General features: G+C 34.0%; 4 protein-coding genes and 1 non-coding gene across 6 annotated transcripts; all 5 read left to right on the top strand.

The window, feature by feature from the left end:
- The first annotated feature begins 17,552 nt into the window (after positions 1–17,552).
- LOC118187121 (pancreatic triacylglycerol lipase-like) lies at positions 17,553–48,542 on the top strand. The gene is made up of 7 exons (XM_035357317.2): positions 17,553–17,704; positions 21,567–21,880; positions 23,484–23,630; positions 32,079–32,202; positions 36,941–37,057; positions 41,596–41,775; positions 48,256–48,542. The coding sequence occupies exons 1-7, from the start codon at positions 17,608–17,610 to the stop codon at positions 48,525–48,527; spliced, it is 1,251 nt and encodes a 416-aa protein (XP_035213208.2). The 5' UTR covers positions 17,553–17,607; the 3' UTR covers positions 48,528–48,542.
- A 143-nt stretch (positions 48,543–48,685) lies between these two features.
- Positions 48,686–76,963, top strand: LOC118187122 (pancreatic triacylglycerol lipase-like). Its single transcript, XM_035357319.2, has 6 exons — positions 48,686–49,982; positions 60,406–60,552; positions 63,595–63,718; positions 65,627–65,743; positions 69,497–69,676; positions 76,537–76,963. Exons 2-6 carry the CDS (start codon positions 60,538–60,540, stop codon positions 76,872–76,874), a joined length of 774 nt encoding a protein of 257 aa, XP_035213210.1. The 5' UTR covers positions 48,686–49,982; positions 60,406–60,537; the 3' UTR covers positions 76,875–76,963.
- Positions 76,964–103,471: 26,508 nt separating this feature from the next.
- On the top strand, positions 103,472–127,099 carry LOC118187119 (pancreatic triacylglycerol lipase-like). The gene is made up of 7 exons (XM_035357315.2): positions 103,472–103,711; positions 111,160–111,464; positions 112,950–113,096; positions 118,799–118,922; positions 120,294–120,410; positions 123,839–124,020; positions 126,682–127,099. The coding sequence occupies exons 1-7, from the start codon at positions 103,633–103,635 to the stop codon at positions 127,003–127,005; spliced, it is 1,278 nt and encodes a 425-aa protein (XP_035213206.1). The 5' UTR covers positions 103,472–103,632; the 3' UTR covers positions 127,006–127,099.
- A 20,038-nt stretch (positions 127,100–147,137) lies between these two features.
- On the top strand, positions 147,138–147,211 carry TRNAI-GAU (transfer RNA isoleucine (anticodon GAU)). The gene has a single exon. It is a non-coding gene; the product is annotated as a tRNA-Ile (tRNA).
- Positions 147,212–148,178: 967 nt separating this feature from the next.
- On the top strand, positions 148,179–190,564 carry LOC118181539 (pancreatic triacylglycerol lipase-like). 2 transcript variants are annotated; one of them, XM_035350709.2, is made up of 7 exons: positions 148,180–148,366; positions 151,053–151,357; positions 165,160–165,303; positions 165,807–165,930; positions 170,827–170,943; positions 182,267–182,446; positions 184,744–190,564. In XM_035350709.2, the coding sequence occupies exons 1-7, from the start codon at positions 148,288–148,290 to the stop codon at positions 185,085–185,087; spliced, it is 1,293 nt and encodes a 430-aa protein (XP_035206600.2). In that variant the 5' UTR covers positions 148,180–148,287; the 3' UTR covers positions 185,088–190,564. The 2 variants fall into 2 exon arrangements, with proteins under 2 accessions (XP_085667585.1, XP_035206600.2); XM_085811459.1 differs by lacking the exon at positions 182,267–182,446 and having other exon boundaries at positions 148,179–148,366.
- Positions 190,565–215,284: the final 24,720 nt, after the last annotated feature.

Below are 215,284 nucleotides of genomic sequence, written 5' to 3'. Positions count from 1 at the left end.
CGAAAGTACATTTATTAGAAACAAGAAGTAGCTTATTATATCCGAAAGTTAATAATATATAATAGAAGCTGGTGGTTCTTTCGCCCCAATGCATGTGAAGTTCTTAGATAAACCATATTCACTCAAGAATGTAGTGATAAGCGGTAGTCGTGGGTTTCCTGGCCCAAAACCTCAATAGTTATTATGCGCCGAAACACATGTAAAATACTTTTAAGGGGTCTCATACCTTCTAAAGAGTCGTGATGCATGCTGAAAGTGTGTCTGTCTCGACTAATCATAAAATTTTAAATACTTTTTCAAATTACACAAAAATTTAAATGCCATTTAAGATAAGTTTCAATTCTAAGAAAATCATAAAATAATCCCCTTCATTTAATTACAAAAAATAATATAATATATTTAATATAAGATAACTTAAAAAAATTATGTTACTTTACGATCCGTAAGATAACTAAATTTAGAATATAGGTATTGGCTTACAACTTACTTTAAAATGATCCCAAAACTACATTCTATAGAATGAATTAACAATACAAAAATTATTTTAACATGAATATTTTATAAATTATGCAAATTTGAAGAAAAAAGAGAAATATCATAAATTTATAGCTATTTACTCATTAAAAATAACCTAAATGTGTAAATAGCTAAATGATATTAATTCATTCTATAGATAATATAACTATATATACACAGGAAAAAAATTGGGCTTATACGTGCAATAGTTTTTTTTAATCTTACGGATCGTCATGAAAATTAGTGTTTTGAGAAAACGCAGCTTAAAGTTAAGTTATGGAAAAAATAAAATCAAAATAAACTTATATCCCTAAAATTTGCCAGATTGATAGGAAACACCTTCTCCTAATAATAACTGTTAATTTTTCTTAATTGTTCTAAGTATTTTTTCATGGAAGCCCTTAATGTTTGGAAATCAGCACGAATTTCAGCAGTTTGAACTTTCCATGTCAGCTTACCTCTTACGGATCGTCATGAAAATTAAGATGCATTATCTCAAAACACTAAAGTTATAATTATGAAAAAGAAATTAAAATAAACTTACATGACTAAAAATCACCAGCTTGATAGTAAACACCTTCTACTGATAATAATTGTTCATTTTTTTAAATTGTTCCAAGCGTTTTTTTCTGCGAGCCTCTAATGTTCGGAAATCATTGCGAATTTCAGCAGTTCGAACTCTTTCTATGTCGGCTAAATTTGCAGCAGTAAATGCAAGAGTAGCAGGATTTATGCCCAATTCGTTTAATGTATCCATGCGACCTCTATATCCATCATTAAATGCTATGACAGCTTCAAAAACTGCAACTTCTGCGACTGTCTTTCCACAACCAGAAGTTTTTGGACAAAATGTCCAAACAATCGAGTTGAAACTCTCATTTTGATTTAGAGTCTTGCCGCTGAGACACCGTTTGAATAAACTTGGTGCAGATAAATCTGCATACACAGTTTAAATTTTTTTCATCGCTTCTACAGGTACAGTAGGTTGATGATGGAAACTCTCTTCATTTGAATCAGAACAGGCCACATGTTTGTTATATTTGCACCACGAGTTTTTCCCTTGTGGGCAAAACATATGCATGGGCTCTTCATCAATAGAAGACATATGGCAATATGTAGCCCATACAGCTTCTCTCATGCTCTGTAGCGACTGGGTATTTGGGTTAATAGCATTCCCATAATAAACAGTAAGTTTATCAGTTATGCTATCCGTCAAACGACCTTTTCCACTAAGAGTCTATCCATCATTCAGCTTTATGCCACGTAACTGTTGTTTCAGTTTTCTCAAACGTGTACCCATTCACTTCTGCACATAGCCTACACATTCAAGTTTTTCCACTGGAATTTTACCATATGGGCACAGTTTCGTTATTTCCATGAAGGTTTTGGTATCCCCATCACCGAGATATTTGACATATCGCACATTCCTAGTTTCTTCGGAACGTAAGAAAATTCTTTTCATACCTATAACCTCCATGGAACTCGAACTTCCAGCATGATTATTTTTGCAATCATGATTTGATGCTGCAGAGCTTTCACATGCTTTGCAAAACGAAGAGAGTATTTCCACATCAATTACTTTCCCACTTTCCAAACCAATCACACTGCATACTCCAATTTTAGATGTATGCCCACGAGTGTTCCATGTACCATCTCCACTCACACTTATATCATTAGCACCGCTAATTGCTCTTTCGTCTTCAGCAGCAGTTTTCATTGACGGCATGGCAACAGTGTGGGTGGCTTTTTTATTTTTTGGTGATGACATCGAAGCTCTTTTGTGCAATTGGTGGTAACATATTCATAACACCACAAAATGTTTTCAAGCTGGCTAATCCTTGGCCTATACACCTCATACCATAAACTAACCTAATGTTAATTTCAGGCATACTGTTCTTATATCCTTGCATAGGGCAACTGTTTATTTTTTGCACAGAATTGCACTTCAAACAGTTTACAGAAAACACTGATGAGCTACCACGAATTGATTCTTCAGTAAAACTTACTTCTGAATGGCATATTTTGCAGCACAATGATGTTGCAAGAGCTGCAAATAAAATTCCAACATCGATAAATCGATATCCTTGCAAATTACTGTGATTATCTGCATCATTCACATGATTAGAAGTCTCTCTAATTTCAGCTTTTTAGCGGATACTGACTTGCCTTCATTCACAACAGAATCACTTTTCTTATGGCCATGATATCGGTGTTTTTTGCTTCTATAGCCGAGAGATCGATTATACTCTTTACCCGTCTCAAAAGGATTTAAATAATTAAAAAAGTTAAAGATAATAATACAAAAAAGCAGTCAAAAAATCAAATATATCGCTGAGCACGTGCATATACTGATCAAAGATATCAGCACGTTTCTAGCATTCAAATTATTTCACGATCAAAATAAAGCAGAGTTGAGGAATTTTCTTCCTTCCAGCGAGTTGGGGAAAAGAATAATATGGTTGTGTGGCTCGTTATCTAGCATTTCGCATAGCAAAGATAACGCTTTTCACAGATAAAGCTGAATAGAACAGATGCGAAAGTAGTAAACAGTTGCATCGGCCACGCGCCCGTCCAATGTAAACATTGCCTTATCAGTAAAGTGTGTCACCTTGTTTTAGCTATATTTTTGGTTCTATTGCGAATTTTTTAATGCGGTTTTTTAATGTGTTCAGAATACAATACAGAATAAAATTAAGTCATAAAATGTTTTTCGTTTTTTTGATGGATTTACAAAGTATGAGACCCCTTTTAAAGAAAAAGAAACGTATAAATAAACAGACAAGATGAAAACCACAAGAATAGCATAAAATACAATGATGAAGGTGTTCTACAATGATAATGATAACAATAATAAAATACTTAAAAAAACAACTACACACACATCACATAATTGTCTCAAATACAAAACTTCAAAGGTCAGAAAAACTTCCTCCTTCCGGTTCCTAGTGGGCTCCCAGCATTGAATTTTTGGTTTGACTATTTCGGTTTGACAGATTATTTTATAGATGGACATCCTGCAGATTTGACTGCGATGACTGTTAGCTCGTTCCCTTTTTTAAACCCACATGTACTGAAGCCCAGAAGTAAAGGATGCCATACTCACGGCTTCTTACTTTGAGATTTAGGCTTCAAATGTCAACAACCATGGGATTTTGAGCACTATAACACGAATCTAAGGATTTCAAAGCACTAAGCGAGTTTGTATATGTAATGAACTGTATTTGATGTAGCTTAGAAATAAACGAAAGCGCATAATATATAGCATTTGATTCTGAGGTGAAGACGGAACTGTTAACACTGTCGAGGCCTTCCACTGAACAGCGTGCACATGTAGACTTACCTTGACAGGACATTTTGCAGTGGCCAAAACGCTGGCACTGGAAACATAGCATGGGGTTCGGGATGTACGATCTTAACTGGGCAATGAAGATACCCGGCTCTGACACTTTTGGGCACATAAAGCGAACTGAAGGTTAGGATGACGCGTTTTGTATCGATCAACTGACTATCTTTACGCATCTTAATACGCTTAGCAGCACAGACAATCTGAATGGAGAGTTCTACGACGAATTCTTCCTCCGAAACAGAGAGAAGATCCAGTTCCGAGATAAATCCGCGATAGTAATTTAGAGTTTTGGGCACTCTAGCTATTACGTGAACATATTTTCTTATTAAAAATGATGACCTTTTTTCAGTTTGCCTGTTGGATCGTTAATTACAACAAAGCGAGGTTGAATCTTGGATTAAATAGCATTGCATTTTCACTTGTTTTCACTTTTTTGAGGCATAATTGTGTTCTGTTGAAGTTTGAATATTTGAGAGAGCCATAATTGAAAGATAAAAGATTCGGGCCCAACCACCCCATCCACCACGGAGCCCAACAAAGGAACACAGACACCTGTGTTAGCCTCACCTATACGCAAACTGAAGTTCCACAGTCGTCTTTCCCGAAAGCAGGTACTTCCAAGAGCTTATCCCCAAGCCACTGACACAAGGACTAGTGATCAGCCGATTAACACTCGTGAGGACGACAAGGTGCCTCCTGTTTAGCTGAAGCAGAGGCCAAAACAGTGTGTTGGGGACAGTACCTCACCCGTCAACTACCAGGACCCTCCTTTCCAGCGACACGAGTTTCCACGCACGGCAAACACGTGAGCAGTTTTCTCCCAACTTGAAATCTAGAGACAATGGCTGTTCCGGTTTCTCATGACGAGAACCAACGTCAGAAGAGGATAACCAGAAGGAATAATGAAAGGAAAAAAGTTTCAGCTCAGACGAAAGGAGACGGAAAAGAGGATAGATCACTGTGGCTCCAAGATCGTGACACCTCTCTCACCAAGAAGATGATCCCCTCAAGAGGTAGGGTACCTCGGGATTGCCACACCCGTACTCAGAAAATGTGAGTCCCTAAGAGGCTCAATCAAGGAAATTACTTGTGAACCAGCTGGTCAGAGTCTCTCAACTGCTGGACTGGTGCTTCTTTTTACTTTTCTGTAAAGAAGTATCTTCCTCGGAATCGTTTTTGAGAAGAACAGCGTTTAAGATACCGTTTAGTGAAACTGTTATAACAATCTCTGTTGATATCTGCTGTGTGGTTTATAACAGTGTTGAAAATTAATATTTCCAGCTGAAAAGCCTCCTTCCTTGAAATCTTATGTAGAATTTCGTAGAAATTCTAATTTTTTGTGCAGAAATGCATCCAGCGTTTTGATCTCCTTGTGAAAATGATTTTCACCTTGAAAATTGTTCCTTCCTTGTTATATTTTATCAAGGCGTTTGAGCTATTTTGCTCTTTTTGATACTTGTTTTCTTTTAAGAGTATCAGTCTGATTCCTATTTGTTATTAATTCTTTTGCCCGTCATTTGATCTAAAATTCAATTTTATCCTTCCTAATTGGTAAAGTTACTGTTGAAATTTGTTGAATGAAATATTTCTGAATTATTAGTTCCTTTATTGATTTTACAATTTTGAATTTCTTATGTTACGTTAGGATGAGATTTTTGCCTGAGAGAAATATCAAATAAGGACATATTAGCAATAGTTTAGTTTAGCATTTAGTTCTGATAAAGCATTGTACTGTGTTTTTGAAATTTAAAATTTTCTATTAATGTAATATCCATGACTTTGGTTTTGATTCTCATAGAGAAATTATATATTTAAGCCAAATTTTTTTTCCTGGAGGGGCGGGGTTATTTTCTAATTCTGTCATTGCATTAGTAAAGTGATGACTAATAATAATCAGTCCGGTCATGTTTCCATTAATCCATTATTGATTGCACTAAAGTTCGCTTGAATAAATGAAAAATATATATTTTTTTATGTATTAGAGTCTATTTAAGAGGATAAAATGTAACAGGAAAAAAACAAATGTTGCGAAAACGCATCGTCAGTCAAAACGGATTACTTTTGGGATACATGAACACCTTTGAAACATTTACTATACAAAGGCACATAATGTTTATCAGAAAGAGCTATTGTTTGACTACCATAACATTCGCATCCTTTACTTTAGTTTGTATCTTTTCGCATCTTTTACTTTAGTTCTTCTTCGCATCTTTTACTTTAGTTCTTCTTCGCATCTGTTACTTTAGTTTGTATCTTACTTTAGTTTGTATCTATTCGCCTCTTTTACTTTAGTGATTTTCGGTAATGTGATTTGTGGGATTCTTTATCGTTTCGCTTAAGGCTAAAAAAAAATGACTGAAAAAGAAAATGACTGTCGGCCAACACAATCAGTTAATGAAGATAGGCTAACAGCTAAACGCAAATTTTCTTTGATATTATGAATATTATTAGAATTATGATATTATTATGATATTATTATTATTAATTATTATTATTTTGATAGTATACGTAGAACGTGTCATTGCTGTGCGTACTAATGGATTTGTTGTCTACAGGCATCGTTGAGTGTACAGGAGAAAAATGTTTCCAAGCAATCCCATTTTTCTTTTTTATCTAATTTAGATTTTTTTAAATAATGTTTTGATGATTTCGATACATGTTTACATTTTTAGATGAAACATATCGATCTTACTCGATACATTTTTCAGCATTTTAAAATTATGACTTAACACATCATCATCAAAGCGTTCCTTATTGCTATAATGTCTGGGCCTAGGAGAAACACTACTAAATCTTATTTTTCTCTCTTCTCGACCATAATTGTCAATTGAAAGTTCTAAAACATCATATTCGTCTAACTCCTTCATAAATTATAACGCTTCATTCAACATTTAAAACAGTTGTTCAGTTGTTGTTTAAAACAGGAATTCGTTATTTTGGAACAGTCGTTTTATGGAATCTGTAAAATACCACTGTCTATGAAGTTTCATATATATTCATAAAGACACTGCTTTGAAGTGATGTTGCGTTTTTGAAATATTTAAAAAAAAATATTTATGCCAACAAAAGCAAAGTAACAACTTTACCATTAGGAATCTAATGTTTATAGAAGATTGTCGTGTTTTTGCAAAATTATTACATTTATTGTACCTTTTACGATATCTACTCAAAATGAAAAGGAAAAACGTAACAAAAAATGTACCAAATCGATCATTTATTTTTATAAAATTCTTAATGTGAGGAAAATATTTTTCTTCACAGAATCGATGCTATTTTACCTACAATATTAAAAAAACAAAGAGAAAATACTATATAAGAGGTAAAAACACATTAGTCGCTAATGGGTTAAATGTTTCACATATTGGGCAATCTTCAAGGTTATTGTGAAATGTTAATTGCAAGTCCATTGACTTGGAGAAAGGCTTCTAATGTTGTGCGTCTTATATCACATGTGCCGTAGCCCTAGCTAATATTTTGGGCTTTGATTCTCGCCCTGTCAGATGATGGTCATTTCGGAAGTTTTGCAATAAATTGTCAATAAGAAGGACATACGTCGAAATCCTTTGCCGGAGACTAATAAAAAGGAGCTTTGATGAACTGACTGGATGAAATGTTTAATTTGCTATTGCTAACATGTCCTTATTTGATTTGATGATAACAGAATTATCATAAAATCAAATAGAGATGCGTAATTTGATATCATATGCATAATACAATATGATATGGCATGCATAATGTGATAGATCTTGGATTAGCTGATGGGATTCTAGATTGAGTACAACAAATTTTGCACGTGTTTGAAATGGCTGCAACTTCACCTTTTACGCAGGTGAATGACCATAACGCTAATTCGTTTGCGCATGAATAAGTATAACGCTTCGCTTACTTTCCTGTTCGGTAAAGAACTGTATGAGATGTACGAAGTATCCTTGAGTCTCTGGAGGTTGGTATGCAATATTCTGTTTGGAATGTTTGAATTAGTAACTTATATAAGATTATTGTTATTCGGACGTTCTTCTATCCTGATTAATTGTTTTTATCGCTGATATACATCGGACAGTTTTGTGCGTAATCTGGATGTTCTGTACTACATTTGTCTAACATATGCTGTTACGCAACTTGAAATTAATCAAATCGGGCAGTTAGTCTGATATTCATAAAACAAATCCTTGTGTCAACACTTGGCTTGATATTAGGTGTTAGAACAGTATGGTCTATATTTACAAATGTGTAGAAGATGGAAGAAAACTTGGCAAAGGAGATATCTCTTAGCATTGAAGAACTCGTTAATCGAATGTTTTCTCCAGCTTAAGAAAATACGCTTCTCCTGCATGTCTAGTTGTCAGCCGGGGCGAGAACATTCGATTATCCGTCAAACGAACCATGTTATTTTGCCGAAGTGCTTGAAAAGCGAAAAAATTTCATTAGATGCTGTTCCAAGTTCATCTAATATTTCCGTTATCATCTGTTGGAAGAAAGTTTAAGATATTACACCTGGTAATCTTTGGAATCACTTATTTTAGAAAATTATTTTTTCTCTCGTACATGTCTTTTCCAGGATCTTAGAGAAATAATTTTAATATCTTCTACATTTTTTACAGAATATGGCTAATTCACCTAATGTAATTTGTGTGACATTATCGAATATCACTCAAAGTTTCTTAACAACGATAAAGAAGCTATTACTTTGGTTTTTTGAATAAATTAAAAAAGAAGCTTTTGATGTAACTGACTCCTTAATGGCATCTGCGTATGAAAATAAAGACTTCAGTTAGTTTTTACAATAATGGTTGCATTTATGATGTGCTTCGTGTGCATAGAATATTTGTTTTGGAGCATTTTTCTGTTACAAAGGAGCAAAACAGTTACAATTTATTTAAGAAAACTGTATCAACTGACCAAGGTAGTGGTTATAGCAACTGATAGTTGGCAGTGCGAATGAGCCAAAAAATGCAAGAATGAATAAAATGAATAAATAAATAGACATATAAAAATAAAAAAGTAAATAAATTATATAAAACGAACAAATGTGTACATACAGCAAAGCAGTTACAGAAAAATATAGTAGTGAGACTGTCATATTGCAGTAATTAAACAAGATGCAATTAAAAAACAGAGGAACCCCTTGAATATGGCTGAACAGTGATTACTTAATAAAACAGAAAATACACTATGTAAACCTTATATTTACAAAGATACAAACACATGAATTAGATTGGGACATTGATAAAACATAAAAAAATTGACGGGAGGCTAGCTGTTAAAGTTTTCCAAACGGCTCCTGGGTTTTGATGCTTAGGACCAGTTTCTAAGATTTTTAATGTTTCTTAATTTTTTATTTTATTGATTAGGTGTTATTTATTTAATATGTTGTTTTGTTGCCTTAAATAATGAATGTTTAGGGAAATTTGGAGAAAAATAAAATGAAACTAATAATTGTGTATTATTTATATATTTCTTAACATTATTCCTGAATACAATATATACTAGTTAAAACTTTACGGAAAAATGGCCGATGATACGAAAAATAACAAATATAATTCAATAGTTTAGTTATCATGTTTCTCGTAAAAGTAAGATCTGTATATGAATTACTTAAAATATTCGTGTAATTGGTTGGTACAGGGTTAAAAGTATTCGCATAATTGGTTGGTACCATGTTAAAATTAAAGTGCAGTTTCATAAAACTAAACTCTTTGTCGTTCTTTCTACATCAGTATTAGAATTTCCCATAATAATCATTACGTGTCGACCCTTAATGATTATTATGGGATATATATTTTCCTTTTAAATGATCAGTGTTACCCTTGACAAAAACTGCAATCTATAAAAGACATTGCATATATGTCCAGATTCATTATCGTTGAAGTTTTGACAAAATACTGTGAACACAACTAATAAATGTTTTTATTTGACAGACATCGTTGAAGAATTTTTATACTATAATCTCATAAAGGTACACCACAATTTGGCAATTTATTATTGTCAACAATGGAAGAGGTTGAAGCTGTTTTGAATCGAAATCAGACTTCGTTTTATGTCCAATTTATTTCACATTACACATACAGATAAATGCGATTATTTACATGTAGAGTTTAGTATAATGATCAAAATGTGATCCGTACATCTAAATGATGAAAAAACATTCACTATTTCCGTAACTTAACTAACTTAGAATGTGATTTTTACATCTTAAATAATTAAAAACATTTAATTATTTAAGATGTATTTAGTAAGGTAACTTAACTGCTTAGAATGTGATCAAATGATCCATACATCTTAACTTTGTCCTTTGATGAGTAATTAATATCTTTACGTAAATATGGACAAAGTAACTGGTAATGCCTCCGTACATAAATCAAACATTTCACACTACTGTGATGCCTTTTTGCTATATGACCAGGCTTAAGGCAAACAAGGCAGCATATTTTGCGTATAACTTGGATTTCCTCTCATCTAGAGTCATCTTGGGAGCCTTCTTATAGTTTCTACTAAAGTGTGGATGATCACAAAAAATACATTTAGCCTTTTCCTGAGTGGATGAAATAAGAGCTAAGGCAGTTGGGATACCATTTCTTATAGTATCAACTTTCCCTTTTAATCTTAACTTGAGTTCCGAAACCTGGTCGAGACAAATTTATCATCTCTTCTGATTCGACTTCATGGCGTAAAAACACATCAGGTTTTCCAGGGATCTCTAACTTGTAGCTTCTGTTTCGTCAATATTTTCTGAAATTCTACTCCTTTCCCACGCTCGCAGAACATTTTCTGGCAAACATGACTCCACCAATGGCTCTAAAAAGTCAGCAAATGTTCCTTTTGTACGCCCTAAACTTTCCAATGCTCTTAATTTGGTCTAATAATTGGAAGGTGGCTAAATCAGGGGCATTCTTGCCGGCCGTAGCATTTTTAAGAAACGGTGAAAGGAGATCGCTGACATATATTTGCACTAGGAAAACCTTCCCGCCAAATCTTAATTTGAGCTGTTGGATGGTATTTGGATAATTTTCAGCTGTTATTGGGAAACTGGATATTAATCTAGCAGCTCTCGAATCAGGCCTCATAGACTGGTATAAATATTGGAACTTGTCTATAGCAGTCAGTTTCTCTGAGTCATGTATTTTTAAAAACTACTCCAAAATGTTAAAAAGTCTTTGGGATCACACGAAAACATTTTTAATTCAAATGTAGGTAATTTTAATTTTGCCACATCACGCTTTGCAGGACTTTCCAAAAAAGATCCAGAATCTTTACTTAATAAATTTTCTATTTTTAAGCTCAAGATAATTATCTCTATGATCCTCTGCCGCCTCAAAATCGGCTTCATATTCAGCAACATATTCAGTATTTTCTAAAAGTAATGACGAAATTTTATTCTGAATCAGATCTAAACGTAAATATTTATCTTGTAATTGAGCATTCAACGCGCTCAGCTTATCGCCATCCTTGGCGTCTACTTTCGTCGCTAAATATTCACCGTAGACGTAAATGCCCTTAAAAGCCGTTAACGACTTTCGTTTTATTTTCAAAGCATCCATATTTGCATGCACGCTTAAAATAGTTACTTAAAATGATTCTTAATAAATTCTTAATTTCTATTTATATTGAAGAAATTGTTTATACTTTCTTAAATCACTTTAGCATCGTAAAAAGCATATCGTACACTTATAAGAAGTAATTTAAATCATTCGTACCTGTACACTTTTATAATATCAAATTCTGAATTCTTCAAATACAGAATACAAACTCTGTCTTGTCGCGGACGCCAGTTTTTGTTTTGATTCGAAATCAGACGTCGCTATATAACTAGTTTATTTCACATTACGAACACATACAGCTAAATGCGATTATTTACATGCAGAGTTTAGTAAAATGATCAAAATGTGATCCGTACATCTTAATGATGAAAAAAACATTCAGTATTACTGTAACTTAACTAACTTAGAATGTGATCAAATGATCCGTACATCTTAATGATGAAAACATTCAGTATTTCAGTAACGTAACTAACTTAAATCTTTAGCAATGTTGCTTTTAAGCAAGATGAAAAGAGATCAGGACTTTGGAGAACGCCGTTACCTCCAGTCCGTGAGTTGCTTAGAAGAACGGGAATTCCCCCGATCACAACATTCGAAACTTGTTGCCAGATTAATACATCAAACTTAATTGCAAAACAAACTCTTAAATAATAATAAACGGGAAATGCTAAACTTAGTAGGAGTCACAACAGAAGCATTTTGATTTATTTGAAAATTAAAAACATCATTGATTTTATTTTCTTTCTATTGTTTTCCTAATATCACTTGTTACGTTCTTTCCTTTTTACAGTTAAACTCCTTTTTTATCTTCTTTCAATAAATTCCTCTTTAATTTTTCTGCTTGTCTCTTGTGCTGCACTTTTGTGCATCTTTATTTTTCGGCATTTTATGTTTATTTTTGTACAAACAAAATCAGTACATAGCTCACACACCTGTTCCCTCTCAACTCCAAGAAAGACTTAAATTGTGTTATAACCCAACTCGTGCGTGAGCACTTTTGGAATCATAAAAATATTCTGTATTTTTGCCTAAATTTGGAACTTTCCTATGGTTAACCATAATTCTAGTTTTCAAAACTTTTTTGGTCTCCTGCAACTATCAAATAAGCCATAAAGGAAACTGTAGCTTTTTGACACTACTGAATTACAAGCGTTCTACAAAGATGTGTTTTGCTTCTTAGAATTTTTTGTCTCTGAAACCGCCATTGAGGAAAATTAAAATTTACTCTTTCTGCACTAAAATGCAGAAAGAGTAAATTTTAATTTAATAATTAAAATTTCTGTTTTGTAAATTTTAATTTAATAATTAAAATTTACAAAACAGAAAGATACACGAAAATAATAAAATAAAATCGCAGCGATAAAAATCTTATGATGATGTTCAAAAAATGACTTATTGCAAGAAAAGAGCAGGGATTTACAAAACACATATAGCATTTAAAAAAGGCAGATGTAATATAATAAATTACATTTATTAATGATACAATAAACAATGTAAAGCACAACCACAATATTAAAACCTAAACCTTAGTATTACACAGTAAATGATTAAATACTAATGAAATGAATAGATCTACAAAGGAGAAAAAAGTTCAAGAGAGTGGGAAAAAACCCACAGGTGGCAGTGCCACTGCCCACGGTTTTACACTTAAGTTTGAGGGTTTGCAGAGATTATGTTTAGCGATATTTGCGAAACTGAATAGATAGTGGTCAGGATCTCCGACCATTCCACAGTCTGAAACAAGTAGTCTTCTAAAAAGGTTTATTTTAGGATAAGATAACCTGTGTATATATCTTCGTCTTCTTATGTAACCTGGGTTCCGTAACCGATAGGCCTATGTAGCTACTTATATTTCTTCCTCCGACATGCAGATCAGAATTATAAAATATAGGTTTTTCACAGGTATTACTTAGAATTTTGCATATTTCAAACTCTTTTGCTTATAATGCTTACAATTTATTTAAATTGAAACTTGATTCCAAACTTAATAGAAGTGAAGTTTGATGCTTTGAGGTCTCTTGTTTAATACAACATAGTTGTAGAACCAATTACAAAAGAAAAGTAGCAACACACTGCAAAGCCTATATGCAGGTACAAATAAAAGTTTTCTTTTTTTTTTTTTTTTTTAGAGGCTAGAATTTTACCATTGGTTGTTGTACAGATGTGGTACTACTCCACTAACTATAGAACACCACGAGACGGATCTGAAGGTCTTACACTCTTCTTTTCCTATCACTAAAGAGCTCGAGAGGACTTTTGAAGCAGGTACTTTATGGGCTTCAGCCCTCACAGACGGTTATGCATTTATGCTTTTTGTGACATTTGAGTTTGGGCACATCGATGCAGCAGCCAGCATCGCTAACTACTATACTGATTAGGATGGCTAAGTTTAAGTACAGGATATTTCATTTTCTGCACTTTTAATAATGCACAATCTACTTACTTTTGTAGCATTCGCTGCTGCGAGGTCAGATGTACAATAAGTAATTGCTTTATTTCTTTGATAAAGAAGGATGTTGCTGGTTTGGATTTTTTAACATAGCCAACATTGGTTGTCAGTGATATTTCCTTGCCTCAGCTTTAACCTGAGAATAATGTTTGCGACGTAATTACAAGTCCTTTGGACTGACTAGCTTCCAATCTACCAACAGCTTACCGTCATTGATATTCTTTAAAATAATATCTCTCAAATATATTTTAAAAGTGAAATTTTAGAGAAACATAGGAAAATGCAAATACAATCATAATTCACATTTCATCGCTTTTTATTTGCGTAGCCGTTACATTAATATAAGCTCAGTTATATGTTTTCAATTGTTCCGAAGTTAACATATACATTTACTTTTATTAAAGGTTTGATCGATAATTCTCAAATTGCGATTTAATTTTGTTCAGAAGATTAATGGAATGATTTTAATCATCATTTATATAATTTTGTTCAGTGTTGAAAGTCATGCAAATTTATGTTACTGTCTAAAGGAACGACATTATTATTATTATAGTCAAGCGAATTACTTTCTAAATAAATGTTATTTACAATCATTCATATCTTTCTCAAAAAGATAATTCTAGACTGAAGTAACCAGATGACTTGGTATTTCTTGGCTAGCTGTCCCCATTCTAAGAAATCATTTTCAGAAAATTGAAACAACAGTACATCGACAAGATGACATGCGTCCTAGGCCTAGCCATGCCTATTTGAATGCCATCCTTATTTGAAATTGTACTCAGAAAAAAAGATATAAATATATAAAGAAAAATACAAAATAGATAAATAAAAGAGCACAAAAATTACATATATATATTTGCAGTGCTCCACAGCAACGGTATTAAAACTGAATTATAATCATCATTATCAATATCATTAATTTCAGTTGTTTTATCTGTATGATACCGATACATATCATTGTGCATATTTGTTTTATTAGAGCACTATCACACTTATTTAGACATTTACCTAGCATCAAGCTATATAAAAAAGGAATACTTATGAACAAATTTGAACTTGCAGAAGAGCTATGATAGTAACACATGAAAATCACAGAAAACATATAGTAACACATAATAGCACAAAACATACAGATTGCATAAAGTATGTAATAATGCATAAAACAAGCTACAATATTATAGAATAACAAATATGAGAAAAGTACTTATAATTAGACAAATGGTATGAGGAATGGTAGAAAAATGGTAAATGAAGTATATATATATATATCTTTTAATGATCACATGCTTTGCTGCTGATGAGAAATTCTGGCATATGTAAATAAACACAGTAATTAATAGCTCTTTCAGTCTTAAACTGTGCAAATTTATTTGAAACTGTATTCTCCGCGCAAACCGTCCAATCTCCAGGAACCAGTAATTTCAGACGGTGGATCCAAGTGAAGGAACCTTTAAATAAGTAGTGATTGGGTTTGCTAAATCAGCCACATTCACTGATGTCTGTATCACTATGTCCAAATTGGCTTAGGCAGCACATAACCTTTTAACGTGAACGTTTAGAAACTGAATAAAAATTTCTTTATCAGTTTGAAATTCTGTACTAACTTTCTTCATCAGCCGTTCGGTACGACTTCTTGCCGTAATTGAATTCCAGCCTTCCTGCCACTGCTCAAAATGTGGATTGTTTCAGAATTGTGGTTGGAAGTAAAACGTGTTATACCAGAAGGGATGGCTCACTGGCCGCACTTGCATTGATATCTACCTGCTCATTTCCCACATTACCAGTGTGAGTCAGCTCTAAACATAGAGTAGACTTCTTATACTGGACACTTAAGCAGTGCTTAACGTACTTGGATAACTTAGGAACTTCTGCTTCGACCTGCGAGACTGCAGCAAGACTGGAAACTGATTCACTGAATATGACAGTTATATTCTGGTGATTACACTGCAGTGTACATTTGGAAAATCAATAATAGGATATTCAAGAGCTACAAGAAATCGTAATGCCGCCAACAATAACCAACGGTTTCTCTGTGATGTTCTCTTCTTGAAAACCTCTATACAGGCAAAAACATTTTATGGAAGACTCTACAAGAAAGGATATCAGAAGGCAAGAAAACCAGTGCTAAAGCCAACAGTCCTTTCATAAGGTCTATATTTAAAACCAACAAGCTTGTGTGCTCTTGAGTAATGAGGTTAAATTTTACCTTAACCTTAGACTCGAATTATCAGCTTATTTTATACAGACAGTAACTAAAAGTCAAACTTTCTCCACTTAAATGAGATATATTTATCATTAAGAGGGAGCTAGAATCATGACATTGAGTGGCATCATATATGATGCACATACTCTGCTCTATAAGTTTACATATAGCGTTCAAGAAAATGTTCTTAATCGCATTCACTGTAGATGTACAATAATATCGTCATCGGAGGTACTTGCAGTTACTTCATCATCATCACTGCTATCACTAATAACTCGTAATCTGTTAGAACGAATGATGATGTCACTTCCACTATCACTTTCAAGGTCATTACTATATTCTTCATTATCGGCTTCTCATAACATAGTCACTTTCAAATGAATCAGAACTTGACATGGGTTATTTCGTAATTATCAGTACTTGGTAAAAAAATGAAAACAATTTCCAATTCGTATAAAACAACTGCTACTGATATCACTACAACTGCTCTCAATAATTGCGTAAAGTATATTAACTAACAGCAGCGTCTTCGCATTCCCGATACAAAACATTTAAATCAAATGAAAATGAGAAGCGCTATCGCGCTGCACTGTATTTTTGGCATACGACAAGTGAAGCGCGATAGCGCTTCGCCGGACTCAAACGGTTAAATTTGTGGCTACATGTTTTGTTTATAAATGTTTGACTTATGTGAAATTGTTGATGTTTCAGTGCTCCTCACGGGTCTTGAAAAGTTGTTATTTAGCTGTAAGATTCAGCGTTAGCTGAATTGCGATTTAGAGTTTGGGTTTGGCAAGTGATGCTATTTCTCATATGCTGAGAAGAAATGCTTAATATACAGGTTCTCCTTAAGCCACGTAAAGTATTTACTTTGCTTATATCTAGTTGATTACTGGAATAAATAATTTAGAGAGATATTAGTAAAGCTGTAGCTTCGTGTTATGAATTTTTATTTCCATAAATAATGTAGCAGAAAATTTATTTTAAAATTTAAAACTGAGATTAATTTATTTCAAAATGAAAGTAAGCAATTGTATTGTTGGATTTAGAGCTTCATTTATTACTTACGTTTTCTTGAAGTGTTTTCGAAGAGAAATAAAGGATAAGTCTAGATTTATTTTAATAACTCCAATTTAATTTTATCAGCATTTTGAATAATCACGCGTACGGACTTCAAATTCTGGAATAAAAGTCTTCTACGTTCAAGTTTTTCTAAAATTTAAATAATTCTTTTCTCTCGAAAAAGTAAAATTTTTACATATTATGTTTAAATATATGGGTATGATGTAATTGCCTATAAACGTTTTTCTTCTTGTCAAAACTTGCATACATATTAATGAATAATATGATAGGCAGCTGGTGATGGGTTTGGTATATTACTCTCAACCTCTTGTATCTTTTTTAAAGTAAAATTCAGAAATACTTCTGCCTAAAATGCAAAATGTCAGGAGTTTCTACTGTCAGATCCATGCAGAAATGACAGCTGGCAAAAATCTTCCTATATTATAAAAACTTGCCATTTCATCTCCAATTACAATCAGAGAAGGGCTCCTCGATGATGGCAAGATTTACTATAGGTATTCTTTTAATAATATTAGCGGCTGCCGCTGGAAAAACAGTGGAACGCAGAGCTCTAGAGAGAAATCCGTATGGTATAAAGCAATTATCTTCTTAATATAGTTGTTAAATATTCTGTAATGTTCTATCAAATGCTTAATATCTAACTATGCATAGTACGCTTTTTAAAGCTGAATATATGGAGCAGAACCTGGTTTTAAAATATTAAATAAATGTGTATGTGTTAAGTGAAACAAATTAAATGCAGGTTAAATGTTAAAACATTTGTATATGATAGTTTAAAAAAATCTAATTATTATCTTCCTTCCCCTAAATATTAGTTTGTACGTAGAAGTGCACTTGGTCCTTTAGTTTCCTTGAATTGCTTTTTACGTACTTAAAATCCTTGAACACTAAAATCATTGTCAATGAGTTGTATTTTTGTTACCTCCCCACAGGCAGAATCCACCCAAGGAATTAACATTTAATCAGACCTAGCCATAAATAGCCGATTATTCTTATAATTTCTCATTAAGTCTTAGCGATTAGATTCACTGAAACAAAGACCTTAAATTTCTTCTGAAGGTCTTGTATTTTCCTCTTTCATCATGCAACAGATATCATTTATAGAGGTAAATTTCAAAGAGGTATTTATATAGGTTAGCTTATACAAGTAAGCTGAAGGAGTTTAATGCATTTCTGGTAGAAACGAAAGATTATGAGGAAATATAGGTCCATTTCCGGAACTTCCTGTCTGTACAAAAATGGAACATTATACCAATTATTTAAAAGTAGAAATTATACAGTTTCAAAATGTTCAAGGATATAACTAATTCAAAAACAAACATTTTTGGTACTTTTTTTTACTGCGGTAGACAATCTTTTAAAATCAGTTATTATTTTATCATCAGATTCCTTAAATTGAAAAATATTCATTTATTAATTGATTATTTATTTTGAAATCTTTGTTTTTAACAGTTCCGTTCTTGATAGTTATAGCTTTGCCAGAGTAGATCGTTTAAAAATTTAAGGTTTTTCTCCCTTTTTGCTGCGTACCTGGGTAAGTGGAAAGCATGTCCAACTAAAGTATAATTCTACAACGTAAAAGTATAATTCGGGTAACATTGTTTAGTGCTATATTTTTGAATGACTACATATGTAAAGAAAAGGCAATAACCCAGATGTCATTAAGAGTTACATTTTTTCTTAATATATCCTTTAACAATAAATAAAAAGAAGCATAATAGTTTGAACTTGAAAATGTGCCAAATTCTGAAACTAAAGTTGATTGCATAGAGTATCTACTTACCTTTCAAAAAATTTGTCACGGATCCCTCTTCTTTTAAAGGAAAAGTATTGCGCTATTATTTAGGGACATACTGCGTTATAGTTTGTCATTTATTTTTTTAAGTGATTTATCCAATAACTTGTTATGATCTTAGATACCAAGCTGAATTATCATGTTATCCACTGTAATACGACGAACCACAGTCATTTCATATAATAATTCTTAATTAGTCCGTGTTTTTAGCTGTACATATCGCGGTTATGTACCATAATTTTGATTATATTCTGAAGATTGATTCAAGTTCTAATTGCGGTTTAAATTCATATGCATTGACCCTTTTTCGAAAACATATTTTAATGCTACCCTGGTTTATATTAATAATTTAATGTTTTATGATTTTTTCTCTCTGAGACTCATTTTATAATCATGTCTTCAAAACGACAACATACGCACACGCGATAAATGATAGGATCAGCAAACTCTGAATTTCGGTAAGGAAGAAGAAAAGAATTGCAATTATTCTACATTCAAACTTAGCAGCATAATTGTCTTTAAAATTTGTTTCATGTTATTTCTATTTTTTTAACATTGTTTTATTGATATGTTTTGTCTTTCTCAAAGGCAATGTAAATTTCAAAATGATCAGTTAATCGTATTTATTAACACATTTGTTTTTCAGTATATTTGAAATTGACTTCCTTGAAGAGGAGTTACTGATCAATTTCTGATTTTCATCATCCCGTTTATGTTGTTCTACTAAATGTTTTGAGGCTGACGTTGATTTATAACATACGTATTTTATTTAACAATATTAATTAATTTTTTTAACATTAATTAATATTAATATTGTTATTAATTAATATTGAATTAACAATATTTTAATTTGGATTTTCTTTAAATTTGCCATCTTGCGGTTTTAATCTCTTTCTAAAATTTTACAGAGAATATTTTCATTTTTATCTTTAATGCATGTATTATATGAACAATTTCATTTTTTACTTTTTATGAAAATATATACATCAGTTACAGAAAATTTTATAAGAGAGAATTAATGAAGCAAAAAGAATTCTATAAATGCATAATGTATGAGGAAACCCATCAAGCAATATATTTTTGTTCTGAAAAGAAGTTAGATGCTTCTCATGTCTTCTTTAATATCATTAGCGTTTTTTTATGAAAACAATGGAGTTAAAGTTTCATTTTAACCTACTTTTCTAGCGACATTAGAGTTTTTTATTATTATTTTGCAGTAGAAGACATAAAAAAAAATGCAGTGCCCTCACCTCGCTTCGAACGCTGGACCTTCTGATTGTTAGTTAAACATGCTTTCCACTTACCCAGGTACGCAGCAAAAAGGGAGAAAAACCTTAAAATTTTAAACGATCTACTCTGGCAAAGCTATAACAATCAAGAACGGAACTGTTAAAAATAAATATTTCAAAATAATTAATCAAATAATAAATGAATATTTTTCAATTTAAGGAATCTGATGATAAAATAATAACTGATTTTAAAAGATTGTCTACCGCAGTAAAAAAAAAAAGTACAAAAATGTTTGTTTTTGAATTAGTTATATCCTTGAACATTTTGAAACTGTGTAATTTCTACTTTGAAATAATTGGTATAATGTTCCATTTTTGTACAGACAGGAAGTTCCGAAAACAGACCTATATTTCGTTATAATCTTTCGTTTCTACCAGAAATGCATTAAACTTCTTCAGTTTACTTGTATAAGCTAACCTGTATAAATACCTCTTTGAAATTTACCACTATAAATGATCTCTGTTGCATGATGAAAGAGGAAAATGTAAAACATTCAGAAGAAATTTAAGATCTGTTCAAGGATTTCAAAATTTTCCATACTGCAATACAATGAGAGTAGAGGATTTCACTAGACCATCAAGAACAAGCAAGACTCACAAATATTGCATGCAGATTTACTAAAGGAATAAAAACGTTAACGGAAGATAAGAACAACATAATTCAATCCTCTTTTAAAGCAAAAAATGCACAATTTACGAACATATAAGAATAAAGAAACTGAGCTCACTGAGCCGAGTAACAACGTGAATATGTATATATATATATATATATATATATATACTTTTAGTGCGGCCGATTGCAACCAAAATACGAGGTGCACATCTGCATATTATAGCAGTCCTACATACAAAATTTCAGGGTTCTGAGGCTACTCGTTTTTGAGTTATGCGAGATACGTACGTAAATACGTAGGTACGCACAGACGCTACAAAAAATTCTCTTTAAAATTTATTTTAAATCAGTTTTATAATTTTTTGGGGGGCAAAGTGCCCTTTATTCTGTCCTTGCTTGCGGATGCCACGCAAAAACATTAAATTGCCCTGGATAACGGTCAAAATCGATATTTTCGTTGAAATATGATACTCGAAATTTTTCTCGATTACAATATTTCCTTTTTACTTCGTACAAGGAAGTAAAAAGAATATGATTAAACTCGCCAACGCAAACTATTTGCAGTGGCGAAAAACTTTCGTTAAAACCTAATATAGTATACATAAAAATTTCAAATTATACCTGTCTATACCTATATCTGTAACTATGTATCGAGCTATGTACCATTATCTAAATATAGCAATATATGTACGCACATACGCAAACATAATTTATTTATGTATTCATTTTCATAGACCCACATGATTTTTCACCTTTCGGCAGAAGGCAGCCTGTCTTTGTTATGGAAGCGGGAGAGTTGGGAAAATTCAGCAATGGATATCCATTTAATTCGCCACCTTACGAAAGAATCTTCAATCCGCTACCAAGTAGCAGAAAAGATATTGGTACAGAATTTCGGTTCTTCAGCTCAACGAATAAAGACGAACCTCAGTATATTTCCAATATGAATTTCTCTTCGTGGAACATAAAAGATAGCGGTTTCAAGCGCTCTTGGAAAACATTCTTTCTCATACACGGTTACAGCGGAGGTAATGCTGAATGGCAAGTGGTAAGTAACGTAATCGGAAACAAAAACTCATGGAAAGTAAATTTTTATTTCGTAAATTGAACTTTATAGTTTTCTAAGATATATGAAATTTCTAGATCTCGTACTATATTATACGGAAAATTATATACAATTGTATAAGTTGACGCACACCTATGCGATCTAATTAACATGCTGATAGTAAAAGTTCACAATTCAAAGAAAATTGAAAACATACGACTTGAAACTAATGACTTGAAAGTTTTAAATGAATGAATTTAAAATTATTGAAATTTAGCTCATAGCGTTTCCAGAAGTTTGGCGTATAATGCTTAAAAATACACTGAAGTGCCACTGAATTAGGAATAGCTAGTCAATAACGGGTTGGGCTCCCTCTGGCCTTTATAATGACTGCCAAACGACGAATCCTAGATTCAATAAGTTTTTGGAAGCATTCTACGGTAATGGCTTGCCAAACATCGGATACAGCTGTGTATAATTTAGGAAGAGTCGCTAGTTTTGTGTGATGAGGTTTCAAACCTTTCTCCAAAACTTCCGAAAGATGCTCAGTAGAATTTAAGTCAGGGCTTTTAAATAGCCATTTTATGACAGATAATTTAGAAGAATGCTCAACCAGGCAGTAGCCAACCGAGACCTGTGAGAGGTGCAGTTATCTTGCTGGGATACTCCATTTCCGTGTGAATGACAGAACAACATAAATGGATGGAGATGATCACCCAGAAACTCTACGTACTAAATTATATTGAGGGAGGTTGGTACAAGAACCGAAGATGCCAAAGATCCCAAACACTGCCAAGAAAAAACATCTCAGACCATGATTAAGCTACCATGGCCTTGTACAGTTCCAATCTGCCGCTCAGGGTTCATGGCTTCAGCAGTCTGACGCCATATTCACAGCCTCCCATCGGTATTAATTAGTCGGAATTGAGACTCATCACTCCTTGCTACTCATTTCAAGTCGACTAGAGTCTATTCTCTGTATTGTCTTGTCCAGGCAAGAAGTGCAGCTCGATGGCATGCATTTAGCAAAGGTAGTCTCGTGCGTCTACGACTCCCGAAGACCGTATGGTGAAGGGAGCTTTGCACGATCTTTTTACTGACTGTACGACTGTCGCCCTGATTCAGCTGGGTGGTAATTTGAGCTAATGTTGACACCTTAAAAATCCTAGCCCACTAAGGATTTTGGAAATTAAAAGGCCCATACGTCCGATATTGAAGCTGTCTAAATCAGAAGTTTTGCCCATACTGATAATTGAAGCGACTAATTAACAACAACCATAGTAACCATAGCTGTATGTGCACTTACCACGTGAGCACAGATGCCGCGCAGCGCCATAAAATTTGCATAGCCATATCTATCCCTAATTAAGTGGCACTTCAGAGTATATCAAATGCATTTTTTGTTTGTCGAATTTATTTACCTGAAATCTGTACTACTTTGTATTCTCCATTTCCTCTGTATTTATTTTCCCTTTCCTATATCCATGTGTTTTTTTCTAATGCCAAAATATGTGCATTTCGTATGTAACAGAACGTTAACATATTTGTTGAGCATTTTAAGAGTTAAAAATCGTATAAAATATTATGACTTTATTTTTTTGCACAGAATCTAAAAAATGCACTATTAAAGAAAATGAAATGTAACGTTTTCGTCGTTGATTGGTCAGAAGGAGATGGACCTATATTTGAACAAGCGGTTGCAAACATAAGAATAGTCGGAGCTGAAGTTGGACTTTTCATTCAGCGATTAGTAGTAAGTTTGATTTGATATCATCCTGTTACTTAAGTACTAATCTTACAAACACTGTAAAGTTCACAAATATTTACTTCATAATTTTACATACATACTATATTCACTAAGTCAGGAAATGATAAAACTTCAATTGTATTTTTGGTTATGTACTTATAGTACTTGAAAGCTGAGTTACTGATCCTAGTAATGGATGGAGATAATTAGCCTATTTTAAGTTCGACAAATAGTTAGAGGCAATAAGAGTCACACTGAGTAAGATCTTACTACCTGAGCCTTATGTTATTGCCAGATTTTTGTAACCTTTGCAACTATTCAGTTAGAAATATTTTTAATGTTTTTGTTCTTAAGACAGAAAGTTATTATCTTATTCACTTCACTTGCCCTGTAGTCTATCATCTGTGCCTCGTAGTAAACCGAAAACATGAGCGATGCTGTCTCCGAGATTTGAACTCCAGATTTTTAAATTGCTAGCCGAACGTGCTACCACTTACACGACTTCGCCACGCAGTTCCTCACATGTCTACTAGCACAGGAATTTAAATTAAAGTACTGTGTCATAGAAAGTTTAAATAAACTTCCATTATTTTGTGTGCTATTATAACACAGAAGGTTAAATAAAAGTGTTATAACACATAAAATACAATCTGTTTAAAAAGAGTAATGAGGTTTTAGTTGCTTATAGAAATATTTTCTCTGTGCATTTAAGTTGACATATATTATAAAGCAGGAGAAAAATTTTAATTCTCTTTGCTTTTTAATGGTAAACGATATGGAATACTACCATCTGTTCCTGAAGCTCTCATAATGCTGTGATTAGCAGAACCGATATTTCTTTACTATTCATTGAGGAATTTCCTTAGAGAGAGAAATCTCCCCTCCACAACGAAGAATCATAATTCGAGCATGCGACAAAACGAAACATGATTGTCACTTGTGATTCAAATGGGATGCGTGTCATCTGAATCGAAAACGTGCAGTGACTAGCGTAGAACATTTTCATTTTAATCTTATCAGATGACATACGGTATGTTCATTTATTGCGAGATATAACGATGAGAAAATCAAATACATCGTTTCCGTCTCTGAAACACCTTCTACTTAAATGTCTAATTACAATTTCTGTGCTGGCATTTCATATTGAAATATACCAGTGAATCGAACTTTTACTAAAAAGCATTTTTCTCGAATAAATAAACTAATATTGAATGTCCGTGCGTAAGGTATATATCAGCATACCTTGAAAGGATCTTAAGTTTTACTAACGTTTATTTTATTTTAAATCTTAACTATCACTTCTTATTTTCTACTTCCGGCCAGAATTAAAAGCTTTAACTTATTTATGCAAATTTGTTGGCGAACGCCAAGTACTTAAGTTGTGGCTTTTTGGCCAAGCAAGAGAGAGGAAGGAGTTAGTCGAAGCAGGCCGCTTGCATTAGCAGTTTTACACGGTTGCTGGTTGCCTTCCAGGCCAGAGGTTTAATCCTCGTGATAATTTTAAACGTATTGTAGTGTTAACAGTTCTCTGTACTACATACGGCTTCCTGTTAATATTCGGCCAATCTTCCACGTAGGCCCTTGTTCATTATTCCAAAGTTAAGTTAGAGCTTAGTTAATATTTTTATATTCTTACGTTCAGACCACAAGTGGTTGGTCTCTGTATTCCGAAGTCCGAAAATTATTGTAAAGGGTGAAAAATAAAGGGGTTCGTATACCCTTCCTGTGTATCTTGTCTACTTCCCACATTTATTGAACATAGCTTTAGTAAGCTCCCTGTTCCGAGTCAGGTCTTTGAATGTTCCCAAAACAAGTAAGGCGGAACACTGAACCTGATAGTGGCGCCGGACGAAGAAGAATAACCATGGCCGAGTTTCAAGAAGAACCTGTGCTGCCTGCAAAAGCGGCTCAGAATCCAGAAATGCCAGCTGCCGCCCTGTAAAGATTTGATTACATCGTCCAGACCATGCGTGCAGCGATGAAACCAGAAGCAACATTTAATGGAAACTCACCGGTAACCAGTTTTTTGGAAAAACCAGATGACCACTTCATGCTCTATCCCGTGCATGAGTTCCAGAAACTCAGCTACCAGCGCTTTGAGAGGCCAAGCGCTTAATTGGTTCAAATGCATAGGCAGAAGTCTCTTGGGTCAAGCGGGAAGTCCCACCTATACTTACGGAAATTTTAAGACTGCCTTAGTAAAAGCCTTCCCTGTCGTAAGAGATCGTGCGAAATTAGAAGCGGAGCTTTTCAGCATATACCAGAAAGAAATTGAAAATCTCTCAAGCTTTATTTTAAGAAAAATTCACGTCTTCAAACTCTTGAATGGAAACCGCCCGGATCCTGAGATAATTCAAGTGATTTTGCCGAGGTTACTTCCCCAAGTACAAGACTTTATTAAATTAAGGAATCCGACTACACTGGAAAAGTTATTTGAGCTAGCAATCCAGTTTGAAAGTAGAAGAACGGCGGACATTGAAAGAAGGCGCCAGTATGAGCAACGAAGCCAATTTGGTGCGCCAAGACCACAGCAAAGTCAAGAACATGGCTACGGAAGCAAAGCGAATCAGTGGGCAAGGAAACCCGAGTATCCAAAAACAACCGGCGAACGTCGACATTTCAATAGTAAGCCAGAAGAAAAGTCTGAAGGCCAGTGGAAAAAGAAGGAAGGCATGGAAAGGAAGAAACAAGATTTAAACTAAAACGGATTTCTGCTGACGGGAGGGTGCGGAAATCCGAAGGCCAAGAAAACCCCTCTTCCTTCAAGTTAAATACAGTGATGGTGAAAAATTTGATTCTTCCAAAGATTGAAGTGTTGGTGAATAACATCCCAGCCATCGCACTCCTGGAGACAGGTGCGCAGTGCTCCTGTGTGGCAGAAGATTTTTTTAGGAAGTATTTTCGTAAATATCGCATATATAATTCGGATAATATTACAGTGTCAGCTGCGCAAGGAGAAAGATGCAAGTGCATAGGTAAATTACCGCTATACGTCCGTATCAAGGACGAACAAGTAAAGGTTATGTTTTTTATAGTAAAGAATCTGCAAGCACATATTATCTTAGGAATAGATTTTCTTTCAGAGGCAGAAGCAACGCTGGATTTTAATGAAGCGTCCCTTAAGCTGACGATGAAACCAGTTCGAGAAGAAAAAACGGAACCGCCAATGTTAAACCTTGACCACCTGCCTAAGGAAGAGAAACAAAGAATCCAACAAGTGGTAAGTGAATTTGCTTCGTTATTTAGTGATATTCCAGGATTTACTCAAGTTACTAACCATAGTATCGACACCGGAGATTCGCTGCCAGTTCGCCACAAAGCATACCGGTATGATAAGAATAAAGAAAAAATTATAGAATGGCACATTAGAGATATGTTACGGAAAAAGTTCATAACGCCCATCTCAAGTAGTTATGCTAGCCCGGTGGTTTTATGTAAGAAAAACAATGACTATCCATTAACACATCCAAAAAGGTGGCGTTTCGCGATTGACTATCGTAAATTAAACTCTATGACTAAATATCCGGTATATCCGTTACCTATTATTGAAGAAATTCTAAGGAACATAACGTCTACCAAATACATGACGACTTTAGACTTAACGACTGGTTATTTTCAAATAGGGCTTAGACCGGAGGACGTGCCTAAGACTGCTTTTATAACCAAGTCTGGCACTGATGCATTCCTGCGTATGCCGTTTGGCCTTTCAGGGGCACCGGCAACATTTCAGCGATGTATGGACATTGTGCTAAGGCCTGTTGTTGGAAAGTCCACATATATCTACTTAGACTACATCATTATTACTAGTGATAATCTGGACCAACATGTACAGGATTTAAGACAGGTGTTTTCATTATTAAATGAGGCCGGTCTAAAAGTTAATGTCGAAACGTGCAAATTTGCAGCCCCTGAATTAAAATACTTAGGTTACAAAATATCTCAGAAAGGAATCGAGACAGACGAATCAAAAATAATCGCTGTGCAAAAGTATCCGCCGCCAAATACGGCGAACAAGCTCTCTTCTTTTCTAGGAATTTGTTCATATTATAGGTCCTTTATAAAAGATTTTGCAGCTATTGCTGAACCGTTGTTAAAATTAAAAAGGAAAAAGGCAAGATTCTCGTGGACGGCCGAAGCCAATGGTGCTTTCGAAAAATTAAAGCAAGCATTAACGCAAGCCCCTGTGTTGAAATTTCCTGAAAAGGATGAGAATTTAGAAATTTCAGCGGATGCTTCGGATTATGCGGTAGGAGCGGTACTTTCGCAAAATCAGCAGCCCGTGGCATTTTTTAGTCGAACTTTAAATCAAACACAAAGAAATTATTCCGCGACCGAGAGAGAGGCACTTGCAGTTCTGATAGCAGTGCAAAAGTTCCGAGTCTATTTTGGAAGGGCGCCAATAACAGTGTATTCTGATCATGCGGCGGTAACTAGATTGTACTCAGGGAAAAACGTATCCCCAAGGTTAATAAGATGGGCACTCAAGCTACAAGAATATAATCTGGTAATCAAGGATACCCCCGAAAAGGAAAATATCGTAGCAGATGCCCTATCCAGAATAAAAATAGATGAAGAAGGTAATACTGTAAAGGTGGCAATGCTCACAGCATGTACAATAAATTCCTGAGAAACTGTAATAACCGAACTGGGTAAGGATCCTGAGTTTGGAAACATTTATGAGTATTTAAAGGATCCTGAAAATTTTAGCCACCAAGATATTGTGGCGATAAGAAATAGGGCGACCCATTACGAACTAATAGATGGTCTATTATTTTATACAAAAATTACAAATTCCAACAACGAATTTCGACCTGTTATCCCAGCTAGTCTTAGATTAAATATCCTTTTGGAGTTACACGACAGACCTTTAGCTTCTCATGCTGGTATTCGAAAAACTATCCAACGCGTAGGCGAAGCAGTGTATTTTCCTGAACTGCAAAAGTTAACAAGGGCGTATGTCCAGTCCTGCCCAACATGTCAAGCAGTTAATTATATTAATTTCCGCCCGGCCGGGTTTCTAAATAGTATTAAATCCGATTTTCCGAATGAAATAATTGGCATCGATTTATTGGGCCCTTTCCCAAAAAGTCAGTTAAATAAAAGTCGGTATCTCCTTGTTATGGTTGATCATTTTAGTATGTGGACCGAAATTGTTCCCTTAAAACGAGCCTCCACGAAATTAGTTACTGATTCTATTTTAAATAAATATATTTTAAAATACGGGGCTCCCTTAAAAGTTATATCGGATAATGGTCCTCAATTTGTAAGTAATATATTTGAAGACATGTGCCAAAAACTGGGCATACGTCATTTAAAAATGGTCCCGTATCGGCCGCAATCAAATATAGCGGAACGGGTCAATAGAAATATAGTGAAAATTATCCGTAGTTATGTTAAAAATTTTCATAAAAGCTGGGATAACTATGTCAATGAATTTGCTTTCGCCCTTAGGACCGCAAAACATGATACAACGGGCAAAACTCCTGCTGAGTTATTTTTAGGCAGATAGATTATAACGCCGTTAGATAAATTATTTTATGTTCAACAAAGAGCCCCAGAATTTAAAATGGGTGATATAGAAAAATTAATTAAAGAAGCAAAAAAGAACACTGAAGTAGCACAAAGAAAACAGAAGCTCTATTATGATATGAAACGACGGGGAGTAACATATAAAGTAGGAGATGAAGTATTAAAAATTAAGCATTCACTTTCTTCAGCACCAGAAGATAAAACCACCAAATTTTTTCCACAATTTGAAGGACCATATGTCATAGAAAAAATAACTCACGCTGTAGTGGTGTTAAAAGCCAGGAATGGTGAAACATGCTCCGCAAACATTGAGCAAATAAAACCTTACAATGACCGTAATAAAATGCAAATATTTAAAGATCTTTTGCAGTATCCGGCACGGCAGGCACAAGCTCAAGAGGTGGAACAACGACAAGCACAAGGGCAAGCCATTAGGAGGCAGGAGCAATTGAAAAGAAAGTTTCCCCGTTGGAAAATTGAAGGTAACAAGAAAAAGAAGCCGTTCCACCGACCAGAAAAGAGAGCGCACGACCACCCCCAGAATGAAGGGAGAAGTACGACGAATGCAAAGAGAGCCAGGAGAAATAACGGCAACTATAACCCGGCTCCCAAACGGATGATCTACTCATCGGACAGAACTCTACGCAGCAAATGTCGCCGAATTACGGAAGGAACACCAGCGGCGGAGGAAAAGATACAAGGAAAATTTGAACGGCCAGCAAAGAGATCCAAGCAGGAACGAGAGAGAAGTGTCCCGGTTCCGCCAAGGCCAGCTGCCATCAAACGGCCAAGACCACAGGCAGAGGCGAAAAAGAAGGCATTCAAGGGTGACCGAACTGGAGGGAAAAGAAAGCTCCTAGAGGAAGGAACTGAAGGGCGAGCCCGCACAAGAAGGAAGATAAATCAAACACGAGTCTTCGCTACCTTCCAGGACTGGGCAGAGAAAAGAATGTCCCAATATCACAAAGATAAGTAAAACTTTATGTTACTTTGCAAACGTAAGTTAATCTTTCATTCTTACTGCAAGTGGCAGATTTCAAGACGTTTTACCTCATGTGAGGTCTACCTTTATCGCCAAAAAGGCGGGAAATGAGTTTTTACCTAATTTGGTATTATGTTTTTCAATTACTCGCGAGTAAAACTAAAAATTAATGTATAATAGGAATGTGTAAATACTTGAATATTGTAAAAGTTATTGTATAAATTTTATTTAAAAGATTCTGGCAAGAAAGAAGTTTTGGTCTGAAAGACTTTTGAAATGTAGTGTTTCAATGTAGAAGAATTGGCACTTGCTTGGAAAAGAATAGAAGTTAACAATGTACTACTAATGTATGTTTTAAATTGCGTAAAATTAACGACATGTTAATATGTTCTTATATACAATGTGAACTGTTATTTTAAATGTTAAGAAATACTGTGATATGGTAAAAGTGAAAGTAATGCCAAAAATTTTAAACTTATTTGTGTGACTGTAAAAAGACCAAATTATTGTGAATATGTGGTAAAGGTTGAATGAATGTAGTTAGGCTCTCTGACGCTACACTTCAGATTTAGCCACTTTCAGAATAGTACCTCAGTGTTTAGAGATGAAGATAAGATGTGTTATGAGGTCTTGTTATGTTGAATTTTAACACGTTAGTGTTTTGATTGTAGGCGGTAGTGTTGAACACTTGTACATAAACACATTCGTGTTTGGTGTTTTTTTTTACAACACATGTCACAGAGCACGGTGAGAGATAATTAAATAAAGTCATGAATGAAATAAGAATGTTAAGAGAAATATAAATATTCATGTGACTTGCCATTTAATTGTGTAACATTTCATTAAACTAGTTTTCCCTCCAGATCTCTGGAAGGAACCAGATTTCAACTAAAAGCTCCTGTTTAGATGCAGTACGGATGAAAAGTAATTGTCCATGGAGCTGATAATGTAAAAACAATTTTTTTTAAATTTCTAGTTTCTAGTGAGAAATGTTTGTAAAAGATTGCCCTCGCGTTAGATTCTAGAGCTAAAAGTTTTCAACAAGGTCGTTTTAGACCTCAGTTTCAAACTAATTAACTCTGGCGGGAAGTAGGTAAGGATCTTAAGTTTTACTAACGTTTATTTTATTTTAAATCTTTACTATCACTTCTTATTTTCTACTTCCGTCCAGAATTAAAAGCTTTAACTTATTTATGCAAATTTGTTGGCGAACGCCAAGTACTTAAGTTGTGGCCTTTTGCCAAGCAAGAGAGAGGAAGGAGTTAGTCGAAGCAGGCCGCTTGCCTTAGAGTTTTACTCGGTTGCTGGTTGCCTTCCAGGCCAGAGGTTTAATCCTCTTAATAATTTTAAACGTATTGTAGTGTTAACAGTTCTCTGTACTACATACGGTTTCCTGTTAATATACGGCCAATCTTCCACGTAGGCCCTAGTTTATTATTCCAAAGTTAAGTTAGAGTTTACTTAATATTTTTATATTCTTACGTTCAGACCACAAGTGGTTGTTCTCTGTATTCCGAAGTCCGGAAATCATTGTAAAGAGTGAAAAATAAAGGGTTTCGTATACCCTTCCTGTGTATCTTGTCTACTTCCCACATTTATTGAACATAGCTTTAGTAAGCTCCCTGTTCCGAGTCAGGTCTTTGAATGTTCCCAAAACAAGTAAGGCGGAACACTGAACCTGATAACCTCATATACTGACATTCGGTATTAGTCAGTGTGTAAAGCATACATCAGTTCCTTCATTTGTGTTTCTTAATAAGGAATAATTTCTTTCATTTAATGAATAGTATACTATTTAAAATAGTAAGCTAATTTAAAAAGTTAGTATGGCTTATTACAATGACACTGTATAAACAATCATATCCATTAAAATGTATTTAGTTCATTTGAAATGACCCATATTAACATCATCATTATACTATAGGTGTTAATTAATTTTTCAGAAAAAAGCTGATTTGGATCCCATATTCGTACATATCATTGGCCACAGTCTTGGTGCACATGCCTCAGGATACGCTGGTAAATGGTTTCGAAGGAAAGAGAAAACTTTAGTTTCGCGAATTTCAGGTAATTTTAAAGATACTATTTATTATCAATTATCGCATTTCAGCATACTGTACGTCATGTGTGTTATGTTCTAATTATATTGTCGAGATGTTATTTATCAGGACACTAGTACATATTAATAAAACTTTCAATGTGGTACAGAACCAAAATTAGGATAATTAAAATTTATTACTGGCACTTAAATATGAAAAACCTATCAGCTATAACTACTGACTGATTTGATACACAATTTCACTGATAAATATATTCATATATTAAGTCTTTAATGTATAACAAGTATACAGACTAACTGCTAATGACAGCTTGATATATAGAATTTATTAGCACATGACTACAAATTTTGTTTTTAGCTATAGCAGGTGGTTAGAAATATTTCTAGATAACCATTTGCAAAGCTAAAACTTCTTAAGTGAGGAAGAGAAACTTATTAACACAGTTTCAGTAAAATGTATAAGGGGTTACATAAAAATAACATTTTAAGTTTCATGTTGTTCCTTAAATTATATATCACATTATTAAGTATTGCTGATGGCAGAGGTTCTTAACGTAACTAGCCTCATGCACTCATTTCACCACTGCTAGGAGATCATTCCTCCTTCTTTTCCAAAAAATAAAAAATAAATATGCATAATTATCTAGATTTAGACGATTTTTAACGCGGTTTATGTATTAAATGACAAAAATGCAAAAAATTATTGATAAATACCAAAATCTGAATAAATAAATAAATTAAATTTAAATACTTAACAACTAAATAAAAGATCACAACATCGCCCCCCTGAAACTATGAAATTTCCCCTTATGGGGAATTCCTCCCTGGCTGAGAAACCCTGGTTTATGGTTTGGTTAATCAATATCCATATTTTTAAATTAACAAAATTAATCAAGATCGAATTTAGTAATTTAACAACGAGATTCAAGACATGAGAATAATTTATTAGGCAATTATAAAACAATTAATTTTAGTATCAGAGATTTTTCTTTGCGGAAATATTATTTCTCAATAATTTGTAGCTGGATTTTCAAAGCATTTATTACAAAGTTTGAACGTAAATATGTAGAATCACTTATTTTTAATTAATTGAAGCATAACTTTTATTACATTGATTGCAGTTTTCTTTCTGAAAATTATAAAAATGTAGATTTAATTTTAATATTTCAATCTTGACGAAAATATTTAAATAAAATTTCCTATGCATATAAACGTGCGAGACCTAAGCTAATCGAATAAAGCTAACAAACCTAAAGACCTAAGCTAAAAGCGGCTAAACACCAGCGGCGAAGTGGTAAAATCGCTGAATATTGGCACTTCAGCCAAAGTTCAAAGCCTGGTGTAAGGGGCACCTGCATGGGAGTTCTCATGTATTTTCCCACGTGAAATGTGAATTAGAATGAACTTTATTGAAAACGTTCTCCATTAAGGCATCCCTCATTCTTCAGATAATAACCCTACCATGCGTTGCCATAGTCAAGCGATCCAAATTTTTAATGGCAATATTTAAAAGCTAAAAATGTACAACACATTTTATAATTCTGTGTATGCATCTATAGACTGATGAAGTATAAAACAATAAGAAGAAGGATTTCTGGAAAACTGGAACGTTGCAAAATAAATCTTACTTTTAAGATTAATTAAGTGGGGCAAATATTTAATCACACTGTTATTTATGCACGCAAAATGATTGAAGTTTCATTTTGTAAACAGCCTATGGAACGTAAAAAAATATTTTATAATCAAATATACAGTTGAATGGGAAATATAGGAGTTTTTGACAAAGAAAAAAAATATATGTTTAACTATTTAGTAATATTGAGCACATCGAATGTTAGACCTTTTAATTTCTTTCAGATACAGAGGCCCACCAGAGGCCCACCAGAGGCTGAGCGGTAAAGTCGTTGAGCACTGGTAGTTTGGTCTGAAGTTCGAATACCTCGAACGGGCTAGCTGAATGGGAGGTTTCGTGGTTTTGCCAATGACTAACGTGCATACGAAGCCACTTTTCCTTAGAAAGTGCTCCACGAAAGCATCCCTAAACTAAGGCAATTAGCCCTCAAGACTTTGCCTTATCCACATAAACCAGACACAGGGTAAAAAGGATGCTTTAATGGTTGTAATAAGGCACAATGTTTTAAGAAAATTCCTCATTACATATTTTAATCGTTAAACTCACATTTCGGAAAAAAAGTTATTTTCTACATTCTCTATTTAAAAAAAATTAGCCATCTGTTTATATACATTCATTGCCATAAAATTTGGGCACCAAGAAATAATTGTGGGATCGTAACGAAACTTGGCATGAAGGTACATGTCTGGTATATATGCAAATGAATAGAAATGCAGCGGGATTGCGCATCGCGTAATACCACTAGAGAGCGTTGAATTTCGTTCTTCTTGGATTATAGAACAGGTAAGTAGAGTATGTTTGAGTGTACTTAGTCTTTGGCTAATGAAACGCTGAGGTAGACATGCCGTTATGCCATCGTAGACATGCCATCGAAACCAATATCAGCAGCTGTCAGAGTTCATCGGGATGATGGAAGCTGGCTGGTCAGCTCAGCGAGTAGCTCGTCAGGTAGTCCGTTCTGATTTTATTGTGAGGAGGTGTTGGAAACAGTGGATAGTAGAGACTTCATTTACACGGCGACAAGGCTCAGGACGTCCTCGACAGACAAGTCGTCCAGAAGATTGTCACATCTTACAACACGCACTCATAGAGCCAACTGTCACATTGGCCGCCATCCAGACAGAGGCACAAGCTTCACGAGCCCCTGTGGCCTCCGTTTGTAATGGTGTCGCGCACGACAGGATTGGATTTTAACGGAATGGAACCAGGTCGTCTTCAGCGACGAATCTAGATTTAATTTGACCAGTGATGACAATCATGTTCGTGTGTGGAGGCCCCGTGGCGAACGCCTCAATTCTGCCTTCGCTTTACAGCGACATACCGTTCCTTCAGTTGGTGTGATGGTATGGGGTACCATTGCTTACGATACACTGTCATCCCTAATATTGATACATTAACAATGACAGGCCAACGGTACGTCCATGACATCCCTCAGCCACATGTGTTGCCACTCATGGCAGGGCTCCCAGGAGCCTGTTTTCAACAAGACAATGCTCGGCCACACACAGCACGGATCACACAAGACTGCCTCCGGCACATTAACACAAACACACTTATCTGGCCTGTTCGATCCCCATATTTGTCACCAATTGAGCATATTTGGAGTTATTTGAGACGGCAAGTTGGACAGCCTACGAGATTGGCCGAACTAGAGGCGCGTTTACAGCAGGAAGTTGAGGAAATTGAGATGTTGCAGGACAACATACGGAACTTGCACTCCTCAATGCCCGTTCGTATCGCATCGTGCATTCGCGCTAGAGGTTGTCCAACAGAGTACTAAAACTTCCGTTCATGTGTATTTTTTTCTGCAATAAATTATCCTTTTTTCTTTGATTTTCTAATCACTTACTTATATCAAAGTAGTACTCACATATGTAAAATTTCGTTTCATTCTGACAACTCTTTCTTGGTGAGCAAATTTTTATGGCAATAAGTGTATTGACACTGATTGTTATATATATATATATATATATACTATATATTTATAGTATATATATAGTATATACTATATATATATATATATTTATTGAATGTTTTCAGTTTATTTAGTTATATTGCGTGTTCCGAAGAGAAGAGTAAATTTTCAAGGAACCAAAGAAATTTTGTCACAGTCATCTTTATGTATCTTTCAGTCGCTGATTTGAACAAAAAGAGTAAGCAATGAATTGCAAGTAACTGAAGAAAAACATTACTAACATATTTCCAAATTAAACAGCCGTACATTACGATTCCCAGTCATTATGAAATGCATGACTTTCTGTCGTAAGAAGCATTTTATACGAGCAATGTCAAGCTTTTGTTTCATTAGTATGTAACTTATTAAAATTATTTAAATCAGATACTGCGCACTTTTATTTCTGTTTACCAAATAAATCTTCATACGTGCTTTATATTTTTTTAAAAATTTTATTTAAGCACAACGTATTAAATTACAAATTAATTATTAAATTACGAATGCATATATACAGCTTATAATCGCAAAAGACTTTCCGACAGATCTGAAATTCATTTCATATAATGATTTAAAAAAAAAAAAAAAAAAAAAAAAAAAAAACATGTTTTCATTCGGTGTCTGCTTTCTCCTCATGGATTTCTGACGATGTAAATGAACTGCTAATAAATCTTAAAGTTTTTACGCAAATTGTAAGTCATAAGTAAAAGTAATTATCGTTGATGTCACTGAAAGACTCTAAAATACTTAGTGCAATATTCATTGCTTTAAATTTTTTAACCTTGGACATATTTGCAATGAAATTACTCGAAACAACATCATGAAATCAGCTTTATCGATGATCGAATAAAAGTACTTTCAAAAATTTTGATGTCAGTTTTCAAGATAATTATATACGTTTCATTCTAGACAAAAATTTAAAAATATGTCAATTACGCTTTTTAACGATTCTAATTTGCGAACAAATAAACCATATATTACATATTTACTTATGTGAATTATGTACTATAACAAATTTACTTACATATATTGCATATATTATATATATTTGTATTGTGCTACATTTATTAGTGAAGACTGTACTGTGAAATCTAAAATAAATGCATTTAAGCATTTTGAATTTGCTTGAATTATACAAAACTTTTACGTTTGCTTTTTCTAGGACTGGATCCAGCGGGCCCATATTTCAATGGCGTTCATAAAGATGTAAGACTAGACAAAGGGGACGCAGATTTTGTTGACGTCATTCACACAAACTTGGCAGGCAATCGCTTCTCAGGTATGTACAGTTATCAAATGACTCTCAAATTGTATTTCTATGAATAAATAGGCAGTCCGGTGTAGGGTACTGGTTATCCGGTACAAAATTTATTTATCTTTTTTTCGTATCAAGTGGTTTTACAACTCGGCTATTTGCCAACTCAGCAAATTGCCATTCCATGCGGCTTAAGATTATTAAGTCCCTTTTCACACTATATTTCCTACAGATATTGAGAAATAATAAATAATATGCAGATCCATGAAATAATTGTTCATGTTTATTGTATCAATGCAATTAAGGAAAAAACAGATGTTCCTAATGTAACTTGTTATGTACTTTGGCTATACAAATTATGCTATGATCTATTATATACCCATACCTCCACAGATTCCACCACTTAATAAAAAGTATTACCGTAACTTCAAAGTGTGTAAAAAAAGTCAAGAGTTATGACTACTTTTATTACCATTTCAGTAGGAATATACATCCACTGTTGCTTTTTAAAACGATCTGGTCTGTTTGGTGGCTTAATGAGCCAGGTACTATATCAATGGGTCCGGATTCGAATAAAAAAGAAGGCATAAGTGCTTATTTTAAGATCTTCCGTTGTATTATGACCTATTAACCTGTAAATTCTAATGAAATAGAAGAATTTGTATTTTTATGAGCTATAATATGGCAGACAGGCAAACTACATGAGCATATACAACACAAATATTGATTTTTAATATTTCCTTCTTTTTCATGAAATATATATGTCAACATCTTATAGGATAGTCCTGACAAGTAGCACATACATACGTCTCACTAACCAGAGGCTTCACTAAAAGTTTTGTCACTTCATACAAAGTTTATCAATTCCGAAAGTATCCGGAGAGTAGTCCCCCTAAACAGTAGCATCCGAAGCATCTCAGGAGATAATCCTTGAATGGACTCCGTAGACTGAAACATAACATACCGATCCTCACAGTATTATCGCAGTCGAAGATAGAGACTCTTATTGCAAATACGTTCTTTTCTGTCATCATGTACTAAATAACAATCTCGAACAGCATATCAACGCACACTAAATAACAAGTCTATTCAAATTATCAAGATTCGTTCATTCATTCATCGTTTAAAAATCCTTTCTCGTTCTTCTTAATAAACAACGTTCGTCTTCTCTCCTTCCATTGCACTATCTGGAAAGTATCCAGCACACTTTAAACAACAATTTTATTCAATTGATCTTCATACACGACGTCGATAGATCTTCAGAAAAAAATTTCGTACATTCTTCCAGATCATCACAGCACTACTTCTGGCTTTCTTTTTCATCCTTCCATAACTTTCTATCTCATTTATCATTCGCTTTACTTCTTTCCCCATCTTCTTGATTTCACCCAAACTCTTATGGAATACCTCAGTTAGCTTTCTCCTTCTTTTATTTTTGCAATCCCGCTAGGGGTCGGTAAAATCATTTTCAGAAACTACAATCTTCAAAGTCATGGCAATCTCTAAGGAAATAACTGCTGAATAAGATGCTGTAAACTGGAAGCTAGATACACATCGTCAGGGAGGAAATACATTGTATCAGATAAATCAGTTCTTAAGAAATAATAAGATAGCCTGTCAGCAGTTTACTTCTTTATCAGTTCCAACATCAATTAAAACCGTAGAATTACGCCTTACTTAATTAGGGCATATTTTTCAAAGCTACTGCCTTTCTAATCTCCAACAACGAATTAATTTTTTTATATTTTTTAACTTTCTCTAATTTTAGACTTCCTAGCTTTTTCAACCATCACGCTCAAAGGGAAATTTTTTTTTCCTAATAACGTCGTTTCTTTTGCACTGAGTCCCCAATGGCTTTAAAACGATTTGGCAGGGGATAAAAGAGAGAGAGAGTGAGGGGGGAATCTTTTATTAATGTTTTAGTGCCTTTCACAACAAAATTACTCGCCTTTTCTTTCATGATATTTACTCAAACAATGAGTGTTATCCCTGAAGTCAGATTGCTACATAACTCTTAACTCGTATCACACCGGCGTTATAACAGAGTACTTGCGTTGTAACAGAGTAGAGCTATAATATCGGGGTTATACCGCAGGTGCTCCTGTTAAGCACCTGGACAGTACCTTTGGTGATAACGCAGTTAATAACTGATGTACTCAATCGTAATTGGTAGAGAACGCTTAATCAACAAGTTTTCAGATGTTAGTGTAAAACATATTTCTGTAAAATTTATAATGATCGTTCTCGAAAGTTAATTTACTGGATATTATTCTTAAAGTCTAAATTTGCTTTTTGATTAAATTTTCTCACAATTCTGTTACTAAAATTATATGTTATAAGGTATTTTCTTCCCCTTTTTTGTATGCCTTCGTGGTGTAACAGTAGCACACTAGGCGTGAATTCGAGAGGTCAAGGTTCGAGTCCCGGTGAGAGAATTGCTCATTTTTCATGTTTCCTACTTCAAATACCCTAATTACTCTACAATGTAAGTTTTAAAATCTATTGTAAATATATATTTTCCTGCAATTTAAATAAGTGCAATAAAGACAGCATTTCTAACGCTATTTCCTGTATAATTTAGTGCGCATTTTGTATATTGAGTGAAATATACATGAGGTTTTCTTGACACTTTCCCAAGCCTATTTTAAACATAAAATAGAGATTTTGAGACCTATTACTCAATACAGTTAGTATCTTAGTGTTTCTTGTTCAAAATTCTGCTAATTTATTGATTCTTGAAAATATGAAAGAAATAAGAAATAAAAGTAACGTATATTTCTTTGATTTCTCCCAAACAGTAAGTATTACTGCTAATAGAAGTATAAAATACAATGATTTGTATAAGAAAAAAGTAACCGTTAAGTGTAGTAATTTTTTTTTTTTTTTCATTTTTAGCAAACACACAATATAAGGCAATGAAGAGTTTTGATATGTCAACATACGGAACAGAAGTTCAATTTTAGTTTCGTTCCAGAAGTGTAGTAGTGTGAAAATAGCTTTCAAATTTTTCCTCTACGTCTTATTATAAAAACAATGTAGAAAACATACGAAACAGTATTGAAAAGTTGAACGTAATACCATAAAAATACGGTTAAAAACAGCTCTAAAGCTTACTAAGTGGTAAGACCACTGCATCCTATTAGTTCGCCCTGGTACAAGCCCCAGAGAAATTGTTTGTTGCATAAATGATTTTTAAATATTTAACACCTAGCTATACTTTTAAGACCTAGCTATAAGACTAGCTATGATTTTTATATATTAAGACCTAGCTAATGTTTTTAGAATCCAGATAACTAATTACATATGCTAAGCTCTTTCATGTGTTTGTAAACATGGTTTTAACCACGTGTAACATGGACGATATGATGTACAAGATATACCTTGAAAATCAACCACAAAGGCATCCCTATCCTTAGGCAGATAGCTTTGCCATTTTCCAAATAATACAATCTAAACGTCGCCTTAAATAGCGAATAAAATAATAATAGCGCCTTAAATAGCGAAAGAGTAGAAGAAAATCTATTTTCGTAGTTCAACTTATTATATTATATAAGAGCATACTAGAGTTATCTCTTATAAGAGAGGGATGCTTTCGTCGATAGCGTTTCGGGGAAGAATGGCTACTGAGAAAAACTATGAAATTCTTATGTAGTATTTCTGGTCTCAGGGGTTTTGTGGACAGTTAACTGCGGATTCCTTGACAGTAAACGGGTCGGCAAAATATGGGCTTAATTACGAGTTAAATGGTAAAGAATAGGATTCTTTCACTTTCCATGTATGTTTTAATTACAATGAAATTTTTTCGCTTTCCCTAATGAGATCTAGGGCACTCTGTAGGAACGGCGTTTTGGTAAAGGGAAAGGTTAAGATTGTTTAATGTATTAAATATTATTCAGAAGTTTAAGATAAAACTTTTATTTGCATATGGTGACTTTGATACGTTATTGGGGAACGTAGGAATATGCATTAAAAATAATTAATTTTGTAGCTATGATATGTGTTTATTTAGGAAAAAGGGTTTGTCCACGACAGGTCCAGTTAATGAATTGCAAATAGAAATATGTAAATCGAACCTCGGTTATTTCCTGTTAATGCAATATTTGTACTAATTGTCAAAATGTTCATTAGGAATTACGATTATAAATTTTTAGTTCTCTTAGGTTTGCATGTGATTATTTGGCACTAAAATTTCGACTCAAGAAAACAATTATGAAGCCAGCCCCTTCACCGAAGTTGAACTATCAGTATTCAGCGGTTCTATCTGCTCGGCCGCTTGCGGCTTTTAATTCTTTGAAGTTTCTTGTAATTCTGACTTTAAGGTAGATAATAACTCACTTCCTTTGTGATGCAATCAAATTACATAATGTCTTCACTTTTGCGTGGTAATGATTCCAACTCTTAAATAACACACACAATGTTAGAAAACAATAATTTCCTTTTTTAGTTCATGTGTTTCTGCAGTTATAAATGATATTTTAAATAAACAAGAAACTCACTGATTATAAATATATCGAAATTTAATTATAATGTATTATAATGCATTTGTTCCTTCTCTTCTTTAGGGTATGGATTAGAAGAAGCAATAGGACATGTAGATTTTTACCCCAATGGTGGCGAAGATCAACCCGGGTGCAAATCAGCTTCGGAGGCTACAGGTGGAATTATTCTTGAAGCTGCGAGTTACCTTAATTTATGGAGTCTGGCATATAAATATTACAGCAGAGGAACCCTTGCTCCACCAGGTAATGAAAAAGCCCTTTTGTCTAGTGTAAATTATGTTTCTATGTATTTCTGAACATTCATGTGTTGAAACCAAGAAATGTACGTATTAATTTCCACGTTATATAAAATAAATATTTTATCATTTATATTTCCATTTTTCCGGATAAAATACTAGAAATATTCTAGAACTGCTATGAGACAACAGAGTTGGTTATATCGAAATAATGTGCTTTCTGATTTTTATGCAATAAAGAGTTAGAATTGCAGCTACCTATCTATCATTGGCTAATCCGTAAGCCTTCATTTGCAAGAAAAAAAATTCTCATTGATTGCATGTTTCAACTGATTTACATTTTTTTTCATTTTGTTGTTTGTTATTGTAAGAGATGCTTCAAAAAGACTGCACAACCATAGTTTTTTTTATTTCATAGGAGGAAAACAATCCATAATAGAAAATTCGGTCCTAAAAATTACAAAAATTTCAGCGTACAAAAGTTGATTTAGTTTAGAAATCCTATTAAATTTTATTTCATTAAATGCAAAGTTTTGTAAATTCACATATTTACAAACTGCAGTTTAAAATTAATTCATCTAAGTGAATAATTATTAACATCAACTATAGCCTCAAAAATTTATATGAAAGAGCTTAGCATATGTAATTTTTATCTGGATTCTAAAAATATTAACTAAGTATAACAACGTCTTAAATATATAAAAATCATTTATTAAGTTCCTGTAATTCGTTTCCATAAAATACTTTTCGTGATATAAGTATCGTACGTTTTTTACCGAAATATAATATGGGATCAAAATTTCTAAATCTGAAAAGCCTAGCTTCACTGATTCATTTCTTAATCTGTAAATATTCGTTTACATTACAAGGTATTTTCTTCCTGCTTCCAGCCATGCCTTTGTTTGAAGCGTATTCAAGGAGTCTAGGGTTCGAGTTTCGACGAGAGCACTGCTCATTTTTCACGTTTTCAGCATTAAAAAAATTATGACTTTACAATGGCGCCCTAATAAATGATGGTGGACAATAATTCGTCGTACATTTGGCGATTGTACACCCCTAACCTCCACTCGTCCTTAAGAGAAGCATGTAAGGTATTTTCCCTTTCCATCCAGCATGCCTTCATGGTTTAACCGTAGTACACTCGCGTATTCGAGAGTTTCAAGTTCGAGTGTCGGCGAGGGCAAACAAAAAATCTAATGACTCTACAACCTTCAACTATCCAAAAACAGTTACTCGTGAAATTGCTGTGGAAGTCTCTGTATACTACTAAAGATGCTGAATCTTCAACCTGTGTTTGAAATAAATGACTCTTATTTCAATGTAAATCATTATTTACAAATCCAATGTTATTTAGGATTGCAGTTTATCTGAAGAAAAATCATTTCCTCATATATTGTAAGATATTTTCTCCCTCCTTCCAGCATGCCTTAGTGATGTAACGGTTAGAACACTCGACGCGTATTCGAGAGGTCCAGTTTCGAATGCCGGCAAGGGCACTGACCATTGGATGTTCTCCTGCTTCAAAAATAGAAATCATTCTGTAGTGGCGCACGAACTAAAAGGTGGTGGATGATGATTCTTCACAACCAGAAATTGGCGATTCTCCTAATCTCCATTCGCCCTTTAAAAGTGAGAATACGTAAGGTCCCGCTGGGACAAGGCGGATTGGGTCTCCCTCGAATAGTTCACGTAAGGTATTTTTTCCTTTCTTCCACCACGCCTTTGTGGTGTTAGCACACTCGGCGCGTATTCGAGAGGTCCAGGTTCGAGTCTCGGCGAGGGCGTTGCTCATTTTCCATGTCTCTTGCTTCAAAATAGCCTAATGACTCTACACCATTAAACAGTTACTTTCAGTAGTGGAGCCCAAAAATTATATTCAAAACATTTTTGTTGCCAGTTGAAAATAAGAGAAAAACTATGAAATGAAATGCTAACCTTTTGAGTTCATTAATTTAATTAAAGCAAAACGCAGTAGTTACCTGTTAAATGAAGTTTGTTATCGAGGGAATTTTGAAAGGAAATGGTTCAAAAAGATCTAGAAAATCCACATTGCAGTAGAAAGCAAATCTAACACGCGTCATAAAACAGGTTAACATTAGCATAATATTCTACGTTTATATGGGAAATAGTGGCATGGAAGAGCTGAAATATATTAAGTTTATGCTGAGCAAAATTGATTACTTAAGCAGTTTAAAGCGAAATATAACGTAGGATACAGATAAGCTCAGGGTGAACTACGATATAACTTCCAACAGTGTGATGTTTATTATTTCCCTATAGTAAAGATACAAAAATTTATACTGAAAGTATAACATTCTAGCTGTAATATAATGCATGGAGACTTCTGTTGTTGTCTTGTGCGATGAGTCAAATAGGATCGATCTAGAACAGCCGCAGCAACATTAATAATCTTCGACGAATAGAGGATTTGGTGCGAGGGAGTTATATCTATACTAAAGAGCTTGGCCAAAATAGCAGGACAATCGAAGAGATGGTCTGGAGAAAGTTGGATATCATTACAGTGAAGACAGCTATTATAATTTCGCTGGCCCTCAGAGGATATCGTCATTCCTTTGAAACGTTTTGGCCTTAATCTGGCTAGTGGAAATGACACGGTTACAATTTAGGGCAGGAATGGAATTCTTCTTGATTGATTGGGAGGTAGGTCTCCGGCTGGCTATCGCGTCAGCATCGGGAAGGGTTAAGCGTATAAGGTATTTCTATAGCCATCCTAGCATGCCTTCGTGCTGTGGTGGTCTGCACGCTGGGCGCGTATTCCAGAGGCCCGTGGTTCGATTCCCGGGAAAGGCGTGTTCATTTTTCATCTTGCCTGCTTCCAAAAATACCTAATGTCTCTACAGTGGCGCCAGAATTAAAAGAGTGGTGGATGATGAATCTCCACACCCAGGATTTGACGATTGGGGTCCCTGAAAAACCCCAGTCGCCCTTTAAAAAGGGGATATATAAGGTATTGCTCCTGCCTTCCTAGCATGCCTTTGTGGTGTGGTGGTCTGCACGCTGGGCGCGTATTCCAGAGGTCCCTGGTTCGATTCCCGGCGAAGACGTGTTCCTTTTTCATCTTGCTTACTTCCAAAAATACCTAATATCTGTACAAGCTGTTGGAAAGTTGAGAACTATTTCGGGCCATCAGCCTCCTCATTTCAGCAGAGTTTATGCAAACTTCTAAGTGTCTAAATTGAATCCAACCAAGCATTTGTGATATTACCTGAATGCAGAATTTGATAAACAATACGGGTTCAAAGGATATGATGAAAGCTGTGTTTAGGGGAAAATGGAAAAATTTAGCACTAACGACACATCAGAAGTAGTCATATGTACGGAAAAGACGCTTTGTGAAATTTATAAAGAAAAGGATATATTACGAACTTTAACTGCTTATTGAAAGTTAAATTTTATTATATTTTAATTCTATATAAACAAAGATTGTATACTATACTGAGTGTCATTTTTAGTTATAAATGTTTTCTTTTTTCTTTTGGTAAAACGAAATATTTATCCACGTTTTTTGAGCAACAAAATTGGAAATAAAAATTGATTTCATTTTCATAAAAGCCCCTTTTATTAGTTTTTTTCATAAATATGAACATTTTGCTCCCTCTGCTTTGGCTGCCTGAGCTTTGGCATAGACTTTTAAGCCAAATATATATTGTTTTAGTCAATATGAACTAATTTAATAAGTTTAAATACAAAAGTTAATATACGATGTTTAAAAATTGGTCAAAATTTAGGGAATTCTAAAAATACCCTCATTGTATAACAGTGTATCATATTTCAGACGCGCATGGTATAAATGATATTTTTTTTAATACATTGGCGGCACTTACCTATTTAGCATTGGACACTCCTAAGTGCCAGAAATGGCGGCCATTTTATTGCTGAGGCACCTGATAGTTGCTGAGGCCACCGTTGCCTCCTATGAAGGGACGGACAGTTACAACCATACCTTCTTCGGGATTTAAACCCGGTCCCTTCAGTACCGCAGTAGCGTTTCCTAACGCTATACCAACTAGGTGAAAAGGTATAAATGATATAGTTTATCGATAAAATTTGTAAATTGATGTCAGACTAAATGTGCGACATATATGAAGTAAAATGAATAAATGATCGAAACAGTAATATATTTTATATTAGGGACATATACTGAATTTAATAAAAATAGTACGTTCAAAAACTGATAATAGTTACAGTTTGTGTACCAAACGCAAGTCTGAATGTGAAAGTAAATTAAGATTATTAAATTAATTTTAGGTAAAGCTGAGAGAATTAAAAGCAATTTACTACCTATGCACTGACTATATTTGATATTTCTTCAAAGCATAGTCTGCAAATGTAATAGAAAAGCAATCGATGTTGTTTGCTATAATAAGAAAGGTAATATGAAGTACATCCGAATATAAACAATAAAAAAGTGGAAATTATTCTGAAATATTTTAGGATGCAACTCAGTTTTACAAATTTCAAGAATTTAAATACCGCATATTCACAAATACGACGCGCCACCGAATAAGAAGCGCGCCCTATTTTTTTCGATGCACCAAAAGAGAAAAAAAATGTCCTCGAATATGGCGCCCATACTTTCATCAAGCCCACTGAAATCTTAGTTTACACCTACAGCCTTTGCAATTCCTGGTTACGTAAGTAGCAACACATGCATTTTAAGGGGAAGGAATAAGTCGGCTATCAGAATTTAATTTTACGACAGAAAGTAAAAATTACTAATCTAAGTATTCTCTATGAAATTTTATTCATTAAACAATAGTTCAGTTGGCAATAATCATTGCATTTTCAGAGTGATCTTTTAAAATTTACCGGTAATCTAGCAAAGCTAGATAATTTACCACACCGTGGCTCTTTTTCCACTTTTTTAATCTGGAAACATAATTTATAAATTGTCAATCTTCCTCGCCTTTTACACTGCTATTACTGATGATTTTTGAGCTGCCGGTATTCTCTTCTTCCTCATCATCCCACACTACACAATCCTCACTTCGATCCACATTATTTGATATTTCGCCCATTTTAAAGCTCTTAACAACAAGCTCTTGTGAATTTCTATCCCAGACGGCTTTGATCCATTCACAGATTCGAGTTATTCCGGGCTTCTTGATGTGACCAGTCGGGGTAAGTGCGTGATTTCCAGCGGCCATTCACTCCTTCTATATTCTTCTCAGTGCTGCTTTAAATAGGTGATTAATGCATACATCTAATGGCTGTTAGTGGCGGTATATCCTCTACAAATCCCCCCTAGCCAGGATTTATTATTTGAGAGGGTACAATAGCATCATGTAACGTTATATTTTCTGGGGATACAATAGCTTCAAAAGGAAATAATATATGACAACCATCTTGCGTTTACCTGGCATATATCGCTTTGTTTCGCATAAGCCGTGAAGTTTGATTTTTCCGATTAAAATAATCAAAAAATCCTGCGCGTGGTATTCGTAAACATACGGTATGTTGCCAAAACTTTTCAAGAAGTTTTCAAATTCTTCGTTTCCCCATTGAAAATTTCTCAATCTGTAGAGTTGTTTGGTTATTTTAAACCAGAAAACATCAAAAATGAACAATGTCTTTGGCGGGACTCGAACCTGGACCTCTCGAATACTCATCGAGTGTGCTGCGTTATATCACAAAGGTACGCAGAAAGGAGGGAGAAAATTCTTTATCAATTTAAATGCATGTAGTTACATTTCAGCATACAAATTGCGTTTCCCTCTTTTTGTACTTCAAAGTGTACATTGTGAATTTAGTGAAAATCGAAGAAGTGTTTCAGATAAAGCAATAAAGTAGTTGAAAGAAAACAACGCACAAAAACGTCCAAACTATTCTGTGTATTTACAAATACATAGTGATGAAAAATATTGTTAAATCTATATAAATAGGCAGTTAAATATATAAATAAAGTTACTATATTTGATGAGGAGTATTGCTTTCGATTTCTTAAAATTTCAAAGTCCTGCCAAGTTTTATAAATTTTTGTTATACTTCGTCTAGACATTATGAGCTTCATACAGTAATTTACTGTATTATCTAGATAGATTAAATATCTAATTTTAAGTGATAACATTGAGCTTAAGATTAGGCAGAAAGCAATCCAGTCGTCTTCCATTTGATAACTTTCATTTTATGTGACTAGGCTTAGCCCTATTTTTTTAAACCAGTTTGAAAAACGTAGCCAGTTGTTAGGCTTAAAGATCGTCAGTTCTCCACTGATTGCGAAACATTTCAAATTCAAACAGGGAACCTTGGGTATCAATGTGTACTACAGCAATCACATTCGTTAGAAGTTCGAAAATAAATAATATTTTACAGCTATCCTCAGCAGAATTTTTCAGATAAAATGTTACTTTTAAAGGCTAAAAAATGTGTGGTCAGGTAAACTATAACTTCTTTAATTACCTGTTAATTTAAGATCATTTATGTAACATTTTAAATATATTTCTATGCTTTTATTGTTTTTTTGTAGTGGAAGAGAAAATCAATGATTTATCCTGCAGCCACGGAAGATCCTATGAGTATTACATTGCCAGCGTAGAGGATCCAGATTGCAAATTCTTATCTCTGCAGTGCTACTCGTGGGAAGGTTATACAGAAGGCGCATGTGTGTCATGCAACCCAGGGATGTGCGTAAAAATGGGTTATTATGCAGACCAAAGAGGATATGGATTGGGAAAAGACAAATCTGCTAAATTCTATCTGAGGACGAAAGAAACTCCTCCTTATTGCTTGGAAAAATAAAGGAATTGCTTGAAATATTCGTGTAAAATTATTGTTTACAACTCAAGGCAATTCATTTTTAGTTATTTTGATGCGCTTAATAATATTTATGGTCTTTATATAAGTCAGAAGGCTGAAAGTAATTGTTAGGGTATCCACATATTGAATTTTAATTATGAATAAGTTTTGCAAACAATTTTGATATTTAAGCATGGTGATAAGAAGTATAAAAGTCATTATTCAAGAGCAATAATTCATATTACAATTTGTATTTACAAAATATGTCATAAAACCTTTTATGAAATTTAGAACTTTTCAACATTTTGCTCACAGGGATTTAGATAATTGTTTGAAACAAAAAGCTAATGTGTTTCATATTGAAACAAAATGCTTCTTGTTCAGTTTAACAAGTTTAATATTTTAGTAACAAAGTAGTCTCTAGTTAACACAATTAAAAAAATTGTTCCTAAAAGCAAATACGGTGAATATATGAAATAAAAATGTACGATTCATTACATTCTATATCGATTTAAATATTTTGAATCCGATACTAAACTATTTGCTGATAAAATGCGATGTATGAAGCTAAACAGGAATGAATCACGAAAAACCTATCTATCTATCTATCTATTATTAGCGTAATAATGTTGTAAACAGCACATTCCCAACAAAAGTATTTTTAAATGTATCGTAATTGTTTTTAAGAAAATCAGATTTTAAGACATTCAAAGTCGTTTTAAATGTAATAAACAAAATAGTTAATTTTAAAAAGATTCCTGAAAAATGACATTCACGTCTCCAGCGTTAAAATAACCTAATGACTCTGCAAACTAATTTCATAAGGCATGTTACGCCATTATATGTCCATTATTATTTCACTTCCTAGACAATGTGCAGAGCATTTTTTTCTTTGATTACCATATTTATCGTTATTTAACAAATCATCCTTGTATAACGAGTCATTTGTAAGCAACAATAAAACTCCCTACCGCGGTGAAATCTAAATTTAGCCACTTGCCTGTCACTGGTTTATTGCTGCAATTGTTCAGAGATTTGCCTCTGATAGAAAGTGATATGTTTTCATATTTTAATGCATTTTTGCACAATTTATCCCTCTTTTTTTTCCTTTCCATAGCAGAAATAATTTTATTGTTATTGAAACGTAGCATTACACCACATGTTACTCTTTTCATTCGAAGGAAAACACTAACTGCTGCTAGTGACAATTTTTCATGTTTTTGTTCTACTTGTTAAATTATGAATGATGTTTAGGGACAGATATGAACAATCCGAGATCCATTCCCTTGTGTCAAGTATCAGTTGAATGGTATTAGGCTTGTAAAAAGTCCGTTATTTCATCTCCATTCAAACCTTTCAACAGACCCAACTCTACACAGATGGCTCAGTTTGTAACGGGAATTTTGTTAACTATTGTAGCTGCTATTACAGGAGAAGTAATTGAAGATCCTCTAGCAGGTATTATGAGAATTTTCTTTTGAATTAAGTGCAACAAAATATTAAATTTTAAGACGTATTCTTCTTAAGTTGTTTCGTATAAATCATTTCCATTAGACAACAGCAATTTAGTATGCTTATATAAATTCCAACTATATTCTATCAGAAAAAAAAGTCAAGGGTTTACAAAACGTATAAATATCAAGCTAAATATTTGCCATTGCATAAAATATTTTACTTGGATTAAATGCCTTCGATTAGTCTACAGAATTTGCTTCTCAAACACTTCATTCTGCATTTTACACTCCGCCACTTAGCTCATATACGGTATACATAATGTCTTCCTCCAGAGAGTTTAGGATGCATGTCAGTAAAGCAAGCATAACAAAGCGAAAAATAACTCTTAGATATTCTGTTCTTAAATATGTCTGATTTTATCATTCTGATTATATTTTAAAACTGCATGCAGGTTACAAATGATATTCGCATAACATTATGGGAAAATGACTAAAATTATTTCATATTTACGCACATTTTTTATTTTAGAATTTACGCAAACTGTATCAGGAACGAAATATACTTTACTCTATATCAAGGGCTTGGGCTGATATTTTATATGTGATTTTCATATATATTATTTCAAGGCCATGCGCACATTTTTGTTAAAAATTATATAAATTTACAACAGTCATGTTAATTTTCTCTATTTATTACGGTATACATTTGTGTTACGAATTGTAGCATTCACGATGCCCGCTTTTGTGGTGAAAGTAGTTTTAAAAGTCCAGTTGGTGGCTGGAAGTTTTATAAGCTCGAATTCCACTAATAGTGTAGTTGCCTTTTCAAGCCTCTCTCTCTCAAAAGCCGTATCGTCTTTGATCCCTGATTGAACTAGCAGTTAAAATAGTTTTTTACTGGTAGTTTGAACCCAGATGAACTGGTTGGCTGTATTATTTTTCTCGTTGTTTTCCTCGTGTTTATAGTGAAAACAAGCCACTTTCCCTTAGAAAGTTCTTGACGAAATTATACCTATATTTGGCCTGATAGCCCTCATATACTTTGCCATATAAAAAAATTTAAACTAACTCAACCTAATATTTTCTACAGTGGCATTTTAACAAAAATGGAATGAATGATTCCTTATAAGCTGAATCTTCTGAACATGTGAAACTCGTCCCGTGACAGGTTATGTCCCTGTTCCAGTTGATCTATCCGAAATTGACGAAAATGACCCCAGTTCTAAACAAAAATACCTCCTCTATATTTCTAAGGCAGTATTCTCGGGGAAGTGCCCTTCAGACCTAGCAAACAGGAGTCCTGGGAAGAGGGCTAATCAAGATGGCTCACTACAACCAACAGAATTCTTCGCCTTTATATATCAACTGCCTAACCAACAGACGACTTGATGATTTTAGCCGAATATGTTATAAAAGTTAACGTGCTATCCTGGTTTGAAATAAAGAAAATCCCGAGAGCAACGAAATGTTCACGAAATAGTCAAGAAAATTTCATTCTTGCTAGAAAATGTTAAAGCAATTGTTTACGAAGTTATTCAGAGGAATTTTTATTTTGCTCAATCTGGAAACATCTTGTTGGCGGTACTAGAAAATGAACAAGCAAATATTCGTAAACTTCGCCTGAGAAGAATACTGAAAGCAAGAAAAACTGACTGGAAGAGGGAAATGCGATAATTTGTGCTCCTAAAATTAAATTTCAAAGCAGAGAAGTATTTCCAGATGATTCGCTGGAACAATCTCTTGAAAGCACCATCGCTGAGTTTTAAATCTCAGCGACGGAGATTAGAGACTTTTTTCTGTTTGAAATAAGAAAGCTCCCTTGCCATTCTCAAGTAGCAGGGAGACATATGAGAATGGTGACAAAAGTGTAATTGGTAACACAGGGGTTATGGAACAGAAGCAAGGTATGGATTCATACGTAGTCGAATCAAGTCAAGGAACGAACATACGAAGTTCGACACCTAGATGGCAGAGAATTGTTTACTTTGTTTTTTCACCGTATCATTTGTTGGGTGAGGAAATTATAAAAGTTGAAAAAAAAAAATTTTTTTTTCCTTTCTCACCCCACCCTATAGTTTATGTGCTCATTGTTATGGTGTAATTAATTAATAGGATTCGGATTAGAAATATTTAAATCATGGCAAAGCACTCGAGAGATATCAACTTCAGGGAATGCCTTTGTTGAGAAATTTGTTAACGGAACAGGTTAACATTAAGATCAAGAGCATCGCGAAAACTCAAAGCTAGCCCATTCTACGGAATTTAGCTTGAGTTGAACTATTAGTGTTAGTAGTTTTATCATTTGGCTACTAGTAGACTTAAGTGGGTTAGCCAAATATTGTAAAATAATACATTTTTTTAGGTATTTTGTTTTAAAGATGTCGGATTTTACCATTTTGAATTGATCACCGGCTAAAAGCAATCATATAAGCTGAAAAATATACACAATTTACAAACGGCCTTTGTACAGAATCCATGAGTTTTACACTTCAAATTACGGGAAGAAAAGTTTGTAAAAATTACTGTTATTTACATATATTTTCATGTTACATTTTACATAAATTATAAGAAAATCATAACTTTTCTTTCTGTGCGTAAAGTACGTGTTCATTAAGTTCCATACGGAGTCCGCTAAAAATATGTCTACATCCTTTAACAGATGAAAACTCTGAAATAAGTTTCATTCGTATATCACTAGATGAATACAGTTTACCTTCCAAGCTCTATAACTACAAGAAACTACAAGAAGTACACGAAATGGTAGCCATTGACGGTTACGTAACTTAATAGAATGGCGAAACATTGCTCGAGCAGCGCTTGGCTAGTTGATGTTGATCTTGTGAATTAAGCTTTATATTTTTTGAATAAGGTACGGCATTCTGACTAGTTTTTTGAAATACACGGCATCCGTTATCATACCTTAATAGGCAAAAATCTAAAGGTGTTAAATCAGGTGAAATCAGTGACAACTCAAATGAAATTTTTTGTCTTATCCAGTCTCCCTACCAATTCTTTTCCAAATAAGTTACAACCACTCTTCTACACGCCAATATTTTCTAGTACTCCTAACCACTGTCTCTTCGCATTATGTGGCAGATCTTAGTAGCGATCATGTGAGCCTTCCAAAACTATAGTTGATGATTACTGGAGGAGTTAAAGCAACAAGAATCAGCGTAATATTCATAAATTTGCAGGACTATTTTCGAATGTTTAAATATAGAACTTTATTCTTCAGCTGCAGATGTACAAAATTCAGCTTCTTTAGCTGCATAAGTGTGCAAAGTCATTTGCATTTATGACTCCTTTAGCAACAAAGTCACTTCATTCCACCAACATCATTTCGTTTCACTTCATTCTGCCCCAAAAGCGGGGGTTTTACCCCGGGGTGCTGTCCCTCAAACTTGAGGTGGGAATAGAAGCCCAGCCTCCCTGAGGCTCTGGCAGGGCTTCTTCTTTGAAATTCATGGACTAGACAACAACAACACCAACAACAACCGGAGGTTGTGAACCAAAACAACAAAATATTGAAAATATACAGGCTAACTGCACTGAATTACAACTAAAAATACGTTAAACACCTGCTACGTTAATCTGTACTGATAATAAAAAATAATTGAGGGACATATCTGAAGTTTTTAACCTCTAAGGTTAAAAACTTCAGATACCCAAAAATAGTGATAAAAAACTAGATGGTCACTATTTTGCAACATAAAATGCCTGAAAACTAAGTAAAAATTATATTAAAAATCGCATTCAATTTAACCACCTTTCAAGATAAACCGGAACTGACGTTAAAAAATCCAAATTTTGAAGTTAAATATATCGGTTAATTTTTGTCTTTCGAGAACCTTTTGCGTTTCATTTTTTCGTAGTAAATATAAATAAATATTCACTAAATACAAAGGACGAGTTATTATGCAAAAAGTTAGAGTCCGCAGTGTTTGCAAAATTAATTGTTTAATCATAGAAATATAAAAACACAAGTATTAGCGCCACTTAAAACATTTTTATATTTAGAAGTATATGTCTGTATCAATGAATGTAATCTTTTACAATACAAATACCACGACCCGAAAATTAAGTAAAAATTATATTAATGATTGTACTGAATTTATTTTTAATGCCCTTTCAAAGACTGTTTTAGACAATTGTGTTAATATTTACACGAGATAATAGGGAAAAATTTAAGTGATATATGACATCAATTAATTAGTTTAAAATTGATAACTAAATGACACATTTTATGAAACTTCTAACCACAGTTGAGTGTAAGAAATAGGAAAATTATCCAACTATACCATTTTTAACACAGTAACAGAGACAATGACCAATAAGATTAAAATTCGTGGAAATACAGTTTAAAAAGTATTAAAGGATCAATCAAAATAATAAATGAACAATGGATACTAATATTAAGCATCTAAACGATTTTCAAAGAAAACGTTTTGAAAATTTTAAAATTTGATCTTAGTCCTTATCATATGCTTACCTTAGCATCACGTAATATGAAAAGAGCATATTTAATGCATGTGAGTGGCTTTCTTCCGAAAAATAATACCATTTTTATAAAAATTTTGTGCCACAAATTGTAATTTCTAAAACATGCTTTCATGTTTCTAAGATATGGGCATTGAGGCTTTGCGTATTGTACAAAGTAGGCGCATCACAAGTACGTCTAGGAAATAAATAATCACGTAAAAACACGAGAAAAGGCTCTTTTAATTTCAATAAGAACATTAAGTCTGTTTCGGAAGCTTAGCAATACATTAATACTTTTATTATAATGATATATGTTATTCAGGATCCATTTAAGGTTTAATGATGAAATATGTCTTTTACATTGTGTAATATTTCCAACATTTAAATTACCAAAATTACCTTTTTATTTTGTACAAGTTTGTACAAATGTTTTGAAGTTATTCAATATTTTTATACTTAGGTCAACAAATGTTATGCTCAATATTCCCTTACGTATGAGGATATTTAAGTAAAGTAGAGTGAGATCTTGAGAAGGAAATATTAAGGGTGCATCAAATTTTGCTTTAAATATCGAAGACAAAAATGCAGATTCATATTAAATGGTATTAAAGTCTGCGAAGAAAACTAAAATAGCAATAATGAGTTGCATGTAAAATGCTTTAAGAAATTCTAAATAAAGCCTTACTTGCTCCATTTACTTCATACGTTTCTTGGATATCATACTTTTAATATTTCGAAGCCATAAATGATAGTTTAGAGTTTCTGAGGCTAATAAATTTCATTATAAAATTAAATACAAACAACAATGTTTTCTCTAAGGTTTTAAGCTTTTGTTCATGTACTTTCCTTTTTTAGCCACTTCTACTCGACATGCAATAAAGAAAAGAAGTGTTGTTGATATGGGAGAGTTGGGAACATTTGATACCGATTATCCATTCAATTATCCCATATTAGAAAGATACTACAGCGTAAAACCACAGAGTAGAAAATATATTGATACAAAATTCCGATTTTTTAGCGAAATAAATAAAGATATTCCGCAATATATAATGAATGCAAACTTCTCTTCTTGGAATGTGAGACAGAGTGGTTTCTGCCATAACTTCAAGACGTATTTCATCATACACGACTATCATGGAAGGAATTCCGAATGGCCACTTGTAAGTAAAATATTTTGAAATTCACTAATTTCTCAAATATATGAATTTTATCTCATACAAGTTCTTTTGTGTGAATTGTCAATAAGAACCTACTTTTGGTGAAACCACTAGTGCTTGTACTTAAGAGTGTTCGTGAATATAGAACTTAAGAACTGATTTTCAGAAACACAGTGTCAAGGTTCCTGACAGGAGCGAGCTCTCTTGAAACTCAATTATGTCGTCAATAATTACATTGCTTTATTAAAAGAAAAGAGTTCTCCACTGTTATTAAGCTTTTGAAACATAATATTATTGGGAAATGCCCATTTGCGGTGAGATAGCTTCCCCGCAAAGCTGTGTTAGGGTTACCAGAAAGTGGTTGGAAAAGGGAAGGTTTCCAGATATGGCGCGAAATCGCCCATTTAATGATATTTGGCGAACAAATTGGACGGAGCGAGGACATTCTAGAACGCGTTCTTAGTGGTTTTCTCGAGAATATTCTCGAGGTAGGTTAAAGCTTATATGCACCCTGCTTGTCCTGGGAGAGAGTAGTGTCTTGAGTTCAGAGATTAGTTTGAGAACGATCGACCAGCTCGGGAGCTGTACTTTAGTGCTTTGCCGAGAAGCTGACTTCACAGTTATAACATGAAGTTTGTATTGCTGATTGTTTCAGCGTGTTTTTTGTAGCTTTTCATCTATAAACGTGTCTGTACTACTGTCCTGTGTAATACAGGAGAATAACTCTTGTGCTTTGATTCTTCGTCAAGTGTTATCATCAACTTCTCTAAACTCACGAACCCATAGAATGCAATAATATAATTGTTCGTAAATAGCTCCAAAAGGAAATAACAAAGATTTCGAGGATTCTTGTTTAAAAAATGTAATTTGTATTTTCAAGTAAAAATAAAGATTAGCTTATTTACCTATACATGTTACGCAAGTTACTGTGCTTCCTCATTGGTTTTTGGCTTTAGATATTTGAGTGATATTTTGCATATTTACTTACACTATCTGGTTACTAAGATACTATGTTTTTTTTGCTGGGTTTTTACTACACTGTGGTAGTACTTCCCAGTAGCAATGAGAGAACTTCCTAGAGACCTGACTTTGTGGAGAACTCAAGTGGATCCTGTAGCAGAACATCGTAAGGAGGCTGAAAAGAGAATAAAAAAGAGTTAGCTGATGTGCCCCCCTCTGGTGGCGGTGGCGGTAGTTAGAAGAAATTCAAAGTCAGGACGTGAAAAGCCGGGATCAGGAGCTGGCGAATGAGGAGGCTGCGTTGGTAGAGGAGAGCAAGGTTTTCTGATCTGCTCAGGCCGGTCACATGGGAGGTCATCTTTCCGGAAACTGACCCTAGTCGATGCTGCTTAAGTTGTTCGATCTTCTCAATTTTCTTCTGCGAATTTCATGAAAGTCATAGCTGCCGAAAAACCGACACTTAACATCTCTGAGGGACTCTTTGCAGATTTAATTCTCTCGATTAAATGGATTAATGTAGTTAGGAAGTTCTTTATTTTTCGTCTCTGAGCCAGGTCAGGATTTCGTTGACCTCTTCGGGTGGCGATTTTAATTTCTGTTTTAGTTTGTTACAGTAGGTTTGAATTTGCTGCGCCGGTTTCTGCTGGGTTAAATTTTCTGTAGTTTTCGATTCAGTAAGTGTCTGTGGGAAATTTTCCGAAGAGAAGTCTGGGATTTTCTGTACTGGAGGATTATCTGGTTAGTCGTAATGCAATTCATAAATACAAAATGGCGATCCAAAACACAAAATGCCGAGTGGAAGGAAACTATAAAACTATAGAAAATTTCTTTCAAGTGCTGGACAGTAGCAAAAATATCAAATGCAAGAAAACAAATTAAAAATTAAAAATTAGGCAAAAATCAGCCTTACCTTGACACAGATCATAAGGTGCTCTTCGATAACTGACTAGTTTATCGATAACCGATAACTAGTTTATCGATAACTGATAGCTCCTAGAATGCAGTCCTCTTTTAATTAAACTGGCCTAAAGTAAAATGCTAATCTGCTTTTAAAGTGAACATGTTTTAACTGCTACGAAGTTTCAGAAAATTTGATTACATGTTTTATAAAGAAACCTTTTAATATCTTTACACTGCACAGCTTACACACGATTATGACTTGCTTTTTTCTTGAGTATTGAAGCTTTCAGTGAACCGACTGAATTCATTCATTTATTATATCTATATGCTATACATTATTCAGACAAACCTTAGCCTGCTCGAATATTCAGAAGTATCAATAAATTATAACACTTGAAAATAATTAATTTATTTAAACTGTTAAATTTGTTTTACAGCTATTTTATTTAGTGTATTTTATGCATCATGTTTCTATTATAAATTTCAACCCATAGAAATGCATAAAAGAGGGACTCAGTTCAAAATAATCGGGTATGTATTGCTCATCTCGTACAGGTTTGTCTCGAGTTACGAAAATAATAATTTATTTAAAATTTATAAATAATCTAAATTTTCATAATTTAAGACTTTAAATTATGAAACGGCTATCTTTGCCGTTAAGTTGTGAAATACTTAACGGCAAAAATTAATACTGTCCCGTAATGATTTTTAATTTATTAGAGTACTGAATCATTAAATTATAAAAATAATGTTGCCCTTTTTGTTTCCAAAATTAAATGCCAATTAATATTTTTTCAAAGGGTTTTGTCCTCTTTCCGTCTCAGTACTAGCAGCTCATTTTCATCAATAATGCCGCATCTCAGTTATCTGACACTTTATAAACTCTGTCAGAATTTGAATTTTTTTTCTTTGTAAAATGCATTTACTGGTGCTTATTGAAAACATATTATGCTTAATCTTAGCTTTTAAAATGGAAATATATTATTCCGGACATTAGCTTCAAAACTGATAAATTATTGTTCTTGATTTTAGCTTTCAAAATAATCGTCAATGAGCCGAATGATATTCATAAAATACAAAAATTCTATTAAGCAGAATATTTTATTATTCAAATAAATATTATTCAGCCAATCATCTGTCTGTGTAATGGGGCTTGCAATTTATACGACATGAAGTTAATACAAATGGCAAGTGTTTTAGACGCTAATATTCTTGATTATGTACTGAAATACATGTGCATTGCCAGAATAATACATCATTTGGATTCCCACCTTGCATAGTATTATTTTATTTTAAATCTTTATTAATCAACAAACCTTTAGTATATTCGAATATTCTTGTCTTAAATTAAAAACTCTGATTATCCTCAGCCAAAATTAATCTAACTATTGCTTTGAATAATCAAGCACATAAGTATTGTTAAGTATTTCAAAATTCAGTCATCAATACTAAAATAAAAGCACTGATTATCACATAATTGCTTTTTATATTCAACAGCTTTTTTTGAACCAAAAAAAAAAGCTGTTGAATATTTTTAACAATCTATTTTGAATTAAAAACAGTAATCATGTCACTTATAATAAAACGTTTTAATAATCTGTGAGTTCTGCGTTAATGAAATGACATACGTGTTGGAAACTCATACGAAACATTTTACAAAAGGCTGAGTAACAAAAGCTTGGTGAAAAACAGTTCATCATGAATTGTTAAATTAAAAAAATTAAAATCATTATTCTGAAATTTTTTGTATCTATGCAAATATAAAAATAGAAATTGTCTCACATTACCAGTATGACAAACAGGAATTGAATATGAATATTTCAGAATTTTTTTTCAGAATAATAAAGTAAAACTGCTATTTAGTCCTTCCAATTTATATATTTTAATATAGTACTAGTGTTGATCATTTTAAGACTTCGAGAAAATGTTCTTGTCAGAAATGTTAGCAAAATTTCTTACCTGAAGTTATATGAAAGTAAGTTGTGCAGTATTTCACAAGGCTTTTAGGTTAATCACCACGGTTAAGTACCAGTTCTTGATATACCTTATTAATAAGACCTAGTATGTTCCCCTCTGTTCTTATGTTCTTAGGTTTCGAATTCATTATCTCCAGATTTCAAAATTAAGCAGAGCAGTCAGTAACGAATGCGATGCAAACTGTTTATTCTTGCCCTTTTTCAATAACTGTACCGATATGAAGATCAGCGATGATGAAGCAGGATTTTCAGCTGCAGATCTCAGCTGTGGAACTCTGCATGACCCTTGCAAAAATGTTTTGCATAATCTTATATGTCGCTGACATTCGGTAGCAACGCAAAGATCACTCAGCAAAATTTCTTCTTCTTAGCGTCTAAGCGTTCCACTGATTAGATGGGGAAATTTCATGATCACAAATTGTAAAATAATGCTTCTGTATCAAGGTGTAGCCTATTGTAAACTTGGATTAAGAAGAGCGAGCTTCAGCATCATTTCAAACTCCGTCTAAATATTAGTATCATTGCAAACCTTTACTACTGTGTACTCTCTCAAGAGATAAAATTTTGCCAAGGAACCTATGGGAACTACGTGGCAGATTCCGTTGCTTCTTAGAACATTTACCCAGGAATAGGACCTAAAATATGTTCAAGGTTATTGAAGATAATTTTTTCTATTTTTAGATAATGAATTTTTTTTATTTTCTATTAATCAATTATAATCTATTCATATTGTGCTCAGAGTTTTTCAGTAGTCAGTAAATATTCACAGCAGTTATGTTTCTTTATTTCTTTTCATGTTAAATTAAGTAAGTGAAAATCTTAAACTGCCGTCTATTTCAAGACACTTATTCTATTTAAACAATAAAGTTCTACAATTGATTCAAAGACGTTATCGAAAGCAAATATATTATCAGTTTTTTGATAAATATCATGTAATGAATGTTTCTTTTCACAGAGGCTGAAAAATGCTTTGTTGAGCAAAACAAACTGTAACGTATTCATCGTAGATTGGGCAAATGATTACAGGCCTTGTTATGAACAAGCAGTTGCAAATATACGTGTAGTAGGAGCTGAAGTAGGACTTTTTATGAAGCGTATGGCGGTAAGTTTATATTAATTGTACCTTAATCTCATCGATAGAATTTTCCACAAAAATAATAAAGAACGAGATTTTTTTACTTTTATTTATCTATAAAATTATTAACTCATTTAGCTGAAGGTTTTGTTTTGTGGTTCCTTGTAATTCTATATTTCGCAACAAAATATGGTGCCCACATAAATGCTTCGAAATATATTACTTGGTGTGCAATCATTCAAGACAACTGTATGAGGATGAAAAGTGCTGAATATTTGACTGAACTCAAATACATAACAATCCCGATAATTACAATGCTAATAATAATGTTTCTGTATCAAAGTGCAGCCTATTGTAAAGAAAAGAAAGAAAGAAAAAAAAAAGAAAATTGTAGTTTCTTTGTAGTACTTATTAATTCATTTGAGATATCTCATCAAATATTTCATATACACTCATGTGCAAAATTAAGAGAATTTGCACATCATGCAGAAATTTAGAACTCCTAATGGGTAGATTTTTCTAAAATTTGATACAAATATTATTTATCACAGAAAGTAGTTCATATATACATGATTATCAGTAAAACTCACAGTGTAGGGATATCCAAAATCCAAGTAATGATATCAAATTTAAATTAGTCTAATACAGGGTATGGTTCCATTTTACAGCCAGACAGGTTGCGCAGCGTAAAGACGTACTGGTTAGGAGGCAGTTGATAAGTCCCTGGAACAGTCGATCCCACTCCTGCAGTAAAGCAGATTTTAGTGGTTCTCGAAAGGCACGGCATGATGAAAGTTTCTTTCCAGCAGCATCCCAGACATGCTATCTAAGCTTAAGGTCATAAGGTCAGGAGATCTGGCAAACCAATCCATGCAGCGAATATCCTGTATTTCAATCTAATCGATGATCATCTGAATCTTATGCAAACGAGCGTAGTAGTCGATTAACAGAAACTCATGACCAACTGCGCCCATAAAAGTCGAACATAGGACTGTAAGAACATAGGACTCTATACCTCACAGCAATCAGGGAAAGCCTTTGTCAAACACATACAGGAATTTGCGTCCGTCCAATCTAATGGCGGCCCAAACCATTTAACCTCCATTGCCGTAACCATTCTTTTCCTATTCTGGGAGGGAAGGTATTGTGTTTCAATATCTTTCCAGATAGATACAAGTACACCAAGAATCAGTTACCAGGATGGTATTCCGACTCATCTGTTAAAAGCACGGTGCGCCACTGAAGTCTGTCTCAAGGTGCATGTTCTGATATTCAGCCCTATCTCGTAAAGTCTTCAGGTAATAATACACCGTGAAATTTGAGTTCCAGTGGGAGCGTACAGCTCCCGTAAGAGCTATAAACTGTAATAGTTCTGTGTTGTCGTGATTGAATTGCCAAATAACGATCTTCATTCGTCGTTAGGGATTTTGGTCGGTCTTGCCCCGATATGGATTCAACTTCCTCAAACAGTATTCACAAATTGCAGACGACATCGGGGTTACATCAAACTCTGTAGCTTCTTACGCTTGGCATTGGTCTGCCGTCAATCTACCGAATATTCTGTATCCTATTCTGTCATCTATGCGTTCGTGGTAACTCACTATGTCTGATACCTTGTAAAGTATACCAAACTTCTGCGAGAAACCAGAAAATGGTGTGAAAGAGTACAAGCACAAAAATCACCGAAAACACCTTATGCGCCGTTTCTCCTTCATAATTACATCTCCGCAGACACATCCGTATACGTTTGAGTATTTGATTCTAAACATTTACAAAACTCTTTATATATCTTTGATATTTATAAAATATTTACAAAATGTGCAATTCCTCGCCGGAACTCGAACCTGGACCTCTCGAATAAGCGGCGAGTGTGCACCACGGAAGCATGCAGAAAGGTGGGAGAAAATACCTTATATACTCCACCTTTTAAAGGGCGATTGGTGATTAGGGGGCAAAATCGTCATATCCTATTGATGAAGAATCATCAATCACCATCTTCTTAGCTCGGGCTTCACTGTAGAGTCATTAGATTTTTTTGATGCAAGAAACGTGAAAAATATGCAATGCTCTCACCGGCACTCGAACCTGGACCTCTCGAACACACGTTGACTTTGCTACCGTTACACCACGAAGGTATGCAGAAAGGAGGGAGACACTACGTTATGAAGTTGCATTCAGGTTGTTTGATTATTATCACAAATTGCATAAAATTTCAGTTTAAGTTTCAAAACCAGGAAAATGACTACTCAAATCGTTTTGTACTTCTTATGGCACATGCATACTGAAGAAAAAAGTTAAATAAATTTAGAACGCCCTGGTATTGACAGTTGACGCTGCGCAAATTGCATGTTATTCTTAAAAGCCAGAAATTCATAATTTTACATAGTTAGCCCATTTATACAGAACACTTCTCATAACGTTATTTCCCAAATCGCAAAAACTCTTATGTTGAACTTATAATTAATATTAAATTACTAAACACTAGTGTCGTGCAACACTAAGAGAAGTCATTTTGCTTTCATGTAATTTGAATACGGTAAAGCACACGAGGGCTATTTGCCTAGGGGAAGGAATGTCTTCTTGGAGTACTTTTAGAAAGAATTGGCTCGTATTTATGTTACACAAGGTTAAAACTACAAAAATGTAGCATTCATTTGGCGCAGGTTTGAATCTTAATTCCTAAAAATATCTTTTCCTTCCTAAGGAAGGAAGCTTCCATGTATCATTTTCTGGATGGAGAAGTTTACTATACTGCTAAGCAACTCTCTTGAATAGAACCTGTAGCATCCATTGAGTGATTCTCTACTCCAGTGACTTCGCTGTTGATGGGTAGAAGGCCTTTAGAACACGTTTACTATTTTCTTACTTATGGAGTTCAGAGGTCACTTTTTAGTAATTTTGGTTACTTCAAAATTGACATTTTCAGTTAAAATATTTTGGTTCTTTTTTAGTAAATTACTCTCTGATTAAAAAATTCATTGCTTTATTAGAAGTGCATTAATATCAGTGTTTTAATATTGTTGTGACTTAAACAGTCTCATTAGTTGATAACTTTATACAATATTTTAGAATACCTGGAATTTGCATCATAAGTTGGTGCATATCATCGGTCATGGTCTTGGAGCACATGCATCGGGATATGCCGGCAAGTGGTTTCAGAATAGACAAAAGGAGGTAATTGATCGAATTACAGGTAAGTCACACAAGTTGCCTCCAAGGAATAAGGTAATATACAAAACTTTTATTTCATTGTTTTCGAATTAAACATCTCCGATTGCAAACGAGCATAATATTATACTGATTGGTTTCTTTTATGTCCGTTAGTTCCTCAGAAGCATGTAAACATAATGTGATGTGTTATAGCCATATTTATGCTTTGAATTTAGCATGCACTTCCCTTACCCATGGAAACTGTTTTATCAAAAATCATAATTTTATTTCTATAGAGAATTTACACAACATATTTTTATTGACATAATGTTTACAAATATACATGACTCCGAGCAATAATTTCTGGAAAACTAATTAAATGTACCGAGCTATTATATTGATATGTTTTCGCATTTTTAATGTTTCCTGACAAGAAAATAAAGTGACTAATTTCAAGTTATATCTAGAATTTTCACGAAAGTGAAAACTGATAAATTTTTAACTTGCTGATTTTAAAACACATTAAATTTCAACAGTACACAAGATACATCATTAAAAAGAATAATGATAACGAAAACATAATGATGATCAAGAACGAAAGTGGGACGCCATCTTTGTAACAGAGTTTCTATAAATCGACTACACAGTTTGATTATTTTTTTTCCAGCTAACGGTAAATTTCATTGTCAAGTGCAAGTTCCAGAGTTGGAAGAGAAGATGGTAACAATCTTTACTTCTCATGAGTGGCGACAGCGTTCCGGATAAGTCAGCTTCAAATTTAAGGAAGGTTAGCACGTGTGATTATGAATTGTTATCTACGATTTTCAGAACTACGTATAGTTTCAACTCAAATGGTATAGTTGACAGAAGTAACATGAAATGTAATATGAATTATGTATATTTTTAAAAATAGTATTGAACAGTATGACTAATTACAACAACTACTAGATCTTTAGTAGGATTCATGTAATTATTTCTTTCTATTTTAAATGGACTATACACTTTGCACACACAAAACATAATTGGACAGTTCTACATCTCGCGTTCTATTGGGCCGATTGACGAAATTTAACTTGCGGTTTTCATGTCTTGAAAGCGCGACTTAGGATATATAGGGGTTTTCACACAAAATGTAATTTTTCTGAAGTGACACATCGATTTTTACCATCTTAGGATTCTATGGCTCAAATTATGCCAAAGTGTTAAGTTTTGTAAAAATGACTCTATTAGTTTTTAAAAATTTAGCTCTCGAAATTTTAGCTGTTAAATGGTAATTGAATTTGGCATGTATTTATTAACATCTGCAAAAGCGTAAAGTTTGTTTATTCAAAATTTCCTAACATATAGGGGAATTTAATACTGGCGGTTTTGAAATATTGCATCTTTAAGCAATAATAATAACCCCACATCTGGTTTATAGATCTAAAAATAACAACTATGATTAAATAAATATATTATAAAGAATGAACTACGTACCATTTTGCTGTTTGTGCACTTCGATAAGGAAAGGAAAGTAAATTAATTAAATTAAAACTCTTGCGAAGTGAAATCGTGGATAACAATTCATAATCACACATGCTAACCTTCCTTAGATTTGAAGCTGACTTATCCGGAACGCTGTCGCCACTCATGAGAAGTAAAGATTGTTACCATCTTCTCTTCCAACTCTGGAACTTGCACTTGACAATGACTTGACAATGCACTTGGCGCAAACTAAAAAAAGGTTCGCCAAGATAAAGTTTTGAATTTCTCGCTAAATTTTTCTCACCAAATTTTACAAAATTTAATATTTACGCATAATTTGAGTCGTAGAATCGAAATATGGAAAAAAATCTATACGTCATTTCAGAAAAAGGTCCAATTTTGTACAGTGTGTACTGTGTAAGAACTCATGAAATCAATGACACTTTTAAAAAATACAAATGCATGCATATTTTGATTTTCCCCACAGGTTTGGATCCATCAGGTCCGTTTTTCAACGGTGTACAGAAAGTTGTGAGGTTAGATAAAGATGATGCTAGCTTCGTTGATGTCATACATACCAATTCAGATGGAAGTCGTTTGGTAGGTATGATAATTAATTATTTTTGAAAAATACAGAAAACTCCAGTTATCTAAAACTCCATACATCCAGCATCAAATTATCGGAATTGTGAGTTTCTTTTTCTAAGCCAAATAAAATTAAATAATTTGCTAATTTATTTACATTTTTAAATCTTTCGTTCCTTTAAATCATAATGAAATGACAATAAACCCCTTACTATTTAAGAAAAAAATTAAATGAACTCAGATGAGTATAAAAATATATAGCATAATATTGTCTGCAATGAAAATAAAAAATAAATATGATTTTGGGGTTTTTTTTAGCACTCTGATGGGGAAAAAAAATTTGTGTGTTGTTTTGTGCATTGGGCTGCTATGCAAGCAGGTTTTGCGTTTATGCATATTAAAAAAACATCCAACATTTAGTTTTTGATAAACAGCGAAAACCGTTTTGCATAATATTTTGCAGACATAATATTAAATTATTTTTGTGTACAGTTTTGTTAAAATTAAATGAAGCTGTGATAAATTTAAAGATCATTGGCAAACATTATGTGTTGTAGCTTTTTTAAGTTGTAAATTTTGGTTTATTATTTAATTTATTGCTGTTGCAGATGTATTTAAATACTTCGCAATCGACCTTTCTTCAGCAGGTTTTCATTTGTTAGAAATGATTTAACATTAGAAACAGCATGTATCTTTTTTTAAAGTAATAATCTGAGGCCCTTTTCTCGTGGAGGCTCATATGTGTTTTGCTCCTAGAGAAGAGGAAACTATATCAGGTTACCTTAGAACTCGATAAAGTTTTTCTTTCAATATTTATGACAAATTGAGACTTTTTTGACTAATTTTGAAACTCTGGCCAGATATTTCGAATAACTTCATGTTTGGTATACTACGACCGATATTCAATGGCAGATCTTACAGCATCGTTACAGCTGCATGATATTTTTCTGGAACATGTTTCACCATAATTACTTCAAGACGTTCTAATTACCGTTCATAACTGGCTGTGATTTCAGCAGCCGGATGCCAGATTATTTAAACACTGTTATACGGATTTATATGGATACCAGTTTCGGGGGGGGCGATGGATCAGCTGTAGTTTTCAATTCGTTAATCATTTCCTTCGGCCGATTTATCAATCCTCGAATACTTCTTCTGAGAACACCTATTGGCCTTCTTCTGCAATAAACTCATGAAGACCGTTGAGGACTCGAATATTCTTTGCGGGTACATGTACGCAAGGCATACCACTATCATTTGAAACTGTATGGTTCTCCCTCCATCAACACTGCCAAACATGCACTAGTACTGCTGGTGAAGGTACTTTTGAGCAATTATTTAAATGTTGCTGTATAAAAGTACTTGTTAACGAAACTGTAAGTAAAGCCTTATGTTCTCTTTCATGCGTTACTTATTATGTTTGCGTCTCAATTCATTGCTTAAGCACATACATTCTACGAAAGATTTTTTTTGCAGTATGTTCCATTCTCTCGCTTAATAATTATCCTGCTTGCTGTATATCACCTTGTATAAAACCTCTTATTAGTTAATCAAGTTTCATATAGTAATATTTTCTCAGATATTCGTACAGTATTACAGTATCTCACAGTAGTTATCTTTTAACTACTCAAACATTCAACAGAACTTAATTCAAAACAGCTACAGAAAGCTAATCCGCGAATTCGCTACAGTCAACAAGAGCAGTTTTCTAAACAAACTCTTAAAACAACAGCAAACTAAAAGAACAGAGGTTTTCCTCCTTTTATTAGAATTTTCTGGAATTTTCTCGAAATGCACGCGTTCTTGTATTTAATTTTCCGGCTTAGCTTTCCTTTAATATTCATCACGCGCTGGACTGCGCAGGGAATAAAACAATTTAATTTATAATTTAACTAACATTAGCTATTTAAATACCAAATCCGTAACAATATCTATAGTAATATAGTTATAATATCTATAGCAATATAGTTTTATGTACATATATATAATTTAATTCCCAATGGCCGGACATTTTGAGGTATTTCACTCTTACACACACACAGGTGTCACAGGACATGCTTATAACATTGGTGGGAAAACCTGAAGTAACTAAAGATTCACAGTTACCGATTAAATTTTTACAGCAGAAAACCTGATTTTGGAAAATTCAAATGTATACAAGCTTCAGCGCCACGTGCAAAGAATGCTATTTAACTATATTGCCAAATAATGCTATCACAATTTGCAATACAATTCAACTAACGTCTCAGCTACATCTAGCAGAATAATATGTACGATTGTTCTGAAACTCTCTAGTAGAAGGACCTGTATTTAAAACAAACAGTTTAAATGATGCCGTCTACACCGCCACTGAAATGCAAAGTGGTTGCCCTTTCAGAAAGCGGGATCTTTTCATCAATAAATCAAAGTTCATTTTAAATACTGCATTTCTATGTATATTTATCTAAAAAGAATAAAGAACGTCAAATTTTACATCCAATGACCTTGAAAGATCCATTATGTTTTGTCTGAGATGAACTCATAATAACCACATTAGTCTTCATATTTAGAACAGGCCAGATGTTTATGTACTTTAGACGTACGGCGCTAAATGATGGTAATTCATGAATGAAATATTAAACCTTTCTAGTGAAAAAATAATTTAAAAGCGAAAATGTTGTTATATTGAGTACGTATGTAAACTGCAACTGAATCTTCTGTAGAATAGAACGAGTCAGAGAACAGAACACGTGTAGAGTTTTGGTTAATGCATGATAAAATTTGATTTTCGTATTGTCATTGCTTCGTGTGGGACCACGTGAAGCAATTACAACACGAAATTTGAATACGTGTTAATGTATTTTAACGTTAACTTTATTTTAACGTGGTAGCGTACACGAAATTTGAATACGCGTTAAGGTTTTCAAAGGCGTAAAATTCAAGTGAAAATCTCAAAGAAAAGAGTTCTAAAAAAAAAAGAAAAAAAAAAGAGTTCTCAATATAATTCTAGTCGCAACATTTCTTACAAGAAATTGTTTCGAAATAAGCACTTAACCGGACGAAGTTCCTAACAGGATAGTTTGAAAATAAGTAAATGTATTATTCTTAAATATTCTTTAATATTCTGAGACGTATTCATAAACATAGGACATAAATAACTGTGCAATTCCGTGGTATTCATGCACATCTTAAATTCTCCGCTTCAGATGGTGGCCAATATTGATGGGATACAATGCACAAATTTAATGTGCAACTGTGCGGCGTCATATGATATTTCTTTAAAAATTTGGAAATAAAGATTTTTCTTTCATATATCGAAACGAAAGCTGAATTTCCTAAGTAATTCTTAAATTTTGTAAAACTCCGCATTTGGATAAGAACTGAAGTAAATAATATAAAATTTTGCGTTCTACATCTGGTACACGAATTACATCTGAAAACCTTAAACATGTAACTAGTATACTTTGCAATATAATTTAATATTATAGAAAAGCAAAATGCTTTAGTTGAAATTAGAAAGTAAAATTACGCATTATTTTATGCTTAAAGGACCAAATTTAAACATATATCGTCATTAATGAAATCATGATAGTTAATACTTGTTTTCAAATTGTGATTTATCTAATTTTGGTTTTTGAATTTGATGAAGTTGTTTTGATTAATTTTGCATTTTTATATACTACAATAAAGCGCAGTTTACATTTAAAACATACGTTAATGCAAATAATTCAGTAAATAACATGATATAAAATTAATGTGCTTCTTGGTCTGCTTTTCGTAATCTCTTCCGAAGGTTATGGACTAAAGGAACCTATCGGGCACTTAGACTTCTATCCAAATGGAGGCGAACTTCAGCCTGGTTGTGAAACTGAAGTGAATGATACAGCTAAGACTAAAACTGATGTCTTGAGTTACATGAAGAGTACGTCCTTAATACATGAATTCTATCAAACGGGAATCACACGTTCCACAGGTAAGTTATTTCGAATGCTTATTCATGAGCATACGTGACGAATTCGCATGAACTGCTAAATTTAATCAGTATTCCCGAAAGATATCCTTTGTATTTTTCATTACGAGTTGAAAATAGATTTAGAATCAATTCTCTTCATATTATGATATTTTGTGATTTTGAAAAGAATTGTAATAAAGACGTTACCTTTCCGATTAGTCGAATTCCCTGGTATTATAATTAGAATGAATGCTAGGATGTATTGCCTTAGGACACACGTTACGTGAATTTCCGTAAACTTCAATCAAAATTATATTACAAGCATTAAAGGCTTGCAAATGTGGTTCACTTTTGATAGTTGTATCATAAATTTGTAATGTACGAGAGAGTTGCAACCGGTAATTCATCTTGACACTTCACGTTATTTCAGTCTTCACTAATTTTTTCGAATAAAAAGTAAAAAATCAGACTAAAATTTCAAATGATTTTGAGTTTCTTGCATCTCATAACCAATCGAGCACTCATCTATTGGTTTGTAACTATGGATGAGGTATAAAAGACCTTAAAAAGGTTGTAAAGCTAAGTAATAAGTATTTAAGCTGTTATCAGAAAATATTTATTTACTTATTTGTCAAATATTATAGTTACATTGGTCATTAGGCCATTAAACTCTTTGCTTGCCAATAGTGCTAAAAACTACAAGAAAAATTTATCAGTGCTTCACTACTCGTCCAACTGTTCCACCGTCATTGGCCGTCCACTATTACATAAAACACACAAAGGTGAATCACCTAGTCCAATGCGAAATAAATGATTCTGTAACAGTCATGTCCCCTCAATAGTCTAAAAGATGTAACCGCTATTGTTCGCGAGTGCTCAGGAACAAAAGCTGGGTTTGCTGAGAGAACACTCTAAGGCTTGCCCTCAGCGGCAAAATCTCTAAAAGTCTTTTGATATGTAAGCGATGTCAGAAGCTTAATAGAATAGAGGCTTGCACTCGCTTTTTGCTTTTGGATAGTCGCAGCCCCCTTTTTCGCAAGCATATCAGCCATCTCATTCCATAAATACCGCTGTATGAAGGTGTCTATTGAAAGGATATCTTTTGGGAAAGTTCTTTTATGACTTCCTGACATTGTTGAACGCATATGATCTCACACTCTTGGTAAGAGGAGGTGACCTATATTGCTGAAGTCGAATCAGACAGTACAACCACCCTCCTGAACGAGCTCTGTCTCAATGATAATTGTTGGAGAGCCACATGAATGGCTTTCATTTCTTCATCAGAGTGCGTGGAGTAAGCCCCTACAGGTATGTAGAAAATGAAGAGTTTGCTAAAAACTCAAGCTGGTTCCTATCGGTCAGACAGCCATCCGTATATACATGTATCCATTCCTTAGCCTGAAAACGTTGCTCAGTCGTTTCCAAAGCTATAGTTCTTATTTGCTCTGGACTCATTTCCTTCTTATAATCTTATTATCTGAAAATATTATGCAAGGTATATGTAAAAAAATGTAGAGAGCATATGCTACAGTAGAAGATCGGTTTCAGACAAAGAAGCTCATCACGAAAAAATAGTTTTTAAATAAAAAAAGGCTATGTTATTATTAAATCTTAATTTCATATACTTTAGTTATATAAATTTACTGCAATGTTATATTAATACATATAAAGTAAATTGCCGCTTGGGGATACGTGCTTTGTGAAGATAGGTAGTATTATTTCAAAAAACTAATTACTTCAACACGTTAAACACTGTGCAAGACATTCAGTAGTAACATAAAATACAAGACTAAAAATATTACAGTATTAAAGAAAATGAAAAAATAATTTTCTCTCAGATTTTATATTACGCCCAAAGGGGCCTCTTTTGACGTTTTGCGTGTTTCGTTATTTATTAAATGTTATGTTCTTCTCACCTAAACCATATAAAACTCAATTCAACAGCAATACCATAACCATAGGAATCGATACCATAGGATTACGTTATTCAAACTTATAGCTCTAGATACCATTGTTTTTCCATAATTCCAAAATCATACATACATTCATGTAGATTATTCATTCTTTATTTTCTCAAAATATAATACAGGGCGATAATATTTGGTGGCAACAATTTAAAAACTGATTCGCCGTTTACAGTGAAACCCCACAAAATGTCGTTTTGAGACTAGACGTTTTGAGACTAGGCTGCCGTCCTCTTGGGCTAACAAAAAACATAAATTACAATAAGTACTTACAAGTGTTAGATCTGGGGGAATCATAAACTGAAAGCATAAACTGTTGCCTCTTGATATTCTCCGAAGGGCGATTATTTACCGAAACGATGATAGGCTGGATAAGAGAAGAGATAAATTGATTCCTTTTTTTCTAAATAGAGATTTGTGAGTTGGACTCCAGAGGCCGAATCTGAAATATGAAAATTGTTAAGATCCGGGTTCAAATCCTGGCAGAGCTTCTGGAGGTTTTCCTAAGAGTAACGTGGATATAAGTCAGTTTACCTTAAAAATTCTTCTACAACAGAATTGTGCGCTTTTCCATAATCTAAATAAATAAATAAAAAAGGGATGCAAGTTCTTCCCTTTCTGGAGAACAGTATTTTTTACAAGTGCGGATTTCCACAGGAGGAAAGATCAATTGCCTTCTTGAAGCAGAATAAGACACCTGCAAAATGTCTTATATTTTAACTAATATTCCGTACTTTGCAATGATTTCGTAGATTCAAGGAGCCATTTCTATCCTTATGTTATCCAAAATGAGTCTATGATGCCTTGTTCCGTTATTACATAAGCTTTAAACTGACATTTGCAAGCTCTGGTCAAAATGAATTATATCTGGTATTTTACCGTTTAAAAATGTATTGGAGAAAGAGATCAGTTTCATTCTTACACGTTTCGTACTCATATGATATAAATTACTACTTAAATAGAGGTGTATCCTACGTAACTCTGCGGAAAGTCCTTATCATCCAATACAAAGTTGGGCATGGTCTGCTTTTAACACTTTTTTAATATGCACATTATTCTCCTCAACTATCCTTCCCAAAGGTACTGCTATAGTATAAACACTCTCTGAAATAGTTCTCGATGAGCATTTTGGAGAACATTATTTCCGAATATTCCTTCACAGGTAATAATTTAATCATAGTTCGAATTATTATAGCATAATCAGAGCAGTTTTTGGAAGACGATCTGCTGTTTTAGTCATTTGCTTTCTGTCAAATCACTAAAGATTTCTATGTGAACTACTTTATATTTCATAGATGTGAAGAAGACAATGTATGCTTTAGCAACTGATCCATTTTCTCTTGTACGAGAAGGACAAAGGAATTACAGGATGATTTACGGCAAAGGATTTGATAAGTTGAAGTCGATCTGGACGAAGTAGATTTTCAATTTTTTAAGCGTGTTACGTCATAGACGATTATCTTGAGAGATAAAAATAAGGCATCTGCTAAGTAAATTATCATAATTCAAAAATGTGCGGTGAAACTGCGGTCATTTAACTATGCTTCTTGATATATTATCAACAATTATTAAAGTAATAATAAAATATGCTATACACTACACTAAAATATGTATTGTAGTAATAAGTAAACTACTGTAAATAATAGCATATCTTCACCCTCGTATGTATGAAAGTAAGCAGTTCTTAGAGCTTAGAATTATTTGCAATAGACCAGTGTGGGGCAGAAAAGAAATGCAGGGTTACAACTGTACAAAGTAAAGTATAGTTTCAAAAAATTATTGAAGGTATAAAAATCATTCTTATTCCAGTAAAGTAGTAAATAATAGTGTTCATAGTTCATAAATAACGGTTTAAAATTCTTTTAACTTAATTTTTAAATTTTCGCTATTAATTTTGACGATAGATGGCGCTACATTCCTGCTCGCTTTACTGCAGTAGGGTATAAATAGGACCGTTGCATCTACTGCTTTCCAGTCTTACAAATTTCTTTGCTCCTGCTGAAGAAGGAGTTGTTTGTCGTCGAAATCAATTGAGTTTTTCGTCTACGCAGAATACACGGTTGTTTCCTTACTAATTTTAAGTAACAACTAACAGTAGTACTAAGGACCCTTTCACATTCACATAGAACTTACAAGTTAAGTTTAATCTTTTTAATTTTTCATATAGCGGCATGTGAGAATGGAAAGATTTCAGCTTTTGAAGTGTAATACTGTCATCTCTGTGGTTAGTCACTAGTTTTGTGCTTGAACGACATATATATCTAGACGCTTGTTTACAAACGGGATCTAAGAAAACGCATCACTTCACACTTATTGCAAACGTATTACTTCATGTTAGAAAAGACTATAAGTATTTAAATGCTAATTATTTAACAGAAATGTCACACTTTATGAACTTAAAAATTTTTATCATGGGATTGCATGAAAAGGTCGTCATCTTCGTCTTCCGTTATACCTTCAGGCACATCAATGAATTCTGCTTCATCTTCACCACCATCACTATTACTCTAATTCATAAATAATTAATCATCATCATCCGTTCCATTTTTCATCAACACCAAACACTCTTGCTGCAGCACGATTTTTATTTTCTTTTGCAAAATGAATGGCTGGACACAGATAAATACAGCTGATATAAAAGTTGATATTTCTACTAAAACAAATGCGATTTACTGAAACCTTAGATGTTTCATTTCAAATCACAGCTTCAAATGACTGCAAAAAGAGAAAATAATCTAACTCCTAATTCCATGGATTCATTCAGGTTGGAAGTGTATTGTTAATCCAAATTATATCCCCCTTTTCTTAAAACCCTACAATAGCGTTATTTGGGACTCCTGCATTGAATACAATACACCCTCATTGGAGGAATATTTTTTTTCCTCCAGCATTACACCACTGTTTGAATGACTAAGACAAATCTTCGAATGAGTAATCTTAACCCTCTGAGTAGCATAGGATTTTAGATCCGTCATGAAGGCCAGTATTTAAACAGCATTTATTAATTTAGTTTGTATAATTACTTATTTTAGACTGCATTTTCATAAGCTTAAGATGATACTTACATTATTAAAGAAAGTAAGAAAGCAAAATATCTTAAATTATAAGCTAATATATACCAAGTAGCCAAACTTCTGATGACCGGATAAACCCTGTCATAACGCTCAGAGGGTTTTTAAAGGCACATGTATATTTCTTCATGAAGAATGGGACGCGCGTTATATGGCGAATATACCTAAAAGTTAAAAATGTAGCTTGAAATTATAAATGCATGTTATACTCCGGTGCGCGTTATGCAGTATGTTAAATTCATTTTTTTATCCATAAATGTGATATTTTATTTCACAAATTGTTTTCCTTCTGCAAGTGTTTTCATAATTTCTGCAAGTTAATTTCATATTCATCAAATCTCCATCAAGCAGAGCAACTTTTAAGGTGGGAATTTCTATCCACAAAAATTCCACCTTTTGCTAATGTAAATAGGAAGCAATCTAAAAGGAAAGTACAGCCATATTTAACAGAAAAAGGCGGATATTGGAGTTTAGAGCAACGAATCAAATGTCTAATGACAGTCACGAAGTTCTGCCTACTAATACATTCTTAGCCGTCAAGAAAGTTGTGATGTAAGAAATTTGTGAATCTTGAGATTAATAAGTATGCTCGGTTAAGTTTCCAAAGATACATAGATAAGGTTCTAAAGTAACTATTCTCATACCTCATATTTCATTAACGAACATATAGTGCTCTTGATTGGGATTAATGTTGGAAGAGAGCACTTTATACATTGAGCCTGCTGTATTTCTGTATGTTATGGACACGGTTTTACTTAACATTCATTAAGAGAGATCTATGTTTTCATTAATCGATCAAAACTTAATATAATTAAAACCAATCGGTCTGAATTAGTGGATAAGTGAAGAAGAGTGTAGTTTAATTTTAGGAAATGTACATGGATACATGGTATAAAAAGTTTAATCCCATGCTTTAATTTCAGTATTCATATTTGTCTAAAGATGGATTCTTAGGAAAAGCTCTACACATCTCTTTTATTCTTATTAATTTATTTTAAAAATATAATAACATAATTCTGCCGTTATTTTACAATTCACATGAACTTTTACATATTTAAAAGATAGCTCGATGGATGGTATGCAATTTATCTCAGATTACAATGTTTTATTTTGTCATTTAACACTGTGCAAAAATTAAAAGTAAAGGTAATAGTATTCTGAAATTCCTTTAATAAGTTTGCTGTAAAAGAAAGATTAATAATTCAGTTATTTTATGAAAACGCTTCCATAAAAGCATCTATAATTTTAAGCAAATACGAATATATATATATATATATATATCAGCTTTGACATACTTTAGTTAGACTATTGTTGGCAATGGAACTTGAGAAGGGTGAAAAAGACCCTTAATTCAAAACTAATAGAAACAGAAAGCACACTTTGTGCTTATATCTCAGCCAGCTCCTTGTGACGATGTAACTTAAGAGTAGCAGTAAGTTTAAGTGTGAAATTTAAATTCAAATTAACTAGTAGCAAAAGTATAAACAGATTAGTTTAACGCGAAGGTGGCTTGAAATTTAACCGGATTAAAATTCAGCTGTCGTAAATTGTAAAGCAATGACGAAGACTGACGCAAACTAAATCTGCATTCTGGTGTGAAAACGGAAGGGAAAATGACAGTTATTTAAAACATAAAATAACTAGTTAATTAACATAAAAGATCCTGTAGTAATTAAAATTATAATATGTGTTAGACATTATTGGCAAGAGCAATAATACTGATAATCTGTAAAAAGACATGAGATTCGAGGAAATTAATAATAATATATCAAGTGAGATTTCTATTATGAGGTGTTTTATTGTTGAATTACGTAAGTGGTTTAAATATCATGTTTGTTTATTTCAGCCGAGATAAACACGGGAGTTTTATCCTGTAGCCATGCCAGAGCCTATGAATACTTCATTGCAAGTTTAAATGAACCAGACTGCAGATTCGATTCCTTAATTTGTTACAGCTGGGATGCATACATTTACAATGATTGTGGGGCATGCACTACCACCGCATGCATACGGATGGGATTTTATGCTGACGTTGATGGACGTGGCTTTAGAAACGAGAAATCGTTGAAAGTCTACCTGGACACCGAAGATACTTTTCCTTATTGCTCTCCATTTCTCACTTCCATTCTTTCAAGAAAACTAAAAATTAGAAAAGATATGCTTTGGATTATTCAATTATATTAAAAATATTATGTTCAAATAAATTAAAATTGGCTCTTGTACCACTTAACTTCAAAAATATTAAAATCCATACTTCTCTAAAATAAATTGGTTTAAAGGTACAAACTATTTTATTCGAGTCTTCGAGTCACATTCCTTCACGAAATCAAAATTTATTTAAAATGGCTTAGCCGGTCCCCTCGGCGACGACATATTTCTCAGTAATCAATTAACAATCTTCAGAAAAACTCACTATCTGAAAAGTCATAACGCATTTTTTCTATGTTCTTCAAAAGCCGTTTGCTTATATAAAGAACAATGATCAATCAATAGTATATTGCGCGTTCTGTTTGATAGCTAAATGCTTTGATTTAACGGGCTTCGTAATTTCTTATTCACAAAAGAATGTAGCTTTAACTGTTAAACGTTGAATAGGGTGCTGATATATGGACTCATCTGAATTGAATATTATACAGCGAAAGAAATGCTGAGGTAAGTGAAAGAAGTCTGAAGACACAAGATCAGATGAGTATGTTTGAGACGCACGCCTGGCAACACTTTTAATTCAAACTCCAGTAATTTTGTTCAGCGATCAAACTTCTGTGTTCCAAGCTCCTATCAACGATCCAACAAATCAGTTCGAATGTTCGCTGTCGCCGAATTCGAGTTTATTTAAGTTTCAAGAAATCCATTTTCCTGAAATTTCCAGAGCTTATTAATCGTATGGAAACTGCATTCTATCCTAATAACACGAGACCATTCACAAGGCTGGTAACCTGAAAAAAATTATTAGAGTTTAGGGCAAAAGTGTTGCCACGCATGAAATACCCGCCCCGAATTTGTGCCTTCAGACTTTCACTTGTTCTGCTCTATTCAAAATTTTTTTCGTGGAATAACATTCAATTCAGATGAGGCCGTAAATCAGTCTTGTTCACCTTGTTTATCTTCTCGTCAACGAAGCTAGTTTAAAGCGCGGCTTTTGTTAATGAGGAATTGCGACGAAGCTCATTAAAATGCATCGAACAAAGCAGGCAATATACTAAAGACTGATCCTTGTTCTTTATATAAATAAAGGATCTTTGAAGAAAAATGCGTCATGGCTTTTCAAATACATCAATATAGCAGAAAACACGAAAGAAATCAGAAGTCAAGCGCCTTAATGACAAAATCGATTTGGCAGCTAAGATCAATTAACGTACACTGCGGGGGAAAATGAGACAGTTCTATATCTTCCATTCTCCTGCGTGTTGGGGCGATTGACGAAATTCAACTTGCGTTTTTCGTGTCTCGAAATCGCGGCTTAGATATGCATTCGATTTATGTATAGCTTTGTTCTAATATAGGTATCTTGACACAAAATCACACTTTTTCTGAAATGAAATGCCAATTTTTTTCCATATTTCGATTCTACGACTCAAATTATGCCAAAATACCAAGTTTTGGAAAAATCGTAATTTTTAACGAATTCGCTCTCCTAATTTTAGTTTCTCCATGTTAACTGAATTTGATATATATTTATTAATATTTTTTTTATTAAATTTACTTGATTCCTTCTTCCAGAATTCGGAATTTAGGTTCACTGCAAATAAAAACCATCCATTTTTTATGATTTATTTTTAAAATTTGTATTTTTAAATCATTTTTATAAATTTTTCAAAAAATATTTTGAGTTATAACCAGTAAAAGTTTTACCATCATCTTAAAGCAGATGTAACTCTAAGTATACCTGCAAAAAATTAGAGTTTCTTTTATTCAAAATTTCCTAAGATATACTTGAATTTACATATTCGCGTGTTTTGAAATTTGGCATATTTTTTATAAGCGAAAATAACGCCAAATTTGGTTTACGCACTTTGTTAAAATTATTTGAAAGTATGGAAGATGATCGTTTTTCCGCTCGTGTACAATGAAAAAAGGGGAAGAAAAATAATTTGTTATAAATTAAGAACTTCGCCAAGGGAATTATTCTTGGCATAAACTGAAAAATAATTCGCCACGATAAAAAAGTCCGATTTTGTGTCAAACTACCTATATTAGAACAATACTGTGTATAAATCTCATTTACACCCTATGTAGTGCTTTTGAGACATGAAAAACACAATTTGAATTTTGTCAATTAGCCTAGTAGAACCTCGGTGATATAGAACGGTCTCCCTTTTTTTTCCGCAGTGTACTTTAAAACTACCAGTAAAATAGCCACACCTGAGGTTATCTTTTGGAACAAAATACAGAAATCAAGATTACAATAACATGAAGGTTGTAATGACTTTATATTAATAAAGAAAAAGAATATAAACACAGTACTTATTGGAATTTAAACAAGCTTCAAAAAACCATACTTTCAAGTATATAATAGTACTCTATAAATGAAGAAATGCTTGAAAAAATTTATGAAATTCATGAATTATTTAATGAAATTTCATAATGCTGACATTCTATAACATAAAAAATATTTCCAATTAAGCGGAATGAAGCAAAGGAATTGTCACATACATGAAATAACAAACTCGATAAAATTTAATTAGTACTTATCAAATAAAACATTTGCTTTTCTTTAAGTTTTTGTAATCAATGTATAATAAAAGGGTTCCCCTAAGGTATCAAAAATCATTTCTTTCATTGTTATCTGATACAATGATAAGCAACTATAAATAATTCTATTTAATTAATATGTATATGCAACCAAATTCGTATCATAATTATTCCAACTGTATAATAGTTAAATTATTAAGTAGAAATTTGGCATATTTGCTATGACATAAGCTAAATTTAAAGCCCTAACTAAATAAGTCGGATTATATGAATGTGGAAAACAAGAGTTTTACACAGCAAAAGATGCAATATTTTCCACATTTTTATTTAAAATACATTTCTGAATTCTATCGTGCTAATAAATGCATTTCAGTTTACGATAAAATTCTAAATTATAATTTGTAGCTCTACCACTGTAATTTATGGTTGCCGCAAATACAAAAGAATAGTAAAATAACTGTATATTTTAAATGGCTACTCAACAAAATAATGCAACGCCATTGAAGCATTAATTTAGTATGCATGGCAGCTGTGGACAGAGATACACTGTTAAAAAACTAAATGATCACCCGTTTTCGCAACAGGTATGCTCACCTAGCAAATCGGATTATAATCTACTAAATGCGATTTGAAGCTTCCCAGATATTAGAAGAATATTTTTTTATGCAAAACAGCACCGTTGATGCCCAAATACGTAATTGTTAGAATTCCAGAATAGATTGATTGGATTGGAAACTCCGCAATATGTCTTTTGTGTCCCACCATATCAAGTTTAATGGTGTTCGTTTTGCAGAAAGAGTTGAAGTAATATCTAAGCATCTCAGTTTACAAGAAAATTTGTTTGTCGCAGTTGGTTGAAACAGCTTTACTGCGACAGAGAATTCCCTTATGATTCTCTGGCGTTCCTCAACTTGGTTCCAGAAAGCTGCAAAGCTCACCTACGAGTAACAATAGAAGTCTGCGGTCGTTTTCTGTGCATATCAGCCTATCGAAATATAAAAAAAGAAAAACGCTACTTTCTTGTAAAGTCCACTTTTTTGTCCACTAACAAATGATTTGGATATACGAAAAATGCAGTTAAATAATGCAAATGGACATCAATTTCTCACCACAGATGAAGTCAAGATTCTGTTTGTAACAAAGTAATCGTTACATCGATGAATATACCACTCATTTTGCACCACGCAGCACACAGCGGGAAACGTAGCACCAAAAGGAACATAGCGAGACACATATTCCCAAATAAAAAAAAAAAAAAATAAGAAAAGAAAGCATTCAAGAAGAAACTCCAGTTTTTTAAACGAGTGCTAAACGAGTCGAGGTGGGGGACTGTTGGTTTGGGCAAAACTAATTAGACCGTTAGTACGTAACAGTATATCATTCAGAATTCTGATACAATGGGTATCAATACACAATGGGTACAATATACAATCTGATGGGTAAACGCCACCGAAATGAAATTCTTTAACCTTAGATCTTGTTGAAGCTATCGATTATACGTTTATTTCATGGATATAATGCCTGTGTTATAGACTTCATCTTGTGGAAAATTGGCTTTGGGTATACAGAATGAAGCGTATGAAGTGGCCGGTGTGCTCATTCGGCCTGAGTCTAACAAAAACGCATTGGATAATATTGCTTTTAGGATAAGACGTCTTTTTTACATTTCAGGTGTTAGTTCCTTGTAGAGTACGAGGAAAATAGAATAGTAGTATACTGCCACAATACACTGGTGTGCAAAAATTAGGGACGAAGTCGAAAAATTAGCATATCAGCTGAACGAAGAGGCAGAGCGGACAGAAAGACCAATCAGGAGATTAAGTAAGGTGATGTACGGTAGCACATGCGCTGTAAAAGAAAGATTAATAATTCAGTTATTTTATGAAAACGCTTCCATAAAAGCATCTATAATTTTAAGCAAATACGAATATATATATATATATATATATCAGCTTTGACATACTTTAGTTAGACTATTGTTGGCAATAGAACTTGAGAAGGGTGAAAAAGACCCTTAATTCAAAACTAATAGAAACAGAAAGCACACTTTGTGCTTATATCTCAGCCAGCTCCTTGTGACGATGTAACTTAAGAGTAGCAGTAAGTTTAAGTGTGAAATTTAAATTCAAATTAACTAGTAGCAAAAGTATAAACAGATTAGTTTAACGCGAAGGTGGCTTGAAATTTAACCGGATTAAAATTCAGCTGTCGTAAATTGTAAAGCAATGACGAAGACTGACGCAAACTAAATCTGCATTCTGGTGTGAAAACGGAAGGGAAAATGACAGTTATTTAAAACATAAAATAACTAGTTAATTAACATAAAAGATCCTGTAGTAATTAAAATTATAATATGTGTTAGACATTATTGGCAAGAGCAATAATACTGATAATCTGTAAAAAGACATGAGATTCGAGGAAATTAATAATAATATATCAAGTGAGATTTCTATTATGAGGTGTTTTATTGTTGAATTACGTAAGTGGTTTAAATATCATGTTTGTTTATTTCAGCCGAGATAAACACGGGAGTTTTATCCTGTAGCCATGCCAGAGCCTATGAATACTTCATTGCAAGTTTAAATGAACCAGACTGCAGATTCGATTCCTTAATTTGTTACAGCTGGGATGCATACATTTACAATGATTGTGGGGCATGCACTACCACCGCATGCATACGGATGGGATTTTATGCTGACGTTGATGGACGTGGCTTTAGAAACGAGAAATCGTTGAAAGTCTACCTGGACACCGAAGATACTTTTCCTTATTGCTCTCCATTTCTCACTTCCATTCTTTCAAGAAAACTAAAAATTAGAAAAGATATGCTTTGGATTATTCAATTATATTAAAAATATTATGTTCAAATAAATTAAAATTGGCTCTTGTACCACTTAACTTCAAAAATATTAAAATCCATACTTCTCTAAAATAAATTGGTTTAAAGGTACAAACTATTTTATTCGAGTCTTCGAGTCACATTCCTTCACGAAATCAAAATTTATTTAAAATGGCTTAGCCGGTCCCCTCGGCGACGACATATTTCTCAGTAATCAATTAACAATCTTCAGAAAAACTCACTATCTGAAAAGTCATAACGCATTTTTTCTATGTTCTTCAAAAGCCGTTTGCTTATATAAAGAACAATGATCAATCAATAGTATATTGCGCGTTCTGTTTGATAGCTAAATGCTTTGATTTAACGGGCTTCGTAATTTCTTATTCACAAAAGAATGTAGCTTTAACTGTTAAACGTTGAATAGGGTGCTGATATATGGACTCATCTGAATTGAATATTATACAGCGAAAGAAATGCTGAGGTAAGTGAAAGAAGTCTGAAGACACAAGATCAGATGAGTATGTTTGAGACGCACGCCTGGCAACACTTTTAATTCAAACTCCAGTAATTTTGTTCAGCGATCAAACTTCTGTGTTCCAAGCTCCTATCAACGATCCAACAAATCAGTTCGAATGTTCGCTGTCGCCGAATTCGAGTTTATTTAAGTTTCAAGAAATCCATTTTCCTGAAATTTCCAGAGCTTATTAATCGTATGGAAACTGCATTCTATCCTAATAACACGAGACCATTCACAAGGCTGGTAACCTGAAAAAAATTATTAGAGTTTAGGGCAAAAGTGTTGCCACGCATGAAATACCCGCCCCGAATTTGTGCCTTCAGACTTTCACTTGTTCTGCTCTATTCAAAATTTTTTTCGTGGAATAACATTCAATTCAGATGAGGCCGTAAATCAGTCTTGTTCACCTTGTTTATCTTCTCGTCAACGAAGCTAGTTTAAAGCGCGGCTTTTGTTAATGAGGAATTGCGACGAAGCTCATTAAAATGCATCGAACAAAGCAGGCAATATACTAAAGACTGATCCTTGTTCTTTATATAAATAAAGGATCTTTGAAGAAAAATGCGTCATGGCTTTTCAAATACATCAATATAGCAGAAAACACGAAAGAAATCAGAAGTCAAGCGCCTTAATGACAAAATCGATTTGGCAGCTAAGATCAATTAACGTACACTGCGGGGGAAAATGAGACAGTTCTATATCTTCCATTCTCCTGCGTGTTGGGGCGATTGACGAAATTCAACTTGCGTTTTTCGTGTCTCGAAATCGCGGCTTAGATATGCATTCGATTTATGTATAGCTTTGTTCTAATATAGGTATCTTGACACAAAATCACACTTTTTCTGAAATGAAATGCCAATTTTTTTCCATATTTCGATTCTACGACTCAAATTATGCCAAAATACCAAGTTTTGGAAAAATCGTAATTTTTAACGAATTCGCTCTCCTAATTTTAGTTTCTCCATGTTAACTGAATTTGATATATATTTATTAATATTTTTTTTATTAAATTTACTTGATTCCTTCTTCCAGAATTCGGAATTTAGGTTCACTGCAAATAAAAACCATCCATTTTTTATGATTTATTTTTAAAATTTGTATTTTTAAATCATTTTTATAAATTTTTCAAAAAATATTTTGAGTTATAACCAGTAAAAGTTTTACCATCATCTTAAAGCAGATGTAACTCTAAGTATACCTGCAAAAAATTAGAGTTTCTTTTATTCAAAATTTCCTAAGATATACTTGAATTTACATATTCGCGTGTTTTGAAATTTGGCATATTTTTTATAAGCGAAAATAACGCCAAATTTGGTTTACGCACTTTGTTAAAATTATTTGAAAGTATGGAAGATGATCGTTTTTCCGCTCGTGTACAATGAAAAAAGGGGAAGAAAAATAATTTGTTATAAATTAAGAACTTCGCCAAGGGAATTATTCTTGGCATAAACTGAAAAATAATTCGCCACGATAAAAAAGTCCGATTTTGTGTCAAACTACCTATATTAGAACAATACTGTGTATAAATCTCATTTACACCCTATGTAGTGCTTTTGAGACATGAAAAACACAATTTGAATTTTGTCAATTAGCCTAGTAGAACCTCGGTGATATAGAACGGTCTCCCTTTTTTTTCCGCAGTGTACTTTAAAACTACCAGTAAAATAGCCACACCTGAGGTTATCTTTTGGAACAAAATACAGAAATCAAGATTACAATAACATGAAGGTTGTAATGACTTTATATTAATAAAGAAAAAGAATATAAACACAGTACTTATTGGAATTTAAACAAGCTTCAAAAAACCATACTTTCAAGTATATAATAGTACTCTATAAATGAAGAAATGCTTGAAAAAATTTATGAAATTCATGAATTATTTAATGAAATTTCATAATGCTGACATTCTATAACATAAAAAATATTTCCAATTAAGCGGAATGAAGCAAAGGAATTGTCACATACATGAAATAACAAACTCGATAAAATTTAATTAGTACTTATCAAATAAAACATTTGCTTTTCTTTAAGTTTTTGTAATCAATGTATAATAAAAGGGTTCCCCTAAGGTATCAAAAATCATTTCTTTCATTGTTATCTGATACAATGATAAGCAACTATAAATAATTCTATTTAATTAATATGTATATGCAACCAAATTCGTATCATAATTATTCCAACTGTATAATAGTTAAATTATTAAGTAGAAATTTGGCATATTTGCTATGACATAAGCTAAATTTAAAGCCCTAACTAAATAAGTCGGATTATATGAATGTGGAAAACAAGAGTTTTACACAGCAAAAGATGCAATATTTTCCACATTTTTATTTAAAATACATTTCTGAATTCTATCGTGCTAATAAATGCATTTCAGTTTACGATAAAATTCTAAATTATAATTTGTAGCTCTACCACTGTAATTTATGGTTGCCGCAAATACAAAAGAATAGTAAAATAACTGTATATTTTAAATGGCTACTCAACAAAATAATGCAACGCCATTGAAGCATTAATTTAGTATGCATGGCAGCTGTGGACAGAGATACACTGTTAAAAAACTAAATGATCACCCGTTTTCGCAACAGGTATGCTCACCTAGCAAATCGGATTATAATCTACTAAATGCGATTTGAAGCTTCCCAGATATTAGAAGAATATTTTTTTATGCAAAACAGCACCGTTGATGCCCAAATACGTAATTGTTAGAATTCCAGAATAGATTGATTGGATTGGAAACTCCGCAATATGTCTTTTGTGTCCCACCATATCAAGTTTAATGGTGTTCGTTTTGCAGAAAGAGTTGAAGTAATATCTAAGCATCTCAGTTTACAAGAAAATTTGTTTGTCGCAGTTGGTTGAAACAGCTTTACTGCGACAGAGAATTCCCTTATGATTCTCTGGCGTTCCTCAACTTGGTTCCAGAAAGCTGCAAAGCTCACCTACGAGTAACAATAGAAGTCTGCGGTCGTTTTCTGTGCATATCAGCCTATCGAAATATAAAAAAAGAAAAACGCTACTTTCTTGTAAAGTCCACTTTTTTGTCCACTAACAAATGATTTGGATATACGAAAAATGCAGTTAAATAATGCAAATGGACATCAATTTCTCACCACAGATGAAGTCAAGATTCTGTTTGTAACAAAGTAATCGTTACATCGATGAATATACCACTCATTTTGCACCACGCAGCACACAGCGGGAAACGTAGCACCAAAAGGAACATAGCGAGACACATATTCCCAAATAAAAAAAAAAAAATAAGAAAAGAAAGCATTCAAGAAGAAACTCCAGTTTTTTAAACGAGTGCTAAACGAGTCGAGGTGGGGGACTGTTGGTTTGGGCAAAACTAATTAGACCGTTAGTACGTAACAGTATATCATTCAGAATTCTGATACAATGGGTATCAATACACAATGGGTACAATATACAATCTGATGGGTAAACGCCACCGAAATGAAATTCTTTAACCTTAGATCTTGTTGAAGCTATCGATTATACGTTTATTTCATGGATATAATGCCTGTGTTATAGACTTCATCTTGTGGAAAATTGGCTTTGGGTATACAGAATGAAGCGTATGAAGTGGCCGGTGTGCTCATTCGGCCTGAGTCTAACAAAAACGCATTGGATAATATTGCTTTTAGGATAAGACGTCTTTTTTACATTTCAGGTGTTAGTTCCTTGTAGAGTACGAGGAAAATAGAATAGTAGTATACTGCCACAATACACTGGTGTGCAAAAATTAGGGACGAAGTCGAAAAATTAGCATATCAGCTGAACGAAGAGGCAGAGCGGACAGAAAGACCAATCAGGAGATTAAGTAAGGTGATGTACGGTAGCACATGCGCTGTAAAAGAAAGATTAATAATTCAGTTATTTTATGAAAACGCTTCCATAAAAGCATCTATAATTTTAAGCAAATACGAATATATATATATATATATATATCAGCTTTGACATACTTTAGTTAGACTATTGTTGGCAATGGAACTTGAGAAGGGTGAAAAAGACCCTTAATTCAAAACTAATAGAAACAGAAAGCACACTTTGTGCTTATATCTCAGCCAGCTCCTTGTGACGATGTAACTTAAGAGTAGCAGTAAGTTTAAGTGTGAAATTTAAATTCAAATTAACTAGTAGCAAAAGTATAAACAGATTAGTTTAACGCGAAGGTGGCTTGAAATTTAACCGGATTAAAATTCAGCTGTCGTAAATTGTAAAGCAATGACGAAGACTGACGCAAACTAAATCTGCATTCTGGTGTGAAAACGGAAGGGAAAATGACAGTTATTTAAAACATAAAATAACTAGTTAATTAACATAAAAGATCCTGTAGTAATTAAAATTATAATATGTGTTAGACATTATTGGCAAGAGCAATAATACTGATAATCTGTAAAAAGACATGAGATTCGAGGAAATTAATAATAATATATCAAGTGAGATTTCTATTATGAGGTGTTTTATTGTTGAATTACGTAAGTGGTTTAAATATCATGTTTGTTTATTTCAGCCGAGATAAACACGGGAGTTTTATCCTGTAGCCATGCCAGAGCCTATGAATACTTCATTGCAAGTTTAAATGAACCAGACTGCAGATTCGATTCCTTAATTTGTTACAGCTGGGATGCATACATTTACAATGATTGTGGGGCATGCACTACCACCGCATGCATACGGATGGGATTTTATGCTGACGTTGATGGACGTGGCTTTAGAAACGAGAAATCGTTGAAAGTCTACCTGGACACCGAAGATACTTTTCCTTATTGCTCTCCATTTCTCACTTCCATTCTTTCAAGAAAACTAAAAATTAGAAAAGATATGCTTTGGATTATTCAATTATATTAAAAATATTATGTTCAAATAAATTAAAATTGGCTCTTGTACCACTTAACTTCAAAAATATTAAAATCCATACTTCTCTAAAATAAATTGGTTTAAAGGTACAAACTATTTTATTCGAGTCTTCGAGTCACATTCCTTCACGAAATCAAAATTTATTTAAAATGGCTTAGCCGGTCCCCTCGGCGACGACATATTTCTCAGTAATCAATTAACAATCTTCAGAAAAACTCACTATCTGAAAAGTCATAACGCATTTTTTCTATGTTCTTCAAAAGCCGTTTGCTTATATAAAGAACAATGATCAATCAATAGTATATTGCGCGTTCTGTTTGATAGCTAAATGCTTTGATTTAACGGGCTTCGTAATTTCTTATTCACAAAAGAATGTAGCTTTAACTGTTAAACGTTGAATAGGGTGCTGATATATGGACTCATCTGAATTGAATATTATACAGCGAAAGAAATGCTGAGGTAAGTGAAAGAAGTCTGAAGACACAAGATCAGATGAGTATGTTTGAGACGCACGCCTGGCAACACTTTTAATTCAAACTCCAGTAATTTTGTTCAGCGATCAAACTTCTGTGTTCCAAGCTCCTATCAACGATCCAACAAATCAGTTCGAATGTTCGCTGTCGCCGAATTCGAGTTTATTTAAGTTTCAAGAAATCCATTTTCCTGAAATTTCCAGAGCTTATTAATCGTATGGAAACTGCATTCTATCCTAATAACACGAGACCATTCACAAGGCTGGTAACCTGAAAAAAATTATTAGAGTTTAGGGCAAAAGTGTTGCCACGCATGAAATACCCGCCCCGAATTTGTGCCTTCAGACTTTCACTTGTTCTGCTCTATTCAAAATTTTTTTCGTGGAATAACATTCAATTCAGATGAGGCCGTAAATCAGTCTTGTTCACCTTGTTTATCTTCTCGTCAACGAAGCTAGTTTAAAGCGCGGCTTTTGTTAATGAGGAATTGCGACGAAGCTCATTAAAATGCATCGAACAAAGCAGGCAATATACTAAAGACTGATCCTTGTTCTTTATATAAATAAAGGATCTTTGAAGAAAAATGCGTCATGGCTTTTCAAATACATCAATATAGCAGAAAACACGAAAGAAATCAGAAGTCAAGCGCCTTAATGACAAAATCGATTTGGCAGCTAAGATCAATTAACGTACACTGCGGGGGAAAATGAGACAGTTCTATATCTTCCATTCTCCTGCGTGTTGGGGCGATTGACGAAATTCAACTTGCGTTTTTCGTGTCTCGAAATCGCGGCTTAGATATGCATTCGATTTATGTATAGCTTTGTTCTAATATAGGTATCTTGACACAAAATCACACTTTTTCTGAAATGAAATGCCAATTTTTTTCCATATTTCGATTCTACGACTCAAATTATGCCAAAATACCAAGTTTTGGAAAAATCGTAATTTTTAACGAATTCGCTCTCCTAATTTTAGTTTCTCCATGTTAACTGAATTTGATATATATTTATTAATATTTTTTTTATTAAATTTACTTGATTCCTTCTTCCAGAATTCGGAATTTAGGTTCACTGCAAATAAAAACCATCCATTTTTTATGATTTATTTTTAAAATTTGTATTTTTAAATCATTTTTATAAATTTTTCAAAAAATATTTTGAGTTATAACCAGTAAAAGTTTTACCATCATCTTAAAGCAGATGTAACTCTAAGTATACCTGCAAAAAATTAGAGTTTCTTTTATTCAAAATTTCCTAAGATATACTTGAATTTACATATTCGCGTGTTTTGAAATTTGGCATATTTTTTATAAGCGAAAATAACGCCAAATTTGGTTTACGCACTTTGTTAAAATTATTTGAAAGTATGGAAGATGATCGTTTTTCCGCTCGTGTACAATGAAAAAAGGGGAAGAAAAATAATTTGTTATAAATTAAGAACTTCGCCAAGGGAATTATTCTTGGCATAAACTGAAAAATAATTCGCCACGATAAAAAAGTCCGATTTTGTGTCAAACTACCTATATTAGAACAATACTGTGTATAAATCTCATTTACACCCTATGTAGTGCTTTTGAGACATGAAAAACACAATTTGAATTTTGTCAATTAGCCTAGTAGAACCTCGGTGATATAGAACGGTCTCCCTTTTTTTTCCGCAGTGTACTTTAAAACTACCAGTAAAATAGCCACACCTGAGGTTATCTTTTGGAACAAAATACAGAAATCAAGATTACAATAACATGAAGGTTGTAATGACTTTATATTAATAAAGAAAAAGAATATAAACACAGTACTTATTGGAATTTAAACAAGCTTCAAAAAACCATACTTTCAAGTATATAATAGTACTCTATAAATGAAGAAATGCTTGAAAAAATTTATGAAATTCATGAATTATTTAATGAAATTTCATAATGCTGACATTCTATAACATAAAAAATATTTCCAATTAAGCGGAATGAAGCAAAGGAATTGTCACATACATGAAATAACAAACTCGATAAAATTTAATTAGTACTTATCAAATAAAACATTTGCTTTTCTTTAAGTTTTTGTAATCAATGTATAATAAAAGGGTTCCCCTAAGGTATCAAAAATCATTTCTTTCATTGTTATCTGATACAATGATAAGCAACTATAAATAATTCTATTTAATTAATATGTATATGCAACCAAATTCGTATCATAATTATTCCAACTGTATAATAGTTAAATTATTAAGTAGAAATTTGGCATATTTGCTATGACATAAGCTAAATTTAAAGCCCTAACTAAATAAGTCGGATTATATGAATGTGGAAAACAAGAGTTTTACACAGCAAAAGATGCAATATTTTCCACATTTTTATTTAAAATACATTTCTGAATTCTATCGTGCTAATAAATGCATTTCAGTTTACGATAAAATTCTAAATTATAATTTGTAGCTCTACCACTGTAATTTATGGTTGCCGCAAATACAAAAGAATAGTAAAATAACTGTATATTTTAAATGGCTACTCAACAAAATAATGCAACGCCATTGAAGCATTAATTTAGTATGCATGGCAGCTGTGGACAGAGATACACTGTTAAAAAACTAAATGATCACCCGTTTTCGCAACAGGTATGCTCACCTAGCAAATCGGATTATAATCTACTAAATGCGATTTGAAGCTTCCCAGATATTAGAAGAATATTTTTTTATGCAAAACAGCACCGTTGATGCCCAAATACGTAATTGTTAGAATTCCAGAATAGATTGATTGGATTGGAAACTCCGCAATATGTCTTTTGTGTCCCACCATATCAAGTTTAATGGTGTTCGTTTTGCAGAAAGAGTTGAAGTAATATCTAAGCATCTCAGTTTACAAGAAAATTTGTTTGTCGCAGTTGGTTGAAACAGCTTTACTGCGACAGAGAATTCCCTTATGATTCTCTGGCGTTCCTCAACTTGGTTCCAGAAAGCTGCAAAGCTCACCTACGAGTAACAATAGAAGTCTGCGGTCGTTTTCTGTGCATATCAGCCTATCGAAATATAAAAAAAGAAAAACGCTACTTTCTTGTAAAGTCCACTTTTTTGTCCACTAACAAATGATTTGGATATACGAAAAATGCAGTTAAATAATGCAAATGGACATCAATTTCTCACCACAGATGAAGTCAAGATTCTGTTTGTAACAAAGTAATCGTTACATCGATGAATATACCACTCATTTTGCACCACGCAGCACACAGCGGGAAACGTAGCACCAAAAGGAACATAGCGAGACACATATTCCCAAATAAAAAAAAAAAAAAATAAGAAAAGAAAGCATTCAAGAAGAAACTCCAGTTTTTTAAACGAGTGCTAAACGAGTCGAGGTGGGGGACTGTTGGTTTGGGCAAAACTAATTAGACCGTTAGTACGTAACAGTATATCATTCAGAATTCTGATACAATGGGTATCAATACACAATGGGTACAATATACAATCTGATGGGTAAACGCCACCGAAATGAAATTCTTTAACCTTAGATCTTGTTGAAGCTATCGATTATACGTTTATTTCATGGATATAATGCCTGTGTTATAGACTTCATCTTGTGGAAAATTGGCTTTGGGTATACAGAATGAAGCGTATGAAGTGGCCGGTGTGCTCATTCGGCCTGAGTCTAACAAAAACGCATTGGATAATATTGCTTTTAGGATAAGACGTCTTTTTTACATTTCAGGTGTTAGTTCCTTGTAGAGTACGAGGAAAATAGAATAGTAGTATACTGCCACAATACACTGGTGTGCAAAAATTAGGGACGAAGTCGAAAAATTAGCATATCAGCTGAACGAAGAGGCAGAGCGGACAGAAAGACCAATCAGGAGATTAAGTAAGGTGATGTACGGTAGCACATGCGCTGTAAAAGAAAGATTAATAATTCAGTTATTTTATGAAAACGCTTCCATAAAAGCATCTATAATTTTAAGCAAATACGAATATATATATATATATATATATCAGCTTTGACATACTTTAGTTAGACTATTGTTGGCAATGGAACTTGAGAAGGGTGAAAAAGACCCTTAATTCAAAACTAATAGAAACAGAAAGCACACTTTGTGCTTATATCTCAGCCAGCTCCTTGTGACGATGTAACTTAAGAGTAGCAGTAAGTTTAAGTGTGAAATTTAAATTCAAATTAACTAGTAGCAAAAGTATAAACAGATTAGTTTAACGCGAAGGTGGCTTGAAATTTAACCGGATTAAAATTCAGCTGTCGTAAATTGTAAAGCAATGACGAAGACTGACGCAAACTAAATCTGCATTCTGGTGTGAAAACGGAAGGGAAAATGACAGTTATTTAAAACATAAAATAACTAGTTAATTAACATAAAAGATCCTGTAGTAATTAAAATTATAATATGTGTTAGACATTATTGGCAAGAGCAATAATACTGATAATCTGTAAAAAGACATGAGATTCGAGGAAATTAATAATAATATATCAAGTGAGATTTCTATTATGAGGTGTTTTATTGTTGAATTACGTAAGTGGTTTAAATATCATGTTTGTTTATTTCAGCCGAGATAAACACGGGAGTTTTATCCTGTAGCCATGCCAGAGCCTATGAATACTTCATTGCAAGTTTAAATGAACCAGACTGCAGATTCGATTCCTTAATTTGTTACAGCTGGGATGCATACATTTACAATGATTGTGGGGCATGCACTACCACCGCATGCATACGGATGGGATTTTATGCTGACGTTGATGGACGTGGCTTTAGAAACGAGAAATCGTTGAAAGTCTACCTGGACACCGAAGATACTTTTCCTTATTGCTCTCCATTTCTCACTTCCATTCTTTCAAGAAAACTAAAAATTAGAAAAGATATGCTTTGGATTATTCAATTATATTAAAAATATTATGTTCAAATAAATTAAAATTGGCTCTTGTACCACTTAACTTCAAAAATATTAAAATCCATACTTCTCTAAAATAAATTGGTTTAAAGGTACAAACTATTTTATTCGAGTCTTCGAGTCACATTCCTTCACGAAATCAAAATTTATTTAAAATGGCTTAGCCGGTCCCCTCGGCGACGACATATTTCTCAGTAATCAATTAACAATCTTCAGAAAAACTCACTATCTGAAAAGTCATAACGCATTTTTTCTATGTTCTTCAAAAGCCGTTTGCTTATATAAAGAACAATGATCAATCAATAGTATATTGCGCGTTCTGTTTGATAGCTAAATGCTTTGATTTAACGGGCTTCGTAATTTCTTATTCACAAAAGAATGTAGCTTTAACTGTTAAACGTTGAATAGGGTGCTGATATATGGACTCATCTGAATTGAATATTATACAGCGAAAGAAATGCTGAGGTAAGTGAAAGAAGTCTGAAGACACAAGATCAGATGAGTATGTTTGAGACGCACGCCTGGCAACACTTTTAATTCAAACTCCAGTAATTTTGTTCAGCGATCAAACTTCTGTGTTCCAAGCTCCTATCAACGATCCAACAAATCAGTTCGAATGTTCGCTGTCGCCGAATTCGAGTTTATTTAAGTTTCAAGAAATCCATTTTCCTGAAATTTCCAGAGCTTATTAATCGTATGGAAACTGCATTCTATCCTAATAACACGAGACCATTCACAAGGCTGGTAACCTGAAAAAAATTATTAGAGTTTAGGGCAAAAGTGTTGCCACGCATGAAATACCCGCCCCGAATTTGTGCCTTCAGACTTTCACTTGTTCTGCTCTATTCAAAATTTTTTTCGTGGAATAACATTCAATTCAGATGAGGCCGTAAATCAGTCTTGTTCACCTTGTTTATCTTCTCGTCAACGAAGCTAGTTTAAAGCGCGGCTTTTGTTAATGAGGAATTGCGACGAAGCTCATTAAAATGCATCGAACAAAGCAGGCAATATACTAAAGACTGATCCTTGTTCTTTATATAAATAAAGGATCTTTGAAGAAAAATGCGTCATGGCTTTTCAAATACATCAATATAGCAGAAAACACGAAAGAAATCAGAAGTCAAGCGCCTTAATGACAAAATCGATTTGGCAGCTAAGATCAATTAACGTACACTGCGGGGGAAAATGAGACAGTTCTATATCTTCCATTCTCCTGCGTGTTGGGGCGATTGACGAAATTCAACTTGCGTTTTTCGTGTCTCGAAATCGCGGCTTAGATATGCATTCGATTTATGTATAGCTTTGTTCTAATATAGGTATCTTGACACAAAATCACACTTTTTCTGAAATGAAATGCCAATTTTTTTCCATATTTCGATTCTACGACTCAAATTATGCCAAAATACCAAGTTTTGGAAAAATCGTAATTTTTAACGAATTCGCTCTCCTAATTTTAGTTTCTCCATGTTAACTGAATTTGATATATATTTATTAATATTTTTTTTATTAAATTTACTTGATTCCTTCTTCCAGAATTCGGAATTTAGGTTCACTGCAAATAAAAACCATCCATTTTTTATGATTTATTTTTAAAATTTGTATTTTTAAATCATTTTTATAAATTTTTCAAAAAATATTTTGAGTTATAACCAGTAAAAGTTTTACCATCATCTTAAAGCAGATGTAACTCTAAGTATACCTGCAAAAAATTAGAGTTTCTTTTATTCAAAATTTCCTAAGATATACTTGAATTTACATATTCGCGTGTTTTGAAATTTGGCATATTTTTTATAAGCGAAAATAACGCCAAATTTGGTTTACGCACTTTGTTAAAATTATTTGAAAGTATGGAAGATGATCGTTTTTCCGCTCGTGTACAATGAAAAAAGGGGAAGAAAAATAATTTGTTATAAATTAAGAACTTCGCCAAGGGAATTATTCTTGGCATAAACTGAAAAATAATTCGCCACGATAAAAAAGTCCGATTTTGTGTCAAACTACCTATATTAGAACAATACTGTGTATAAATCTCATTTACACCCTATGTAGTGCTTTTGAGACATGAAAAACACAATTTGAATTTTGTCAATTAGCCTAGTAGAACCTCGGTGATATAGAACGGTCTCCCTTTTTTTTCCGCAGTGTACTTTAAAACTACCAGTAAAATAGCCACACCTGAGGTTATCTTTTGGAACAAAATACAGAAATCAAGATTACAATAACATGAAGGTTGTAATGACTTTATATTAATAAAGAAAAAGAATATAAACACAGTACTTATTGGAATTTAAACAAGCTTCAAAAAACCATACTTTCAAGTATATAATAGTACTCTATAAATGAAGAAATGCTTGAAAAAATTTATGAAATTCATGAATTATTTAATGAAATTTCATAATGCTGACATTCTATAACATAAAAAATATTTCCAATTAAGCGGAATGAAGCAAAGGAATTGTCACATACATGAAATAACAAACTCGATAAAATTTAATTAGTACTTATCAAATAAAACATTTGCTTTTCTTTAAGTTTTTGTAATCAATGTATAATAAAAGGGTTCCCCTAAGGTATCAAAAATCATTTCTTTCATTGTTATCTGATACAATGATAAGCAACTATAAATAATTCTATTTAATTAATATGTATATGCAACCAAATTCGTATCATAATTATTCCAACTGTATAATAGTTAAATTATTAAGTAGAAATTTGGCATATTTGCTATGACATAAGCTAAATTTAAAGCCCTAACTAAATAAGTCGGATTATATGAATGTGGAAAACAAGAGTTTTACACAGCAAAAGATGCAATATTTTCCACATTTTTATTTAAAATACATTTCTGAATTCTATCGTGCTAATAAATGCATTTCAGTTTACGATAAAATTCTAAATTATAATTTGTAGCTCTACCACTGTAATTTATGGTTGCCGCAAATACAAAAGAATAGTAAAATAACTGTATATTTTAAATGGCTACTCAACAAAATAATGCAACGCCATTGAAGCATTAATTTAGTATGCATGGCAGCTGTGGACAGAGATACACTGTTAAAAAACTAAATGATCACCCGTTTTCGCAACAGGTATGCTCACCTAGCAAATCGGATTATAATCTACTAAATGCGATTTGAAGCTTCCCAGATATTAGAAGAATATTTTTTTATGCAAAACAGCACCGTTGATGCCCAAATACGTAATTGTTAGAATTCCAGAATAGATTGATTGGATTGGAAACTCCGCAATATGTCTTTTGTGTCCCACCATATCAAGTTTAATGGTGTTCGTTTTGCAGAAAGAGTTGAAGTAATATCTAAGCATCTCAGTTTACAAGAAAATTTGTTTGTCGCAGTTGGTTGAAACAGCTTTACTGCGACAGAGAATTCCCTTATGATTCTCTGGCGTTCCTCAACTTGGTTCCAGAAAGCTGCAAAGCTCACCTACGAGTAACAATAGAAGTCTGCGGTCGTTTTCTGTGCATATCAGCCTATCGAAATATAAAAAAAGAAAAACGCTACTTTCTTGTAAAGTCCACTTTTTTGTCCACTAACAAATGATTTGGATATACGAAAAATGCAGTTAAATAATGCAAATGGACATCAATTTCTCACCACAGATGAAGTCAAGATTCTGTTTGTAACAAAGTAATCGTTACATCGATGAATATACCACTCATTTTGCACCACGCAGCACACAGCGGGAAACGTAGCACCAAAAGGAACATAGCGAGACACATATTCCCAAATAAAAAAAAAAAATAAGAAAAGAAAGCATTCAAGAAGAAACTCCAGTTTTTTAAACGAGTGCTAAACGAGTCGAGGTGGGGGACTGTTGGTTTGGGCAAAACTAATTAGACCGTTAGTACGTAACAGTATATCATTCAGAATTCTGATACAATGGGTATCAATACACAATGGGTACAATATACAATCTGATGGGTAAACGCCACCGAAATGAAATTCTTTAACCTTAGATCTTGTTGAAGCTATCGATTATACGTTTATTTCATGGATATAATGCCTGTGTTATAGACTTCATCTTGTGGAAAATTGGCTTTGGGTATACAGAATGAAGCGTATGAAGTGGCCGGTGTGCTCATTCGGCCTGAGTCTAACAAAAACGCATTGGATAATATTGCTTTTAGGATAAGACGTCTTTTTTACATTTCAGGTGTTAGTTCCTTGTAGAGTACGAGGAAAATAGAATAGTAGTATACTGCCACAATACACTGGTGTGCAAAAATTAGGGACGAAGTCGAAAAATTAGCATATCAGCTGAACGAAGAGGCAGAGCGGACAGAAAGACCAATCAGGAGATTAAGTAAGGTGATGTACGGTAGCACATGCGCAGATATGCAGGTAGACGTAATGGGGGAGTGTCTGAGTAGTATAAAGCATGTTGTCGGTGTAAGATCAGTATTTCTGGCAAAGAGATTGCACGCCGTATAGCAGAAATTAAAGTCACACCGAGTTGCTGCCTCAGCGAGAAATGGCGAATAATCAATCTGTTAGACGACATCTGGATGCTTTTACCCGAGGTCGAATCATTGGGAAGTTGGAGGAAGGCCGCAGTGTGACAAGTGTGGCTGCAGAGTTCGGAATTGCTCACAGCATCGTTTCACGACTTTGGAGACAATTTCAAACTACAGGAACAGCTATCCGGGGGTTTAGTAGTGGTCGTCCACGAGGAACCACACCCGCAGAAGACCGGTTTATTGTTTTACAGGCCAGAAGAAACAGGCAGCAGACAGTGGGAGAAATCGCTAGACACACTACACAGGCAACTGGACGACCGATATCGCGTTTTACCGTGGCCAGAAGACTGCACGGTGGTGGTCTGTTTGCACGACGCCCTGTACGGTGTGTACCTCTAACGCCTGCCCATCGGAGAAGGCGTTCTCTGTGGTGCCGGGAGCACAGGAATTGGAGAGACAATGAATGGGGACGAGTGCTCTTTACAGAGGAGAGCAGATTCAGTCTGAGCAGCGATTCTCATCGCATACTCATCTGGAGAGAGCGGGGAAGCCGCAATCATCCCTCGAATATCATTGAAAGGGACAGGTATGGAGGTGGCGGTGTTCTTGTTTGGGGAGGTATCATGCTTGGCAGTCGTACAGACCTTCACATCTTCGACGCAGGTTCAGTCAACGGGACCCGTTATTGTACCGAGATTCTTCTTCCATATGTGCGTCTTTTTAGAGGCGCTATGGGTCCGCAGTTCCTTTTCATGGACGACAATGCACCATGTCATCACACAATAGCTGCCGAACAGCTCTTAGAGAGTGAGGATATTGAACATAGGGATTGGCCGGCACGATCTCCGGATCTCAATCCTATCGAGCATGTATGGGATTTTCTAGGCAGACGCTTGGCAGCTCGTACCTTACCACCAGCAACGATTCCGGAGCTTCGATTGGCGCTGCAAGACGAATGGGCAGCAATGCCTCAACAACTCATTGACACCCTCATTCTCAGCATGGGCAGACGCTGTGAAACCTGCCTAGCAGTCAGGGGAGATCATATCCCCTAGTAAAGACCGGATGTTTCTTGCTGGACACCCATCACAGGGATGTTTCGGCCTTCAGTCGCATTGCGCTCCATGCTACTTTTTCAATAAAGCTTCTTTTTATCCCTCTGATTTCTCTTTTAGTAAGTGTTGCTTACATTACTCATGTTCTTACGTATTGGGGATCTTACGGTATTAAATGTGTTGATTTGGAAAGCTTTTGTACAAAGTTATATTGAAAAAAACCGTCTCGTCCTTAATTTTTGCACACCAGTGTATGTTGGATACTTATAGTTTTCATGCTACGCAGATGTTCAGCTGTTTAAGCAGCTCGAGAAGATTCCAAGCTGCATGAAATCATCAGAAAAATAATTTTATTTAACTTTCGGTTTATTGAATACTTGAAAATTCAACAAATGTTCGAGGCAATAATTTTTCTCTTGAAATGAATAAACTAATTTTGAAGTCAAATTTCTTAATTACATAAGTCGTTATTACTGCACAGCGATATCCACTGCAGTTTTATCTAACAAATGATTTAAATATATGTGAAACTCTTCAGAAAAATCATTAATACCTTAATTTTTAGGAAATTTATAAATATTCTGTAATCTCTTTAGTGAGAAATACCGGTTCAAAGAAGTACAAATAATAACATTTTAAGTTTACATTGTTTCAAATTCAAGGACAATTACTATCTTGCAAGTTTAATACCCAGTTTTACCATATATAGTAGTAGGGCTCCTAAAAGGAATTTAGCCAGCTCATTTTGAAAAACGCTGAAATTTTGGGCAAAGTTAAACTTCGAAGTAATTAAAATAGTATCGTCGAGACTGTTGTGGACGTACAGAACTTTGTGGAAGCGCTACACTTCCAGTCTTATTCAAATGTGTTAGGTGAAGACGAAATATAGAAGTAAAAGTGTTATCCAATAGCTCATACAAACGTTTAATGGGCTTACAAGGAAACGAAGATTACAATACGATAGGGAGTAGAATGTAATGACCTTTACAGTATAACGTGCAAGTAAGGTTCAAGAGGAAGTGTAGAAACTTCTTTTTTTATCTTTTCACTGGCCTAAAAATCAATATCATTTTAGATATGGACTAACGACGGGATATCATATCAGTATTAACTCTGACCTGAATATTGGTCGGGATTGCAAATCAAACAAAAATTTGAAATTAAATTACATAATGCTACGTAAGTTACCTTGAAAGGATTCTTAGCAAGAATTGTAAGATCACTTATGTTTAGTAAAAAATTTTCGCTCATCCTTCTGTTTGTTTTCTAGCAGATAGAAAATTACTAAAAATAGCATACACAATTACATACGGTCAAAGTCAAATGTTTTCTTTTAAGTCTCATTATGTGAGTAAGACAAATGATATCGCATTTTTCGGTTAATTTGTAAAACTTTTACGAACAACTGAAATTATCGTGTAATATAATGACTTCTCTGGTAATGTATTCTGGTTGTTATAAGACGTAGGTTAAAAGCAAATGATAAAGAGTGCAAATTTGATAAGACAATTGGCATTATTTATCATTATCCAACTATCCGCATCGCATTACAAAATGACACTAATAGAAATCTGATTATGGTTCAAAAGTTAATTCTTAGTTAAAGATAACTGAAAAATTAGCTTTGATTTATTAGCTATTTGCTATAATTACCCAAGTGCTGTAGTAAATTTAGCGAAAATCGTGGAACATTTCCTTTTTCATGAGCCGGTTTGTATATCTCTTAAGTGTACACTGGTATCGTAACTGAAGAAGGAGTTTCGGGTACAGATCAGTGGGGCTTCTACTACTATTGTGACTTTGAATATTTGAAAGCTGTTGTTTACATTTTGCTTTGCATTTGTTTTGAAGTATTCACATGGCTTAATTTCTAAAATTTGAAGTGCAAGAGCCCTATGGAAGACCGTCAGGAAAGGGAAACAAGAATAAATAAAATGACTAATCAAATCATTAACAGTTAAATAATTAATTGTTAAAACAATTAAATAATCAATGATTAAAGTAATCAAAAATTAAACATTTAATTATTAAAATAATTAAATAATTAAAATTAAGATTTAACAAACTATAAAGAGATAAATTAAAATTTAACAAACAATTTTTGATATAATGTTATTACTAAAAATAAAATTTTTGAGATCAAATTTCTACCAAAAAATTCTTCAGTTACTATAACGAAGTGCGGGAGCCTTCTTATTTAGGGCTCCGGTGCGCTCCGGATAGAATTAGGATTTATTCCAAAAACTAAGAAGTACTGGAGCTCGGCTGCGGTGAGCTCCGGCGCAAATTAAACTCTGAGTATTCGAGTATTCAACAAGTACTTGTATTCTTTTCGAAGTCTTTCAACCAGACAGCGAAATCTTCACAATGACTGATATTTGATATTTGCATTGGAAATTTTCATAATATATTCCTGTAGTTTCAATTATTTTGTCGAGAAAATTGACAAGAGAAAGTCATCTTGCTTTAAGTGCGGCAAAAGTCAAGTGACTCCTAGCTCGACTGCATTATCTGTGCGCACTTACAAAAATATGCAGACACTTTGCGTAGTTCAAAGAAGAGAAACTCGCATTTTTGTAAAACATATGCAGTAACGCCATTTACGAAACTTTCGAAATAAACTATTACATAAGAAATAGATACCGTTGAATTAGGATTTTCAATCAACGATGCGTGATAGAAATTTAAAATTACAAAATTTACTTTAGAAGTTCAGCATTTATATTGTTATATATAATGAACACCAGTACCTTATTGAGAATAAAGTTCGGCAAGACACTCAGTTAAATTAAATACATGAAAACATTTGACCAACAAATCGCAAGCTTGTGAATACGATAAGAAAGGAATTCATTATAACACTTGCAAAGTATGTACCGAGACACATAAGCTTGTTATGCAAGAAATATAAGCAGATCGGAAGGAATAAAAGATCGAATTCTCAAGTCTCAAATAAAAATATTTAAAAAAGTATTTTTACAAAATATGTTTTCATTTTAAGTGTATAAAATAATTGCTTACATAGGAAACCATCGCACCATGAACATCGTGGACGAATATGTCCTGGGAGAAAACAAAGCAAAGCGAAAGCATCGGTGCAAAATATCGCGGAAGAAAAGAAACCAAGGAGAAAACTTAGCAATTTTAAAACATCGTCATAGAAAATGTCATTGTAAAAATTAAAAACACACAGAAATCAAGGCACTACGATAACATCGCAGACATTTGTTTTTACGGTTTTAAAAGTTGTAAATGCTTACTCGAGTAATGGTTTGGGAGCGCAAGAAAGCATGAGGCATATTTTTGTTTCTCTATTTCATATTTCTTAATTAACTAATATAGCTTTGCTAAAAATGTAAGATGGAAATTTAAGCTTTTAAAAAATGAAATTAATTGTTTATGTTACATACTACTACTTATGTTTGCGTAATGATTCGTGAGACTTTCAAAATGACGACAGAGTTAACGAGAACTTGTCATCATCTTCTGCATTCATTCTCTCCATTAATCTCCACTTCTGAGTTTACTTAATCGAAAAAACATTCACAAATTTCAATGAAAGTTGTCCTTCCTTATCACATATTACATGTCGGTTTTACTAAAGAAATCAACTGGCGATAAATAACCAATATATCTTGTATAAATAACATTGCATAAGCACTATGTTGCCTCAACTATCCATTGAATTTTACGATTTCAATAGATGGTCGTGGATTTGTGTTTAGTACACCAGGGTACCTGAGCGACAAGGCTCTACTCCTTGTAGAACAGTTTAAGAATTGCGAATAGTATAATGAAATAACCTAAAAGATATCTAAAGTGATTTGTTTTTCATAATAAAGTTTTTTAAGTGAATAATTAATAATTTAGGATTCATATTTAAGCCAGAGGTTAGGAAATGCTAATTAAAGTATAATAATAGCTGCTCTTATTGAGACAGTTATTTCGTAACACTTGGCTGACGGCTAGAAATCAAATCCTTCCAGTAAGTTTCTCAACCACTTTGTAATAGTTGAGGCTTTTTGCACTATAACAGAAGGTACAGTTTTTTTACAATTGTACGGCATTTGGCTACAATGTAAACAATAATGAATTATTTTAAAATTACGAAAGTATTTTGTAAAGAAATTTTAATAACAGATATTTTACTTTTATGCCTACTAAATTATTTAAAAATCATTAGAAAATATTTTTCACACTTTACAAGAGCTAAAATAAATTTACCTTTGTTGCTCAAAATAAACGCTATGTGGATTTTAATTACAGAAAATTTGCAAATTATTCATGCTGAAGTTCTTATAAAAGTTTACACAAAATTTCTAACACAAAGAATGAATAGGTCTGCTTTATTATGTGGGACTACTTAAGTGAAATATGCTTGAGTTATATACAGAGTATTGCATACTGAAAGATGAGAGAAGTTAAAGTTCATCTAGAAAAAGTATAAATCGTTTCAGAAATATATACAGTAAATATTTTGAAAACGTTTTCTGTTGCTGAAAAGTACGTATTTAAAAATATTTTTTACTAGTTTATCTCTACCTTCCTACGGACTAATTTTACCAACCTAGCTGTTTAGCTATTTGTTTTTCTACTTTCTAAGTATCTGCTTATGTACTTCATTCATACTATCCTAGTTACTTTACACATTTATCTTTCATTCTGTCTATCTGTTTATCTATTTATCCCTTTTTAAATACCTCAATTGTATGCCATTTTTCCTCGTGAAATGCTCATGCATTTATTCATGAAACGTTGAAGTTTTTCTTTAATACTTAAAATTATTTTTCCTTTTTTAATCTGTTTTCTCTCTAGAAACAATTTTAGAGCACCAATATTATGTACCCATTATATCATCCTCTGTTGTTTTTTAAGAGAAATCTGAGCATATATTGGTTGATGAGAGTAACAGCTGGTAAAAGTTTTTTTAATCCTTTTCTTACTCTGTCAAATAGTGTATGTTCTTTCCGGAACCCGTCAGATTTTGAAACGATAAATGCTACTCTACATTCAACTGGAAAAACGAGAATTATTTAATGTCATTTTCATAAATCAAATAGTACTTGGTTAATTATTTTTATATCTTAAGAAGTATATTTGTGTCATCTTTGTCCATAGCTGTAATATATACGAAACACTTAAAAGATGGAACAATTTCTATTTCGAATTTTGCTAGCATTGATAACTGTCGTTAACTCTAAGGCAAGAGAAGATGCATTAAAAGGTATTATGGACTATTTCTTTTTATTATAAGTCAGTATTCAATTTTTACTTTTATGAATTATTCATTGCAAAATTAATCAAATTATTCTTTTGATGAGAATTTAAGGGATCTGGCTGATTTATACCTAAGTATAAAAATTATTTAGTCTTTACATATAAGTATTTTGTAAAATACGTAATACATTTTAGATAAATTTAGTTGATTTTGATATTATTTGCAATATTAAAAACATCCAGTATTGCTGAAAGGGAGCATAAGATTAAAAAATTAAATGTATTCTTTGATAAATGTAATTATTTACGTTGTTTCAAGCGGGTCCTACCTAATTAATAACTTACACGAAACGATTTTTAGAAAGCAGCTGGGAATTTTCTTTGGTCTTCCGCTTTGAAAATCTGTATAAACTGGATATCGTTTTGGGCATTTTCAACGACACGAAACGATGTCTAGAAAGCAATTATGGTTTTCTTCTAGTTTAAAAGAATTCTCACATTTAAAAACATAAAGCACAACTGCAAACTCTGTAGTTTCAAGCAAAAACGATCGTCATTTTGAGAATTTCTTTTACCATGTTTTTCCACATTGTTTGCCGAATCCTATATGTAATTAATATTTAACTATTTAGTGACTCATGTAATCAATTTCTTTACAAATTAAAATAAAATTATTGTATAAATTGAAGTTATTATATTTAATTGTCAGTACGAAATTCTTAAACTATAAAATATGTGGTGTATAACTCATTCATAAACAGTCACAAAAATACTTTCTAAATTTTAAGAAGTTTCATTACAAAAGTAAAGTAAAAGAAGTTTGTTACAGATATGGTACATGTGAAATTTTCTACTTAGTATAAAACATTTGAATAAATTTCTAGTTTTTGAAATCCGATTTTGAGATATTATCAACATCCATTTTCCTAAAAAAATGGCAGATGTTTTATCAGAGAATGGAAAATTTCATCGGTGTGTTCTGCAAAATTATTTTTAAACATTTATCTTTATCTTTACTTGAAATTAAAAACGTTCCTGGTAATTATTTTCATATGACGAGAAATTTAAGGGGACTCATACACCTTCAAAACCATGAGATCTTCGAATATGTAACTGTTCCAAGAATTGGGATAACTTATTTAGTTTAAAAGCAATTACTTCCAACCTTTTACAGCTGACTTCATAATATAACTGCTTTTTGAAATAGTAATCAGAAAGTTTGTGTTGCCACAAATATTTTTATAATTTAATCCTCTTTGTGGCAAAGGTTTTCGTCATGTTTCCACCTTGCGCGCACAGTTTAAAGCATTCTGTTGCGTAATTTAATTCCATATTTTATATAAAGCTTTTATAACATTTGGGAATTACTGTGAACCAAAAATTCTAAGAATTTAATGTTAATTTTTTATTTTATTTGGAGTCGAGTTTATAAAATATATCTTATTAAAAAAGTCCGTAATATTTTCGTCCATAACATTTTTTAATATTAAAATATTCATCAGATTTTAGGTTCATTTAGAAAATAATACTACACATATAAAGAATTCCATCTAATTTCAAGTATGTACCATTAGCCATTTTTAAAATATCACGAGCGCAAAGTGGAAACATGACGAAATATTTTGTCACAAAGCGGATTAAATTACAAACATATTCGTGGCAACACAAACTTTCTGGTTACTGGTTTCCAAAGCAGCTATATTATGTAGTCAGCTGTAAAAAGTTGCAAGTAATTGTTTTTAAAATAAATATAATATCCCGGTTCTTGCAACAGTCACATATTCGAAGATCATAAGGGGTTTAAGGTGTATAAGCCCCCTTAATGTCTATATATGTCTAAAACTTATATGTCTAAAACAATCTTTGAAAAACAATTTAATTCAAAGTTCACTCATTTTGCAAACACATAAAGATAACTCCGTTTCATTGTAAAATATGTATTTACCTCTAAAAAATAAAAACTTAAATAAAATCCGAAAGCTTTCCGATTTTATATTAAGCCCAAGAGGGCGTTTTTTTCATTTACAGACACATACACGTCTCGAGAACATTTGAGCCGAGGTTAGCGGCACGTTGTGCTAAAAATATTTAAAAACAGCATATCTTTAGAATTTCCGATAGACACTTTATCGAGCTTGAGAAAAAAATGCTTTATTCCCTACAATGTTGCCACGGTTCGCTTTGAAATTGCTGAGCTTTTTACTCCAGAATTCGTTAAAATTTTACAAAATATAATATAGATAATAAAACAAATTTGAAATTCGAAATTTGGGCTTCCAAGTGCCCGTGCTCGGATGGAGGACTACATTATTAAAAATTTGATGACTCTAGGTACCGTTGTTTTTTCTCAGTGTGAGAAACGTACATAAATTCAGGTAGATTATTCATTATATAACTTCTTGAAACATAATACAAGATGATAGTATTTGGTGGAAATGTTTTGAAACATGATTCAACGCTTTTAATGATTCGACGTAAAATGCCGTTCTGAGACTAATAGCCGTTTTGGGAAAACGCCCATTTGTCCTAAAATAATTATTAAATTTGATTCAACTGTGAAAACAAGCTAATAATATTATTAACAGTTTGGAGGTTTTTTTTCCTTCAGTTTTAATGCGACTTCTGAGTAGTTAAGCTTATGAATCTATTAACCGAAATAATATACTTAATTTAAATTTATGACGGTATAGTGGTTAGGGGAGCCGACTGCTAAGCCAAATAGCCCGGGTTTGAATCAGAGAATGCATGGTTATAATTGTTCGTCCTTTATAGGAGGCAAAGGTGGACCACCTATCAGATGCCTCTATAATAAAAAGGGACCACCGCTTCTGGCCTTAGCAGTGGCCAAACCGAAATCTGCTGAGAGCTCGCCATTGGTAAAAAAAAAAGAAAAAAAAAATAAATTTACGTTACTATTTATGTTTACCAGCAAGCATAGACACTGGTAATCTTGGTGACAGTGCATATAAGAACAGCGTCATTTAATACAGTTTTTTCAGAAATTTTAAAGCATTTGAACATTTCTTACGTTTATAGTCTTACCCACTCTGGAAAATGCATAATTCAAAACTTACTCTTAAACAGTATTTTTAATATAGTTATTTCTTACACAGTTTCAATACTATTCTGAATATTAGAATTTACATAATATTTACTCTTCTATTTTATCCTTATGGACTTGATGTTAACTAATAACATTTTGTCTTCTAAAAATCTTCGTTGATGTACCTAATACTAATTCTTGTGCGAAGAGCGAAGTTGACCGAAAAAGTGCCATCTAAACTAGTCATAAAGGCAAATGAAATATAACTGGTTTGCTAATAATACACCTACTTTGAAACTATATGGTACCTTTTAAACAAGATATAGTAGTACATGTTTGTGGTCAGCTATTGTGCTCTGTAGCTGTTGCGCGTTGTTTTTTCTATACTTCTAAAGATCGTTTTACCCAAATAAAGTTTTTGAAAAAAAATCAAATAAATAATACTTAAAACTTTCTGTTTTGATCACAGTGTAGTCTTCTGGTGTGTTTCGGGATCATAGACTGCTAGACCATACTGAAAGACGAATTAGCGAATTCTTGCTAGGTCTTGGAGAGAACAGATGAATGCAGAAGAAGATTTTAGTAATCTTTTTATTTTAACTAAACTGAACATAACACACTCACTCTGTGCTCACAATTTAACCACCATTTGTGGCTAAGTAACTTGAACAGAAGATAAGATGTACAATCAGAAGGAAGTAAAGATTAGCTACAGACGGGCTCCTTCTTTATTTATCTAAACCGCTAAATCAGCTGCACACAGCAAAGCCAAACCCAGAATATCAATACAATCTAAAGAAAATGGCTAGCACCAACTATTCAACTACAAGGTTACGAAATCAACCAAGCGGTATAAATTTAGAGCTAACTCTCGAACCCGAACTCTTAGAATCGCTGCTTAAATACTATTTATGACCTCAGTTAGATTTGCATATACGTCATTAAATTTACATTCTGGAGAGAAATCTAAATCAGAAGGGAAAGGAAAGTTTCTTAACTTTCCTAACTTAACTTAAACTAAAAATAATTGGTTAGAATAAAATAAAGTCTTTACAAGAGTTATCAACATATATACTTATTTTATAAAAACAACAACACAGAAATGAGCGTTTTTTTGGCTTATCTTACTTGTCTCACGCAATCCGAACAAGTCTACGTCTTTTATCGCAGCAAGAACAGTAAAACTCCATTTGTCGTTGGTATAGGCTATAAGCACCATTTAGGTGACAGTACGAGTTTGCTCTGCTTTGCCCTAAATTTAAAGAAGAACCACACGGAGGACAGAACCGAGGCTCTCCCATCTCTATTCCATTACTACAAAAATCTCTGAAGACGATTTTCAGCTCGCCGTATATCTTGAGTGCCCCCATGCCGCGCAAACACTATAGATTTGCAAACATCAAAGCGTTTTCTTTGACTCGATCTCCAACCCAACAAACGGTACGGCAGCTACAGACAACAATATTTATCGGGGCGGAAATAGAGCGTTTAAATGTCTTTAATGAAGAGAAGAACTTATGTGATTTCAACATAATAATCGAGACTTATATCTATTGCAGCCCTGACAAAAGAAATCGATTAAAAATCAAAACCAATAGTGGATCCCTTTAAGGAAGCTAAGAGCTCTTGAAGTTCCCAGCTTACCGTCCAGCTATAATAAATTTCAAAGCCTTTTATGTCACCATCGGTTGGTGATATTAGTAGTGTCTCATTATACGGAAATTTGCAGAAAATTAAGTGGTAGAATAGATAAAGGCGAGGGGAAATTTATTCGTACAAGCGAAATATCACGTTACTACGCGCGAGAATGAAATGTTAACAGCGCTAAATAGCCATAGTATGAAATACTTTAAAATTTATTGTAAGTTGATATTTTGAAACTATTAAGTCTTGTAACTTCATTAAACTGCACATTCAGGAAAGTTAGTTATTTTTTCGAAATAAGAATAGACGTAAGAGTTATATATTAGATACGCTTTTTGATCCTTAACATGTTGCAACAGGAATTCTGCAAATATCACGCAGATTTGGCACATCGCGATCATGCGCAAATACAGACTTCAAAAGTGAGTGATGATTTTGTACCGTTGAGACCGCTGAGGAAGCTACTGGGATGTCGATTAAGTGACCTGAAGCATTTTTTTTCCTGTTGCCGTTATTTCCACTCTCAAATGGACCATGATACTGTAAAAGGAAACAAAACTGTTCTTAAAGAACAATAGAATTATTTCAGTCATTTATTTGGAGTCAAATAACACGGAATTAACAGCATACATGTAGCACCCTCTCTTTGTACGTGACTTCAACTAGAACAGAAATATTAGTTTTGCTGCTTTTCTATGTGAAATTTTTAATTTACAATATCCACTTTCCTAAGAAATATATGTTAATATCTTATGCATTAGAATATTCGTACAATAAGTAGCAACAAGGAGCAAATAAATGAGAAATGTTGCACGGAAAATTCTTTTTAAGTTACATCGGAAGTCTAAAATAGGCTTTCTAAATTTGAAAATGTGCTAATATTTTTATTACAATAGTGTTTCAGACTGATAATCCATTAACTAATTGAACAAGTAAAATATACTAATTGAAGTGTAAAATATTTCCCAGTTTAAAGTGATTAGAATAGTTAACAATTGATAATTTATGTCTTTTAAGATATTCCTTACTTATTAAAATATTTTATGGTCAGTATTGCTATTTAAATGAGAATATTTAAAAGAATACCTAAGATATTGTGCATTGAATGCTAAAGATCTATGAAGCATTAGCAGAAACACAAAGAGATGGGAAATACGGATTTAAACCTCTAAACGGGCAAAGTCGTATTGTGACATCTGTGAGAACGCATATATATACGTGCATATTAAAATATGTCAAAGAAAGTAAGGCAATATATCAAAAGTACACAAATACAGGTATGAAATACCAGGAAAGATATTGTGCATTGAATGCTAAAGATCTATGAAGCATTAGCAGAAACACAAAGAGATGGGAAATACGGATTTAAACCTCTAAACGGGCAAAGTCGTATTGTGACATCTGTGAGAACGCATATATATACGTGCATATTAAAATATGTCAAAGAAAGTAAGGCAATATATCAAAAGTACACAAATACAGGTATGAAATACCAGGAAAGTTTTTACATTAGCCCAGGAGGACGCGCTATGTATGACATGTATGACATGTTCAGATATTATGTAACACAAGAACGTTCATGGGATGTCAACACACCCCAAGCAGTTAAATGACTACAAACTAAACATATTATTACAATTCAATAAAGGAATGCATTCTATATTAATTGCAACATTTATTATATAAAATAGCTTAAAATAATGTTAATTTTAAAATTAAAAACAAATAAATCTTTTCTTTCCAGATGAGTAAGAATCATTGATGTCTATGAGAAATTTTTGTTTTTTATTTGTGAATGCAATTATAATTCAAATTATGAAGATTAAATAATGACATGAACAAAAGAGTTACATAATGAATTTTCAAATAAATTAGGCTGAAGGAGCATTAGATATTTTGTAGTTTATACATGAAGCATCTGTTTCACACCGCTCTTGACATATTTTTTTTTTACACTTCACACATATAGTTTTATTTTCTGACTTTTTGCCTTGCGCACATGTAACATCTCCAGTACTATAATTTTTTATCTTTGTTTATGGTTCATCAAATGATTTTCTGTAAGGAATTGGCCAATTCACAACTGGTATACCAATTGTCTGCGGTAAAGTTTCTTCCAGATTTGTATAATGGAACTAAGATGCGTTTTGCTATTTGAATACGCCATGGCTCAAGCTGAAAAATAGCAACACGAAAACGCGCACACCACAAACTGTTCTTTAAACCACAATAACTGCTCGAAATTTGCCGTTTCCACTCGAGACGTGTAGAATATGATCTTGGAGGCAGCTACTGATGGACTTAACCATTTCGGATTCGCGTTGAGTATGCTTTCAATTACACCCCGAAGGCATGCGGAAAGTATTTGCTCCAGTATATGCTTGGAATTGTGCTTGGAAGTGTAACAGTGATGTTTGAGATTATGAGGTATTCTGAAGAAATTTGGCACGAAGATATCATTAGAAACATTCTATTAACTTGAAAAATTAAATTAAAAAATAAGAAACTGACATTCCATATAAATATTTGCATAATATTCTAGAATTCGGCGATTTTCTTTTTCATATTATTATGCATATAAAATTATTTTCTTTCGTTAAAAGGAATAGACCCCAAATATTTGCCTACTATATATATTTGGTTTATATCATCAGCTAAAAGTCCATTTCTGTACTTGTGAATGTAATAAATGTCAATACAAAATTGAAACCAAATTTGAAAGTTTGTTTATATATTTAGCTTTTGTTCATACATTTTTATATTTTTAGCTAGTTCTCTCCGACATGATGTAAAGAAAAGAAGTGTTGTCAACATAAGAGATTTAGGAACCTTCGATACCGGCTACCCATTCGATTATCCTCCGATAGAACGATTTTACAATTCAGAACCACATGAAAGAAAAGATATTGCAACAATGTTCAGATTTTTTAGCCCAGTAAATAAAGAAGTTCCACAAATATTTTCCAATATGAACTTCTCTACTTGGGATGTGAAGAAGTCTGGCTTTACCAATCAAAGCAAGACGTATTTCCTCATACATGATTATTTAGGAAGAAACGCAGAATGGCTGTTGGTGAATTACCTATTTTAATATTTGTTGATTTCTCTTACATTTTGCTTATCTTTATAAGATTCTGCTTTTATATGAACTACTTACATATTATAATAAGGAATACCTATGTATGACATGTTCAGATTTTCTGACTTTCTCGTGCTTTACATTGTTAGATAATCAATGTTTTTAGTGTAAAATACAATCATACAGTACCAAGACACGCTTAAAGTTAAAGCAATTTGCGAAGCTAGATAAAATATTCCTTTAATACATAAATTATTTTTCAAGAAGTGAAAATTTTACTCATTTAAATTTCAGGAATAATTTGGTAGTTACAAAATCAAAACCTAATTAAAATTTACGTTATGTATTTAGAAAGGTTTCAGATTTTAGTCATTTTACCATTTGTTTCTTGGAATGGATTGTTTTTACATCTCCACCATAGTGGCTGCAAATGTTTCCTTCAGGTCAAAAATGAATCATTCATATTTCATGTTTAAAGCATTGATTCGGGATCCTATAAATTTAATGACAGCAACAAAATATATTTGGTTTTAACTAAACGATAGAATTTTCCATTTTAAACTTAAATTAAAACGCTCTATTATCTTTACTCTGTGTCCTTGCCTTCAGCTATGCAATGTATGACCACTCCATTTTACATGAGACATTTGGGAAAAAAACATTCTTCTCAGGTGTAAGTTTAATATTGATAATATAACTGATAATATAAAAGCAAAATTTAGAATATTCTGTAATAAAAGTAAAAGTGTTATAATTATGTAAGGTTTATGTTAGCTAATACACTATTTTATGCTATATCTTTTGTGTGTATAATATTTTTCTGCCAGCCCTTACCAGAGTACGGCTTAGGTTTAAAGGCGAGTGAATTTATAGATTAGAAAGAAAGACGGAGATGTGGAAAACAATAAATGAAGCTGCTTATCTTGTGATATCAACTTACAGCTGGTCTGCGTCATTAATAAGCATTTTTGAATCTGTTTAGAATGAATATTGCACTGCACTCGAATTAATTAATCGTTGGAAGTTAGTTGTCCTGTTCGTATATAAATAATTGAATTGCTAATGTTTCCGCAAGCAGTAATGGGCTTGCGGAGTCATAGTCCACAGTAGGAGCCCTGTTCATTTTTATTACAATATAAGGCAATAAACTTTTATTTAAAATTTGCCTCTTCTCTGTGTTGTTGCAATTTAGCCTTCAGTTTAGTGCGAAAGTAAAAATTAAGCAAATTATTTAATTAGTTTAACCTTACAAATGTGAATTGGAAGTATTTCTGCTTCTTTAAGTTTTTTTTTAATGTAATATGTTAGTAAAATTATTTCCGCATTTCAGCAAAGAATGTTAAATTCCATAACATTAATCTGTTTAGAAAAGTAAAAAATACTACCTTATACGTATTTTATTAGGTACTAGAACTGAAAATGTGTCTAAAAGAATTATTCATTTGACTTACACTGTTAAATGGACGTTTTGTTTCGCAGAGGCTGAAGAATGCTTTGTTAACAAGAACTGAATGTAATGTCTTTGTCGTTGAATGGGGATTTGAAGGATCGCATTGGTACGATGAAGCGGTTGCTGACATTAGAATAGTAGGAGCTGAAGTTGGACTTTATATTCAACGTTTTATGGTAAGTTTACAGAGAATTTCAAACTAATACTACGTTTTCAATTAAAAAGGCAAAGAGAAATATTGTTTCGAAATGATCAGCTGCGGTAAGATAGCGTTCCCGCAAAGTGTATTAAGGGTTGTCAGAAAACAACAAGGAAATATAGAGCTGCCAAATTTGGTCCGGAAACGCCCATTTGGCGAGAAAATCGGCGTTATGCCATAGACGGAGAGAGAACATTCTAGAACAAAATCTTACCGGTTTTTCCGACAGCTTTCTCGAAGGCAGGTCAAAAGCTATAAATATCCTGTCTGTACGCTGAGTATCTTGAATTTGTCGGGAAGAGTATCTTGAATGTGTTTGAGTTCAGCAGTAGTGCTTTGAGTTCAGAAATTGACCGAGTCGGAAGCTGTACTTTAATTCTTTGTCGTGAAACTGTCTTCACCGTTATAGACTGATAACTTGAAGGCTGTGTTGCTGATTAGTTTAGAGTGTTTATCGTAGTTTTCCAATGGCTGTAAACGTGTCTTTGGAACTCTTCTGTGTAATACTAACGAATAAATTGTGCTTTCATTCTTCATCAAGTGTTATCATCAATCACTCCAAATTCATGAACCCGTAGAACGCAACAATATATTTTCACTTCTGAGCAAAAGTAGATGATATGAACCAGCGGTTCTCAACCTTTTGACGAACGCGTACCATCTACACGAAAATTGAAAACCTTCAGTACCACCACTACAAAGTATTACTACCGCCACCACTCTTGAACAAAGCTCAGATCGCATAAATTTACGTATGTTACGGAAAGAGACTCAATGAGGATGTTGGGGTTTTAATTTTCCAATTTAATAGTTAAAATTCTTTGCTTCTTTGCGTACCACCTATTTTTCTCTTGCGTACCACCAATGGTAAGCGTATCACCGGTTGAGAACCCCTGATATAAACGATATAAAATATTTCAGGAATGCTGTTTATGTAAATGCAATGAAAACTCTTACGAGGGCAATTTCCTAAAGCGAAAAATTTATTTGAGAAAAAATTAATATCGGTGCCTATAGTAAAAAAATTGAGATTACTCTTCCTAAGCTCACTTACTTAGCTTAAGTTCTTAATATAACTATTAATATATCTGATTTCACTGTAAACTACTATGTGCAAAGTGTAGGAATTACTTTTCTAGGTATATTTTCACAGAAAAGCAAATTTTTAAAAAATTGTGCTTAATTGCATCTAAATAACTAGTTTTGCGATTTTATAATGCAATTTCGTATCTACTTAAGAAGGATCGTTTATGCTCACATTGCTTTCTATATGATCAACGCATTTGTTTATATAATTTTTCTAACATTCCTCTGCTTGTTTTGTTTCTTTACGAACGATATTGCACTGAGCTCATTCATTTCTGTTTTGATGTTATTCTAAGCTACCTGCTATATTTCTAAACTTATGCATGAATTATATACTCGTTCTAAATTTACTAAGATCAATTACGCTTATTTATGCTCTATAATTTTAAATTACGTTTTCAAATTTCATTTCATTTTCAAAAGTTTCCTTGCATAATTCTCTCAAAAAGGTAAAAATCACTAAATTTCAAACCGTTTAGAAAATAATTGAACTTTAAAGAAGAAGATCTGAAAAAGAAGCTGGCTAATGTAAAATTTTAAATGAAGCAAAACAGTGACATTAGCTTGGAGTAATTTTTTTTGGGGGGGGGGCAATAAGACCATACAATAGAATTTGAGGCAAGCAGTCACAGACTTCTTTAGGATATAAAATTTTCTACGCTAAACAGTGGATTTTTTTTTACTTAATTTGGAATAGTTGAAAGTAGTGCTGGGGTCTTTGGTTGGTTTGGTTTGTGTGATTATGGCAAAGCCTCGAGGGCTATCTGCCTAAGAGGAGAGAAGCTTTTATGGAGGAATTTCTAACCTGCACTATACAGGTGCACAAATTTTTATAAGTGTATGTTAGCGCATTTTATACCACGTTGTACCATCATAAACGTGGGTTCGAATACCGGAGAATACTTGGATGTTTGCAAAAGCATAGTGTCTGTGCGGCATGGTGCCGTTCAAAATACTGCCAAGCTGAATGTCGTCTCTAGAGATTTGGTGCGAGGATAAGAGGGGTGGGAGACATCAGATACATAGCAGAATTGTTCTCTATTAAAATTGAGATGGAGCTATACAGTGACACTGTATATGTAAAACCACTAGTGAAGTTCTTATTTCCTGCACACATCTTCCCGCTCTGTACCTTTTTTGTACATGTATTAATTTCTTGCAACGTGAGTCAATTGTCCTCAAATGATTTACATTAGTGGGCTTGAAATAGTATAGTATGTATATACAACTTTATGAAGATCGGTTGTGGAATTTTTGGAAACTCTTAGAAAAACAGTTCCACTCTAACTAAAACGAATATAGCATGCCTTGTCCATTCTAGCTTCTTATACACTGCTGGCCACTGGAAATGCAACACCATGAAGGAAGCATGCAAATAACATGAAGTTTACAACATGCATTAGAGGAGGTGAGATATGCAAGTGATTAGAATTTCAGCGTAGACGCACATCACGCGCGCCTGTGGCGCTACTTCAAACGCTGTTTAAGGCTTGGAGTTTTCGACGATTTCAAGTTCGGTAATTGTGTTCTTGTTTTTTTTAAAGGATCAATTATGACTCGTAGTAAACAGCGATCATCGTTTGATCAAGTATCTGAGTTCGAAAGAAGAAGGATAGTGGCCTACCGAGAGTGCAGATTATCTCTCAGGGAAATGGGTAGTCGTGTTGAACGAAAGCAAACAACTGTAAGGCGGATATATGACCGTTGGATGCAGAAGGGCAAGACGGACCGACGTGGCCGATCGCCTCCACCTCAGTGCATCACTTCACTTGACGACAGGAACATTGTGCGCATGGCAGTGACGGATCGCTCAGTCATATCACGAACCATAGCACAGCACATTCAGTCTGTAACGCATCATCCAGTCTGCGCGTACCATTTGACTGGTGTCTTCGCGTACCATTAGACGCCGTTCACAGCAGAGTGGTCCGTCCGCAAGACTCCATTGCTTCGTCTACCCTTGACGCAGAACCACAGACGTCTCCGCCGCCAATGGTGCGACAAAAGAAGGAAGTGGATGGCAGAATGGAATGAAATTGTCTTTACTGACGAGTCACGCTTCTGTCTACAACACCACGATGGTCGGATTTGAGTGTGGAGACACCGTAGAGAGATATTGTTGAACAGCTGCGTTATGCACCTCCACACTGGTCCTGCACCGGGTATTATGGTATGGGGTGGTATTGGATATCCCTCTCGCACTTCTCTAATACGCATTGCCGGTAATTTAAACAGCCAGCGCTACATCTCCGAGGTGTTATAGCCAGTTGTGCTTCCTTACATTCAGGGCTTGCCCACAGCCATATTTCAATAGGATAATGCGCGACCACACGCGGCACGCATTTTCCAAGGGTTCTTCGTCAATTGCCAGATTGCTTCCCTGGCCGGCTCGCTCTCCGGAACTTTCGGCGATAGAAAACATGTGGTTCATGGTTGCTAAACGACTGACCCAGATTACATCTCAAGCTGCATCATCCAGATCAACTTTGGCAATGTGTGGAAGCTGCTTGGTCTGCTGTACCTCAAGAACACATCCAAAGTCTCTTTGAATCAATGCCGAGGCGTATGGCAACGGTGATCTTCAACAATGGCGGCTACTCTGGCTACTGATTCTGGAAGGAACCACACTTTACAGAATTCTATACATTTAAAATTTGATACTTGGTCAACATGTTATCTACTAAATAAGATTTGTTGTGATACCTCTTGTCTTTCTTGGTGTTGCAATTTGGGTGGCCAGCAGTGTAGCTTAAAAGCCAAACACACGGAGTATAAAACTTTAACCGCTGGTTAACCTCATCGCCACTACTCTTTCCTTAAATGATAGATTCTCCTTCGTCGGGTCTCAGATATCAGACAGATTCTTTGATCACGTGCGATGGAGGCAGGATCTTAGAAGAGCTCCTAAATTTTCAAAAATCTTTTTCAGAAAATATTCATTTATTTAAGAAAAATGTTCGCGAATATCCTCTACATTGTCTCGTTCTCAAAACCGAAAGTTCTCCTGGAGGTATTTTCTTCCTTGCAATCTTTTACAACACCAAGACGGAACATTCAGATAAATAGAACTTCTTTTCTCTAAGCTAAATCAAATATTTGTCACTAAAGTACCTTTAATTTCGTTTATTTATTATGATCATTATATTTATGCTCATTTTATTATGTTCTGCCATTAAATACTTAATAATTGCTTTAAATCATGTGGTTCCTTTTTTTGTTTTTGTTTTTTGGTTACCATCTCGTAGGGACGCTATCCTTATCAGTAGCCCTTATCAGTAGTGTAGTCTGTTAGCGCTACCCATTGGGGTCCCTTTGAGGAATTTCTCGAGAGGCAAAAAACACGATCTTGAGCCTCAATGAATGTATAGATTTGTAGTTTTTGCTCCTTTAATCTATATTTCCTATCTATTTCAATTAAAAGCATATATTAGTACAGTGTGCCTCAAATTGATAAAATAGTACACATATAATAAGTTATGACCATTAACTTAATAAAAAAATAAAATGCTTATTTTTTTAAATTAATTAATTAATATTAAAATAAAGAAACTCTGTAATTTATTTACTTATTTATCTTTGCTGATGTGTTCTCGCCTTGTTTTAAATTTATGATTTTATCTGATGGTGTTTTCTGAGTATATGAATACGTTGGAAACCGCAATTGATGATGTTACTTAAGTTAATGTATAATTTTGCATGATATTATATGCATCTTGATCTTATGTCTCTTCTGTTACTGTGTCTCAAGCTAGAGGCTAACATATTGCTTCCCATGTTAAAAAATAAAAGTTTAATTTAAAAATTTTTAAATTTTAGTTTCCCTGTTATAGCAAAAGTTAGCTTCTAAACTTGACTGTTATGTGACTGGACACCCAATATTTATATTTTATTATTAATTTTCCCCCATCTTCACATCTATTCAGCTTTACAAAACACACTCATTACACACACCTGGGAGACCCTATTTAATGTAAATGATAACAACTTCTTTTGACTACGCTCATGGACACAATATTGTTTTTTTTTTTAAACAAAATTCTCTTACTTCCTTTCCTTTTCTTTCTATAGGCCCTTTTTTAAATTATAAATAAATTTTTTTTTCCTCTCCATTACTTTTGGGCCATTTATTTTTTACTTTATTTTGTCCCATCTTTTCTTCCTGGCCTTTCGAACTCGTATAAAATATACGAAGTTCCTTTTTACCCTCCTCTGAAATACGAAATTGCCCCCTTTTCTATATACCTTTCCTTCGCACCTATGCTTGATTTTTCGCCCATCGGTGCAGAAAGACTTAGCGGGTGCAACAAAAGACATCTGTCTACTTTGTCTGTCTGTCTGTCTTAAATGATACTATTAGAAGACATATTTGTGTCTAAAATACTTGCACGGGCGTAAATAGGTTACTAAGCACAATTTCAATTATGTTCATTTCTGAATCGTTTGTTATGCGGACTGAATATTTCGTTTCTTTGCCTGAGGAAATTATAAAAGTTCACTTCCTTATACATTTACGTCGATGCTTTCGAACTGTTAATGGTATTTTAAAATATGGGATGAAGTTTCACAGATTATTGATTTCAAATTATATTTCAGAATACCTCGAACTTGAATCTAGATTTAGTGCACATAATAGGTCATGGGCTTGGTGCACAGGCATCGGGATATGCTGGCAAGTGGATTCGGGAGAGTCGAAATATCTCAATTGGTAGAATTACAGGTAAATTACATATTTTATTCAACGTAATTTAAAATATTTTTATAAACACAGAGTACTTAAAAAGAGCCGCTGTTCCAAATAATATATTATTGAAATGTGTAGCTTCTGAGACATATACCAGAAATAATTCTTATAAACTAATGGATATAAAAACATACACGTACACGCTCCACACACACAAAAATGTTAGATAGTTCTATATCTCCTGTCGTACTGGGCCAATTGACGAAATTTAATTTGCATTTTTCATGCCTCGAAAGCCCGACTTAGTATATGTATTAGAATTATATATGGTATTATTCTAACTTAGGTATTTTGACACAAAATCGGATTTTTACTGAAATGATATACTGATGCTTTTCCATATTTTGATCATGCGACTCAGATTATGCCCAAATGTAAAATTTCGTGAGAAACTTACCGAGAAATTAAAAAATTATCATGGGACACATTTTTCAGTTTTCCCCAAGAAACGTTCACTTGGTGTAATACCTAATTTATAGTAACTTATTTTCCTTTACCTTTTATCTTTATGCGCGAGCGGAAAAAAAAGGTGCACCGTTAATTATATCAAATAATTATAACAAAGTGTGTAAATAATATTTGGCGTTATTGTCGCTTATGAGAAATATGCCAAATTTCGCTATATAAGCATATAAAGTTGGAAGTTTTAAATAAAAATCTCTAATTTTTTTCAGGCACATATACTTCTACTATAAGGCGATGGCAAAATATTCATAGGCTATACAAAACTGTTTTCGGAAAATTTACTAAAATATACAAATTTAAAAAATAAAACAGAAAATATCTGCAAATTTTATTTGGATTGAACCTAAACTTCGAATTATGAAAGAAGGAATGAAGTAAGTTTGATAAAAAAAGAGATATTAATAAATACACACCAAAGTCAATTAATATTGAGAGCTAAAATTTAGAGAGAGAGTTTTTTTAAAAAAACCTCCTCGTGCGACTTTTACAAAATTTGGCACTAGCATAATTTGAGTTGTAGAATGGAAATATGGAAAAAAATTGGTATGGTATTTCAGAGAAAGTCCGATTTTGTGTCAGAATATCTATATTAAAACATTGCTATGTATATAAATCTAATACAAATCTTAAGCCGCGCTTTCGAGATATGAAAGACGAAAGTTAAATTTCATCAATCGGCTCAGTAGAACGAGAGATATAGACTTGTTCCATTTTTTTTGTGTAAAGTGTACATATGGCGTTCTCATATCCGTTAATTTATAATACTCGAGCACAAATAATTTTGTGCAAAGAGGTAAATATTATTATATTGAAATATGACGAAATTTTGTGGAGGTTGAAAGAAACAATATATTGTTACACACATCTATATTTTCTTCTTAGGTTTGGATCCAGCAGGCCCCTTTTTCAATGGCGTAAGTGAAGCTGTGAGATTAGATAAAAGTGATGCTAGCTTCGTTGACGTCATACACACCAATGTAGATGGAAAACATCTGGAAGGTATACTGGTTTACTGCTCTGAAAAAATCCAGATACAGTGCCAGTGGTACCCAACCTTTGGCCTATCGCGAACACATTTCCAAAACATCAACGTTTTTGTTAAACATATTTCCAATCGTATGTGATACATCTGAAATATTAATTTCGGAAAATGGGTTTGAGATGAATAACAATATTGGTTGAACTTTATGGAAATCAGAGAAGCGGAGTTCAAAATTATTTTTCAGTGCATTTAGGTTTTCCGAGTATTTCTCTATTTCAATTGCCTTGTGGTTATTAATAACTCTAAAAATGTGTGAATGTTTTTTCTTTCATCTGATTTATTCACAAATTTAGTTTTATCTGAAAAGCAGTTACAATCCTAGTCAGTTGAAAAAAGGGTTTCGTTCGGATCCCCTGGAGATCTTCGTTTAGTTTAGCTGTTATATCCGTGACAAAATACTGATCGGATAACCAATTATTATCGTCCAATTCTTTATAACTTTTGTTTCCGGATTCCAAAAACTGCTTTATTGGCGAAAGAAGTTCTACAAATCGTTGAAGTACTTTTACCCTGCTGAGCTATCTAACGTCGGAATGAAGCAATAAGATTCCATATTCGCTATCTACAAGTTCATCAGTCAGCAATCAATTATTTTATAACGTCTTGCAAGATATCTCTTATGACTATAAATGCTTACCATATTTTAACAATTAAGAAATAAAAATGAATATTTATTTAAAAAATATCTTTGTTCATAGTACCTAATCGGGATGGCCAGCACATACAAAACGATCGGCGAGTACAAGGTTGGGCACCACTGAGATACACTTAGTAAAACCATCGTTTATATGGACTACCATAAATACCAAGAAGTTCAGTTGTCTAAATCACTATTTGTTTTACAATAACAACAAATTAATCTTATAGTAAAATAGTTACATGTTTTTAATTCTTACATTAGAAGTGTCTATTATCCATTTTCATGTTACATTAGATTACTTTAGCAGAATATTTTATAATAGCGTAGCCTGAGAAGCTAGTTTACAGAAACGTTGCCTATCCATCTGATATTAGATATTTATTGTTATCTTTCATATTAGAAATATGCACTGTTTATAAATTTGAACTATTTAATTTTATTGAGATCAATAAGACTCTACCGAAGGCTTCTTTCCGTGTTTGCTATCTGGAAGAAATAATTCACAAGATTTCAGGCTTAAACGTGCAGGAAGCTGAACCGTTTATATTCCTTAAATATTGCGCAGTAAAGGTACATTTAAAACTTAATGAAACCTTAACTTTCAGCAAAACCAAAAGGCTAATCTTAAATTGGTATCTGGCATACATATGTCACGCACTTCGGCACCGGCAATCAATTTCCAACTGCAGCTACGATTTTCGCAATGACTTATGAACGCCAAAGATCTTGAGCTCCTCATAGGGAATCTGAAGCATCACAAGTAGCTGCACACCTTAAAGATACCTAAGGTTATGATATACTTTCAAGAGCTGTTTGCATTAGGATATTTTATGCTTATTTCCAGCATTCTCCCTTGAGGTGCTAATAGTAAAAGTCAGAGAGAGAAACCAGAAAAGCCCCATAGTTAATCATATACATTCTGCATTTATACCAGTTGACATGTTTCTGTGATAGAGCTGCGGATTGTATCTTAAAGCTATAAAAAATTATCTTCCTTTCCCGTGCGAACTAGCGGATGCTGCCCGTGCCGAAAGCACGTCTGGTTTGCAAGTAGAAAATCCATGGTTTGAATTCCGTTTGAGACATAGCTGACTTTTCATTGTAGCATGTTTGGCTGTAAATTGAAGATTCGCGTTTCGAATCCAGGGTGTAGTGGAATTTTAATGTTTATTTCTTAGAAATTCTATTCTACGATGTTACTATAAAGCAGTTTACGAAGGCATCTCTACGCTAAAGAAATATAGCTCTGTTATGCGTTGTCTTGATATATTATCCTAGGAAGGTTTAGAGTTTGAAAGTTGCCAGAAAATTCTTCTTTTCTTAAGTTAGCTTTTTCAAACATGCAAATTCTGACATGTATTTATTTTGTTTATAATTTATTCTTCTTGTGGGACATGCAATACTATCATTCTACACCTATTTAGTACTTATGATTCAAGATATTATAGTGTTTGAATTTATTATACCAAACAAAAAATTTTCTTTCTTTATTGTCAACTTCTCAGTTTCACCGTTTCATTTTTTTTGTACGTTACAAGCAAGAAATGTTCAGTAATCTTGAAATCTGAATAGTTTGAAAAAAAATTGCATGAGTCGTTTAATCCATTGGACTCGTAATGAAAAAAGTATAAAAATGCGAAATTTTTGAAATCCATTCAATTTCAAGAAAAGACTTTACGATGTTTGAACATCAGCTCGTCACGAAAATCACGTTAAAGCTTTCTATTCAAAATAACAGAAGTACCATACAGATATCGTTCAAGATAATAGTGGTTTGAATTATTTTCTTATTTTATGTATTTTCATATAACTCACTGCGGCTTATAATGCGTAGAATACCTGTATTATATTTTGGTATTAATATTTGAGTGAAAATACAGAATGTCCCTTTTTCCACGTATCAATCAAAGTTGAATTTTAGAAGTTATTATTTAATTTTGTTTACAAGCGCCCTTAAAAGATAAGCAAGAAAGCATGGATTATAAAATCGTGTGCATCATTTCTAATTCTTACCATGTTTGCGGAAAGCAAATTTTATTCTTTTAAAATCATTTTAGATCTTTTTCGTTACAGGACAAAACGCGCCAAACATTTTTCTTTATAAATTTGAGATTTGCGGTAAGATAATGTAATCTGATTCTTTTATTATGTGAATCCTTGGGGAGATGCCGAAGTAAATTGGAAGTTCCTTTTCAACAGATATTTGGCGAATTTCTTTACAGCAACTTAAATGTGTTTAAGTTGTTAAATTAAACATGCTTTTTTTAGTTTTTATAAGTGTTATTGCTGTTAAATAAATAATAATCAGTCAAAACTATAAATCTAGCTAATTTAGTTCAGCTGTTTATTATTAAAAAATCCAGCATAAAATACACATTTTTAATGTTAAAACATTTTACTAGCACTTTGTTGCATAAAAAATGGATCATACCTTTTAAAATGCGTAAATGACAAAATAAATTAATAATATTATATTAAACACAGAGACATCCCTTTTAAGGTAATATTATTGGCAAGGAAAGCTTGACATTTATTGGCGTGTTTTCTGGAAAACTAGAAAATAAATTTTAATACAAACTTTATTATCCGATTTTGATTAATTCTTCGCATTTATGAATGGCTGTATATGCTTATGAGCGCACGAAACTACAGGTGAAAAAATATGCGGCATAATTTGAAAACACATTTGGAAAGCAAACATAAATACAGGCTAAACAATAAATTAGTTTTTTCACTTTTGTTTAGGTTATGGATTAAAAGAACCTATAGGTCACGCAGATTTCTATCCCAATGGAGGTGAATCTCAGCCTGGTTGTGGAACAGCATCATCATATGCTGTAGATACGAATCAATATGATATTCTCAGTTACACAAGTGGCCTTGCTTTTTTACAGAGATATTCTCAGAGGAAACCTCAGATCACTCAAGTAAAGTATTTTTCTGGGCTCAATGTGTAATGAGTTAAAATTAATTGTTATTTTGTTTGTATAATGTTAACAAAAAGAGCTAAATTTATATCTTTTGTACCTGAGATAAAATTATAACTTTGCACCTCATAGTGTAAAAAGTAAAGTATATTTCTATGTTTTTTTTTGTATTTTTAGACCGCATACCTTCTGCAAGCGTATAGACAATTTTAGCTAAGCAAAAATAAAAAATTTCTCGAAGAATGAGCCTACTGTCCAAAACCTTTTCAACCATTTTTCACTACTCGAACTGGCAACGGCAGGCAATTCTATCTTCAATATTACTTTTATTTTACACTTAAAATTTACAAATACTTGGAATATTTACTTCGCTGTTTTGCTAACTTAAGATTTTAGTTAAAATACATCAGAAACGGCTGCAGCTCTCATCCACAGATGGCAAGAATAATCAATGTGACTATGCGACATAAGCCTCAAAATTTTGTATGAACTCAAGAACAAATTTGGCACCAATTGTGTAGCCTCACCTTGCCATGGGACGTGGCTTTGAGCATCCTTCATGAATAGCATAATTGAATTGTGCATAATTTTTCAAAGATTAAATTTTAATGCAGGATAAGTTTATATAGAATATTAATCATATATTTCACAGAACATTAGCTTATGTCTGGTTAGAGGCTGTTGGTATGTGTGAAACATACTTAAAGCTATATTTGTGTATTTTTCAGTTTATTTTTGAAAATAGAATAAACACGAGAAATTATATTAAAAGTCTTATGCATTTCAAATTTATATCTGTCTTTCAATCTTATAGACGGGAATTAACAAAAAATAATTATGTCTCTTTAATTGTAAGCGTCATTTCATTCTTAAACGGGAAGTAACGCGAAAAGAGAAAGAGTTAGGTTTACTTTATGTTGTCAAATGTAAGAAGACAGAACATGTGCAATATTTTAGAAAGGTATAATTTCTGATTTAGAAAACGCTCAAGGAGTTTTAAGAATTAAAATTTCCTTCAAGTTAAATGTAGCGATTGTTATTCGGTTTTATCTTTATGTGTACCACCAATACTAAAAAAATTGCAATTTCTTGTTTTCTGAAATAGGTATCTGAACTGGTTAAAAAATTCAGATAATTATTGGATTTATTTATCATCTAATTTAAATGTAAGCTGGAATAATGTTTTCGAAGTGGTAAGCCATTCTGAAGATATTAGAAAATTTTATCAATAGCTTTAATGAAACTTGTAAAAAAATACAAAAAAGTGGGAAAACAAAATACATATTAAATAACTAGCTGCAGAATTCAATACCATTTGGATCAAAAACTGTAAAATAACAATATGTCAGTATAATTAATCTCAATATATTCAACCTCCTAAGCTAACTAGTCACTATATTCAGACTCTCTAACCTAACTAGTCAATGTATTCAAAATTAACAAGTCAACATGATTATTCTTTACTAATACGTTCTTACTTCTTCTACACACACTGCTTAATGATTTAGAAACTTTTGTGATTTTCATTTGAATGCGTTCTAGGGATGAAGTATGCAATTTTTTTATGACGTGTGTTACATGGGGTTAGAATGCTAGTATAAGTAAGGTGTAAGATTGCTTTTCACGATGAATGAAGTAAATTGGGGAAAACGACACATCTTTCACCATTTGAAGAAGGGCTTATTGTTGGTGCCTCTTTAGCAGGAGCCTCGATTTCGAAGACAGCAAATCTCACTGAGTTCTCAAAAGCAGTGATATCAAAGGTTTTTAAAAGTTGGAATCAGAACCCACAGTCCTTCTCCAAAAGACATAACTGCGGTTCCAGCACAGTTTTCCGGGGGAGAGATCGGCGTCGTCTCCAACGAATTGTACGGCACAAGAGGGACTTTATTGAGTTTAAACTGACACAGATCGCTTCATGGACGATAATGCAACTATACATCATGCCAGAAGTGTTCAAAATTGGTTCGTTGAACATCAGTTTGACTTCCAACACCTTCCCTGGCCATTGGATATCCCGGATCGTAACCTCATAGAAAATACGGGGGATATTGTGGAAAGAAGCATCCGACAGCATTCTCCTCTATCATCTAATTTACAAGATCTGTAAAGCTGCGTAGCCAATGCATGGTATTCTCTGAACGTAAATGCACTCCAGAAGCATATAGACGCGATGCCCAAACGAATCGGAGCAGTTATACGTCCAAAGGTTGGTCCAATAAAATATTGATCTTGGGTTTCTAGTTCATTAGCCAGTGAGTGTATAATGCATATACTGATGAAATGGAATTTAAAATTTTCTATCTACTTATTTATAAAACTTAGTTTCATAATATATGACATTAATATTCATTAAAACTGCTAAGTATCGGGTGAGTGCAAAAGTGCTAAAATATATTCCGACAGGAGGTAAGAGAAAGATTTTAATGCGCTGAAATGTTTTTAAATTAAGCAGTAGACTATTAAGACATAAAGGCCAAAATTTGCTTGTAAATCAGTACAATATTTAACATCTTCAACCAAAGTTTAGTTATATTTCGTAACAATGAGGAAAATTGGTTTGAATGAAACTGAAATTATAAGTTTAGTATTAAAGAAAGATGATTTGCTTCTAAACTTTTGTATATTATGAAATATTCTTCATGCTTATTTCTTTCAAAGGAGGAGCACAGGAAACTGTACTGCAGCCATACGAAAGCCTGTGAATACTTCATTGCCAGCGTAGAAGAGCCAAACTGCAAATTTGAATCCTCTCCTTGTTACAGTTGGGATGCATACGAAATTGGTGGGTGTGGATCATGCTTTACTACAGCATGCGTAAGGATGGGATTATATGCTGCAGTAGACAGGTGTGAATTTGAAAATGAAATACCGCTAAAACTCTATCTAAAAACTGATGATTCTTCTCCTTTTTGTGATTTTTACCCTTCAGTACAGCATACATTGATTGATTCAGAGAAAATACTCAAAACGTTTTATAACTGAAAATGCAATGTTCAGTCAGATTAAGTAATGTGTACTTGTGTCTCTTAAATGTAAAACTGAAAATGAATAATGTACAGAAATAAAACAATTAAAGCTGTGAGTAATTTAAATTTAGTCATGCATCAAAATGTAACATGAAAAATTAACCTACACATAATATTCGCGAAAGGGACTGCAGGTTTTGTTTCTTTAAGTAGCCACTTTTGACTCCTTACATAATATACTAATATATAATTCCAATATATATATATATATTTCAAAATATGAAATTGATAATAAAACGAATTTCAAATTCCAAATTAGGGCTTTCAGATGCCCATATTCGGTGGAAGATTACGTTATTCAAAATCTGCATCCCAATGCAAGAAACATACATACATTTATGCAAATTCTTCAAATATAACACAGGGCGATAACATTTAGTGGCAATAATTTAAAAGTGAACCGACATTTAAAGTTTTTAATGCAAAACGCCAATTAATAGCCCTTTTGGGCTAACTCCATCTGGAGTAATAAATTTTAAAAAAAAGATCAATTTTGTAAAACTCTACGTGTGCGAAACGACCTAATTTCGTGCTTCTTATTACATTTTTGAAATTATGTTTAACTTTGTGTAAAAGACTAGTTGATTTGTCGATCTTTGAAATGAAAATATTTTTGCAGTGACTTCACTTGCCATGTAATGACATCGATATTTCAGAGCACTTAAATGAGACCTTGCTTTTAGCTCGATCAACAGCGACGTCATATTCCTCCTGTCTTCACAATCGTAAAGTGACCTACCAGCGAGAAGAGGTCAGTGTCACTCACGACTACTATAGAGGCGCTCTCCAAGGGTCCAGTATTGGCCCAATATTGTGGAATCTCATTGCGAATACTGCATTTGATCTAGATTTCGAGGAAAATGCACAGATCAAGGCCTACGCCAACGGTTTTATCCTAATTATTCAAGAAGGTCATCGCACTGAAATAGAAAACAAAGCGAAAAATGCATTAGATCTTATTACTGACTGGAGCCTCAAACTCAAGCTTAAATTCAACATCGATAAGACAAAAGTGATCACCTTTCCAAAGGGTAATAAACTTGTAAATATCGCACCCCGTATTAAATGGCAGGGCCGAGCACTAAAAAACGAAGTTACGTTAAAATACCTAGGATTCTTACTTGATAGAAATCTCACCTGTGTACCACACTTAACGATGAATTGAGATAAAATTTACAATCTTATTAATAGCTTAAATCGCATTGTCACAGATAAATGGAATCTAAAAGTGAAACTTTTGAAAGAACTATATCTGCGGGGAATTGAAAGAATGATTCTTTACGGCTCCCCCATCTGGATGTCTACCACGGTAAGGATTCGTCAGATGCTACTCCAAATTCAATGCATCACCCTTCTCAAGATCACTAAGTGTTTCACTACCACATCCACAGCTGCTCTTCAAATCCTTGCAGGGGTTTTCCCCTTAGATCTCAAAGCAGAAATTGAGTGTGGTACTTATAAGGTTAGCTCATTTTAAGGACTTCTTACAGCTCGATGACTCCTCATTCATAGACCAGCGCTCCTCAGAACCTCATTGCCATTATACTCCAGTCCACCCATCTTTCACGAAAGATATAAAATTGCTTAAACACCTACCAAAAGGACAAGACTTTAAAATCTTTTCTGATGGCTCTAAAGTTTCAGAGCAAGTAGGTGCAACCTTTGTCGCTTTCTACAATACAGAAATTCACTCAGTACGGTTCAGACTTAGCGACCACCCCTCGGTTTTCAGGCTGAGTCCTTCGCTTTAAAGAAGGCAGCTCTCTGGGCAGGCAATGTTATATTCATATTAACATTGCTTGATCAATAATTAAGTGACATTACAACAGGTTCACATAGCACATCGTTTCTTATAAACAAACATCAACTGACAATTACTTCATTTCAGTTCGACCAGCAACTAGTGTGTCGCCACATATATGTAGCATCTCCCCTCTTTTGGGAGAGTCATAGGAATCAATGCATTACATAATTATTATATTTCGATGGTCGATATACATTACTACCACTTCTTGTTTTATATTCACAATCACAATTAATATTATTGCTATTATCTTGATGGTGAGGATCATTATGTATTTTTGGATGTTTATTACTTATATTTTCCTCATTCTCATTACATAGATCATAATAGTCTAATGTATATAAATTCTTCTAATTTTTAGTTTTTCTTAAATGGAATTTATTCCGTCTAATTACCCTATTATCTTTTGTTCTAATACAATATGTTCTAGGAGTTGAATGCTTTTTTATAACTATAGCAGGCTCCCATTTATTTTCCCATCTCAGCATTACCTTTTCTCCAGGAATAAATTCAGGTCTTTCCCTTGCATGGTTATCATAATAGATTTTAGCCTGTTTCTGCTTGCTCCTCACTTTTTCTCTATATTGATCTTTTACAGTTGGTTTCAATTCTGTTTGTGTAATTGGTAATCGTGTTCTTAAATTCCTACTTAATAGCATTTGACTTAATGATAAATTTATACCTGAAATTGGGGCATTTCTATATTCCAGTAATGCTTCATTTAATTTCTCTAATCCTGCTTTTCTAAATACACTCTTAGTTATACTTACCAACGTTTCTGCAAATCCATTAGATTTAGGATATCGAGGACTGCTAGTGATTATTTCAAATCCCAATCCCTTGCGAAACTCTTCATTTTCCAACTATTAAATGGTACGTTATCACAAATTAAAGTTTTGGGTATTCCATGTGTTCTAAATATCGAATTCAATTTACTAGTAACTTCCACTTACCTTTTATTTTTTAGAGGAATTATGTTTACCCATTTAGTTAAGTACAGCCTATTACTAGATAACGTTTCCCCGCATACACACAGATATCAACACCAATCTTTTCATAAGGTAAACTGGGAATTTCATGAGAAACAAGAGGTTCTTTTACTGTTTGAGGCCAGAACCTATCACAAATTATTCATTTAGAAATCTATTTTCAATGCCACTGTTGATTCCTGGCCAAAATAGTAGCCAATGCCAATGATTTGAAAATTACGGAGTTCCTATGGTTCAAAACCATTTACCTCCTCATCAGAATTACTAAAATCGAGCAGAAATGAGAAAAAATTTTGCATAAGTGAATTACTTGATGCACACTAGAGGGAGCCACTGGCTCAAGAAAGTTTAGGGATAGAGATGAGATAATAAAAACTTAAGAATCATAATATTTTTTAAAAGTTTTTAGGTTTTATAATTTTTTTGTATTTTATATTTTATACTTTTTTTGGTTTTTATAAATTTTTTATACACAATACAACACTAAAGCAGAAAGCGGAGAGGAAAGATTTTAAGATTAATAGGCTCATTGGCATGTGGCTTGTGTAGGATAGTGCAAATAATAAATATGAACGCGTTGAAAATATTCATAGGCAGATTTTAAAAATCTGCGGGAGATGTGATTCTATGCGAACAGATTGATAACTTTGCTTGAAGATCTTGGTTGCAGGTAGAGATGGTAATAAGCAATTATATGGCAGCTCGCTGAAGAGACTTCCTTCCTTCATGGCGCGGGAGCTGGAACTGATGTTGAGAGGGCGTGTCTTGCCCTTTTAGATGGAGGGTAGATGCCGAACTCTCGGCCAATCACGGCTCTTGGTCTCTTCCGTGAGCTGCGAATAGTAGGATCGTAGGCTGGCATCTGCTGAAGTGCTCGGTTATCAATCTGTTCAATTTTGAGGAATAAATTTTGACTATGTTTTTTGATAAGGTAATCAACAGGTTTAATGTTAAGGTCCGAATGAATCACATCTGTACGGACGTACCAAGCTGCGTTTAGGGCCATACGTAAGGTTTTACTTTGAAAAGATTGAAGTTTTTTCACATGAGTTTTTGCAGCAGTACCCCAGATTGTACATGCATACATAAAGACAGGTCTTATTATGGAAGTATAGAGAAGGATTTTGTTTTTAATTGACAGATTGCTCTTTCGAGCTAAAAATGGGTAAAGTTGGGCTCTGGCACCTTTTGCTTTGTTGAGAACTTTTTCAATGTGAAGGCGCCAGGTTAATTTTGAATCAAGTACAACTCCTAGGTACTTGTAAGAGTTTGACCAGGGAACATAGTCGTCAAAGAATTTAATATTAATGGAAGGGTACGGGAGGGGGCTACGTTTGAATATCATAGCAGCACATTTAGCAACATTAATTTTTATTTTCCAAGTGATGAGCCAGTGCTCAAGGCTAGAGAGATAACTCTGAATGTTTTGGACTAAGTTTTCCAGGCGTTTGTGTTGAGCTAGGATGGCCGTATCATCTGCATAAAGTGCAAGAGTGATACTTGGTGATTTTGGTATGTCATTTATGAAAATGTTGAACAAAATTGGGCCTAAAAGTGACCCTTGGGGGACGCCGCTTAGTATAGGACGGGGTGTCGAAATGATAGAATTAACTCGTACAGAAAAAGATCTATTAGTGAGGTACGAATTAATTATATGAATTAAATGGGCCGAAACGTCAAGTCGTATGAGCTTGATAATAATTCCTATGTGCCAAGTCCTATCAAATGCTTTGGCTATGTCAAGAAATAAAGCGCCAGTAAGCATTTTGTTACGAAACCCTTCGTGAATGAACTCCACTGTCCTCAGCAGCTGGTGCGTGGTGCAGTGTTTTGCTCGAAATCCAAATTGTTCATCAATCAGAACGTTGTGATTTCGGAGAAAATCATTCAGGCGTTTAAGTAACACAAACTCGTATATCTTAGATAACGAGGATAGGAGGCTGATAGGTCTATAATTTTGAGGGTTAGAAAGGCTTTGGCCTGGTTTTGGAATAGGCACAATAAGTGCTTGTTTCCAGCTTTGAGGAAAATAGCAATGCTGTATCATAAAATTTATAAGCATTACTAAGAAAAATAGATAATGGGTGGGTAAATTTTTAATCATACGATTAGAAATAGAGTCCATACCAGGGGCTTTTTTGGGTTTGAGCTTGGTAATGTAATCACTTACCTCGCTCATGGATGTATATTGTATTTCTCTCGCGAAAGGCGAGGAGAGGAAACGTTCAACATTTTGTGGGAAAGAATTTGCGTTGTTCGCAAAAATTCCTTCATTATGTGGTGTAAATTGAGTTTGAAGAGAATCCGCAATTAATTCGGATTTCTCAGCGTCTGTGTGAGCCACCGCTGCGTCCGTAGCTAAGGACGGAATGTGAGATTTGTGTTTGCGTAGGCGGGCTGATGCGCGCCAAAGACTGTTATCATTGGTCGTTAGGGACTGAATGTAATTCGTGTATTGTGATTGGAAGAAATGGTCACATGATGCCTTGATCTCATTTTGGAGAGCACGGAGTTGAATTTTTAAGCCAGGATTTCTATTTCTTTGCCAAAGTCTCCGTACTTTATTCTTTTCTTTAATTTTGAGTTTAATTTCTTGAGGTAATTTACGAAAATTGGGTCTGAGGGTGGGTTTTGATACTTCCTTATAAGTATCTGTTAAAATGGTCGTTAAGTGATCAACTGCCGAGTCTATATCATGGCTGGATTTAATTTCAAGGGAGGGCAAACTTTTACTTTTAAGTTTGAAACTAAAATTGTCCCAGTTTGTAGAGACGAGTGCCGGAGAATTTTGATTAAAGATAGTACAATTAAGGTCTATGATTACGGGGTTGTGATCTGAGGATAAACAGTTTTCCACAGTCACGTGATATCCAAAAGGGATGTTTCGAAAGAGTGCCAAATCGATGAATGAAGGGGCACCCCGTGAACCATATCTAGTAGGGGAATCCGGCGCAATAACTTTAATTTGGGCGCACTGAGCCCATTTTAGAAGGCCACGACCAGCAGGGTTTGATCTACGGCAACGCCAATGCTGGTGGTGACAATTTAAATCACCAGCTATGATTAGATTGTTGGAAAAGGTGAGCAATTTGTTAAAATCAACCACAGGTAAATTTCCACCTGGTGGAAGATAGGCAGAGATCATTACAAGGGAGGGCGAATTTTGAATGAAAATTTCGATGATTGTTGCCTCGAGTTTACTCATACTCGGAGTGTCAATTCTTTTGTGTGGTATTGAATTTTTAATATAGACACATGTGCCACCATGATAAACATCACGAGTATTAGAAGCTTGTCTGTCATTTTTATATAATGCATAATTTGCAAGCTTGGGAGCTCTCCCTGGCTGGAGTTTGGTCTCTTGGACAAAAATAATGTCAAAATCTTTCTCTTCCACATAGTCTCGAAACTCATGGAATTTGGATAGAATGCCATTTGCATTCCAGGTGCATAGTTTTAAGTTTTTCAATCCTTTCAAAGTATTGAATTTTACTGACTGGGGATATCAGAGAATTGGAGAGTAATATAACTCTCAAAGATGTAGTAAGCCGCGTCAGCACCAGATGGAGCCACTCTGAGCTGCGGTAAGGCGTTTTTGAATGCCAAAAGAAGTCTGCTCTGGTCAATACCAGGTTGGTTTGAAATTTGAATAATTGCCAATAGGATTTCGGTGCAATTTAGCGTCGAATTAGCTCCTAAGGGGACCGATAAATTTGGAAGAATTTGGGGTGCAGCTTGTTGCATACCCGTAAGGGCAGCAGAGTATGATACTCCAGGGCGAGTATTATTTGCACTGGGAGTGTGTGCAGCCGGCAGAACTGGAAATGTATTAGGTTGTAAGTTAAATTTGTTTGTGTTGTCAACGGTCTGACTGGGTTTGGTGCTTGGCCTTGGAGGTTGTCTGTTTTTGGAGCCTGGGAACTTCGGGCAGGAACGCCAGTTAGCAGCATGGTTTCCCGAACAATTTGCACATTTGTTCGGCTCTTCAAATGGTTTAGTACATTCTTTGGCTTGATGCGGCCCAGCGCATCTGACGCATCGTCTTGGTAAGGTGCAGACTTCAGATGAATGAAAGAATCCCTGACAACGCCAGCATTGGGAGGGACCTTTCTGACCTTTGAAGTGTTCCATGGATACCTCAGTTCCAAGGAGCTCAGTTATGGAATAGATTTCTTCGGCTTTGAGGCTGTTGAAGATTTGTAGATAAAAGAGAGGCATTGGCATTTTTGTCTTCCATTTCTTAAGTTGAGAGATCTTGTGGATTTTGAAGCCAAGCACTTCAACCGCAGTCTGCACAACGTTGAGCGGTGTATTTGAGGGTAATCCCCTAATTACCACTTTAAGTGGTCTATCTGATTTGAGTGTGTGAGACTTGAATTCAATATTATTGTCTGTGAGGAATCTAACAACTGTTCTATAGTCTGTTTCGTTAGTAGTTGTGAGTTTTAGAAAATCAACGTTTTGTTTGGAAAGAACAGTTGGTGCGTGTCGGCGAAGCTGATTGAGGAGAAAGAACCAATCAGCTCGCGGTTTTATGAAAATTGGAGGTGGTGCTTGAATTTTTGGTGTTTGAGTGACAGCCGGCTGCTGCGTCGAGTGTTCAGTGTTATCAGAGTTTATGTTTGTGAAAGAATTGGATGTTGTGATGGTTTCATTACTATTAGTGTTGGGAAGTGTTTTTTTGGCAATTAAATGTTTTGGGGGAACTACAAATCCTTCGTTATCAGTCGGTCTGGTTCGTTTTTTAGAGTCAGTTTTAGGATTTTCTTTTGGAGGATTTTGATTGGCTGGGGATGAGGGTGGATTTGTATTTTGAATTTTAGGGTTAGAATTTTGTGTGTTGGAGTCCGAATCAGGGGTTTTAGAAGTCTTTTTACATTCTTTGAAGAATTCCTCTTCAGTGGCAGGGAGGGTGAATAAATTTATGCCGAGTTTAGAACATAGGGTATGTAGGGAAAATAAAACTTTCTCACCCTCATCCTGTAACTGTTTGATCATCTGGTCCTTATTCGGAGTGTCCGTTCGCTGCAGTCGCTGGATGTCGAAAATGAGGTCTGTGTGCCGATTCTTTAGTGAGTAAATCTGGATCGCGCTCTTGGATAGCTCTAGCGCTGAAGGAGAGGCAGGTGGAGTAGTTGCAGATATTTCCATTTCAGTTTGTATCATCAAAGGTGGTGGAGAAGAAGGTTGATTGCCCGCTGGCGGCGCCGTATTTAGGATAATATTCGCTTTGACATTACGGAGCTCAGAGCTCGTACGTCCGTCGCTGTTAGCAGCCATTGCTTCAATCTAAAAATAGTAGCCATATACCAAAGCCTTAGCTTTTGATTTTTCAAACCCATAGTGAGCTTCATGAAATAATGTTAACATACACTTCCTTAATGCAACAGATACTATAATTCGATTATTAAAAAAAACTAAATCTTTTTCAACATTCAACTCATTTTTAAATTTAAAATAAGATCTTGCTTCTTTAAGAACTTTATCAACACTCAAAGGCCATCCATTTTGCCAATATTCTTTCACTAACATTAACCCTTCATCTTCTAATGTAGTTTCTGAAATTCCCTTTTCTTGCTCTCAGACATTTGCAATTGTTTTGTTGGTGTATGAACAATCTCTGTCATATCCATGTTTTCATTTGTATGTGTATCAATAAAGGAACGTGACAGTAAATCTGCAATATACATACATTTCCCAGGCAAATATTTAAGTTTTAAGTTATATTTTAATAGCTTAATTTTTATCTTTTGCAGTCTATTTGACAACAGATTAGCAATATTTTTGTTCATAATTGAAACAAATGGTTTATGATCAGTAAGAATTTCTACCTCTCTACCATAAATGTAATAGTGAAATTTATTAACAGCAAATAAAATACTAAGAAATTCTTTCTCAATCTGAGCATAGTTTTTTCTGCATTACTTACTCCTAGACAAAAAGCAATTGGTTGCCCATTCTGCAATAAGCAGCAACCTAACCCATCTTTACAACTATCTGCCTGTATAGTGATAGGTTTACTGCTATCAAATATTCCTAACGGAGGTACGTTGCAAATTAATTTTTAATACTTTAGAATGAATAATTCCGTGAATGCTTTAGAATGTGGCTGTAACCACTGGCATTCTACTTTGCTTTTCAAAAATTCCCTTAATATGGCTATTTTCTGTGAAACATGTGGTACAAATTTCCTCAAATAATTACACTTTCCCAAAACACGCTGTAATTCATGCTTATTCTGAGGTTCCTGTAACTCAGTAATGACTTTAATTCGATCAGGATTAGGTCGCATGCCTGATACATTAAAAAAATGACCTAAATATTTAACCTCACTAACCCTATATTGAAGTTTTCGCTTGTTGAATTTAATATTGAGTTTTTTAGCTCTGCTGATGACCTCTGCTAAAATTTTATCATGTTCTTGTACGGTGCTATCGGCAATGAGGATGTCATCAGAATAGATCAATACTCCTGGTATATTACCAAAATTTTCAAGATTGCGTTTCTGAAAAATTTCAGGTGCACAGGAACTACCCACTGGAAGCCTTAAGAATTTATATCATCCAAATGGTGTGCTAAAAGTACAAAGATCACTTCTCTCCCCACCTAACGCTATTTAAAAATACACATACTTTAAGTCCAAAACAGAGTAAATTGATTTATTAAATAGCTTTGGTAAAATCTCCTCAATTGTTGGAATCAACACATGTTTTCTTTTTATAGCTTTGTTAAGATCTGGAGGATCAAAGCATATTCTTAAGGATCCATTAGCGTTTTCAATTATTACTAGATTGCTAACCCAGTTCAAAGGTTGATCATCTTTTACAATAATGCCCTGTCTCTCTAATTCGTTTAAGCGGCCGAGCGGTAAAAGTCGCTGAACACTGGTAGTTCGGTCCGAGGTTCGAATCCCGCGAACGGGCTGGCTGCATGGGTGTTTTCGTGCGTTTCCCCATGTGTAAAATTTATACGAGCCAGTTTTCCTTAGAACGTCCTCCACGAAGGCATCCCTCCCCTTAGGCAGATAGCCCTAGTGTGCTTTGCTATAATTAAATACACCACACCACTTCTAATTCGTTTAATTTTAATTCAAGTTTAGGTTTTAAACTAAGTGTTACTCTATGTGGTGGTCTCACTACAGGAGCTATCTGATCATCTACTATGATTTTGCACAATCCATTAAATTTTCCCACACCTTCAAAAACTTCCGAATTATTAAAAATAAATTTATCTTTAAATAGAGGTAAAACGGTTGTATACTGATCCAACTTATCTTTATTTGATATTCCAACCGTATTTATAAACTGAATCAAATTAAGTTTAACACATGCATCAATTCCTAAAAATGGACGTATATGCTTGCTAGAAACAATTAAAAACTCTAGAATATGATCTCACCATCTGAGGAACATTGTAGCATGAACGACCCATCAGGTTTAACCTTGGACCCCCCAAATGCTTCTAATACAACATTACACTTGTTTTCAATGAGATTAGACTTGTTAGCACTCAGTGTTTCGTAAATTTTCACAAGCAAAACTTTCACTTCAGACCTTGTGTCCAACTTAAAAGTCACAGTTGTCCCTTCAACAATTATAGTTTTAGTCCACTGTTTTGTAGACGATGTTGGGCACACACCTTTAGGTTTCTGAACATTTATGGGATTCACGAAGTATTCATCATCAGGTTCATTATATAAATCTGCGTTATCATGCTGAGAAACATTTTGGACGTGCTTCAGTCTGCACACAGTCGAAAAGTGACTTAGTTTGCCACAATTAAAGCATTTGTTTTCCATATGCCGGACATTGTCCATTAACGTGATGTCTGTTGCATTTTTTACACGAAAACGTCTCAGTATTTGAAGCGTCATCACGCCATCCTTTGTGCTTCCTAAGTGCTACGGCTGCATTGGCTCCTCCTGCCTGGTGTTGCTTCACTTTCCCTCTTGATACGCTGTCAACATTGTGTTTGAGCACGAACTTTGCTCAATTCAACTGCTATCCTTAATTCAATTGTTTTTTCCAAATTCAGATTATTTTCTTGCAACCTCCTCTAATGTAAACTGGCATCTGATACTCCAAGAACAATGCGATCACGTACGACAGAGTGACTCTGTTCACCAAATTTGCAAGATTGTACAAGTTTTTTCATGTCAGTGACGAAACAATTAAAAAGTTCCCCTTCTTGTTTTCTTTAATTGAATAAAAATCTCTCCACCATGACATTTGTTCTAGGCATCGTGAAAGCTTCAAACCTTTCAAGCACTTTTTCATAGTTTCCCTGATCTCCTGTTGAAAGATTGAGCGTGTTGAACACTTCAACTGCTTCCTCACCAGCAGCATTAAAAAAAAGGCAACTTTCACATCTGAATCTTTTGAAGCATTTCCTGAAGCTTTCATATAAATCTAGAACAGCTGCTTGAATCTGCACCAGCTTTCGATCTTATTGCCGTGAAACTTAGGCTTTGCAGAAGGCGACAAAATTCCATCTTGCGGCTGCTGAGAGGAAAACAACCAAAGGGATTGCCTGGCAGTTAGTTGTAATACTACTCCACATGACTATGATCTGTTATATTCATATTAATATTGCTTGATCAATAATTAAGTGACATTAGAACAGGTTCACATAGCACATCGTTTATTATAAACCAACATCAACTGACAATTACTTCATTTCAGTTCGACCAGAAACTAGTGTGTTGCCACATATACGTAACAGGCAATACCATTTCTCCATCCATCAGCTTCTACACGGACAGCATGAACGTCTTACAGGCACTGAACAAGAACGGCACACAAGCCTTCCACATCTCTTCATTAAAAGAAGTGCTTATCACCCTATCTTCTTCCAGGCAAGTGGCTCTATGCTGGGTACGTAGTCATCAAGGTATCCAAGGTAAAGAGAGGGGCGACTCTTTAGCTAAAGAAGCCAGAAGTCACCCATTCATCGACTCAGAGATACCACTTTCCACAGTCGCTGCCAAACACAAGATCTTCTGCGCCTTCATGTCCATCTGGCAAGCTCCCTGGGGCGACTCAGACATCATTCGACACACCTACTCCATATTTCCTGTGGCTTCCACCAAAAGTCTTATAACAGATTTCCATCTACAACAAGCTTTCACAAATCACGGAAGATTTCCCGCGTACCTCAGGAGGATCTGTCATCAAAACGTATAATGCGCCTGCAGTGCTTCAGCTTCTTCAGCAGACGTTTCAAATTACATTTACGACTGCCCACTCACTTCTCCCATCAGAGCTTTCCTTCCTCAGCTCCAGGGATCACATAGCCTCAAAGACCTTCTTCGGGATTACTACGGACAGCGGGGCGTCAGTACTAGCATAGAGTATATCTATTTTAAGAGAAACGTAATCATAACAGATAACCAGATCTAGGCACCTGACGAAATTTCAAGGGAGCAAGCCTCTCTTCATGTACATGAGTAAATATAAGCTAACTAACCCTTTTTGCTAATTTTATACTAACATTCCCAAAAAATTGTTAAGTTGGAGCACTCAACAAAAGTAATAATATTGTTAAATGTGTTTATCTATAATAAGGATGAAAAGATAAACAACCAAAATAAGCTGCTGTAGCAACGATCAGAATAACATGACTGACCTGTAGTGCCCATTGAGGGCTGAAAGCAGGCGGAAGAATAATAAATAAATAAATAAAATATTCCGCCTGTAATGAACTGATTTACTCTTTAGCACAGAAACTATAACATCGAAACTCTCTCGTGGCTCCATGTCAGCAAACATCGACATCAGCAAATTAAGAGCGTTGTGCAGCAACAGTTTTCCTTAATAGCTGATACCGATGGCGCTAATTCACACACACACTTTATGTGAGTATCGTTTGCTTCATTTTATTGTTGCAAACAGCGTAAATTCCTTTTGTTTTTCTTCCTTTAGTTTCGAACATTATGTGTGGCAACAAGATAATTGATTGATAGAATTGTGTTTGTGACAGCCATGTAGAATGGCTCGCTTATTTTCTATCAATTATTTCGCATCGCTGACATATTATTTATAATTAGGGTAATGAAATAAAAGCGTAGGAATACAGTCCATTTGTTGATTGATTATTGTTTGTGAAATATATTAAGTTAAGAACATTTATTTTTGGTCAAAAGTCTAGCCGAAGAGCTAGTGAAGATAGTGACTGTTCTAAGTGTATTCTAACAACGCAAATATGCATATGGTTGGTGAAAAATTATCCACTTTATGAGGTAAGTGGATTTTGAACAAAAATTCGTTTAATTTTTTGTTAAATTTTTAAGAACAATGTTGTAATACAGCATAGAATTCGATTTCATTTTAATAATAGTGTTAAGTGATTTAAGAACAATTTCTGTTTTTGAATTGATCAATTATGAGTGAACTTATAATTTTTAAAACAAAAAGAGCGGTCTTACGCAGGAGTGTTACTAATTATGTAAAGAAATTTGAAACTATTTTAACAGTAGATGAAATTAATTTAATAGAACTAGAGGAATGTGTTGAATTATTGACACAAAAGGAAACTGAGTTAAGGAAGCTTGATTCTGAAATCGAAGGTTTAATTACAGATACTAAAGAATTAGAAAACGAAATAGATAATGTTCAGGAGTACACAGATAAAATTTATTTGTGGAAATTTAAAGGTGAAAAAATATTAAAAAATCAAAATAGTAAAAATAATTCTAATAGTGTAATTTCAGAACAGGTTCTTGACAATATTAAATTACCCAAGTTAACATTACCGACTTTGGTGGTAATATTACAGAATGGATAGCTTTTAAAGATATTTTCAATGCTTGTGTAAGAAATAATACAAATTTATCTAATGCTAAAAAATTGCAGTATTTGAAGGCTTCGTTGAAAGGTGAAGCATATCGCATTATTCAAACCATTCAAATTTTGGATTGTAATTTTGAAATAGCATGGAATCTGTTAGACGAAAGATATTCAAATAAGGGAGAACAAATTTTTGCATATATTAAACGTTTTCTAAGATTACCAAATATTCAAAATGAATCAGCATTTGCTATTTTAAATTTAATTGACAATATTAATGAAGTAATTGGTTCTTTAGAAGTATTGAATCAAACCATTGATAATTTTGGTGACACTTTAATGTCTTATTTAATTTTGCAAAAATTAGACCCTTCTACAAAATTATGGTGGGAACGTCAGTTAAAATCTAATGAGATTCCAAAACTTACGACTTTAATTGAATTCCTAAAAAACTATGCAAGAACACTTCAAAATAGCAAATCAACAAGTAATAAGGTCAAAATCGTAAAAAACAACCTTATATTTAGCGTAGGTATAATGATATCATTATACCTACGCTAAATATAAGGTTTTTTTTTACGATTTTGATTGTCACATTAGCGTGTTTCTCTTCTAGTCAAGTAATAAGGTATCTAAATCTGTGTTTCAAAATAAGAATAATGTTCTGGTTGCTACTTTGGGTTGTGGTTATTGTAAAGAAGGTCATAGTTTAGCCAAATGTTCGAAATTTCTAAATTTATCGGTTCAGCAAAGGATAGAATTTGTAAAATATAATCGTTATTGTTTTGTTTATCTAATATGCACTTGCTTAAAAAATGCAAGAGTTTAAATACATGTCAACAATGCTTTAAGAAGCATCACAGTATTTTGCACATTGTAATTAATTCAAAGAATAAAACTCAGTTAAACAGTATATCTCCGCCTACGCAATCTATCCCTAAAAAAGATGAATTAACGAGTCCTAAGGACGTTTCAGCCACTGTTTGTGACTCTCATTATGATTCGAATGCAAAAAGTAATCAAACCAGTCACATTTTATTGTGTACTGTTTTAATAAAAGTTCAAAATTCTAAGCAACAATTTGTGAAGTGTAGATGTTTATGTGACACTGGATCTCAGAGATCATTTATTTCAAGGGATTGTGTGAAGAAATTAGGATTACGAGTGAAAGATAATTCCATTTCTGTATCATGTCTAGGAGAATTTAATACTATAAGTAATGGGGAAGTCGATTTAGTATTCACTTCTCATTTTAAAAGTGAAATTCGTGTATCAACATCAGCGTTTGTACTGAACAAGGTGACAGATAACATTCCCTATGTATCTTTTCCATCAATCATCTTCGATAACTTCAGTGATTTACAATTAGCTGATGCATTATTTTACAAGTCACAACCAGTTGACATTTTATTTGGAGTAAATGTATTTCTGCATTTAATGACGGGAGAAATTGTCAAACGTGGTCCTGATCTACCATTTGCTCTAAATTCGAGGTTGGGATGGATAATTTCGGTTACTACAAATTTTGAATCTACAAATTTTGAGTCAGTATATGTAAATCATTTGAATACAAACAAAGATGAGTTAGTAAATTCTTTCTGGGAGTTAGAAAGTTTCCAAATGTACAACCTTTAACAAATTAAGGAAAACTTTGTGAAGAACATTTTAAAAACTCACATTTTAGAGACACATCAGGTCGTTATTCAGTTGCATTACCATTCAAACGTAATAGAGATATTCTAGGTGACTCCCGTGAAATGGCGTACAGAAGATTTCAATACTTGGAGAAGAGGCTGTTATCTATGAAAGAAATTTACAACCAGTATATTCAGTTTATAAAAGAGTACTTTTCACTAGAACACGTAGAATTAGTGTCAGACACAGATTATGAATTAGAGAATAAACACTATTATATCCCACATCACTTCGTGTTGAAGGACTCTAGCTTAACAACAAAATTGAGAGTTGTTTTCGATGCGAGCGCTAAAACAACCACAGGTGTTTCTTTAAATGATACGTTAATGATAGGCCCAAAAAATATAAGATGACTTAATTTGTATTTTACTAAGATTTAGACTTCATAACATTGCAATAACCGCTGATATTAAAATGATGTACAGACAGATAAAGGTTCATGAAAAAGATAGAGATTTTCAGAGAATATTATGGAGAGATAGCCCGTATAAACAAATACAAGTTTGTCGTTTGGAAAACAGTTACATATGGAACTGCAGCTGCTCCATATCTTGCAACCAAAGTTTTGAGTCAGTTAGCGATTGATGAAGGATTGAACTTGTAAGGATCTTAAGTTTTACTAACGTTTATTTTATTTTAAACCTTTACTATCACTTCTTATTTTCTACTTCCGGCCAGAATTAAAAGCTTTAACTTATTTATGCATATTTGTCTTGCGAACGCCAAGTACTTAAGTTGTGGCTTTTTGCCAAGCGAGAGAGAGGAAGGAGCTATTAGAAGCAGGCCGCTTGCCATAGTAGTTTTTACTCGGTTGCTTGTTGCCTTCAAGGTCAGAGGTTTAATCCTCTTGATAATTTTAAACGTGTTGTAGTGTTAGCAGTTCTCTGTACTACATACGGCTTGTTGCTAATATACGGCCAATCTTGGAGTAGGCACTTGTTTGATTAATCCAAAGTTAGTTTAGTTAGAGTTTAGTTAATATTTTTATATTCTTACGTTCAGACCACAAGTGGTTGGTCTCTGTATTCCGAAGTCCGGAAATCATTGTAAAGAGAGAAAAATAAAGGGTTTCGTATACCCTTCCCGTGTGTATTGTCTACTTCCCAAATTTATTGAACATAGCTTTAGTAAGCTCCCTGTTCCGAGTTAGGACATTTAATGTTCCCAAAGCAAGTAAGGAGGAACGCAGAACCTGATAAACTTTCCAAAGGCAAAGAATGTAATTTTAAGAGATTTTTATTTGATGATATGTTAACTGGTGTAAAACATAGTTTGGAAGGTATTGCATTGATAGACGAATTGCAACAACTGCTAAAAAGGGGTGGCTTTGAGCTTCACAAATGGTCGACAAGTGTACCGTCATTGTTAAAAACCTCTGGCTTAACAAACACAGATAGTGACAATATTCATCGTGTAATAGAAGACAAAACATTGAAAGTTCTGGGATTGGAATGGCATCCGGACAATGATGAATTCAAATGTAATGTCGGTGTAATAGAGTATCAAAGTGTTCCGACTAAAAGGATTATTTTGTCACTCGTAGCAAAACTATTCGATCCATTGGGGTGGATAGCTCCGTTTGTAATTCTCGCTAAAATGATCCTTCATCAATTGTGGAAATTACAATTATCATGGGATGATCCTGTAACAGAAGAGATTGATCGAAATTGGAGAAATCTATGTAGAGAAGTTAAACTTTTGAATTCGATAAATATATCTAGGAAAATTCTGCTACCTGATTATTTTCGATGTGAACTTCACGAATTTTGTGATGCGTCTGAAAGAGGTTATGCAGCAGTTATTTATATCAAAACTTGTAATAACTCTAACATTAATGTTAAACTCGTAACAGCTAAAACTCGTGTAGCACCATTAAAATCGATTACGATTCCATGACTGGAATTATGTGCAGCAGTGTTATTGGCACGCTTGATTCAGTCTGTAAAAGCTGCATTAGTTATACATTTTGATTTAGTGCAAGCTTTGAGTGATTCACAAATCGTGTTGTCATGGATAAGGTCAGATCCTAAAAAATGGCAAGTATTCGTATCCAATAGAGTTTCTGAAATACAATCCATCTTACCACCTGAGAACTGGAGTCATGTTGATGGAAAGAAAAATCCAGCTGATTGTGCTTTACGTGGGTTATTTCCTCCAGAACTATTATCTCATCAACTATGGTGGAATGGTCCTTCTTGGTTAAAGTGCTGTGAGGTTGCCTTGTCTAAAAATATTCTTACAGATGAAGAGGCATTACCAGATGCACGTAAAACAGTCTCATTTGTAGTTTCTAAACCTGTACAGGAACTTGCTATTATATCAAATATATCTTCATTTCCAAAGTTACAACGCATATTTGCTTGGATATTAAGATTCATATCGAATTCTAAAGTAGCATATCTAGAAAGAAATACGTCTTTTTTATCTAGTAATGAAATTCGAGCTGCAACTTTCTGTATTGTCCGAATAATACAGCGATTTCCCTTTTTTAAAGAAATTCAATGTTTGGAGTTGGGAAAGGACTTACCTACAAACAGCAACCTCCTTAGCTTGTGTCTAATTTTAGATGACATTAAAGTGTTACGTGTAGGAGGAAGACTGGAAAATGCGCAACTATCAGAAAATGAAAAACATCCAATCTTATTACCTTCAAAACACAATCTGACAGAAATCATAATTAGACACTTTCATGTCAAATATCTGCATGCAGCACCGGAACTTCTTCTATCTTTAATTAGACAGCAATTTTGGATCATAGCTGCTAGATCTGCTATCCGAAAAGTAGTAAGATCTTGTATCACGTGTTGCAAACTTAGAGCTAAAACTGCAAGTCAAATTATGGCTGATCTACCGGAATCTAGAGTAACACAATCGCGACCGTTTCATCGAACTGGAATAGATTTTTCTGGACCGTTCATGATTAAACAGCGTGCAGGACGTGGACAAAAATCATTTAAATATTACGTATGCTTATTTGTGTGTTTTGTAATCAAAGGCAATACATCTTGAAGTGGTAGAAGATTTGTCAACAAAGGCATTTTTAAGTGCATTGAATCGATTTATTGCAAGAAGAGGGAAACCATTTGAGATTTATAGTGACTACGGTACTAACTTTGAAGGTGCAGACAAAGAAATCAGAAAATGTTTTTTGCAATGTAAACAAAATCAAGAAATTAACAAATTTTTGTCTTTAGAGGAAATAAAATGGATATTCAACCCGCCATCATCTCCCCATTTTGGTGGACTATGGGAATCGGCAGTAAAGTCAATGAAATTACATCTAAAAAGGACTGTTGGTGATAGTGTGTTGACCTATCCGGAATTTCAGACCTTGATAGCGCAGGTTGAGGCTTGTCTCAACTCTAGGCCATTGCGTCCAATTTCGGCTGATCCAAATGATTTAACTGTATTAACACCTGGTCATTTCCTAATAGGAACGTCTTTAACAGCCATACTTGAACTAGACCTAAATTATAGTTCCTTCAATCACATTGACAGATGATATGCCAGACAGTTTATTTTTCAGCACATCTGGAAAAGATGGAGTCGAGAATGCCTGTCTCAGCTTCAGCAAAGACCTAAATGGCAAAAAAGTCAAAACAATTTAAAAGTCAATGACTTAGTCCTCATCAAAGAAGACAACCTTCCGCCTCTTAAATGGAGGTTAGGGAGAATAATTGCTGTTCATCCGGGCTCAGATCAAAGAGTCAGAGTTGCTAGTATTAAAACTGGTCATGGTGTCATAAAACGACCAGTCGTGAAATTGTGTCCTCTTCCTATTCAGACTAAAAAACTATGAACTGCTTCGCATATAATATTTTGTATTATTTTTCTTATGTTTATATTTTATTACAGACTAAGAAGTTTCAAAATGCTCCTACTGTTGAAATCCCAGGGGATTTCAACGAGGGCCAGGATGTTTATGTGAGTATCGTTTGCTTCATTTTATTGTTGCAAACAGCGTAAATTCCTTTTGTTTTTCTTCCTTTAGTTTCGAACATTATGTGTGGCAACAAGATAATTGATTGATAGAATTGTGTTTGTGACAGCCATGTAGAATGGCTCGCTTATTTTCTATCAATTATTTCGCATCGCTGACATATTATTTATAATTAGGGTAATGAAATAAAAGTGTAGGAATACAGTCCATTTGTTGATTGATTATTGTTTGTGAAATATATTAAGTTAAGAACATTTATTTTTGGTCAAAAGTCTAGCCGAAGAGCTAGTGAAGATAGTGACTGTTCTAAGTGTATTCTAACAACGCAAATATGCATATGGTTGGTGAAAAATTATCCACTTTATGAGGTAAGTGGATTTTGAACAAAAATTCGTTTAATTTTTTGTTAAATTTTAAGAACAATGTTGTAATACAGCATAGAATTCGATTTCATTTTAATAATAGTGTTAAGTGATTTAAGAACAATTTCTGTTTTTGAATTGATCAATTATGAGTGAACTTATAATTTTTAAAACAAAAAGAGCGGTCTTACGCAGGAGTGTTACTAATTATGTAAAGAAATTTGAAACTATTTTAACACACACACACACACACACACACAAAAAAAAAAAAAAAAAAAAAAAAAAAGACGACGGTAATAGGGCCACGCCTCGTTTTTAAAGAACGTTTTATTAGCTTTAGATTTGTGCATTTAAATTATACAAAAGTTTCCTAAACTTAAGGACTCAACTCAAAATTTTGATTTATCTACCTCTAGTGTCGCGTTCTATGCATATGATACTGTGATACAAAAAAAGACACCTGATTTTTAGGTAATTAATATATTATAAGGTATTTCTCCCACTTTCCTAGCGTGCCTTCGTAGTGCAGTGGTTCTGCACGCTGGGCCGATATTCCAGAGGCCCGTGGTTCGATTCCCGGAGAAGGCGATTGCTAATTTTTCATCTCTTCTGCTTCCAAATATACCTAATGTCTCTACAGTGGCGCCCGAACTAAAAGGGTGTTGGATGAGATTTCTCCACACACAGGATTTGGTGATTGGGTCCCCTGAAGACCCCAGTCGCCCTTTAAAAAGGGGAGTATATAAGGTATATCTCCCACTTTCCTAGCGTGCCTTCGTGGTGTAGTGGTTTTGCACGCTGGCCCGGTATTCCAGATGTCCGTGGTTTGATTCCCGGCGAAGGCGATTGCTAATTTTTCATCTCTTCTGCTTCCAAATATATCTAATGTCTCTACAATGTTTCTGTATTTAAAATAGTTAAAGAAGCTAACAAACAAAAAAATGAAGTTTTTATTTTTTAAGTGGGCTCATAATATTTCTATTTAAATGGAAATCAGTTATAGCGATATGCAATTAAATATGTTTAATATTTACAGATATTAAACTACCTCAGATTTCTTTATTTCTTTCTGTTACACAATTAACTGAAAGTAAATTGAAATATCACAACTACTGAACTTTTCTAAAAAAATAATAGATTATTTTAAACTGAACTTGCAACTTTTTTTGAAAACTGAAATTCCTCGTTTCGAAAAAATGCAAACTTTATTTCCAATTCTTGTTCTTTTAATTCAAAATTTGTTGCTTTGAAATGGTACATTTTGTGCATATTTTGAAGCTTTCTTGGTACATTAAGTAATATTTTTCTCCTACTATTTTCCATCCTGGAAGCAATAATAATGTGTTATTTCTTTTCAGTATATTATATGTTACAATGCTTTTTTTTTGTTCGAAGAAGAACCTCATTTATTGATTGATAAGCAGCTGGTTATATTTTATTCGAGTTTGTCTAATTCTGAATATCCCTTGGGTAAATCAAACTTCAAATCCGAACAATCGGGCTGCAATTGTGAAACGATCTGAAGCGTTTGATTGAAAAACAAAATGAGAAAAATGAGGTGGCAGTTTCGTAACTTAAAAAGCAGCTTTTCTAGACATTTTACGTGTCATAAAAGTATGTTATTTAATTATTATTTACAAAGAGACGAACAAAAACCTTGAGAGATGGCTCATATTCTGTTGGGTATTTTATGGGTTTTGGCAACTTGTGTAAATGGAAAAGAAACTAAAGGTTCAGAAACAGGTAAAACAAAGCTTTTAGTTTTCTGCAAAAGTACTATTATATATTTAAATTGAAACAAATTAGAGAAAGATATGTAAAAAATATTTTTATGAGGTAAAACTAATCTATTGTGCCTAAAATTTAAATCTCAGCGTTAATAAGATATCAAATCAAACTGAGCCATTTAATTATAAATTATACTTACTATTAAGAAACCTAAGCTGGTATAAATAAGTGATTAAAATGTTTTATCTTCTTGAAGCAACCTGTATATTTTTATACAATTTCAATTAGAAATTATAATCTAATATTAATTTTACTCAGCACTAATTATATTTTTGTAGAACTTTTTTTTCCTAATATTAATGTTTGATTGAAACTTCGGATTATTTTTAAGATTTCATTGTTTTTTTTAACTCTTGTCCTGGTTATGAAATGAGGTCTTCTGTTGAATTCTTTTAAGCAAAATTTTCTTTATTTCTAACTCCTGATGCCTCTCTTATTTATTATTTGCACCGTAATCCTTTCTTATGTACGAGTATCTTACCATTTTAACAAAATGAAGTCCTTTGTGCTGAAGTTCTCGATTTCTCCGCTCTTCCCCAACACTAAGAAATTTCTACTGTATATTTTGAAAATCTACAGTTGAAGGTAAAACTTATAAAATTTCATTGTGTGATACAACTTAATATGAGAAAACGTAATTACATTTAACATATAGCTACAAGGAATTTATAGGTGCTAACGTTGAAGGTTGCAATGTGCTGAATTTAACAAATTAACAAAACGAGAAAATTATCATAAACTAATTATGCTTATGCGATAGCGATATAATTACGTAATATTCTAATTTAAATATACGTTTTCTAGCATAATTCTATAAATCACGTAGAATCACGTAGTATCCGATCTATCACTTTTAGGTATAATCATTTTATTTACCTGCCATTTTCGCTTATTTTCCTAACAAAGTAATCGCCTGTATCTCTCCTCTAAACCCGAAACTCGGTTTTAGAGTGGAGCTGTCTGAGAAATAATTAAACTACATGATTACTCGGATATCGTTAATTGAAAAGATTTTAAAGGCTACAATATTTTGTATTTAAAAAATATTTATAAATTTATATAATTGTGCTTATTTTTAGATGTTGACTAAATAAGTATTAGAGATAAACAGTAGTTCATTTAATAGTTACTTGAAGTTTTAGATCTGTAATGAAATGGTGCAACAATACACATGAAAAACTTCTTCATATCACGAAAATACACGTATATTAAAATATGGGTGTCATTGATTGCGAGTGGCCAGTGACTGTGAAAACATGTATCACCGTGCAGGTTGTAAACTATTGTGTTCAATAAAAGGGTCTTTTACACCTTTATCCTGCCGTATCTCCCCGGGGGTCGACTTAAAGAACTCTTCGAAGCTAACGGCTAGGATCTTTACCTAGGCAGTCTCGGCCACGGGACTATACAAATTACGAACCTAGTTGTTCTGGAGGCCCCGAAAAGGTCACTTATTGACCGGGCCGTAGGTATGGCAAGTTCTGGACTTTAGTAGCCCGTGGTGGCGTCCAGGGTTCGCTGGGTAATGTCGCTCTGCGACGGGCATCCCGAGCGACTGACAGGTAGCAAATTATTGACAACGACCTGTGTCGCAAAAGCGATGTGTCTCTTTCTCTAAGGTGCAAGGCCAGAGATTTAACCACTGTGCCATATTCTGCGGGATGAGGGGTCTCTCAGTGAAATTTAGTCTCGAGCAGAGAGAAATGCCAGTACAATGTATCTTACCCTGTGGTATTCATCTTCCAGCCCTTGCGAGAATTCACAACATAGACCTTTAGATAAATCTAGTTACACTGTATGTTAGCTAAGAAGACTAGATACCACATGATACACTATCTGTATAATACATTTCAATAAAACTGAGAAATAAGAGGGATTTATATTAGGCACTCTTCCGAACTAAGAAGGATTACTGAAATAATATAATTAAAAGAACTATTAAAAAAGATGCGCCCTATTTTGAACGGTTATGCTTTTATATACAGATTAATTAAGTAACTGAGGAGAAGAAAGCAAACCTGTTTTTAGTATAAGAGTTCCAGATAATATATTTTATTTACATTAACAAAACTAGCATAATAATCAAATCGTTGCCAGATTTGTTGTAGGTTATTTACTGTCTTTGGTTATTTAATGTCAACAACAATGCTTAAGCTCACAAAGCTTTGCCGAAAATTGTGTACCTATAATATTTTTATTTCGAAGAAACAAGATTTATAACTGGCAGCTGTAGACGCAAAAACATCGTTTCCAGTGTAACCTATAACGCTGCAGTAGCCTTTTATTAAGAAACAATAATGCATTTCAAAATCGTTTATTTTTTAATATTTTAGAGTCCATCGATTTCTTATTATACATGATGTGCATCGAATTAACATTCATGGTTCAAAGCTGGAAGTACACAATTATGTTGGGTGAGCATGTAATCAGAATATATTACACTAATCTAAAATCGAATCTTTGGTTTTAAAAATCCAGTACATGAATTAAATCACCAGAAAATATTTATTTCCAAGATTTCCTATTTTATAACTAACTTTACTATTTATTTTATATACTACTGCTAAAACATGAAAGCTAAAAATGATGCAAATCTTATTATATGGTTGTCTTTTGATCATACTTTTTTTTATTTATTTAGTGATTGTTGATCAAAATACAAAAAAGGAACGAAATTTTGTTAACATGGGAGAGCTGGGGGCTTTTGATACTGGCTATCCATTTGATTATCCTCCACTGGAAAGAATGCTTAGTGAAGAACCAGACAGTAGAGAAACTATTGGCACAGTGTTCCGGTTTTTCAGATCAACAAAGAAGAATATTCCACTGTACCTTTCTAATATGAACTTCTCCTCGGTAGATATCAGTGAGAGTGATTTCTGCCGAAAGTGTAAGACGTATTTTCTCATACATGACTATGATGGAAAAAATGCGGAAGGGCAGTGTGTAAGTAAATAATTTTGAAATTTATCTTTTTTTTTTTTTTTTTTTTTTTTTTTTTATTTCCCGAGTCTGCATTTGTTTTTGTGACATATTTTTATCTATGTTTTCATGCGAGATTTTATACAAGGATACCGAAACTCAACATACTGATATAGAGAGTTATTATTTTTAACAATGGAACAACCTTGCGTTTGGCGTAGATTTACTCAAAAATTCTATGGATTTCGAAGAAGACCAGATACAGGCCCCTCTACAACAGGCTCTTGACGTTATGAGAGATTCTACTGTGTAGAGATATTAGAATTTTTTGGAATCAGGCAAGATGCAAAATTAGCAACGCCTTTGCCGGGAATCGAACCGTGGACCTCTCAATTACGCGCTGAGCGTGCAGACCACTACACCACAAGGGCTCGCTAAGAAGACGGGAGAAATACCTCATATACAACCTCTTATTAAAGGGCGACTGGGATATTTTAGGGGACCCATTCGCCAAATCCTGGGTGGGTGAAATCATCATCCAACATCCTTTTTAGTTCGGGAACCACTGTAGAGTTATTAGGTATCTCTCCTGGATTTGATAGACGCAGTGCACACTTTGGCACTCGAAGGTCCAAATTACGTACCAAAACCAGAAGCAGCAGACGCCTGTACCAACACTCCCTCCATAGTCTGTTGCGGTTCATTGCACGGCACAGCTCCCAACGAAGGCACCAACGATTCATCAGCGCTTAGCGATACCGTCGTCAGAGTCAAAACATCGCGCAAGCAACCAGACCGAAGCCAAAACATACGGTTTTAATTTATCCCTCTGAGGGTACTGCACAGGGTAATAAGGACCTAAAAGCTGTCCTTAACGAAAATTTCCCTATTCAGAAGCTTGGAGTTAAAATCTCCTCTATTAGAAATCTACAGAAAGGAGGACTAGCTGTAGACTGTGTTTCCAAAGAGAACGTGACCAAGCTCACTACTACTTTACAAAGCACGCAGGGACAAGTAATAGTCAAGATCAAACAACCACTGACTAGACTACCACGAGTGGCTATCCACAACGAACTCCTGACGTCCAGCCAGAAGAGATAGAAAATGCACTCTGCTCAGAAATCCACCTCACCAAAACAACAGCCAAAGTCATGTACCGACTCAAGGACAGAGGAAACACCGTCAAATTGATACTTGAATGTCAACCAGCGGTATTTAGAAGCCTCCTCCAGTCATCCAAGCTCTTCATTGGGTGGAGAGGACATAGGATTGCTGAGCACTTCGACACAAAAAGATGTTTCCGATGCCAGGAGTTTGGCCATCTTCAGCAAACATGCACCAATAGAATCTATTGTGCCTCCTGCTCTGGAAGTCACAGTGTTAAGGACTGTCACGCCAGCAGGCCAACATGCATCAACTGTTCAGACGCCAACTATAAACCACGCAGCACAATGCCATGCAACCATCCGGCCTATGATACCAACTGCCCAACGTATGGACGATACATCGAACGCGTCAGAAGGAGCACTCTCTATGAATAATGAACAAGAGCCGAACAGCACGACAACAGCACAAGCGATACGCGGGCCAACCCAAGAAACTTCAAGTACAAAGTAACTATCAAGTTCAAACTAATCAAGCACAGATAAAGTGCACACAAATTAACTTACAACGGGCGGTAGCCGCGACCACGCAGGTAGTCCAGCATGCTCTTCAATATAACTTAGATTTCTTGATAATTCAAGAACCTTATTGTCGCGAGGGCCAAGTGGCAAGTCTACCACTGGCATGGAAAATTTTTCAGAAGAAAGCCAATGCGGAACAAGCACCACGGGCAGCCATTGTCTGCTGCAAACCCTCCTGGTCTCCATACGTAGTAACCATAGAAAGAGACTTCGTTACTATTCTAGTCGTCTTTGAAGAGCAGAAATTCCTCCTAACCTCCGTCTACTCCCCGCCCACGGAAGGTCTTACGGATGTGACTTGCAACTTTATACGAGTGAAACAGAAATGCCCAACAGTACCTCTCGTCGTTGGAGGAGATTTCAATGCACATAATATTATATGGGGGTACCAAGACACAACGCCTAAAAGGCGAGACATGGAAGACTTTATGGCCTGTCACGATCTACATTTACATAATAGTCAAGGGCCCCAACCAACCTATGACAATACCTATCATAAAGGATGGCCTGATCTTACACTCCCAACTGCTAATTTTGCCAACAACTTTAGCTCATAGGATGTTCTAGATGATGAGAGTAACTCAGATCATCGATACATCCACTTCACACTAACACTTGAAGCCAGCATTAATATCCTCCAGAGATTCAAACTACCGGGCGGAAAGATAAGACGACTGAAGAAGGCCTTTCAGGAGCTGCTCATCAGAGAAGAGGAGATACTAGAAGAGCTTACCACCCCCCAAGAACTGGATGATTACACAGACCACATTCTGTCATTACTCAGACAAATATGTCAGCAGATCCTCCCTACAAGGACCGCCAAAAAACTCCAAGGCATATCTTGGTGGACGGGAAGACTGAGAGACATGAAACAGAGGTGCAGAGCTCTGCGTCGCCGCCTCAGATCTGCTACCAAAGAAATTGTAGCTTCCAACATCCTTACGGCCTTTCGGCAAGAAAGGGCCGCCTACAAGAAAGCAATTCTTGAAGCTAAAATTAACAGCTGGAGATTTTTCTGCACCAGTAACAGTAATCCACATGGAATTTTACACAAACTGGCAACGCAGAAGATCTTCCAACCAGCGCAAGTACCAGTTCAAAAAACAGCACCACATACTATGGACGTAGCGGCCTCCACCGCCAAGGAACTTCTAAATGCTATCTTTCCCACAGATGATACACAAGCAGATACTTCAGAACAGAGGCAAATTAGAGAAGATACAAGCTCGCCATGCACACCGAACGATATACAATTTTCTGCACAGGAAATACGTAATATCTTCCGGTATCTGCCACTAATAAAGGCCCCGGGTCCAGACGGACTCGACTACGCAATTATTAAAGTTGCATATCAGGCACGACCATCCTACTTCCATAAATACTACAACCAGCTTCTGCATTATAAAATATTCCCCACAGCTTTCAAAAAAGGCAATGTGGTATTATTTTTAAAAAAGGATAAAGACCCCCTAGTATCGAGTTCCTTTAGGCCAACCTGCCTTCTGTCGGCGATGAGAAAGATCTACGAGAAGCTCATCGTCAACAGGCTAAAATTTCCTATACATCAATACCAAAGCATTAGCCCAAGACAATTTGGCTTCAAATCAGGCAGTTCTACCACTCATGCCCTGCAGCGAATCCATGAAGTTATAATTCAGAACAAATCGCAGGGCTACCAGACGGCTTTTATATTGATAGATTTGCAAAGTGCATTCGATACCCTCTGGTGGCCTGCCATCAGGCAGGCCCTCAGAGAGGCAAGATGCCCAAGAAATATCTATCAAGTCCTGGACAACTATCTGGCAGACCGGCAACTGATGATCTCTAACAACAGTAGTACTGTTTCAATAACACAAGTGAGAGGATGTCCACAGGGATCCTGTGCAGGGCCTCTGCTATGGAACCTCACCTTTAATAAAGTCTTAGAGGCAAGGTGGCCACAACATACTGTGTTAGTTGCATACGCGGACGACGCGGCATTACTGGTCAGAGGCCGCACACGCGCTGAGCTTGAAGCCCATGGCAGTGAGTCATGCAATATCTTTGCCAACCTCTGCGAAGAGCTAAAACGCCAAATATCCACCACAAAGTCCACTGCTATCATCTTTCCAAGAAAGGGTACAAATCCAACACGTAGCCCATGTATCAAACTACAAGGCCGGAATATTAAGGTCGTAATAACTTTAAGATACCTTGGGGTAATATGGGACCCAGGTCTGACTTGGCTTTCGCATATCCAGGCACAAAAGATTAAAACATCTGCAATTGCCAGGAGATCACGACAATTCCAAGGCCGGAACTAGGCACGGAATCCCCACATTCAAAAGGTACTTTACAAAACTGTAGCTGAGAAGGTGGCACTCTATGCGGCAATTATATGGGACAACCCATGACCGCACGCAAGGTTAAGCAACTCCTATCACTACAGCGCCCATTCGCCCTAGGTTTATGCAGAGCCTACCGCACCACTGCAACTTATGCAGCAGTCACCTTGGCAGGCATCATACCACTTCATATCCAAGCGGAGCTAGAGGCCACATATACTAAAATAATACATCTACAGAAAGACGCAACCTTTGCAGGCACCTTACATAGCCCTGCAAATTACGAACATCCATGTACTCCTCTCCACACGCACCCAGCACACAAGGAACTTGGCATTCACACTATCCTCAAACCGTCACGACGTCAACCAGAAAGAAACTCTAATATGCACGCGTTCTACACAGATGGCTCGAAAACTGCTGAGGGTGTAGGTAGTGCCTTTATATACTACAGGCAAGGCCATGCTGCACACCATTGGAAAGGGCACCTCAATCCAAATAATAGCATCTTTCAAGCAGAAGTAGTTGCCATAACAGCTGCCATTGAATACGGGGCGCTCAACAACATCACACATGTGCAGCTTTATACAGACAGTATGTCGACATATAATAAAACCTGCAAAGTAATAACCACCATTGCAGCATATGGCCAAGACCTTTGTCAACCAGAGTAATAGGGCTTACGTGCATTACTTGCACTGACATATGCACTCTAATGCTCTACCATCTAATCTCTGACTGCATAGGGTGCAGAAGAAAATTGAACACCATTTTAAGGTGTTTAATTTTCTTCTTTTGTTATAACCTATTAAGTGGTTTTTTTTCCGTGCCTGTATGTTAATTCAAATGTACTTCAAATGCCAGATGTTAAACAGTTGCCCCTGTATGGCCATGTATCCACAGTTATAACTATTAAATAAACTCCAGGGGAGGACGCGGGACATATGTCTGTTAAACTCTGTTAAACTTCAGGCGTCCCCGTCTTCCGTCACCTGTCACCTATCACCTGTAGAGTTATTAGGTGAATATGCTCAACAAAGAGGTTGCCCACAAGGTTCCTGCCTTATTGCTGACCTTTGGAACCTTACGTTTAACTCAATAACATCTTTCAAATGGCCAAACCATACACAAAGTGTTGCTTTTGCTGACGACGCAGCTTTTGTGATCAGTGGTAGAACAAGAAATATTCTGGAAAATAATGTAAATGAAACTCTTCATCTTTTTAAAACTGAATGCAACAAATTGAAACTGACAGTAAGTGAAGAAAAATCAAAAGCTATAATTTTTAATAAAAAATCTCAAAAAAATCACTCGACTGCCAAAATTTTCGATAGAAAATAATAGAATAAAAATAGTTCCAAAACTTAAATTTCTAGGCATAATCATTGACAAAAACCTCAACTGGATTGAACGTTTCAAATATATCAGAACTAAAACACAAAAAATAGGAAACAACTTACGTTATGTCCAAGGACTAAATTGGGGACTAAATCCTCATATTCAAAAACTATTGTTCAATACAGTAATAACAAAAATAGTATTATATGGTGCAGAAATTTGGGCGCAGCCTATGACTGTTCGGAAACAAAAACAACTGCAAGCCATACAACATCCATTCCTTCTCCGGATCACAAAATGTTAAAAAACAACATCAAATGCTGCCCTATGTGTACTTTCAGGAATAGCACCTCTTCATATTTTAGCACAAACTGAACATGCAAAAGCCACAGTTCTCAAATTAAAAAAAAATCCTGCATATTACATGATGAAATATTTAATCCAAACAATTTTGAAATTTCAGTCAACCCCTACAGAAGACATCCTGCCTCTAATTCTAAAATATGTAGCACAATAAAACCTCCAACCAGTCATATATCTCCACCAATAATATATACAGATGGATCGAAAATGGACTTAGGAGTTGGCTGTGCATGTATAATACAAATAGATCAAACCCAGAAAATAACTCTTCAAAATCGACTCGCCAAGGAAAATAGTATCTTCCAAGCAGAATTACACGCAATTCGAATGAGCAATACTAGTCAATCAGCAATCAGCAATCAGCAATACAATCGACAAAATCCCAAACACACATCTGAAATAATTCAAGATATTTTTAACAAAATTATCCAATATCCTCAAATATCACCAAACATTTATTGGATAAAGGCTCACGTCGGAGTTCTTGGTAACGAAGGAGCCGATTCAAATATCTACATAAAATCAGCCTCCAAATGTGGGAAGAAGAATGGACAACAATAAATATAGGAAGACAATTACATCAAATAGCACCTCATGTAAATGATACATGTACAATGGTCAATGGTTATATAAACCGCTTTTTAACTGGACATGGGCCATTTCCCACATACTTCTTCAGATTCAACATCTCAAACTCTGAGCAATGTGTATGTGGAAATAAAGGTGATCCAATCCATTATATTACTCAATGTCCCTTAACAAAGTCAACTCATATTAAATTGCCTAATTCAAATATCAATGCCTTCCTTTGTTTTGCAATTACCAACAAACATTTAGAAAATAAAATAGAAAATACAACGAAATATCTATCTTCAATAGGCAAAAATTTATGTGAGCACTAAAGTAATTAATGTCAAAACTCATTTTTGAAGCTGCAATTCATCTAAAACATTTCTTATCTAATTATCTTAAAAACAAACCCTTGCAATAATACTGATATAGTAAAAAAAAAGGAAAAAGAAGAGGAAGAAGATACAGATTCATATAATAAACTTTATCTCAAGGAACTATTATGAACTGTTATAAATTATGACTGTTAGCCTACTATTATTATACCTATTATAACTTCTATAATTATATCTAATAGATATGATATCAATCAAAATATAGATATACTATTTATACTGTTATATTATGTGTTATATTATACTATGTACTTTTTGAATATTAACTTTAAAAATAAACCGAAGTGTAGTGGGACTATACCTACATTACTTATAGTAAACATTGGGTGTCCCACTACATTTCCACCTGAACCTGAACCTGTAGAATTATTAGGTAGTTTTTTGGAAGCAAGAGTCATGAGAAATGAGCAACGCCTTCGCCGGGATCTCTGGAATACGCGCCCAGTGTGCAGACCTCTACATCACGAAGGGTTGCTAAGAAGGCGGGATAAATACCTAATAACTGCACCCTCTTTAAACAGCTACGTCATCTCTGTCCGCAGCTCCCTGTTGATGAGTTCTGTGATTGTGTAGTGATACATATTACTCAAAGTCTGAGCAGAGAATGACAATTAACGTCATCAGGAGTTTACTTACCGCTCAATGGTATTTTGTACCATCTTAACGCTTCATTTCCACTCACGCTTTCGACTGCAAAATCTGCTTATTTTAGTCCTCTGTGCTTGCCTTTCCATTTGTGCCAGATAATTTCTAATCACTGTATATACTATATACTAATCACTCTATATATTGTTTGTTGTATATACCAAGAAATAAGGTTGCTGATTCCTACCGTAATATATTGGGTTTTAATTTTTTCCCAACAGAGGGATTAATTGTATTTTTTCACAGCCAACATCACACAAGCCGAATAATCATTATATATTTGGACAGATGATATAACAAGGCTTGCTTGTGAAAAAGTTAGATTGTGATGTAGCCGTTCCTCAATAGACACTAATGCCGGCTAGCTTTAAAAGGATTTATTAACAGAGCACACAGGAACGGTTACAAACAAAAGAAATATACATAAAAAATGAAACATATACCAAATGGAACATCAAACATTGAGAATAACATAACATAGTAAGCTATCATCATGGCGGCTGGAGGTCGACTGACGTTTTTTCATATCGCCACGAGATGGCGTTTAAATAAAATAGTTCGGTTACAGTTCATGAGTTCATGGCGTGAATAAAATAGTTCAATTACACTTAAATAGGTCTGTTACATCCTCCCCCTCTGACTTCGTAGACGTCTCGGCAAGAAGTCAGGAACTGACATTTGTCTACTTTGTGCAGCGGGCGGAGAATCAGATGGACGGGCTCCAGTTTGACGAGGAGTAGATTTTGCGTCAACAGCACCTTGTGCAACAGGTGCAGATTCGGATGGTATTACACGTTTCGGGCGTCCTCTTTTCTTTAAGGGAACCACTGGAATTACACGAGCTGAGTTTTGCTTATTTCGATCTTGATATGGTTTCAAGGCTGAAACATGATACTTGCCGAGAATTTTGTCTGGTTCATGAGGATCGGCAATATCATAAGTGGTTGGAGATCTTGTAGTCATTATCACATAAGGACCATCTCTCTTGGGCATGAATTTAGCAGTTTTCTTCAGTGGAGCTTTGCTGATTGGGTGGAGGGTGACCCAAACTTTATCTCCAGGAACGAATTTCGGTGTTTCTCTTCGTTTTTTGTCAGCATATCGTTTCTGCTTATCTTGATGCATTTCGACTCTTTCTCGTACCTGTTGTACATTTCTTGCAAAACGTTTCAAATATGGAGTAATTTCGGGAACAAAAATTATCGTTCTCAATTACGGCTTTTATATCATGCTTTACATCATCTAAGGTTCGTAACTCTCGTGCAAATTGAAGAAAAGAAGCAGAATGTCCAGTTGAATCACATTTGGCTGTATTCAAAGCAAACCTTATTAATGGCAGTTTATCCTTCCATGACTGATGGTCGTTACCAACAAGTATTGATAAACGTGGTTTCAGATCTCTATTCTTCATTTCAACTGGGTTAGATTGTGGGTGATAGACAGGAGTAAGACTTTGATCAATGTTCAAGATATAGCATAGTTGTTGCATAACAGCACTAGTAAGCTGGGTACCATTATCACTTATTATTTTCCTGGGTAACCCAAATCGAAGGGCGACTTCCTCCAAAAGAATAGTGGCACATTCTCTGGCCGTGGCTTCCTTTAAAGCAAATAGTTCTGTCCACTTCGTAGCACAGTCCTGCACAATAAAAATCCATTTTTCACCAGACGGTGTTTCAGGAAGGGGACCGAAAAGATCAATTGACAAGGTCTCAAAACGTTGAGCATAGACTGGAGTTTGAAGTAAGCCAGATGGCTTTTGATTAGTGGTTTCTCCCACTACTTTGAAGACAGTGTGATATTTGTTAAGCAATGCATCAGTTGCAAGCCGTTGGGCTGTAGTTAATTGCTGTCCTTCATTTTCTCGTAGTCGGCAGTTGTTTACAACAACTGGGGTTTCTTCCAGTACTTGGGATTGATGAGGTTTCACGAAGCTATATTTTCTTCGAGGTGCATCAGAAAAGTTCCACTTATTTTCAGCAAGATTTAAAACAATTTTAGCTTTTTGAAGAAAGTCAATTCCTAACAGAGTCGAGCTATTTTTGGCATCAGGCAATACAAGGAGCGGAGTTTTGAACTCTCTGCCTTCGAGAAGAATAATTTGTTCGGTGCGAAGTACCTCTTTTTCAGATACCAAACCATCAGCGAAAGACACCTCTAGTGTTCTCTTTTCAAATACTGCATCTTGTTTCTGCAGAATATGATAGAGGGATTCACTTGCAATTGAGTGACTAGCACCAGTGTCGGCGAAAGCTGTACCGGAAACACCACCAATACTAATTGGAAATACAGCAGTCCGAGTGGAAGATAAACAGGATCGGATTTGGATAGTGCCAAAATTTGATGAATTTGAAGTCTTTGGGGGGTTACAGTCTGGACATTTAGACTTGATAAAACCAGTTTTTCCGCACCCATAGCATGTTAAAGGAGGCCGCTTTTCCTCTGTTTGTTGCTGAACACGATTTGAAAAGGTTTTATGAGTTCCCTGTATGTCACCTGTTCGATTTTCTACTTTGTGTTTGGATGGATTAGTCGGTTTGTAAGAATAGTTCCGCCTGCCAGGAAGTTCAGTTTTATAATTCGTATTTTTAACACGTACAGCTTCATAATCATCCAATTTCTGTACTAATTCAGATGAACTCTTTATTTTCCCCAAGTATCAATAAAATGCTCCTTAACGTCCCTACTGACTCTTCTTTTAAGCTGATCCGTCAGGACCAAGTCTTTGAGTGATTCAAAGTCTGTAACATCGAGACTATGGAGCCACTCTTCGAGATAATTGTTTAATTCGTAAGTAAAATCTTTCCATAAAGACCCAGGGTGTTTTTGGTGTGTAGTAAGTTTAATTCGAAATGATTCAGCATTTAATTTGAATCTTTGTAGCAGAATCCTCTTGATGTAAGAATAATCTTCTAATTTGTCTTTTGGTTCTCTTAAAATAATTTGCGAAATGTCTATAGGCAGAAGAGGTAGGAGATGAGTGATGTAATCTATTTGTTTTATATTAACTTTCTCACATTGTCTTTCAAAAATTTGCAGGTAGGTTGCAATGTCAGAAGTTCCTGTAAATTGAGGGATTAGGTGTTGAATATTTGTTCCAATAGCTGCATTTGAAGCAAAGGCGGCATAGTTAGGGTTTGAGCTAGCAGCTGCCAGGTTTAATTTTAAACGTTCCAATTCTAATAAAAGTTCTTGTTCTTTTCTTTGACGTGTCTCCAGATCGTTGCTTTCACGTTGTTTTTGTTGTCTAGTTTCGATTAAAGTTTCCAGAACATTCCTGGTAAAAGCCTCATCATAAGTGTCAGAATTGACAATAAGATTTTTAAGATCTATTACTCGCATAGTGTCGTTTACAGTGAAACCCAGTTCTGCAGCGAGAGTTTTTAAATCCTCTTTTCGTGCTTTGGCAAGGTAAGCCATAATTATATGAGAGGTCAGGGGGGGAGGGAAAAGATGAAGTTGAATTTGTTGTTATTTCGATTTTATTCACAATACAGTATTTTAGAATTAATAATTATACCTTTAAGTAAAATGTATATACCTCTATTAAACAGCATGTATGAATGTAAACAATGTTACTCGTACATTTATATACCACTATTAAACAGTATTTATAAATGTAAACAATAATAAACAATAATAAAGTTTATTATTTCGGAGTCGTAAAAATATCATAAAATGCCCTCATAAATTCAATTTGTATCAAGAAAATAACATATAATAAATTGCTGAAAAATTGTTTACTACTTAGCAAAACATACAAAACATACATAAATGTCTTACCATAAGCTTTTATATTTAAGCTGAATTCTTCGAAATCTTAATCTTAACAAAATATTAAGCTGATTAAGCAACACACACTTAGTAACTCTTTTACTTTATTTAAATAGTCATTCGATTTTATTCATAATTATTTTCTTTCGCTTCAAGAAATATTTTTTAAGACATGCATTCATTAAATTGAAAACAATTATATTTACCTGAAGTAGTATATTATAATCATTTTCTCAAAATGTTCGTCGAAAGATAAATCAACAAGTACAATATTTTATTTTATGTAGAATAAAACATTTAATAAGGAACAACAACACTCAAAGGAAATAAAAATAATAAAAGATTTGACGTAAACACATCATAAATCATCGCTAGTCTAAACATTTCCGCGGGGGGAAAACATCTGCTGCTGTAAATCAGAAGCGAAATTCTAATAAATTCTAATGAACAACGTCCATAAATATATTTAAACTTTAACATCAAAACATGTATTCAGTGAAACAATATTATTCACAAATTAATTTACTATGCGCATTAACATTTTAAAATAACAAATTACAATTCAAGAAATAACGTTTGGTTAACAGAAAGCCGTTTGCTTTCGTTTAATACTCTTATGTAGTATCAATAAATGAGATTTCAGTAAAGAATTTACATTTGCTTTAAGAAGCAGCTTATAATAAATAATCAGTTTAAAAGAACTTTAAACTCAGATTAAACGATAATGTAAACGAAACTTATCTTTTCCGTTGAAATTGTCCAGTTGATGATTCGATGTGCTAGCAGCACGGTATGACAATTTTAATTCCAGAATTGGTTTCCAGAATATTTGACCAGTAGTCCACACCTGAAAAGAAACTGAGCCGATCTCCAGCAACTAAAAGTTAAATTCGGGAGTAAGAGCTTGTTAAAGCCAAACAGAAATTCTAAACACTTTGTTGCGCCATTTTGGATTCAAATTTAGTTGGGCGCCAATGTGATGTAGCCGTTCCTCAATAGACACTAATGCCGGCTAGCTTTAAAAGGATTTATTAACAGAGCACACAGGAACGGTTACAAACAAAAGAAATATACATAAAAAATGAAACATATACCAAATGGAACATCAAACATTGAGAATAACATAGCATAGTAAGCTATCATCATGGCGGCTGGAGGTCGACTGACGTTTTTTCATATCGCCACGAGATGGCGTTTAAATAAAATAGTTCGGTTACAGTTCATGAGTTCATGGCGTGAATAAAATAGTTCAATTACACTTAAATAGGTCTGTTACAAGATTGATTTTACTCAGTAATTTTTGGTTGGTGACCCTTCAAATATGGTAAGTGAAAAGTAACCTATTTTACTTTTTTACTATGGAAAAGGTAAAATTCTGTTGAAGCAAGGAAAGGATTATCCAATGAATGGAGACAATGTAATTGACAGAACGTCACTGCCACAATTGGTTTACAAAATTTTGATGCGGCAATTTTAATCTCGAACATGCACCACGTTTTGGAAGACCATGTTCTGACGACACAATAAAGGCATTAATTGATGCAAACCGGCGCTCGTGAGATCGCCAAGAGATCGACCGCTCATGGTAATTTGAAACGCCTACGTTTAATCTCAAATCTTGAGATATGGGGTCCTCACGGTCTTAGTTGTCCATCAGCTTCAACTGACTTTCCAGAAGGTGGTGTATCTTCGAGACCAAAATTGCCGAATCGATATTTTGCAAATCACTTTTGGCATTGGCGTTCTGTCAATACATCTTCTCCATACACATGGTGTAATTTGTTTTCTTGCTTGAACAGCATCTTTGCCTTTTCGATAGTAAAAAAGTAAATCTGCCGAAAATGTTGCGTTTCACCTACCATATCTGGTATCTGGTATCTTTCACCAACCAAAATTTACTGCGTAGAATCAATCGAACATATTCACAAACAAGACTTGCTACATCTGCTGTCAAAATATAAGATGATTAGTAAGTGTGAAGTTGGCGGTGAAAAAATACAATTAAGTCTTCTGTTGAGAAAAAAACGAAATTATTCTCCGAACAACCCAATAATAAAAAAATCTGATGTGTACACCACATGACTTTCTTGTACGGAATATTAAATTATACGCATTTTTTCTTGCATTTCATTTAAACTTATTGAATTAAATCTACTTCGTCGACAGCGCATAAACCACAATAGAATAAATGCATTCTTTAAAATTTACTCTAGTATTTGTTTACCATAGCGGCACTCTGGCGCTAGATTCACTTAACAGTATTAATAATTATACTACTCGTTTTTGAGGCATGCGAGATACGTAAGTACGCACGTACGCACGTACGTACGTACAGATGTCACGAAAAATTATCTTCAGAATTAATTTTAAAGCAGTTTTATAATATTTTGAAGGAAAAGAGTATTTTATTCTGTCCTTACGTATCACGCAAAAACACACTTACAGATATCACCCAAAAACATCGTTAAATTGCATTCGATAGCGGTCAAAATGGATATTTTCGTTGAAATATGCTGCCTGAAACTTTTCGCGATTACAATACTTCCTTTTTACTTCGTACAAGGAAGTAAAAAGGTATGCTTAAAGCTGTACAGAAAACTTCTAAAGTTTCAGAGAATTCTAAAATTGTTGAAAAATTATAAAATAAAAATATCATATAGTAATCGTATCTCTTAGAAAACTTAACCATTCATTTCATGAATTTCTGTGCAATGAAAGTTTGTTTTTTTCAGAGACTAGAGAATGCGTTGTTAAACAGAACCGAGTGTAACATATTCATTGTCAACTGGAATACCGATGTCAGGCAGCCTTATGAAAAGGCTGTTGCTAACATACGGGTAGTAGGTGCAGAAGTTGGATTCTTTATGCAGCGTATAGTAAGTTAATATTAATTTCATCGTAATCTTACGTTTTAGTTTTGCCATAACAATGGAAAATAACATAATTTTTATACTCCTATTGCTATATAAATTTAGAGAACCACAGTGAAGAAATGCCTTATGTAATTCAATATGATCAATCAGCCTTTCTCTATTTAGAAACAATAAGATTAAAATAATTTAGATCATTGAGATAAATTAAAAATATTTACATATAATAGCCTATCAATATATTATCATGCATGTAGTTCAGCATGATCGCATGCATGAACTACATGCTCGCATACAGTTCAATTATAGTGAAAATTCTTGGTATTAGAAATGCTGGAGGAAACGTTAAGGTTTTATATTTTTCTGGCGACTGTTCCACTGAGATTCATTATGCAAACCTAAATTTCATTAATACTTAATGCACTTATAACTGTATTTTCCATAGTTCTTGAAATTTTAGAGACTAACACACAGTTTTACTGAGATGCGACTTATATCAAATATTTTAGACAATGTTTTCTGTAAAGCCACGTCTCATTCATATCATCGGCCATGGACTTGGTGCACATGCTTCCGGATATGCTGGTAAATGGTTCCGTGACAGAGAAGAACTGTTAGTTGGTAGAATTACTGGTAAGTTTTTATTTGCTGTTGATTTACATTATAATATTGTTGCGTGCGTACGGATTCGTTAGAATGCCCAAGTCCGATGAAAAATGAACAAAAATTTATTATTATCACAACAAAAATGCTTAAATTTTCTCAAATTATCATGCAGTATTACAGTATTACACAGCAGTTATCTTTTAACTACTCAAATGTCCAATAGAACGTAATTCAAAACAGCTAAAGAACGCTAATCCGCGAATTCGCTACAATCAACAAGAGCAGTTTTCTAAACAACAACAAACTAAGCAACTACTACGAACTGAGATGCTTTCCTCCTTTTATAAGATTTTAAAAATCACGCGCTAGAATTTTCCAGTACTTTCTCGAAATCAAAAAGAGATATTTATTTATTTAATGCACGCGCTCTTGTATTTTCAATTTTCCGGCTTAGCTTTCTTTTAATATTCGTCACGCGCTGCACTGCGCGAGAAATAAAACCATTTAATTTATAATTGAACTAACATTAGCTTTTTAAATACGAAATTTGTAACACTGCCCTCTTCCCAAGGACTGCACGTCTCGGGCAGTACTCTCCCTGGACAGGAAGCTAAACTAACAACTGTGGCATAAATGCAACTGAGGCATAAACATTACATTACAGTATCAAACAACATGAACAATAAATGCAATAACTAACTTAATCAAATGCTAAATGCATATCAAATACTAAATACAAATCAAATCAAATACACATTTAAAAACAAAAAGGACCATGGTCTTATACTATTTACAATTATTTACATTACGCACTATGGCCATAGTAATGAGCTAACCTGTCGTAATGAACGACTTTAGGTTTAGAGTTCGAAGACTTACGGATCCGAACCACGACGTCATTCAGTCTGTTTAGGACCGTGTACGGACTATCCCAAGGTGACTGTAATTTCGGACAAAGTCCTTTCCGTCGGGTCGGATTCCACAACCACACCTTGTCTCCTTCGTGGAATTGATGTTCAGTAGCTCTTATGTCGTATCGGGTCTTCATCTTCTCCGTCGCCAGGTTGACTCGCTCTCGTGCAAAGTTGTGCATCACCTCAAACCGGGCCTGGAGATCTTGAATATATATTCCTCAGACGATGAAGGAGCATCCGGAGGGCGACCAAACAATAGATCACAAGGCAGACGAAGGTTACGACCGAAGAGCATTTGTGATGGAGAATAGCCGGCAGTCTCATGGACAGCACTGCGGTAAGCCAGTAAAAAGAGTGGTATTGTCCCAGTCCTGTTGGTTTCTGGAAACCACTAAGGAGAGGTTATTAAGGATGGTTCGACTGAACCTCTATACCATGCCGTCCGACTGGGGATGCAATGGCGTAGTTTGAGTTTTGTCAATGCCGAGTAGTTTGCATAGTTTGATTACTGACGAGGCAAAATTCCTTCCCTGATCGGAATGTAACTGAAGAGGCACTCCGAACCTGGAAATTCAGTGCTGTATCATTACATCAGCTATTGTGACAGCCTCTTGATCAGGAATAGGATAAGTTTCAGGCCACTTGGTGAAGTAATCGATGACAACGAGTATGTATTTGTTGCCATCAGCAGTTCGCGGCAGAGGTCCCAGGATGTCAAAGGCGATACGTTGAAAAGGCGTCCCTACGTTGTAACGTTGCAGCTTGCCTCGGCTGCGTTTTCTCGGTCCTTTACGACCTGCACAGGCATCAGTTTTGCACATCATCCTTTGCATTATTCCAGTAAAAGCGCTCACGAACTCTCTGTAAGGTCTTCATAATTCCAAAGTGACCTCCTGTAGGGCTGTTATGTAGTTCTTAAGGGCATCAGGAATCCGGGATCTTGGAAGTATAAGTTGCCATTGGAACGTCTACCCATCATCCGATTCGAATTTTCGGTATAAGACGCCGTTTCGAATGTGAAGTGAATCCCAGAGTGCCCAGTATTGTTTTGTGGTAGGACTACAGATAGAAATGTCCTGCCAAGTAGGTTTTCTGTTTGATGACTCCATTAAATCAATTATGGGTTTAATGTCGCGGTCTTCCAGCTGGTCTTTCCCGACTTCATCATCACTCCACGGATCTCGATCAGCCGATGTTGATGTTGTAATTTGTCTTGCGACCGGAGTCAGCACCTCGTATTTTGCTTCCACCCTGGAACAATATCGGCAGCTTTCTGAGCAAAGTCGTCTAGACAGGGCGTCGGCGTTCCCGTGTGATGATCCCTTACGATGACAGATAGTGATGTCATATTCTTCGAGTCTCTGTATCCACCTGGCTATTTGACCCTCAGGATTCTTGAAATTTAAAAGCCATGCCAATGAGGCATGATCCGTGCGGAGGAAGAATTTTCTGCCATATAGATAATGATGGAAATGTTCTACAGCTTTGACTATGGCGAGCAAATCTTTCCTGGTGACACAGTAATTCCTCTCCGGTTTAGACAGGCATTTTCTCCAGTACGCTACTACACGTTCTTGGCCGTCTATTTCTTGGAACAAAACCGCACCGACACTTTCATTGCTCGCGTCCATGTCGAGAATAAATGGTCTGTCGAGCTGAGGATACGTCAGGATTGGAGCAGATGTTAAAGCTTCCTTTAAGTTGTTAAATGCATCCTCGCATTCTTTTGTCCACAAGAATGTTTGCTTGCTCTCTGTCAGCTTGTGAAGGGGTCTTGCGATGGAAGAAAAGTCCTTCAAGAATCTCCTATAGTAGGTGCAAAGACCTAGGAAGCTTCTCAGCTGATGGACATTTTCGGAACGTTTCCAGGATTTAACAGCTGATACCTTTTCAGGATCCGTGCGTACACCTTCTGCAGAGATGACATGTCCCAGGTAAGTCACTTCCTTTCGGAACAATTTGCATTTAGCGGGACTCAGCTTCAGATTAGCTTCTTTCAATTTCTGAAGCACCTTCGTTAGATTTTTAAATGTTCTTCAAAATTCTTTCCGACGATGATGATGTCGTTCCGGTATATCAGGCAGGCTTCGTAGGAAAGGCCTTTCAAAACAGTCTCCATAACTCCATAAGACGTTCGAATGTTGCCGGCGCATAACACAGTCCAAACGGCATCACTTTGAACTGCCAAAGTCCTTGTCCCGTAGTAAATGCCGTCTTTTCTCGGTCATCAGGATGGATTTCTATCTGCCAATACCCACTCTTTAAATCAAGTGTTGAGAACCACTTGCTTCCAGAAAGAGTGTCTAGAATGTCATCAATTCTAGGAAGAGGGTAACTGTCTTTCTTCGTAACCTCATTCAACCGGCGATAGTCAACGCAAAATCTTGTTGGGCCGTCTTTCTTTCTGACGAGAACGATGGGAGATGCCCATGGACTCGCTGAAGGCTCGATGACATCGCCTTCTTCCATATCTTTTAACAGTGTTCGCACCTCTTCCTGTTTAGCAAACGGTAGACGTCTTGGATGTTGCTTGATCGGGGGATGATCGCCGGTAACTATTCTATGTTGTGTCAAACTAGTTCGACCCACGTCAGAAGACGAGCGGGAGAAAACAACTTGAAGATCTTTAATGACGCGATCGGCAGCATTCTTCTCTTCATCGTTCAATTGCGCATTCTGCAATAGTTTTATTTCTTTAAAGTTTCCATTTCTTTGGCAACTGCAGAAACTCCCTCATCAATTTGTTGTTCGATTTGGTGTTGGACGGCACAAACTCTTCCTTCAGTTCGTTCCTACACAGCTGAAACTCTCCCTTCTATATGTTCTTTTACAGAAGAAACTCTTTTTTCTATTTCTTCTTTCACCGAAGAAACTCTTTCTTCAATTTGATCTTTTACGAAAGAAACTTTTTCTTCAATTTGTCCAACTTTATTTTCAACTGTGTCAGTTCTGCTTTCCATAGCTTCAAATTTATTTTCTATTATGCAGGTAATTTCTCTTTTCATTTCTTCTTGACATGCTTCAATCTTTTCTTGACCAGCTTGAACGGCTTTCATTTCGTCCTTAACGGATTCCTGGCCCAATTTCATTTCTTCCTTAACGAATTCCTTGCCCAATTTCATTTCCTCTTTAATTTCTTCTTTAAATGAGGCAAAGGCTGATATTAACTGCCTTAATTGCTCTTCCATCGCTCTTGTTATTGGCATTCAAACCCCACTCCTGACACCAAAAAAATTGTTGCGTGCGTACGGATTCGTTACGAAATGAATGCCCAAGTCCGATGAAAAATGAACAAAAATTTATTATTATCACAACAAAAATGCTTAAATTTTCTCAAATTATCATGCAGTATTACAATATCTCACAGTAGTTATCTTTTAACTACTCAAATGTCCAATAGAACGTAATTCAAAACAGCTAAAGAACGCTAATCCGCGAATTCACTACAATCAACAAGAGCAGTTTTCTAAACAACAACAAACTAAGCAACTACTACGAACTGAGATGTTTTCCTCCTTTAATAAGATTTTAAAAATCACGCGCTAGAATTTTCCAGTACTTTCTCGAAATCAAAAAGAGATATTTATTTATTTAATGCACGCGCTCTTGTATTTTCAATTTTCCGGCTTAGCTTTCTTTTAACATTCGTCACGCGCTGCACTGCGCGAGAAATGAAACCATTTAATTTATAATTGAACTAACATTAGCTTTTTAAATACCAAATTCGTAACAATATAATTTCATTAAAATATATTTTACTCATAAATAGTTGCTATACATAAACAATGTGTTATTCCACTGATTGATTTTTGACACAAATTTATCCCTTAGTTTACAAGGATCAACTTAGATAATGCAAAATATATGCGAACAAGTATTATCATTTGCAATGTGAGAGAGCAATCATAATTCATATAATTATTAATGGCTAAATAAAATGTAATCTTAACAAAACTATTTGGATTCGCACAGTAATAAAGGTTATTACATATTTATAATTTCTTCTTAGGTTTAGATCCAGCAGGCCCCTTTTTCAATGGCGTGGAAAACATTGTAAGATTAGATAAAGGTGATGCAAGCTTCGTTGACATCATCCACACCAATATGGACGGACAAAGCTTGAAAGGTATATTGATTTACTAATAATAGAAAAAATTCCCTTAGGTCTTTTATTAATTCAGTGCTAACACAGTTTATCCGGTCTCCAGATATCCAGAATTCCAAACGTCCTAATTGCAGTAGTTATTCTTGTACTTTTCCTAGTAATTTTATTATTCTTTGAGGGTAAAAATGCGTGTTAGACATTAGTTTTAAAGCGATGCTTAAATAATAAATAAAGCACATCATAAAGCACACATAGACATAAATTATTATTATATTATACATTTCAAACAGCTTATTTTAATAATATTCCTTTTATTCCTTTTAATAATATTCCTTGTCTGTGCATACAATTTACATTATTACCAAAAATCAGAAGTTTCTAAATCATACGCTGAAACATATGTGGGGAGATATGAAGTAAGTAACCAGTATTTGCTTTTCTCTAAGGCCTAGAAATTTAAGTTCATTGTTATTTCTATACTTTAAATTTTGAGATTAAATGTGTCTACAATCATCTAAAATACGTGTTACTTTTTGGGGTCCCTTTACGTTATGCTACCAGAATATTTAGGAATTTATCAACTAATTGACCGACTTATAAGCAATATATTTCCTTCTTAAGAATTATATCTTTAATTTCTTAAGAACTTTAATTATATGTACTTGTTGTATATATATAAGGTCAGTAAAATTCCTTATTAGAGCTTTATTTGCGCAACGGTTGGGCGCAGAAGTACACTTCCAGTTACAAAACTATTCTATATGACGGAAATATTCATGGTTGGCATTTTAAAACTTACAAATGCTAATTTTTTAAAATAATGAAATTACATTTTAAACAAAAGAAAAAGCAGAACTGCTAAAATTCTTTGCAAATTTAAAAGCAACGTCTGTAAAATAGGAGCTTAAGTAAAGACAAAATTAAGAGGAAACTTATTTATTCAGAACAAAGTAGTTAAAAATAAAATAAGTAAGAATTTAAAATAGTAATTAATGCAGAAAAATTTCCAGATTGATGAATCAAACCACAGAAAAAGTTTTAGCCTATAAATAGCTTAAAAATTATCAACAGGAAAATAAAAATACTGTGCCTTAAATTGAGAAAATAAAACTTAATTAATTAATTTGGAGGGAATTTGAAATAGGTAAATAAGAAAATTAATGATACAGGAAACAAAAATGTAGCAAAAATCTGCACGTTTGTTTCACATGCGACTCTTGATAATGTAATCTAAAATCTGATGTGTACACCACGTGAGTTCCTTGTACGGAGTATTAACGCAATTTTCCTGCATTTCATTTAAACATATTGATTTAAACAGTTAACGAATTGGAATTAAATCTACTTTGTGCATAGCGCATAAACCACAATAGAATAAAATTGCTCTTTAAAGTTATAAATGCACATTTATTTACCATAGGTACACTGCTCAAAAAAAAAAAATGGGACAGTGCTATATCTCACGTTCTACTGGGGCGATTCACGAAATTCAAATTGCGTTCTTCATGTCTCGAAAGCGCGACTTAGGATATATATTAGATTTATATATAGCACTATTCTAACATAGGTATTTTGGCACAAAATCGGACTTTTTCTGAAATAACATACCAATGTTTTTACATATTTCGATTTTACGACTCAAATTATGCCAGAATACCAAGTTTTGTAAAAATCGTACGAGTAGTTTTTGAAATATTAGCTCTCAAAATTTTAGCTCCTCAATGTTAATTGAATTTGGCAAATATTTATTTATATCTCTTTTTTTATTAAACTTTTTTGATTTTTTCTCTCACATTTCGAAATTTAGGTTCATTTCAAATAAAATTTACCCATTTTTTGTGTTTTATTTTTTAAATTTCTATTTTTAAATAATTTTTATAAATTTTTCGAAAAAAATTTTGAATTATAACCTATAAAGTTTTTACCATCATCTTAAAGTAGGTATACTTTTAAGCATATCTTCAAAAAATTAGACTTTTTTATTCAAAATTTTCTAAGATATACACAAATTTACATATTTTCGCGTTTTGAAAATTGGCATCTTTTTTTTGAGCGATAATAACGCCAAATGTGGTCTATGGATTTTTGTTACACTGTATTGCCACAGCTATTTTTAACCTTAAATTTCAAGTAAAATTTTACGGAGAATTAATTATATGACATTTTATTCCCTCAATGATGCGTAATAAATATTTATTAATACTATATGAAAAGCTATTTTTTTAAATAAATTTTTTAATATTTTTTTTTAAATTTCTCTATATCTTTTTTTTTTTTTTTTTTTTTTTTAATAAGAGTAAATTTTTGTAAGAGTAAATTTTTACCTTCGGCGTTTTATCGTCTGCTACTTTACTTCGTTTAAATCGAATTGTCTAAAACTGAGAATTTTTGTTTGATGTTTATTTGAATTTTATGACATTAACTTCACAATTTATTTCTAAACAAACTGATGCTTTTGAAGGGGGGCTGAAAGAGCGGCTGGTACTATCATCCATATTTTTAAAGCACACTATATTTTTATAGTAACATAAGATTTAGAATAATCATTTTTATAAAAGTCAAATTATGATATAAATATACAACCCTCTAGAAACTGAATAATGGAAGTTCAATGGTTATGTTGAAATGATCTGCAGCTACTTAATCGCTGGATAAGTCAACAGATTCCGTAGACAAGTAAGAATAATTATATAAATGACACCCAACATTCTGAATTCAATTAAGAACGAGGATACGATGTTTATTAAATGAATTCAAGAAATTTTAAAACATAAAAAAATCAACTCATTTTTTATCCTAAAATGTATTTTTGTGCGTAGCGTATTTTCATTATTCTAATTTAAAATTCTAATAATTCTTAAAATTCTAATTTAGAATGTAATTGTCAAGAACTGATTCCTAATCATCAGTAATATAATAACTAATTGTTGCGGTTATTAATAAATCCTTCTTATAAAGTAATTGCAAATATTTCAAAAAACTGTCTGAATGCAAATATTTTTCTGCGCAAATATTAATTTTATATTAATCAAGATTGCACACGATATTATTTATTTGCACTTCAATTCTTAACGTCAGTTCTAGTAGAAGTTACAAATCAATTATATTTAATTAAGGATTGGATTGGATTATTTAATTATGGCAAAGCACACGAGGGCTATCTGCCTAAAGGGAGGGATGCCTTCGGGGAGGACTTTCTAAGGGAAACTGGCTCGTATACACGTTACACATCGGGAAAACCACGAAAACACCCATGCAACCAGCCCGTTTGCGGGATTCGAACCTCGGATCGAACTACCAGTGTTCAGCGACTTTACCGCTCGGCCGTTTGTGAGCCTTTATGAAATGGAAGGCGATAACTTTATTTAAAATGATTGTCAGAAATACCAAAATGTTTCGTAAAGTTGGATACTTTTTAATATACTTTCAGAATGCTTAAAGAAAAAGAGAAGAAAAATAAATTTTTTCGTAAAATTTAGTATTTGTATTTTTTTTTAATTTAAAACTTTTCAATGTTATGATATTTGATTCTTGCGATTTCAAAAATAAAATATTTGACTAAAATATAAATAACATTTTAAGAAACCAAATGTAGGATAAAATTGTGTAAAGCAATGGGCACAATGATAAAACTGTTTAAAGCAGTGTATGCAAGTCATCCTAAGTTAAAATGTCGGTTATACATCTCTCTTATTTATATATATCTTTTCTGAACGGAACATTGAAAGGCGTGTAAAACTGTGCTTTACTGTATTTTCTCTTTTAATACAGTATGCAGTTTTCAAACTCATCGTAGTCTGAGTTACAAAGTATTCTTCCGAAAGAAACGCAATTCAAATAAATAAAATCAAATTCTGGAAAATTGATATTAATAAATGTATTTAAAATGCTCAGTTCGAAGGAATAAATAGAAAAATTTAAAAAAATTATCTATAGAGACAATGCAACACAAACAATTAAAATAAAAGTATAAAAATTTAAAAATTACCTAAAATAATAACTATGGCGAAAAATATATATAAAGAAAACTATTTCAAAAAAATAAATAAATAAATAAAAATTAACGCTGCACCTTTATTTACGCAGTTCGAATAGGTAAATAGAAATTTTTAAAACAGTTATTCGAAAAAAAAAAAAAAAAAAAAAAAACGTGCAACTTAAACAATTAAAATGAAATTCGAAAAAGAAAAAATTACTTAAAATAATAAGTTATAATTAAAAATATAATATAAAGAATACTATTTGGAAAAAAGGAACGATGGTGACTTTTTTTCCTCTCACGGGAAAGGAAACTAGGTTGCCATATATTAAGTTCGCGAAGTGAAGTATTCTTGGCGCAAACTGACAAAAAAGTGCCAACATAAATTTGTGAATTTCTCCGTAAATTTCGCTCCAGATTTTACAAAATTTCATATTTAGGCGTAATTTGAGTCGTAGAATCGAAATATGTAAAAACATTGGTATGTTATTTCAGAAAAAGTCCTATTTTGTGTCAAAATACCTATGTTAGAATAGTGCTATATATAAATCTAATATATATCCTAAGTCGCGCTTTCGAGACATGAAGAACGCAATTTGAATTTTGTCAATCGGCCCAGTAGATCGGGAGATATAGGACTGTCCCATTTTTTTTTTTTTTTTGAGCAGTGTACATTTTGGCGCTATGGTAGCGACATTTCGCTAAATTCACTTAACAGCATTATATCTCATTTGTTTTATACCTCAAAGTGCACAAAAATTAAACCATCTGAAGAATTACCACAATTTCTATTCAAATACTATAACAAATCTAAAACGATGTATAAAAGAAATTAAACAAATAAAGAACGAAACAATTTTTCGTACACGATTCAGCGCCGCTTACCTAATGCGCATGCGCTACGAATTAATTCAGTTCTCGCTTCGCGGCAAGGCAAAAATACATTAAAATTCAAAATGTTTTCATTAAAAGTTAAAAGATTTAGAAAACATAAAACACCAAGTACAGTTGAAACAATTAAAAAAATTACAATTAAAATTACAGTTTCTGCGCAAATACAAGCTAATAACTTAAACGATAATTCCAGAATGAATTAAGCCTAATTTAATTCGCAATAATAAAAGAAGACATTACATTGTTGTTGCGAAGCTTAGTTTTGTGGTGATGGCGATAAGGAGCGCGCCTTGCGCCCTCCGATAAGTGTGGCAACCCTAGAGGAGAAATTTCATACGAGTAGCGAGCAGAGCGAAACAGGCAGGCTGTCGGGCAGTGTGCGCGAAGTTCCGAAATAAAGCTTAATTTTTATTGTGCACTATGTCTTGTTAATATTATATTAATGCAGTAAGAACATAATCTGTGATATGGAATTCGAGGATAGGTGGTAAAACATAACAGGAAATTACCATAATGGTAACCCGGACTGTGTTAAATCGTATGAACAGTTCTCAAGCACTTTCGGTTTTGACTACAAGCCATCACTCAAGATCTCCAAACCAGAAGTAATGGATTACATCGGTTTTCGTCCTCCGGATCACAGATGAGTAGTAATTATAGATCATTTTATAATTCTGTTTTCTACTTATCATTTAATTTAATTTTCTTTAGTTAAATTTTTGCTTTTATTTTGGCTTAAAAACCTTGCACAATGTCTGATGTTTATGCCGTCCAAATTCCGGTTTATAACCGATCAGACCCATCTTTATGGTTTATTATGTGTGAAAGTACTTTTGCTCTTGCCACCCCCAAACCTATCACAGAATCCATTACTAAATATAATTATATAGTTGCTCATCTTCCTCCAGATACTGCATCAATAGTACGGGATTTACTTATGAAACCAGACCCTATTGATCCATATACAAAGCTCAAAACTGAGTTAATAAATCGTTCAGGAGAATCTTCTCAGCAAGAAATTCGCCAATTATTATCTGGAGAGGAATTAGGCTCTCGAAAACCTTCCGATTTGCTTAGAAATATGAAACGTCGAGCAGAATCTTTAAATGTCCCTGATAACTTAATGTTAGAATTATTCCTTCAACGTTTGCCTTCGACTGTTCAGTCTATTTTGGCAGCTGTTTCCAATTTAACTGTAGATAAAGCTGCAGAAATTGCCGACAGAATTTTAGAAGTAAATCCAACCCCAGGGACTTGTGCCGTTTCTCGCACAGTCGATCAGTCTCTTGAGGATAAATTATTTAAACAAATAGAAAAATTAAACAAACGTATTGATCGCATTTCTCTTTCTCGTGGTCGCTCGCCAAATCGCGGAGATCGCAATAAGGAAAGAAGCAATTCCAAAAGGAGAGATTATTCTGTTTGCTGGTATCATAGACGTTTTGGGAAAAAGTGTAGAGATGACAAATGTACAAAACCTTGTTCATGGCAGGGAAACGAAACCAGCAAAGAATAGAGGCGACTTATTCTTTGCCTCAAGTTTCACGTCGCCTGTTCGTTCGTGACCATAGAACAAACCTTTCATTCTTGGTCGATACCGGCTCTGACGTGTCCTTACTTCCAGCAAATAATTCTCAAAAACGGAATTCGTCCCAACAAACACTTTTCGCTGCTAATTCTTCTACTATTCATGTTTATGGTCAAAAAACACTTTCTTTGGATTTCAAATTAAGACGACAGTTTACATGGACTTTTCTTATAGCAAATGTTAGTACACCCATTCTTGGAGCAGATTTTCTCCATTTCTTTGAATTGGTCCCTGATCTCAGAAACAAATGTCTCAAAGATTTAAAAACGCATTTTAAAACCGTCGGTTGCGTGAAAAATGCAAGCATTTATTCAGTAAAAACTGTATTTAGTGATACACCATATCACAAAATTTTAAAAGAATTTCCTTCAGTTACTAGATTACCAGATCCTAACCAACCTGTTAAACACAACACCGTTCATTATATCATAACTAAAGGTCCATCTGTGGTTGCAAAACCTCGTCGGTTAGCTCCAGATCGCTTAAAAATAGCAAAACAAGAATTTCAAACTATGATGCAATTGGGGCATTTGAGACCTTCGAGCAGCAATTATGCATCCCCACTTCACATGCTTCCAAAAAAGGGAAGTCTGGAATGGAGACCTGTAGGAGATTATCGAGCATTGAACGCTCAAACGATAAAAGACAAATACCCTATTCCATGTTTAGCCGATTTTACTGCTGCATTGCACGGTACTAAAATTTTTAGTCATGTCGACCTGATTAAGGCATACCATCAAATACCAATTAACCCAGCCGACATCCACAAAACCGCCATATGCACACCATTCGGTTTATTCGAAAGTATCCGTATGCAATTCGGCTTATGCAATGCATCTGCGACTTTTCAACGTTTTATAGATGAAGTCACGCGGGATTTAGAAGGCGTTTACGCTTTTGTCGATGACTTGCTCATAGCCTCTAAAGATTCTGAGGAACATTGCAGGCATTTGAAAGCTTTATTTTCCAAACTTCAGGAATATGGACTTTGCATAAATGTTTCAAAATGCACCTTTGGTCAAACATCTATTGATTTCTTAGGTTTTCACCTTAGTGAAAACGGAATTGAACCTCTTCCTGACAAAGTCAAACGTATTTTAGATTTTCCTCAACCTACCACTCTCACTCAGCTTCGCCGATTTTTGAGCATGTTTAACTTTTATAGATGTTTCATACCTAAAGCAGCACATATTCTTTCTCCTTTAATAAAATTGTTAGAAGGCTATATTAATAAAAAGAAATCTCGTTCTCGTGTTCAGGATTCATCCCCACAATTAAATTGGAACGAGAATGCTGAACAAGCCTTTATTGCTGCCAAAAATGCCATTGCTCAGGCTACCCTTTTGAGACACCCTATTCCCGGAGCCCAGCTAAGCATCTGGGTAGATGCCTCAGACATCGCAATCGGCGGCACACTTATGCAGTTGTCTCAACAAACATGGGAACCTATAGCATTTTTCTCTATGAAACTCAATAAAAGTCAACAGAAATGGTCCGCGTACGATAGGGAATTATTTTCTATTTATTCTGCAATTAAGAAATTCCGACACATGTTAGAGGGCAGAAATTTTATAATTTATACGGATCAAAAACCGTTAATATACGCTTGTAAACAGAACCCTCATAAATGTTCACCTCGACAATTGCGCCATTTAGATTTTATTTCTCAGTACTCTACTGATATTAGGCATGTGCAAGGTTCAAAAAACGTCGTTGCTGACGCTCTTTCAAGAATCGAAATTGATTCCATAACAAAATCTCCATTTTTGCATTTTAAAAAATTTTCGGAAGCTCAAAGGCATGATCCGGAGGTACAAGACCTTCTCAAAAACAACACATCATCTTTGAAACTGGAATTTAAACCGTGCCAATATTCTGATGGTAATATTCTTTGTGACATATCAACAGACATTCCTCGTCCATTTGTTCCGAATTCCTTTCGTAGACTCATCTTTAATCATCTGCATAATCTGTCACATCCAGGAATTGCAGCTACTACGAAGCTTATTTGTTCTCGTTATGTATGGCCCGATATGAAACGTCATATCAAAAATTGGGTGAAATCCTGTGAATCTTGCCAAAAATCGAAAATTACTAGGCATACTAAAGCACCACTGGGCACATTCTCTCTTCCTGATGCACGTTTTTCAGAAATCCATATGGATATCGTTGGACCGTTACCTCCATCAGAAGGCAATGTGTACCTTTTGACCCTAATAGATAGATTCTCCAGATGGCCTGAAGCCATTCCCATCCCGGATATGAAAACGGAAACCATTTGCAGAGCCATCTTCAACTGTTGGATATCTCGTTTTGGCTGCCCATCGATCATAACAACAGACCAAGGTTCTCAAATGAGATCCGCACTTTTTGCAGAATTCACGCGCATTTTGGGTACGAACAGAATCACAACAACAGCCTATCATCCAATGTCCAACGGCATTGTTGAACGATTTCATCGACATTTAAAATCTTCTCTCAAGGCTCACGAGACCAATAACTGGACTGAAACACTACCAGTTGTTATGCTTGGTATTCGGACAGCCGTAAAGGAAGATCTACAGTCATCTTGTGCTGAACTGGTGTACGGCACAACTCTCAAGCTGCCTAGTGATATGATAACGTCATCTAAGATATCTCCGTATGACACACAATTTATCACGAATCTTAGGCATAGAATGCAACAATTGAATCCAATAGCAACATCTGCACATTGCCAAGAAAAATGTTACGTAAGTGCTACCTTAAAGTCGTGTACGCATGTATACTTACGTGTCGATCGAGTAAAGCCACCTCTGTGCCAACCATACACAGGTCCGCATAAAGTCCTTTCTAGAACGGACAAAACTTTCACAATTGATATTAACGGTCTGAAATCTACTGTGTCTATAGACCGTGTGAAACCAGCTTATTTGCTTTCGGACTCTAATTTGCCTGAACTGGAAACAAATAAAGACTTAAAGACAGTTCAGCAGAATAAATCTGCAAACGAACTCTCTAAGACACAAACTGTCACCAGATCGGGAAGACATGTTCATTTCCCTAAGAAACTTGCTTCTTACATAACAATTTAAAACATTTTTTTTTTAAATTCATATCTTAACATATTTTTTGTTATTTCATTTTTATTATATGTGTCAATACCTTGTTATATATTGAATTGCATTTTGATCTTTTCTAATTTTATATTCTAATTTTGTAATCATAAAAAAAAATACCCGACAGCACGGATACTCTGAAATAATTTCATAACCTATGTCGTTCCTTTGAATAGCCATTAAAGGAACTGGGGGGAAACTCTGTGGTGATGGCGATAAGGAGCGCGCCTTGCGCCCTCCGATAAGTGTGGCAACCCTAGAGGAGAAATTTCATACGAGTAGCGAGCAGAGCGAAACAGGCAGGCTGTCGGGCAGTGTGCGCGAAGTTCCTAAATAAAGCTTAATTTTTATTGTGCACTATGTCTTGTTAATATTATATTAATGCAGTAAGAACATAATCTGTGATATGGAATTCGAGGATAGGTGGTAAAACATAACCGGAAATTTCCATAGTTTCTCTAGATTGGCAACAAATCCACTATTCTACCAAGTTTCAAATGTAAATAAACATGGCTGCTATAGTAATAAAAAATTAGGCTTGGCCACACATAAAAAAAATTTTAATTTTTAATAATTCCAAATTGATTGAATGCAGGTTAACTAAAGGCATAAAAGTCTAACCAGAACAACGTAATTCAATCATTTTTAAAGCACAAAATGCACAATTTTCAAACATATAAGAATAAAGAAACTGAGTTTACTGAGCTGAGTAACAGAGTATATATATGTGTGTATTTACGTATATGATTTTGGTGCGGCCGATTGCAACAAAAATGTGAGGTTCACATTTACATATTATAGCAGTCCTATATACAAAATGTCAACGTTCTGAGCCTATTTGTTTTTGAGTTACGTACGTACGTACATACAGGCACCACGAAAAAATCTCTTCAGAATTCATTTTAAATTAGTTTTATATTTTTGTGTGGAAAATGAGTCCTTTATTCTGTCCTTACGTACAGATGTCACGCAAAAGATTGTTAAATAGCATTCGATAGCAGTTAAAATGGATTTTTTCATTGACATATGACACCCGAAATTTTTTGAGATTACGATTCTTCATTTTTACTTCGTACAAGAAAATAAAAAGCAGCCAAGGTGTTTTTTTAGAAAAAGCTGCAGCTGGGAAGAAGAGTAAAAGAAAATAAAAAAAATGTAAGTATTGAGTTCAGAGATAAAACTTTTGTCAGTAAACTGGAAAATGGAAATGTTTGATATCGAAGTTTAAGTTTAGAAACTATGTTTACATGAATTTTGTATAATTAAATAAATTAATTAAAAAATAATTATATTTTTAAATTATATTTTTATATGTGTGATAGATGGGCAAAATTAGAAATTAAAAATAGCTGAATTTTGTGTAATTAAATAAATTAATTAAAAAAAATAATTATATTTTTTAAAAATTATATTTTCAAGTGTGTGATGGTTGGGGGAAAAATTTAAAATTAAATCAATTTTTAATTAAAAGTAGTAAATGAATTGAGTATATTTAATAATTTTCAAGTGAAACTTTGAACCGTATGGGTAGTGAGTGCATAATGAGGAGTTGAAAACGTTTTTAGAAGGAAAAAAGCGAAATTACGTGCTTTATTTGGAGTTTGTTTTCAAAATTTGTAAATGCACTTATTTAATTAAATTTTGCTCTTCTACATGTGAAGTGGAGCCCAAGAATGTATAAAAGAATAATATTGCTGAAGTTGTGCAATAGAGTATTGTTACTGTATGAAGATACACAAACCAACTTACTTTCAAATATATTAGTTTTCTAAATTTCTCCTTCAGGTTACGGTTTAAAAGAACCTATTGGACACCTAGACTTTTATCCAAACGGAGGTGAAATTCAACCTGGCTGTTCAACAGAATTAAGTATTAATGCTCAGAATGCTACTGATGTGCTGAGCTACATGAACAGTGTTGCCATAATAAAAAAATACTCTCACACAAGCGATACACGTTCTACAGGTAAAATATTCGTAATGCTTAATCGGATGTGTAAAATCTTAATTCGCATGAGTAATATTTAAAATTTTGATTTCGTAATACAAAGTTTCTTTATTCCTCTAAGAATATTGAGTAGTTGCATTGTAATGATTTGATAATATTCACAAACAGCAAAGATCCCTTTGAACTGGGAGAGACAGTTAATTTTTAAGTGAGGTAGACCCGTGTTTTACAAATGAAAAACCCAGAGTACCTCCTGCAAGTACATTGTTTCGAGCTGAGAATGAAACTCGGCTCGAACTACTGCATTTCACAGCTTTAATCATTATGTTTAAGCTCATTAATGAAGGGAGAATAGACTAAAATCCAACACGTTTCTCTGTTAGCGGAATTCTCCGATGTTTAGTGCATAATTTATGATTTATTATTTTCCAAAACTTATTTTCACAAAACAAGGAAGAACTGCAATAGCAGTTATGTTGAAAATTAAAAGACCTACGTCTACTACAAATGATAACTAAAATTTAATCTTTGAATTTATTCTCAGTTTGATTAGCTACATGAAGGATAAATCATTTTTAAACAGCTATAAGATTTCAAGTTACAATTTCCTGCGTATGTTAATTAATTAAATTTTCAAACATTTAGGAGCGTGTTTTAAGCTGAGGCTGTAAATGATCGGCTTCGAGTATCAAAATCTTTTCTAACACTCTGACTTTTAACTATCACCTACTAATTTAAATAACTGCTAATAAGTTTCTACTTCAGCTGCTATTTGAAGCATTTTTATGCATTACTGAAACTATCGCCCTATTCTATGACCTCATGTGAGTTAAATTTGAAAACTAAAGCTAGCTGAGAATACAATATTCTTTAACCCTTTTAGCGACAATATATCGTCTTTTGAATTTTGTAAATATCGTTCTTAATTCGGCTTTTATGAGCTTTTTCCCCAAACATTCTGTAAAATACATTTAGAGTCAATCAATGGAAAGAAAGGAATGAGAATTAAATACTTACAATCTTTTAAAATAAAATTGCGCTTCTTGATGTATTGAGAGGATATTAAGTTTGGCTTGTAATGTTAGGTGAAAAACCTCTGTTAGTATCAGCTGCTTTTATCTAATTTAGGACTTGATCAAGAGCCAGTTTGGAAAAGCAAACTTAAAGGGCTCGGGAAACGAGAAAATGAAATGAAGCTAATTTCTGTTTAATCGAATGACATGATTAAAACTGGGATGGAAGGCAAAAGATAAAAGTTTATTGTAAACAATAGCGCTGAAGTTCCATATATTGCGTGTGACCAAGATATCGAGAAACAGAAGAGAAATGGATGTCTTAGGTAATAGCACCGTACAGAAAAATACACTGCCATAAACGCCGTCTCATATTAATGATCACTTTCACTACCTACAATGACTAGAAAGAATCCAATTGATGAAGTAAAAGAAAAGACATTAGATATATCTGGAAGAGTTTGCTCAGCTATTTAAAGAAGCATAAATCAGTGATTTTATAGGAAACTTTGGTTAGCGAAAAGCTGTTTTAATGTTAAAGTTTTGATACCAGTTTGCAGCAAAATGTTTTTATTTAAATTACGAAAAACATTTTGATGTTTAACAAGGAAGATATGTTATGCAGTATATACATTCTTTTTAAAGGTAGTCTGTATATCTAGTACTTCACAATTTATCTACGAATACTTATTGAGTAAAATATTTGCAGAAAGTTTCTAAACAGTGGTAATTTAATGCCAGAATAAATGAATTAATGAAAAAAAAACCTTCCTCCCCCTCAAAAAAAATGAAAGGGAGGAAAAAGAAGATACGGAAACTTTATTATTAACCTCATAACTTTTAACACAATAATTTTGGATAGATTGAAATAGCAGGCAACACATAGAAGCAGAGTGATAACTTTCACTCTATGTGATGGCTTGATGAATCTTAGAATCAACAGAAACATACACTTTCTGTACCCAATATCATTGTCGATGAATCGCAATAACATCGCATCTGTTATAGATGTACTTTTTTTATATCGTTTTCATGTTTGTTTAATTACAAATAAACATTCACAAATTTGTATTTTTAGTAATATGTTACAGTTTAATTGCCATTAACATTACGCATCAGTATTTATAATAGAAATTTTTAGTTACTGTTGATAATAATGATACTAGAGCCAAGTAAAAATGAAATGTTACTCATACGCATGGAATAGTGAAATGGTATAATACATTCTCTATGAACAAACAGGTTTTATGTTGTTAAACAACTGAATATTATTTAAACTTTTTCATGTTTGTTTCTTTTCAGTTGTTGAAAATATATCAGATCTGTCCTGCAGCCATGCCAGAGCTTACGAGTACTTCATTGCCAGTTTAGATGAAACAAACTGCAAATTTGTATCCTTGACCTGCTACAGTTGGAATGGGTATTATAACGGTGGCTGTGCTTCATGCGATACCAGCTCATGTATAAGGATGGGATTTTATTCAGACGTAGATGGACGTGCAATAAAAAGTGAAACGTCTCTTAAACTTTATGTGACTACCAAAAGCTCCCCTAATTTTTGCTACGTAAATCTGTTGAAAGAGCTTTCAGATAAATCAGTTCTTAACAAATACAGGATTGAACATTTGAATAAAAGATTTGAATAAAAGATTAATACAATTTTTCATTTTTATTTCTAGTAGGTGTATACGGAAGAAATCAAGCGACACACCGAAAATGAAAACATCAACTTTGCGGCAAGCCTCAATGAATATTATCACACAATTATCACTAGAAGATACATAGAAGAAATTATCCTTCATCTTCCAGTATAAAAATCAATATTTCACTAACATCAGAAGTATTTACAGTTTTATAATTTATATTAATCCTGCATAAAATCTAGATAGCTAACCAGATAAACTAAATCCAAATACGCACCTTCACGTCATATTAGAAAATTCACAAACTCTTCAGTTCATCGTAATTCCAATTGGCAACACTTTTTCTTCCTTAATAATAGCAACATTTAATATTACTAAAATTTAGCCCTTAATAATAATTTCATTTATTTTTTATTACTTAATACCGCCTTCCTGGATTGCCTTCGTGGTGTAGTGGTTCTGCACGCTGGGTCGGTATTCCAGAGATCCGTGTTTCGATTCCCGGCGAAGGCGTTGCTAATTTTTTATCTCGCCTGCTTCAAAAAAATACCTAATGTCTCTACAATGTAACAAGCAATAGATGGAAACAGAACATAAAATTCGCATTTACTAATTTTGGATTTTATTATGAAATTCTTTTATGAGAAAAACAGCTGAAGCTCAAGGTTGCTGAATCTTCTCTTTTTTCATAAGCACAAGTCATTATCGCAAAAGAACAAGTTATGATAATAAGACTTGAAATTTCCATAATCGGTAAGAAAGTGGATTAACAGAAATCAAGTGCTGGAAGTTTGAAGTGAAGGTTTGGTTTTATCAGGTAAAATTAGGCAATTCGTTTTCTTTGTATATTTTTGCCAGTTCACTCTTTCATTCTTCCACTTTTCGATGGCCAACGTGAATGAGAAAATAGACTAAATGTATTAATTAGTGATAGTGTGAAATTATTCTGCAAAATGACAGAATGCTAACAAACACAGTTCATTGTATTATACCCAGATATAGTAGGTCTAAAATAGTAGATCTGAAATGCTAAGAAAACTCAAAAAGTGTTTATCGGATTATCAGTGCAAAAATATTTTCCCCTGCAATTTACAGTTTCATCAACAATGAGTGCACTGTCTGATAATAAAATGCAACTGGATAAATATTTGAATCGACGGAAGAATGATTATATGACAGATATCTCTTTTCATTTACTTCAAAGAACAGGCTGCATTTTTAGACGACTTCATGTACTTTGTACATATCCTGTCTGCGAGCACTGACAGGGCTCATATCATATTTAGAGTTGATGAAAATAATGCTTCAAAAAGATGATAAGGAAAGTTCCTATTACAATATGTTAATTATCTATCACTGAGTGAAAAAGTCTGTTGACAGTTACGTTTGGATAAAAGTATTGCCCTCTAGTCTAGCGTCTCTAAAAACCAGATACTTCATTAAGTTTTACTTTTTTCTACCAGATGAACAGAATTTATTCTTCAGTCAGAGACTCCATAGTCTCCTATGAGCTATCTTCTGCTCTAAAGGTCTGATGTGATTAGTTATATAGTCTTGAGTTTACCAAGAGAGATTTTCAAGTTATTTTCTGGAAGACCAGGAATGAAACATTTGGACATTTTTGGCGCAACAGTTTCCAAATTTCCATGGAGCTACCGAACACAGCAAACATTATGTCATTAGCATAAGCTTAAATGCTGATGTTCAAATTGCTGGTAAAAGATTCAATGCAGTGTTGGATTTCATGTCCCAGCCAGAAGCATGGGATATTTGTGAAGATTCTTCCTCACACAAGAAGAGGCTTTGACGCTCATAGTTTATTTATTCCTAATTTGGCAAGATCAGCGATGCTTGGAGCTTTCGAATTGAACTATGTGTGTTATGCCGTGGAAGAAAATGTTCGATTTTTGGTGTTTGCTTTAGGTAATTGTACTCGATATTTTGATAATTTTCATTGGATTCGCAAACTGAGTAATCCGTAGATTGATTTATGTGTGTCTTGCTCATTAAAAAGTAGACTAAGTTCACTGGATGTTCTGAGTTTTTTTTTAAATTAGAATTAGAAGAATGTACAATCACCAGTCTTTAGATAATGTTTCTGAGAATTAGCAAGATGAACAATATAAGGCAAGGGGCATCTGCCGGGAAAGACAAACTACTTTTGATTTGCAATTTTGACGTATTTCCCGTGTTTTGAACTATTAAGTATTTTTTAAAACAGAACTTTAGTGTTTGAAATTCGAACTGATACTATTCTTTCTCCGCATTTGATTAATTAAAATTTGATCCTCTTTACTTTGCGTACACGAAAAAGCTGGTAAGTTTCATTTTTATTGTCCAAGACGAAAGTTGATAAATTAAAAACGAAGAAACCTCGGCTTAAAAGGGCATAATAATCAAGCTTATTAAAAACATTGATGATAATATAAGTAAAAATGATTCTAAAGTTTTGAAAATACTTTTATCATAATTAATTGAAAAAAATTAATGACATAACATTGATAAATGATGAAATACGTAACTTAACTGATGAGAAGAATGCTGAAAAGGAAATAATTGAAGTGAAGGATATTTAAATAATTTAATATAGATATAAATTAAATGAAAACAAAATTGAATAATTAAATTTTTTAGTGAACTGCATTTTCAATGAGAATTATTTTATGAACAACCATGTTTTAAACCCTATCTGTTCCCTTTCTCAAGATCTTCTAAATTGTCCAAATTAACTGCAAAAAAACGTTTTGGCGATTCTTTTCAGTAACTAGAATTCATTGTGTAATTTAAAATCTCTATTGATAAAAGTAAAGTGAAGTTGAAAAACTGGTGGTTTACGAAATTTTCTTGGAAGATCTGCTGCATAAGTTATTTCCGGCTTAGCATTAAAAGGAGAAAATTATGACTTAGCATTAAAAATGTTACAAACTAGGTATGAACATAATAATATCCTGATTAATTCTGATTTCGCAATGTTATTACGTATAAACGCAGTCAAGAGTGGCAACAACATTCTTGGTTTAAGAAAACTGTATGATCTTGCAGCGATACAGATTAGTAATTTAGAAGCGCTGCGAATAGATTCAAATTCGTGTGGAAACCTACTTGCGCCAGGTCTCCTAAAAATTAAACCAGCAGATTTAGCAGCACATTAAGCATTTAGTAGATTAAATTAGTCTCAAAATTGGGATCTAAAGGGCTCACTGGACTTTTTAAGAGATGGAATAATTAATAAAGAATGAGTGATATCTGTCCAATAAAGAAAATAAATTAATTAGAAATGATTAAATAAATAATTAGAAATGATACCGAAAATCGCTTACCCCGATATCAAAACTCTGAAAAAACAAAACAACACAACTAACGTAGCAAACATAGCACTCAAGAGTTGCTAATTGGCATCGAAGCAATTTGAAATGCGTACTTTGTCAACAAAAACATAATTCAGAAAGATGTGTGAGTGTTATTTTCGATAATGAAACACATTTATTAAAGGAGGATGGCAGATATTTTCTTTGTTTTAAAAGCATAGAGTTAATGACTGAAACCTGAAAGAAAGGGTTTTCGTTTGGGGTTACAAATACTCGAAAGCAATTTGTTTTGGATTCCTATAAAAGGATAGTTTCGGTTTGAATAATAACACTATTAGTGAAAAACGATGATGGCAACTTCTGGTAAGAAAAAAATGCGCATATAAATCTAATAAAAAATGTCTTCAAATATCTTCGGCACCATTCGTAACAGTGAGAAAGTTAGATTGCTGTAGATAATGATTCGAGTCATAGTTTTATCTGTAAAGATGTTTAAAAGTACTAAAGCTCAAACTTCTTCGAAAAGAAGTACTTCGGTAAATTCCTTCGGCGATAAGCTTTTGATATACGGAAAATTGCTTATAAAACATTTTTATGACTTTGCTCAGATTTTGCAGTGATTAACTTTGTCCGAAATATAAAAAACTAATTGACGATTATTTAGTCCAAAACATTATTGAACCTGTTTGTGAGGACATCACTGAAGAAATTAATTTCACCGATATTTTATTCTGATATAACAATCTGTAAAAAAACTTTAAAATTTCTTAATTTTTGAAATTCAAAGAATTATTCCTGAAACACCAAATTTTGCAGCCATCTTAAAGATATATTCTTAACTGGAAATTATTCTTGATTCACTCAATCTGAATTTGAAATTAATGAATTGCCCTCTCTTAAACAGACAACTGAAAATAGTCCGCAGCAGTAATACCAAAGAATTCAAAAGCCACATATTTGAAAAATTCTTAGAAAACGGAGGGCATTAAATGCCATTTTTCAGACGAGTATAAAGCGCAACAGAAAGAAGTTGCAGAGCATGCTAATCGTACTCTAGTAGAAATGGCCAGATGTACGCTTTTCAAATCAAATTTTCAAGAATAATGAGCAGAAATGGTACCGACAGCAGCTTCGCTAAGCAATAGATGCCCTACTAAAAACAGATCCAAAACGCCTGAAGAAAGTTTGGCCTAAACGATAGCTGGCAGAATCGCATTTCAGAATCATGGGAAGTAAGGACAAGCGGATGTTGAAGAAAACGTAATTCAAGTTCAAAGTTTAGAAAGAGGACCAAGAAGATCTATATTTCAGACAAAAGGAAAAGCAGGCAGATCAAGAAAATTCTATGCGCAAAACACGTTAATTTGGTAAAATCTGAAGTTTTTGAGTATTCGGAAACTGTAGAATAAGCTTTATCCAGACCTGCAGAACAATGAAGAGCAGCTAAGCAAGATTCCTTAATGAGGAACAATACGTGGGGATTTACCAATATAACCAGATAATCGAAAAGCCCATCACTGCGAAAGGCGGATGGCACAGTCGCCAGAGGATATCGTCAATGAAGCTCGCAAAAATATGGAACAGACTGTACCGAAGCGTTTTTGCCTGCCGGTTTCGCCTGTAGTTCGTTATAACTCTATATGCACATTGCTCGCTTTAGCTGATGAATACGATCTGAATATATATCAAAGGAATACAGCTTGTAAGGATCCTAAGTTTTATTAAAATTTATTTTATTTTAAAACTGTACTATCATTTCTTATTTTCTACTTCCGGCCAGAAATGTTTTAACTTGTTTATGCAAATTGTCTTGCTAACGCCAAGTGCTTAAGATGTGGCTTTTTGCCGAGAGAGGAAGGAGTTATAGGAAGCAAGCCGCTTGCCACTGTAGTTTTACGAGTTTTCACTCTGTTGCTGGTTGCCTTTAAGGCCAGAGATTTAGCCCTCTTGTTATTTGCAAACGTATAGTAATTTAAGCAGCTCGGCGTACTACATACGTACCTTTCTTTAAATAAAGGCCAATCTTAGTGCTAGGCATTTGTATACTAATTCAAAGTTAGTTTTTAGTTAGAGTTTTAGTTAGTAGTTTTTATATTCTTACGTTCAGACCACAAGTGGTTGGTCTCTGTATTCCGAAGTTTCGGAAATACCTGTAAAGTATTGAAAATAAAGGCTTTCGTATACCCTTCCTGCTTATGTTGTCTATTTCACACCTTCCTGAAAATAGCTTTAGTAAGCTCCCTGTTCCTATTCAGGACCATTCATGTTTCCAAAGCAAATCAAGAGAAATACAAGACCTGATAGTGGCGCCCGAAGAAGAAGAATAACCATGGCCGAGTTTCAAAAAGAACCTGAGCAGCAGCGGCTCAGAATCCAGAAATGCCAGCTGCCGCCTTGGAAGGATTTGGTTACGTCGTCCAGACCATGCGCGCATCGATGAAACCAGCAGCAACCTTTGATGGAAACTCACCGGTGACCAGTTTTTTTTTTAATTGGATAACCACTTCATGCTATATCCAGTCCATGAGTTCCAGAAAGTCACCTTAGCTACCAGCGCTTTGAGGGGCCAAGCGCTTAATTGGTTCAAATGTATAGGAAGAAACCTCTTGGGTCAAGCAGGAAGTCCCACCTATACTTTCGAAAATTTCAAGACTGCCTTAGTAAAAGCCTTCCCTGTCGTAAGAAATCGTGCAAAATTGAAGCGGAACTCTTCAGCATATACCAGCAACGAATTGAAAATCTCTCAAACTTTATTTAAAGAAAAATACACGTATATATACTGGAAGCCGGCCGGATCCTGAAATAATCCAAGTAATTGTGCCTAGGTTACTTGCCCAAGTACAAGACTTTATTGAATTCAGGAACACGATGACATTGGAAAAGTTATTTGAGCTCGCAATCCAGTTTGAAATTAGAAGAACGGCGGACATTGAAAGAAGACGCCAGTACGAGCAACGAAGCCAATTTGGTGCAAAGGCAAGAGCACGGCTACGGAAGCAAGTCGAATCAGTGGTCAAGGAAACCCGGGTATCCAAAAACAACCGGCGAACGTCGACAGTTCAATAATAAGCCAAAAAAAAAAAAGTCTGAAGGCCAGCGGAAAAAGAAGGAAGGCATGGAAAAGAAGAACGAAGATTTAAACTAAAACGGATTTCTGCTGACGGGAGGGTGCGGAAATCCGAAGTCCAAGAAAATGCCTCTTCCTTCAAGCTAAATACAGTTATTGTGAAAATTTGATTCTTCCAAAGATTGAAGTTTGGTCAACAATATTTCAGCCACCGCACTCCTGGATACAGGCGCGCAGTGTTCCTGAGTGGCAGAAGTTTTTTTTCGGAAATACTTCCGTAAGTATAGGATATATAATTCGGATTAGCTGCGCAGGGGGAAAGATGCAAATGCATAGGTAAAGTACCAATCTGTATTCGTAACAAGGACAAGCAGGTAAACATAATGTTTTTTATTGTAAAAAATCTACAAGCACATGTAATTTTAGGGATAGATTTGCTTTCAGAAGCAGAAGCAACGCTGGATTTTAACAAAGCGTCCCTTAGCTGACCATGAAACCAGTTCTCGAAGAAAAAAGAGAACCACCCACATTAAATCTCAACCACCTGCCTACGGGAGAGCAAAAAAAAATTCGCCAAGTGGGAAGTGAATTTACTTCGTCATTTAGTGATATTCCCGGATTTACTCAAGTGACGAAACATGAAATCGATACAGGAGATTCACTGCCAGTTCGCCACAAGCCATATCGGTACGATAAGACTAAAGAAACAAATATAGAGTGGCACATTCGAGATACGTTACGTAAAAAGATCATAACGCCCATCTCATGTAGTTATGCCAGCCCGGTTGTGTTATGTAAGAAAAATAACGATTATCCAGTAACACATCCGAAAAGGTGGCGTTTTGCAATTGACTATCGTAAATTAAACTCTATTGTTATATATCCGGTATATCCGTTACCTATTATTGAAGAAATTCTGAGGAACATAACTTCTACGAAATACATGACTACGTTAGACCTAACGACGGGTTATTTTCAAATAGGTGTAAAACCAGAAGATGTGCCTAAGACTGCTTTTATAACCAAGTCTGGCACTTATGCATTCTTGCGTATAACTTTTGGCCTTTCAGGGGCACTGGCAACATTTCAGCGATGTATGGACATTGTGCTAAGGCCTGTTCTAGGAAAGACCACATTTATATATTTAGACGATATCATTATTACTAGTGATAATTTGAATCAACATATAAAAGATTTGAGAGAGGTGTTTTCATTATTAAATGAGGCCGGTCTAAAAGTCAATGCTGAAAAATGTAAATTTGCATCCCCTGAATTAAAATACTTAGGATACAAAATATCTCAGAAAAGAATCGAGACAGACGAATCAAAAATAACCGCTATTCAAAGGTATCCGCCGCCAAATACGGTGAAAGAGGTTGTCTTCTTTTCTAGGACTTTGTTCATATTATAGGTCCTTTATAAAAGACTTTGCAGCTATTGCTGAACCATTGTTAAAATTAAAAAGGAAAAAGGCAAGATTCTCGTGGACGGACGAAGACAATAGTGCGTTTGAAATATTAAAACAAGCGTTAACGCAAGCCCCTGTTTTGAAATTTCCTGAGAACGATGAGAATTTAGAAATTTCAGCGGATGCTTCGGATTATGCGGTAGGAGCAGTACTTTCACAAAATCAGCAGCCCGTGGCATTTTTAGCAGAACTTTAAATGAAACTCAAAGAAATTATTCCGCGACTGAGAGAGAGGCACTTGCAGTTCTGTTAGCAGTGCAAAAGTTCCGAGTCTATTTTGGAAGTGTATCAGTAACAGTGTATTCTGATCATGCGGCGGTAACTAGATTATACTCAGGAAAAAATTTATCCCCAAGGTTAATAAGATGGGCACTCAAGTTACAGGAGTATAATTTGTTAATCAAACACACCCCCGGAAAAGGAAAATATCGTAGCAGACGCCCTATCCAGAATAAAAATAGATGAAGAAGGTAATACTGTAAAGGTGGCAAAATTCACAGCGTATACGATACATTCTCGAGAAACTGTAATAACCGAACTGGGTAAGGATCCGGAATTTAAAAATATTTATGAGTATTTAAAGGATCCTGAATATTTTAGCCACCAAGATATTGTGGCGATAAGAAATATGGCGGTCCATTACGAACTAATAGGTGGTCTATTATTTTATACAAAAACTACGAATTCCAACAACGAATTTCGACCTGTTATCCCAGCTAGTCTTAGATTAAATATACTGCAGGAGCTGCACGACTCGCCTCTGGCCTCTCATGGTAGTATTCGAAAAATCATCCAACGCGCACGCGAAGCAGTTTATTTTCCTGAGCTGCAAAAGTTAACAAGAGCGTATGTCCAGTCTTGCCCAACATGTCAAGCAGTTAATTACGTTAATTTCCGCCCTTCCGGGTTTCTAAATAGCATTAAATCAGAATTTCCAAATGAAATAATTGGCATCGATTTATTAGGCCCTTTCCCGAAAAGTCAGTTTAATAAAAGTCGGTATCTCCTTGTATTGGTTGATCATTTTAGTAAGTGGACCGAAATCGTTCCCTTAAAACGAGCCTCCGCGAAATTAGTTACTGATTCTATTTTAAATAAATATATTTTAAAATACGGGATCCCCTAAAAGTTATATCGGATAATGGTCCTCAATTTGTAAATAATATACTTGAAGACATGTGCCAAAAACTGGGCATACGTCATTTAAAAATGGTCCCGTATCGGCCGCAATCAAATATAGCGGAACGGGTCAATAGAAATATAGTGAAAATTATTCGTAGTTATGTTAAAAATTTTCATAAAAGCTGGGATAACTATGTCAATGAATTAGCTTTCGCCCTTAGGACCGCCAAACATGACACGACGGGCAAAACTCCTGCTGAGTTATTTTTAGGCAGAAAGTTTATAACATCGTTAGATAAGTTATTTTATGTTCAACTAAGAGCCCCGGAATTTCAAATGGGCGATATAGAAAAATTAATTAAAGAAGCAAAGAAGAACACTGAAGTAGCACAAAGAAAACAGAAGCTGTATTATGGCATGAAACGACGGGGAGTAACTTATAAAGTAGGGGATGAAGTGTTAAAAATTAAGCATTCACTTTCTTCAGCACCAGAAGTAACTGCAAAGTTCTATCCATGATTTGAAGGACGATATGTAATAGAAAAAGTAACTCAGGCTGGAGTGGTGTTAAAAGCCAAGAATGGTGAAGTCTGCACCGCAAACATTGACCAGATAAAACCATTCTATTAATCGTAATAAAATGCAAATATTTCAAGATCTCTTGCAGGATCCGGCACGGCAGGCACAATCTCTAGAAGTGGCACAACGACAATCACAAGGGCAAGCCATGAGTAGACAGGTGTATATGAAAATAAAGCTTTCCCGTTGGAAAACTGAAGGTAACAAGAAAAAGAAGCCGTTCCATCGACCAGAAAAGAGAGGGCACGACCACGCCCACAATGAAGAAGGGAAATGTTTTACTAATGCAAAGAGAGCCAGGAGAAATGGCAGCAACCATAACACGGCTCCAAAACGAAAGATGTACCCATCGGATAGGAGTCTACGCAGCAAATGTCGACGAATTGACGAAGGAAAATCAGATGCAGATGCAAGGAAGCAACAAACGGTTGAACAGCCAGCAACGAGATCCAGGCAAGAACGGGAGAGAGTTGTCCCGATTCCGCCAAGAACAGCTGCCATCAAACGGCCGGGAGTACAAGCAGATGTTAAAAAGAAGTTCTTCAAGGGTGACCGAACTGAAAAAAAAAAAAAAAAAAAGCTCACGGAGGAAAGAACCGAAGGTCGAACCCGCACAAGACGGAGGATAAACCAGACGGTAGTCTTCGCCACTTTCCAGAACTGAGCGGCAAAAAGGATGTCGGAATATCATAAAGATAAGTAAAACTTTATGTTACTTTGAAACTTTAAGTTAATTTTCCGTTTTTACTGCAAGTGGCAGAATTTAAGAAGTTTTACCTCATATGAGGCCTACCTTTATCGCCAAAAAGGCGAGAAATGAGTTTTACCTATTTTTTTGCTATGTTTTTCAATTACTCGCGAGTAAAACTAAAATGATTGTATAATAGGAATGTGTAAATACTTGAATATTGTAAAAGCATTGGTAATTTTTGAGAAAGGTACCTTAAGAAAATTGTAAAGTTATTGTATAAAATTTTATTTAAATGTTTCTGTCAAGAAAAGAAGTTTTAGTCTGAAAGACTTTTGAAACGTAGTATTTAAATGTAGAAGAATTAACACTTGCTTGGAAAGAAATAGAAATTAACAAACATTGTACTACTAATGTATGTTTTAAAATGCGTAAAATTAACGCCATGTTAATATGTCCTTATGTACTATGTGAACTGTTACCTTAAAAGTTAAGAAATACTGTGATATGTTAAAAGTGAAAATTTTATAGTAGTGCCAAAATTTTTAACTTATTAGTATGACTGTAAAAAGAGCAAAATAGTGTGAATATGTGCTAAAGGTTGAATGAATGTAGTTAGGCTCTCTGACGCTACACTTCAGAGTTAGCCACTTTTGAGAATAGTACCTCAGGGTTCAGAGATGAATATAAGGTGTGTTCTGAGGTCTTGTTATGTTAAATTTTAACACGTTAGTGTTTTGATTCCAGGTGGTAGTGTTGAATACTTGTACATAGACACGCACGTGTTTGGTGTTTCTTTTTACAACACATGTCAGAGAGCACGGGGAGATAATTAAATAACAGCATGAATGAAATAAGAATAGTTCTAAAAGAAAAAAATATACGTATTCATGTTACTTGCCATTTGATTATTTAACATTTCATTAAATTAGTTTTCCTTCCAGATCTCTGGAAGGAACCAGTTCAAATAAGAAAAGCTCCTGTTTATAGATGCAGTACAGATGAAAAGTAATTGTCCATGGAATTGATCATGTAAAAACGACTTTTTAATTTCTAGATTAGATAGTTTCTAGTGAGGAATGTTTGTTAAAGTATGGCCTCGCTTTAGATTTAGAATCTAGAGCTAAAATTTTCAACAAGGTCGTTTTAGACCTCAGTTTCAAATTAATTAACTGAGGCGGGAAGTATGTAAGAATCCTAAGTTTTACTAACGTTTATTTTATTTTAAAACTTATCTCTTCTTATGTTCTTTTCAGGCCAGAATTAAATGCTTTAACTTGTTTATGCAAACTGTCTTGCTAACGCTAAGTACTTAAGTTGTGGCTTTTTGCCAAGAGAGAGAGAGGAAGGAGTTATAGGAAGCAAGCCGCTTGCCACTGTAGTTTTACGAGTTTTCACTCTGTTGCTGGTTGCCTTCAAGGCCAGAGGTTTAGCCCTCTTGTTATTTGCAAACGTATAGTAGTTTAAGTAGCTCGGAGTACTACATACGTACATTTCTTTAAATACAGGCCAATCTTAGTGCTAGGCATTTGTATACTAATTCAAAGTTAATTTTTAGTTAGAGTTTTAGTTAGTAGTTTTTATATTCTTCCGGTCAGACCACAAGTGGTTGGTCTCTGTATTTCAAAGTTTCAGAAATACCTGTAAAGTATTGAAAATAAAGGGTTTCGTATACCCTTCCTGCTTATGTTGTCTATTTCACACCCTCCTGAACATAGCTTGAGTTAGCTCTCTGTTCCTATTCAGGACCATTCATGTTTCCAAAGCAAATCAAGAGAAATACAAGTTCTGATAAGCTTATCTGAAGTGAAGAATTGATTAAGAGATCTGTTGTTGTTCGGTAGATAGGGGAGGGCGCGGGACGTATGCCTGTTTACCTCTGTTAAACACCAGGCGTCCCCGTCCTCCGTCACCTGTCACCTGACTAATCTCGCTGGCCTGATATCAAAGCAAGCCCATGATATTCATCGTCTCAAGAAGGCAAGATTGCGCCTGTTGTTGCTAAGAGCTTTGGGTGAGAACATATGCCTCACCCAAGGCACCTTGCGTTGCTAGACAGGTGAGAGTACGTCCTTGCTCAGTTCCGCTCTCAATGTTGAAGGTGAGCACCCCTGAGAAATTAAAAGACTTCATGTCCCAAAAAGAAGGTTTCAGTGCTTTTGAAGACAAAGCTTTCAGATTTCGGAATTACGATGAGAACTCTATACATAAAAATTATCATTTGCGAATGAAAACCGAGAAAATATGTTTAAAATGTGTCTACAAGGAGCTTATTTAAGAACTCTTTATGTGTTTGAAAACAATATTTATGATTATGCTCGTCTGGAAGTAAATAACATTAAAATAGAATGTGATGAAGCAGGCAGACAGAAAAAAAAATTAATACATGGGGACGACAATTCTGCAGTCTTCCAAAAATTCAAAATATGGTGTTAGAGACCATCAAAGGCTTAATTCTTGGAATGTAATTATAAAAAATAAAGGACAAGTTGAATGCACATAATGTACATCTATGTAGTCACTTTCGGTTTTATTTTTTGTATTTTTTACATATAATTTCCTTCCTAATGATGTATCTTTTCGTTAGTAAAAATTATTTTAAAAGGCTGAGAAAGCAAAAATATGATGTTTGAAATATGCCACCAGAAATAAAAAAAATCTGTAACTGTGGAAAGATGTCTCATATTACAACATATTTGTGCTGTGCAAATATACACTTTCACGTGGAAATCAATATCCCGTTTAAGGATTAATCGTATAGCATGAAATGTACATTTTGTAACAGCTACATTGACGAATTCAGTAAATGCATGAGAACTGTAAATAACTGTACTTGTAGTTTGCTGAAAAGGAAATAATGAGAAACTGTTTGAACACTGAGAAAGAAATTTCGATAAAGCAGTGAAATTACTAACATATAAGAAATTATCGCATATTCTCGCTCGAACACTCCTGGTATAAGGAGTATCATATCCATCTAGCAACTGAAAGGCACATGGTTCAAATTTCGCTGAAAACATACGTTATTTTTTATATCTAGCTTCGGAAAAAGAAAATTTAATATGTATATACTTGCGCCCGAACAAAAGAAAACATGTGCGGTGGATGCTAATTCTTCACAACCTGAAACTGGTCGATAGAGTTTCCGCCCAGTACATACCACGTTCATTCAAGTATTAAGAATAAAATACGACATTTCTAGAAATGTGGTATTTACATATAGATCTGGATGCAACACAACTTTTGTATGGCTTGCGAGTGTTACTGTTTGTTTCAGCTTTTGTAGGAAAATTGAAGAATTTTTACTAAAGACAAATTTTATTTGCATTACATCATGCTATTAGTATTTAAAGCTTTCTGGACATAAAATAATTTTTTAAAACCGTATAATTTGCTGAGTTGATTTGTTATAGCTTTAGCACCCGGTTGACTTGAATTATTGTTGTTGATATGAAATAAAATCTTAGTTTGTAACTCATATAAATTGTTACGGAGTTATCACATAATATTAAATGAATTAACATGTATATGAAAGCATGAAATGAAAAAAAGCTAGCAGATTTGAGACATCAATAATAAATAAATATGAAATTATAGGACAATAATATGAAGTAAAAGAATGCTACCATGTATTAAATAAAATTTAATATATATATATATATATATATATATATATATATATATATATATAAATTTAATATATATATATATAAATGCATGAGAACTGTAAATAACTGTACTTGTAGTTTGCTGAAAAGGAAATAATGAGAAACTGTTTGAACACTGAGAAAGAAATTTCGATAAAGCAGCGAAATTACTAATATATAAGAAATTATCGCATATTCTCGCTCGAACACTCCTGGTATAAGGAGTATCATATCCATCTAGCAACTGAAAGGCACATGGTTCAAATTTCGCTGAAAACATACGTTATTTTTTATATCTAGCTTCGGAAAAAGAATGTAAGGAAGCCCTGAATGTAAGGAAGTACAACTGGCTATAACACCTCGGAGATGTAGCGCTGGCTGTTTAAATTACCTCCAATACCACCCCATACCATAATACCCGGTGCAGGAACACTGTGGCGGTGCATAATGCAGCTGTTCAACAATATTTCTCCACGGTGTCTCCAGACTCGAATCCGACCATCGTGGTGTTGCAGTTAGAAGCGTGACTCATCAGTGAAGACAATTTCATTCCATTCTGCCTTCCACATCCTTCTTTCATCGCACCATTGGCGAGAGAGACGTCTATGGTTCTGCTTCAAAGGTAGACGAAGCTATGGACGTCTTGCGGACAGACCAGTCTGCTGTAAACGGCGTCGAATGCTACGCGCAGACACTGGATGATGACTTACAAACTGAATGTGCTGGGCTATGGTTCGTGATGTGACTGAGCGATCCGTCACTGCCATGCGCACAAAGTTCCTGTCATCACGTGAAGTGGTGCACTGAGTTGGATGCGATCGAACACGTCGGTTCATCGTACTCTCCTGCATCCAAGGGTCACATATCTGCATCACACTTGTTTGGTTTCGTCCAACACGACTACCGATTTCCTTGAAAGATAATCCACACTCTCGGTAAGCCACTATCCTTCCTCTGTCGAACTCGAATACTTGATCAAACGAGGATCGCTGTTTACTACGAGGCATAATTGATCGGTTTTTTGAAAAAACCCGCAAGAAAAACACAATTGCCGAACTTGATATCGTCGAAAACTCCAAGGCTTAAATAGGGCTTTGAAGTGGCGCCATAGGCACGCATGATTTGCGTCTGCGCTGAAATTCTAATCATTTGCATATCTTACCTCCGCTAATGCATGTTGTAAATTTCATGTTATTTGCAGGCTTCCTTCAGGGTGTTGCATTTACGGTGGCCAGCAGTGTGTGTTAGTCGAAGCAAACTGGCTTCAGGTTTTGCTCTGCGGACGATATTGAATTGAGTTTATTAATCTCAAAAAATACAAACTCAGTAATTCTTTTAAATTAGATTATTGATCTTTGATTAATCTTTTAATTAGATTACAGCAAAACAAGCAAGGGTTCTTTGCTTATGAGTAGAAAAGCTTCATGGAGGTCTGTTTAATTGTAGCTGCTGATGTTCATGATACACATGAGCAGAACAGCAAAAACTCGTTTCAGCACAATTATTCGCTTGGATTTTAAACCCGTTCAAAATACCAGTGCTAGTATCCTCTGATCTTTTAGAATGGTGATATAAGTAACTCTGTATATTACTTAAAAGATATATGTTAGTAAAAATCTATTCGTAAGGTAATATTTCGTTTCAAATTTGGTATCGGATACGACGAAGTTCCGGGATGAGGATGCTGTTTGTAGAATAAAATTTTATATCTAATAAGTGAAATTTAAGGAATACTTTATAGCAATAGTTCAGTTTGAGATTTTTTGGGGAAATTCTTAGGCGTTTTCCTCATCCACAAATAAAGCTCTGAATTGTTTATAAATACCTAGTTAGAGAAAATTTGTAATAAATAACTCCGTTTGCTTTTTAAAAGAGATGATAGTTAAAAAACGTTCAGTAAGAAAATAGTTCTTTTCAAATTTGGTACCGGATGCCACGAAAATCCATGGTAAGAATGCTATTTATAGAGTAAAGTTTATTATCTAATAATTTTTTTTTGCAATAGCTCTGTTTTGGAATTTCTTTGAGGAAACATTTAGGCTTTTTTCTCTACATCCACTACATACAAAGCTTTGAGGTGTCTACAAGTGTCTAGTTTGAGCAAATTTGCAATCAATTACTCTGTTGGCTATTTAAAAGACATCTAATAACTTAAATTTAAGGAATAATATTTAGTAACAGTTCAGTTTTGGGATTTCGTTGAGGAACATTTTACGCTTTTTTCTCTACGTCCATTAATAAAGCTTTGAGGTGTTTATAAGTGCCTAGTTCGAGAATATTTACAAAACGTTACTCTGTTTGATATTTAAAAGATACGTAATAACGTAAATTTAAAGAATAATTTTTAGTAATATTTCGATTTGGGGTATTTTTAGGAGAGTTTTGCGTTTTTTCCTCTACGTTCACTAACAAAGCTTCGTTTATAAGCACCTAGTATTTAGAGAAAATTTGTAAAGTAGATGCAGTAATCGTTTTTTGATTTTATGGAAATTAGAATGCAAGAATGCTAAACTTATATATTTACAGAAGAACAATTCTACATGACTTTGCGTTAGCACGTTGAGTTTGAAATGTATGTACTGTACTTTTACACAAAGAATCACGAAAATAAGCCTTCTACAGTACATACAATAATTTAAAACAGCATCGTTTTCATTCTTTCATCCATCATATTAGAAAGAAATTCAGTATAGGAAATATTATAATTTTCCTGGAAAATACTGCACAATTTTTGAAACATATGCAATACATATATATTATAAAATTTCATTGCTAAAAGAGCAAATAGTTTTGTATTGTATCCATATATGTTAAGGTTTATATTCTGAGGTATATAATTGTGTAATTTTCTATTGAAGCATTGTATTCATGTACACTTCAACCCACTAGCATACGTAACTCAACGTATTTTGCCCTAATTTTTTCACTTCTTAATATCTCTTTCATTTTATTTAGAAATTTTCTTCTCAAAAACAGAGAAACGTATTTACGGTTTTGTTATTACGTGGCATGGCATTACAGCATGTATTTCACTTTTTTAAAGGGAAGAAAAACAGAACATATGTTGATTGATAAGTACGTCAGCATCTGGCAACATGTTTTGTTGACTTTGTCAAATTCTGAATGCTCTTTTGGGGACCTGAAAGATTCAATTTGAAACCAGAAATGTTGGACTGCATTTTCTCGAAAGCATGAGAGCTACTTCCGCATGTCAAACGAAAGTTCGTTGATTCTGTTCTAAATGTTATAAAAACAATTTTGTTTTATCTTCTCCCAGAACATAGAAGAATATTTCATCTTTTCACGCAACATACAACAAAACTCTTAAGGAACTCTTAAAATATGGCTGTATTAGAATTTTTACTTTTGCTGTCTGTGATAAATAGTATTGATGGACTAGCAAAGGATGATTCGCTAACAGGTAGAGAAAAATAGTTTTTTATATATAAAAACAAAATTACTTATTCAGATTTAAAATTTATTTTTTATAATTCTGTAAGTGTAAATTAACATTTATCCGATAAGAGCTTAAACGATCACCTTCTTTCTATATTCAAGTATTCAAAAGTTTTATTTGTTTATTTCAATTTTAATTAAAACTAAATAATAGTTATAATTTAAGCAGCAATTTATTTCTTCGCTTTTACCTTTCTCTTAGCACACATTATTTTACGGACATCTAATTTAATTTTAGCACCAGTTTGAGATTTTACTCATTTTTGTGAAGTTTACACATTTTTGTTTTTTTATTTTAAAATACTGCATTACTTAAATTTCTTCAGTACTTGGTTTTCTCGTTCTACTACTTAATAATGTTACTACCAAATTGTTTTCCATACTTATTCACTTTTTTATAGTTTGAAATGTAATGCTGTATTATTTTTGCTATATTATATTACTATTTCGTAAGGACTATAATAATACCAATTCCATGTTTGCCGACGATTTCCGTAACGCCTAATTTTATTTTATATGATTAAGGTTCTGATATGGATTCTGAAAACTAATTATGAAATGACAAGCATTTGAATTTTTTAATTATAAGAGCTAAATTATTTGAGTAAAAGGACTGAATGTGTTGAATAAAAATGTCACTCATATTTGCTATAGTGTAATAGAAAAAATAAAAAATTTTCATTCATTATATATTTTTAATGCGAAATTACTAAAATAATTACACAAGGTTTATAGCTATAGTTATTGAAAAATTGAAATAAGAAGACCTTATTTCAAAGCAGATGTGTAAAGAAGATTATGAAAAGTTTAATTATACCATAAAATTTTATATAGGCAACAGAACAATAAGATATTAATTCCATTGTAGAAAATTCGGCCCCATTTACATAAGTTACTTCTAGTGAAATATGCAAATAATGTCATTATACATTCTATTAATAAAGAATACGACACTAAAATAATGATAATTATGTAATAACATTTTTGGTTTTTGAATTTTTATTTCAGAAAATTTTTAATACTTTCATGATCTAACCGTTCCAGAGTACCTTTTTTGAGAAACAGCATTACTATTACCCTTTGGTATTTTGTAACTTATTGAATTTATTTAAAAGATTTCTTGTTAAGGAGAAAATTCATTTCCGAGATGTGTCATTTTTAAATTAAAAGTAGTTTAATTTCATAAAATAAAAATAATAATCATGAACTTTTCGTATCGTTAAAAAAACCTACAAATATCATTGGAGCTTAACCTAAAATAAAGCGAAACAATCCACCACTAGTTATTCGAAAATAAATACATCACTTAAATGGTTTAACATCATATTTATTTAACTCCTTTGAATAAAAAAAATTCTGCTTGTGATTAATCAGGAATTACACAATTTCAGAACAAATATTAAACTTTTAAAGAAACCTGGGTTGGCGCACGAAATAAACAAGATCACATACATTAAGATAGATTTATAGTTAACTAGAAATTCAGGATCATGCTTAGAAAAATTATCTTATGCCTGCAGATTTCTCTCTTGATAACATAGTTCATCACAAATGTTTTTATCTAGTCCATATACATATACGACACATAGTACACTAGTACATAGCACAAAGAATATTCCGGAAAGGAACATGAGTACCACTCATGCTATTTGACACAACGTAGTGGCGGTCAACGTAGTTGCGGAATTCATTCGGATACCTGGGAGTCATTTCGAGAATATTCGGTTGATTTTGTCGAGGAAAGAATCGGACACCGGAGAGATATCTGCGAATTCGGTGGAACTTATTATTCCATTGTTCTAGCAGTCTACTTTAAGTCTTCCGAAGAAACGCGACCCCCGAAGAAACGTGAGTGTTCCCCGGTCTTTGCTTCGAAAGCTCATTTCTGGCCCTTCACTGCAGTGCGGAGGTGCCAGATTTCTTCTTAAAAGTTGATCGCCTCCTTTTCCTCGTCACCTTTGTTCTCCCTCGAAATGCAGATTATTTAGGTCCTTCCTCCAACGAGCCGCTTTCATCGTCCACCACTACATGGCCATTTTGCTGTCCGTCCACTCCGTGCCGTCCTACGTTGAGATGGAAGCGTTTATTCAATACTGGGCCTGTCGCTATGCCCGAGCTCCGGCACAGGTAACTTTCTTACGGCAAGGGGAATATTTCTTTACCTTAGAAAGGAAATTGCCTAAGTTTCGCAAAGTTTCTATATTCAATATACATGAACCACATCTTTTACAATTCCAGAAAATGAAAACATTTAAAATCGTTCTTTCGAATTCTCACTCCTTTCTAGAATGTTCTTTCATGTTCTTTGCTTAAACTTCAAGCGAGTAATATAATTATTATTTGCTTTACAAATTAAAATTTATATAAATAGTTAGAAATCAGTTCTTTAAAGTAAAAATTTAAATAAATAAGAAAGTAAAAATTGTCCTCATAATTAATAGTCACTAAAATGACATAGCATTCTTATTCGTTTTAAAACAGAGGAACACGTCTCTCTTGATATAATATTAACAAGCATCGTTAAGTAAATTCTTAACAGTATTTCAGTATCGGGAAAAGAAGATGCAATTTTGTTATTTGTAATGAAATTGAAGATTTTATTCGGGCTTTGTGCGATATTTTTGTCAATGAAGTAAGGTATGTTAGCTGATCATCTAATTCTTCAACATTAACTTCATTGATGTAAACTTGTTTTTGTATAGATTATATATTCTTTAAATACATAAATTTTGTAAAATGTATCTGAAATATTCTAATTTCTTTATATTTTCTACCAGTTTTGCTAGGTTACTTAGCAGCGTTATATCTCATTCATTTTATAACTTAGAATGCAAACAAAAATATATCATCTGAAGAATTATCTAATCTTTGCCACATATTCCATAAAATACTATAATAAATTTAAAACCATGTATAAAAGAAATTAAACAAATAAAAAATGAACAGTTTTTCCACAGACGATTCAACGCTGCTTACCTAATGCGCATGCACTAATCGTAAACATTCTCCTCTGTCCGAAACAGACTGGCTACAGTATTTTCTGCTATTACGAAACACTTATTTCTTCGAATGTATTTCCCATTCAATTAATTCAGTTTTCACTCTTTCGCAAGGCAAAAATAATAAAAACACAAAATATCCTCAATAAAAATTTAAAGACATACAAAAAATAAAACACCAAATACAGTTAAAAATTTTACAATTAAAATTACAGTTTCTACACAAATATAAGCAATTCAGCCAGCGGGCGAGAATACAGATTTTTCGGTGCACAAAACTGAAAGATACTGAAGGCGCAGAAACTGATTTCATTTGTTGTTGACGCTATGCTCAGTCAATATATGGGATAATTTAAGAACTTAAATTATAATTACAGAACGGATTAAATGGTTTAACATCATATTAATCTAACACCTTTAAGCAGAATAAAAAATTCTTTAAGCAGAATAAAAAATTCTGCTTGTGATTAATAAGCAATTACACAATTTCAGAACAAATGTTAAACTCGCAATTAAATTCCCAATAATAAAAAAGACGTTACTTGTTGGTGCGAAGCTTAGTTTCTCTAGATTGGCAATAAATCCACTATTCTTCTAAGTTTCAAATGTAAACAAACATGGCTGCTAAACATATTGGGCTTAGCCGAACTTAAAAACTTGATAGTTTTACAACTATAACATGCAAGTTAACTAACGGCATAAAAATCTTAACCAGAAGATAAGAACAACATAATTCAATAATTTTTAAAACAAAAATATACAATTTACAAACATATAAGAATAAAGAAATTGAGTTCACTGAGCCAAGTACCACAGTGGATATATATAGATATAGATATATTAATACACTTTTGGTGCAGCCGGTTGTAACCACCAAGGGAGGTGCACATCTAGAAGTTATTCCAGTCCCACATACAAAATTTCAACGTTCTGAGGCTATTCGTTTTTGAGTTAGGCGAGATACATACATACATACGTACGCACGTACGTACGTACAGATGCCACCAAAAAAATGTCTTCAGAATCCATTTTAAATCAGTTTTATATTTCGTTTGGGGGAAAAAGAGTCGTTTATTCTGTCCTTACGCACAGATGTCACATAAAAACACCTTTAAACTGCATTCGATAGCTGTCAAAATGGTTATTTTTTTTGAAATATGATAACCGGAATTTTTCATGATTACAATACTTCCTTTAATAAGTACAAGGAAGTAAAAAAGGAAAATAATTTATTTGTCGCAGATAAAAATCGTAGTATGTATAGCGCGCAACATTTTGGAAAAAGAAATCAGTAATGCATAATTAAAATGTATTTTGTAACAATAATAGAGTAACTTTTCTTAAAAAAAAAAAAAAAAAAAAAAAAAAAAAAACATTTTTTGACCGAAATTGAAATTGACTATTTTTAACATAAAAATTAAATGCAAAACTAAAATTTTTAATTGAGAAAAAAAAAAAAAACAGTTGGACATCTTACGAATATAAATTTCATAATGATCTTGCATTAATTTTATGCTAAAAAGTGGTTTCAGGTTTCAAAATTTAAAAAAGAACTGTTATTTAAGAGAACGTAGTACTAATGTATTTAAAATACGTATTTTTAAATATAATACATTACTTCTCATATTATAGTCATAAGGATTCGCACATTTAGTCCTAATGTCTTAAACTTCTGATCAGTTGTTTCAGGGAAATCATGTGAGCAAACTGGAAAATTAGGCTTTGCGAATTATGGCTTTTAATTTAATTATTATTTCTTTCGTGCAGAGTTCGAGGAACTATTAACAAGGCAAGAACAGCTGCTTTTAAATCTTTCATTTCTGAGTGCAAATTGTACAGATAATTGAATAAACTTATTTGTCACCGATAAAAATCGTCAAAAATTTGGATATATTTTGATATTTTATTTTTGATTATTCTTTCAGTCGTGTGTACACTTCATGATATGAAGGATGAAAGTGTTGTCGACATGGAAGAACTGGGAATCTTCGATACTGGCTGTCCATTTGATTATCCTCGTATGGAAAGAGCAATTAGCCTGAAACCACATAGTAGAGAAAATATTAACACAGAATTCAGCCTTTTCAGCTCAACAAATAAAGATATTTCCGAGAAAATTAATAATACACATTTTTTTTGCTGGTCTGAGCAACATAAAGGTTTTCCCCGTGCGATTGAAACCTATTTTATTTTACGGGATTATCTTGGAAGAAATTCAGAATGGCAACTAGTAAGTAAATTATCTTCGAAAATCACCTACTACTAATTCGTTCTTCTGAATGCTTTGTTTGTACTTTTTGAACCTTCCTGTCACACAGGTTTGACTAATGGGAATTGTCTCTATTTTAAGATCCACCTCTCGGTTAAATTATTATACTTTCTAATTTATGATGTGCTTGTTTACAGCGCTAGATAATAATTTTTTTATAATTTGTTTGTTTGATAATTAGCCCAAAGGGCTTTAGCCCATAAGAGCTATTAATTTCTTTTTGGCATTTTGCGTCGTCCACTTTAAAATGGCGTTTTACTTTTCAAATTGTTGCCACCAAATATTACAGCCCTGCATTATATTTAAAGAAAACAAATAATGAAGAATCTACATGAATGTAGTTCGCATTGTGAAAAAACAAAGGTACCTATAGACCTCAAATTTTGAATAAAGTAATCCTCCTCCGAATAGCGGCATTCTGAAGCCCAAATTTCGAATTTGAAATTCATTTTATTGTTTAGTCCATATTTTGTAAAGCTTTAACGAATTCTTGATTAAGAAATTTATCGATTTCAAAGCAAGCAATGACAACACAATTCAAAGCAAGCAATGGCAACACATTTCAAAGCAAGCAATGGCAACACTGTATGAAAAAAAAATTATCTCCAGCGCGCGAGACTGCATATCGGAAATTCTAAAGATATGCTGTCTTTAAACATTTTGTGATACTGCTGTTGAATTGAATTTTATGTTTTAAATGCGAAGAACATGATATTTAACAAATAAAGTTAACACACAAAACGTTAAAAATGGATCTTTGGGCGTAATATAAAATTTGAAAGCCTTCAGATTAAAAGAAAATAGCAATTTAGTATAACTAACATTTTACATTAAAATATAAGTGTACGTTAGCAAATCAAGATGAAAGATTAAGAAATTTAAGCTTACTGCTTCAGATTTGTAAGAAACTATGTTTTCAGAGAAAAATAAATTAACTTAATAAATTTATTCGCAAACATATCAATATTCAGAAGGTGTTCGCCGAAATCATTGCGACAAGATTCCAGGCATAAAATAACTGATTGAAAAATTAAATAAACCTCATAAGTTTAATTTAAGTGAAAAATTAAATAAACCTCATATATCATATTTATGAAATTTCATAAATCGATGTTGCTTGGTATCACTAAATTTGCAAATTTAACATTAGTAATAAATTACAGAGGAAAAACAGAAAATGTCTGTCATTCCTTAACCATATTTCATGTATAGTAAATACTTAATCATAGTAGTTCTGTTTCTGAATTTTCTTTTCATTAAAAACGTGAGTTAACAAAACTTATTTTCCCTTTAACTAATCGCTTGTCCCAGGCTTGAATAGGATTAATCGATTTATTCCAATAACTCGCTGTATATTTACTACACTCTCTGTATTCATTCAATAAACATCTTGTAATGAATGTGTTGCTTATCAGAGGTTAAAGGATGCCATTTTGAAGACAAGGGCTTGCAATGTATTCGTCGTCGACTGGTCAGACGATAAAGAACAGCATTACGAACAAGCGGTTGCAAATATACGAGTAGTAGGAGCTGAAGTTGGTCTTCTTATCGAGCGTCTGGTGGTAAGTTGGCATCAGTTGTGTTCTATTTTTTATCCACTAAATATTCCTTTTTTAATGATATTATTTATATTTAAAAAATACCTGGTTAACCAATAAAATTTCATCATGAAAAAAAGCAGATGATCTAAGCAGAATTTATATAATAGATAAGATAAAAAATAATTAAAAGTGTAGCCTCATATGCAAATGAAGGGTGTTTGTAACTCCACCTAGAATCAGTGTGAAAAACAGCAAAGGAAAGAGCGTACTAATGAACTCATAGCCAAGTCAAGTTTCCTGCTTGTTTATTTGACTTTAAATAGATAGCATACATATAAAAATAACTCGGAACTCACAATGCTATGTACAGCAAGGATAATAACAGCGCACCTTTATTGTGGATTATCATATCTTCAAAGTACGTATCTTCAAATACATCTACTGGTTAAAATTCGACCACTATCACACTAGTACGGAATTGATGAGTTAAGAAAGAATGGACTGAGCGACATACAAGTACACAGTGATATTTACAGACTAATATCTAAGAAAACAGTAGTCAAGTGCAAATGGCTCATATCCTAGGACCACAGAGCTACTTCACGCATCTTAATTCAGGCAGTCCTATGAATGTAACAACGTAGGCTGTAGAGTAATACAGTGTTTATGTCTTTAACGGTACAGCAGAGGCATGTGCAGTTGAAATGGAGTGTTGAACGACGCAGACAAGCACATGGAAGTTATGAAGCCATTTTGTTAAACGAATTCTGTTTTTGCATGCCGTATCAAGATGGAAGATCAAGTATCAAGATCTGAAGACGGCCTTAATGGAAGATCAAGTATCAAGATCTGAAGACGGCCTTAACCTGGACAATGTAAACTGGAACCTTACGTTACTTACCAGCTTACTAACCCAACAACAGGAGCTACGAGTGAAATGCGTTTGAATATGGATCTGGGTTTCATCTGCTTCTCTTACCTGAAACTCTGACTAATCAGATGATTTTACAAAGAGTTAATACCTGTAGTTTTTTTGAAATCTTCAGAAGCACACTACAGCCACCCAGGAACATTCGCTACCACAAGTCGCAAATTGCTTGTAGGTGGTTGGCTGGTATGTAAACCTAATATCACAGAGGTAATACTTAAAAATTAAATTTTGTAAAAATATACAAAATAAGTTATTTTCAGAATGTTTTAAAATTCACATGCTGAAAAAAAAAGAATATTATTTAAAAAGCGCTGTTTATATTAATAGAAAAAATACTTTTTTAAAAAAACTGGTATCGATATATGCTGCAAATTAAAAAATGATCTCGCAAAAGCTACGAAATGGAAACACGTACAAGCATTTCTCGCTATAATAACTGATAAGCGTTTAGAGGAAAACTTATTTACTAATATTTGAGTCTTTGCAGTAAGATATATTCGTGACTAATGTACATATTGTAAAAAACTAACTTTTATATTTTATATACATCTACTAGCAATGGTCTCAGTGTTTTCTATTATTCTTAAATTTATATAATGAACGCAAATAATATATCTTTATTTATTACCAAATTTTTATATAATATGTAAATTGGTTGATGCTCATATTCACTTGAATAAAGGTTTTCTAAATATTGGTGGAAGCTGCAAAATTATTCCAAAGTTCATTAGACCATCGAAATATTGAGGAAACTTTTACATAAGTCATGTATTTATTTAAAAAGCTGCCTTTAAACACCAGTTATATTTAATAATTTCTATTACGCACATTCTCTCAAAGTAAACAAAATAAAATATTTAATTGACTATACTTAAATGACCAGCAAAAAAAAAAAAAAAAAAAAGTTTTGTAATAGCATTAAAACGCTTCATCGATATACATGGTAATGCAGTAGAATGAAAAAAATCTCTGCCTGTTTTTCATAAACGCCATTGTCTTGACATTTAATGAAAAGAGTGAGGAATTAATTTATTCTGAAAACGAAAAAACATTGATGACTTCCCATTCAGGTATTATATATATAGACCAAATTAAACATTGAACCTTTCGAATCCTTTTTATTAAAAAAAAATTTAAATATTTTCTTTCTAAAGGACATTTCCAACTGATTCTTTTCCGGTATTTTGCCCTAAAATTGCTTAATACGAATTAGTTCTCTGGTGTCTTTCTCCGATCTTTAAATAAATTCATGCCTGTATGAATGTATACAGTTTTCCATTTCTCAACTCTTTATTTGGTACGGTTTCTAAAACGAAACATGTGTTTGTATCGTTTCCCAGTTAAAGGGTTATGTAAAAATCTTAAAAATCACTGTTTGGCATCACATTTGAAGACAAAATTTCTTATTTCTTCTGTAATACAATATGTTATTATATTGTTGCGTTATTTTCTTCCTTCACGTTCGTACGGGGTTTGTAGATTTGGAGTGAATAACGACGACACTTGATGACGTATCGAAACACGTTTTATTAGCCAGTATTGTCAGGACAGCTCCAAAAAAAGTTTTACAGTCGCTGATGAACTACTATAAACACGCTGGCACGATCAGCGACACAGCCTTCAGGTTATCAGGCTATCACGGTGGAGACAGCTTTCTGCAAAGCAGCCGACTCTGCTTTCCGGAGTACACCTCCCGACTCTGCTTGATCGTTCTTGGAACTCCACGTACTCTCGAGACTCTCCACGCTACAACTCGCGATGCACTCGACGACACACGAGCACAGCTGCCGACTCTTCGGTTCAGTCGTTCCCGGAACTCAACACGCTCTCTCGGCGATGCATTAGCCGCGATACACTAACAAACTCCTTTGGTGCACTCGACGACCCACTCGGCACTCGCTGCCCGGCTGTCAACTCGATCGACTCAGCAGGGATTGACTCTAGATGAGACACCAACTCGACACTGACTCTCTCGCATTTTATGCGAGGCACATACACTAACTGACTGAGGACCAGCAGGGTTTATATAGCTTTCGGCTTGTGTTCGAGAACGTTCTGGGCTAAACCAGTAAGAATTCGTTCCAGAAGGTTCTCCATCCGTCCATGGTATAACGCCAATTTTGTCGCCAAATGGGCTATTTCTCGCCAAATGTGGCAAATTTTCCTTCTTATGCCATTTTTATGGCAACCCTAGAAATGCTTTGCGGGGAAGCTATCTCACCGCGGCTGTACATTTCGTAACAATATATTATTACCTCTGGAACACTATTATACTTCTGTAATAAAAAATACTTATTTCTTCTGCAAACGCCAATCTTATACCGTGCGATTCTTTCTATTTGAACAGCCCAGTTATAATTCACATTTATTAAGAGCTATCCTCAGGTTGGATTGCATTAATGACTATTTAACCAGCAATTTTTAATAAAATTCACATGTTAGTGTTACTGATACAGAAAATTAAAAGAGTCTCTTGCTTCATCCGAATATCGGAAGTATAATTCAGATTAAAATATTGTTATGTCGATAATTTCAATTATTAATATGTGTTTCAAGTTATTATTATTCTAATAGGAATATGTTATGTCGCGAATTTCAATTTTTAATATGTGTTTTAAGTTATTATTATTCTAATATTTTTATTTGTATTCATGTGTATTTTAATCTGGAAAAAATGTATTCTTAAGCTCTTAAGGTTTTATTTAACTCATTATTCTTGAGTTGGAATTGTGACAAAGGCGAGAGACGGTTGAGAGGACACACATCTGGTTTATGGCCTTTTCCAACAATGGAGGCAGTAGGGTATATGTGTCGCCCTTTTTAGCTAATGCGTGTGAAACGGAAATCGTTCGTCTTGTCGCTTTGTAAAAGTTTGCAGTTTTGCGAGCTTCAAGACAGTGGGAGGTGTACTAAGTTAGATAATTGGATGCTCGTAAAAGCTAGTTTCACTTGTTAGTTGGGGGTCTACTTCTTTTTCTCACGTTATGTGTGCAGATGTTTTTCGGATTTCATTGTCAGATTTTCTGGTGTTTGATTCGTCATGGGTGTGTCATTTTCTCAATTTAGATAACATAAAATTCCGGGATTGGTAAGATATAATTTTATGATTTTTTGAAAGCCTATGAACTCACAGAGGCGGAGAAACCGAGATTTCCTGGGTGCTTGCACCAGGCTAGAGTTCATTCTGATTCTGATTTTCAAGAAGAGTAAGAGGAGAAAAAGTGGGCTTGACTCTTCGGGTCTTGCTTCTCGCGAGCCGGCAGAGGGTATGATTTTTCTCTCGGCTTTTAGCTGGCGAGAATTTGCGTTGGCATAAGGCATAGAGCTCAGCAGAAGAATTTCGATTTCTCTTATCCCAAGAATTGTATGGCAGATTCTCTTGGTGATCCTGACATCCTGATGCGGTATTCCTGTTTTTTACCGGCTTTGACTTCCTAATTAGATTTTGTTCCAAAGGTGCTCTACGCTTATGGTGAGTTTCGGGGCTTCCAGAATGAAAGAGACTCGTGTAGGACCCTTCTAAGGTGTGCATTGCTGTTTATTCTGCCTGTGCCAGCTGCGTCGATTTTTTTTTCATCATTCTATGCTCTGTAATTTATTTATTGTAAGGACAGCTTGTAAGGTTGCAACCAGGTCGTCTTTAAAATTCGCAAGAACTGTCTGCCTCCATTAACGATGATTTTGTGAATAAAGGACAGCAGGAATAATGTGGTGCTCGAGTAAACTTTGGACGCTGGACGATCTGTAGAGCTGTCAAATCACCTTATTAAATCAGTATACGAAGGTATTCCCGAGTAAAGTGAGTGTTGCAGTTTGGACTTCACCCCGTGAGTGATTTTTTTTATTTGTTTTACTTCAATAATTATCTTAATACTCAAGCAAGAGTCGTCATTTTAATGTTTGTTGAAATTTGAGCAATTACTTAATTTAATTAATCGATGTGGAAATTATCAGTGTTCTTAAAGTAAATTACCATGATAAATACTTAAAGTTAGAAGATGAAATGGGAGAAAATACTAGTGTTACACTTATGATACAGTAGAATTTGATAATGATAATCTTAATTAATATAAGCTGTAATTTGGTGTAGTATTATGTGTTATTTTGCTTAGAAAAAAATATGTATTACTGATCAGTTATCCATTATTTAATTATATAATATATATTCAAGAATTCAATAAATGTGTGTTTAAAATTTAATGGCATTTGTGTATTTATGCTGTGTATATTTTACTGTGGTCTGTCATGTCCCTCCATTTGTTTGAGCAGGGAGGCTTTTAAGAAACATGGAGTTTAATTGAATTTGGAGTTATTGATTTTCCCTTTACATAGGTTACTCACAACGCAAACCTAAAAGTAAATTGTACTATACCACTATACGATTGATTGATTGATAGATATGATATACAATTGATTGATAGATTTACTATACGAATGTTTATAAGAATGTCGATATGATATTTGATTATTATGAAATAGATTTTGAATGTTTTGAATTATTTGATATTTCATTTTTGATTTTTTTTTGTTAATTTTGTCCGGCACCTTGCAGCAAAGTTTAAAGTTTAAAGGTATTTAAACACCAAATAAAAATTTTCTATTTAACAGTACAAAGTTCTGCCATTGATTTGTTGGTTGTATGGGTGTTAACTCACAGAGGCGGAGAAACCGAGATTTCCTGGGTGCTTGCACCAGGCTAGAGATCATTCTGTTTCCTGATTCTTTCAAGCTAAGAGTAAGAAGAAAACGAATGGCGGGGCTTGACCCCTTTGCGGGTCTTGATCTCACGTATGCCGAGTACTAGCGGGCGGCGGTCTTGAATTTTTGTCGGCTTTCAGCTGATGAGAATTTTGCGAGTTGAGACTAAGTGCTTATGCAAAATATAGCTTTGCTACTGCTTCGTTATATTTTCCCAAGAACTTTAATTTGACATTCTCGAGGTTACCTTAATACAGATTTTGTTGTAGCGTTGGCATTCCTGATTTAAAAGCAGTTGGACTAGCTGTTGAACGATCTAAAACTCCGTATTAATCCGTCGATGATGGCATTCTCGATCTCTTCGAATGGTCAACGAAATGAGTAGGACGATCTGTTGAACTATCTAAAACTCCGTATTAATCCGTCG

Source organism: Stegodyphus dumicola, chromosome 2 (assembly GCF_044657685.1).
Source record: "Stegodyphus dumicola isolate Sdum_Otavi_A_Nest chromosome 2, ASM4465768v1".
NCBI lineage: Eukaryota > Metazoa > Arthropoda > Arachnida > Araneae > Eresidae > Stegodyphus > Stegodyphus dumicola.
The sequence above is the reverse complement of the archived record's forward strand: the minus strand, read 5'-3'. Positions and strand labels throughout refer to the sequence as shown.

What these genes read in the sequence shown, in the direction of transcription:
- LOC118187119 (XM_035357315.2), top strand. Translation starts at nt 103,633, where the DNA reads ATGGAACAATTTCTATTTCGAATTTTGCTAGCATTGATAACTGTCGTT. An exon ending in TTTATATTCAACGTTTTATG is followed by an intron (nt 113,097 to 118,798) that starts GTAAGTTTACAG and finishes ATTATATTTCAG; the next exon opens with AATACCTCGAACTTGAATCT. An exon ending in GGAAACCTCAGATCACTCAA is followed by an intron (nt 124,021 to 126,681) that starts GTAAAGTATTTT and finishes TTTCTTTCAAAG; the next exon opens with GAGGAGCACAGGAAACTGTA.
- LOC118187121 (XM_035357317.2), top strand. Translation starts at nt 17,608, where the DNA reads ATGATGGCAAGATTTACTATAGGTATTCTTTTAATAATATTAGCGGCT. An exon ending in TCTAGAGAGAAATCCGTATG is followed by an intron (nt 17,705 to 21,566) that starts GTATAAAGCAAT and finishes TCATTTTCATAG; the next exon opens with ACCCACATGATTTTTCACCT. An exon ending in TTTTCATTCAGCGATTAGTA is followed by an intron (nt 23,631 to 32,078) that starts GTAAGTTTGATT and finishes TTAATTTTTCAG; the next exon opens with AAAAAAGCTGATTTGGATCC.
- LOC118187122 (XM_035357319.2), top strand. An exon ending in GGTAATTGATCGAATTACAG is followed by an intron (nt 63,719 to 65,626) that starts GTAAGTCACACA and finishes TTTTCCCCACAG; the next exon opens with GTTTGGATCCATCAGGTCCG. An exon ending in AGATGGAAGTCGTTTGGTAG is followed by an intron (nt 65,744 to 69,496) that starts GTATGATAATTA and finishes TCTCTTCCGAAG; the next exon opens with GTTATGGACTAAAGGAACCT.
- LOC118181539 (XM_035350709.2), top strand. Translation starts at nt 148,288, where the DNA reads ATGGCTCATATTCTGTTGGGTATTTTATGGGTTTTGGCAACTTGTGTA. An exon ending in AACTAAAGGTTCAGAAACAG is followed by an intron (nt 148,367 to 151,052) that starts GTAAAACAAAGC and finishes TTATTTATTTAG; the next exon opens with TGATTGTTGATCAAAATACA. An exon ending in AAGCGATACACGTTCTACAG is followed by an intron (nt 182,447 to 184,743) that starts GTAAAATATTCG and finishes GTTTCTTTTCAG; the next exon opens with TTGTTGAAAATATATCAGAT.